This window comes from Trematomus bernacchii, unplaced genomic scaffold (assembly GCF_902827165.1).
Source record: "Trematomus bernacchii unplaced genomic scaffold, fTreBer1.1, whole genome shotgun sequence".
Classification (NCBI taxonomy): domain Eukaryota; kingdom Metazoa; phylum Chordata; class Actinopteri; order Perciformes; family Nototheniidae; genus Trematomus; species Trematomus bernacchii.
In genome coordinates, this window is record NW_022988146.1 from 335,285 (window position 1) to 592,621 (window position 257,337).

The window sequence follows — 257,337 nt, forward strand, 5'->3', positions numbered from 1 at the left end:
AATGATCAAAATACTACGGAGGGAAGATATTTTCGTTTGGATTACTGGTCTGGGGGAAGCTCGCGAGTGTGTGTGTGTGTTTGTGTAATTTTGCATTTGTGTGTATTGTATTTGTTTCCTGGGGAAAACACTCACGAGAAACACCAGCTGTTGTTATGCCTGCTGTGACGTCAAGTTACTCCGTTCTCCGCTTGTAATTATGCCGTTACACGCTTCAAAGTTGTATTTATCATCTGAATTTGCCGAAACAAGTTTAATATTCTGAAAGCCAAGACTTTGTTTAATTGAAATCAAATGAAAACAAACTGTAACGGACCCTGCCGTGTTATCTATGATTACTATATGCCTTACATTCATAATTTCAGCCGGAGGGAGGGGAAGCAGCGCTGTGGAACAGCAGAGTGGCGAGTGAGAGCTTTCATCTTCCCTTTACAAGCTTCAAAAATGTATTTATCGTGTGATTTTGGAAATAAAAGTTTCATATTCTGAAAGCCAAGACTTTGTTTGTTTAAAATCAAACAAAACACTCGAACCCCGAAAAACTATTTTTTTACACAAATCCACATTTATTTTTTAAATGAGCCGTTGCGACTTCCGACTGATTTCGATAGAGCGGGTCACAAATTGCAACAAAAGGTTTCTCAATGGATTATTGTAGTATCAGGTGTACTTAATAACATACTAAAAGTCTACCAAAATCTGACCACTACAAAGGTCTAATTTTCAAGATGGCGTCCAAGATGGCCGAAAATTCCTTGAAGGTCCCACGTCATGATTTTCCGGTTATTACCCGTCCCCTTGAGTGTTATGAAGGTTTTTGTACTTGTCTATGGTTCCGAGAGTGTAAGCTTGTGCAACGGCATTAGAAACCGTGATTTTCAAGCTGAACACAAGCCAGAAAGAAATGGCATCAGCATTGTCGTGGTCAACTCTCGTAAACTGGATATGCTCCTTGACTGGATCTTTCTGTAGCCGTTTCAGGAGTTTCTCTGAGCAATAATTTGTGTTCTCGTACCCATTCAATTTCAGCTCTTCCAAATACAGCAAGGGCAAGGAAGATAGCTGTAGGACCTCATTTTGCTGGACTACATGAGTTCCAATGTGTTCCAGTACTGAAACAAATGCCTTTTCATGGGAGGCTGAAATGAAAGCTTGGTTAGTATCCTTAGCTCCTGTTTTAAGAATACTGCTGCGCTCGTAGTTGGTGAATGCTGTGAAAGATTTAAAGCATGACTGATGGTGTTTAGCCTCATAAGCAAAGAGGTCTTTGCCCTTCATTTGTCTTTGAAGTCGAACTAGACCCATTTTCTCAGTCCGTGATTCGATTTGCTCCCATGCATTTTCTTTGTTCTTATAAGATGGGAAGTATTCAGGTCTCTCAGTTTTACGATGACCATCTTTGATCTCAACTTTGTCGCAAAAAATGCACTGCAGCTGTACAGCTAGCTAGTGTTGATAATTTGTGATCTTCTCGCTCCCAGGAAAGAAACTTAAAATAACGAGACTAATGGAGTCTCTGAAAAGGTTCAAATGGGTAGTTTAATTAAGTAACGTGGTTAAAGAACAAGCATGGTGAATGGAGAGACAAAGCCGGTGTTGTCTTGAGGGAGGCTGCAGCGAAGGGAAGAGACTGAGTTATCTTTCGTCCTGCCTTTTTATCCACGTCTCGTTGTCCCCCGCTGTGCAAATAGTGGGTGGCCCCCTACTCATTTGCCGGTTCGATATCGCGAGAGCACAGATGATTTCGACATTGATATTCTCTGCCTACTTCCTTAAGCATTTTCTCCTCATTATCTCTGTCATGACTTTCTATTTAATACCTTATAAACAGCTGTAATACTTAGTTTAGAAGTCCTAGTGGTTCCGCTCCGGCACAGTTCTTATTTTACGGAAATTCCCTCTGACGTCATAGCTTCTCACGTATCTGTAAACACTACGATCAACTAGACCTTCATTTAATATTCAGCAGTAATAATATCTTAACGTCTATCGATGTAGTGTTAAAGTCCGTACGTTTGTGTGTAACACTCCAAGTCATTTTCACTTTACATTCAGAAAACGCAACATTAGTCACAAGCTAACCGGATAAAGGATTTTTCAAAATAAAAGCTTGGCATTGATTTCCTGAGAACTTCCGGGCTTTTCCACAATAAAACAGCTTTAAACTGACGATATGTTTTAGACTGAATTATGCTGTTTAACATTGATTTTAATTTCTAACAATCCCTCCTTTCACACCATTTAAGGTGTGAACACAATACTAAAAGTAATAAGTTCTTCATCTGACTGCTTTTAAACTGACGGTATGTTTTAGACTAAATCATGCCATAAAACATTGAATTTTAATTTCTAACAATCCCTCCTTTCACACCTTTTAAGGTGTGAACACAATACTGAAATCAATGAGTTCTTCATCTGAACTTTGCATAGTACATAACTCATATCAAAAACATACTATCAAAATGGAATGGTTCAAATAACCGTCATCAAAAATACAAACAATACATTGGTTGGTCTTCTGGTGTAAAAGTTTTCCCTTGTGCATAACTTTTAGTTTTAACATTCAATATCACTTTTTAAAATAGCAGCAACTTGTGGTATTAGAACATTTCTTACTCCCTCCTTTCACAGAAACCGTTCCCATACCACATTCAGTGTTAAGGCACTTGTTTTACAAAGTATAAAAACATACTATTTAAAAATCGCATCACTAATAACAGTATAAAACATAAAAGTTAGAAACCTTTTTTGAATAGTGCAAAGTAATACCACTTTGTAGCTGGTTCTTCATTCTAATGATTTCATCATTTGAAATATATTTCATCATTTGAAATATCACATGATTTGGACATTCTTTGAACAATCTCATCATTTATCATCCATATCATTTAACATCATTTACACACTGTCTTCATTTTCATCAATATCTGTATATGGGTTGAGTCGTCTTGTTCTGCTAGCAATTGAAACTGTTCCCTTATGAGATATTTACCCTCCCCCCTTTCATACTTTTTAAAGTATGAAAGTAATATGTTCTCTAGAAAAGGCCGTGGTGATCAATCGGTACGTTAGGGTGCGGGTACATGGAATGCAACTCCAACATCTAGCACTCCCCTGGGCACCCCTATGCTATCCTTGTACACTGTCGAGCCTAAACTCCCTCCTTTGACTGGTCTCTTAGCCCTACTGGTTTTGGGGCGTTTCGCCATGTTGATTAACTGCCCCACTGTCATTGGTACTGCATATAAAACATCACTGGCTGTACAAGTGCACAGGTCCCAGTCTAATCCTGTAGCAAGACTGCATACAAGGGTTTAGTTCCATGATACCATCAAACATCTACTCTGGGATACGGCATTTCAGACAGTCATTTCTGGGAGAAGATTTTGGTCAGTTACAACAATTGGAGAATTTCATCACTTATGGTTCCTACTTCAGTACCTTTGGGTGGTCCGTTCTAATGCAGTGATAAAGTTCCTTAAATGGTGTGAAAACCGGTGGAATATCAATAACTCATTTCACTAATTTATCTTCAATTCTAGTCTGTTTAAAGAACTATGCTAACCCCTTTAACAGTGTGTGGAACCTTGGGTGTCCGAGCATGTAACAGTTACTCCCTCCTCTATCAAGGATTTTAAAAACAGTAGTTATTTCATCCATGGTTTGTAGTTCAATTTAGGAATTTTCACTTATGGCGGATATGTTTCTACTTTAAATAACATCTCTAAATTTCAGGTCATCCCTGATTAAATGGATGACCATCAGGAGGTGGTGGCGCTTGTCTTTTAAACTCATAATTTGGTGCCGTGCGCTCCCTGTGAAGCTACAAGTAAGATTTAAAACAACTGCTGGGTGGGTTGAGTGACCCCTTCTCTCTAAACGATATGGGTTGTCAAAAATATGCATCATTGCAATGAGTGATCCAAGGCCCCGCATGTATTACTCCCAATTATATTGCTTTTTCCAAAATTAAATTTGCAATCGCTCTTTGCCCAGTGTCCTTTAAAACTCTACATCTTGGACAAACAAATGTTATTTCCACCTTAACAGTTCTCCTATGGTAATAACTATGCTACAATGGCGAAAACAATACTTTAGATTGGGATACTATATTTGGCTTGGTATTAGCTCTCCCTTTAACATTGTCCAACTAACACAGATTTGTCTGTTCTTATAGAGTGGTCACTAAAACTATCCCTTTAGCTGGAGATCAATATTGTAACACATTAGATCTCTACCAAATTCACCCATGAATAAAATCTTTTAGGGAATAATTCGTTTACATGATGGAAAGATTGAAAAATATGTTCTACTCCTAAGTCCCACAACACTCACTGCTTAAAGTGTAAAGTGTGGTGAATATTTCCATCATGTCTACCCCTTTATCTCACAGTACCCTCAGTGTGTTTTAGGATTATTTCCTCATTTTACTTTAACAGTTTCCTCTTTATTACTATTTTAATTTACCAATTTATTAATTCATGGCTAATAAATCTTTTTGTCTTTACGTATTTATCAAGTCAATTCAAGTTTGTTTGTGAATAAGTGTGTTTATGTATAAACTCACTCACTCCCGTTTTCTTTTTCTCCTCCTCTTGTTGTCTCAAGCCACGACCCCCTCACATTCTGTTAGACCATGCCAACTCCTCTGGTTCCGTCTTCTCCTCAGTCCATCAGCTCTTAAATCCTTTCGCTGGTACTCTTTTCAGTGGCCCAACTGCTTTGCATTTCATCTCCTTCTTTACAGTCTCTTCGCTGTTGTATGGAGGGCGTATTCTGCTTTCATGTCCCACACTCTGCTCTTGTGCCAAATCTAGTGGCTCAGCTTGGAACTTCATGTCCTGGGTTAGGGACTGATGAGAGTATGCCTCTTTATGTCAGCATGCTGTTCTGGTTCTGGATGCCGCAGGTGGAGAAGGTTCTGGATGCAGTCTTGTCGTTGTTGGTTCAGCTCTGGTTCTCTGTCTGTTCGATGGAGGAGGAGGAGGAGGAGGAGGAGTCTCCTGTAGTGAGGTCTTTTGTCTGATAGGGGTCGTAGCAGTCTGACAGGCAGAGAGAGAGAGAGAGAGAGTCCAGGTCTCGGGACGCATTACCTATAGAAATTCTAACACACTGAGGTAAAGTAAATCTAACCTTCTCCACTCTATCTTCTAATCATACTATCTGTTTTAAATGTTAAATGCCATCTAAACACAATTAATGTCTACTAATAAATGTACTATATCTCTAAACATTGTTTTTTCTCCCACTGTAACACATCTACTCCAAATAACTCTTTCAGGAAACCATTTTCTTCTATAAATTGAAATACTTACATGTTTCAAGCACCACATGTTTCACACACTATAAAAGGACGTCTCCATATATTCTCCAATATGTTAAATCTCACTATTACTTAGAACAATAGTAACTTTTGTGACTGGATACATCTGTGCACAGTCGCCACAATCTGTTGGGGAATTTTGTTCATAGAGTTTGTACATACAGTTGTCCTCGTGGGTTAGTACCCTGTTTCTACTGTAATAACTTTTCAATAATTTTGCTCAGGTCACCAGTCGGTTGTCCATAGTCTTAACGGGGGTGTTTCTGGTACAGACTAAAACATGGATCCAGTGTATTTGGAGATTCCCCTAAATTGTAAATTCCCATCACTTAAATATTCCGATCACTTAAACCCATCTCATCATTTGATACAAGAACTGCATATAGGGGGGGTGAATGATCTTGATTGTAACCTCCTCATCTTTGGGAACGAGTATTTCTAACTCCTCCTCTTGTTGCTCAACTGATCTTTTGGCTCTGGGGATAAGTGAAAGTCTCTGAAACACAGCTGGTGTTTTGTTAGTGATGTGGGCATTTTCTACGAGTGAACTAATGGATCCATGTCTTTCATGATATTGTACTCCCCATCCAACCAGAAAGGTGCCAAGTGTAATGAGCACAATCAACAATGCTATTCTGACTCTTATCCCTAGGGGACCCCATAATTGCTTTGGCTTTGTTCTTGACATTTTAGCCATGGTTGTGTCAGTTATAAAATGTAAATGAGTACAAAAATAACGTATACAAAAATGGAAACAAAACGTTGGACTCTTTTTCAGGTGAAAAAACAAAATAGGTTTTCACTTTAGTGTACAATCTATAAAAATCTAAAGACAATTCGTCTCTTGAGCTGTTGATCTTAATCGTATTTCTATTTATTGTTTTTGTTCCAGCTCTGCCAAATCAGTCCTAGCTTCCAATAATTTTCTGGAAGTTGCCAGTGAAGGGTGACAATGTGTGAGGTGGTGTCAATTTGCTCCTTTTTCTTTACCTTTAAACCGGAGCGCGTGGGAAGTTCTTTACAACTTGTCACGGTTCCGACCACCGGGGATCAGCCCACTGTGTTTTGGGAACTTTCACCCTCACCCAATCAACTGGCCGAACAGGAGTCTCTTCTGATGTCTCGTCTGGTATCTGTGCAGTCTTTCCTAGCCTGTGTAGACAAAAACTTGGAAAATATTACTCGGAGCTCTGACATATTCATCCACTTCTATTTGTCTAATATCTAAAACTGGACCACTCCCTCCTTGGAGGAGGCCCAAGCTTTGGTATACCTTTTGTTGTTATGCGACCTATTGTTGACAGCATGTTAGTATTTATCAACTACAACGTTACCGAAATCCATTATCTGACTAATCATGACCTTCCCTCCTTTGAGCATAAAATGCTCAATTAATATCGCAATGATTACTCTATTATGAATAGGACATGGAAAACCCATAACGTCGTAGCAAACACATATAAATCCTCTGTGTACCCACAAGGCGTACAAAGATGTTGTGTGATGTATCGTCTTCCAATGGTATAAATGCACATTGACTAAAAATCTGTCATTAGTACAACAATATAGTTTACTTCTTGTTAGTTCAATAATGGCTTTTGTCATGGTACTATGTATCAGTGTTGCTGCGAAAAAACCACACTGGTGTTGCTAATACGTCTTAATAGCTCTAGTATTAGAGATTGGCTGACACTGTTAAACAAACAAATCATGACAGAATAATATGTCTTTAAACTAGTGGGAAATACGAACTACTCTCACAGAGGGTTGCACGCAGAAGAACATGAAGGGCTGATGTCCCTCACTTAAAAATAGATATTGCTTTATGCACTACTTTATAAATCAACAAATTAACTTGAACATAAATAAATGAAGACTGATTCTTGAAACTGTTGTAAAAACCCTACAACTTCTTCATCCAAGCTCAGTGTTATGTTATTTAGTTGGCAGCTCATGCCTTAAATCAGAAACTTCAGACCTATTATAAAAATGTGTTTATGAGAGAATGTAATCTGACTCCATATATACCTCAACTTAATAAATGAAGTTCCCCTTTAAACACAGCCCCGGTCTTCTGACGGGGTCTATCTATGGTGGCTGGTAAATGTTGTGCCAGTTTCTGTCACTCTGTCACTGTTCTCCCGCTAACAGTCACTCTCTAGTTCTGCTGGGTTCTTGTTGACTTCTTCACTGGTTTGAGACAAGCGATCTTATTGAAACACCTCCCTTTGTAGCCAGACTTCACCACAGCAGAATCGAGTTTCTGTTTTTTTTTTTAGCAGCTGCACATCAGGTGTAGCCTGTACTGCCCCTTGAACTGCAGTCGATTTAAACAGGAGGACTTGGTAAGGACCCTCCGTCTTGGGCGAGGACTAGGCTTTCATCTTCATCTTTTGGGCGAAAACCATTGTCTTGACCTCTCTAGCTGTGTGGGCACAATAGTTTTCTGTGTGGGGGAACAACATCACTCGTAATCTCTTTCCTTCTCATAATTACAAAAATAGTCTGCTAAATGTTCTACTATGTTTTAATCTTCTTATACTAATCTGTGGATGATTTATATTTAAATGCAATATGCTACTCACTATTGTTAAATAACATTCAACACATTCATGTTTGGAAATACTATTCTTCTTTGCCATCCCTGAGACCCCCTGCCTCTGTTATAGTCATGGAAACCTCCCCTGGGGTAACTTTGTGGAGGGCCGTTGTTTGATGCAATGTTCTGCGGACACTCTCTGGACCAATGTGTCAGCTGACCACATTTGAAGCATCCTTCACTTTGGGAACCTCTTTCTGTTGATTGAAAACGTCCTCCTCTGCCCCTTCGTTGTATGGGAGGGTATACCTGTGCTTGCGGCTGTACTTGGGTAGGCAGATATGCAGGTGTTTGCTGTTGAAGATACTGTGGTGCTTGTGGCTGTACTTGGGTAGGAAGATACACAGGTGCTTGCTGTTGCTGGAGTTGTGTGGGACATGCATTGGACCAATGTGACGTCTGACCACATGTGTAGCAGCCACCATTCTGGAAACGTCTTCCTCTGAAACTTCCTCCTCCGCTTTGTTGGTTCTGCATTTGATTCTCTGGTTCTTCCTGAGTTTGAACTGTTAGAGGTGTTCGCCCTGCCTTCTCTGAAAGCTTCTCCTCCCTTCTCCTTGTCTTCTTCCTACAAGCCTCAATGTCTTTCTCAGCTACTTGCATCTTCAAAAGTCTTATCTGTAGCGCTTCCCGCTCTGTCTTTTGTGTTTGTCTTTCTCGTCGTCTTTCTTCTGTGATTTCTTCTAATCGTATGTTCTCTTCCATCAGCTGTTTGGATTTGCTGGTTAGCACTCTTACTTCATACTCCAATTCTTTGACACTTTTGTCCGTGGAGACTCCATTGAACTGCAATGCTTCTATAAATCCAACATTTGGGGAGGGAGGAGGGACTTCGGCCAGGCTTAGATACAGCTTTGGAGTTTGGATAACTTGAGCGTCTTTAGTTTTTTCTGCTATGTCTTCCCTCACTGGTAGGTCTGCTACTTGGACCACATTTATGCTGTCTGTCAATAGGCTGGCATATTCCAGATGGAGTATTAGACTTGTAACTCTTATAAACCTTTGTTCAGCTTCCCTCCATACATTTAGCTGTTGTAGGCATTGTTCCTGTTCATAGTCGAGTACTGCTCTTCTATGGGCTTTTGTTGGTCCAGGTTGATCACCTGGTGGAATCAACCCTCTTGTTTGCCATTGATCAAACAATTCCTGTATCTGTTTCCAGTTCTTTTGTCTGTCTGATGCATGTGTTGTGGCATCTGATCTGACATGTACCTTTGCCTTGATGTCTGCAGTTGACCCTGGCTCTGCGGGTGCTCCTAACTTAGTGTATTTTGGCGACATATTGCTTAAGTAGTTGGATATAGTTATTAAATGTATCAAAGGTGAATCACTAATCTTCTGAATAGTACCTTCGCTCCTGATAACAAATATCCTGTCATCCGAACCTAACTTCAATATCTGGGATTTTTTTTTTTTTTTTTTTTTTTTTAAGATTAATAAAGAAATATAAAAATATGCAAAAAAAAGTTTTTTTTTTTTATTTTTTTTTTTATTTATTTATTTATTTATTTTTTAAACCTTGTACAGTGGCTTGGCTTTGAAATATGCAAATAGAAATCTCGTAAAAATCTGGCTTTACTGTGTATAGTGTATTCCAAAGTGCATGAAATTATGCTAATGTCATAAACTATGTTTTTACTTCAATTGTGTGGTGTTTAGGTATTCTACAGTCTAGGTTGAAAGACTTATGTAAGGTTTCTTATCTTAATATCAGGAACCACCTGTGATTCTATCTATGTGTGATGAAGTACGCGTTCATCTATAATACTTGAAAGTAAACCTTAGCATAATTATAATCAATTGGTGTTGTATTTATACGTTTGTCCTTTTACCCCTATTTCTTGTGCACAATTCTGTACAACCAGCAGAGTGCGCTGTTGTAATTTTTCAGCTTTGTTTCCCCCCCTTTTAAATTTTTCTAGAAACGGACTTCTTTTTAACAAGAAGCTTATTTTCTTAAAAACTACTTTTGATATGGGAAAGAAATTCACTTTATGATTAAACAGTCAAACTTAAACCAGCGAATACACTTGCAATCACAATTTTTAGGATTAATGGACAAAGCATAAAACAGCCATCAGCACACACAATTTTTAGGATTAATCGACAAAGCATAAAACAGCCAAACCACATCGCACAGTATAAGCATAAGCAGGTAAAACTCCTTTGCAAGGACTAATATTTCAAAAATCAGATTTGAGCTTTTTAGAAAATACAATAATCTTTTTCTTCAAAAACCAAACTCCAACGGTATAGATAACCTGATTCAGCAAAATGGAATATCTAATTCCAACTTTGACTCAAGAAGAATGATTTTTTTTCTACACACTATGGAGGTCATGAATATTGAATTAGCCTCATGTGAGTGAAACTGAATGGATTTCAAAAAGACAACAACTGGTCCTCTGAATTAGCATTTCACAGAATGGCGACTGCCATGTCATTGTTTGTCAACATGAGGTCAAAACAAGATGGCAACTGATTTCAAATGCTGACCTGCAGAACAAAGAGTTTTTTGCAAGAAGAATGGCCGTCTCTGATGCGTTGAAATCCTGGAGGTGGTGATCTCAACAAGGAGACCTCATTCCAGGCTAAACTTCAGAGCAGTATATCAGCACGACGCTCTCAATATGCTATACAATTTAAACAAGTTAATACAAAATAGTTAGAGACCATCAAAACTATTTAGCCTATGGTCGTCTGAGCAACTCTCACGCTATTATGCGACCAAATGGGAAGCCAGTCAAACACTATTAGGAGAATATCGTCTATCTAACGCACGAATGCCGCATTTCTTTCCGTAATGCACACGCAATGATTAAAGAGTATACTTCAGACTTCCACAGACTCTTATCACCAATTAAACAAGAGACCATCTCACTTATTTGGGACAATGAAACAAGACGATTCCATCTGATCTTGAGACTAAAAACGAGACGATGCCATCAACTCTCTTTAACAAGAAGATTCCATCTTTAACTTGCTAATAACGAGAAAAGATACCATCTATTTCTCTGTCAAGAAGATACCATCTGTCTTGAGAATATACAAAACGACAAGAGTCCATCTATAAGTCGTCAAACACAATATAATAAGTAGTTTGGATATAGTCCTTAAATGTATCAAAGATGAATCACTAATCTACTGAATAGTACCTTCGCTCCTGATAACAAATATCCTATGTCATCCGAACAATATCTGGGATTTATTTATTTATTTTTTATTAATTTTATTTTATTTTTATTTTTTTTTATTTATTTTTTTTTTTTTTTTAAAGATTATATAAATACCGGCTTAAAAGCACATTAATATATCCGGCTTGGAAAACACATACATTATAATCATGCAGTTGGTTTAAAAAAACATGCAGTTGGTTAATGAATCAAAGAAAGGAAAATAGACTCACCCTGCTTGCTGTAAAACAACGCCACGTGGTTTGGTTTAAATTTATATTTAACATTAAATTAACAGCTGTTCTCAGGATGTCCTGCTCGCCGCAAAACACACAAATCTAAATGGTTCTATATAAGCTATTGAAGAATTTGATATAACTGGCTTCTCCTTACCGTTTGTGTATGGGCCCTTTGTGTGTCTTTTGGTTGGCGGAATCTCCGTCGAAACTAGCGATTTCTCTCCCAGTGTTGATATCACATGTCTGGGTCAGCCAAATGTTGATAATTTGTGATCTTCTCGCTCCCAGGAAAGAAACTTAAAATAACGAGACTAATGGAGTCTCTGAAAAGGTTCAAATGGGTAGTTTAATTAAGTAACGTGGTTAAAGAACAAGCATGGTGAATGGAGAAACAAAGCCGGTGTTGTCTTGAGGGAGGCTGCAGCGAAGGGAAGAGACTGAGTTATCTTTCGTCCTGCCTTTTTATCCACGTCTCGTTGTCCCCCGCTGTGCAAATAGTGGGTGGCCCCCCTACTCATTTGCCGGTTCGATATCGCGAGAGCACAGATGATTTCGACATTGATATTCTCTGCCTACTTCCTTAAGCATTTTCTCCTCATTATCTCTGTCATGACTTTCTATTTAATACCTTATAAACAGCTGTAATACTTAGTTTAGAAGTCCTAGTGGTTCCGCTCCGGCACAGTTCTTATTTTACGGAAATTCCCTCTGACGTCATAGCTTCTCACGTATCTGTAAACACTACGATCAACTAGACCTTCATTTAATATTCAGCAGTAATAATATCTTAACGTCTATCGATGTAGTGTTAAAGTCCGTACGTTTGTGTGTAACACTCCAAGTCATTTTCACTTTACATTCAGAAAACGCAACATTAGTCACAAGCTAACCGGATAAAGGATTTTTCAAAATAAAAGCTTGGCATTGATTTCCTGAGAACTTCCGGGCTTTTCCACAATAAAACAGCTTTAAACTGACGATATGTTTTAGACTGAATTATGCTGTTTAACATTGATTTTAATTTCTAACAATCCCTCCTTTCACACCATTTAAGGTGTGAACACAATACTAAAAGTAATAAGTTCTTCATCTGACTGCTTTTAAACTGACGGTATGTTTTAGACTAAATCATGCCATAAAACATTGAATTTTAATTTCTAACACTAGCTACCTAGCGCTACCTAGCTATTAGCTTTATTCAACAAGCTACACCATTAGCTATCCCTCATTCACGTCGCTGTTAGTTAGTTAGCTAGCTAATAGTTTACCATATTTTACTGCAGTTAGCCTCTGCAGGGCAGAATAACACTAACACATGCTCTAGTGCAGGGGTCGGCAACCCCTGGCACGCGTGCCACCATTGGCACGCGGCACCGTAACCAGTGGCACACTAGGAATAAGTGGAATAAGTGTGCAAAATATTTACATTTTATTTTCGGATCCTGAACGAGACCGCCGCCAGAGCGTGTCTCCCCGTTACCTGCAGAAGGAAGCCATGCACGCAACGCAACCCCGCTCTCTTTAACTCCAGGCGACTTTCTGCCGCTTTCCTCCATAATGCAGTGCTGATAGTTTCACCACAGAGGAAAGCAAATTGCAGTACCCATAAGGAGCTGTAAAAATGCCGCAGTTTTTGCGTGGCGATCGATATCGGCCGATACTCACTCTCTGCCGATCGATCGGTGCTCTCTAAAAATGCCGATCGCGAGACGTAAAATACACGACACTTTTCTCTGTGTGCGGCAAAACAAGCTCGCCAAAATGGCTTCACCAGTCTGGCAGTATTTTAAGGTGTCCGAAAATGACAATAAAATAGCGGTGCAACGTGTGTGAAGCAGAAATCCTGCAGCTCCACCCGCTGTGACGGACCGGTGAGCGGAGCAAAACACACAAGAGTTAGACCTAACACACTTAGCTATTTGATCTACCTCTGCAACTAGTTATAAATATATGTATTCTTCACTGTCGGGTCACTCATTACTGGATCAGTGAGCTGCATGAGATACTGACAGGCTGTCAGGAGAGAGAGAGAGAGAGGGGGAGAGAGGAAAAGAGCGCTTCAGCTCATTTCTCCCGTGTTATTATCCAAAGTTAATGTAAACTTGAATAATGTAGGCTACTTCATTTGAATGTAACAATGATGTTGGTTGTTGTTTGTGGAAGCGCCAGTGAATGAGCCCCATTAACTGAGTTTTAAACATTTCTTTAAATGGAAGATCCCCATAGGACCCGCCCACTCGATCGGATCGGCAATCGGAGCATCCCTAATGTAAGTTGCGCTGACAGGTCCACACACTGCTTCCCCGCAGCGAGGCTCCCCCGCCCTCCTGTTGACAGTTCACGAGCGTTGAGCTCTTCATCCCCCCCTCCCCCCGTTGATAATTCACGATCGTCGGCACGCTGATAAAAACTTTGTTTTTGAATGGCACTTCATATCAAAAAGGTTGCCGACCCCTGCTCTAGTGTGTAGCCTACTTTGGGCTGCAAAACGATGTGTTAACAACAATTAAAGTGAACCTATCATGCTATATTTAAATGATATATTGTAGGGCCATACCTATATAAGGTATATTTATACGTTTCTGTTTTCAAATTACCAAACAGATCATGCATTTTAGCCATGCCTCATTTCGCTCTATTTGCTGTTCTCCAGACCTGTTTTTGCAGGGGGCTGATTCTGTGAGCTGCAGCTGACCACGCCCCCCTGCAGAAGAGGGGAGCCGCTCTGATCAGCTGCTGGGCTGTCAGAAGAGGGGGAGAAAAAGAGATCTCCGTCCTCCGTGTTTTATTATAGCCTATATAGAGTCGTTATTCATTTGTTTTAAAGCTCAATAAATAACAAAGAAGACCTTTGACCGGCACTTTTCTAATTTTGTCCGGAAGATTTAAACTTTAACGGACATCTTGACCGGCGAAAGAAAACCTAACTGAAACTCTGCCGCACGGTCCCCTCGTTCCTTGGAAGAGGCGGAGAGGTGGGTGTTTGTCATCTGCTGGTGGACTAACCGGAGAGAATTACAGTGCTTGCCTCGTCGGGGAGGGATTGCATTGAATTAAAGCAGCAGGAGGAGCAAACGTTTGCCTCGGGGAGGGAGAAAAAAAGCCACAGCGGAGAATAAACAGAAGGGTAACCATGGTAACCATGCGCGGGAAGTCTTCTTCGCTGCTTTTGTGGTAGACTACAGTGCCACTTACAGGCCTGGCATATGTACTACAGCGTCTCCAGCGCTTTCGAGCGGCAATGGCCGGCCGTGGCCCAACCCCACATTCCCCTGATAGGTGGAGAGTTGGCCCAATAGCCGTAGCGCCACTTTCCTGACATCAGTAAAGTGTTCAAATCTGGATCAGTTTTTATCAGATCCGTTGCAGCCCCTTTTTTTGAGATTTGGGTATGGAGGAAAATAGAGAGGGTTGTGTTTTCTGACACTTGGTGAGTTCCCTGGAACACCGGGGACACATATTCATGTATAAAAGACGTACAAAAGTGCATTTTGCATGATAGGTCCCCTTTAAGCTAGAAACCTACATAAAACATACAAAACAGATGAGTCTAGTTGAGTTAGCTACTTACCTTGTTTGTTTGAAGGTTGACTGCAGGGTTGCCAACTCTCACGCATCTGGCGTGTGACACACGCTTTCACTCTCAATCTCACGCTCAAGAACAAGATGAACCGGCGATCGTTTTTGGCTGGTTATTTACAATGTTGAGTTGACAGCTGCTCAAGCTGTCGATCCGCCCCCACCACTCTTAACAACGTTAACAGACAGCAGAGCAGTGGGAGCCGGTTGGTCAATCCCCGACCCGTATTGCGCATGCGCAGATCTAAGATCCAGTAGAAATGATAAAAAAGTAAAAGTCTGCTGCTTATTGTTCTACTAGGCCAAAATAGATTCAAAGAGTATATGAGAGTTATCAGGCATATCAGGCATAATAGGAGAGTGTGTTAATTAATATATTTGGCAGTTTGGAGTAAGTCTGTAGATTTGTTTGTTAATTAATATATTTGGCAGTTTGGAGTAAGTCTGTAGATGTGTTTGTGTGTGTGTGTTTCATGTATAGGCCTCTCACGATAATTAATTTTGTTGGATACATTTTCCCGGAAATTATTGCGATAAACGATAATATTGTCGGCACCGTTGTATGACCATTTTAGACCACTGACATAATGATAATATATAATAATAATTCAAGTACATCCTTTCAAACTGCTAGTCACATCCTCATGTAAATGGCAATTTATCGAGTTCATTTTTATTTATCGTACGATAAGTCAATTATTTGCTTATCGCAACAGGCCTATGCACACAATAAAACAGTGGAAACAAACATGTGTTTGACTTTCATTAGTGAATGAAACTGTGTGCCCTTTATAGTCTGTGTCCAATATTGTGTATTTGTATATATTGTATATATCCTATATATATGCTAAGGCCCCGCTACTGACACGATAGCAGTCATTTAGTGCGCATATGTGTAATTAAACCCATGATATCAAAATCTCACTCCAGCCAGGTACCCAAAGTTGGCAACCCTGGTTGACTGTGTGTGTGTGTAGCCAAGTCAGCTACTTGTTTGTTTTTGGCGGGAAAAAAGGCGGGAATTTTCACTACTGCCAGCGCTGTATACTAGCATGCCACAGATACATGTGATCACTTTGGGAATAGTTTTATTGTGATCTTTGACCATCAAAACATGGGTCTAGACACATTATTTTTTCCATTTATCTGCAATATTGGCTGAGATATAGTGAAAACTGTGAAAATTCAGTTTTTGGTAATGGTGGCACTAATTTGCGTCCCGCCGTCTCAGGGAAAAGAAATCGGCGGAGCTGCAGCTGAGAAAAAGTTGAGTGTGTGTGTGTGAGGAAGTCCGCGGATTGGTCAATTTGGACCAATCCACGGACTTAACGTAACGGCTCCGCGGACGTAACGTAATGGCTCCACGGATTGGTCCATTTGGACCAATGGGTCCATTTGGGTATGGGCACGTCACTGTACCCAGGAAGAAAAAGAGAAATCTCCAACGAGGCGTTCTGGGGCAGCATAGACAGGTATTTTCTGTGTTAGAGTTTTACTCGCTACAGGGTGTACTTTGAGGGTTTGTGACTTTGCAGACCGTTTACATGCATAAAAACCTTCATAACACACAAGGGGACGGGTAATAACCGGAAAAGCATGACATGGGACCTTTAAATGCAATTTTCTTGTAATGGTGGCACTAATTAGCATAATAGCATGCCACAGACACATGTGATCACTTTAAGAATAGTTGTATTGTGTTCCTTGACCCTCAAAACATGGATCTGGATACCTTATTTGTTCAGTTATCTGCAATAATGGCTGAGATATAGTGTAGATATAGTATAGGTGTAAAAAGAGTGAAACTCGATTTTTAGGGTAAATAAACACTAATTTGTGGAAAAAATATACGTGGGACAATTTGCCAACTTTTTAACATAGCTAATCGTTTTCTACACAATTTTTCCAATCTAGAAAAGCTGATTCGAAGTATATTTCAGGGGGGTGCATGATACCCCCTTCTACCCACTAGACCAGGGGTCGGCAACCTTTTTGATATGAAGTGCCATTTAAAAAAAAAAAAATTATCAGCGTGCCAACGATCGAGAATTATCAACGGGGGGGGGGGGGGGGGGGGGTGTTGAGGATGTTGAGGAGCTTGACGCTCGTGATCTATCAACAGGAGGGCGGGGGGGGGCTCGCTGCGGGGAAGCAGTGTGTGGACCTGTCAGCGCAACTTACATGATACCGAATTTAACAAACACATTTAAATAATTGGTTTAAACGGCATAATAATAAGGACGATCGTCCGTTCTGTGATTCTCCAGAACACACATGTTATGATATTAGGGTCATGCAGAGTGAGATGAGATCGCTGTCCCTTTAAGAGAGAGAGAGAGGGGTGTGGCGTGTGCGTGTGAGTATGTTTCTGGAAGTGAAACGAGGCAGCAGAAAAAACAGAGGTCTGTGATGTATTTTGTGAAACAGAAGAACAGCTAAATAAATGCAACGGCCTCTCAAGAAGAGCTCGCCTCTCTCCAGTCATTTAAGCTAAAGTGGGTTATTGAACCTGAAGCTCGTTGCTTCTGCCCTCCTCGACTACGGTCTGGGAGCCGACAGGAAAGTTCAACACACAGATGGCCAGTCCGCCCCTTTGTAGCATATTATTTCAATGAGAGATGAGCAGATCGCCACTGGGCTTTCAACTAAAGACACACACAGCCACGCAAAAACTGCGACATTTGTAAAGCTCCTTATGGGTACTGCAATTTGTGAAGTGCTTTCTTCCGTGGTGAAACGATCAGCACTGCACCACGGAGGAAAGCGGCAGAAAGTCACCTGGAGTTAAAGAGAGCGGGGCTGCGTTGCGTGCATGGCTTCCTTCTGCAGGTAACGGGGAGACGCGCTCTGGCGGCGGTCTCGTTCAGGATCCGAAAATACAATTTAAATATTTTGCACACTTATTCGACTTATTCCTAGTGTGCCACTGGCTACGGTGCCGCGTGCCAATGCTGGCACGCGTGCCAGGGGTTGCCGACCCCTGCACTAGACTAACTATTATTATTCAGTCTTCCCACCCTTTCCATCTTTTCCGGATGCAACAAAAAGCTCTGATAAACTCAAACAAAGTGATCATCAAGCTCATAAACATAGAGCCTTTAATTGCCCAACATATTCCCTCAGGAGTTGGTGTAACATGAAGAACAGCTAAAAGGTGATTTAATATTGCACTTTAACATCTGAAAAGAAACTCAACTCTAAATACATTGAGAGCTGGCTTTGATGACAATGTTGTATTTACAGCTTTATTCACTGCACACAATCTAAAGCCACTTGTTGATCATGTTCAAGGACACTTATCCATCCATCTCAACATGTCATTTATTTTAGTGCCTTTCCAGTCCTAAACTATAACAACATGAAAACAGTTTTTCAGTGAAATACATGCAGTCAGATTAATGTATTTTGTCACTGGCATCATCTGCAAATCATCATACCTGAGTTAAGCATGGAAGTCAATGATTTACCTTAGACAATGTGACAAAAAAAGCCTCTTAGTAACTTTTTCTGAGCTTATAACCACATGGTCTTCATCCGTCTTGATGATGATGAAGACTATATTGAGTTTATTTTATCATAAACATTATTGGAGAGCTGATTTCGGAAAATAATGTCTTCTTGTTGAACAGAGTGAGCTTGAGGTTAATTTATCTAAAGGCATGACAAAACTGAGGAGGAAGAAGGAAACTTTCCCTTTGTGAAACTAACTATAATGTCCATGTCACGATCTGTCTGTGTTGTGTTTTTTCATGTCTAGATCTGTCTTTGGTTTCCTGTTTTATTTTGAAAAGTGTTCACCCCCCGTCTTGCCTGTTGCTTCCTGTCTCTGTGTTCCCTCCTACCTGTTCCCTCCTGCCTGATTACCTGATTGTGTTCACCTTGTGCCCCTGTGTTTTCTCCTCCCTCCTCACCTGTGTCTTGTTTGTGTGATTAGTCTTGTGTGCATTTATGTTCTGGTTTTTCTGTCTGTCGTTGTGAGATCTTTGTTGTTTTTTGAATGTGTTCACAAGGGAGAGAGTTCTGCTCTTTATGTATAGTTGTATCCTTGAAATAAAGGTATTTTTTCAGTTAAACCTGCATTTGGGTCCTGCCTGCTTCGCTCAACCTTGACAGAAGGATCTCACCAGTATGGACCCAGCAGATGACACCTGTTTCGTCGGGGGTCCTGCCAACTCCATGTCCTGATTCGTTGGGGGTTACGCTGAGGGTCCTGCCAACTCTGTGTCCTGTCCTGTTGGAGGTCCCGCCGTCACCTGTTCTGCCGGGGGTCCTGCCAACTCTGTGTCCTGTCCTGTTGGGGGTCCCGCCGACACCTATCCTGCCGGGGGTCCTGCCAACTCTGTGTCCTGTCCTGTTGGAGGTACCGCCGTCACCTGTTCCGCCGGGGGTCCTGCTGACCCCATGTCCTGTCCTGTTGGGGGTCCCGCCGACACCTGTTCCACCGGGGGTCCTGCCAACACCGTGTCCTGTTTTGTTGGGGGTTCCGCTGAGGGTCCTGCCAACTCCATGTCCTGTCCCGTTGGGGGTCCCGCCGACTACTGTTCTGCCGGGGGTCCTGCCAGCCCCATGTTCTGTTCCGTTGCGGGTCCCGCCGACACCTGTTCCGTCGGATGTCCAGCCAGCTCCGAATCCTGTTCAGTCAGAGGTCCCGCTGCCACCAGATCCTGACCCGCCGGGGGTCCCGCCTACACCATGTCCAGTTCTGTTGGGGGTCCCGCTGACGCCTCTTCCGCCGACACCGTGTCCTGTTCCGCCATTGGTCCCGTCGACACCAGCCCTTGCTCCGTCCGGGGTCCCACTGACACCAGCCCATGTTCTGTCCAGGGTCCCGTCTGTGCCTGTCCCGTCGTGGGTTCCGTCTGCACCTGTCCAGACGGCTCCGGTTCCTGTCCGGCCGACACCGGTTCCTGTCCCACCGGGGGTCCCGCCATCTCCAGCTCCCAGTGCTCCCGATCCCTGTGCTCCTGCTCCGGTGATCCAGCTGACCCTGGAGGGACCCCATCGCGGCGTACGCCGTCTCCCTTCCCGTCCTCCGGAGCTGTCCCGTCGCCGCCTTCTTGCCCGTCCTTGTGCCCGGCCCCCTGAGTTCCCCAGCCGCGGCCTTCGCCCTCGAGCCCGGCAACCTGAGTTCCCCAGCCGCAGCATTCGCCCTCGAGCCCGGCCCCCTGACTTTCCCAGCCGCTGCCTTTGCCCTCGAGCCCGGCCCCCTGACTTTCCCAGCCGCTGCCTTCGCACTCGAGCCCGGCCCCCTGAGTTTCCTAGTCGAGGCCTTCGCCCCTGTCTTCGGCCCCCTGAGTTCCCCCGCCGCGGACTTCCCTGCCCTTTTGCCTTGCCCCCGGGCCGTCTGCCCGAGACCACCTCCTCGTTCTCTGCCATTCCCCCAGGCCGTCTGCCTGAGTCCCCCTTCTCGGCCTCTGCTTTGCCCCTGGGCCGTCCGCCCGAGTCCCCCTTCTCGGCTTCTGCTTTGCCACCGGGCTGTCCACCCGAGTCCCTCCTCCGGTCCCCCTCCATCCAACCTGCTGGACGTTTTGGACTTTGTGTTTTTAGGGACGTCTGGGATCCGTCCCTTAAGGGGGGGGGTAATGTCACGATTTTCATGTCTAGATCTGTCTTTGGTTTCCTGTTTTTATTTTGAAAAGTTTTCACACCCCGTCTTGTCTGTTGCTTCCTGTCTCTGTGTTCCCTCCTGCCTGATTACCTGATTGTGTTCACCTTGTGCCCCTGGGTGTTTCTCAATCGCGAGTAGGCTTGCTTGGTAGAACATGTTTGACGAGCATCTTGCTTCAGAAGCGAGTCAAGAATACTTCCTGACATTTGGAAAACAAAGAGTGGAACAGGCTAGCAAGTGTGCGTCATATGAGAGGCCCCGCCTTACATCTTCCGCCACAGATTTGGGGAAATTGGTCCGTGCGCAAAGCATTGTGGGGATTTTAAGACCGCGGAGTCTACTCATGTTCAGCCTCGATATTTCTCCAAACGGAGTACGCCGGGCTCGGTAGATATGTAGATAAGTATGCTGGAGATTGGAACAGTACTTTGGCGGCACTCGATGACGTAGTATGCTTGAAATAGTGGCTCTGCAGCAGCTTTACTCGACATTGAGAAACACCCCCTGTGTTTTCTCCTCCTTCCTCACCTGTGTCTTGTTTGGGTGATTAGTCTTGTGTGCATTTAAGTTCTGGTTTTTCTGTCTGTCGTTGTGAGATCCTTGTTGTTTTTTTAATGTGTTCACAGGGGAGAGAGTTCTGCTCTTTATGTATAGTTGTATCCTTGAAATAAAGGTATTTTTTCAGTTAATCCTGCATTTGGGTCCTGCCTGCTTTGCTCAACCCTGACAGTCCAGTCGTATCCTTCCATCACATCTTCACGTGGTTTGCACGTTCAAACTCGTCCAAACTATCAAAAGGGAAGTATTCATCTTGGTGTTATTGATATATTGTTACTGTTGTGCAGAGATCCTTGTGAAAATCCATGAGAATCTCCAAACCGGTTTTTCTGCTGTGCTGTTTGACTTCCGTGGCAATGAAATGCCATTCAAACAAGTCATCCCTAATTACCACCAAGACTATTACATCTCTATTTAGAGTCCATTGATACTGTATGATTACAAATAGGAATTTTTGAGAAATGTTTTGTATTAATAGAGATTTCTAGTTGGGAGTTTACAACAAAGAGAAAATGTTTGGGGGATTTATTGTATACAGTAGCTTGTGGCCTTCTTTCCTTTATTAATTGAATGGTTTCATAGCAGAGCGAGAAGATGTACTCAGATCTTGTACTAAAGTAAAAGTAGAAATACCATAGTGTAGTAATACTCTGTTACAAGTCATTACAAATGTAATTTTCACAGTTCCAGTTTATTAAATGTGAGGACTTTTGAAGCATGGGGAAACCACGCTGAAGAGGAAAGTACTTCTTCATTTGAAAACAGGTTTCGTCAGAGAATGGTATTGATTAAGGGAAGTTCAATGGACTAAATATAAACACATACGCAAGAAGCGCCTGGTAACCCCCCCCCCCTCGGTTTGATAAGAGATACTGACACATGACGGTGAAATCCCATGAAGCTGGGGTCTTCCCCCCAGGCTTCTCCTCCACTATAAATGTTGGCGCAGATGGAGAGTGATCACACAGCAGAGAGAACAGGCTCAACTAAGACTTTCACACACTAATACCTAGAGAACACACACTGTTCAGGATGGCTGCTCCTCGTCTCGCTCTGTGTGTGTGTGTGCTGATGCTGGCTGTCTTCACTCTGACTGAAGGTAAGGGAGGCTTCCACATAACACATTCCACCAGTGAAGGAAAATAATCTTATTTTAAATGTTTATGATTTTGGTTTGATAGCAATATATATAAGTCATTCAGTCTGATCAGTTAAAGTTGTTTTTGTTCATTTCTAACATATTTTCTTTTATTATTTTTACAATAAGGCACATTAAGTGAGGCATTCCTCTTACAAAATAAATAATTAAATTGCACAGCTCTCCCACTTTAAATGACCATAATCTGCACATATTTTATTTGTCAAAGAAATGTGTCATTTACTGTGTACTTTACTTGTATTTACTTTTTGGTATATTTGTTGTATATTTATACCTTTTTTTTAAACATTTCATTTTAATTTTAAATAATTGTCTTGTAGTTCTGTATTTGCTCTTTTGTGTCCAACTGAATTCCTTTAACTGTGTAAATGTATGCAGAGTTATACACCAAAGAATATTATGTGTAAACCTACTACTACGACCTTTTAGGTCATATTTCTTGTCGCTGATTTCTGAGTGGCCTGAAAATATTTATTATCCAATGTCAAAGATTGAGAAACTGAGATTTAAAGGTTCCAGCATCAAAAACACTAAGGACTTGTTGAAGCTAAACCTACATTTATTAAAATGTGTATTTCCATTATAACAGCTCACTTTATTAAATGGAAAGCCAGAGTAACACAAGAGTTTCCCCATTTGACAATGGAACAACTGAGCAATGTCACAACCTGTTAAACAAAAAGCAGTATCAGATTGAGCTTTAGGAAGGAAAAAAAAGCCAACATACAAAAGGAACTGAATCTGACTGTGTGTTTGTGTGTAGGTTTGCGTGGTGCTGGCCCGAGGAAATGCTGCTTTAAGTTCAATGAGAGAGAGGTTCCCAGAGGCCGAGTGATCGGCTACGTCAGGACCAGCCAGCGCTGCCCCAACCCTGCCGTCCTGTAAGTACAATACTACACCACAATACTGCACCAACACAGCACCTCAGGAAACTTTCTCAGTTCAGGATAAAGTCAGTCCAGTTTTAGTCTAGATACTTACTTTACCATTAACCTAAATGAAGCTTGGGTTAATAAATACTTTATGTATGCAGCCAAACGTTGTTATATTTTAATTTCTTAATATTTGTTGGTATTTGTTTTAGACACAGAATTTGTTTTAGTAACTTAGTTTCAATTTATTTAATTTCACTACTGAAAAAAAAACCATTCCTGTTATTTTAGCCCCAGATTACAGCACAGTATTGGCTGCAACACTATCACAGATTGCATTATCATAGATGTATTCCTTTGGAGGGGGGCCACGGGGGGGTCCAAGCACAGTGTTACAGGGGTGCTGGACCCTGTTGGCCCCACTAGAACCGCCCAGTCACCTCAGTACTCTGCCTGAATACACCTCCTCAGCATGGAGTCACTGAGGGTCTCTGTGTGTGTGCAGGTTAAGGACAGTGGCAGGTCCACGTCAGCTGTGTGTCCGTCCTTCAGCCCCCTGGGTGAAGAATCTCATCAGCTACCTGGACACCAAAGCCATCCCAGGAGAGACAACCAACCTGTAACCGTGGCGACATCACATCCACTATCAAAGCCTGTGATCTGATGCTGCATCTCAAACTATACCTGTCAAAGCTGCATCTACTACAGATGTGTTACCATATGTAAGGTCTGCAGTACCTCTTGTTAGGTACTAAATATTGTTATTTTTGTAACATGGACCATTTGCTGGAATGAGACAAATGTACACTCCATTTGGTATATTTCTGATTTTTAATTGAATGTATGTGGAACTATTTGTATATTTTTGCTTGATACAACACCCACATAACCGTCAACACTGTGAACTACTGATGCATTGTTATTGGAACTGACTTACCAAAACGTTCTTCACTGTAAAAATGCAATGTCCCGCACTGCTTATCAGTAAGGTATAAGCTACAGTATGTGTAATGCCACTGTTTCTGCAAGGAACCATTGTGACCTTTTCTTCTTGTTTTTGATATATAGTAAAGTGATGATGTTTTGTTCCTATTTATAGTCATATTTTGAATACCTCTACAGATAAGTATGGAATTTGGTTACAAATTATTTATTTCTGTATTCTACTGATTTGATTACCGTAATTTTCGGACTATAAGCCGAGCCTTTTTCCCCATTTTTCGACCCTGCGGCTTATATAACGGTGCGGCTAATCTATGGATTTTTACAGCTAACGGCCACTAGGGGACCTCCTAAATCTATGGATTTTACAGGTTACAGTCCACCACCTTTAACTCTATGGGCTCTATGGCCGGTCCGCGCCCCCCACCTTTAAGCGGCGGGCTCCAGCAGGAAAAGCTGGAGGCCGGAAAAGAGTGAGACAGGTAGCGCGCAAAAGTAAAAGTGGAACCGAGAGTGGTACGAGAGACAGAACGAGAGCAAGACAGACAGACAGACATTACGAGAGCGAGACAGTTTCTGTTTCAGTACATGTTCTGTAGCTACTATTGCACTAAATGGTAACACTTGAATACGTTATGCAAATATGCAACTTGTTTGTTGAAATGTTAATAAATGGGAGCTTCCTCAAACAGCCATCTCTTTCCCGACAATCCCCTCTGTGCACGAACCCTTAGATATGGTAATTAAACATTAAAACACCTGCGGCTTATAGTCCAGTGCGGTTTATATATGTACACATCATTCAATTTAGCTGCTGCGGCTTATATTCAGGTGAGCCTTATAGTCCGAAAATTACGGTATATTGAATTAAAGCATGATAACATGTAATGGTTTGTCTTGGTTATTTTCTTTCTGCTTACCATGGATTAAGTTTCAACGTACACTTACACATTAAAACTCTCTGAACTGCCTTTTTCTAAACTAGAGTTTGGAACCAAACACGCTTCAGAGAAGTTCCTTTTCAAGGCCAAGGTGTTTTCATTAACTGTTGAGCATTTCTCTCACAGAACTGTGGAGTCAGCTGCAAATATAGTTTGACCCCAAACAAATGTGACCTGCTCCATCGAAATCAGTCGCATTGACCCGAAGACACATTTTGAGTTGTATACACTGTTGGAAAGAGGAGATTCCTAGCTTTCTAATGATATCAGGATTGTTGTTGTACTCCAAATATTAAGCGAAATATGTCACATTATATAATGACTGTCACCGAGTCATCATTTTGAGAAAAAGGCCTTCAAAGTTTCCTCTTCTCTGGAATCCATCGATCTGATTGATTATTAACGGAGCAAATGATCAAAATACTACGGAGGGAAAATATTTTCGTTTGGATTACTGGTCTGGGGGAAGCTCGCGAGTGTGTGTGTGTGTTTGTGTAATTTTGCATTTGTGTGTATTGTATTTGTTTCCTGGGGAAAACACTCACGAGAAACACCGGCTGTTGTTATGCCTGCTGTGACGTCAAGTTACTCCGTTCTCCGCTTGTAATTATGCCGTTACACGCTTCAAAGTTGTATTTATCATCTGAATTTGCCGAAACAAGTTTAATATTCTGAAAGCCAAGACTTTGTTTAATTGAAATCAGATGAAAACAAACTGTAACGGACCCTGCCGTGTTATCTATGATTACTATATGCCTTACATTCATAATTTCAGCCGGAGGGAGGGGAAGCAGCGCTGTGGAACAGCAGAGTGGCGAGTGAGAGCTTTCATCTTCCCTTTACAAGCTTCAAAAATGTATTTATCGTGTGATTTTGGAAATAAAAGTTTCATATTCTGAAAGCCAAGACTTTGTTTGTTTAAAATCAAACAAAACACCCGAACCCCGAAAAACTATTTTTTTTACACAAATCCACGTTTATTTTGAAATGAGCCGTTGCGACTTCCGACTGATTTCGATAGAGCGGGTCACAAATTGCAACAAAAGGTTTCTCAATGGATTATTGTAGTATCAGGTGTACTTAATAACATACTAAAAGTCTACCAAAATCTGACCACTACAAAGGTCTAATTTTCAAGATGGCGTCCAAGATGGCCGAAAATTCCTTAAAGGTCCCATGTCATGCTTTTCCGGTTATTACCCGTCCCCTTGAGTGTTATGAAGGTTTTTCTGCATGTAAACAGTCTGCAGAGTCAAAAACCCTCAAAGTACACCCTGTAGCGAGTAAAACTGTAACACAGAAAAGACCTGTCTATGCTGCCCCAGAACGCCTCGTTGGAGATTTCTCTTTTTCTTCCTGGGTACAGTGACGTGCCCATACCCAAATGGACCCATTGGTCCAAATGGACCAATCCGTGGAGCCATTACGTTACGTCCGCGGAGCAGTTACATTTGGACCTCATCCCAGTCAAGCAATTTTGGGGACTAATCCCATGCTTTGGTGATCTAAGAATCAAATTAGCATATTTAAATGATAGTGATTACAAGTACAATTACATATTAGAGCAATGGGTTATAAGCATATTGATGTTAAAAGTGACGGTGATTTAACAATACAATTGGACATTTCAGTTTTATTGGTCATAGCAGGCATGAACCGATTGTCCTCCAGTTTTCATCCCCAATCCACCGGATTCATGTCACTTTCCTTTTCAATCCACACCATGATCTGGTAATAGACTTTTGGCAATGATATTTAGTCAACAACTGTGTAGGAGGGAGATGTTCTGGGGTAACAATTGAATTGGCAGAAACAAATTGTAGATTGTAGAGCAAAAGGGCAAGTGAATTGGTATTCTTGCCTCCAAACCTAACCGCAATCTCTCTGCTCCAAGGCCCTCTATGCCATTGTGTGCTTGATTTTGGAAAGAAAAAACGCATTCGCACAGCTCTGGATGCTCGATTCACCTTTCGCAAGTTTCTGGAACGCTGACTTTTTGCCAACATAAAAAATGCAGGAAGTTGTATCAAATCCAGTCATCTCGTTTATGTCATACACCTTAGGAACTTTGGACTTGTCCGAATGAAAATGGACATGGCCCAAAACCATATCCTTTAAACAGCCAGGTTAATGTGGCGCTAGTGACTTCTCCGAATGGCCCACATCGTCCGACCGGCCCACTTCAGTAACGGCCCATCGGGATTTGTCCCGAACGTCCCGATGGCCAGTCCGCCCCTGCCTCCACCCCTCGAAAGTTATCGCTGTTGGCTCAGCCATGTTTATGCACTGCATGTGGACGCGCATGTCGCGCAAATGTTACGTAAATATAAACCTGCGGCGGAAATCCCTCTTGTCTGTCAAATAAAGAATTACTAGATTCTCCCTGTTAGTAGGCTAACTGTAGTGTGATTATTGATTTTATAAAAGTAACAAAGTAATGCGTGTCGGGCAATGTTAGTAACTGTAGTGATTACTGAATTATAAACGCATTACATTACTCCGTTACCGACAAAAGTAATATTATTACAGTAACGCGTTACACCCAACTCTGAATGCAACATATATAACAAAATACAAAAATACAAAATAAAAATTACAAAAAAGTGCAAGAAGTCTATATACACATGTAAATAGAATATAGAACAGAATATGAAATTAAATAATGTACATTAAGACAAAATTAAATACGGTTTATTGCGGTGATGACTATTTATATAAATAATAACATTGCAAGATGGCAAACAGGAATGTTTATCGGGACACTTTACAGAGCTGTCTGTCTGATCGTGGATTCCTCAGCAGGACTGAGGTAATGAGTTTTTGCATCTGAGCCCAAAACTATTCCTCTTCCTCAGTTCACTTCATTTTACAGAAGTCAGTATTATAAATAATTTGGAAGACATACTTATCAGCTATGTATGTAACAGTATTGACATATTGCTGAAGAGGATGCCAGCATGCATGTATGCTGTGATGTGATTATTCAACCAAATACTGATTTCTCACCTCTAATTAAGGTAAACCGTTAGTATTGTGGTGGTTAGGAATTATTATGAACTTCTTTTGAGATCTGAAACCATTGCATTTTCTGCAAAAGAATGATCTAAATTACACTATTTCCTAGGGGATTTGGGAGAAATTATGTGTTGAGAATAAAGCAAAACTTTAAATTTTACTGAAATGCATATTTATTAACAGTGACCAGATGAACTGATAATTTCGGAGTGGTCTCTTAATTTTGTCTACAGTTGTATATATCTAAAGGTAGCTAATATAATCTAACATTAGCCTCTTATATTAGTCATGGCAAACCAAAGTAGAGTGTAATGCATTGAGCAAGCGTGTGTTTATTGCTTAAGAAAATACAAATAAATGAATGAGGTACCCTTTATAATTTTCTAAGAAAAGCTACATTGTATAATTGTAAGAAAAAAAGTTAACTGAGCAATCTCACAATTTTGGATTTGGCAATATATCAGCTGCAGTCTGATGCAGTTGCTTTTTGTGCCACTAGAGTGCGCCAATAGACCACTTCATTTAATTTCCATGTCACCAAAGACAGATCACAAGTGCATGTACATCTTTGGGATTGTTCTAGTAACAGTGGGCTGAACAAGAAGAAACGTTCTCATCAAAAGCTTTACTAATAAGAAATATGGTGACTTTAATGTGGCTTCCATTGATAATTTGTTGATGTACTTTTTTTCCATGCAGCCATATATCACACTGATTTAATAGTATGACATGCACCACCTAATCACAAGTAATGCCTATTGTCTTACTACCTAGCAACAGATCTCAAGTATCGTGATAGCCATTGGGCCATTAGGTTATTACGTAAATGTGATTATACATTCAGGCCAACCTGTGAAATAAAAAGATCTCCTCAGAGCCACATTGCTTGTCCTTCCCAACATTACATTTTGAGGTATGTCTGTATATTTCCAATTAAAGCACATCTGTCTGGTTGGATAGGCTACTTCATTGTATGGCATTTGCCACATTGTCTGTTTTTCTTAATTGTTTAGTAACGCTAATGCAAATGTTCACCCCCAGCTCGTGAAGGCCTCACACAGAGGCTGATCACATCCGTGTTTGACCAATAGAGAGACAGATCCAGTCCCTCAACGGTGCGTCAAGCTCAAGCCTCCAGGAAGTGCGCCGGACTCTGATGAAAATATTCGTTGTGTCCAAACGGCGGTACTACCATTTCCGTATCAGTCCGTGACGTCACCCGGCCCAGAAATACTTTTTCCCATTGACTAACATTGGGAAAGAGACGTCTGTAAATCAGCGGATAACTTTTTTTAAACTAAATAAACTACCCAGTATGAACTATTTTATAGCCCTTATTATAATCATTAGGTCCTTAAAGTTGTAAAATGCACTAAAAGCCGAATCTAGATTTATTTTCTGTCTCCAATGCAATGGGCCTGGTCTACAAGATCCACTACACCTCTATGGTACCCATGTACATGTCAAAATTCTTCCCAAAGGTCAAGGAATACCATGATCATAACACCAGAGGGAGCTCCACAAATCATGTAAAACCCAGATTTGGCACAAAAAAAGGGGAATACACGTTTCGCAATTATGCCACATCAAGGTGGAACGCTCTTCCCACAACTGTAAAGGAAAGTAAAACTATACTTACCTTCAAAACCTCTCTTAAAGAGCACCTTCGGGGGAAAGCATTGCAAAACTGGCCCCGGTAATGGTACAAATCTCAACCTGTCGTACAATGGACAGCTTCCCCCCCCCATCTATGTATATACTCGCATTTTAGACTCTGTTACTAACTGTATATCTGTAGACTTGGTATGTCTTAAATGTCCGGTTAGGATGTATTAGAACGAAATCTAAAATGAAAATTGTAAATAAGCCATCTGTATGTAAAAAACCACCTGTATGTAAATGGTAAATAAGCCATCTGTATGTCAAATATGTCTTATATGTCTTAAATGATATGATGAATTGGAAATGGGGGACCCTGATGTAAACAAGACGAAAGTCTTTCTCTGGTCTGCATCCCCTTAACAATTGTATGTTTTGAGCTGTACTGTACTGTACCCAATATACAAGCTGTTAATAAACTTTTCAATCAATCAATCAATCCATTCATTCTACTGAGCCGAGAGTGGGAGCTCCGGGGGCGGGGCTTAAGGGGCGCATGCTCTGTGAGCGCACATGGGTTCTTCTGCTCTGACAGCCAGGCATGATGGGTAATCTGTGACGTTTCGCTCTCTCAAAAATTGAGAAGCAAAAGTTGGGCCATTTTGTCCTCATGCGCCAATGAGCAGCTCTCATAGGAAAGAACGAGACTCCGCCTCAAGCTGGCCAGTAGTAGACCGGAACTTCGGTGTAATCTCTTTCAAAATAAACCTTCCTGCCGCTTGTGTTGTTAATTTTTAGTAATCTTTCTCTAAAAAATATTCTACTGGAGTTCCTTGTCCACTTTTAAAGCTAAACTGATAAATACACTGAGGACATAATTATAGTTTTAGCATTACATCGAGAAATCCAAGGAATTTCGTTGTTAAATGCTAACATAATAAACATTATTATATTTTGGTTACAACATCAACGTATTCAACATTTATACTTTTAAGCATCCCGAACATAATATGGGGTAAGAACATTGTCTAGAAAATGCCCGTGGAAAAGCTGTCTTGAAAAATAAAGCTCTGCTGCGACGCGGCGCTCCGCATGACCCGCCTGCACTTTGATATCTTGTTGTGCCACGGCAGCTAACGTGGGGCTCCGACTGGATCAGTCCGCGTACTTCTCACTGTCCTCCTTCTCTATTTCCCAAACGTTAATTCACCTCACCGTTCTCTCCATTTTCCTGCTAACGTTATTCCTTCGCCAGGCGCTAGACACCGTTGTAACCCGTCAGCAGTCACCGGTGACTGTCTTGCCTTCGTTTATATTTTGAAAGACTCAACCGGATGTACTGTATATGTTTCTGCCTCGTGAATAAATCAGTGGTCGAAGCCTTGGAGCAATTTTCCTCACTGTGCTACATCTGGTTGTAGTATCCGTCAGCGGCCGTAATTTAACCTCATTCATTGGTCAGCCGACGGACTTGTCTCCCTTTTGTTTATACCGAACTACGTGTTTTACGGTGTGAAGCTCCGTACAGCTCTCTGCTCCGCCATTCAACCGGCCGTCAGTCAGTGTCTGCTAGGTAACTGTCCGCTGCGGACCGGGTTGTGAGAGCACCGAACAATGATCGAGCGACCAGAGACTGCGGTTCCCAGCATCGCTGTAAGTCAATTTTTCTTCAAAAACATACATCTGGAAACGTTGACAGTACTGTTAATTACAATAGGCTATAATTGAAAGCTCTATTAGGATACACTCATCAACCGGACCCGTGTGTTTTGGTTCGTGCTTGTATCGACGTCTCTTTCATGGAGAGCACCAACCTCCTTCAACAATCTTGTTATTTAAATGTGTTTGCATATTTACAAAGACCTACTTGAAAGAAACATCAAATATAACCTTTTAACATATTGATATAGTCTACTGATAAATTCGGCATTATGTGGTTGACCAACAACATGTAATTCAGTAGATTTCATCATTTGACAAATGAATCACGCCTCCCACCTCTGTTGTGAGGTCATGTGGCGAAACTGTATCATAATTGTGTTAACCGTGTGTGTTTAATTTGGACCAAAAGGAAGAAGCAATATCACTAATGATGTATTTTAATGGCGGATTTGATTTTAACGGAGGATGATGTGAGGGTTCGTGAACGTTTCACAGAATACTAATAGCATGTATTGGTCTGGTGTAATTTAAGCTCGTTTTTAGTGGGGAAATACATTACAATGTTTTGAAGACGTGGTTTCTCAACGACATTGACAATATTACATGTGAAACTATGGCATAGAGTAATGATAGCCCTAGACAGCTATGTTGGGTTGTTTTTATGCTTTCTTAATCAGAGCATAAAGGAGATTTGCTCTCTGCCAAATTCCCTTAAGATACATCCTAGTTGTGACCATAATCAGTGTTTTTTTAATGATAATTGCTAAAATATTCATTTCTGGAGATAAAAGTCAAATAAAACCCTGTCCCCAAATGACATGTATAATCCTTTACCAGAGAACAACTTTTTATTAAGCTGCTTGTTTTTCCCACCCACCTGCGTTTAGCAGAAGGAACCCTTTTTGTAGAGCACATCTGGCTGTGTTAGAATGAGTGTGAATTACATTTTACCTTAAGCAATAAGTGACCACACACCACACTTTGAGTTTGTAATGTAATAGTCTGTGATACAGTCAGGGATTGGTAGTGCATATCCTTGGTGTCACATCAATGGAGCGGGCATACACAGTGTGCATAGTGATGGAGCAGTGGGCACAATGGGCTAAAGCAGGGGTGGGGAACCTTTTTCCTCTCAAGGGCCATTTCAATTTTTCAACATCCTCCGAGGGCCGTACAAATGATTGACCTCTGCTTAAAAATACTAAAATCACAGCCCATTAATTTGGCCTTTCTTTCATGCTGTGCAAAGAAAAAGCAACCTCTTAATCCAGATATCTTACCATGACTCGCGTATGCATGCACGTGCACGGTTGTGGCATGACCCCCAAAACAGAAAGATATGGACACAAGATGTGTGCAAATGTATTTAGTTTCTTATTCATGTGGACATGATTTAAGTAGGGGAGGGGGACCTAACCTCCCCTAGGGGGGTCCGGGGGGCATGCTCCCCCGGGAAGATTTTTTTTTTAATGTTAAAGTTAAAAGCATCAATCTGGTGCACTTTGAGAGCAACATGAAGAGATCTATGGATACATCTCTCAACACTCATATGAAACAGAACTGTAAGCAGATTTTCTTTATGGATATTTTACAAATCACTCTCCTTTCAAACTGTATTCTTGTTTATTAATAACTTTTTTTTACTGTCATATAGTATTTTATACCTGTTTACTTTATTCTCTTATTCTTTTATAACTATAATGATCATATAAAGATGTGCTTTTACCTCACTGGTTGGAGAAAAAGCTTCTTATATTCGTTAGCATAGCTAGCTAACCAAATGCTAATAACGACAACGTTATTGACTGTATGATCAGTATGACAGATGAACAGATGCCACTGGGCTTTCAACTAAGACGCAGCCACGCAAAAACTGCGGCATGTGTACGGCTCCTTATGGGTACTGCAATTTGTGAAGTCCCGGCCCGGAGCGGCGTTCTGGTGCTCTCCTGCAGAACTGCACCCCTGTCAGACGGGACATATACCACGTGATGACACGTTAGGCTCGTGTTGTGTTCAAGGACCCTGACCTAACCCAGGAAAAACAGGCACTCGCTTGTTTAATTTTTTTGCGGTCTTGATTTCTTAATTTTTTTTCTTTTTTGCGTGTGTTTATAAATTACCTCGAGGGCCTCACCAAATGGTCTCGCGGGCCGTATACGGGCCGGGGGCCGGAGGTTCCCCACCCCTGGGCTAAAGATTACCACAAACAAGTTACACAGTCACTGCTTTAAATTATTTGTTGCTCCTTCTGCAGTCTTACGAGATAAAATGTTTTCTACATGATTCATATTCAATCTGCAGGTTGATAATGGACAGTTGAACAGCTGATGTGTGAAGTGAGTGGGCCTCAGCATCAGCAGCTGGATGGGGGGGACTTGGCAATGCAGATGATGTCAGTGAACCAGGCAGCTACTATCACCACTGTGTGGAGGGGGGGAGGGGTTAACAGTAGACAAGCCTCCCTCACTATCATCCCCCATTCTTTTTCTTTTCATTACCCTTACTCTTCTTCTCATTTCTAATAAGACAAAACCACATGAGTCATACAATGCAGCAATGCAATGCAAATATATTGATACTATCATTACTAGAGTTCTCATTAGCTTGTGATGTTTTAAGCACGTCTTTTTCCCTTTTTTTTTCAAACCTCATGAAACAGATCCCTGTAAATAAAAGGGCTTGTTATTTCAGTATGAAAATACATACTATGTAGATGCATTCACACATAGTGCACTAGACCAGGGGTGGGGAACCTCCGGCCTCCGGGCTGTATACGGCCCGCGAGACCATTTGGTACGGCCGAGTGCCTGTTTTTCCTGGCCAAGGTCAGGGTCCTTGAACACAACACGAGCCTAACGTGTCATCACGTGGTATATGTCTCGTCTGACAGGGGTGCAGTTCTGACGGAAAGCACCAGAACGCGGCTCCGGCACTTCAGAAATTGCAGTACCCATAAGGAGCCGTACACATGCCGCAGTTTTTGTGTGGCTGTGTTTTAGTTGAAAGCCCAGTGGCGATCTGTTCATCTGTCATACTGATCATACAGTCAATAACTTTGTTGTTATTGGCATCTGGTAAGCTAGCTATGCTAACGAATATAAGAAGCTTTTTCTACAACCAGTGAGGTAAAGGCACATCTTTATATGATCATTATAGTTATAAAAAAATAAGAGAATAAAGTAAACGGGTATAAAATACTATATGACAGTAAAACAAGTTGTTATTAATAAACAAGAATACAGTTTGAAAGGGGAGTGATTTGTAAAATATCCATAAAGAAAAAGAAAATCTGCTTACAGTTCTGTTTCATATGGGTGTTGAGAGATGTATCCATAGATCTCTTCATGTTGCTCTCAAAGTGCACCAGATGGATGCTTTTAGACTTCAACATTTAAAAAAAAATCTTCCCGGGTGAGCATGCCCCCCGGACCCCCCTAGAGGAGGTTAGGTCCCCCCCCCCACTTAAATCATCTTCACATGGATAGGAAACTAAATACATTTGCACACATCTTGTGTCCATATCTTTCTGTTTGGTGGTCATGCCACAACCGTGCACGTGCATGCATGCGCGAGTCATGGTAAGATATCTGGATTAAGAGGTTGCTTTTTCTTTGCACAGCATGAAAGAAAGGCCAAATGAATGGGCTGTGATTTTAGTATTTTTAAGCAGAGGTCAATAATTTGTACGGCCCTCGGAGGATGTTGAAGAAATTGAAATGGCCCTTGAGAGGAAAAAGGTTCCCCACCCCTGCACTAGACTCTAATCCAGACATGCATGCAGAGCATTGCAGTCATAATGTCCAGTGAAAATAATACAGATTGCTTCATTTCAAGTGAGCAGCAGCATGCCTTCATTAAAATGATATGAGCCAGACAGGCCTGTATATTCTTTTATACAAATAGTTTTAATACTGTTTTAATGAGAATAGGTTGGCCTTAAGTCCCTTACACACCAAGCCGATTTTGGGCGTCGATAGATGTCGATAGATGTCGGGCCGTCGATGAACGTCGTGTCGCCCTACTCAGACTGGTGTGTCTTGGTGTGTCCTGCACCGTCGTGTCTTTTCGGCCGTGCCGACACCTTCCGCCGCCGATTCGACATGTTGATTCGGGAGGCTGTCGGCTAAAGGCCGTCGGCCAAAGAAATCACTCTGATTGGCTGTTCAGCTTAGCGAATCAGTGCATGAGAAGCGAAACGGAAGTGAGGGACCCAAACAAACTATTAAGAAGGCAAATCTGAGATTTCATTTAACTCCAGCTCTCGACACAGGTTCGGGAAAGCCCCATGAGCTTCTCGTTGTAGAGTGAAAATGGAACGCACACGCTATTTGTTGTTTGTTTATATCACGCAGTCTGTTCTTCTTCTCTCGGTGTATCACGCAGTCTGTCTTCCATTTGTTGCCTCTTTTTGAATGACGAATACACACTACCGCCGCCTGCTGGTAAGGAGAGTTATTGCCACTCACGCATGCGCAGTTCGTACGTGCAACTTGGCCGTTGGCTGAAGTCTTTGCGGTGTGTTCCAGTGCGAAACATGGCCAAGACGCAGACGACGTGAGGCAACGTGAGGCGACGTTCCGTCGGGACGTGTTCTTTGATGTCAGTTTGGTGTGTAAGGACCTTTAAGCTGAGGGACATTCTTTGTTTTGAGAGTTACGGGCCGTCTCCACAGCAGCGTTAAAAAAATCTTGGAGGTGGGCGTATCTGAGGCTTGGGGATTTTTTTGCGATCAACCAATCACATGAATCTCCCGCCCGCGACATACGAAGCCAAAAAGCCCGAAGTAAACTGGATATAAACTCCCCAAAACAGGCGAAAACCTACCACTGTCTCTGCCACCTCCCTCCATGCCTGGCTCCTCCGGTTTATATCCCGGTAGGTCTGGTCATAAAGCACCGGGTGATTCCCTACCGCTAATTTCTCCTCCATGTTGTGGAATATGAGGAAATGACCTGCGGTATGTCTCTCCCAGCATACACGCCGTTTGATTGGCTAGAGCTTGAACTGCCAGATTTGCGTACACGGGATTTGATTGGCTGCCGCTTCCACCTCAGCTTCAAAAGTTGAACATTGTTCAACTTTGAATCTTGAAAATCCTGAGAATCTCCGCTCGCCTGCCCACAATGCATTTCGGCGAAAAGTGAGGGAAAGTGACGTCACCCCATTCAAAGTGAATGGGCAGAAGCGTTTCAAGATTTTTTAACGCTGCTGTGGAGACGGCCCGTTACAGCTTATGCTTGCGTAATGTATATCTATATTTTTGCTGAGGTCATTTTTTGTGAGCCGTCCTATCAACGGTTTTCAAGCGCAATATTAAACTGATTTTTATAGCTAAACACTGACAACCATGCACCTTAAATGTTTTCCAAATAGCTACATGACAACCCAGCATGTTGCACTACCTGTACTACCCACAGTGCAGCTAAAGGAAAATGGATGGAGCACCAGAGGTAGCACCTTAACACATGTGTTACATCACACACATGTATGTGGGTGGATCATTGCAACAGCTGAAAGTGCTCCAGGCTTGTTCAGGGTAGATATATGCCTGGTGTGAGGCTTCATGCATCACAGTATCGATGAGGAAAATGGATCGTCTCCTTTTCTTTACACATATACCGTCCATTACAGCCACTGCTGTCGCTTGTGTCTCACCGACAGTGTTTCTGTATGTCAAACAGGGGAGTGCATTTAAATGTAAAAATAGGCTAGTTAGAGGCAACACCTATAAAATAAAACTTCCTGAAATATGAGTTTTTATTTGCTTTCTCTTCCGCCTCTGGAATGAATGAAATATATCATTTATTCAAAGTATTTCCTCAGTTGTCCAAGGGACAAACAGTCATGCAAGCCAAATAATACTGGGAACTTTGACACCCACCAAATATAATTACTTGTATTTGGATACAAATCCAATTATAAAATAAAAAAAGAATATTCTATGGTCTTGCGAAAGTACAGTTTTAAGCTTTTAAAGGCATACTGTATACACAAACACAAAAGGATTTCCTGTGAAACCATCTCCATCTTATTCTTTTGCAATTGTGAAATACTCAGGTCAAAACCCTTGTTATCAATGATAATTCTACTATTGCAGTCTTGCAAAAATATCTACACCCACACATTACAGCCAGGACAGCCTGTTGAATATCCTGCACCTTCCATTCCTCTGTGTAGGAATTTCACAAGTTGTCGGAACCTGGCTGCAGGGATATGCTCACATTAAACCACAAGAGCATTTGCAAGTCCAATACTAATGTTTGGTGATGAAGTTCCAGAACATTCCAAACGTTTTTGGATAGGGATCTGTGTCAGGGATCTGTGCAGGCCAAAGTTCTTCCTCATCAAACCGGGATAAGCATTTCTTTATTGATCTTCGTCCACCTGGACATTGTTATGTTGAATCAGGAAAAAGTGTTCCCAAAACTGTTGCTAAAGTGCTGGAAGATCACTGTTTCCTGACATATTTTTGTATGTTGTAGCATCAATGTTTCTTTGTTGTAACTGGTGGCTAACACAGTTCTAAGCCAAAGGCTCACGATAGTATGTAATAGTGCTGTCTGTCCACGTACTTTTACTGTCTTCCATTATTAATGTGTGCTTGGCCACAGTTTATGAAACAATGGATAATAAAGAGTGGATTGCTATTCAATCATATAAAGAAAAGTAATTATTGGATGGAAATGGCTTACAGAGCAAATAAGTCTGCCATTTCTTTAAGTATGGTTTTTGGGTCAAAGGCACGTTTCTGTGATAAAAAAATGTTTTTATGGGTCTAGTTTCCCAGGGTGAGGCTGTTTCTCTTACTGGTAGATTCTTGGGTGGACATATTCATAGGGATGGGTATCGTTAAGGTTTTAACGGTACTACTACTTTTATCGATACCGCTTATCGGTCCGGTCTTTTAACGGTACTCTTATCGGTTCTTTTGGAGAGAAAAATGAGGTAAACTAACTATATGTTGTATGTCAGGGACTACGGATGGAAATTAGCTCAAAGCTAAAATCCGGCATATTTACACTTGAAGCATTATTTGTCTAAAGTGTTCATTAATGTGCATTGTCCCTATTCAAATAAACAATTAAATGAAAATTAACAAATTGTGAACAAAACTAACATTGCTTTTTATTTAAATGAAATACATAATATTTCACATCAACAGAAACAACAACGTTTTAACAAATCATATTAAATAATCTGATGACAGAACTGTGAACAGAATGGCTGAAACTTTAACAAACTAAATAACTCAGTTCCCTCTAATCATTAACCCATGTTTGAATCATTGAGTTAGCTCCGTGTGTTGCTGCTAGCATACATAATATACCTGACGTGGAAACGTTACTCGTGGATGGGGCTACAGAGCTACTAGAGAGACAGTCGAACCCGGTGCATTCCTCCGTCTGAATGTGGTGCACTTTTGCAAGATGTTTAGACAAATTGCTCGTGTTACCGCCCTGACATGCTAAACTCTTATTGCACTTTAGGCAACGAGCGAGACGGGTAAAGTTTAACCACACCTCGGAGCGCGTTCTCTCCGCCATCTCCTCCGTGTGTGTGTGTTGCTGCATGTAGCAGCTGCGTGTGTGTAAACTGCCCCGCCCCCTCGCACACAGGCGGGGGAGAGAGATCTCTCGTCTGGATTGGAGAGATCGAAAATACAAAAAATGACGCATTTTGCAGTCTTTTTGCGTATTAGAAACGGAGTTGGCGACACTAAAACTGCAATATAATGTTTGTGTAGCAATAATACACATGACATATTTTTTAGATGTCTCCAGTACCGATAAAAAGACCGATAACGTCGGAGCTTAACGGTACCACGGTCTTTAATAATTCAGCCCTGGGGCCCGTTTAATACCGGGGCTCGGTACCCATCCCTACATATTCACATGCATGCCTCAAACGGTTTTCTTCAGCAGCTACATTAAATATTCTTTTGACATATTCCAGTTACACTTTTTTTTCCCTCTCATCCATTTAACAGTTTAATGTTTGGTATTTTTGGATACTGAGTACAATCTGATATTATCTCTACTTAAATGTGTTTATTAAATATCTGACACACTGAAATAGAAGCTGTACACAACATAAGATCCTTGTAATATTCCCATCACCGTTCCTAACTGGGTGTGGCGCAGTGGATAGAGCCTTGGTATGGGGATCAGGTTCAAACCCCACTGCAGTCAGCATGTCGTTGTGTCCCTGAGACACTTCACCCCAAATTGCTCCTGTGGGGATTGCCCACAGTATTGAGTATGTAAGTCGCTTTGGATAAAAGCGTCTAACAAGTAACATGTAATGTAATGCAACTAAATATCTGACACACTGAAATAGAAGCTGTACACAACATAAGATCCTTGTAATATTCCCATCATCGTTCCTAACTGGATACATGTTGGTAGCAGTCTTGTGGTGATGTATAGTTTGGGGACGATTTGGAAAACACTAATATATGAATCTGATGAGAGAACTGGGGACAGATAGTGAATGTATTCACATCAAGCCCTCAGTGAGTGTGCCAGGCATTGAAGCTCATTTTCATAGTGGCCAAACGGTGGTAATACAACTTCCATGTTAGTCAAGTGACACCATTGGGCCCCAAAATGCATTTTTTGCTATTGACGTACAAAGGGCAGAAGTCACACGTCTTCACAGTCTGAACACTTGAATAGCCCCTATTTAAATCATTAGGTCCTCAAAGTTTTACAATTTTCTAAAAGCTGAGTCCAGAGTTCATTTCTCTGAGCCGAGAGACATCCTCGTGGATTCATCTTCTTATTATAGACACATGCATTTCCTAACATTTGGTCTACCTACCTACGCTGTAAAACGTATTATCTCTTCGATTTACACACAGCATCTATTGCACGTCTGTCCGTCCTGGGAGAGGGATCCCTCCTCTGCTGCTCTCCCTGAGGTTTCTCCCATTTTTTCCCTTTAAACTGTGGGTTTTTCTCCGGAAGTTTTTCCTTGTACAATGTGAGGGTCTAAGGACAGAGGGTGTCGTTTTTTCTCATACTGATATTCTGAACAAACTGCTGTTGTATTAGCTGTAAAATGTCTTTACTGTAGGGTATTTTTATTAATTGTACAGCACTTTGGCTCGACCAAAAATCGTTTATAAATGTGCTATATAAATAAAACTTGATTTGACCCATTCTCTATGGACCAAGTAGAGGCGGAAGATCACTGAAAGATCCATCCCTGTACTGTTGTACTGAAGGTCTACTTTAATAGGAATGGACAAGGCCCAGCCTTGCAGGAGCTTTAAACCCCGTATCTCACAGAGCTCTCAGTGCAGAGCGGCATATTTCCATCAGCTCCATGCATGACAGAGCAGAGAGCCGCTCGCTGGCAGGAAGCTCATCGATTGTGTTTGCCTCACGTAGCGTGCAGGACAGTGCACAGGGATTGTGGGGGGGGTTATCTGACAGCGGACTGGGAGTTGCAGAGGTATAGAGTGATGTGGAAGAGAGAAAGGGATGGAAAGATCCCTCTGTGGTGATAAGGAAGAGCAGCTGGCTGGGCTGTGATCTGGTCTGAGAGCCACTTCCTGTCCCACACCAGGGACCAGTTCCATTTACCCTCAGCCTCTCCATAGACACTATGCATTACATTAATGCATACTATGCAAACTATCTTGTTTTCTATTTATTTTATTGAAGATACCTCTCTTAATATCTGCACAGCTTTCCACTTTTCATAACATTACTGCACATATTTTATTGTATTATTCTGAGCATTTTGTCATAGGATACTGTATGTCATTTTTTGGTATATCTGTCTTTCATGTAAATAATATTCTATATCTTAATGATATATTTTACATTTTTTATGTATGCACCATATACACCGGCAAATTCCTCATTTGTGTTAACCTACTAGGCAATAAACCTCAGTGTTTCCTAGGGATGGGTACCGAGCCCCGGTATTAAACGGGTCCCGGGGCTGAATTATTAAAGACCGTGGTACCGTTAAGCTCCGACGTTATCGGTCTTTTTATCGGTACTGGAGACATGTAAAAAATATGTCATGTGTATTATTGCTACACAAACATTATATTGCAGTTTTAGTGTCGCCAACTCCGTTTCTAATACGCAAAAAGACTGCAAAATGCGTCATTTTTTGGTATTTTCGATCTCTCCAATCCAGGCGAGAGATCTCTCTCCCCCGTCTGTGTGCGAGGGGGCGGGGCAGTTTACACACACGCAGCTGCTACATGCAGCAACACACACACACGGAGGAGTGGTTAAACTTTACCCGTCTCGCTCGTTGCCGAAAGTGCAATAAGAGTTTAGCATGTCAGGGCGGTAACACGAGCAATTTGTCTAAACATCTTGCAAAAGTGCACCACGTTCAGACGGAGAAATCTGTTCGACCGACTTTCTAGTAGCTCTCAGCTCTGTAGCCCCATCCACGAGTAACGTTTCCACGTCAGGTATATTATGTATGCTAGCAGCAACACACGGAGCTAACTCAATGATTCAAACATGGGTTAATGATTAGAGGGAACTGAGTTATTTAGTTTGTTAAAGTTTCAGCCATTCTGTTCACAGTTCTGTCATCAGATTATTTAATACGATTTGTTAAAACGTTGTTGTTTCTTTTGATGTGAAATATTATGTATTTAATTTAAATAAAAAGCAATGTTCGATTTGTTCACAATTTGTTTATTTTCATTTAATTGTTTATTTGAATAGGGACAATGCACATTAATGAACACTTTAGACAAATAATGCTTCAAGTGTAAATATGCCGGATTTTAGCTTTGAGCTAATTTCCATCCGTAGTCCCTGACATACAACATTTAGTTAGTTTACCTCATTTTTCTCTCCAAAAGAACCGATAAAAGTACCGTTAAAAGACCGGACCGATAAGCGGTATCGATAAAAGTAGTAGTACCGTTAAAACCTTAACGATACCCATCCCTAGGATGGAGTCATAGCAGCGGTGCTAAGGCACGCGGGCCCAGCAAAATGTGAGCGCGGAGCGCGTAGAATTTTTTAGTACGTGCGAAGTAGGGATGGGAACGATTAATCGAATATTCGAATATTCGAAATTATTCAGGTATTCGAATACGAGTTATGAATATTTTTATTAATTTTATTTTTATTTTTTTTATTTTTTGGGAGGGATGCCTAAGTTGATTACATATTATCAAATTGAATAATTCAATGTATACGACAGTGCCATAGCTAAATGTGTTAGGTGACGTCTAAAGGTGTGTTTTGCTCCGCTCACCGGTCCCTCACAGCGGGCAGAGCTGCAGGTGCTGATCTCTCTCTCTCGCGTCCGGTACTTCACTCGCGTTTATGTCCAAATCCATCAGATCTAGCTAGTTCTAGCTAATGATATGGCTGCTGCCCCTGCCTACACGCAAATCACGCAGACTCAAACCTCATCTTATGCCCAAATGCAGCGCAAATGCGCTCCGCAGCCGTTGCGAGGTTCCGGCGCTAACAGTTCATGAGCGTGCTCCCCCGCCCCCTGTCAACACTCGCGACACATGAGTGGCCAGCCTAAACAACAATAAGCACTGCTTGGCAACCGTGTGTGGCGGCAAAGTACATAGACATTTTGACAGGAGAGATTTAGTTTTGCCGGTATTCAACATATTTTACCAGTCATAGTCCGGTAATTATTTACACTCTAAGAAGAGTCCTACACAACAGACATGGCGTCAAAAAGGAGTAATGTGTGGAAATATTTCGACCAGGTTAGTGAGTGTGGTGTAGAGTACAAACTATGCCAAATTAAACTTATATATATACACATACTATACCTTGCTATACCCGCAACCTCCGTTCCAGCTGAGAGGGTCTTCTCTACAGCTGGCCTGATTGTGAATCGCCTCGGCACATGAAAGCTGTAGGCCTATAGCTGTCAAACTGTGATCACCAGTTCAATACATTTGACAAATTCGACTTGGTTTCTATACTTATTTGAACATGTATTTATTTATTTCCAAAAGTCATTGAAAAAAATGTTTGCGAAAAAAAATGTTAGAATCTTTTTTTTTACCCAATTTTTTTTATATAGGATATGTACATTTCGGTTAACCGTTTTTTGGGGGGTCGAATATTCGAATATACATTTGCTTTCAAATTCCCATCCCTAGTGCGAAGTGCGCCCCGCCAATATGTTTCTATGTGTCTGCCAGCAAAAGAAAGGCTCTTGAGGCCTAGTACATACTGTGGCAATGTTTCAAGATTTAGCAAAATACACCTTTATTGAACATACAGTAAAATAAATACAAATACTTTTACTTTTTTTATACCTGGCAGCGGCGCCGCTATTTGTATGGGGAAACACTGAACCTGATTTCTGATTTGTTTGTAGGTGTAGCCTCAACTTTCCACACATACCTTTTACTTTTCAATTATAAAATGAAATGACTTTTCTGTTTAACTTCACTTGTATGATAGATTTTAGCAGAGTCCACTAAACTTCCTCTTCCTCACCTCCTCTGTAAAAGCCTGTTATTTCTCTGTGTGTGTGTGTGTATGCCCCCCTCACCTCTCTTCACCTTAAAACACAATTTTTCCCAACTTGTGTTCATCCCAGCTGCAATTTACTTCAAAGCGTCGCTGTCGCTGCAGGGGCATAGAAATACTAATTGAAGGTTCACAAAAAACACGTTTTTCTGTCACTTTGTGCGCACATAATGACTATGTGCAGCTCCAAATCTGCTGTGTATTTGTTTCTCAATACACACATACCATAGTAGCATAGATGCTGTGTGTTATCTTTTGACCAAAGCCTTTTATGCTGTTACAAGCCTTTACTCTATGTTAAAGATAGTCATTTCAGGCAATTTTGTGTATGTGTGTTTGTACCATTTATTCATACTGTGTGATTATTGCGTCAATATTAATTGTGTGTGTTTTTCTTCAGCAGCGGAACCTGGAGGGCTATGTGGGCTTTGCAAATCTCCCCAACCAGGTGTACCGGAAGTCAGTCAAAAGAGGGTTTGAGTTTACGTTAATGGTTGTAGGTAAGTTGGAACATCTGACTCATGTCTGAGATGTGTGTGTTTGCATGTGTTTCTGCCAACCTGTGTATGCGCACCTGCCCATCTATCTCCTCCTGTCTGAGTGTGTTTTCATTTTTATGTGGATGTGGGTCATCAGCGCAGGTTGAAAGGAGGTAAAGAATGCGTGGCATGCAGCGAGTCACTCAAGTTGATGAGTTGACAATTTAAAAAGCAGTTTGTGCAGAGTGGTGGTGCCCTGTGTGCATGTGAACACAATTCATATGAAAGCTGGATTCCTACACTTCCCCAGGGGAGTTGCCTCTGCTGCTCCGGGATATGGAATATCACATCTGTGTGCTGTGGGTGATTTGATTTGGAACGGGGCCGCAGGGTCATGGCTGAAGGAACCTTAAATATGGCAGTACAGTGGGAAGGAAGTGGACTCAGAGTGCAGGAACATACACTACCGCATATAGGTAGTGTTTTAGGGAGCCAAAATCACATTTCTAAATGTTTTTATGAAAAAATAAGGGGTTATTTCATCTAGTTGTCACAAGAACATTTTATTTCTTCACAAGAAAAAGAAGGATGACTTCTTTCATTTAAATGTCTTGATATGCTGCAATAGAAAAAAATTGAAATGGTTTCAAACTGACTAAACTTTGACATAAACCAGTCTGTGACAATCCATCAAGATATGTTGTAAACTCAACTTCAGTCAGATAATTCAAATGTGTTTGCCTATTTTACTCGGAAATTAGGTTTAATAAGAGGTTATATCCAAGATTTAGGTGATGATTTATGGGATTTACTTTACAAACAGTTCAAACGACAGAGGGCAAAAGTTGCACAGTTGACTGAATGGCACCACAAAGGTTAAGAATGTATTGCTGCAGCCTTTCTGAGAAATGAAAGCATGCATTTAGGGTTTATATCTGAAGTCATTGTAACCATGAAGCCTCTGCTGTCTTGTCAGCGCTCAGCCCTCCGTCCAGCTGTTATAGCAGACCTGTCTGAACTCGCTGTGGCCCCCGACTCACCCAGAGACCCTCCTCTTTTGTCCAGTTGTTACATTTAAGGTCAGGGGCTAATAGGAAGTTGTTGTGTTGTAGGCCAACCTAGGAGTTTTTTATTAGATTTTGGAATATCGCAGAAAATAAGACCACCACACGTTTAGGATACTGACATGTTTTGTTCAACACAAAACACAAGCACAGCAAAGGGTTAGCTCCAAACAAACTACATGACGGCTGCATGATTTCACATCACCACCGCTAAGCTAAAGGTGGCTAATGTTCGGAGTGACAAAGTTTAGTAGTACCATTAGGTCGGATGCTCACAACCGCCGTTTTTAAGAATCTCGAAAGCTTCGGACATTCACCAGTGGGGTATTTATGACGGAAAACAAGAATGAAAAGCAACCACTGTCTGTTGGAATATGAAATCACCACAATCAGTAGGTAATAGTACAGCAAAGTAAAGAGATTTAATAAAAAAGCCTGGAAAACAGTTCATTTAGTTATTGTTTTCCTGGCACAAAAGTGTAATAAATAACAACAAAAAAACACAGTAACATGTCATATCGCCATCGGCAAAATTGTTACTTTAAACGTCATTTATTTTCATTTCATTTAATCGTTTATTTGAAGAGGGACAGTGCATATTGATGAACATTTAAAATAAATAATGCTTTAAAATGTAAACGTGCCGGATTTTAGCTTTGAGCTAATTTCCATCCGTAGTCCCTGACATACAACATATAAGAACATGACATTTATATACATAGCAAAAATAAATACATGATATGCAGAAAGAGCATGAGCAGCATATACAAGCATTAAACACATGGCAGTACAATATAGCAGCTACGACATATAAAGTGCAGGAGAAGATAAAAGGGCTACATAAAGTGCAAGAGGAGATACCCCTGTGTTAAAGGGCATTTAGCGGTGATTACACGTCTGTTTGTTGCTCAACCATTCTTTTAGTTGACCTTTTAAAACTGTTCAAAGTGGGACAATCCCGTATCTCAGTTGGGAGGCTATTCCACAATGAGCTGCCCTTAATTGATAGAACATTTTGTCTGAAAGTGGTCCGTCTGCGGTGGACTTCACAGTCTCCTCTGGTTTCAGCGTCCAGTGTGTTTTTTGTGGATGAATTCCCCTAAGGGAGGGGGGGCCAGTCCATGTAAACATTTATAAAAAAAAACACATACTTTTAAAAGACTTAAAATGGTCAAAACTCAAGAAATTGTGTTTATCAAGGATGGTGCAGTGGTGATATGAATAAGGCTTTCTGTCAAACACCTTGATAGCTCTCTTGTACAGCTGTTCTATAGGTTTCAAGTTTGTGGCACAAGCAAACAACCAGTTTGTAAAACAGTATTCAATGTGGGATAGAATCAGACAGTGGAGGTATGACTTTGCAGCATTGACAGTTAAGAAAGGTCTAATTTGTTTAAAATGTTGCAAGTTGAATTTAATGGTATTGGATACTTTCTTAATATGTTTCTTAAAAGTCAAGTTCGAGTCCAGTATGACTCCAAGATACTTGAAGTGGGGGACTAGTTCTATTTCTGCTCCGTTTAAAAGCACATTGGATCCTTCGATTTTGACTGGTCGTTTACTGAACATCATGCATACTGTTTTTTTTTGCATTTAACTGTAAGCAAATGTTGTTCAGCCAGTGTTGAACTTTGTCCAAAGCATTTGAGAGACAGGATGAGATCATTTAAGTGTTTTTCCCATGTACAAAGATGACCGCATCATCGGCATACATTTGCACATTCAACTCAGGGCATACATTAGGCAAGTCATTAATGTACAGAGAAAACAGTAATGGTCCAAGAATGGAACCTTGTGGAACCCCAAACAGGGTTCACAAGGTAGGGGGATTTGTTTTCTGTTTGATAAGTAAGATTTAAACCTATGTATTGAATCTGCCGAAAAATTTAAATAAGTCAGCTTTGTAAGAAGCACTTGGTGGTCAACAGTGTCAAAAGCCTTCCTGAGATCAAGGAAGACAGCACCTACATATGGGCTCGTGTCCAACATACATTTAACCTTTTCCACAAAGACACAGTTAGCTGTCTCAGTGGAGTGGTGAGCACGAAAACCAAACTGCATTGGGTGGAGTGGAGCGAAACCTTTATCTAAATGTTTGGTGATTAGTTTTGACACCCATTTCTCAGTTATCTTATGGCGCTTTTCCACTGCAGGGCCTCGCTCGGCTTGGCTAGGCCTCGTTAGGCCTTGTTAAGCCAGGTTAACTTTATGCTGCGTTTCCATTACAGTTTAGTAGCTGGGGTAGTAACTATAGTAACGCAGTGTAGGCGGAGCCGTGACGTCATCTTCAATGCGAAACACAAAACCAACATCAGCCGTTTTTCGCCTGCCGTCTTGTCTTATCTTGACTTTTCAAAGCATTAATTCATGGTTTTTACTAACCGGTATCAGTATGTTGTTACTTCGGCATCATTTTAAACGTTTATTACAATTAAATCACGGTAAAATATGTTCATTTTGTTGTAGTTGCCAGCGATTCTCTCACTAGTTTAGTTTATTTTCGATGGAAATGACGCCGGAACCCGGACACGGGTGGATATCTCCCGAGAGCAAGAGACACAGCAGAGCCAATAGCCCAATATTCTCCTCTTTTCGTTTTAGACCCTTTTTTTTGTTTGAGAGAGTCTGCCAGGAGTGCCAGATGAGTGAACTGTAGATAATATGCCGACCATGGCCGAAGTGCTTGTTATTCAACGATGTTGCTGGTGCAGATAATGATGTATCCTCAACATGTTGTTGAGGATAAATCAGCCAAGACATCAGTATTGGCTGAAAAATGTGACATCGGATCATACCTTGTTGATGTTGTAGGAAGAAAATGTGAAAATCTCTTCAGCTTCGATTAACCACACTTTATTTGGGAATCTAAGGAAAACAACGTGCTAAAATGCTAACATATAGGACCACTCTCCTAGTTTCTTAACAAGGTTACTAATTTATGTTAGAAACGGGAAGTTATAGATTCACTTCAGCTCTCTATGGCATATTGAACATTGCACAGTGTGAATTGGGCCTGTAATGAGTAATGCACAAACATTTGGATTGTGTAAAGAATGTGTGCACATCCTCTTTCTGCTGATAAACACTTGACAAAAATGATTTTGTAATTTCGTTGATTATGCTTTTTTTTTGACGGGTTTATGGTGGTCTTAAACATTTTTCCAGCTAACATTAAATAATTGTATAAGCTGGTAAATCTAAGTGGATGTATCTTGTGGTGACCCTGATGGGTTCAGTGGAAGGAGAAAGAGATGAACTCTTTGAGTCGTCCAACCTTTATTATTCCAGCCTGGGTTTCAGCTTCCTGTTTAGCAAACTGCCGTTGTGAAAGAGCAGCAGCAGGGACACAGAGCCAGCAGAGTGACGGCCGGGGTGAGAACCAGAGACAGAGCCACAAGCATTTGATGCTGTTTCAGTCTCACATACGGGCCCCTCTGTCTCTCTGCCCAGTTCTCTTGGCTCCGAGCCCTGCATACCCCAGCTGATCCTAATTACACTCATAACAAATGTGAGGAGCATAGCAGTGAGTCCTCTCTACACAGAGGACATTTAACCTGTTAAGCCCGAGAGACCCCGGTACCGGGGTACTGCCGCAACATCTTGCAGGAAACAGTGTCTGAGGGCATGTTCATTTAATAAAACTATGAATGTTTTATATCCATGTAACGGGAAGAAACTCATCTAACTGATCATTTTTTATTTTTTTTCAAAAGAAAACCCACAATGCTAACACTGAGCCTCTGAATTAGCAACGAGCGAAAAATGCTAACACCTTACTGCACCGAAAATCACTCACAAAACCTTATTATTTATCTTTTCACCACATCCAACACATCGATTCACATCGTGAGGTGACACAGAATCTATTGACACCGACATTACCACTGAATTATACGTATTTGCGTATAATTGGTCTTCAATGGCATTAAAACGATAAAAACGCTGCTGAATATAATCCATAGGTTAATCTAATGTGTCTGTGTCCCTTTGAAATGATTTCTGATAATCCATAAGCATTAAAACTGCTTTTCCGTTTCCAGATGTCAAAGCTAGAGATAGGTCCACTCTGATGCAAAATTACATGCGCAAAGCCCCCACCTTTTCTCTTCACAACGTGTGTGTGGGGAACTCCCCCTTCGATTCTATTGGCTCTAACGGTCAGAAAGAGGTGTCAACCATCAAAATCGAGCAAGGGGGGCCAGAGATATGGAAAATCCACCCAAATGACCCCAGAAGTGGTTTCTTTTTGCTAAATCTCTCTAAAAAGGTCAAATGTCACTTGTTTTGCATCAATCTTGATACAGGGTACTTATTATATGTTGTACTTTGGATTCCTAAAGCTTTTAGTCTACTAACCCATCATCCAAGGGTGGTTTTCACTATAAGTAAAAAAGAATTTTTGGACGGACACTATAATTTACAGTTTTTTACTATGTAAAATCTGAATTTTCTTTCAAATAAAAAACATCTATATTGATTCTGACTTTTCTACATCCAACTCACAGGTTTATCATTACTTTGAGAAAAAAGATGATTAATTTAACCCTTTTAGAAGGGAAGATATGGTCATTTGTTCTGGGAATGTCATTTTCGAGCCTGAGACCTGAAAAACAGGCTCAGGGCTTAACCTGTTACGCACCGCCCCCCCGGTACCGGGCGGATAAACGCGTCATTTGCAGGAAACAACGTCTAAGGAATCTTAATATTTAATAAACTATGAATGTTTTATATCCATGTAACGGGAAGAAACTCAGCTAACTAATCTTTTTTTTTTTTAAATCCAAAAAAAAACCCACAATGCTAACACTCAGCCTCTGAATTAGCCACGAGCGAAAAAATGTAACCTATCACTGCACCTAAACTCACTCATAACTCCCTTATTACTTATCCTAGATGCACAGCCAACCCCTCGATTAGCATCTCCTGGAGACACAGAATCTGAGGGTGCCCACCTCAACACTCAGTGATAAACATTTGCGACGCTATAAACGAAAAAGTACATCAAAACATGTGGCGCTAGGTAGCTACAAACGCTAACATGGCTTACCTTGGTCAAAACTGGTCTTCAATGGCATTAAAACGATAAAAAAACGATGCTGCAGTTAATCCATAGGTTAATCCAATGTGTCTGTGTCCTCTTTGAAATGATTTCTGATAATTCATAAGCAATAAAACTGCTTTTTCGTTTCCAAATGTCAGAGCGAGAGATCACTTCACTCTGGTGCAAACCTGCATGCGGGAAGCCCCCACCGTTTGTTTTCACAACGAGTGTGTGTGGGGGCCTCCCCCTTCGATTCTATTGGCTCTAACGGTCAGAAAGAGGTGTCAACCATCAAAATCGACCAAGGGGGGCCAGAGATATGAAAAAAAAAAACATTTTCACCCAAATCACCTCAGAGGTGGAGTGGTTTTGGCTAAACCTCTCTAAAAAGGTCAAATGTCACTTGTTTTGCATCAATCTTGATACAGGGTACTTATTATATGTTGTACTTTGGATTCCTAAAGCTTTTAGTCTACTAACCCATCATCCAAGGGTAGTTTTCACTATAAGTAAAAAAGAATTTTTGGACGGACACTATAATTTACAGTTTAAAAAACATCTATATTGATTCTGACTTTTCTATATCCAACTCACAGGTTTATCATTACTTTGAGAAAAAAGATTATTAATTTAACCCTTTTAGAAGGGAAGATATGGTAATTTGTTCTGTGAATGGCATTTTCGAGCCTGAGACCTGAAAAACAGGCTCAGAGCTTAACAGGTTAACAGGTTAAAGGAGAGATAGGTTTTTTTTCCACAAATAAATGATGAATGAAAGCTGTGGCAAAATATATATTCTTTTTGTTCCATAACATAGGAAAGATATTGATGAAATAAAACTAAAACTTAGCCTCTTTTATCTTTTCTTTGATTGGCTTTCACTTGACTTTAACCTTTCAAAAACATGTTTTATTGCTAATGAATAATAATAATAATGCATTTTATTTATGGGCGCGTTTCAAAGCTCTCAAGGACACCTTACAGAGCATAATTAAAAACAAGCAACAAAGAAGATCAAACAGTAATTCAAGACTTAAAAAACAAAGACTTAAAAACAACAATTAGTTTAGAATAATTAAGATATTGAATACGCCAGTTTAAAAAGGTGGGTTTTCAGGCAGGATTTGAAGGTTGAGAGTGAGTCCATATTGCGGATGTCTTGTGGGAGAGAGTTCCAGAGATGGGGGGCAGAGTGGCTGAAGGTTCTTGACCCCATGGTGGTCAGTCGGGCAGAAGGTACAGTGAGTTGGAAGGCAGAGGAGGATCGGAGAGCACGAGAGGGAGTGTAGATGTGAAGGAGTTCAGAGAGATATGGAGGTGCAAGAGTGTGAAGGGCCTTGAAGGTGAGAAGCAACATTTTAAAGTTGATGCGGTATTTAACGGGGAGCCAATGGAGTTGTTGAAGAACCAGAGTGATATGATCAATGGAAGGAGTTCTGGTAATGATACGGGCGGCTGAGTTTTGGACCAGTTGGAGCTTACGCAGGGATTTGTGAGGAAGACCAGAGAGGATGGAGTTGCAATAATCAATACGGGATGTAACAAGGGTGTGGATGAGAATGGCGGTGCTGTTTGGTGTGAGTGACGGGCGGAGACGGTTAATATTGCAGAGGTGGAAGTAGGCAGATCGAGTAATGTTGTTGATGTGAGCTTCAAAAGATAGGGTGCTGTCGAGGATGACACCCAGACTCTTAACTTGGGGGGAGGGGGGGACTGTGGAATTGTCAATAGTGAGGAAGAATTTGTCAGTTTTGGCCAGAGTGGACTTGGAGCCAACTAAAAGAAACTCGGTTTTATCACTGTTTAGTTTTAGAAAGTTGGATGAGAACCAGGATTTGATTTCCAGTAAGCAGTCGGAAAGGGCAGTGGGGGGGGAGAGTGGAAGTGGGTTTGGTGGAGAAATAGAGCTGGGTGTCATCCGTGTAACAGTGAAATTGGATTGCGTATTTTCTGAAGATATGGCCGAGAGGTAGGAGGTAGATGATAAATAGGAGGGGGCTCAAGACAGAACCCTGAGGAACACCAGTGAAGACTGGATGGGACTGTGATTTGAAGTGTTTGAGTTGGACAAAGTGAGTACGGCCGGAGAGGAAAGATCTAAACCAGGTGAGGGATGTGCCAGTGATACCAATGGAAGATAATCTGTCAAGGAGGATGTGGTGTGAGATGGTGTCAAAGGCTGCAGTCAGGTCAAGGAGGATGAGTATGGATAAGAGCCCAGAGTCAGGAAAAGGAAAAAGGAAAATGACATCCCTCTGTTGGAGGGGCAAAGGAGGCTGGTGGGATTTTTTCCGCCGCCAGCAAAGCCGGTTCCTGTGACGGAAAAAAGTGTACTGCCAGCAAGCCTTGCCGTTGGCTCTGAGCCTGAGTTGTCGCCATTCTATTCTCCTCCAGCTTCCCCCGCCCGTGCAGGTGCCCTGGAGCCGGAGTTGTCGTCATCTAGCCTCCCACCCCATCCAGAGCCTACTCCATCCGACAATGTCACTTCTACACCCGTAAGCCACGAAGAGAAACCGGTCAGCCACAACAAAAAGAAGTTTTTCGGAACCTGGAAAATTAAGTTCCCGTGGTTGTGCTATAACAAACAAAGTGATAAAATATATTGCACACTATGTGTAAGGGAAAAAAAGCACAACGTGTTCACCGCGGGGACGTCCAACTTCAGGGTGAAGACTATAGAGATGCACATAAAGGGGGTGGATCACAAAGCAGTGCTAGAGGCACAGCATTTAGAAAAGAAACAACGTTCAAGTTGCCGTTAATCGAATGGTCTGTGCCAGATCAAAGGCGGTAATTGCGGCCATGAGGAACGTGTATTACCTGGCAAAAGAACTGTTGCCGACACACAAATACAAAAGCTTGAATGAACTGTGCATTCTGCAGGGATGTGAAACCTTGGCAGAACTGCGCGTTTCAGAGAGGGGGGCAGAAGGAAAAAGGAAAATGACAGTGAAAGAGACAGACCGGGATTTCAGAGGTGCATGTATGTTTAAAAGGTTATGGAGTCCATCATTGTAATGGGAGACCAGCTCATCGGTGGTGGATAGGCAGTCTTTGCAGGTGAGGTTATTAATTCCATTAGAAAAAGCAGGCGTGTTGATATTCTTAACGTTACGGAATGAGATGGATCCTGACATATTTGCTTTGGGTAGTATTAACTTGACATTGAAGGTTACAAACTTGTGGTCAGAAATGGGCAAATCGAATGCAGAGCAGTTCAGAGGAGTTACACCAGAGCAGCAGATCAGATCAAGTATATGTCCTTTGGAGTGTGTGGGGAAAGTCAATATATTGCTGTAATCCAAAACTGTCCAGGCATGATGTAAAGTCCTTTGTGAGATTATTGTTGGCATTGTCCATGTGAATATTAAAATCACCCAGCGCTATTATATTAGGGGAGAGAGGAGATAGGGAAGTAAAAAAAGCAGAGAGTTCATTTAGAAAGTCCTTATTGGCCTTGGGTGGACGATAGACAGTGGCAAGAATTGTTGGAATTGGCCCATTGATTTGCAGGGCAATGGACTCAAAGGAAGTATTCACAGGAACTGTTAGTGCAGATACTTTCCACTTCTCGTTGTAAAGTATCGCAAGACCACCGCCCCTGCCAGAGAGACGGGATTTGCTGGTGTAAACAAATCCAGCTGGGCTAGTTTGATTAAGCTGCGAAAAGTCATTGGGCTGTTGCCACGTCTCAGTCAGACATAGGAAATCAAACTTACAATCTTCCAGTAGATCATGAAGTAGAAGTCCCTTGTTGTTGAGCGAGCGGATGTTGAATAGCCCGACGGCGAGATCGTTTCTGTCGGGTTTGACGCCAGCACCAGCACTAGCACACATGGCCAGGTTTGCCAACGAGCTGTGGTCAATAGACCGTCCGGTGGATCTTCTTGCGGGACGAGGATTGGGAGACCAGAAGGATCGTATTGGTTTTGTGTCATCGAAGTTGAAGCTCCGACGGGATCCACGGTGGATGTATTTCCGACGAGCATGGTGAGCGATATCCAGGTGATGCAATGTCGGTGGGGGCTCTGACAGGTGGAATCGCAGTTGGAAAAGTTTGGCTGCTGAGTATTGAAGTATCGGTGTTACTGGATGGACTATGAAGGATATAATCCATGCGAGGATACTCCATACCAGCAGCCTGTTGATCCACATCGTTACCTGGGTGGTGAAGCTACCAGATACAGGCCCCAGGAGTATGATAGCAGCAGCGGCTAGGCGAGGCAAGGGAGCTAGCCAGGTAGGAAGCCGGTAAATCGGTAGTCCAAAACACACACGATTGCAAGTTAAAACAAGCGATCAAGTCACTGATATTGTCGGGAGGATAGGCTACTGTTCAAATGGCCGAGAGAACAGTAAAAATAATGACAGAGAAACGACAGTATTAGAGTAATACTCAGTAGTTCCAGAGAGCAGCGGCAGCAAGTCGTGCCAGCGTTCACTCCTGTTTTGTATTCACAAAACATGTAGAAGAAATCCAGATTTTTTGTCAGCAAAGTTACGAATATCTTAACAAGTGTGCAGGATTAACATTTTCATGGATTCCTTTGATCAAGACGTAGTTGAAGAAACCTCTTGGCCACCAGGAAATATTGGCGCACTTTTTCGCTTTTCAAAACTTTTTTATTATTTTTAAAAGTGAATGTTACTATTTGATGCACTTGAACAGATTACCGCTTGAAATTGGCCCATTATCACAACATTCTAATGAAAAGCTTTCAGGGTTGTTTTTATTCAGTGAGGCAAAAAAACCTTTATGAGTAACTCTGACATAGAAACCTTTCCAACAGAGCAGTCTTACAATAAAGATGATACATTTCTCCATTTTGGACCGAAATAGCAGTGTTAGAGAGAGACTTAAGATCCTGTTCTTTATCACCTGGACCTTAATAAGGCAGACTGTGTTGCCTCATACTGCTGGACTTGGCTTTGACTCAGAGGCCCATTTGGTCTTTTGGAACAGACAGATGTTGGAGCATGAGATGACTGGGCGGATGCCTGCAGGTTAAATAGACTGCATTTATATAGCACTTTCAACATTTGTACGACCCCTTAAAGTGCTTTTATATATAGTCAGTATTCACACACATTCATACAAAGGCAAAGACCGCCATACAAGGTGCCACCTGCTCAGGAAGACTAACATTCACACACACAAGTTGGTCATACTTTTGGGAGCAATTTGGGGGATAGGTATTTTACCCATATTACCGAATAATTAAATGAGAGAATTTGAGTTTTTGTTACGTTCACTTTATACCCTGAATAGTAACCATATGTGTCGAGTAGGTTCATCAGGTTTGGGAAACATACATCTGGTTGCTCAAGAAAAACTATAACATCATCCGCAAAAAGCCCAATTATATGATCTTCCCCCCCTATATTGACACCCTGCAGATCTTCACTCTGCCTTATTGCTTGCGCCAATGGTTCAACAAATAAAGCAAAGAGAGTAGGAGAGAGACAGCAACCCTGTCTAGAGCCTCTCTCCAGCTGAATCCTATTGGACAAACTCCCATTTACTTTGATCCTAGCCGTAGGTTCATGATAAATAGTCTTAATACACCGAATTTTATTTTCATTTAAACCAAACCTCCTTAGTACTTCATATCAAAAAGACCAACTGACACTGTCAAACGCTTTTTCTGCATCCAGACTAACCAGAACCATACTCGTGCCCTTTTTATGTGCATTAGGCGCGTTCACACCAAGTACTTTGCCGTATTTAGTGCCGGCACTCAGTGCTCCGGCACTTATTACCCCAGGGCATTTAGTACAGATCGCGTTCACACCGGAGTACTTTTCCCTGAGGGAAGATTACCCAAATGAGCCGCTGACGTCACTTAGTCTTCTTCTGCTTTGGGTTTACTGGCAGGCCGCAAACAACTTCACGGCGTATACTGCCACCCGGAGTCCCCGGCCGGAAGTCCCCGGAGTTGGGGACTGGCTTCAGTAGAAGCTGCTGGGACTCCCAGCAGATTCTACTGAAGCCTTCCGAGTAAATCGCCAGAACGCCGACACCTACTCATCTCCACCGCTCCCATGTTTTATTTTGTGTTGCCATAAGTTAGTCTCTCTGCGTTTGTGCACTGGGCTAATGCTAATAATGCTAATGCCAGGATAATAAAATGGCGGCTCTACAAAACATTTCAGAGTTGTACGGGGCGTGGTTTGCAATTCGCCCAGCCAATCAGAACTGGGGCACTTTTTTCCCCCAGGAAAGTACCATCTCTCAGCAGGCACTAAAAATGGGGGTAAAAGTTCCCGAGATTAAGTGCTCTTTTTGGTGTGAACGCCACATAAGGGGTACTAACGGAACTAAACGCGAAAAGTACGGTGAAAAGTACTCCGATGTGAACGCGGCTATTGTCTACAATAGAACAAGAGAGTCCTTCTGATATTGTCTTGTGTTTGGCGCTCTCTAATGAATCCAATTTGGTCTTCATGAATAAGATCTGGCATAAAAGTCTCAAATATTTTACAGATGATTGAGGTAAACAGCTTGTAGTCCACATTTAAAAGAGAAATTGGCCTATCATTTTTACAGTGGTCGTTGTCTTTGCCTTCCTTAGGCAACATGGAAATAATTGCTTCCCTCCAAGATGGGGGAGCCCTGCCTTCTTTAAGAGTCCAATTAAAACAAGACAGAAGCAGAGGTGTTAGCTCCTTCGTGAACGTTTTATAGAACTCTGGTGGGAACCCATCGCTGCCCGGTGATTTACTGGTCTTTAGCCTACTGATTGCAGCTTCCAGCTCTTCAACTGTATATTGCAACGTAATGGTGTCATTCTGTATCTCACCTATAGATGGCAGATCAAGCGAGTTAAGAACGTTTCTTATTGTGCTTTCATCAGCTAATGGTGGATTAGAGTAGAGTGTCTTATAGTACTCTTCAAATATTCTTTCTATCTCATCTGGCTCATACAATAGTTGATTAGTTTGGGGGTCCCTTGTTCTATGAATTGTATTAGAGGCTTGCTGTTTGCGCAGGCGTCTGGCCAGGAGTCTAGTTGCTTTTGAGCCTGATTCATAATAAGACTGCTTTAAAAACCTTGCCTTTTTTTTTCTATTTCTCCTCTGAGGATCTCATTTATCTCCCCCCTTGTTTCCTTAATTTGTTGTAATGCCGATTGATCCCCTGTACTCTTATGTTTTGTCTCCATTTCTCTAAATTGTTCTATTTTGTATTTGTATGTGGCTAGCCGGGCCTTTTTTTGTGATGCTGTTAGGGCGATCAGCTTTCCACGGAGAACAGCCTTCAACGCATCCCACAGTATCCCAGGGTCCACATCCCCATTATCATTCTCCTCTATATATATTTTGATCTCTTCCCTTAACTGTTCCACGGTCGCCTTATTATTCAAAACACCCACATTGAGCCTCCATACTGTATTCTTTTGTCTACTATTCAGATTTATTGACAAGCTAATCATATTATGATCCAAAACATCTGCCACCCCGATTTTACTCTCTGTGATCCTGTGACTTTCACCCGTATTTATTAAAAAGTAGTCAATTCTGGAGTAGACGGAGTGAGGTACTGAATAGTGTGTATAATCCCGTTCTAGGGGGTGAAGTTCCCTCCAAATATCAATTAATCCCATTTCCTGCACTGACGCATTAACAAACTTGGTCAGGTGCTTTTTGCTATTTTTGTGGCTTGTAGTGTCTATGGTATGATTCAGGACCACATCAAAATACCCTCAGTCTCTAATGCAATGACGTCAAACAGATTTTTAAAAATACATTTGTTACTCTCTGGGGGGGGCATATACATTGACCAATGCCACCACTGCATTTTCAAGTTTTCCTTTCACTAATACATATCGTCCCTCTTTGTCCCCAACTTCTTTATGGAGTTCAAATTGAACTGCATTTGAAATAAGGATAGCCACTCCCCTCTTCTGGCTAGGTTTGTAAGAACTATAGAGTGTATTTTTAAAACCAAAGTGTTTTAATTTTTCATGCTCCTGTTGAGGCAGATGAGTTTCTTGTAAAAATAGTACTTGGCCTTTTCTTTTTTCAATTTAGCCAGGACCTTGCTCCTTTTAACTGGATTATTCATCCCATTTACATTAAGTGACACCAATTTTATATTATTGTACGGCATTTACATTACCCAATCCTTTGCATTCACAAAACTCCAGACAGCTGAAAACTACACAGACCTGAACATCTGGCCTACATGTAGTGAACGTAGAACGTAAAAAGAAAAACGTAGACTTCCAAGGTAGGGTGATTCCTCGCCACCCTAAGTCCCCGTTGGCAGGAAGAGGGGAAAGCCTCCTCCTGGAGGGCCCCTCACTAGAGGTGAAACACGCAATCTCACGCATCCTAGTAGTCCAACGGCATCCGATAGCACTTATATAATCCAAATGAAGTCGTGACAAATATATACAGTGAATATATATATATATATATATATATATATATATAATATGAATCAGTTAGTCTCGAGAGGGATCCGCTCATACTCTTGTAGCCTCTTCCTTACTCTGCTCGCGGTCTCGGCCCCACCTGCACTACTCTCTCCGACGCGCTGCCATGTCTTGGCCTGGTGGAGATGCTCCATCTCCGGGTACAGCTCCGAAGCGCTGCGGTCTGGTATCTCCACGGAGAAACCTCTCCTCCTCAGCTCCTGCGCTGCATCTTACGCACTGTCGTATGTGCGTGTTCCCGAGTGCCAGTGAATGCGCATCCTGTCGAGAGGTGTCTGGAAACATATATTTTTCTCCTTAAGGACCCTCTTTATTCCCACGTACGCCTTGTCCTTCAGGACGACCTCGGTTGCATAGTCGTGATCTAACGATAGACGTCGCCCTTCCATCAGTATCTTTTTTCCCCAGGCCTTTTTCAGTACCCTTTCTTTGGTTGTAAACTCCAGAAAGTTCACCACTATGGACCTTGGCAGTGCATTCTTTTCCGGTTTGCGAGCCTGCTCTATGAGCGCGTTGTATCTGTAGGTTGGTGTCCGGTAAAGCGAGTTCAGATTTCAAAAGTTGCCACAAAGTCAGACAAGGGTTGCGGTCGAATACTCCAAAAAAACAGCTCCTAAGTTCTAACCCTATCGTCTATTCCTTGACCTCGGAGTGAAACGTCACGGGGTTAAGGGATAGTGGATAGGAGAATTCAAAAGGATTTAGGAGAAGAGACTGCGGTACTTTAGAGAATCCGACTGCACTTTCACTATCCGACGTGTTTATGATGCGCCAGCGGAGGTCATAAATGTGCGCCTGCTGCTGTGGGTAAACTATGGAAACTACAGTTTTCTATACAGCGGACTACAACATGGATGTTTAATAAGAACGAGGGACTACTGTAAACTCATCTAGAGACTCTGCACCGTGCTCTGATGCTTTTGTTTTATGCTTTATGAACGGGGACAACAGAGAAACATATTCTTCATGACCAAAGTTGGAATTGAAATAAAAAAGGAAAGTGAAACTTATGCTCGTCACCCTCTCCCTCCGGTCCACATTAATACAAATGATCCCAATAGCCTACGTATGATTGTATGAAAATATCTTAAAATCAATACAAATGTATTTATTATAAACGTTAGTCCTTAACATCTATCACTGTGTATATCACCATTCAAACATCTTTTAAAAGTTGAACAAACCCCACACAGCTCAGTAAAGACTGTGAAATGTTGACTTGATTTGATCATTTCAGTAAAAACTAACGTTCATATTTCTCTTTTTGATTATAATACTGATGAACGTTCAAAACAAAGCACTTTGGCAACTTACCACATACGTTTTAAAATGCTTAATAAGCATCGTAACTTTCATGATATCATTTCTCGTTCATAATCGGTTGTTTCCGTGAACAGCCGACTGTTGTGTGACGGCAAATGCCGCGGCCGCAAGGCATTGTGGGGCAGCATTTTCTCCTCTCCTTTCGGTTAGGGAGGTCCAGTGGTTCCTAAGCTAAAGGAAGTTTGAAACCTCCTTTCCTTTTAATTTAGAGAATTCAAACGGCACTTATCATGGCTGCCACTGAGGGACTTCCGGGTCATTTCACTCCGTTAGGAAGGTTCCTAAGCTAAATGGACTATTCGACCGCAACCATGGAGTTACCTTCCTTCTCTTCGGGTACTCCATAAAGGCGCATATTATTTCTCCTGGATCGACCTTCCAAATCCACCAGTTTCCCCTGCATGGCTCTCTGTTCTTTCATTGATTTAATCAACGCATCTGACATAGCCATGTTTACTGTCTCCGCCTCATCGATTTGTTCCTCCGCTTCTTTCAGCCTAGTGTCGTGGGCCTGGGTTAGCGCGGAGTTTGCAGAAAGTTTTTGGTACATTTCCTGCTTCATATCTTCGAGTTCAGATTTCATGTCTCCCTTGATTTCTTCTTTAAGTTTGTTAAGTCCACTTTATGCTCAGCCCTGAAATCGCGTATTTCCTGGAGCACTGAGCGCATGGTGTCTGCCGAGTCCTGTTGTGAGCTAACGGAGCTAACGGAGCTTTGAGTGTCTTCCATCTCCGGTGAATTCTGTCTTTCTAGTTTGTCACCTTTCTTTTGACTTCTAGTTCTCTTTCCCCCTCTCATTCCAATAAAATTACATCGATTTGTATATTACTTGGCGAGTTAAGGGGGTTGGTTTCCAATCGCTATCGGGAGCTAAAAGTTAAGCAGCCATCTCACTCGCCTTGCTCACCGGAAGTCTTATGTAGCAATTTTGTATGATTTATGTATTATAGCTTATGTGGAGCGTTGAACTCACCATAATGGCACTTGTGGTGCTCTTGTGGTTTTTTATCTTTAGTCACTCTTTTCTTCATCCCCTCTATCCAACTCACTGTCCTTTCCCACTCCATCCACCCCTCTCTGAGGGGGAAAGCAGCTTCCTGCCCCTTTGTCCAGCTGGCAGATTGAATAGAAACTCCTGGAAGGATTGGCAGGATTCAGCGCCAGTGAAGAGAGCTGAGAGTCCGATCCAAACTGAAGGGAGGAGAGGGGAAGTGCTTCATGCTGCTTCTAATGTGTAACAAGGCCAACTCTCTACAGAGACATTGTTCATTTGAAGTAGAACAAATACATAGAAAAGTATTGAGAGAACTGAGATGAATTGGATGGAATGGAAAGTGAAGTCCTGTAGCTTATACTATAGTGGATCAATGTTTCGCCTTTAAAAGCTTCCAATCAAGAAACTGTTCTGTGAGATAACATCAACATAACAATATACCTCACTACAAGTGTACCATTAGAAGTAGGAAACATTATATTTGCACTTCACAAAGGAATCTTACACATGCTGCGTTTTTGCATGCTAAAAAAAATCCATTGTTTTCAATGTACATGCGCCTATTGTTCAGGGTGTGACAAGGGCACTACGACTGTGCCCAGAGGAAAGAGAAGTTCAACTTTTCAACTTTTTTCAGAGCAGAGACAGAAAACACAATTCCACAGACAGGTGGATGATGATTTAGCATCAATTACTGTAGTATTGATACAATAAAACAAAGTCAGCTTGTCCAGAAGCTCCAACTTTGTTTATGTCCATATGGCACAAAAATGCTCAGGAGCTGTGCCATGCAGAGAAGCCTGTAAACAGAGCAGCGTTAGAATGATTTAGCACAAACATGTCTGTTTTCTGTAACTTAGTTCTGTGTGTTAATTGTGTTTGTTTAGATCTCTTGTCTTTGTTTCAAAGGAGCTTTTGAGTACAACAGGGCCTTTAAACACTAGCCAAGGCCTGTGAGCGTTGAAGCCTGTAATGTGCTGAATGAGCTTGAACTTCTCCTACTCAGTAGTATTCTGTCTATTAACTCGGTATCTGCCTCACTGATCCGTCTGATTGAAAGACTGTTTGCCTGCCTGTCCTGCTGCTCCTGTTGTTGTTGTTCTCTAAGATGTGTGTTTGTGTGTGCACGCTTGTGTGTCTGTCAAGATAAGACAGGCTTAGGATTGACCGCCTTGCCTACTGACCCTGCAGCAGGAAGTGAATGAAGGGAGGATTTGGTCTAGTTAATCTGAGGGTTTAACCAGATGCAATAATACACACACATTCACTCACAAATGCTTCGTCAGTGTGTTGACTAGGGTTTGCAGATTGCCTTATGAAGATGTCCACAGTGAAACATTGCAGTAGGCGGTGATATCGTTGTAAGGGCTGGGTTGTTGTCGTCTTATTGGCTACTCCTATTGGCTTAAGGTGCTGTGAATTAAGTGATTGAACTGTTATGATGTGTTCAAATTCTACATGTAGCTCCATGTTTTTCTTATAAGTGGACAATATATACCCTGCAATGGTATAAATGTGTCGACCAGTTGAGATTTGGCTATACTATTCCTGCTGGATGTCGTTATTGTCGTGAATCCAGCGCAAGGTAACATCATTTTTTAAAACATGGAGGAGGGAGTTACATTTGTAAATTCATGGCAGGATGGGGCTGAGAAAAAGTATGGATACATGACTACCAGACATTTGCACTGTAGTTTATTTTGACATTGTTGGGTCAGTTTTTGAAATGTAAGATGAGCAAATCATGCTGCAAAAGTAAATAAAAATCTATATTCTAATACTTGTTAGCAGTGTTGGGTGTAACGCGTTACAAAAGTAACGGGGTTACAGTAATGTATTACTTTTTGCTGTAACGAAGTAATGTAACGCATTACTAATGACATTTGGGTAATTACTAATGACATTTGGGTAATATACTACCCGTTAAAATCACATTTTAACCCGAAATTAAATGGTGTTTTGTTTTTTAAGAATTCATCAACATCGCAAGACATTCCGACACCAGAGAAACATTGTGGGTCGATTAGTAAGCCTGGTGTTTACGTAATCAGTCATTATGGGGAAAAGAACCCCCGACAGGCTGATCTTGATGAGCATGAAGGGTGTTCTTTTCCCCATAATGACCAAGCCGCTGCACATTATCCCGCTTATTAAACGGCCAGATACTAAGCAAACTAACGATTCGACTGCCAATATTAATTGAAATGATTTTATTGACTTAAAATGATCGTATTTCTTCCACTAAGAAAAGAAAAAAATCGTTCCACGGCGCACCAACGGCTGGAATAGCGACAACAACAACTTTACGGCAGCACTGGCCAACTCTGTTAACAGTTTCTGATCCACTAACAAGTCCTTAAACACTGCAGAGCCCACATTGTGTTCCTGTTAGTAGGGATGCTCCGATCGATTGGTCGCCGATCGATATCGGCCGATACTCACTCTCGGCCGATCGATCGGTGCTCTCTAAAAATGCCGATCGTGAGAGCCGATTGCATGACGTAAAATACATGACACTTTTCTCTGTGCGCGGCAAAACAAGCTCGCCAAAATGGCTTCACCAGTCTGGCAGTATTTTAAGGTGTCCGAAAAAGACGGTATGCAACGTGTGTGTGAAGCAGACATCCTGCAGCTCCGCCCGCTGTGACGGACCGGTGAGCGGAGCGAAACACACGAGTTAGACCTAACACACTTAGCTATTTTATCTACCTCTGGAACAAGCTAAACTAGAGAATGCAATTCCTGAAGAAATTGCTAGTGGGAATGCTTTATGCTGAAAAGCTGACGCTGAATTGCTATGCTAAAATGTAATGTGTAAGAAGAAAGTGAAGAATTTAGATTGAAATTATACATGAACATTGGGGGCTTGAATGTGGGATGAGAGAAGAAAAGAAAGTAAAAAGGCTTGGAAAAGCAGCAGAATATTTGAACTGCAAACTTTTGAACTAACTTGATGGCGAATGATCTGTCGCCATGCCAACGGCATTTGATGACATCCCATAATACACTTAGGTGCGTTGATGGCTGCATCGTCACCACACCTGTGAAGTTTTGGGCCGTTTGGAGCATTTTCACTGAAGTTATGAGAAAACCGTGTTTCATGGCGAGCATGGTGTTGCCATGGCAACGGCATTTGAAGACATCTCAAAACTGTCCCGTAGATGTCTTCACGGCTGGACTGTTAGCACACATGTGAAGTTATCGCACTTTTTGACAATTTTCATAGGAGTTATAGCAATATCGTGTTTTATTGCAAGGGATGCGTTGCCATGGCAACAGCTTTTGAGGAAAACGCACCAATGGCACATAGACATGTTGAGGGCTGTGTGTGCGTGTGTGTGTGGGTGTGGGTGGGTGTGGGTGTGTGTCTCTCTGTGGGTGTGTGTCTCTCTGTGGGTGTGTGTGTCTCTGTGGGTGTGTCTGTCTCTGTGGGTGTGTGTGTGTGTCTATGTGTGTGTGTCTGTGTGTGTGTCTGTGTGCCTACCCCTATCTTGACCTTCACTGTCAGACGGAATAGACCTAACAGCCTGATCGTGTCCCTTCTGCCCATAACATGTTTTGGTGTCCATTTCCTGTAAATATCAGTAGATACTAAAGTAAAAACATTGACTAGGTTTATCATTTTACAGCTGAGCACATTTGCACACTTGCATGATATTGCCTGGAAAAAAGTAGTCCAAGTGGCACAGTGTTGCCCTGAGGCAACGAACAAAAAAACATAGTTTTAGCTAATTAATAAATACATAATAAGTCTTTAAACAATCAAATATACTTCTTTACGTATTCATGCACATGCATGTATTTTTTATTTTAAGTTGTGTACATTTCCAATATGTTAAAAAGTGAAATGTATCTTACCAAGTGGTGGCCCTGAGTCCCCTGCAGCTTTGCTTGCAGAAAGGACTGCTCCACCCCCAGACAAAATGCCACACCCATATAATTCCCTCATTTTATTGGACACCAGCATGTCAGGTGACATTGTGTATATTTAAAAAAATAAAAATATTTATAGGGCCAGTGTGAGGTCAACATTTTAAATCTGATTCTTACTTTTAGAGATATTAAACATTGTTCAGACCTTGGTAAAGAGGCTTTCTTCAGATTTTAACATTAACTAGAGTGCGTGATGTCACAGCTAGAGGGTAGGAAATCTTGAAATTTGCCTTCATATTTTTCTTTAAAACTGCCATAATTCCCAAACCCTACATTCCTGAGACATAATTTTTCATGACAAACGTAGGAAAACATCTCGTAGCTTGAAAAATGACAAATAATTAAGCAAAATAATTAAACAAAATGCCTCTTGAGGGCATGAAGTGACAAAAACGTTCAACATGTCTCCATTAAAACCCATTGTAATTTCAGGCTGATATTTCCTCACAGCAGCAGCCGCACACCTTTAGTTAAACTGCCAAAAAGGCCACATTATTAACCCGAAAGTACACAAAAATTACACTTCAGATACTCAACTTCCTTGACATGCTTCACGTTTTGAAATTTCACAGATATCTGTTATGGTTCTTCCACAAAACGTTCACATGTAAGAGCTTTATCTCTCATTCAGAACAATGCAAACCTTTGATCTCTACAGAGCTCGTTAGCTCAACTATAAACACCTGTGTAATGGAACACGATGATGTCATCACTCCAACTGACAGCAGTCAGTTCTAACTGTTCATTTCATACTCACACACAGTCTCTCTCTCTCTCTCTCTCTCTCTCTCTCTCTCTCTCTCTCTCTCTCTCTCTCTCTCTCTCTCTCTCTCTCTCTCTCTCTCTCTCTCTCTCTCTCTCTCTCTCTCTCTCTCTCTCTCTCTCTCTCTCTCTCTCTCTGGGTGTTTCTCAATCGCGAGTACGCTTGCTTGGTAGCACATGTCTGCCGAGCATCTTGCTTCAGAAGCGAGGCAAGAATACTTCCTGGCATTCGGAAAACAAAGAGTGGAACAGGCTAGCAAGTGTGCAGCTGTGCGTCATATGAGAGACCCCGCCTTACATTTTCCGTCACAGATTTGGGGAAATTGGTCCGTGCGCAAAGCATTGTGGGGATTTTAAGACCGCGGAGTCTACTCATGTGCAGCCTCGATATTTCTCCAAACGGAGTACGCCGGGCTCGGTAGATTTCCAAGTATGCTGGAGATTGGAACAGTACTTCACACACTCTCTCTCTCTCTCTCTCACACACACAGGGCTGGACTGGCCATCTGGCATACCGGGCATTTTCCCGGTGGGCCGACGTGCCTTTTGGGCCGACACGTCATTTTTTTTTTTCTGAAGTCCCGGCCCATAAGACGGGTAGATTGGCCCTCTGTTTAAATGTTTTTAGTAATTGACACTGGGCCGGCCCAATCAAATCTTTAATCACCTCCCCCTTTGGGCCGCTCGGTGTGCATCATTAAATCACGCCCCCAGGAGGTGAGCCGGCCGTTGCCAAACTGCCTTTTTTTTCGAGAAAAAAGTTCGACTTAGAAATGGAGAAGGCGAAGGCGAAGACGAAGGCCAAGCGAAAAGGGGGAGCAGAAAAATTGCGGGCAAGAAAAAAGCAGGCCCTTCGTGCTGATGCTGCCGCTTGTGTCAAAATAACCGACATGTTTAGTACAGGTGCAGGTCCATCTTCAGCACCCGTGGCCGATATTGGTGGTGAGGAAGATGATGAGAGGGAGAGAGATCAGCGCGAGTGGGGAGAGGGAGGAGAACTCGCGGTAAGCAGAAGCTAAGAAAATTAGGAAAACATTATTATTAAGGTTATGATACTCTGTAGTTCTGGAACCCATTAATATCCCCTTGATGAAGCACTAATAAGACAAATATTATAAGAGAAACATTCGTTAGCCTACAAGCTAGTAAGCTGGCTTTTTTAGGTTTTCCCTGGCAAGTTAAAATATAGCTTAATGGGACTCTGATACGTTGTCTCATTGAAAGAATGTCATTATTTTGTTAACCATCATTCATGAACAATTACTGTCAGCTGGCAGCTTGTTTAGTTTATTTACTTATGTGGTTATAAGGGCAACAGTGGTCTTTTGGGACCTGAAAAAAATGTTTATAGTCAGCTTTTTGTGGTAGTTTTGATTGACAATATATAGAATGAATAATATAGAAATAGATTAGATTAAAAAATTGAGGCACACATGTAGTTTTGACCATTAACTGTGTGGTATTGTTATGTCAATGCCTATTTGTATGGACCTCTATCAGGGACCAAAGAGGTCACCTGCATCCTTTTTGACTCTCCCAAAGCCCCCCAACTACACACACACACACACACACACACACACACACACACACACACACACACACACACACACACACACACACACACACACACACACACACACACAAACTCCTACCCCGAGGAATGGACGCTGGACATAGTGCCCCTCTCCACAACAAGCATTCATTTTAGTTATTTCAGTCTAGTATATAAGTTACTTTGTATGTACAGTATATATATACAGTATATATATTTTGCTAGTTGTGTACTTTTGTAATTTATGTGGGATTTCTGTCAAATGTTGCTTCAACTCTCTTTGTAAATTTAAATCTGTCTCTTTGAAACCTATTCTCAGGAAAAAAAATAAAGACAGTGGATAGTATTTTTGGTTAAGCATGTGTTCCTTCAGTTCTGTGTGCTCTGTGAGGTTCTGAGAAACCAGCCGCCTAAGACTTGCACTATAGCCCCTTGCGTGCGTCAATCAATCAATCACATTTTATTTATATAGCCCAATATCACAAATTACAATTTGTCTCAGAGGGCTTCACAGTGTGTACAGGTACGACATCCTCTGTCCTGAGACCCTTGCAGCGCTCAAGGAAAAACTCCCCAAAACAGACCCCACAATTAACAGTGGAAAGTAGGAAGAAACCTCTGTGAGAGCAACAGAAGAGGGATCCCTCTCCCAGGACGGACAGACGTGCAATAGGTGTCGTGTGTACAGATGAAAAAGGCAATACAATTACAGCGATTAAAAAAAGGATGGAAAAATTAAATTAAAGCGTCAATGTATATAAAAAAGATGCCGTCGACTCATCCTGTAGACTCATCTGGTCCTATCTCTATTGTGTTGTCATAGAAAGGGGAGGCAGGGCACTATAGGGTCCCCCCCCCCCTAAATTCACTAGAAGTCATCATCTAAGGGGTTATTTTTAAAACTTTTCTTCTGGGAGGGGCATACCCCCCCAGACCCCCCTATTAGTGCTCGGTCACTGTTCGCTTTGTGAGAGGGTTTGAAGGTCTAATTTCTAATGATTGATAGTTACACATACTTGTGGTATGTATTAGTTTTGTTTGCCCCTGGTACGTAAAAAGGATAATAATAGCGTTTTTTTTTTAAATTATACGGAGTTATTCTTCTTGTCAGGAACCGCTACTATTCGTTTGTTTTATGGATTTGGGCCGGTCTGGGTCTAAATGCCAGGGCCGATTTGCTGTCCCAGTCCAGCCCTGCACACACACAATGTTCCAAACGGCCCAAAACTTCACAGGTTTGGTAACGATTCAGCCATCAACGCATCTAAGCGTATTATGGGGTGTCATCAAATGCCGTTGTCTCATGTTGTTGACACAATGTCCCTTTAACTCCTATGAAAATGTTCAAAAAGTGCTCAAAATTCACATGTGTGCTAACAGTCCAGCCGTGAAGACATCTACGAGACAGTTTTGAGATTTCTTCAAATGCCGTTGCCATGGCAACACAATGCTCGCCATGAAACACGGTTTTCTCATAACTTCAGTGAACATTTTCCAAACGGCCCAAAACTTCACAGGTTTGGTAACAATGCAGCCATCAACGCATCTCAGCGTATTATGGGGTGTCATCAAATGCCGTTGCCATGGCGACAGATCATTCACCATCAAGTTACCGTAATTTTCGCACTATAAAGCGCACCTGAATATAAGCCGCAGCAGCTAAATTGAATGATGTGTACATATATAAGCCGCACTGGACTATAAGCCGCAGGTGTTTTAATGTTTAATTACCATATCTAAGGGTTCGTGCACAGAGGGGATTGTCGGGAAAGAGATGGCTGTTTGAGGAAGCTCCCATTTATTATCATTTCAACAAACAAGTTGCATATTTGCATAACGTATTCAAGTGTTACCATTTAGTGCAATAGTAGCTACAGAACATGTACTGTGCTGTGTAAACTGTACTGTATCACATAGCGTTTCAGACACACAAACTATTCAACTTTCAAACATAGGAGAGGTTACGTCTTCTTTGTGTTATAAGATAGGACTGGCAGGGTCAGTCAAACCTGGTCGTTATCCCGCGGAGCTCCTGTCCCGGTCCCTTGCACTCTCTCGGCCCGGTGTCTACAGGGCTAGCCCGAGGATCCCCCGCTAGCATCCCCCGCTAGCAACAGGCCTTCAAAACAATGTTAGAGGCGCTCCTGAAACAGCGTCAAAACGGGTATATTTCCCGGGCTTTAATATACGCTTTGTTTCACTCGTTTGTTGTTTTGCTCCTCCGTGTTTTCAGAGCAAGTCGTCGGAGCTGTAAAAATCCATAGATTAGCCGCACCGTTATATAAGCCGCAGGGTCGAAAAATGGGAAAAAACTCGCGGCTTATAGTCCGAAAATTACGGTAGTTCAAAAGTTTGCAGTTAAAATATTCTGCTGCTTTTCCGAGCCTTTTTACTTTCTTTTCTCATCTTAATGCAAACTCATTCACTACTACTTACATCTGATATTTAACTCCTTCAGCCTATTTTCAGCTGCAGAAACCATTCAACTATTACATTATTCAGCTATTTCAGGACATCAAAGCTATACATGTTGTTGTTTATACCTTTTTTTAAACCTTTTCTTTTAAATATTAAGCTTTTTCTGCATTTTATTAGCTAAAAGCAGCTACCATTCAGCTAATAACATATTCAGCTTTTTCTGCATTTTCAGCTAAATTCAGCCACAAATGTTCACAGTTTACAGCATTCGCACTCATTTTCTGCAGGAAATGCATTTTCTAGTTTATTTGTTCTTCTTGTGTGTCAGTCATCCAAACCAATCAGAAGTGCTGTGCTCCACATGTACCAGCCATTGTTAACCAATCAGAAGTGGCCCATGATAGAAGGTGATTGATCCAATCACATGTCTTACATCTATTACAGGGTGAATCTTAAACTGAGGCAACCCAACGGAAGTTTCATGTAAGTTTAGTTCTTTCACTCGTAGCTCGGGCTGAGGGGGTGCTAGAGACGGGAGCACGTAAATACGACCTTCCTAGCCGGAGATATGGCCGCATTTTACAATGAACTTCCGTTGGGTCGCTTAAAAAAAATATCGCAAATCGCAATCGCAATATCTGTCAGAAAAATCGCAATTAGATTATTTCCCCAAGTCGTGCAGCCCTACTCCCACTGTTCCAGAATCCCCCTGGAGGAGGTGAAGGAAGACTTGGACCCGGCAGTGTGAGAAAAAGTTTTTAGAGAGTATTTGTCCATGAACAAGTGAGTTTGGCAATTTACTTGTCCGAATACATTTTTCACTTGTCCAGAATGGACAAAAATTGGGGCCACTGGAATCTTCTTCATCGCCATCGTATTTGACATTTTCCCACGGTTTTTACGACACCGCGAACTTAAGTTAGCGGTAAGATTTTACTGCATCACACATAGGGTTGGGTTACTTGGGTATCGTTTGGATTTTAACGATTCCGGTTCTGCTTTTCGATTCCGGTTATTTTCGGTTCTCGATTCCGGTTCTTTGAGAGGGTAAAAATAAGTCCCATGACAAACTGGGAGAAAAACATATTTATGAAAACATTAAGTCAAATCTGTATTCCTATTTACAAATCACTTCATACCGTTTAATTTCTTACGATTATTGAATAAAATTGTAGTCTAATCCTCTTATTTTACACAATTGACAGTGGTATTTGTACGTTTGATTTGATGCTCATACTTTTACCTTTACAATCGTTTGCTTTAATATGCAGTATATTTTTTGTATATTTTTGTGTTTGCTTCCTCCTGCTCCCTTTCAGACACGTACTGTATGATTTATTATCATTATTAATATGAAGATATTATTAAGATAAGATAAGATGTTACTTTATTGATTGAACATTTTAGTTTAGAATGTGCTATCCCACGGTAATTCAGAAGGCTCACAGGTCACATTCCGACCATTATTTAAAACAGTGGGTGCTTTCATAATAATGATGAGAAACTATGAAATAAGAAATGAATCAAATTAAAATGTAATTATCATATCATATATTATATAGTGTATTGTATTATTAAGTAATATCATACATTAACCCCATTATAGCAGATGCCACATTGAATGGATGAACAGAGTATTTCTAAATACAAGTTGTAATCTAATCCTCTTATTTTACACAATTGACAGTGGTATTTGTACGTTTGATTTGATGCTCATACTTTTACCTTTACAATCGTTTGCTTTAATATGCAGTATATTTTTTGTATATTTTTGTGTTTGCTTCCTCCTGCTCCCTTTCGGACACATACTGTATGATTTATTATTATTATTAATATGAAGATATTACACATTCCGATGGCCAATTAGTTTTAAACAAAGAGTATACTCAACATAGGCCTACAGTAGGCAGGGGGGTGGGGGCTCAATGTTTGTAAACTCTGTGACATTTTGACTTTATTTGATCATTTCAGTTAAAAACTAATGTTCATATTTCTCTTTTTGAGAAGAGCAATATGAATATGTTAGTGGCTGACCCAGCCCCATGGTCTGTTACAGTAGTGCGGGAAAGAGAAGTGCACTGTTTTGCCTGGCTGGACCTGTAATTTACAGGAAAGGAGTGCGCGCTACTAAAGAGACGCGCTACCATGGAAACCAAACAATGGTGTAGCTGTATTGAAGTCCGAATGGAAACAGTAGCATTTGGAGCGTTATGTTTGAATGAAACAGCCAGGTCGTGACTCACAAAAAAAAAGTGTTACTTCACTAACTGTAAGCTTGTCACTCAGAGTAACCTACAGTTAACTTAACTGCTGGAGAAGAAAGATCAGGGGGGGGAGAGAGCTGTGGCTGATGGGCCATTAGGTGTGTAAACACACAGCATTCAGACTGTTTAAAAAACGGTAACAACGGACTATTTTTCTTAGCGGATGCATGTCAATTTTATATCAATACATACAACTATTTTTTAAATCAATAAAAACATTTTCTAAATCCATAAAAGCATTTCAATTAATATTGGGAGTCATGTCGTTACTTTGTTGAGAATGTGGCCATGTAATAAGCGGGATAATTTGCAGCGACTTGGTCATTATGGGGAAAAATAACACCCAGGGATCAAGATCCCTCCGCTACGTGTCGGGATCCTGATCTGCCTGACAAGGCTCCATTAAAATATAAATATTTTTAGTGAATTACTGAGTTTAGGCACGTTAATAACGTTGAATACAGAATATTCATATTTGTCAGTGATTTCATGTCAATTCGGCGAACATAAACATAAATGATCGTGGTGAAGATGATGATTAAATTAGGATTAAAAATCGAGAGCCGGCTGCATTTCCTCTTGTTCGTTTTTTTCGACTAAACAACATTATTTTGTTAAATAACAACATGGTGATGTTTTGTAAATGATTACAAGTCTCTTATTTAGCACAGACTATGATCCTATCCGTGACATATGGATCTTAACAAAGATCCGCTATACAGTAGTACCAGACATGTACTGTATCGAAGTTGATTTCACATGAGCTCCAGTGTGGAACCCCACTGCACCCCCTGGTGGATCAATGATCCATTGCAGCTGGCTTCACAATAATTACATTTATTTATCACGGGGGCGGTCTCAAGTCAGACTGGAGGCAGTCTCTTGATCACGGGCCGTTCACGGGCCGACCACGACCCTCGCGTTTCAAACTGTCCTAAATTAGCTGCTACATCTGTAATGCTGCAGTGGTCTCATCATTTTTTTCAGAGCTGTATTTATTTTTGCATTATAGGTTTAAATGATGTCTTGTGATGTGATCTGAACTTATCAGAATGTTCTAGTTTAAACCCACATAGTTGTATACTGGATATCCACATTATGGATAGTTAAAAATCTGTACTGGGGCTTGGTCCCCATGCTGAGGACCCGGTTTCAAATCCTGCCTGGGACCATTTGCCGCTAGTCGTCCCCTCTGTCTCCCCCTTTCAACACTCTCCCTTCAATAAAGGCACTGGTTGCCCAAAAAGATTTTTTTCTCAGAAATACTCAGATCTTGTACTTGAGTAAAAGTAGAAGTACCAGAGTGTAGGAATACTCTGTTTTAAAGTAAAAGTCCTACAATCTAAATTGTACTCAAGTAAAAGTATTAACATCAAAATATACTTAAAGGTCCCATGTCATGGCCATTTCCACTGATCATAATTCCATTGTTGAGGTATACTAAAATAGATTTATACTCTGCATTTTTCCAAACTCACATTGGTTTCGCATACAGCATCTCTGTAAAGTGTGTGTATTCAGCAGTATTCACTCTCTCCACTAAACGGCTCGTTGCAGCTCTTGCCCCCCCCCTCCCTGTGAGCCCAGTGTGCTCCGATTGGTCAGCTCGGCCACTCTGTTCTGATTAGTCAACCACCAGAGAGGCTCCGCCCATGTCTAACAGTGCTTTTTCCGGCTCGCTCTGACTCTGAGCGGAACATCAGTCTTATAATGGCGTCGGTACAGCTGTATATTTTATACGCTAACTAACCGAACTGTACCTACAACTGTTGTTATAGAAGAGTAAGTTATTTTTACCTGTAATAAACTACTACTGTTTGATGAGAAATCAAATCATGGTTTGCTATATATTAATGATATGTTATAGGAGCAAATAACTCAGGGAAGAAAGGATACTAAGTATTTCCATCAAACTTTATTTTTAGAAATGTACAAAATGAACATGTGTAAACATACATATATACACTGTATATCATCCATTCCTCCCCTTATAGGCGTTTTCGGCATCTTGCCTATCGCAGCTTTGTAGACTGGTGCTGGGGCTTTTTAGGACGAGGCATCAGAGTGGTCATCCCGTGTGTGTGTTGTCCGGCAGATACGCCAGGAGTTTCCTGATCTGGCTGGACGAAATCAAATGCAAATCACAAAATATTAGAGAAACTTAGTTGTTTTAGATTCGTTAGTAGTAGATGTGGTAGGAGTGTGTATCTATCTAATCTATCTATCTAATCAACACAGTTAGCTTGCCAGCTAATATGCTAACCTACGTTTGCTAGTTGTTCAGTGTAATATGCCAATCTACTATACAGCTAGTCTAGGCTAGCAAGAACATGTTTACAATTGCAATCTTATACGGGTAGTCTGCTACGTTCGGCCATTCATTGTAGCTGGCATGAAAACAATGTTTTCCCTAGCATGTCTAGCTCTAGGTAGCCTTGTTGTTTAGCTATGTAGCATACACGCTATGAGCGGTAGCTCGGTAGCATACACGCCAGGAACGCCAACTATAATGTACTGACCGTACGGTAAATCACCCGGAGTATACTGTATGAGTATTTCGTGTGTGATTGCAGACATTCTCCAGCTATGAGATACATGTAAGGCCATCTGCTAACATTGGAGTTGATATATGGAAACGCTAGCAACTTAGTTAGCCCAGTTAGCATTGCTCGCACACACTGCTGGAGGAGCAGACAGGCTTGGCGATAAAGCTAGAACAAGCGAAACTCATCCTGAGCACACACAAACACTCACAGCCAAGTAAAAACAATAAGTGTGGCTTGATATAGAGTAAGAAAAAGGTTTATAACGCTGTGAGCATGGGTCTGCGGAGAGCATTTCAACGTAATAGTCCGAAAAACGTTTACCCATTTAAACAGTCGTGGTAGATACCTTGTTTGTTTTAAACATCATAAATACACAAACAACAATGAATACTTACAGGTTGTGTACCCTAACTCCCGCTGGTCCAAACAAAGTAGGAACAGCATCGTTCTTCAGTGCCCTACGATGTACATATCCGGCATGAATCCTGAAAGGTTTTGGGAAGCTTTGTTACGTGAAAGGCTGGCAGAGGGTGCGGCCATAGCTCTGGGCGTGGCTACTGGCCATTCCTACGTCACGATACCCAGGAAGTAAACAATGGACAATGACGTATCTCCAACGAGGCGTTTTGGGGAGGTATTTTCTGTGTTAGAGTTTTACTCGCTACAGGGTGTACTTTGAGGGTTTTGACTCTGCAGACCATTTACATGCATACAAACCTTCATAACACACAAGCGGACGGGTAATAACCGGAAAAGCATGACATGGGACCTTTAAAGTAACAAAAGTAGTGATAGTGCAGATTGGTCCATATCAGAATAATATATATGATATGTTTTATAATGATTGATCATTAAAGTGTTCTCAAAGCTGGTAAAGGTGCAGCTAGTTTGAATGACTTTGTATACTGCAGGGTAGCTTGTGAATTTACTCCAGGTGGAACTAAAGTCTGATTTAACACTTGATTATATTTCACATCATCAGGTGGAACTAAAGTCTGATTCAACACTTGATTATATTTCACATCGTTCATCCAGATCTGTAAAGTAACTAAAGGTATGAAATAAATATAGTGGAGTACACGGTTTAGTAATTGTAGTGCAAGTACAAACATTTGCTTTTGGTTTTGTATTAGTCCCTCAAAATTGTACTTAAGTACAGTACTTTAATACATCTACTCTGTTACTTTAAACCACTGCTCAGCAGTCCAGCTTAAAGTGGACCAATCATGCTATATTTGAATAATATAGTGTAGGACCATACCTATATAAGGCATATTTATACTTTTTTTTTGCAAAATACCAAACAGATCATGCATTTTAGCCATGCCTCATTTTGCTCAATTTGACATTTTTTAGCTCTGTGTTTGTAAGGGCAGAACAGCACCATCTACTGGCCTGGCATATGTACTACAGCGTCTCCAGCGCTTTCGAACGACAATGGCCGTGGCTGTCTCCTCCTGATTGGTGGAGTTGGCCCAATAGCCGTAGCGCCACCGTCCTGACGTCAGGACAGTGTTCAAATCTGGATCAGTCTGTATCAGATCCGTTGCAGCCCCTTTTTTAGAGATTTGGGTATGGAGGAAAATAAAGAGGGTTGTGTTTTCTGACACTTGGTGAGTTCCCATGAACACCGGGGACACATATTCATGTATAAAAGACGTACAAAAGTGCATTTTGCATGATAGGTCCCCTTTAAAGTAACAGAACGATGGTAATGCCTCTTGTTCAGTCGTTCTCCATTGCTGGACAGCAGCATGTTTTAAAATGTACTTCACAAATACTCCTTGTTTCCTCTTGTGCAACAGTGTGTGTGTGTGTGTGTGTGTGTGTGTGTGTGTGTGTGTGTGTGTGTGTGTGTGTGTGTGTGTGTGTGTGTGTGTGTGTGTGTGTGTGTGTGTGTGTGTGTGTGTGTGTGTGTGTGTGTGTGGTGTGTGTGTGTGTGTGTGTGTGTGTGTGTGTGTGTGTGGTGTGTGTGTGTTGTGTTGTGTGTGTGTGTGTGTGTGTGTGTGTGTGTGTGTGTGTTTGTGGTGTGTGTGTGTGTGTGTGTGTGTGTGTGTGGTGGTGTGTGTGTGATGTGTGTGTGTGATTGTGTGTGTGTGTGTGTTGTGTGGTGTGTGTGTGTGTGTGTGGTGTGTGTGTGTGTGTGTGTGTGTGTGTGTGTGTGTGTGTGTGTGTGTGTGTGTGTGTGTGTGTGTGTGTGTGTGCGTGCGTGTGTATTCATGCGTGCGTGTGTGTGTGTGTATTCATGCATGCATGCATGCATGCGTGTGTGTGTGTGTATTCATGCATGCATGCATGCATGCATGATCAGTCAGACCACTGCAGGCAAGTCTTCCCCTCCCTTTCTACTCTTTTCTCTCTGCTGTGCTCCGGTTGGCTCCATCTCTATTTTGAGATGCACATGTCTACTGTGACCCAGCACGTGCCGATTCTGTCAGATTTAGTCTCGAGCTCAGTGGAATCGCAGTAAAATACTCACTCTCTAATTTCAAAACAAACCACAGGAACGTGGGGTTGTGTCTGTTGGGTGCTGACACAGTTCAGGCTGGATTTTCTATAGACACTGCCGGACCTGAAGATCCTTTCTTTGCCACAACACTGACCTCTGCCCTTGGTTTCAGCCAGTCCCATTTAGCCCCAACAAAAGAAAATGATATTTTCCAATCAATCCACCTTCTGTCTGTCACTCTGCTGTTCTGTCTTTATGTTCCCCAGATGTTTCATTTCACACTTTCTGGTTCAGGCCTCACACATGGCTGTTAGATTTGTGTGTTTGTGTATGTGTGTGTTTGTGTTGGGTGCTAGTTAGTAGGCCTGTCAGGATGTGAGGGGGCCAGCTGCTGCCTCGGGCGGAGAGGGAGAGACAGAATGGGAGAAAGAGACGGAGGAATGTCAGGACTTTCATGGGAAACCCACTCTGACCATTTATATTTGTTTGTTTGTCTCTCTCTCACAGTCCGTCTTTCTATATCTCTTTCAACATGTACGTATTGATTCTGTATGTACATTAATGTGCTAGTGCAAAACCGTGAGTACGCTTTGGTAAACCAATCAGATTCCCAATCCACCAGTTGTAGTTAAAGTGGCCCTATTATACTCATGTTCAGGTTCATATTAGTATGTAGTGTCTCTACTGGGAAATGTCTCCATTCTTTAATGTTCAAAAAGCTCTTTATTTTTCTCATACTGCCTGTGTTGCAGCACCTCTTTTCACCCTCTGTCTGATACCAGAGCCTAATCTGCTCTGATTGGTTAGCTGACCGGCTCTGTTGTGATACAGGGAAGGGAAAAACCCCAAAAGCAGAATAGGGGCTCTTTAATTCAACTTTGCTCAGGACTTAGCGGCCCACCTGCTGCTAACAGTAATTAGCTCTCCGGTCGATTTCAACACAGATTTGCCATTCAGAATATAGCAAAAATAGGGGGAAAGGAAGGTGGTGTTTCCTGAATCCCCGCTGTCACATTTGGAATCGACCTGCCAACATAGTATTAGTAATCGTGACATCCCTTATGCCCAGTGTGCCTAATTTTGGAGGTTTGCTTTTTTTTTTCAGTTTGGGAACCTGGTTTAATTATAATGTAACTGCAAAACGGACAGTATTATAAACATTATGCAATCTCCCACTGGCCAAATTAAAAACAGTCCCGCTGTAATGCTTGAACACAGAAGCCCTAATTCTGTTTTTACCATGTAATACTTGAATGGACCAACAAACTAATTGTGCACTACTATTTGTTAATGTAGGGAATAGGAATCCCCCACACTAAGGATGAAATGAAGTACAAGACTGAAGCAAGGATGGAGGAGAGAAATGGAAAAGAAGGGAATGTGATTGGAGGCTGGGTGACACGCAGTCAGAGCTGTGGAGAGATGGAGTGATGTCTCAATGAGAGGAAGAGAGAGGAAGAGGAGCAGCGGGGATGTGCTGCAGGCTCAGTCGTCCATCACTGACGTTTAGGTCATTAGTCTATTTACAGAGAGCTGGCACTGCGCTTCCACTTGTCATGTGGAACCAATATTTAATTAAAGCTGAACCAGGGAGGCTAATTGGGACGAACCTGCCCTAAGGGGGGGGGGGGGGGAGCGAGCGAGCGAGCGAGCATCTGTAACGCTGGGCCCCTGTCAGAGAAACCTACCTGTCAGTTATAGCTAATACAGCCATTTCATTGCAGAACTTTAATTGGTAAAATGTAAACTTTTAGAATAGGGTTCAAAGTTATCCTCACAGATTCTTCACAGCCTTCTTAGGCGCCGTTTACACGAGGAGAAAACTGCTTGTATCTGCATAGTTTCGCGTGCGTATAGCCCTATTATTTACACGAGGCCGATAGAAACTGACCCCACAAACGATAAAGGGTCCCAAGGTGGATAGATTTGCAAACGAAACGCTCTGGGGGGTCAACCGAGTCCGTGTAATCACCTCGATACGAATATTTCCTGAAAAAATAGCGATAGCCCCACCTCTCCCCACCTCTCCTGCTCACTGCTGTAGCAACTATCAAAAATAGCTGTGTTAATTAAACGCACAAGGGGTTCTTGAATGAAATAATATTATAAAAGGCAAACCAGAATTGTTAACGCCCAATATACTCCTTAAACAAAATAAACAGAGTCAGATTTCATGCATTAATCCATTATATTGACAAAGGAGCGATCTCACCCGGTGTTTGTAGAGAATATCTCTCTTTCTGAGCCGTCCTCTCCACGGAGACGTGCTTCTTGGTCGGTCGATGCAATATCCACAGATTCGGTTTCTTTCAGTTAACTTCCCCGTAGCATTTATCCATATGCTGAGGAAATGACTATATCCCGCTGAATACCAGCAATCGCCACACACACTTCCTCCTGTCAGTAGCTACTGCTAGTGCTACTGCTACTGACCATGCTACAGATATTAGTGCAAAATATACAGCTCCTCTACCACAACCATCAGCAACAAGTGGACATGGAGAATTACATGAACTACATGTTGCTAAATACACCGCGGGGCATAAACAGAAGGGTAGCCATGGCAACATTGCTGCGGGGCTGCTCGGGCTGCTCTTCTTCGCTGCTTTTGGTGTATTTTGGCGGAAGTTACAGCGCCACTTACAGTCCCGGCATATGTACTACAGCGTTTCCAGCGGCCTCGTTTGAACAGACACGTTAAATGAAACAAATGCATGTGAACGGAAGACTTTTTTGAATATGCATACTGTGCATAAACGCAAACGTTCCCGTGTGAAGGAGGCCTTAGTTTCTGAATGAGTTTTTGTGAAAGCTGTTTAGTTTAGTTAGGACAGCCAACATAATGTTTGCTGAGAATCCACTGAGATGTTTGCTCACTGGGCAAACGTGTGCCTGCATTATAGTTGCAAAGCTGTCCTTTTCTGCCCCTCCCAACATGACCCCTCAAACTTAAACAGGTTATGCTAAAACATCTCGGTTTTAGGAGTTTTAAATTTAGCAAAAGTTATCATTTTCAAAGCAAAAACACATTTGTGTGTACGTAGCCGTGGACAGTCAATTTTCACTTTTAAGTAAAATAACTCCTGATGCATCTGTGTCCCATCTGTTTGAAATTGGCTTCCCAAGTGATATAATTTGAAGGATAGAAAAATATCTTGAAAAGTTGTTCATACTGTTGGAACATGCCAATTCAATCATTTTTAAAGATTATAAGCAAATAATGACGTCTTTTAGTCTTACTCCAAAATGCTCTCATCTTAAAGGGCCCATGTCATGCTTTTCCGGTTATTACCCGTCCCCTTGTGTGTTATGAAGGTTTTTCTGCATGTAAACGGTCTGCAAAGTCACAAACCCTCAAAGTACACCCTGTAGCGAGTAAAACTCTAACACAGAAAAGACGTGTCTATGCTGCCCCAGAACGCCTCGTTGGAGATTTCTCTTTTTCCATTGTTTTCTTCCTGGGTACAGTGACGTGCCCATACCCAAATGACCCATTGGTCCAAATGGACCAATCCGTGGAGCCGTTACGTTACGTCCGCGGAGCCGTTACGTTAAGTCCGTGGATTTGTCCAAATTGACCAATCGGCAGATTTCCTCACACACACACACTCAATCTTTTCTCAGCTGCAGCTCCACCGATTTCTCTTCCCTGAGACGGCGGGACGCGGCGAGGCTGTGAGTCGGTGTGTGAGCACACACACAAACTCCCAGCCAGGCTGCGGGTGTGTGTGTGTGTTCGGGCTGGTTTCGGGCTGGGTTTCGCTGTCTCGCAGACGGCCACTGGGCTCATAGAGAGGGGGGGGGCAGGAGCTCCAACAAGCCGTGTAGGACAGAGAGTGAATACACACACTATACAGAGATGCTGTATGAGAAACCAATGAGATTTTGGAAAATTGCACAATATAAATCTATTTTAGTATACCTCAACAATGGAATTATGATCAGTAGAAATGGCCATGACATGGGACCTTTAAAGCTGCACGTATCAGTATTTTTATGTTAACAATAGATAAAAGTAAGAGGTGAGGCTTGATTGACAAACCCACTGTAAAGCACAAACGGCAAACACTATCATACAGCAGCCAAACACACAGATATTATTCTTTAAGTTGCTGGAGAACTGTACAAAGCTAAAGGGAGTTATATTGGACTTATATTTGTTAGCTGGACAGAAACACGCTACAAACTAATGCAGATATTTGTTATTTCACTGACTTTTGCTAACATGTTTAGCATAATCATTTTCAAGGTCGCTATGGTAAATGTTTCAAGACGGGCATGATTTGGAAAAAATTACTAATAATAAAAATGTTCTCACAACTAATATTTCCCCCTCCGATTTGGATATTGCACTTGGCAAAATTGCGGTTTAGATACATTTCGATTAATTGTGCAGCCATAGTTCAAGTTTACCATTAAATCCATCACATCTGTTTACGTCTTTTTAATGGCTGGTGCAGCTGCAGCCTGCATGTGAGTGCGCTCTGTTAGGCTAGACTTTCCTCTTCACTTCCTGCTGTTTGTTAAGTTGAGTTTGCATTGACACTATCCTACCAATAGAGCAAAGCTAACAGGAGAAGCAGGCGACCCCCCCCCCCCCCCCCCCTCTCTCAGTTTAGATAACCTCCCCTCTTCTTATGACTGAGGAGAAGGAGCTTCATACAGCTGTGCTATTTCATCATGAAACAGCTTTGTGTGGACGTGTGTATGCGTGCTTGACCTCTGACTCCAAACAGTCCGATATACGTTTGAGTTTGTGGAGAGGCAGTAGAATACACAGAGATACAGTGTGTATTTAACTCTCACTGGGACAGAATATCACCTATAACTGAGCAAACACACGGGCACACTGAGGAGTTAAGAAGGTAAAGAGGTGAATCCACCAGGGTTGGATCCACGCTGCTATGGGCTGATGGAATACACAGATGTTATGAATGGATGTTCTCCCCCAGCAGGTGGCTGATTTAGAAGAAGATAAATGGAGAATCCATAGAATGGAAAGAAAAATGTAGCAGGTGCACTGGCAACATTTAAAAGTTTGTCCCCTGGAAATGATCAGCAAAGATCTCTGTAGAAACCTTCCAAAGAGAAGCTTCTCATGGATGTTAAGGAAACTTCTGGAGCAACGACTCGAAACACAAGGAGAACACGGGAGAGCTCGACAATTCAATTTATTGAAAGTTATGGCCGGAGAATTGACCAAGACATGTGCTGCAGCCACAAGGCTCCTGCCTCACCAATTCTGAAGCTCTCTCACCAAATCTCAAGTATTTATCTAGCTCTAGACAAAACTATTCTCAAGGGAAGAGAGAAATTGGCTCCCCAAGGTTGCATGCCCGAACGCTGACGACAGGAGAGAGTGATAAACTGGGTCAAAGGCAGAGGCCTTGGTAAATGTTTCCCCAACTATGGACACGACTGACTGTAGCCTTACAAATAACCAACCTGACGAACCATTAAAAAACGCAAATTAATTACATTACCAAGTTTGTCCCAAAGATGCTCCTGTAACACCAACATGGATGTGTACCATGAATTACATGGCTATTAGCGAATTAGCCAGCCTGAGCTACATATTTTGCACTGAGTGGAGACATCTGGACATCAGTAGGAACCATCACTACCTCACTGTAACGGCACACCTGCATAGTTTGCTCTAGGTGTGGTGAAACAGAGGAAAGGCATTTTGCTGAACCAGTTTGTTGAAGTTACACAGGAGTGGGAAATAGTGGACAGGGTCTCCACTGTAGGAACAGATAGAGCTGCAGTCTGAGAGCAGGGATAATATGCTGTGTGTAGCTCACCTTACACAGAGGGAGGGCCACAGCTGCTTTGTCGACGCTTTAGCTAAGTGTCTGAAGAACAGCTCGATTCTTGGCAATCATTTTATAATAAAGTCAAAAACCCTCTGTTTTCTCTCACTAGTTCTTTTATCACAACACCACCATGTCTTTGTTTTATCTCCCCCAAAATACTAGTTAATACTAGTATTTAATTGATTACAGATTATTATTGTCAATAACGGAATTATACATTTTTAATCAATTGACAGCCCTAATTTAAACATATTCAAACTTTTAATTTGATACATTTCATCCACAATATAGTAACCTAAACATGTAGCGCTGTCTGCCCATACCTGATAAGAGATATAAAGGCAGGGCTCTCTGACTTTTTATCTCCTTGATCTCTCATACCAGAGACAGTGACGATGCAAAAGTCATCTGTGAGGCCATCGACTTATCTGTGAGGCCATCGACTTATCTTTGGATAAAGAAGTTCACTGCATGCCCTTTTCAAGACAAATGCATGGGGAAAGATTGTGGCTTACAATGCGACTGCATTTTGTATTCTCTTCTCCTTGCCCAAGCCTTTTAATGAAACCTCAATTGTTGTAAGGCATCAGTTCCAGTCTAGCATCTTCAGTCAATGCTCCAGAAGAATTTCCTTCACAACTTTAAAATACTTAAAAACCTAAATAATTTAAACCGGTAGTTCTAAATGAAGCGGGATTCTGATGTCTCTTCCTCGTTAATATTTGTCTTGTAAATGTTTGGTAAACTACTCTGGTCAGTGTTGGTCACATCGGGTCGGGGTAGTGGTGGCATCAGATTTTCAAAGGCTGTGTGATGGTGTATCTGAGGTCTTTCTAGGACAAGCAGCTGTCCTTTCCTCCAACCAAACACTCCTCCAAGGCCTTTCATGAGACACGAGCCAGATGCTCAGACGTTAATCACAGCATTGTGTGTGTGTGAGTGTGAGACTGTGTGTGTTTGGGGAGGCTGCGCTCTTTGTCAAGTAAATGTTTACTGTGTGTTTGTGTGACTACTGCATCCCTCACACCAGAATGGGAGCAGACAATGGAACGTTGGCACAGAAAGCAGAGTAAAAGGAAGATTTATATTCAGTGTAAATTTACTTGTCCGAATACATTTTTCACTTGTCCAATCTGGACATGCCTGTTTTTCTTTTTCTAAAATTATTTGACATACCCCTTTTCAGGCCCATCAGTACATAAATGGTAGGGTCCCCTTTCAAGCCCTTAATCCACTGTTTTCTGACAGAATTGATTTCAATGTTCTAACCCTGAACACACCATTTCACCATCGACATTTTTAAATTGTATTTAAAGAAAAAGCCCTAACTAAACAGCAGGGCTCTATTTCAGTATTAACTAAAGAAAGAAAAACAGCAACAGCTGACATCAAATCTTTGCTGAGCCTAAAGATAATCATAAATAAATAACATAGTGAAAATAAATATATTGCAATGCTCAAAACAGCAGCATCCAACCGTCTCTAATCATAATACAAATAAATGTATTGCAATGTGCAAAACAGCAGCATCCAACGGTCTCTAATCCTTGGATATTACATGTCACTGCCTGCATGCACGGAGCACCTGTAGCGCGGAGATCATCATATCATTCTGTCTTGTATTACTTGACAAAAACAAAAAAACGGTTCGTTCGCGGGCGCGAGCCGGCTCTCGTCGTTCACTTAAAAGAGCCGGCTCTTTGAAGGAAACGTAAAGCGGTCGCAAACAACAATGGCGGACACGGACAATTTGCGAATGAGTTCTGCCTTTTGTAAGCTGAATTTATAAATAAGTTGTCAATAAATATGGGCGAAAAACGTCACTTGAAAGATGTACCAGTCCGATATTGTAAATAACACGTCCCGGACAATCGGACGTGTGCTTTTTCGCACACTGTATGTTAAGGAAGTGTTTAGTGAAAGGGAGGCAGGAAGAGAATGGGGATGTGAGGGAGAGAGGGAGCTGGAGAGGACACTTTTTATTCCCTCCATCTGAGAGCTTTTCGAGCCGGCACACGAGCCCCTGACCTTCTCCCTCACACACACAATGGTCCTGCTTTATGTTCTCTGCTGCAGCTCCAGGCCCTGTGTGTGTGAGAGTGTGTGCATGAGGTTTTGCATGTTTTATTGTGTGCCTGCTTGTAGTTGAGCTTATTCATGCATGCACATAACATGTGGCCAGCAGGCTGCCTTCATCTTCTCATCTAAAAATGTTTCATTGCTCTGCCATAACATTTACAAATAAATAGATTCATGACCTTTTTATGTATTGTAACATTTGTGTGTGTGTCCTCAGGGGAATCTGGTCTGGGGAAGTCGACACTCATCAACTCTCTGTTCCTGACTGACCTGTACTCCAAGGATTACCCGGGGCCCTCGCAGCGCATCAAGAAGACTGTGCAGGTGATTATTTCTCTTTAAGGACCTTCACATCGGGCGTCTCACCTGATTTTCAGGTTAGGCTTCATCACGATACAGATAAGGCTGTAAGAAGGTTAAATGTTCCGATATTTCACCACACCCAGACATCCTCATAATACACTTTTAAACAATGGCTGAAACTTAATTAAGTAATGCAGTTATTGATGCGCTGTGATGACCTCACAGAAAATAAACAATGTCATTTCTGCAGCACAGATTCAATGCCTAGTCCGTTGTTTGCAACACTTGCACATGGACAGTTGTTATTTGTTTCATGTATTGTATAATGTGTAAATGTATATGTTCTCCATGAAGTAGAAGGGACCTATATAAAGTGGTTCAGGAATGAGTCCTAAACCCGAAAAGGAGTTAGCATTTTACAGTTTGGTTAGAGGCCTGAATAAGGTCTGTGGTTAACACAAGCTGAAGAGATGTTAACGTTTTGTTCCAATACGTCATTAAAAACTCTACACGTTAAAGTTCTGAACTTCTATGCTATCTAAAAACAGCGGTTGCTAACAAATGCGAACATTTAGCCGCCTTTAGCTTAGCAGTGGTGACGTGATGTCATGTGACTGTAATGTTTATTTATAACCAAACTTTTTTTTAAACGTTTTACTTCTGCCGATTGCATTTATGCTTAAAAAATCATAAAGTGGTGTTAATATGTGGATATTATCCTTCCAAAGAAAACGTGTAGATGTCTTTGCCGTGTATTTACCACCAATCTTATTTTCTGCAATATACTCAAATCCAATGGGAAATTCCTTTGCTTTTTGACGAGGTAGCCCTTTTAATGCTAACTTCTGGGTCGGCCTACAAAAATGCGTCATCACTGCACCACTCTTCAAAAATAGTATACCCAGCCTTCCCTGCCTAACCACAGCCATGACAATGATCTGTCATGAGATATCTACGAACATTTGGGAAACATGCATTTCTGGATATAACATGTCTGTTACCTGACTCTTCAGACGCCACCTTTGTCTGAACGACACGTTCACTCCGCAGACCTGACCCACAACCTTTGTTATCTCGCCTCAGGCAAAGACGGGCTGACCTCTCCATAACATGTCCCACATTCCTGCTGCTCTCACAAACATATACACAAGTGTTTGGAATCACATCATGTGGAAGATGTAGCCCGCTGGTCAGTGTAGTAATGAGATACTCAAAACTTTAGTGTGGGAGAGAAACTCCCTCCTGAGGGACACCAATTGACACCATGCACAAAAACCTATAGAACACACTAAAAGAGAGGGAAAACCCCAAAAAACAGGGGCCTCTTTAAAGGTAATAATGTACACTATAAAGTGTATACAAATGAATATTAGGCTTCGAAGCATCATTGGTTGGAACAGAGGTTAAAGCACATATAGATGAATAAATATAGGAAGCAAGTCATGGAGTCTTCTGGAGAGGAAGAAGAGGTAGGGGTTGAATAGCATAGGAAAAGCAGGGTGAGAATAAGGATGGAGGATCTAAGAGGGAGACAGCAAGGCCACAGGGCCTGGTTTTATCCTTTTATGGTCATGACAAAATAAGAAGGGGGCAGACTACATCTGGAGCAGCGGGGAGCAGAGAGGAAAGAAACGGTCTGTAAAAAGGGAGAATGGTTGTGAAGGAGAAAGGGAAAGAAGGAAATAGAGGGTTAAAGAGTTGTTGGACATGAGCAATGCAGCCAAGAGGAAGAGGAGGGATGCAGGAGGAAGAGGAGGGATGCAGGAGGAGATGGACAGAGAAGCAGTGAGAGAGTCTGAGGACTTAATGAGAGGTGACCAAGGAGACTCAAAGAAAAACAGAGTCATTGCATTCGCCCTGGGGCCTGATGGGGTTAGTAGCAGGGCAAGAATGTTCCCATGAAACCTAACACACACGCATACGCACACACGCGCACATGCATACGCACACACACGCACACAGCTAAACGGTTGAAAAAACATAATCTTCTCTTTAGATGGTTCATATTTTTTTTAAATCATAACTGCACTTTTGTCAAATGTTTTTGTAGAAGGACTTGTGGTGTTTGCAAAACAAGCATCACCCACACACATCCACAACACACTCCTTGAAGCCAACTCTTTAATTTGCTTTTGGTTAGGCAAAAGTGTTTCTGTTTAGGAAGAGGAGTGATAAAGATCTCTCAGAATCAAGATTGTTGCCGGAAGTCCCCACGGAGAATAACTTTGTGGTAGAAGTATTCTTTATACACCCATGGGTACAACTTCAGATAAAAATGAACACATAATGAAACCCGGTTTGATGATTGACAGGTCACAGAACAATGGGGGCTATCTACCCTTACCCACAATTGAAAGTAATTCACACAGACTCTCTCCTCTTTGCTCTTCTCTCTGTGTGGAGCAGCAAGTTCAGCTTCAGAACAAAGTGAAACACAAACAATGGCATCAAATATTATTAATATGTCGGGTAGTAATACATTTATTTATTTTCTTCTCAGAGTGTACCAGAATGCGTAGTTTATATATTAGTATGTATAAAAATCTCCTGTGGGAGAATCCCCCCAGACCCCCTTCTGGGGTTGGGTTTTCAGCATGTGTGCCTTTTTATGTTATACAGTCCAGCTTTGATTCCATCATCTCATTAAACCTCTTTTAAAAGCATACTTTAGTTCTGGGATATAAGGGATATAAGGGATATATGCACTGTACTTCACTTTCATTAATATTGTATGCTGAAAAGCGTATAGATTACGGCACAATCTTTTGTTGAATAGATTTGAGTGGTTCAAAATTTCGGGTCGCGATTTATTGACAAAGGAAAAACGTGGGTCCCGAGGCCTGACCAGTTGAGAACAACTGCTCTAAATAATAGACCCTGCCTATATTTTTGTATGTTTCTTTTAAGATGTCTTCCTCTACCCAATGACTGTTGAGTGGGGCAGGAATGAGTCCCTAAACCCTGAAATGAGTTAGCATTCCACGGGTCATGCAGCAAGTCAACGCTTTTTGGGTTTGATCCCTAAATGAAAATCTATGGCTAACAAAAGCTGAAGAGATGTTCATGTTCTGTTCTATGAGATTAAATATGTAAGTATACGTCATTACAAGAGACTACTACACGCCATCACGCCAAACATTAGCCGCCTTTAGTTTAGCAGCAGTGTCATCAAGTCATGTAACCGTGCTATAGTTTGTTTATGGGCTAACGTTAGCTTTTTAACTTCTAGCATTTACCCATCTATAAACATAAAAGTTTTGTTACGATTACGTCACTTCCGCCGCCTAAAACCCAGGAGGTATACGATCTAGCACTACACACACACACACAGACACAGAGACACACACACATTTTGTCTAACCTGCTAACACAGTTCTGTGTACTGTTATGCTGTTATGTTCAGTCATCGTTCTTATGTTCAACATGAATACATTTCATGTACGTATTTCTTCTTTCATAGCTATTTTCCTTCATACTTTCTTGCCGTGAAATAGGTCTTAGGGTGCATTCACACCTAATAGTCCGTTTTCAGGTGTGCACCAGACCACAGTTTGTTACATTGTTTCATTTTTCAGAAGGTTCAGTTTGCGTTCACACGGGCAAAACTCAAACGGACTATTAACTTTAAACACAAGTCATGTGCACGGAAATGCTGTTCAACCATTGGTCAGACATTAAGGGGGTAAAAACGCAAATCCCGGCAATTTCTACCGGAGCCTCCGCCATGGAGCATCGGCACTTTCGACAGGTTATTCTCATGCTGCTGTTAATCTGGAGATCAACAGACTCTAGCGGCCCGCGCATATGATTATATAATCAGACAACGTCCGTTAAAAAACATTATAACATATCAATGAGAGACGTTCTGCAGTAAGGAGGGGCGTTTCACCGACGACAGGGGTTCTTAATTTGATGTAGTTGACGGAGCATTTTTACTTTACACGACACTGTTCAACACTTCATTCTGCTTCACTCTTTAACTAAACAACCGCGGATGTCTTGAAAGACTCTTTCGCTAAAGATTTTTGAAGACATCCGTGTTCTTGTGACACGTAAATACTACGCTTCCTATGTTTTGGTGCGGACTGCGTTCACACCAGCAATGAACCGCTCCAGAGTTCGCAAGCAAGCGTTCCGAGACCACCTATTTTAGCGGACCAGAGTCCGGTTGTTTAGTTCACTTAAGAGGTCTCGGACTGTGTTCACACCGACCCAAATGAACCGCACCAAGCGGCTAAACGCACCAGGGTGCATTCAATAGCCTATAAAAGGCTGGTGTGAATGCACCCTAACATTCTATTCAAATTGGTCTTAAAAAGGTCTTAAAAAGTCTTAAATTTGAGTTGGTGAAACCTGCAGGAACCCTGTAATATGTGGAGAGTTTTCTGTGGAGGAATTCTCCTTTGAGTCGAGGGAGCCATTGCTTTGCTAACTTCTGGTGGGGCCTACAAAAATGTGTCATCACTGCACCACTATATAGTAGTACGCTTTTAAGAGGGTCTTCAGATATACTTCTACTGAAAAATGTATAAAGTGAGGTCAATGTACTATGCAGGGATACAGTTTCTTAAAACATCATGTTAAATGTGATTTCCTGTCATGTATTTTTGTATTGCTGTTAGCACCACAAGCTAAATTCCAATTCACCTTCAGTGTAATGAAGTGCCAAATCACCAGCTATTAAGCAAAATGATCGACACGGTTAGACACCAGAAGATTTTTGCTTCATTAAAAAAAACTCTAAATTGAATGGTATGACTGTCCTTGTGCACTGTGTCCTGATGGATTTCAGAACTGGTCAGGTGATGTGGCTGATGCTTCAGTTTCAGCATGGGGCGAGACTGTTTTGGCGAGACTGAAAACATTTAGAACATTTTGCTCCCATCGGTCGGTCAAAAGAATCTCCGACCTCCTGTGAACCTCATGAGCGCTACGTGGGCATCCATGGGTCAGAGTATTTATATTCCAGAACAATCTCTCATGCTTTGTCGCTTACTCGAGTTCCCCCTAATCGGATTTCTTTTTAAATGATGGTGTTGAGACTGATGGCATGTTTGTGGTTTCCTCCAAATCTGTTTTTCTTCGCAGAAATGCTGGAAATAGTAGATTTGGTTTTGAGATGGCTGACATGACATGCACAGACACTTACAGTACAAACACACACTTTAACGCGCTGGGTGCACAATTAAGCTCAGTATGTCAAGCGGCTGCGGTGCGTGTTTTTATATATATATATATATATATATATATATATATAAATGTGCTCAGCTGTAAAGCAGACAGATTCTCTGAAGGCTTGTGAAAGCTGGATTCTGTTGTTTTAGAGAAAGAGGGCTGTAGTTTGATTTAAAGGGCCGGTCCTAAAATAACTAGATGGCCTTGTGAAAGTATGCGGTGAGGCGAGGGAGCAGCAAACAGGCTGCAGGAAATGATGGATCTGTGGAGCTGATGTGGAGACATGTGACTGAAGTGTGAGGTGGAATGGTTGGTCTGCTTTTTGTGTTTCAGGCTAAAGCAACAAGCAGAAATAAATCAGGCTGTTTTGGTATTTTAACAATAATATGTTGGATCTTAAATCACTTTAGCAATGTGTGCTTCTTTAAGTATACTGAGGCACTACAGAAAGAATAATCAGCGGAACAGTTTTACCTTTTTATTTTATGCCTAATATAAAGAATATTGGTTAGCTGAAATCTTCCTTGACTATATAGAGATGGTTGCAGATTTAAGGCCATTTCCCATAACCTAAATATTGACATTATGGTCACAATTTCAAAATGTATTATCAATTTTAGTTTTATGCATTTTCCTAGAGACACATTTCCTTTTTATGAAGTCATACCCACAGGCGACTATGAGGCAATGCGGTATTTTTCAATCACAAGGTTGTGGGTTTGTTCACAGACAACATGTATGTATCTTTGGGCAAAATGCTTCACCTTAAGTTGGCCAACGGTGTGTGAATGTTAGCTTCATTGAACATGTGGCAACTTGCATTGCAACGCTGCCTCTATATGAATGGGTGAATGTCGACTGGTAAATGTAAACACCTGTAAATAGGTGGATAAAGTGCTATATAAATGCAGTCCATTTACCTTTTACAGTCTGAAAATGAAGCAAGACTTATCTTTAGTATCTTCTTATCTTTCAACTGAATTTATATGTTTTGGGTTTAATAATGTGCTTCAAGAGATCAATTGCTGATGTTTCATCAACCATCTATCTACCGTCTACAATAAATACATCTCTGCCATCTCAGTCTTTTATTCATATCCAAAACAAAGTGTGCTTTTACCCAGCATCTTCAAAATAAATGACAGTAACTCCACTCGTATGCCCTGGCATTTCTACCAGTGGTAATCATTTCTCCTTTACCATAGCACCATCACAGCTCCACATATTACATTCCATTAGCAGACACTTTTATCCAAAGCAACTTACGAGTGCAATAAACCATCAAGATACAAACCATAATGAGTGCTGGTGCATTAGTGTCGAATGGGCTAAACACTTTAAGTGTTATGTTTTGTGTATGTTCTGGGTTTAAATGTCAGTGTACATCGTAACAGGTTAGCTTCTGTTTGCGGCGGATGATATGTTTTAGCTGCGGCAGGAGCACAGGCTTCGAGTGTCCTCACACACACACACTGATATTGGTATAACTGAATCTCCCAGCAGGCTGTGTGGGTGCATGATGTATCATCAGTGCTCAGAGTGGGAGAGGGTAGTGTCACATAATTAAACTAGCGGGTGACTGTGTGTGGGCACGTTCGTGTTAGCAAGTTGTACTGCATTATAAATTGAATATACACTGTTGACTCTGCACTTACTCAGATTTAGATGTGAGGAACAGGTTTTGATTCAAACTTGTATTGCACTTAATTGTGTTTATGTCTCTGTGTTTCAGGTGGAACAGTCCAAGGTGCTGATAAAGGAGGGGGGGGGTCCAACTGACACTCACAATTGTGGATACTCCAGGGTTTGGAGATGCAGTGGATAACAGCAACTGGTAGGAGCATCATCAAGGTGTATCCAAATGTTCTTTATGCTCATCTGATTGGTTTCTCTGACTGATATCTCTTATCTCCCAGCTGGCAGCCAGTCATTAACTACATTGACAGTAAGTGTGAGGACTTCCTGAACGCAGAGTCCAGAGTGAACCGCAGATCCATGCCCGACAACAGAGTGCACTGCTGCCTGTACTTCATCGCCCCCTCTGGACACGGGTAGGTCTGCATGAGATCAGGTTGTAATAAGATGAGGTTAATATGACCAAAGGCCCAACAGTATAAGGCAATGATAAGATAAATGCTCTTTTTGGCATTTTTAAAGTTGCATTTCCCTACATGTCGGTGCCAAAAGTAAATGCCATGTTGGAACTAGAAAATTATTTTAAAATATTTAAACCATATTGAACATGTCATTTTACTTTAAGCCCACATAATAAAATATGTGTAAAATATTAAGCTTATCCATTCATTCTATGTTTTTCTTGCAAAAATACCTTTGGGTTTTGGACTAATAACATATTTAAAGACATCAACTTGGATATTAAGAAACTGATGGCCATTTTTTTACAATTGAACTTTTTATAGATCAAACAATAAATCTATGAATCTAAAAAATAATCAGCAGATTAATCGATAATGAAGATAATTGTTAGTTTTAGAATTGATTGACAGTATTTCCTGTTGAAACATGACATAAGAGATCAATCTCATGTTTTTCCAATGTGCTTTCATCGATCTGTCAGTCATTCTAATGTACAGTGTGTTCAGCATACAGCATCCTCTGTCCTGAGACCAGGTAGTGCTAGGGCTGTGCGATTATGGCAAAAATCATAATCACGATTATTTGGGTCAATAATTGATATCACGATTATTAAATACGATTATTCATTGACTTTGAAAAAATCCATTTATTGAACTTTAAAACAAATACAAATAATAACATAAAATTCAACTGAAAAACCAATACAAAAATAAATGATACATTTAAATAAATAATATCAAAATAATAAATACCAATAAACAAGATCAACAAATATTTTGGAGCGCACTTCCACAAGCTACTAAACATATATAAATATGATAAATACAAATAAATGAGACCAAAATGAATTGGCTCAAATATGTTGCAGTGCACTGTCACAACCTAGCAAAGCTAAATAATTGTTTTTTTCGATTATGTTGTTTTCGTAATTGTGGCAGGCCAAAATCGTAATTGCGATTAAAATACGATTAATTGCACAGCCCTAGGTAGTGCACAAGGAAACACTCCTAAAGAAACCCCATAATTATCAGGGAAAACATTTGGGGAGGGATCCCTCTCCAAGGACAGTCAGACATGCAATAGATGTCGCGTGTACAGATTTAAAAAAGATACTATGAACATAGACGATAGAAATGTTAATTTGAACCTATATAAGAAAGATCAAGGAGAGTGTCAAAACTCTTCCATGTGCCACCCAAATATCTTGAGTTAGAAACATGCATTTTTGGGACATAAGTGCAAACAGATAAAGGAAAGAAGGACGGAAAAGAGGGCTGATAGAGGAAAGATGCAAGTTGAACGTCCTAACAGTCTATCACTCGACACCAGGTTGAGAATCAATAATCATGTACTAATTTATTCTTGCAAGAAGGAGCAGAGTTAAATCACATACAAAGGATATGGTTTAACTCACACACATGGGATATGTTGCTCAACGGAGCAGGAAAAAACATCAGGCTTATATAGTCCAAAATACAGGAGATAACAACAAAGTCGTAAATCGAGGTGGCGCTAATATCAGCCGCGGGTGTCGGAAAAGCGTCGGGTCATCTGTGACGTCTTCTGGACTTCCTTCACGCCTCATAGAAATTAGATATGTAGGAGACAACAAGTATGTGTCTGTCTCCTCATAAAGATCAACAACCTGAAATGCCCTGCCTCCTCCTATCATAAAGAGGCAGCTGCAAGGTCGTACACAGTTCAGAGTCACACATGATATCAGTGCATTAAAACAAACCCAAAGAGGAGACAACATTTTCTCCAACAAAGCCTATAGCAGCTTAAGTAGGGGTTGGTTCTAAGCAAGCCAGAGCCAGCCCTGACTATGAGCTTGGAACTATAGAAAGAAGGTATGATTTGGTTGGTCAATAATCTCCCTGAGCCAGCCTGTTATATTTGAAAGGTTTTATTAACAAACATTCATCTGTATTGGTGTAAAAGAAGTTCAGTTAGATAGAAATCATGCAGCTTTTAAGATAAAAACCTGCAGCCCCTCTGAAGTGAAAGGGTTTATTCAGCCTCCATCGTGTGTGTGTGTGTGTGTGTGTGTGTGTGTGTGTGTGTGTGTGTGTGTGTGTGTGTGTGTGTGTGTGTGTGTGTGTGTGTGTGTGTGTGTGTGTGTGTGTGTGTGTGTGTGTGTGTGTGTGTGTGTGTGTGTGTGTGTGTGTGTGTGTGTGTGTGTGTGTGTGTGTGTGTGTGTGTGTGTGTGTGTGTGTGTGTGTGTGTGTGTGTGTGTGTGTGTGTGTGTGTGTGTGTGTGTGTGTGTGTGTGTGTGTGTGTGTGTGTGTGTGTGTGTGTGTGTGTGTGTGTGTGTGTGTGTGTGTGTGTGTGTGTGTGTGTGTGTGTGTGTCCCACAAATGTTATATAACCCATTTCTGATCATGCTCAGTAGAGTTCTGCTCTCCATCACTGAATCGACCAATCAGAGTGGAGCAGCCCACAGCCAAGCCTCTCATCTCAGACAAACACACTCTCTCATCTCACAGTGTGTGTGTTCCCTTGGCATCACTAGAACATTCCCTGCTGGTCAGTACTGCTGCAGCACCCGCCTTGGTTAAAATGTGGAGTGATGTCTCCACATATCCCAGAATCCACCCATCTACTGCGGCTCAGTGATGGAGAGCTTTGATCCACTTAGATTGTGATCTCTGTAGTTTATAATGCTCGCTGAATGCAAGGTGTCTAAAATGTAATTCATTTAATAGCCAGAAAAGATGTGGATTGATGCTTTCTATTAACCTGTTGAACCCCTTCGACCCGCCCCCGGGCGCATAATCTGCATATCCATGTAACGGGAAGAAACTCAGCTAAATGATGATGTGAACCATTTTTAGCAAAAAAAAACGCAAGGCTAACGCTGAGCCTCTGAATTAGTCCTGAGCAAAAAAATGCTAACGCCGTTTGCACAGAAAACACGGTATAACACAACGGCAATATGTCTTACCTTTGTCGTTGTCTGATCAAAAGTTGTCTTCAATGGCATTAAATCAATAAAAACGCTGCTGAAGGTTAATCCATAGGTTAATCCAATGTGTCTGTGTCACTTTGAAATGATTTCTGATAATCCATAAGCAATAAACCTACTTTTCCGTTTTCAGATTTCAGAGCGTGAGATAGGTTTCGATTTGGGGAAACTGCATGCGCATAGCCCCCACTTTTTTTTGGTAACGTTGGTGTGTATGTGGAAATTCCCCTTCGATTCTATTGGCTCTAACGGTTAAAAAGAGATGTCAATCATCAAAATCGACCAATGGGTTCCAGAGAAACGGCAAAAATGCCCATTTCCACCCAAATGACCCCAGAGGTGGAGTTTTTTTTGCTAAACCTCTCTAAAAAGGTCAAATGTCACTTGTTTTGCATCAATCTTGATACAGGGTACTTATTATATGTCGTACTTTAGATTCCTAAAGCTTTTCAGGCCCTGACACACCAGGCAGTCACCAGAGAACTCGCCGACACAGACAGTTCCATCGACGAGTTCTCCTGCGTATTGGCCGTGTGTCGCACTGGAAATCACCGCAAAGACTTCAGCCGAGCACGTACGAACTGCGCATGCGTGAGTGGCAATAACTCTCCTTACCAGCAGGCGGCGGTAGTGTGTATTCGTCATTCAAAATAGGCAACAACCGGAAGACAGAGAAGAAGAACAGACTGATATAAACAAACAAATAGCGTGTGCGTTCCATTTTCACTCTCGTCCATCGAAAACATGTTTTAGAATATAAAAATACATGAATGATGAAATGAGCACATAAAGTGCAGACATACTATAAAATCACAGTTAATAGACCTGCATCTGATGATCGCAGTGTTCTGGCGGGTGTGTAGTTTATTGAGTCAGCAATGTAATAATGGCCACTTCTTGCTAAATTTACGATGAGATGAAAAACCGGACTTGACCAAACAAATCACGGAGCTCTCAGCAGAGGACAGCCGGGGACGCTCCCGCCGATATCAGAGATGTCCCTGCTATGTGTGGGAGGTAAGAGAGGACATTTAAGGGCTATGTTTGATGTCTTTAAGTATCACCTGCTGGGGTTTAGCTGCTGTCTTGTGCCTTAAATCGTTTGTTTACGTCCCTCACTTCCGTTTCGCTTCTCATTTACTAGCTGAACAGCTGATCAGAGTGGTTTCTTGGCCCGATAGCTTGTGTCCGACACCCGGCCGATTCAACATGTTGAATCGGCCGGGTGTCGACCGTGAAAGGCCAAATAAGGCGTGTCACGGCCGAGGGTTCGGGACACACCAAATTGACTTTGGGCGACAAGGAACCCGTTTTCGCCCAACAACGCAAGACGGCCGATATCGGCCTGGTGTGTAGGGGCCTTTAGTCTACCATCCCATCATTCAAGGGTAGTTTTCACTATAAGTAAAAAATAATTTTTGGAGGGACACTATAATTTACAGTTTTTTACTATGTTCAATCTGAATTTTCTTTAAAATAAAAAACATCTATATTGATTCTGACTTTTCTACATCCAACTCACAGGTTTATTATTACTTTGAGGAAAAAAGATTATGAATTTTCCTCTTTTAGAAGTGTAGTTCTGGTCATTTGTTCTGGAAATGTCATTTTTGAGCCTCAGACCTGAAAAACAGGCTTGGGGCTTAACAGGTTAATGAGTTATTAGTGTGAATGCTGTGCCACAGCATTCCACTATAGTTCTTCGAATCTTTATTCTTCCAACTTTTTCCAAATATTTTAGACTTTTTGAAATATTCAGCTTTTTAAACTGTTTTTTAAAAATGGAACTCAATGGGAGGAACCTTAAAATCCTCTTTTAACTACACCGTGCGCCAAATGCTACTCCTTCCACATACTTTCAGCTTTAAAATGATCACAAGACCTTCAGCTATAAAACTTATTCTTCAGATTTTTGATATCTTTTACAGTTTTTGACTTATCAACGTTTAAGTTTTGGTACATTTTCAGGCCGTTTTCGATTTTATATTGGGTGTCTATGGGACGACTCTTCAGGGCTAGAGTGTGTGACATTATCACTTAGAGTGTAGAGGGTCTTAAAAATCTTCGGAAAAAATATTTTAAAACTGCTCTCAGAGTCAAAATATACACTCTATTCAAATAATTTCAAAAGATTTCAGGAGCATAATTAGTCTGGCCTGCTCAATTGCCTTCATCATATCAAACGGACCCACCGTTCTGGCCCAATAGTGATCTGAGTGACAAAACGTCCACCTAGCTCCCAATAGACTCCCATGTTAAATTTGTCCGGAACTTTCTTCAGAACAGAGTAAAGTAAACTTTTTTTATAGGAGCCATAGTTTTTGAACAGGTGGCAAAATTGTCAGATATAATCCTCAATGCATTCTTAATGGCACTCAGTGCTGCAGCTGGTAACCATGGTGTTGCTGGGCAGATTGAAACCTTTGATCTCTGGGCTCACACGGGTGTTATAATTATTTGTTATGATTAGGTGCTCAGCACAGAAACAAACACTGACAAACACACTGGACTTTAACAGACTGTCTCAGCCTATTATTTTCTGTCTGATGGAGACTTCATACTGACTTCAACATGTTCCACATATTTTATACATTATTAGTGACGTATGGTTTTAGTCAAAAATATTCTGCTGCTTTCCCAAGCCTTTTTACTTTCTTTTCTCTTCTTAATACACATTCATTCACTACTACTTACATCTGATATGTAACTCTTTCAGCCTACTTTCAGCTACAGAAACCATTCAACTATTACATTATTCAGCTATTTCAGGACATTGAGGCTATACATGTTGTTGTTTATACCTTTTTTAAACCTTTTCTTTTAAATATTAAGCTTCTTCACTATTGTTCCTACTCTTCCAGTTTAACATTTCACTTTCAAGTTTTCAACAAAGTCATTGCAATGCATTTGAGCTGTAAGGGTGCGTACGGGTGCTGGAAATCCTTGAAAATGCTTGAAATTGTACGAGGTGTTTTCAAGGTTTGAAAAGTGCTTGAATTTTGGGAATGGTGCTTGAATTTGGGATAAAGTGCTTGAAATTGTAAATGCTTTACTTCGCTTTTTAGATTAAAAGAAAATAAAGAAGTCGGAGCGCGCTTAATTGCTTCGCTTTTACATAAAACAGCTCCGCTCCGGCCTTCCCGCGCAATGCGCGTGACCGGCAAGTGTTTTTGTTACGTGTGTGACCTGGGCATTCTGATGAGAGTGATAGATGACAGTATGCCAGGAGGTTGCCGTTTCAACGAGCGTTGGCTAGCAGAAGACAAATACAAGCCATGGCTAAGACGAGGGTCAAGCGAAGCCCAAGAGTAGCCTCCTGCAAAGTGTGCAACAATAACGATGCGAGAGTCTGCGCTGACGAGCCACACACCACACGAAAGGTACGCCATAGTAGAGCATTTTAGATTAGGCTATCGTTGTATGTAAAATACATGACACTTTTCTCTGTGCGCGGCAAAACAAGCTCGCCAAAATGGCTTCACTAGTCTGGCAGTATTTTAAGTGTCCGAAAATGACAATAAAATAGCGGTATGCAACGTGTGTGTGAAGCAGAAATCCTGCAGCTCCACCCGCTGTGACGGACCGGTGAGCGGAGCAGAACACACATTAAGAGTTAGACCTAACACACTTAGCTATTTGATCTACCTCTGGAACAAGCTAAACTAGTTATAAATATATTTATTCTTCACTGTCGGGTCGCTCATTACTGGATCAGTGAGCTGCAGGAGATACTGACGGGCTGTCAGGAGAGAGAGAGAGGGGGAGAGAGAGAGGGGGAGAGAGGAAAAGAGAGCGATATCGGTATCGGCCGATACTGATTCCGGCGATCGGCTCCAAAATTGGCGATCGGAGCATCCCTAATAATTGTATATGATATGTTTTATAATGATTGATCATTAACCTGTTAAGCCCCAAAGCCCCCGTCGGCGGGTCTTTTTTTTTTCACAAAAAAAATAAAAATAAAAATCTTTTTTTTAATTTTTACATTTTTTATACATTTTTAATTTTAATTTTTTTTCTTTGAATGGAATGAATACCTATGGTGATAATTCAATGTAATACATCATTTTTATAGTCTGGTACCTGAAAAAGGTCAAATGGCACTGATGGAACCAGATATACCCAAATGTGCCGAAAGCTTATTCCGCTTGGAACTTTTTTTTGCTAAACCTCTCTAAAAAGGTCAAATTGAACTTGTTTTGCCTCAATCTTGATACAGGGTACTTATTATATGTTATAGTTTGGATTCCTAAAGCCTTTAGTCTACCATCCCATCATTCAAGGGTGGTTTTCACTATAAGTAATGTTTTTTCTTTAGGCGGAGGTAAGAATTTACCTTTTTTTACTATGTTCCATCTGAATTTACTCTGACTGAGAACAATCTATATTGATTCTGACACTTCTACATCCAACTCACAGATGTAACCTTGCTTTGATAAAAGAAATTATTCATATAACCCTTTTAGAAGTGAAGTTGTAGTCATTTGTTTTGGGCATGTCATTTTCGAGCCTGAAACCTGAAAAACAGGCTCGGGGCTTAACAGGTTAAAGTGTTCTCAAAGCTGGTAAAGGTGCAGCTAGTTTGAATGACTTTGTATACTACAGAGTAGCTTGTGAATTTACTCCAGGTGGAACTAAAGTCTGATTTAACACTTGGTTATATTTCACATCATTCATCCACATCTGTAAAGTAACTAAAGGTATTAAATACATGTAGTGGAGTCAAAGTACACCATTTACCTCTGACTTGTGTTTACTGCCAACCTAAAAGTACCTCAAAAATAGTAATCAATAATATATTGAAAAGTTATTTGGCTGATTGTTTTATATTGGCTCAGCCAGGTTATATGGGATGCCCAGTCTACGTACAGATGGGTCACTCATTTTGAAATATTAAACGTTTTCTTTTCTAACATTTTTAATTTTTCATCCTCATGTAGAATGCTATTATGAAACACACATTTGGTTGTTTATAGCATAAAGAACATCTGATTTAATGTGAGGTAGGGAAATAATCATTTGAGTATAAGTATGTGTATATAAATATGTAATTTACAACAGCTGTAAGATGCTTGAAAAGCTTGAAAATGCACCTTGAAAATGCTTGAAAAGTGCTTGAATTTGACTTTGGAAAAGGTGTAAGAACCCTATTTGATTCAAATCATTTCACTTTTCTGCATTTCTCCGCTAAGTTCAGCAACACACTTACTTGGTTTTTGTAGCTAAAAGCAGCTACAGAGACCATTCAGCTAATAACATATTCAGCTTTTTCTGCATTTTCAGCTAAATTCAGCCACAAACGTTCACAGTTTACAGCATTCACACGCATTTTCTGCAGGAAATGCATTTTCTAGTTGAACTGGTTTCTCTGAACATTTAGACATGTTTAATTTCCGTTCTTATCTTTACATGTATTGGACAGCACCCAAGTTTTTATTTCTTGTTCCTGGTCTCATTGGTTTTGGGACTTTTACTTAAAAGTGACTTGGGAACCTAAAGGAGGTTCATGTTAATGTCTGGTTCAATTAAACATGTTCAATAATTTACATTGCTTTCCGCACAGCTTTGCACATGGTCTAATTTAAAAGTGCATAATGGAGTAAGTTAACTAAGCTTCTCTGAATTCCACTGCTCTTTAACTTATAAAATGGCTGTAGCACGCCCCACTCAACATTCAAGCTATCTATTGATACACTGCCAGTACATGTTGAGGAAATAGTTCATTTCTCTGGGTAAATATATCCAATATCAGGTTCAGCTTTCCTGTAACTCTTCAGTAAATTTGCTAAAATAAAGCTTCTAACTGTTGAATCCTCTGAAACAGCTGCAGCATTGCGGTTTGTATGTGGCTATAGAGTTTTAAATGAAAAAGTCCTGCATTAGACTGCATGCTTGTGTTTTCAAGATGTGCGTGTTAAGGTGTTTTATACCCAAAGATACTGCAGTGAAAAGGCAGTAAAAAAATCTAGCACTGAGTCCAGCATGCAGTAAGTGTGTAGAGACGATTTATAGTTTAAATCTAAAAGTAATAACATTTGGAGATCACCACAGTCAGTATCTCCGGCATTCTTTACACCAGACACTGTGACTCCTGCTTTATCTAGGTCCCTGCAGGACTCCTCTGATGATGCACTGCACAATAACCTTCATTATAACTATCAAATGACCATATGCACAAGACTTTCTGGGATGAGTTAGTACCTCAATATCCCCTTCACACACTTATTGCTCACAAACACTCATACAAAACTATGCCCAGATATACTGTAGTATGGATCACTTGAACATGCATAAATGACAATAATTACATTCATTAGCATATCTGGCTACCAATAGTTATCTACAGTCATATATTTACATAATTGTTATCACATTGTGCACTACACACTGCCTGCTTAACTGGGCACTGGTCCCAGCTGTCATTCATTCAGAGAGAAGAGCCTATGGGAGTATGACAAAGCCAAGTCATAAAAAAAACAATGAGTCGTCACCACAGAAGAAGAATGTATGAGATAGAAAGTCCCTCTCATCTGGCTCCATTGTGTCTTTGCTGTGGGCGATGTGCAGTGTCCTGGTGTGGTTGGCCCTCTGCTGGTGAACCACTGAACTGCATTACTTTAGATTCATCCTCATAAATGTAATGAACAAGTAGAATTGATCGCAGGTGTTGCCAGGAATGGACCAGTTGACTTCACTCAGTTTTTGTTCTTATGTTTTCTTTGTGTCTCCCCTTCAGTCTGAAACCGCTGGACATTGAGTTCATGAAGAGACTCCATGACAAAGTCAACGTCATCCCTCTCATTGCAAAAGCCGATACTCTGACCCCAGAGGAGTGCCAGCTCTTTAAGAAACAGGTATTTATTTGTGTGTGTATGTGTCACATTCATGGGATAAGAAGCATAAACATAGTATGCTACTATAGGCATTCAAGCTTTCTTTATGAGATTTTAAATGTGATACCTTCTTATTTCTGTGGGTAAAGTTTGGAGCTAGAGCTAGGCATTTAGCCTAGCTTAGATTGAATACTGGAAGCTAAAGATATGATGAATTTGAGAGTTCATATATTATAAAGAAAAATTACAAGCGACTGCCGCCTCATTAGTGAGATTTGGAGTTGTTGGTAGGCATATGTTTTAAATTTGGTCGAGCAAAGCCATTTCATCCTTCTTCCATCCTTTATGCTAAGCTAAGCTAATCACCTCCCTAACTCCAAACTGTATGCACATGTGGTATCAATGGTATCAATCAAACTCAAATAATGGGTAAAGAAACAAAAGGATTTTACAATTAAAGGAGAAATGTGAATATTTGTTTGATCTTTATATTTTGACAGGCCAATGGTGTGTACTCGTTATCTTTATTCTGATTACATTCTTCCTTTGTCAGATCATGAAAGAGATCCAGGAGCACAAGATCAAAATTTATGAATTCCCAGACACGGAGGATGACGAGGACAACAAGCTCATCCGAAAGATTAAGGTAATGGAGCATGCAGTCTTTTTAGTCATTTGAAACCTGATTTAAGGCCTTCTGATCGATCTAAGTAGGAAGACAGCCAGATATCAGTCTGGCCTGTAGGCTGTATCCAATTTCTCAAAGCCCCATTTCTCCACGCCAGACAGCCTCTTTACAATACTGACCATCATCTTTACAGACAAGCATATTGAAGAATCTTCATTATTTATTGTCATTCATGTAACGCTGCCACAATCAACTCTGGAAATAGCAAACATGGTACTATATAAGGTAAAATATTTCATCCGCATCATATTAATGTGGGCCCTTAGGGACATTTCTATAATTAAAGGCCTGCTCGCAGCAGCATTTGAAACTGTGAGATGACACAGATAGCCCAAAATGGAGGAAATATAGTAACATAAATAGCTCAATTGCACCATCCAGCATTGTAAACCCTGCTGCTCTATTGCAGTATACTGTAAACTGCTCCACATACATTTGTATTATTTTCTGGTTTTCTTGAGGCCAGGTGTGGTCAGTAGCCACAGGAAGTAACCAATCAAACATTGAAAAACAAAGAAGTGTCATTGCAACATCCATAATGCAGGAAGCAGTGTTTTGTTCCCAGTGAAGTAAAGTTATTTCCTCCCCCCCTCCCCAGGAGAAGATGCCGCTGGCAGTGGTCGGCAGCAATGTGGTGATCGAGGTGAACGGCAAGAAGGTCAGAGGTCGCCAGTACCCATGGGGCGTGGCGGAAGGTAGGTTCACTCTGGTCCTGAACCTGGAGAGACACTGCCTCCATGTTGTGGTCAGACTAGATCATGAACCAGGAAATGAGTGTGCATTTTGTTTCTGTTTGCGCCTTAGTCAGACAATGACAAATTAGAGAGGAAGACTGAAACAAATTGGCTTTACAAATGTTCTGTGTTTAAGATAAAAAAGAGAGAACAGTGTTATCTCTATCATGAAGAATTAAGCATGATATACCTGAGAGTGAGAGACACAGTGTTTTACAATGCCCCCTGTATCCACTGAATGTATTCACTACCAGGTAATAGAGTATCCTTTACAGGAAATGACTTGATGTCAAAATGCAACCTGTTAGTAGAAAAGTAGATATTAAGTGTTTTATTACCGCATAGCACATGATCGTAACACACCTGCTGGAGTTTCATTGAATTAGTATTGAAATAAATATTTATTTTAGCGTCAAACAAAAATGAATACTCTGATTTGAACCATCAATTGAATAAGGTAGTACCAAGACAACACTTGAGAGGTACAGCTTTGTACATGACACCTGTACATCAGATTGCTTTTTGAGGCTTTGAGGCTCGGTGGAAGATACCAGCATTTGAGGATCACTTCTCAATGACTGGCATATTGTTGTTTTTTCAGTTTGTGAGATTAACAGTGACAACAAGACATTGCAAAATCAGCCTTAAGCTTGTGGAATAGATTATTTATCGACAATTGTGTTTTATTCGATATGTTTGTGATCTGTTCCCAAGGTAAAGAAAATGCCTTGGTTAGATGGTTTACTCCATTTTTTTCAAATGTGGTAAATACATGAGGGAAACATGTCCCTAAAGCCAGGTTTGAAGTTACCTTAGTCACCCACTTGTCTTCACTCAACATGAAAAAACATGGATCTTTGGTATTGTGGGTCTTCAGCCTCGAAAAGGACTCTGAAAAGAACGTAGGTAGTGCATTATGGGATATGTTGTTTAAAGAACTGACAGTGTCACTACCAGCTCTGATGAACTGCTGTTGCCCTGACTGTTTCTTTAATTTCCTCTGATGTGCTGTGTATATCTGAGTGGAGTTGTTGCTCTGTGGTTGACCGTTGATCAGTCCCTCACTTTTTCATTCTTTCTTTCCCCCTTTTTTTTCTGTCTATTCTTTTCCATGACTGACAGAGGGCATTTTTGGTAAACCAAACCATCTTTCTCTTAATTTCAGCCTCATTCCCCCCCCCTCCTCTTCCTCGTCCTCCTCAGTGTCCTCCAAAGTCCCCCCCCCCCCCCCCCCCCCTTTCCCTCCACTTTTTCTGTTGCTGTGCTGTCTCATCATTAGGCTGATGGTCAAACCAATGCTCTAATCAGACCTGGGCTCAAGTACCAAAAACACATCGTATTTGGAAACATTTGTACACATGGATATATTGAAACGTGAATGTGAATATTATATATATTTTTTAAACATAGACATCAAAACTCTTCATGTGTTCTCAGTAGAATGTTGGCCCCAGTGCTCTCTGCTGAATTAGCCTCTACAGCTAGCTTAGTCCAATTAAGGCTAGCAGCAACTATTAATAGTTTATTTAATATTTCAAAGATAACTCAAGTAGCTGATGTTGAGGGGTTCATTTTTAAATGGGATGGTACTAAGACTATACACAACAGCAGAGATTCTGCCAGTTTGTATTATATTGTCCCAATGGCCTTCATTTTCGTCCATTCACTGAACAGCAGTACATGGCCATCCTTAAATCATTTGGCGTAATTTAAGGGCCTTACACATATATGAGCTAGGCTGCTATAGAGTGGAGCAGTGATGACGTATTTATATAGGGAGACTCGTAGCTGGCATCACAAGGGCTCCCTCGACTAAAAGCAATGGGATTTCCATTGGATTATGGAATATTGTAGAAAAGATTATCTGTGGAAAACACACGTTTATGATACTTACACGTTTTGTTCAGCAAGATAATCTCCACATATTAACACCACTTTATGATTGTTATGGTGTAAATGCAATCGCCAGAAGTAAAATGCTAACATTAGGCTATAAACAAGCTACATCGCAGTTATATGACGTCACCACCGCTAAACTAAAGGCAGTTAATTTTTGATATGATGACGTTTAGCAGATTCATTTGCCAGCAACTGCTGTTTTGACAACACAAAGAAGATTCTGACATTCTCCAGTTGGGTATTTACTGACGTAGTTCATGTCGTAGAACACAACATTAAAATCTATTAAGCTTATGTCCTACTTATTTCAGGCCTCTAACCAAAAACCCATTGAATTTGAGACGAGGGAGCTCGAGTGGTGCAAAAGTACCACTCTATTATCAACTTATTGTAGTTATTCCTAGACAAATTGATATTGGCATATATGTAAGCAGGTCATTTTAAAACAGTTTTGCATAGTTTGTCTACCAGAGAGCACTGACAAGTATTTTAAAATGTTGGAATGGTACAATGTCTCCCTTAGTACTTGTATTGGTCACAAACAAGATATTTAAACGATCTCTACTCGTCCTATTGTTTGTTATAATAGGGGTTGTGTAGCGTGGGGCAGGATTTCTTGTAATCTACCAGAGACACATGAATGATTCTGTTTGTTGTCTTTGTTTTCCAGCTCTGAATCTGATCGTAAACCTGTAACAAAACCTCACTGTATTGTTTCAAAGGATAACTCCAATCCATAACAATATGGAACTTTGTTTGGATAGCTTTGACTGACATTTCTATCAGTTACTCTCATAGTAATTACTGACATTTGGGAACATGATGACATCACACGTCATGAATCTCTGATGCAGCAAAAACTCCTAAGCAGGTTGTGAACAAACCAATATTCTATCCAGACTATCTAACCCGCTTTCTATGGATGGATGCTAAGTAAAAAGCTAAAGCACTTACCTGCATGTGCAGTGTGAGATGATTTTACCATTTGTCTTATTTTTCTAATTTTTTGCTCACCTGAGGGTTTGTTGAAATCTGACGTACGACTGTTTCTTGCTGCATCAGAGTCTCTTTTGTCACTGTGTTCCCAGATCTCAGTAATCAACTTGAGTTAGGAGTTTAAAGTCATATTTCCTGGTAGTCTTGATGGCCACGGTTGTAATAAACTTCAGTGATCCTGCTAGGTGCATTTGATCACACAAAATGTGCCTGGTGTTGTCAGCAGGTTTAAAGCCTTCACACACTGGCTTGTTGGCCCAGGTCTGATGCTGAATAGTCATGGAGAAAACTAGAGGCTGTTTGGTGCTGAAGCTGCAATACTCTCTAACGCTGCTGTGGTTCCCTGCTTTGCTCCTATGGTATAATGGCACTCTGTTGTACCGTTGATCAGTCCTGCTTCACCACATGTTGTCATGGTGCAGACTGAGGACTGTACAGGCGTAGCTGTATCACTGGACCAAGGACTGGGATCCACCCTCATAACGCATTGCTTAAAGATTCATTATAGAGCATTTAATGGTGAGCTAGCGTTTTTCAATAGGGGCATGTAACGGCTCATTTAAATCATCAAGGTAACACGTGTTATTTTATGAATTCTCACTCATTAGCATATGTTTATGTGAGACCTTTAATATAGAAAGATGCTGAACCAGGTGTGTGCTCTTGATTCATTAAACCAATGCAGTTCATCATCATGGCCTAAACACACACTGCTAATAGATCCAGCGCTCGGGCTCAAAACACCTGATGGACCCAAAGAAATGTACATCGAAGACCAACATTGACAAATAAAAGCTAAAACGATTTTTGTGTCCATCAGGTATTTTCTGCCATCCATCAACAAATAAGAGCTGTATACTATATTTGAAAACCTTTTTTTTCCTACGACCATTGACCCCACTTAGCTCCTTCACTTGCACCCCCGGCTGGTCATGCGTAGATCCTCAGATAACACCCCCCCTCCAACCACCACCTTCTACAAGTCCTACTTAGTCAGTCAGTTTGGACACATGCAGGTTATGGTGTTGATCCGGGCCAAATCTGGGCCAGGTCTGAGCCATAATAAACCCAGCTGCTCCAGACCCAGATTTAGCCCCCCCCCCGCAGGGCGCAGACAGTAACTGAAAAACCGTACCCCTCCCCTCCGTCAGAGCTCCCTCCTCTAGAAGAGACAGAAGGTCAATGGCTGGCTTGGGAGGCCAAGGGGCGGGACAACATAAGTTTCATCAATGGTAAGGTATCCTCTTGAATCCCTGATGATGATTGACTGCCAGCAGGCTGGAGGCTAACCAATCAGGAGCAGCGTGTTTGATGAAGAGGAGGCTGGATCCACCACACACATCCTCAGCAGCAGTTCATCTTTTCCAAAAGCACATCTGACCGTGTAACCATGTCTTTGTTGTTAAGATGAAAACTCACAGTCATCTAACTGAACCATGTTGACATGAGAGTAGTTCTGTTTACTGTTGTCTGACCAATAACTGTTGTTTGTCCTAACTGTGGCGTCAAACAGTGAAAGGCTGTGATCCGATAGCAGGCTTTTTTCTTTTTCTCTTCTGAATGACTACTGTATCTGTAATTACAAGAGGCTCTCTTGTACTGATGAACCAACCAGTGGTGTAAAGTAACTAAGTACTGTACTTAAGTACAATTTTGAGATACTTTACTTGAGTATTTCCATGTGTTCCAATATGTTTTTGTTACTGTGTACTTTTACTCTATTTTACGCTATTTATTTAATTCCTTTAGTTACTTTACAGATGTGGATGAATGATGTGAAATATAATCAAGTGTTAAATCAGACTTTAGTTCCACCTGGAGTAAATTCACAAGCTACCCTGCAGTATACAAAGTCATTCAAACTAGCTGCACCTTTACCAGCTTTGAGAACACTTTAATGATCAATCATTATAAAACATATCATATATATTATTCTGAAATGGACCAATCTGCACTACTTGAGTATATTTTGATACCAATACTTTTGTACTTTCCATGAGTAACCTTTTGAATGTAGGACTTCAACTTGTAACAGAGTATTCCTACACTCTGGTCTTTCTATTTATACTTAAGTACAAGAAAATCAAGGCTATTGTATGACAAGTAAAGTCACTGCTTTATGTCACATGACTTAGCTCAGCCTCGCCCCTCAAAAAGTGTTTTGCTTATTTCGGCATCCCTTTGATATGATTATTTCAATACAATCACAGCTGTGTGTGTGTGTGTGTGTGTGTGTGTGTGTGTGTGTGTGTGTGTGTGTGTGTGTGTGTGTGTGTGTGTGTGTGTGTGTGTGTGTGTGTGTGTGTGTGTGTGTGTGTGTGTGTGTGTGTGTGTGTGTGTGTGTGTGTGTGTGTGTGTGTGTGTGTGTGTGTGTGTGTGTGTGTGTGTGTGTGTGTGTGTGTGTGTGTGTGTGTGTGTGTGTGTGTGTGTGTGTGTGTGTGTGTGTGTGTGTGTGTGTGTGTGTGTGTGTGTGTGTGTGTGTGTGTGTGATGACGTTATGAATCCAGACACAACAGTGAATTGTTTTCGGACATGTGAAGATAAACAAATGAAGCTTAACATAAAAATGAATGTTATGGGTCCAGTGTGAACGCACCAGAGGGCAGTCTCCCCCCTGCAGACTGAAGGCTCTCCATGCTCTCTGTATCAGCCTCCTCTCAGGTTTACTCACCTGGTTCTCCTTTTTAAAGTCCTATGTGATCATGGCCTGGCGTCTCTTTGCTCTTATTGCTGTACAATACCTTCATTTACTGTCACTTCTCTTAATACCTCCTCATAACTGATGACTGTGTGAACCTTACATACTGAGTGTTTGTGTACAATGTGGTCTCCATAGAGATTCATATCATGAAGTTTAACGTGGTGATGCTTTGCACATATTTTGCATATTCTTTTTTATATTGTAAGTACAATTAATTTGATCTATTATGTAAATAACACAAACAACCGTTGTTGATTTTACTCACCAAAAACGATATATATAGTTTATGCTTGGACTATGAACACAGCCCGTGACTAGCAGCTGACAGTTATTTACACAGTTAATCTGGTTATTGCAGTTATTTAGCACCTTGAGACTAGAAAATAATGATTCTGATTATGTCTAGAGAAGGGTTCATGTACACTAATGTTTGATGTCTGTGTCTCCCTCCCTCCCTCTCTGCCCCCCCACCCCCCGTGTGCTTCAGTGGAGAACGGGGAGCACTGTGACTTCACCGTGCTGCGCAACATGCTGATCCGGTGAGTCCACGTTCTGTTCAACATTCCTGCTTAACTCCAAGCAGCTAAAGCAACGTTCACTTTGTGTTGATTTTGGCGCTCCCTTAGTCAAATGAATAGAGAGAAAATATCTATGATTCAGCTAAATGTTACTACTTTTGGGACCTAATGATCGAAATGGGGGCTATTCAAATGTTCTCCCTGTGAAGTCGATTTACCTCAAAAAATGTATAGGCTGATTTCTCTTTCCCAGTCTAGAGGAAAAGTGTTTTTATGGAACCAATGGAAATACGTGACACGAAATTGTAGTTCCACTATATGGCCAGGGAGAAAATTCACTTCTGCCTTTGTTTTAGGAGGAAGTGAGGAGGGACGCAGATAGTTTTTTTTCAAACGTAGTTGTTTTCAGAATGTTACGCAATAGGGTAATGCATCTATTTTTGGCTGATTGGATTTAATAACATGATAGTGAAAAAACGTAGTTTTAGCCACCAACTCATCCATTGATGTAAAAAGCACGTCTTGCAATATATTTCATTAACAGAAACCAGTTTTTCTGTCTGTTCATCCTGCTGCTGTATTAGCTAAACCTCCAACAATAACATCAAAACCTGGCTTTAGTTCTAGTGACTGTGAATCACTGTGCTCTTCCGGTCTGCATTTAGAAAAAGAACTGATCTGCAGGGGATTGGACACGAGAACTGGCATTAAGAACAAAATCACTTTATAGCCAATATTCTCACTGATGCTCTCTGTTTCTTATGTAGGTCATAGAGAGGCATACATATTCAATTGAGTTTCATCGCCAGTTAAAAAACTTGAATCTCATGAAGGCAACTTGAGGCTAACTTGTTCTTTTTTTAAACCCAAAGACGACGACACCACTGTTCTGCAATAACACTTGTGTGTAAATTGGAATAACATAAGTCTAATGTCCATGCCCTTTATCTAATAGTGTTTCATTTTTTTTTTTTTTTTCTATCTTTGCTTTTGCTGTAACAATGTAAATGTCCCCTCTGTGGGATGAATAAAGGGATTCTGATTCTGATTAGCATTCAGTAAAAAACTAAATTAATATTTCTTCTGGAGTTCTGTTTCTATTTTCTCTCCAGCCTCCTGCAGACTTCCTGTACCTGATTGGTTTATTTTCTCCCCCTTCTATAGGACGCATATGCAGGACCTCAAGGACGTCACCAACAACTTCCATTATGAAAATTACCGCAGTAAGAAACTGGCTGCTGTCACCTGTAATGGAGTGGACACCACCAAGACCAAGGGACTGCTCACCAAGTACGCCTCAGAACTTCAATAATACCATCCTCATTTCAATGATGGAGAACACATTACTTCACAGCTTGGTGTCACTGCTTTACTTAAAGGGGACCTATCATGCAAAATGCACTTTTGTACGTCTTTTATACATGAATATGTGTCCCCGGTGTTCCAGGGAACTCACCAAGTGTCAGAAAACACAACCCTCTCTATTTTCCTCCATACCCAAATCTCTAAAAAAGGGGCTGCAACGGATCTGATAAAAACTGATCCAGATTTGAACACTGTCCTGACGTCAGGACGGTGGCGCTACGGCTATTGGGCCAACTCCACCAATCAGGAGGAGACAGCCACGGCCATTGCCGTTCGAAAGCGCTGGAGACGCTGTAGTACATATGCCAGGCCTGTAAGTGGCGCTGTAGTCTGCCACAAAAGCAGCGAAGAAGACTTGGTTACCATGGTTACCCTTCTGTTTATTCTCCGCTGTGGCTTTCTTTCTCCCTCCCCGAGGCAAGCGTTTGCTCCTGCTGCTGTAATTCAATGCAATCCCTCCCCGTCGAGGCAAGCACTGTAATTCTCTCCGGTTAGTCCACCAGCAGATGACAAACACCCACCTCTCCGCCTCTTCCAAGGAACGAGGGGACCGTGCGGCAGAGTTTCAGTTTCAGTTTCAGTTTCTTTCGCCGGTCAACATGTCCGTTAAAGTTTAAATCTTCCGGACAAAATTAGAAAAGTGCCGGTCAAAGGTCTTCTTTGTTATTTATTGAGCTTTAAAACAAATGAATAACGACTCTATATAATAAAACACGGAGGACGGAGATCTCTTTTTCTCCCCCTCTTCTGACAGCCCAGCAGCTGATCAGAGCACGTCTCCCCTCTCCTGCAGGGGGGCGTGGTCAGCAGAATCAGACCCGTAGACAGCAAACAGCACATAGAGCGAAATGAGGCATGGCTAAAATGCATGATCTGTTTGGTATTTCGAAAACAGAAACGTATAAATATACCTTATATAGGTATGGCCCTACAATATATCATTTAAATATAGCATGATAGGTTTCCTTTAAGAAAGATCTGACCCCTCTCTTTGCTCTGGTCCACAGGAGCCCCCTGGCCCAGATGGAGGAGGAGCGCAGGGAGCACGTGATGAAGATGAAGAAGATGGAGGCAGAGATGGAGCAGGTGTTTGAGATGAAGGTGAAGGAGAAGAAGCAGAAACTGAAGGACTCTGAGGCTGAGGTGGGTCTGAGGATATATGTGTGTGTGTCAGAGAAGATATTGTAAATATGTTCATTGTCTCCATTCACGACGGTGTTCACCATGAGTCAATTGATGAACATCTCAAAGCCAAAGGACTCTCCTGCAGCCAGGGGGGCTGGGAGGCTAGAAAAGACTACCGCTTACCTTCATTGTTGGTCTCTATACCATTGTGCACATGAATGGGCCCTAAACATTGAAACAGAATACTACCAGAAAATATACCTTTGTAACTTTAAGTCTCAGTTGTGTATCTCTGTAGTTGGCGTTAAACTGTGGGATTCTTTACCAAAAGGTTTAAAGGGCTGTATGAACATCTTCAGGTTTAAGAGAATGTATAAAGAAAGAATAATTAGACCGTATGAAGATGTCAGGTAACCTGTTTCTCTGATGGTAGATTGTTGTGTTGACTTTAGATTGTGTTACTGTAAGTCTTGGTGGTAAGCAGCTGTGATCGACAGTCCATCTATTTTTGAGTAAGGGGTCAAATAAGACCTTCTTCTCACTGCTCCATATATATATATATACGCGTGACATACAGGCTACAGCCACAATATATTATGTCCAGCAACTTGAAATATCAGCCTGAAGTATAAGGCTACAGTTTAAAGGTCAACAAATACATTCATTTATCAGGTAGCTATTCAGATCTTTAGAACAAATCAGTGAGAATGAGCAGAGGGAGGCTCTCAGACAGCTGTAGCAGCATGTGGGGCTCACAGCTCACGCTCCTCACATCACCCTGTCTTCTTATTTGACAGTTGGTGAATATAATTGCTGTTATAAGTAATAACAATGGTGTTTAAATGTATATGTAGAAACATTAGCCTTCCCCATCATGTTGAACCTGCAGCGCCGCACTGTGGCTTTCAGAAGACTGCATGATTGATGTTCCCAAAAAGCCAGTTTATATCCAATGATTTATTGTAAAACAGCTGCTAATCCAGGCAAACTCCAGTTGTCATAACTACTACAGTGTTAGATCTCTTTGAATTGCCCATGAGACAGTCTTTATGCAAACATTACATGTCTCCACAGTATACTCTAATCACTGTGCATTTCATACTGACTGGCTGGCGAGTCATTAGGATGAACCAGACAGCATCAGCACACATTCTCAGTACATTTGCCAGGATGAAACTGTTGGTTATCAAATTAACAGTCGGATGTATTTAAAAAATGCAATAATTAATGAATCTGGACCTTCAAATGGATGCGTCGACTGTAGAATCTTTAGAATAAATGTTAGCTACAAATAAACTGCAGTCTATAGATGTAATGAACATCTGTAGAGAAAAGAAAATGTGGCCGCAAAGAAGATAAAGGGATGAGAGGAGTATCAAATAAGAGTGTGAAAAGGAGGAAGAGACCTGTATTATGTGCTATTGAAGGGGGAATACAACTTGAGAGTAACTGATGTTCGTCCCTCAGCTGGAGCGACGCCACGAGCAGATGAAGAGGAACCTGGAGGCGCAGTACAAAGAGCTGGAGGAGAAGAAGCGGGTGTTCGATGACGAGAAGCTCCACTGGGAGGCTCAGCAGAGGATCCTGGAGCAGCAGAAGCTGGACGCCTCCAAGTCAGTCTCACTGCTACTATTTCACTCATTCATCTTACGTCTGTTGTACTAAGCTATATTTATTATTAGCATTATTAGGCCAGACTCCCCCCAAGCCTTATACATCATAGACTATGACAGATGGAGTCCATACCATCGTTTTATGGATGCACTTTTTACAGAGAAACTGCCATTCTATGTTGAGTTCACTACAGACACCACACACTCTGTTTGAACTTGTTTTCACTCTGAGAAAATCCCTGCACTCTTGTGGTGTTACCATGGTTACCACATCATCTTGGATACATCCAGTCATTAGGAGCACTTCCTGTAGAGATCACCATCAGCAGATGAATTTATTGAAATCTTGTTTTTGAATGAATGCTAAAGTCACACTGATATAGTAAAATCCTGTGTGTGCCCTCACACTACAACACACTGCCCCGAGGTAACAAACAGCAACACTGTGGCCACTGGTTGCACAATAATACAAGATAAAACATGGCCTCACAAATAAAGAGGGGTCATAAGGTCATTGCAAAGTCATTTATGTCATGCACACAGCTGTTTCTATCAAAGGTTTCTAATATATTATATGGCAGATCTAGACCAAATCAATATATTTAATTTCACTACTGAAAAAAACCCATTCCTGTTATCTCAGGCCCAGGTCACAGCACAGTATTGGCTGCAACACTATCAATACATTAGATGTGAAGTTATCAAAGTTTATCACGTTATCATATTCTCCCCTTTTATTATGGTGAGTGTGAAGGCGATGTATTCATTCCTTTCAGTGTTGGGGTCAAAATACTGGCCAAAGAAATGTGCATAGAATTTGACCAAAATAAATAAATGTATGTATATTTTGTAAAGATTTGGTTGAAGATCCCATGAACACGTAAAGCTCAATAATGTTTCTCCCTGCTTTGTACAAGATTGTAACATTCCTTTTCTTGTCCCCCACACAGGACGATGGAGAAAAACAAGAAGAAAGGAAAGATCTTCTGAAGAGAGCGATTCTTCACTTTTACACAAACTCGGTTTTCCTTCATCCCCTCTGAAGTTCACATGTACCATGTGGCCCTCCAAACACACACACACATTAACAGATATACACTCCACAACATCCCTCTGTGTTACATTTAACATGTACCACGTGTGACGGATGGAAGACACACACACACACATACACACACACACACACACACACACACACACACACACACACACACACTCTCATCTCTCAGCAGGGTTACCGTACCTGTTGAAACTTCTTGTTTCCATGGGGAATGCATGTTTTTGTGAAATTCTATTTTCCTATATTTCCTGACAAAGAGGAGGCCCTTCCTCTGAGCTACAGTACGACACGTGGCAGGGACCACCCATAGCCATCTGCTCACATGTAGTAGTGTATGTTCTCTAGATATTCCATAGATCTGCAGGTAGACGTACTGTCTCTCTTCTTTGATTCTTCCCAAAAACAACATAACACAGGTGTACTGTATTCAAACACTCTGTCATAAAGACCTCATGAGAGTGTGTTAAGAGAAGGGAGAGTGTATGTGAGTGAAGGGAACTGCGTCAGGAGCGGGGGGGAGTCAGGTGGGAATAAGGCCCGGTCATAGAAAGTCAAAATAATCAGCAAATCTTTTAAAAGTGGAATACTACAAGTCTATTTGCCAGCACTGTGAACACGGACATATTGAGTACCCCAAAGTTTTATGTCAGAAATGTATAGTAGGGTCCTTAGCCCATAGAAACTGCCGGATGCTAACCTGCATATGTTGTGCAATTTGCACAATTAGCATCAGTTGCATTCATTAGCTTATGCAGACATAGATAAAAGATGGCTTGGCCAATTTTGGTGTGGTTTTGGAGGTTATTGAGGGTGTTGAATCAATTTCTGACGTTTTTAGGATCTTAAGTGGCAGTTTTGAGCCCCTTAAAACTTTCAAATCGACCCAGAATTAATCAAAATCAGTCCACCGGGACGTCAGAAATTAACGTCCTCATTAACCTCCAAAGTTCTCCGAATCAGCCAAGCCATTTATGTATTATTGTCTGCATATGCTAATTATTTCTAATTAATGTAACATTGTGCAAATTGCCCAACATGCAAGTTAGCATCCAGCAGTTTCTATGTGCTGGGGACCTGAACTATACATTTCTATCATAAAGCGTTTGGGGTTCTCAACTTCTCCGGGGTCACTATACATGTAGGACTCTAAGAGCTGGCAGAGAGACTAACCTGGTAATGACTACATGTAAGGCCAGTCAAGAAACCTCTGTTACTGAAGAGCTTAATACTTACGTGTTATTGCTATTTGGTCAGTTTCACTTTTTAGCAAATATGTCTTTGGAATAAATGACCATAACTTACCGAACTTATTGTCCTTTTTCCAACGTTTTTGTATTTAAAAAGAAATGTTTGCTGCAATGCTTCCTGTCTCATAACTGTCTTCAGGACATTCCTCTTTTATGGAGCAGTTTTCACTCCAGCAGGGAGATCAGTCAAAAGCTAATTGTAGCGGTGAAATACCAAAACAAAGTGGGGCACCAGTGAGCAAATCTTATGATGGGGAAAGTATCCAATCTGCAGGCAAGAACGTCGTCTTTGTTCATTTATTTCGTAATTATCCAAATATCCAACATATAGAGAACAATGAATTCACCTGTGGCTTTTCCTGTGTTTTCACTGCCCGAGCAGCATTTTTATTTTGACTTAAATGTTCCGTTTTATTTCCTTATTTCGCTGCTACAAAGTAAAAACAACATTTACCTATACTGGTGTAAAACAGCTGATCAACTGCAGCAGCTTCCTTTATTTTGGACTCAAGCACTGTGTAGTCAGCGTAAATTAAAGGGAAAGATATGCCCCATGGAAGCAAATCCACCAATCAAAAATGTTTCCACCTTAAATGTGGGGCCGGGCCTTCAGGCAGGTTTTCCAGTGGTGTGTGTGTGTGTGTGTGAGCAGTGTTGTAATAATGCTGTGTTTGAGGTCATAGAAACTGCAGGGAGATGCGTATCATGCACCTGCAGAAGGGATTCCATGCAGTGTGTGTTTCCCATTAATAAAAGACATTATGCAAAGCCTCATTGGCGTCTACGACTCTATAGGCCACCGTGATTACAAAGGTGTTTAATATAGTGATTCAAGTGATGGATGTTGTCATAGAGCTGAACCCTGTGTGTAAAGGGACAATTCATCAAAACAAGAATTATTCCTGTTCCTTTCTCCCTGGAAAGTTAACTGTTTGGAGGACTTAGCCAAGTCAGCTGTGTCTCTGAATTTATTATACATAACTGCTTCCTCAACAACAAAACATTCCCCCTCTGATATTCTCTCAAACGATCTACAGTCCACATCGGAGTCAAATCACAGTCAGCCATAGCGATGTGTTCCAACCTTTTACTATACCTTTCCAAGAGTATAATGTTTATTTTCATATGATGATGTTGTTAATAATACTATATGTAAGGTCAAAAAACTAAATCCCTTGTGGTTTTCTTAAGACTCGTATAGTTATCTGTTCTTTTTAGTATAGTTTTCAAAATGCCCGCAGTCTTCATGTTGCATTTAAAGACAAAATGCTAAACCCTTACACCTTATCACATAAAATATTACCTTTATGGATTTGTTTGATGATTGATTTTATTGTGTACATACTGGAGGCTGCTCTGTGGCCTTTTTCTTTTGTTTTTTCAGATGATATGCCAGGAACAGAACTTGTACTCAGATCAGAACCTATTATATACTTGTCTTAAGAATACACAAATACAGTACATTTCTTTACATGCATACACACACATATACTGTATACATCCATGCCAATGAGTACACTTTCTCAGGACTGCTGTGTTATGAAGTCCAGAGGAAGTCAGGCTGGTCCCTACAAGTTAAAATTGTGATTTCTTTTTTAAATGCTTGTGAACCACTTGCCCTTGGAATACACACCACAAGTTAAGATAAGTTTAGGTGATTTTTTTGTTGTTGTAATATTATCCTTTTTTTATATATGTACACTCTTTACTGCTTCTCTTCTTTGTTCTGTCTCTAACTGTACATGGTTAATAAAGTTGACTTGGTTATGCTTTAACTCATGCGAGTGAGTATTCTTTAACTGAATAGGGATATATTAAAACATACCTATATGCACAATACAAACGTGTAAATCAGGGGTGTCCAAAATGTTTCACTGAGGTCCACATACAGAAAGATATACGAAGATCTAGGCCCCTCACTAGAGGTGAGGTATATTGGCACATAAGTTATGTTATAAGTTAGTAAAATCAATCATATGTAGGTCAATTATGCTTGATCATTTAATATGCTTAAAGAAAACAGTTGGTCGTAGTTTAGACACCCCTGATATAAACCATATAAGAAATTGAACAACTCTGCAGTCAGTTTCACATCCTTTTTTGTACGGAGATTAGAGCAGTTGTTTTGCTTCGGTTTGACATGTTTAAAATGGAAATGCTATCTTAAAGTTGCATGTAGTAGCCTCTAGGTGCTTTCACAATAGATAATGTGATGAAGTGTCTTTCCTGTTGTCTTCACAAAGAGACAAAAGGACATGTATGCAACTTCTGAAATATCACTCATCTTTTCACAACAAGAAACAAGCTAGTGGTGTGAATCTGTGCACAGGAACCTGCCAGAACTACTGCAGATCCTTTCATCTGATTCCATTGACCTTCTCTATGTTGTGTATTTACACATTTCTCTTTGCAACCGTATTCCAGATCCAAAATACTCAATAGAACCTAACATACTAAAACGAAAACAAGCACAACTTGTTTTACAGTCCCAGGTACAAATTGCAAGCTTGGCACCCAAAGCAAATGGACTAACTTTTGTAAAAACAAGCAAAACATTCCTCATTCTTTTGGATAAAAGTTAAATCTATCAGCTATAAAACATCACTGCTATTTTCCATAGCACAGGGATTTTGCTGCGACAGTCTTTTCTGGTCTGGTATGGTCCGATATGGTGGCTTATGTTAGCTAAAGTTAGCTAATGTGAAATATTGATGTGCTGAGTCAGTTTTCTGATCTCATGACTCCCACTACTGTAACTGTATGTCTGTTACACTACAGTGCCACTTCTGGTTCAGGTAAAAAAGCCTCTGAGGGCTACAGCTCATTCATCCGGGCCAAGGCTTTCTCTTCCATGTGCTGCTCATTGTTAACGGTCCGATTAGCAAACTGAGAAGCTAGCATGGACTTGAAATACGAAAATTGGGCTGGCTTGTTTTTTTACAAATAGCCAGTTTACAAGCTATTTAAGATAATCAAAGCTAAATAGTCATCAGACGCTAGCCAATGGGTTCCTAGATTCATGGGCGTCGCAGCCATTATATGAGGGTGGGACAAGTCCCCCCCACTTTTTCAAATGATTAGTTTAGACCCCCCCACTTTTACTATGCGGAAAGTCCGTGAATCGGTCTATCCACTCGCCGCACTTTGTAGAGCGCTGTGTCAGTGCTTTACTATCAAATGAAATCCATTCCACTTGCTTATTGAGAGAATGCCCAAATCAATGAAACTCCGTACCATGTTTTCACTGCTACTTTGTACCAAGGCAGATTCTCACATAGCGCGCGCATGTTCAAGGAGTGTTGTCATAGTTGGACAGCTCAGATCTGTTGTATGAAGCGATGCCGGTAGCGGAGGTAAGGCACACATACCAAATGTTCAGGAAATGGTTAATACAGCGAAAATCAAAGCTGACGATCTCTTGGTTTGATATGTTTTCTCCCCCAGACAACATGGGCATAAGAACATTTTTTTCAAAGAAGAGGAAAGTAAGTCATCAGCTGGTAGCAGTTAACAGTGATGGCGGCGTCTCACTTCTGGAGAGGAGTTTCGTCTTTATGTCATGGTAGAGAGATACCTACTGCTTGGGACTTTGAGTCTTCAAAATGTCCAATGTCACAGACTGGGACTTACTTTAGAGTCAGTTGTATTTACATTCAGTATGACTTGTTATGATTCAATGTGAAAGAGTATACTGCTCAATAAATAATTATCACTTCACCAACTCTCTTGACATCTAGGCACTTGAGAGTGAGTCAGAGGCAGAATACAGGGACAGAGAGAGAGGTCCATTGCTGAGGTGAGTGATGAAAGGGAAATGACAGTTGAGAGTAAATTGTGATGTGGACTCTCATCCCAGGATTTTAAGGAAATCAGTGGGGATATTGAACAGGAAACATTTCAGTCAAGGGGCATCATATGACCAATATAGACAGAAGAGCAACATTTATTTGAACTTAACATCTGTATGGAGTCAGATCAGTCTCAATATTAATAAATGCTCACAGAAGGATTCACAAATGTATTTTGCGATTTATATATAAATGACTCTCCACAACAATATCTCTCAATGCACTCAAATATTTATTGTTGTATATAAATGTACAAAAAATGGGCATTTAAACTGCTTTTTATTAATTCAAAGACAGCTCTGAATTAATAATCAAATATGTTTCCTTTCTTTACTACTGGATGAAATTACAAAATGTACCCATCATTTTCCTCATGCTAGTATAGCCACATACAAGTATCAAACCACCTGTTAAAATGCACCAGAATACAGGAAATCTATATATTTTTTCGCCCCCACACCCCCCGTTAAAAATGTCCCCCCCACATTCAGGATGCTTCCTACGCCCATGCCTAGATTGCATTTTGGCCTATTCCTCTTTAGCTTTCAACACGGACTGTTTACCTGCATGCAACAAAAGACTAATCAATTGTTATTTGGAAAAACTACTGGCATTACTAACAGAAACCAAAACGGATTCATATGCAGATGTTTATCATGATGTTTATAGAGATTAAGATAAACTTGCTTTAGGAATAGTTTGACATTTTGGGGAAATACACTTTCATGCTTAAAGTCAGATGATGAAGTCCTGCTGCCCTGCTTTACCTTTAGGCTATTAGTTGCAGGGTTCACTAAAGCTCATGGCTCACTGGGACACTTGAATAAAACAAAGCCACGTTGATGGTAACAACACATTCAAAATGTCTGCTGTGAAAAAAAAAAAATGTCCTCACTAGCTGTTCTACATAGAACAGCGATGACATACAACATTGGAAAAAGATGACTCTTCTGCCAAAAACAACGTCTCTTGATGAGTTGCTAACTAACGTCCTCTCTGAATGACACAGGTTAAAGAAGTGTGACCCTGATATGCAGAACATGGCCCAATCCCAAACCACGCCCTACACCCTACCCCTACACACTCCCCCTCCGTGACGGAGTGAACTTCGTCTGTAGCCACACTCGCAGCTCAACGAGGCTCCCTCCTGTCAGATGGAGGGAGTAAATACAGCGGCAAGCTTTGGGACAAACTCCCCTCTCTCCGGCAGAAACAGGAAATGCCGTAACTGTATGTAACAACGGTTTCAAATCAGCATCTCTTTGACAAAATATTCAAATTAATAACTAAAATAAAACTCCAAACATCTTTAATTGTGTTACTTTTTTGTAAAGCACTTTTAGTTTTAAACCTGATGTTTATAAGCTTCTTAGTTTTTGCAACAGTCTGTAAATATACACAACTTTATAATAAAATGCACACATTTACCTTTTTCTAGACTAAACACTAGTCTAGCAGCAAGTCCTCAAAAAAGGCTTTAGTTTTCGAGATACCCCTACCCGAGGTAGAACAAATGACAACAATGATTTTTCTTATCTTTAGGGTCTCCCATTAATGAAATTGATTGTTGTCAAATTTTATTTTGGGGGAAAACATTTTTTTTGGTTGTTCTTTAGAACTACCCCAATCCCTGAAAAAGAGCCAAATTATGGCGCGTTTCCACTACACGGCCTCGCTCGGCCTCGCTCGGTATGGCTAGGCCTCGTTAGGACTGGCTCACTTTATGGCGCATTTCCATTACAGTTTAGGAACTGGGGCAGTATCTATAGTAAGGCAGTGTAGGCGGAGCCGTGACGTGATCTTCAGAGGACCCCAGAAAAACAACACAGCCGTTAGCTGTTAGCACTCAGAGCTCACAGCTCCTCATATATGTTCAGAAACTAGACAAAAGTTAAACAAGTACAAACCACAGACTGCCTGTGTCATGGTGAATACAGTCGCTGCTTTATTTATGTCTGTATAGGCCGTTGTTGTGAGTGTGGACGGTCGGAGCATATACTGCGTTAGCTTAGCCAATCTCCATTTAGAAAACAAGCATTTTAAAAGGTTTTTTCCCCTGCCGTCTGTCTGCAGACTTGACAAAGCATTAATTCATGGTTTTTACTAACCGGTATCAGTATGTTGTTACTTCGGCATCATTTTGAAACGTGTATTACAATTAAATCACGGTCAAATATGTCCATCTTGTTGTAGTTGTTGCCCCCTTGTCAGCGACACTCTCTCTAGTTTAGCATACTCAGCCCGACTCAGCCTCGTTGTCTCTGGCCCTGGACCCACGATTTTATGAGGCCAGAAAAACTGTGAATTAGGACCCGCCGGCCGGTACTAGGCCAAGTGGAAACGCAACCAAAGACGGGCCGCTGACGTCACAGCCCTCTTAAACCGGGCTGCGCGCTGTAGTGGAAACGCGCCATTAGACCAGGCCGAATATAGGAAAGGTGACAAAAAAGCCCATAACTTGAGAATGACCACTCTTTTCCTCTTCAGATTTGCTGAGGTATGAACCAGGTGGCTGTCCTACATCACCAAATAGTCAGACAATTATTTAACTAAAGAAATACTGAATTATAGTCCTGTAAACTTAGCTTTAGTTTAGACGGAAATTGTACTTTTGGTGATAGGAACATAGGACTCAATCACTTTTCTCTCATTTATCAGAAAAACAGAAATCCCTAAAAAATATACCATTACTGAATTGTCTAGGGTGCTATAGAACACTAACCAGTAGTTGTATGGAAATATCTGGTACAGTTCTATTGCAAATGAGATTTCTTTAGACATAGGCCTACCTCTTCTCTGATACAGTAAAACTCTGAATGGGGGAGAAGTGGCATAATAGCCTATAAGTTAAGAATACTCACTCTGATGGTCATTATATTTGGAGAGGGAAATACCAGGTGGCTGAACTACATCACCAAATAGTCAGAATAAGAGTAACCCAATACAATAAAGTGTATTAGTTCTAAATTGCAAGCCTCTAAAACATAGGTGTAAATAGTACAGGTTTTATTGAAACTGGAACCTTAATTCAAAGTACAGTATACAAGTCATCAAATAATTCTGTGAGAGGTCAAGTATATAGATACTAGAATATAATGTTAAATGTCAGGTTCCTCAGAAACGTTAGGGGACACATTTTGAAATTCTGCACAGCAGGTGCAGAACACCATACAGGGAAGGCCAACAGAGAGGCACTGGCACTTTCCACTCTCTCCACACTTTGCATCTTTGCAATACAAGTGAGTAATGTCTCTCACTTCTCTTGGTGCTGGGGGTTTTGTAAATAGCACTGGTTGAATGGCCCCATCTCTGACAATCCACCCCCTGCCAACAGGACTCCATAACAAGGGTTTGGGTTCGGGCTGTGACACCATGTCGCTGTCTGAAACATTGCTCTTTGTGCATGTTGTTGAAATGCATCCTCTGTTGGCGGCAGATTTTCCGAGGCTGCATCTGTTGTTGATGCAATTATGAACCTCAGTTCATCCAAGTTTGTGCACATCAGTCCAATTTCCTTGTTCTTTTTTCCATATAGCAGAAGCGCAAATTCTCTTGCGACTGGCAAAGACTCTTCCAAGCTGGCAGAGAGTCCAAAATGGGCCAGATCTTTGAGCTTGCTGAGATGGTTCTTGAGTTTGGTGAATGCTGTTGTCTTTCCTATTCTGTACAAACTACTTGTTGTGCCACAGCCAGTGAGTGCATGAAATGCTGGTAGATAGTTAGACCACTGTAAAAACTGTTGCTTTGGTAAAACTTAAAAAATATGTGTCAAGTGATTCCAAGCAATTTTAAGAGTTTAGTCAACTTTTGCATTTTTTGAGTTGGTGAAACGTATTTTCTTTTAGTTTTCCTCTACTCAAGAATGTGTTACTTTGCTCAAACTTAAAAAATATGTGTCAAGTGGTTCCAAGCAATTATAGGAGTTGGGTAAACTCACTAATGTGATTTTTTCTGCATATGAAAAGATAAGATGAGCCTACAATTAAAAGCCCAGATATTAAGTGTAACCAATGCAAATAACAATCTGCTAAGAACCACACGAGAATAAAGTAAATTATAAAACACAATTGAGTTGCCGGAACCTATATACGACAAACTCTTCCTGATTTAAATCCAACCCTTTAAATATTTGATAGCATTGAAACATTGCAGATTAAACAAATAAATTAAAAAAGGGAACGTTATGGACATGTTAATACATTTTATTAAAATGTGATTATTTCAAAACAGTTGTCATAAAAGAGTAACAAGTTTGTTTAAAAGCACAACACATTAACATACATGGAGACACATGGTTATTACTTGATGGTTATAACTGCATCTGGCTCTTGGGCAATGTATAACTTCATGCTGTGCATCACAAGCCTGTTGCACTTCGACCTCTGCTGTTCCCTGTAAATACAAACAAAACACTAAATTGAGTACAAATCAGGACACACCATGTGTTTTCCTCAAAACAAAAATCAAATCCGTCTTGAAAACATAACGAGCCAGTTTACATTAGCTGTTAACAGACGGTAACAGAGGTGCTATTCACATGCATTATAAGGGGTTTAAGCCATCAAAAAAAGGCTGGTTTGCAAGAAAATGAACCAAATAGTCATGATATTGATATAGTTCATAAAATGTCCAACTACTTCTTTTTAACCCCACCTCATGCTCAGAGATGTATATAAAGTGGCACATGGGTCCTAGAATAAAAAGAACAGACGATTATTTCAACTTTTATCTTGATAAGTGAGAGCGCAGGCCAGTCTACATGAATGCAGGGCAAGGCACGTTTCTGTCCAAAGGTTCCATGATGGAGTCGATAATGTTTTAAAATGTCACTTTGAGTGGTGACATGCTGCATAGTTTACATCTCCATCCCATCTGTGATTCAAAAAATAGAAATGGGTACGTTTACCTGATGCTCATTATATTAGTATGTAAACATAACACGTCTTGAATTAACCTCTGAAACAACAACTAGTCTGACACACTCAAGGGCTTACCTAATGTGAACCTGAAGTCCATAGCAGGAGGCAAAATGTCTTCAAGAGGAGGTGTGACTGTTTTCTGGTGAGGCAAATAAAAGAACAAAATAGTTACATGATGACAATGTAACAATCATTTCAGTAGAATTCATTAAAACATATTTAATTCAATTAATGGAATCAAACATTAAAACACAAGTATCATTTAAAACGGTAGGCTATTGTATTTATATACATTTATAAGGATGGCATTTATTAAGGATGGTATTGTTAGATACCAGTACAATTCCATGATTCTCTACACAGCGGATCCTAATTACTTCAATATACACTCCTTTATCTCGTTTGCATACTGTCTAATATCTACTTTATGTTGTAGTAAAACATCTCCTTAATAAAACTGTATTTATTGATATTTCTCGCTAAAGACTGCATTTTACTGTACTACATGGAACACATCTTGCTGACGTTATAAATGCATCCTCGCCCAATACACACTTTTACTGAATTGCGCCTGAATGCACCTTAACTGAAGTCACCTCCGTCACTTTCTACTGAGAGCTAACGCTGTCACCACCCGATCTGTCCCCCTGCCCGATCTGTACTGCGCATGTGCGAGATGGTCCGCCATATTGGACAACTACATACGGCAAATCTACTAGGACACTTGACACAGTGGCTTTTGGCAAAGCAGAAAAAGAACCGAGAGAGATGATTTATTGTTATTACAACGTGACTTCACTATTATTTAACAACTCTTTGTATTGGGTTCTTTTATGTGGGTTTAAATACATTGTCAGAATAAGTGAGACATGGATTTAACTTCTGTTAGACAGCTATATGCCATACATTTTTGCATACATTCACAGTAAATATTTATTCAGTATGATAGCTGTCTAACAGAAGTTAAATCCATGTCTCACTTATTCTGACAATGTATTTAACCACAAATAAAAGAACCCAATAAAAAGAGTTGTTAAATAATAGTGAAGTCACGTTGTAATAACAATAATCTCTCTCGGTTCTTTTTCTGCTTTGCCAAAAGCCACTGTATCAAGTGTCCTAGTAGAGTTGCCGTATGTAGTTGTCCAATATGGCGGACCATCTCGCACATGCGCAGTACAGATCGGGCAGGGGGACAGATCGGGTAGCGACAAACGTTAACTCTCCTGCAGATTCCAACATGGATCTATAGAGTGGCGAAGTCCCTCCCCTTCCGGTGGACCTCCATGGGACCCTATTTCGGAAAAATTATGTATTGAAGTCAATGGAGAGAGAAAGATTATCTTTCGATCCCGTTTGAATTGTGCCACGAATTACACATATGATGTTTGTCAATTTAAAAGATAATTTTGCAAGTCAAAAAAGTCACAGTTTGTCGTAAAACTGTTGAAATATAAGACTGTGTCGTAAAACTGTGAAGTAACACATTTGTTCAATGAACTACATCTCTGGTCAACAACACACGTCACCAAGATGGCCGTCACTACTGTCTTATCAACAAAACGATTGACTACCCTCACTATCACTACAATGAAACACGTCCAGAAGAATGTCATGCAAAGCTGCCTGCCTGCCTTCCTTTGATTCTCTCTGAATTGCCTGGTCTTTTTAATTTCAACCATTTGTGCAGATAGCATGAAGTAGAAAAGATCGCCGATCGCCGATGCTAGCATTAGCGTTAGCATTTCTCCCCCGGTCTTAAATTGTGTATTATAGAATGATCACACCGGTGACAGTACTCTTCAAAGGGTTCACGAAATATGACTACTACTCTTACTGTTTAACATTTTGGGTTACTTAATGTTACTTCATGTTAAGGCTAATGAAAATGACAAGGCTGTAATGCTAACTAACGTGCTAGCTACTAGCTAGGTAGCTAACTTGATCCTTTCATCAGGCGGGAAGCGAAAGAATGAGCAAGACCCATTGCTGGTATGATAACAACCTGGTACTAAGCACACTGGCATCTTGTTAAAGTTATCTTATCTTAGCTATCTCTTAGTAGAGGAAAACAATTGTGACTTACTCACTTACGCGACTCTGGGATTTGTAGTCTTTCTAGTTGCGTATTTTTCATAGTCTTATATTTCAACAGTTTTACGACAAACTGTGACTTTTTTGACATGGAAATTATTTTTTAAGATTGACAAACATCGTGTAATTCATGGCACAATTCAAACGGGATCGAAAGATACGTTTTCTCTCTCCATTGACTTCAATACATTATTTTTCCGAAATAAGGTCCCATGGACCGGAAGTAGATGGGCGTGACTTCGCCACTCTATAGCGTTGCATAAGCATGAAAAATATAGTTTGCACTTAATTTTGTATAATAACAACTCGATGCTGTAACTGCAGACTATGAGTTTAAATTGGGTACACTAAGATTGTAGAAAGATAATTCATTGCTCACAGTAAAACAAACGGCGAAATACATACAGAGGAATTAATATCAAATAGGCGCATTAGTAACTAACTCTTACATAACCGCTGGGTTATAAAGTAGTAGGGAATAGTTTTAACGGAGGTATTTTACCGCACAACATGCACGGCAGGAGAGCCTCTGAGCCCCGCGGCCGCATCACGGTGCCCGAGCCAACGCTTACAGCGGCATAGGGGAACAGTTTGCGGAGTTGATTCTTAATACGTAGACTACTCTTAACTTAACCACTTTTAACAGAATTGCGTCGGTAAGCACTTGATGCAAACTTTGCCCAACAACTTTGCCCAACAACTTTGCCCAACAACTTTGCGCGAAGAAATAGACCATGACAGGGCTGAGTCTAACTTTAACAGCAGTAATGCACTGGCATGCATTAAAATGTCGATGTTCCGTTCAAATCAGTGAATACAAGAAAAGTAAATAACACTTGCTAGTTAAAAAGCAGTAATTAATAACTCAGGTGGCATGCTTACTTGTTTTACGATGGTTTGAAGAGGATCCAACAAACACGTGTCCAACTGCTGAAGAACCGCTGCAAAGAGGAACAGGAAGTCTCACACCGCGGTATTCTCGTTTGAGGGCGTGGCATGACCGTGGCGTTGACAAAAGCATTTTTATTAAGTTTTCCAAAACGTATTTTTAAAGAAAGTTCAGAAAATGTGATATTAATTTACAAATTAATGAGTTCTTAAAACATGTTCTCATTGTTGCTTAAGTGTTACTTATTTAAACGCACATTGAAAAAAAACTAATTTAGGGCAAGTAAATTACATTAAAAAATTGAGTTTTGTTGACTTCACCATCGGAACTGTTTTTACAGTTGCCGCCCAGCTTCAGGACCATCTCCAACTAAACGGCCTCATTGAGAAATTCCAGCCCGGTTTCCGTTCCGCCCACAGCACTGAAACAGCTCTGGTCAGGGTCACAAACTACCTGCTGATGCTGATTGTCTTTCCTATTCTGTACAAACTACTTGTTGTGCCACAGCCAGTGAGTGCATGACATGCTGGTAGACAGTTAGACATGTCTTTTCCAATTTTCTCACATATGGTGTTGATGGGGACATATCTCTCTCTCATTCCATGGCCTGCATGCATGTACACTAGAGATGAACCAAACATGTATTTGCTTGCATAATATATGAGCAGTACTTCCACATCTGTGTCATCAGACCTCACAATGATGCGGGAATATGACTCTGTAAGATGTGTGGCATGGAGCACCATCCTTGTGTCTGTCTCCTTCTGATCACTGTAGTGATGTCAAACTGCTTACTCCTGCTGTGCAGATGCTCTTCACCTCCTCCCCTTCGTCAAATCCTGAGTGTAGTCTCTGTGGGGCAGCAGTGACAATGTAGTTGCTCACAAACATGCACAGTGCAGTCTTGTTTCCACTACTCCTCAAGTACTTCCTGTAGTTTGGGACATTTGTTTTGCCAGTGATAACATGCGTAGGCCTTCCATCACTTGCACCTCTCCTTTGCCTCTCCAGGGGCCTCATTTATAACGCCTTGCGTAGGATTGACGTGGGAAAGTTGCTTACGTAGTACAAAGCAAAAAAATATGTACAGAAATGTTCCGACATTTTCCGATTCACAAAACATTGCGTACCGGCGAGGGAAGTGCGTACCGGCACTTCCTACGCCTGTTTCCCTTTATAAATCACAATCGACTCGTAACACCCATATTTGCCTATAAATAGTCAAAGAAACGCCCATTCATTCATTCATTTTGACTGACTGCATGAAGAAGATCGCAGGAAATTACGACCGAACAGCTAAAAAAGACATCTCACACCGTGTCAGATTTTGGTTATTTTGGGGAGGTCGAGATAAATCATATTGTTTGGTGGATGCAGTTTGAACCAGAGTAGCAGCATGGAGGTTGGATCGTCACCAAAATAAATAAATAAGTGGTCCGAAAAAAGTTAATGACAAAAGAAATACACATAACCTTCCTCAGGCAGTGTGTTTGTCCCGGGGACAGGAGACACCCCCTTGATGAGAAACTGTAAGCAATGATCGGGGAATCCCTCCGGAGTGGAGTCATGACGACTGGATCTGAATTATTTTTGTTGTATTTAGTGGTTTGTGTTCCAGCTGTCGATCAGCAACTATATATCCATAATCCACCAGTTAAAGGAAATACAACTAATGTGTTGTGTTATATCAGCTGTCCAATTTACCACATATGGTGTTCTTAGTTTCCATACCTCCTGAGTAGTATTACATATCCCGCTTCAATCACATTAGTATGCATAAAAAAGTGACAGGTCACACCTTCTAAGTCCCGCCCCCTAATTATGCTAATGAGCCCCCCCTTTGATATGCTAATGAGCCCCTTTGTTCGAGGTGTTATCGCGTACAGGTGTTACATCCTCCCGGTAGCCCCCCCACCCCTCTCAGCCCCCACCCCTCTCAGCCCACCCCCCCTCCCCCTCACATACAGGTGTCACATCCGCCCCTGTCGCCCCCACCCCTCTCAGACCCCACCCCTCTCAGCCCCCACCCCTCTCAGCCCCCACCCCTCTCAGCCCCCACCCCTCTCAACCCCCCTCCTCCTCCCCCCTCCTGTCCGGTCAACATGTCCGTTACAGTTTAAATCTTGCGGACAAAATTAGAAAAGTGCTGGTCAAAGGTCTTCTATGTTATTTATTGAGCTTTGAAACAAATTGATATGATTCGATATTAAACCAACTAATTATAGTAGACAATTAACTATTCAAACGTGTACAGTAATTTACAATAACACGGGAATAATAAACGGAGCGCTCTCCCCCTCTCCTGACATACGCCAGTATCATGCAGCTCGCGGATCCGATAATGAGTGACCCGACAGTAAAACTAAACATATCTATAAATAGTTTAGGTAGTTTGAGAGGTAATTAAAATAGCTACGTGTGATATCTGAAGAGTGTGTTTTGTTCCGCTCACCGCATGCAGAGATGCATGTCGATTAGTCCGCAGCACCGGGTCTCTCCCGTCAGATTAGACTTTACTAGCGTTTATGTTCATAACGATCAGATATAGCTAGTTCTAGCTAATGATATGACTACCTGCTTATTAAAAAGACACCTAAACAATAAGCGTCACTATGCAACGGGGTGAGGCCACAAAGTATAGCACAGCATTATGCATTTTGTTTACATGCCCACCGGAACCCCGAGGCATTACCAACAGATCAACGCGCAATCAACCCATACAGGACATCTCTTGCTACACATTATGTGTAGACATTATAATTGACTATTCTTGTCTTCTGATGTTTAATTACATCACCCCATTAATAAAATAATCCCTATATGAAGTTATATGAGGCGGGGTGGGGGTAATATTAGAAATAGCTGCAGGTATGGAGAAAAGAGAAGAGTCTCCCCTCACAATATATGTATATGTTTTTAGATGCTTTACTTTTTATTTCTTTCATGTTATTTTAACACAACATTACTTTTTCATATTTTTCAACATACTGTGATATTTTGTTTTTTTCTCTCCATTATATTTTTGAATATACAGTGATTTTTATCAAAATACAACATGCAACTATTACATATACAATATTACGACTTTTTGCGATATTTTCAACACAATATACTTTTTTTGTAGGTCTTCAGGATATTTGGCATGTCATGCATAAAACCGGTGTCATCTTTCCTGAAACTGACGTGCTGTCCGTTTTACAAACAAGTTATCTTTCTGCTTCCTCCCCCGTCCCTCGGGTGGAAAATAATTATTTGTTTCTTCAGCAAGGCTTCAAAAATCTTGTTAAATAATTATTTTCCAGCATCCGTTTGTAACTTTTTAGGAATCTGACTATCTTTTAGAATTGCATCAAATGCTATAGCCACTTCTAAGAAACGTTTTTTAAATGTTTTTCTCTCATCCTGCTATATTCCTTCCAGGGGAGGATCCCTGGGGATTGATCAGAGCAAAGAAAGGCTGTAAACACTGACACACTGACACACAAAACACTGAAACACTGAAACACTGAAACACTGAAACACTGAAACACTGACACACAAAACACTGAAACACTGAAACACTGAAACACAAAACACTGAAATACTGAAATACTGAAACACTGAAAGCACTGACACACAAAAACACAGAAACACAAAACACTGAAACACTGAAACACTGAAACACAAAACACTGAAATACTGAAAACACTGAAACACTGAAACACTGAAACACCGACACACAGAAAACTATTAAACACCCCTGCTATATACTATGACCATTCTTTACTTATTTATAATATGGTTCAAATGGAGTAATTTGAGTTGTCTGATGCACTTGATACAATTTTACTTTTTAAAATACTGATGTGTTTATTCAAAACCATTTCAACACACAGTGTCATGACTTTTTCAGGATCTTTTTGTCAAACTATACTATGACTTTCTCTAATTTTTTTTTTTTTTATTAGAGATCCTATACTGACATTGCAGACAAAACTATATAATATATTTCTTAACTACATACTATACTTGGACTTTTTTCAAGATACTTTTAACATACTATACTAGTACTTTTAAATTAAATGTTTGGACATTCTACACTGTGACTCTTTTTTAAAATGATATGTAGGAAATACTATACTATGATTTGAAGACAACAGTTTTTTTTAAATGTAAAAAACACTTTTTTTATTTGCAGAATTTCATATTTACAATTTATTGTTTTCACCCCATAGGAATCAATAATACATTTATACTGATTGCAACATCCCCAGGATCTTCTCCAGCATAGAATCCCCCAGATGAAGGGAAATATTATAATGGAGTTTTTGCACTTCGGCCAAAGTATTCATGTGTATGCTGTTTTTGACACAAAGATGCATTACATCTACAAACAGAGCATACAATGCGAGCACATGATACACTTTTGGTGTTTGTTTCATTTCTTCGGTAATGTTACAGAATGTTTCGGAAAATGAAGATTCCAGTACCACTTTAAATGTTTCGTTTACAATCGTTTCCCAATGACCCGGAATAGTACTGCCAGAATGAACGATATCCAAAATGTCTTCTAGTTTACAAACTTCAGCCGTTCTGTTTACACGGGGATCACTACTCATTCTGTTTTCAATCGTCATCAACAACACACTTATTAAACAGGTATTGACTGCATTCTGATAGATAAATACAGATTGTTTTCCATAGTAGTTACCCATTTTTATTTTACTTTAAAGAAAAGTCAAAGTATCGAAAAAAATCCCTGGCTTCAAATCAACCGCTGGTTATTAGTCTTCTTCCTCTCCATCCAGCTCGGCGTGGATCTTTTCAAGTCTCTCCTTGAGGCGTCTGCAGTTTTGAGATTGTGCAGAAAAGCCTCTGAAGCGCCTTGGATCCTCCATTCAGCTATGTAAATGTTTATATCATTAAGACTCTGGTCAATCGCAGTAATGAAGTCGGCGAGCCAAAGTCTTTTTCATTAACGCGTTGTAATTGTTTCTGAAGAAATATTCTGGAATGTCATTCACACAATCGTGTTGCCTCTGGCTGGGGTGACTGACTCGGCATCCATTGCAGATTTCTTCTCTGTACCGATGCAGCACCCTCTCCAGAATATCAACCAAGTCCGATTTCACTATGTTCAAAAACAGAGACGTCTTGGCCCCAGGAGTAACATCAGCAGCTGTAGTATTGCAAGATTTGGGTGTCCACAATGCTGGGGACGATAGTAGTCCAGGAGTTTGTTCCTGGCTGCATCTCGCGGGGGGAGACTTGGTTTTTCTCAGATCCCTGGCTAGTTTTCAACGGGCGTCTTAGTGGGGTCCTTCGTTTTAGATGATTTGCTGAGTGGGGGGTGGACTTATTGCGTTGAGTGGGGGGAGTCATCTGTAGAATTGAGAGTTTTTAGAAAAGTTCTTTAAGCTTTGTAGCTTTTTCACCTATCATTTCCAACCAAGCAGCAAGAGGTCAAATGTAAGAATAAGTAATAGTTTGTCACGATTTTACGGAAAAGTCAAAAGTATAGTTTGTCTGAAAAAAAAAAATATATATATATATATATATATATATATATATATATGGAAAAGTCATTGTGTACAATAGTATGTTGAAAAACAAAAACAAAAAAGAAAACTCAATTCATTACAAAATAATGAATATTTTACCAAGTTATAAAGTTTTGCATCCATTAAAGTGTAACTATAGGCGCGTTCACACCAAGTACTTTTCCCACAGTAGTTCCTGAGAACTTTAGTTCATGAGAGTTCTTTTAGTTCTGACGAACTAAAGCAGATCGCGTTCACACCAAAATGAGTTCCTGGGGGTGGATTAGGCAAATGAGCCGCTGACGTCACTTCTTCTTCTTCTGCTTAGCTTTTCCTGGCAGGCCGCAAACAACTTCACGGCGAGTACAGTAGGTGGCGGTATGCACCTTAAAGTTGCAATCCGCCAAAAAAACCGAGAGAAGAAGAAAAAAAAACTTCCGCTTCCGCTGTATGCTTCTGTTTACCTTCCGACCTCAGTCAGACACGCTATGGAGTTGACTGAAGTTGTGGTTTTGGTGCTGAGTTATTTAAGCCAATAACTCAGCCACAAATACAGATCGCGGTTAAGAAGCCTTAACAAAAGGACTGGACGGCGACAAGCACACGCTATGGACATGTTTCGTCGTAGGACAGCTGAGGATGATGACCGTTATCACGCCCAAAGAACAGCAATGGTACGTTCAGTAAATCACATTAATACTATCTAATGTAGGATTTATGGAGTTATGTAGGGCTAATTTGTGTCTTTGTATGTGTTCCAGATATGCGGTGCTTGATGAAGCGAAACGACTGCAACATGGACAATATCAAAAATCCAGGTGGCAGCATGTTGCGTATTGCATAACCTGTGTGAGCGTCGTGGTGATGAGTACAGGGAGGAATGGACTGCCTTACCGGCGACCCAGCTTGATGACAACCATTCATATTTTTTTGTTTATTACAAATTAAAGTAAAATATACACAAGTGTCTTGATTAAATGATTGTAGAATAAGGATTTTGGACGTTTGCCCTGCAGCCATGAATTGCATTAAAAGCATCAAGAAACTTTGAATTGATTTCATTTTATACACATTTATATCTGAGTAGGCAATATCAATATAATCAATTACTGTAGTACATGTCATTCATTTATTTGTGATATAAAGTCTGTGCCTAGGTGGTGCATATTCTGGAAAATCAATTGAGAAACAAAAAGAACAATCTCAAATTGTTTAAATGACTTCTGATTTGTCTGACCATAGGAAAGAGTTAGATAAGAAATAATACCACTAACATGTCTGTAGTATTACACAGTAAATAGGCTCAGCAGTTAACACCTTTATTATATATCCTCCTATGTTCCCTTACTATAATTAATTAAAATATTGAACTCACAACACTGTTAATTACAAACTTAACCATTTATCTTTCTATAAATAGTGTTTGTGTTGATGGACGCCATTTTGAAATACAATTGAATGATCTTTTTCAAAGACACATATATGGGGTGGGACACAATAAATAAAGCTTCGCCAGTTTCATGGTGTCATGATGGTATCAGAATAATCACTTACATGTGATGTATAGGATGCTACACAGGTCACCATAAAGATAAAGTGTCAGGAGAAATAAGCAAGATACATTTTCTGTTTAATCGCAATGTAGGTTCTCTTTTATTTATCAGCAGCAGATCAATAAGTGTCAGTAGTATCAAAACAATATAATAACAGTGGCAATATATATATATATATATAATAACAATAGATAGGCTCAGCAGCACACACCTTAGTGCAAAGTGAAGTGTCAGTATTAATAACAGTGGCATATATATATATAATCACAATAATACAAAATGAACTCTCCCAGGTGTAGGCAATTTGGGGTGAAGTGTCTTGCCCAGGGACACAACGACATCCTGACTGCAGTGGGGTTTGAACCTGTGCTCCCCTGATCCGAACACCAACGCACCAGACCACTGCACCACACGCCTCCCAACAAGTCATTGTACAGTTTATCAACGACGACAAGTTTTTCTTAATTTTTGTATTGAAGGCCTGTTGGATTTAATCAGCTCGCTTAGCACTGCCAGAAGCCCAGCCTGAAAGGTATTTTGTTGCTCCACCTCGATTCCTGGGCAATGCAGCAGCCGTTCGTCGTGCATCTCCTTGGCACGCAGGTCCTCATTCTCCTTGCTGACCATGGCACGGCAGTCCATCGCCATGATGGTGTCAAGGAAGCTGTCATCGCGTGCCCACTTTCCTAAGGTGAAATATGCAAGATACAAGATCAGTTTAATCGCAACAACGACACAACATTGTCCAAATACCAGAAGGGGAGCAGCCCATAACAGAGAGCCCCCCACGTCAGAGTCATCACTGTGGGCGATCTCCACCTCTGAGGCCCAATCCCAAACCACTCCCTCGACCCTACCCCTCCGTGACGGAGTGAACTCCGTCTGTAGCCACACTCGCAGCTCAACGAGGCTCCCTCCTGTCAGATGGAGGGAGTAAATACAGCGGCAAGCTTTGGGACAAACTCCCCTCTCTCCGGCAGAAACAGGAAATGCCGTAACTGTATGTAACAACGGTTTCAAATCAGCTTCTCTTAGACAAAAAATGTAAATTAATAACTCAAATAAAACTCCAAACATCTTTCATTGTGTTACTTTTTCTGTAAAGCTCTTTTAGTTTTAAACCTGATGTTTATAAGTTTCTTAGTTTTTGCAACAGTCTGTAAATATACACAACTTTATAATAAAATGCACACATTTACCTTTTTCTAGACTAAACACAGGTATGATCCTAAGTTAAAAAAATATGAGGTTATCATGAGGTTGTTAACATCGCAATTTATCAGTGGATGTTTGCTGGAACTACTTTTTAACAGCGTGTTTCCTGACGGACACACACAGCGTGACTCCGGTCAGGTAGAGACCGGTCTCAAGTCAGCACCGATGCAGACTCGCTGTTTGAGGGCTTGATAGCCCACTCCCCCTCCACACCTCTCCACACTCGTTGGTTTGGAACAGCACTTAATGTGGCGGACCCTCCGCGCGAACGCGCAAACGGAGGGGTAGTGTGTAGGGGCATGTCGTTGTGTCCCCGAGACACTTCACCCCAAAGTGCTCCTGTGGGGATTGCCCACAGTATTGAGTAGGTAAGCTTTGGATAAAAGCGTCTAACAAGTGACATGTAATGATTCAAAAAGCTTTTGGTGGCCATATTGAATAACAAACCAATGTGGTTTACTTGTTATCCACAGTTTAGCTGCTAAATGTTACCTTTACAAAGCTACGCTGAAAACACAGCAAAGTTCATATAACGGTATTAGGTTAGTTGAAACTAATATTTTTATAGTTAAACTCAACACTTTTCTTTGTGCTCCACATATCTAAATGTATAAAGTGTGTTTTCACCTCCGTTCCCTCCTGTTTGCTGCAGTATGGCAGCAGCGGTCAGGATGGGATCCTCTGTGATCAGATAGTGGTCCTGATGGTGTCCGCTGACCGGGCGCAGGCTGCCTACTCTCAGCGGGGGGGAACTGAACGTGGAAACTGTGTTTCTCTGAGGGATCCTCCATGTAGTCTGAGAAGCCTTCTGAGGAAACAAGGTCAAACTATTTAGGATAATACTATGAGAAGGAACAATGTTTAGGCAGTAAATAGAATTTCAATTACATTTCTACTTAAATGTGCAAAAATATTAGAACATCAGTCTTTGTGGCATGCAGGTAATCAACTGTTTAAGCTTTTACCATTAACATGTAGAATGAATGTTGCAAATTACTTGAAATTATAGCAACTACAATCTGTTGTTTACCTCTATGCATTAGCCACAGAGGTAGCATTATGTCCAGCTAGCATGCTAATTGCTAACGATATATTATCGTTTTATCCCGGAGGAGAAAACTAGTTTCTAATCCTGAGAGAAACACCTCGCCTGAAACACACGATTAGTGCCATGAGTTAGTGAAGCAAATTACAGAACATTGCACTTATTCACAAGTCAAAACGTGTTCATAGCGGGCATGGATGAGAATAGCTAGCTAGCTAGATGTTATTAGCCAGCTTGGACCTAACGTTAGCAAGTTCTACCATGGCTAGCTCGATCTACTGAGCAAATAAAAGTACATCTAAGACCAGTATTGTGCAGATTAAAACAGTGCAGTGCATGTATTTTATTTTACCTTCGTAGTCGTCCCGACATGACTTTGCCAGGTCTGCTAACTTTGCTGATCCACTGAAACTGCATGCAGTAGAAGCTTCAGAATGTGGCGCTTCGCGTCCTTCGAGTAAATCGCCAGAAGCGCAGACACATCCTCATCACTCCAATTGATTTATTTAGTGTTGCTATAATAACTGCTTTCACAAAAGGAATCTCTTCGGATGTGCTGTCCAGCGAGGAAATACAATGGCCGCTTACAACAAAAAATTCTGAGTCAAACGGGCGTGGTTTGCATTCCGCACAGCCAATCAGACGTACGAACTACATTCTCCCACGACAGACCCTGCTCTGTAGCAGGGACTGAAAAGCGAGTCTCGCGAACTAAGTTGAGCTACTTTAGTTCCTGGGGCTTTTTGGTGTGAACGCAAATATATCGTAGTTCTGATGAACTATTGTGGGAAAAGTACACCAAAGTACTCCGGTGTGAACGCACCTTATAAGTATCTTTGTAGGAGAAAAAAAAAAATAATAATTTAAGTTACTTCCATAAAACTGGATTGTCTTACCTTTAAGAGTCACAGTCTTAAAGAAAATCTGTTCAGAAAAAGTACTTAACTTTCTACCAGTTGTAAAGTTGTCATACATAAAACTGTATCCAAAAAGTAAGTGAAAGACAACGGGAGAAAAAAAAAAAAAAACTTCCCCTTTTAGAGTCACAGTCTTTAAGAAAATACATTTTATTACAAAATAATTGACATTCTACCAGTTGCCAAATGTTCCTACATTAAAGTGTATCAAAAAAAGTATCTTGGTAGCTGAAAATAACTAAAATATCAGAGAAAACCTACATTATTTAACTGTACAAGTGTTTTTAAAAATAAAAAACGGGGTATTAAAGAAACCCCCATTCCTTACAAAGTACTTCATATTATACCCTTTTGTTAAGTGTTGCATACATCAAAAGTGTATCTAAAAGTATCTTGATAACACAAGAAAAGAGAAAAAAAAGTAAATAAGTGTTAAAAATCACAAAACTTGCCTTTTAGAGAAACAGTCTTTAAGAAAAAATCTAATCAGACAATGTACTTCATTTTCTAGTTTTAAGGTTTTGCATACCTCAAAGTGTGTCTAAAAGTATCTTGGCATGAGAAAAAAGCCAAAATCTGCCTTGTGTCAGTGAATAAGTGTTAAAATCACAAACTTATAGATAAGCTAGAGGCTATTTTAGATTTGTCTATTAGAGTTAAAGGGTTAAATAACATTTTCAACTGCTGTTCATAGTTACTGGATACATAACGAACCTCATCATTATCTCGATTTTCTACTTCCATTTTTATTTAACAGTGAAACGTCTTATTTTAGTACAGTCTAGTCAAAGGAGTTAATACTATTACTATATATGAAAGCAAAAATAAAACACATTTTCATTTGTTATGGTTGCTTAATTGAAAAACACACCATTCGCCACATTTTCAGAAAGACATATTACATTTGACCAAGTTAATGTCGTAGTGCATACAAGGTAATAGACTTAACGATTTGCACTGCTGCTTCTCTCCGCGTTTCATTTACAGTGATCGGTTTATCGTTCAATTCACATTGCCCAAGTAGATGTTTAGGGGTCTCTTGGAAGTAAATGAATGCATTTTTTATATCAGATAAGTGCATTAACATCACTTGCAAATTCTCTATCCTTTCACCCGCAACGATTATAATCTGCTTTGCTTCTTCTTCGGTTTCACCATTATTAGCTCTGAATGTAATCCTTTCTGGGGCTTCTTGTGCTTCTTGTGGTCTGTTGAATACCTGGCATAGGATTTGTTTAGCTGTAAGGACGGGTACCATATAATTGTCTTCAAAAGCTTTGTCTATGTCATCACACGTTTTGGCATATCCTTCGCTGTAATGACAACCGATACTAGAATAGAGATCCTCCAACAGTCTTTTAATACATGTTCTGGCACTGTCGCCAATTTGGGTAATTCCATAGTATCGTGCTTTTTTTCTCATTATATTGAAGCAAAGCTCTGCCATTGCTTTTGGTATTTGTTCAACACATTCGCAGCAGTCGGTTAGCGGTAGATGATCTATAAGATTATTATGATCCGGTAATGGCTCTACAACACTATCAGCATCTTCTATAGTTAGTTGAAATTTCTTCACTTTGTTCCTTTTTCTTTTCACCTTCCTTCTTTTTGTCTTTTTCCGTCCTATTGTCCCTTTTCTTTTCATTCGCAATCTGCGTTTGCTTTTCATTTTTCTTCTCCTTTTCATTTTTCTTTTTCTTTTTCTTCGGTTTTCTTTACTTTTGCTTTTCTTTTCTGCTAATTGTCGTTTGCAATCTTGGCGAGTTGTATGAGATATATTGTTTCTATAAAGGTTATCTATAATACCATCTTTTAAAGAAAGATATTCTTCATATGTCATTTTATCATAGTCCTCTTTTGTCCTAAAGACCTTACATGGATATGATATAGAGGAAAGCTCTTCTTCGGGAACATCCTCTCCCTTACTTTGTAACATCCAGTCATTAACCCATATCCGTTATCCTGGTGATAATAAGGGTAGGCTACAGCAGACTTGGTTTTTCTCAGATCCATGGCTAGTTTTCAACGGTCGTCTTAGCGGGGTCCTTAGTTTTGGATGATTTGCTGAGTGGGGTGGGACTTATTGCGTTGGGTGGGGGGAGTCATCTGTAGAAATGAGAGTTTCTTTCACCCGTATAATGTCCCTCGCTGTTTGACTCTTTTTAAAAAGTTATTTTTCATCTACCATTTTCAACCAAGCAGCATGAGGTCAAATTTAATAAGTAATAGTTTGTCACGATTTTACGGGAAAAAGTCAGAGCGCAATGTCACATCTTAAAGACAGCTTGAACTGGATAGATGGTTAGTCTTTTTTCAAACATACCATATGTTCTGCATGTTAGTATATTTGGCCAATCGGGTTAGGCCCTACTGTCCCCCTCCCTCAATAGGGAAGTCACGCTTTGGGAAGAGGTGTTTAATTTCACAGATCTGACTTGGTTGCTGTTGTGATGGCTGAAGTAAGAGGGACGGGGGAGGAAAATTCAGAGGGTGAAGAAGCAGAAAGATAACTTGTTTGTAAAACGGACAGCACGTCAGTTTCAGGAAAGATGACACCGGTTTTATGCATGACATGCCAAATATCCTGAAGCCCTACAAAAAAAAGAAGTATATTGTGTTGAAAATATCGCAAAAAGTCGTAATATTGTATATGTAATAGTTGCATGTTGTATTTTGATAAAAATCACTGTATATTCAAAAATATAATGGAGAGAAAAAAACAAAATATCACAGTATCTTGAAAAATATGAAAAAGTAATGTTGTGTTAAAATAACATGAAAGAAATCAAAAGTAAAGCATCTAAAAACATATATTTAAAAAAGTAATGTTAGTCATGTCAAGTTATCAAAACTGCATTGTCTCATCGAAACAGTGTTAAAATCACAAACTCTCCATTTAGAGTTTGATTCTTGAAGAAAACTCAATTCATTACAAATGAATGAATATTTTACCAAGTTATAAAGTTGTGCATCCATTAAAGTGTAACTATAAGTATCTTTGTAGGAGAAAAAACGAAAATCATTTAAGTTATTTCCAGAAAACTGGATTGTTTTACTAAAACCCCAAAGTGCCTTTAAGAGTCACAGTCTTAAAGAAAATCTGTTCGTCTTAGGCGCCGTTTACACGAGGAGAAAACGGCTTGTATCTGCATAGTTTCGCGTGCGTATAGCCCTATTATTTAGACGAGGCCGATAGAAACTGACCACACAAACGATAACGGGTCCCAAGGTGGATAGATTTGCAAACGAAACGCTCTGGGGGGTCAACCGAGTCCGTTTAATCGCCTCTATACGAATATTGCCTGGAAAATAACGACAGCCCCGCCTCTTCGCACCTCTTCCCACCTCTCCCCCGCCTCATTGCTGATTTGTTTCTACAACAACAACAACAAGAATGGCGGATCACAGGGTTGCTGTTGTGCTCCAGACGCTACTGACCATGATTAATATGTTAGTGCTACAACTACGGTGCTTCTACGACAACCACAAGCAACTAGTGGACATGAAGAACCACATACACGACATGTGGCTAAATCCACCGCGGAGAACAACCAGAAGGGCGACCAGGAGAAAGTTTTGGGTAAGACCGGGCAGAACTAGCAGTTGGTGGGACAATTTTGTCAATGGCGTTGTCGTGGACGATGAATGGAGGGAGAACTTCCGCATGTCCAAAGCCTCTGTTGTTGCCCTGACTGAAGAACTGCGCCCATATATCGAGAAGAAAACTACAAACATGAGGGCGCCAATTGATCCACTGAAAAGGGTTGCTGCGGTTCTTTATTACCTGAGCGACGAGGGAAGGCTACGGAAGACTGCTAACGCCTTCGGAGTTTCCCGCCCGTCTTTGTCCCTCATTATTAGGGAGACATGCAGAGCGATCACCATCCACCTGGGTCCAAAATACATCAAGCTGCCTTTTACTGAGCCCGAGACCGCGGATCTGGTTGAGGGGTTCCATTGTACACATGGCATGCCACAATGTTTAGGAGCAGTGGACGGAACCCACATCGAAATCAAGCAGCCATCTAACGACTCCACTAGTTACATCAACAGGAAAGGAAAATATTCCTTTAATGTACAGGCTGTCTGTGATTACAGGTACCGATTCATGGATGTCGTGGTAAAGTGGCCTGGGAGTGTGCATGATGCACGGGTCTTTGCTAATTCCAAGCTAAACATGTACTTAAAAACTGGAAAGATCCCTGCTCTGAAAAAACAGATTGTGGACGAAGAGGAGGCCATACCATGTATGTACATAGACTGTACATTTTTTTTAAAGGTGTTTATTAAGATGTGATAAACATTCTTTGTTACATTCCCTGTCCTCACTGTGCAGCTCCTTCAGCGACAGGCTGCTGTACAATATTCATATACCTGGCTAGGTATATGTACCTGGCTGCTAAATCTGAGGACTGTTACAGGATTTTTTGTATTATATCCTAACTGTTTTTAGTACTTTTTAATGCATGTCACATGTGTGAAACTAAGCAAATAACTATGTGATTCTCCAATGTCAAAAGTGTGAAACTAAAAATAAAATTGGCTGCAACCACTTCCAGACTTTCTTTGAACTTAATGTGCAACAAATGTCATCATCCTCATGAATGAAGTTATATGGCCCATTCTACCGAGTCAGGTTGTCCATATATATTTTGTACCGTATTTATTTACACATATAGTAAAAGAACCGTACATTTTGATATGGTATTTTCAGACTGTATTGGCCACTAGCGAAACATAGTACATACACTGTAGTAAAAAACTATTATATTAACCTGTTAAGATTGTGTTACCTTCCCTTCTCTAAATAGTATTTTAACCAATATTTGAGGATTTTCAGTAAAAGTAATATAAGCAAATGTTGAATCAAAGTTGAATTTATACAATTCATAAAAATCATAATGCAAACTTTCTTTGTGAAATGCATAATACTGATCATATTGATTCCAGAGATGAAATAGAAGGGAATGAGGCTATAATGGGTAATTTTTTTGGTATTTTGAGCAAAACACTTCATAGACATGTTTTTTATATATCTGAGACTATAATATATGCCTAACAATAGTTTGGGCTTTACCATTAAGGCCCAATGTGACATATCACAGTTCAGATATTTGACACTAGGGGGGGGTTACTTTTCATAAATGTGGTGTATTTAGTCAAAATTAGGTTTACAAGGTGAAAAGGACTTACAGCCTCCCACACACTGATATAGATATCTCACTGACTGTAATGAGGGAGAAGGAAAGAGAGTGAGGAGAGTGCTTGCGGAGTACATTGACCCTTACATGAAAGACAAGACTGTTCTTTTATTTTAATAAGGTTTTTTATTAATAACATTATTTATAAATGTGTACACAGTAAAAGGGAAAAAAATACCTTTGCTAGCTAAAAAAAAAAGGCTTAAAAAAAAAGTGATTCTCCATTTGTACAAAGTCTGGTGGAGTTAAAAATAAAAATGTTTACAGACTTCCTTTGACCAAAAAGTGCTGTGAAAAAAAAAGAAGCTCACTGCTTTACTGCTCCTCCTCATCCAGTGACCGCCTGAATGAATATGGAGGAGATTGTTGCTGTGGGGTGTGTGGTACAGAGGGGTTTAATCTTGGTGTGGCCGTGTGTGGCCTTCGGGGTGGGTATGAGGGCACCTGGAAGTGTCCATATCCACTGTTGTTAGTATGAACTTGCATGAACTGGCTCATCAGGGAAAGGCCATTCTGTACAGTCACATTAATGTTGTCCATGGTGTTGTTCATACGATCCATGCTGGCTGCGCTGCGGCTGGTTGCTTCCTCCATTAAGTCCAACATCCGGCTTTTTAATCGCAGCTCTTCCTGCACCGCATGTTCAGCTGGAAGCTTCCTCTTCATGCGGTCACTTCTGTGGCCGTCCAGCCGTGCCTATAATAAACCAGAGAAAGTTTGAATTAATACACAATAGGACCATAGCCACCAGATAACAGAACACAAAAGGCATGTTGTGAAATAGCTCTCAATACATTTTACAAATAAAACAGCTCTAAATACTTTCTAATTTTACCAAGCTTAAACCGGTTCAGTTTTTCAGTGGAAGGTACTGCATCATAGTATATAGCAAGCCCTTTAAGATTGAAATCATGAACATACCTGGAGCAGATCCCTGCGATGACTCACAACCGCAGCAGTTGGCAGAGTTCCGTTGGATCTACTCGACTCTGGCAAATCCGTGGAATGCTCCAAACTCGGGGATGAACTTGGTCCGGGCGACGACTCTTCCATGTCGAACAAGTCCCCTTGTACCTGTTTTAGTTTCGCTGTAAGCTGGCCCTGTGAAATTGTGTTCTTCTCGTGAGGGAAATCTTTTTCAGTCGGGGTCCTCGGATATTGCGCCTGAAATAAGTCGGCTATCTCCGTATATTTAGGCTTGCAGGACTCCCAGTCTACATTATCCTGTATTTTTGTCGTCTTATACTCAAGTGTTACACTTAAAAGAAGTTCCACCTCGTTGTCGGACCACGAAAATAGCTCCTTTCTTGCGCGAATAACAGCCATCTTCGTTTGTTTGTTTTGTTTGTGCCTCACACACATCCGGGGGGGATCTTATACTCGCTGCTTTTGGTGTATTTTGTGGCGGAAGTTACAGCGCCACTTACAGTCCCGCCATATGTACTACAGCTTTCGAGCGGTCTCGTGTGGAAGTACAGCGCCACTTACAGTCCCAGCATATGTACTACAGAGTTTCCAGCGGCCTCGTTTGAACAGACACGTTAAATGAAACAAATGCATGTGAACGGAAGACTTTTTTGAATACGAATACTGTGCATAAAACGCAAACGGCCTCGTGTGAGCGGGGCCTTAGTGGGGGTCCTTAGTTTTGGATGATTTGCTAATTGGGGTGGGACTTATTGCGTTGAATGTCTGTATATTCAAAAATATAATGGAAAAAAAACAAAATATCACAGTATGTTGAAAAATATTAAAAAAGTAATGTTAGTCAAGTCAAGTTATCAAAACTGCATTGTTTCATCGAAACAGTGTTAAAATCACAAACTCTCCATTAGAGTTTGATTCTTGAAGAAAACTCAATTCGTTACAAATGAATGAATATTTTACCAAGTTATAAAGTTTTCCATACATAAACGTGTATCTTACAGTTCCTTTGCGAGAGAATTACGCACAAATCTGTCATATCAAAAACATTCTATTGCAGTATTTTATCTGTTTTATGTGCACTGTTGGAGGAGCCTGTGACCTATGTTTTTTCATTGACATATCTACACTGTAGCTGATGGGCATATGCCATAAAGCCTTGAAACTTGAAAACTTAAAATGATCAGAAACTGCATTGTCTCACTGAAAACAGCTCTAAAGAAAACCCAATTCCAATAAAAGTTTTAGGTGACTTAGTGAATGAGAATTAATGGCTGATAGCAAGATCAGGAGGTGACAGGCAGGGGGGAGGGGAGGGAGTGGGAGGGGGTGTGAGGGGAGACTCTTCTCTTTTCTCCATACCTGCAGCTATTTCTAATATTACCCCCACCCCGCCTCATATAACTTCATATAGGGATTATTTTATTAATGGGGTGATGTAATTAAACATCAGAAGACAAGAATAGTCAATTATAATGTCTACACATAATGTGTAGCAAGAGATGTCCTGTATGGGTTGATTGCGCGTTGATCTGTTGGTAATGCCTCGGGGTTCCGGTGGGCATGTAAACAAAATGCATAATGCTGTGCTATACTTTGTGGCCTCACCCCGTTGCATAGTGACGCTTATTGTTTAGGTGTCTTTTTAATAAGCAGGTAGTCATATCATTAGCTAGAACTAGCTATATCTGATCGTTATGAACATAAACGCTAGTAAAGTCTAATCTGACGGGAGAGACCCGGTGCTGCGGACTAATCGACATGCATCTCTGCATGCGGTGAGCGGAACAAAACACACTCTTCAGATATCACACGTAGCTATTTTAATTACCTCTCAAACTACCTAAACTATTTATAGATATGTTTAGTTTTACTGTCGGGTCACTCATTATCGGATCCGCGAGCTGCATGATACTGGCGTATGTCAGGAGAGGGGGAGAGCGCTCCGTTTATTATTCCCGTGTTATTGTAAATTACTGTACACGTTTGAATAGTTAATTGTCTACTATAATTAGTTGGTTTAATATCGAATCATATCAATTTGTTTCAAAGCTCAATAAATAACATAGAAGACCTTTGACCAGCACTTTTCTAATTTTGTCCGCAAGATTTAAACTGTAACCGACATGTTGACCGGACAGGAGGGGGGAGGAGGAGGGGGGTTGAGAGGGGTGGGGGCTGAGAGGGGTGGGGGCTGAGAGGGGTGGGGTCTGAGAGGGGTGGGGGCGACAGGGGCGGATGTGACACCTGTATGTGAGGGGGAGGGGGGGTGGGCTGAGAGGGGTGGGGGCTGAGAGGGGTGGGGGGCTACCGGGCGGATGTAACACCTGTACGCGATAACACCTCGAACAAAGGGGCTCATTAGCATATCAAAGGGGGGCTCATTAGCATAATTAGGGGGCGGGACTTGGAAGGTGTGACCTGTCACTTTTTTATGCATACTAATGTGATTGAAGCGGGATATGTAATACTACTCTCCTGTGTTTTACGAGTGACTTATCAAGTCTTGGCAAATGGCATAAAACACGATTAAACGTGATAGTAGGCTATATAGAAATGCAAAACGGCGTCAGTTTAGACGTAATTCTGTCCTCCTGCTTACCGCATCATTTATGAGAAAACATTTCATAACATTAACACTGTAACACAACATATTCGAGGTGGTTTTAAATAACATATCCGTATTTATTTATTTCTCCAAGTTATGTTTTTGTGTGCACTGAGGAGTCTCAAACAGGCGTTTGTTTAATCATTTTAAGATTGGCTTTAATCAATGTTTGAAAATGAATTCTTCATATTTGATAAATGAGAGGTAACATTTTATTTATGGTATTATTTCCACATATTTCTCTCCATTCTTCCTTCTGCCAACGGTGTCGCAGTTTCTCGTCTCTCCCGTTGTTGTGCTTAGTGCGTACGCATGGGTTAGAGTTTGCGTGGAGGACCACACATTTTCCCGTCAAGTTAGAATTTTATAAATCGCAAACATTGCGTAGAAACTGGCGTACGCCATTTTTTGAGCGTATATCCCTTTATAAATGAGGCCCCAGGTCTTTGATTGACTGTGGGCCGTCATACCTGTCAAATACCATGACCACACATTTAATTTCTTGTTTTCTATATATGTATATATATATATATATATAATATGTATCAAACACTCAGTATGATTTTGTGAACGGGTGTGTCAATGCAGGTGCATTTAAAAAAGTGCAGATCTGTAATGAGGACCCAGCTCTGAAGAATAACACAAGTGTTATAACCTAAAGCAAAACAAATGTCCCAAACTACAGGAAGTACGTGAGGAGTAGTGGAAACAAGACTGCACTGTGCATGTTTGTGAGCAACTACATTGTCACTGCTGCCCCACAGAGACTACACTCAGGATTTGACGAAGGGGAGGAGGTGAAGAGCATCTACACAGCAGGAGTCAGCAGTTTGCCATCACTGTACAGTGATCAGGAGGAGACAGACACAAGGATGGTGCTCCATGCCATCTTGCAGAGTCATATTCCCGCATCATTGTGAGGTCTGATGACACAGGTGTGGAAGTATTGCTCATATATTATGACCCAGAATCCTCAGCTATCGTTTAGGACTACACCATGTGCTTTGTTTGACAAACCCCGTGATTAGTTCTCAAGCTCTGTGATTGGTTGACCTCCAACTGTATTCCTTATGATAAAAAGATCGTAAAAGATCAAATCATACTTTATTCAGCAGTGCTTGCTTTACTCTTTGAAAGTCATCACATGAATGCATTGTAATGAATGGTTTGGCTGCATTAAACATTACACATCTGTCGTAGTTCTTTATTTATCTACAGAGATCGGGCCTCAGAATAGACCGGAAACTATTCTTTTACCGTTCTGTTTTAATTTCACAATAAAGTTAGTAGTAATATTTTGTTTTGATATTATTGTTTTTTATTAACTACTAGACCGCTGGGTCATGTTAAGACCATCTTTTCTGTGTTGCTGTGGGTTTTTTCCATCGCTTTTGTGTTACAAATATCAAAACAATAACAGAATATATCCGTCGTAAACTAAACCAGAAACAGCAGTATATTTTATTTTGTTAACACTGTAAACTTGACAGCTTTTTAACCCGCACCTCCTACTGGTTAAAGCACGTTGTTACACGTTTAGAGTCATTGCAATGCAGGTAGATTGTGTTGCTTTTTAATGACTGTTTAAAATGCCTTTTTCTTAATGTCTTTCATTTTTGTAAAGCACTTTTGAATGTGTTATATTTTATGAAAACATTTAAATATTAAGAGTATATACAAAATAGGAGGAAAGTAGAAGGTCAATGATAGAAATATAGAATAGAAAATATCTAGAAGATACTGTAAATGGTATCTAGAATAAAACAGTTTAGTGCCGGATGTACAAAGATATTAATAGGAGGATGTGCAAAACAGACAAACTAATTAGGCTTTATTTAAACATTAAATAATACTTTAGGTTAAGGTCTTCTTTTAAATACATGTAAGCAAAAAGCTTTGGGGGTATCTATATTAAGCCTGACAAAGTACTTCAAGTTTAATATATTGCATGGTTTGTTCCTTTCCTGCAATGTTAACTATGTTGAAGCACTTATTTTAACCGATATTATACATATTTATTATACTTTTATAAGATGTATGTAGATAGAATAAGAAATGTGCAGAATTTAGGAGGGGGGTAGGACACGTTCGAGTCTTGATCATAGACTGGTCTTGATTTGGATAGTGTGCCGTCGATGGGTTTCATTCCATTTCAAAGTGCTGTTTGACGCGGTGTAAACTTCGCGCACTGCCACTCCAACATCCAATCACAGACACGGGGTTTGTCAAACAAAGCACATGGTGTAGTCCTAAACGATAGCTGAGGATTCTGGGTAGTGTAGTGTCTTCTGCCATCCTAAACTCCGAAAAATATTTGTTTCTCCGAATCGAAGGGGAAAAATACAAAAGCATTGCACACAATTTAAACCAATCAATGTTGTGTAATTAACAAGGATAATCTGGTGTTTTTGAGTTGATGAGTAGTGCACATATCACTGTAAAATCAATCGACAGTAAGGAGAATACTTACTTCCGGGTGTACAATTCTCCGTTATCCAATGGGAATGGACGCTCACATTGCCTTTAAGGGCCGCCGACATGGACCGATGCCGTGCTTCCCTGAGCGTCAAATACCGCCGCCGATGGGAATACATTGCAATCAGTTGAAAGCTCTTTGCGTCCGTTTATGAAGCTGAAGGAGCCTCGGCGCGTCACAACTGCACGCCACGGGACCCTGACCAAGCGTCGCTCCTGGACGTTTAGGGAGTGAGAGTGTGTTGGCTGGGACTCCCAGCAGCTTCTACTGAAGCCTTCCGAGTAAATCGCCAGAACGCCGACACCTCCTCATCTCCACCGCTCCCATGTTTTCTTTTGTGTTGCCATAAGTTAGTCTCTCTGCGTTTGTGCGCTGGGCTAATGCTAATAATGCTAATGCGAGGATAATAAAATGGCGGCTTCACAAAACTTTTTGGGAGTTTTACGGGCCGTGGTTTGTAATCCGCCCAGCCAATCAGACATAGGAACGTTTTTCTCCCACGAAAGTCCCTGCTCTCTAGCAGGGACGGAAAAGGGGGTAAAAAAGGTTCTGATTAACTAATTTTAGTTCCGGCTCTTTTTGGTGTGAACGCGACATTTCGGAACTATATCGGAACTAAAGTGGGAAAAGTACTGCGGTGTGAACGCGGCTCATGACTACAAAAGAGAAGGAGCTGGGACTTCCTGCATCCAGGGCTCTGTTTCAACGTGTGTCCTTTTTGTTACTTAAACTTAGAAGTACTTTCACCACAAACATTGAAGATGGTAGAACACTTAATATGAGTCGTTGACTTATTTGTGTGAAAATAATTCCCATGGGTGATTGTAAATATAATTTGATTTTAAATGTTTAATATGTGTGCATCCCACTTTACTTTACTAAATACTGTTTTTATTTTGTCACTATAATTATTGTCTCTTTACTATGTAATTTCCCCTCAGAGACTCTCATACATTTATTTCGAGGCAAACTGATCTGTATCTGATCATTTATTAAAACCCTAAAATTATAACCTGAGACACGCAGTCTAAGTCATTTTCTACTCTACCCAGAAAAAAAGCGCACAGCCACTAATAATGTTAATACATTTATTAATGTAAAATACAAATATCATGAAGGCCTGAAAAACCAGGCATCCATTTCAAGAACACATCAAGTATGCATCAGCTATACAGATCAGGGCTGAGTGCTGCCCTCAGTGTTGTGGAGCAGGTTGTAGACGTCCACAGCCCACCGGAAGGTTCCACTGTAGCAGATCTTTCTCCCTCTGATGGTCTGGACTCTGCACAACATACAGTAGAGAAACATAGAATTAGCACTTGTCATGAAAATCAATTTCGATGAAGTTTATTTGCGGTTGATGGTGTAAATCTCCACACAAGCAGTGGGGGAAGAAGTATTCAGCAATTTTACTTGAGTAAAAGTAGCTATAACATTTCTTTTTTTTCTTTTTTTTGTATACTCTAGTACAAGAAAAACACTGCATTCAAACACAAAACATACGTGAAATACTAAAAACTACTATGAAAAGTACTCGTTACGCTTATTTGAATTATTTTGTATACGGCTGCAGGATGTTTTAAACTATAATTCATTTATAAATGTTTGTACTTGATAAAAATCGAAATCTATAAAGTCACTAAAGCTACCAATAAATGTAGTGAGATTAAATGCACAATATCAGTGGAGTAGTTAAGCATACAATAAAAACATACTGTGCACATACCTCAAAATTCTACATTACATTAAACCACTGGATATAAATACCAGTCAAGACCATAACTGAAGTAATAATACTACTTTGATCACAACAGTGATGAACAGTGATTTAGTTTTTTATAGTGGATGTTGTGGCTTGGTGATGTTGCCGTCTGGAGGTCATGGATTATCATCTTTCTATTCATCATTTTATATTAGTCAGTTAAAAACAGCAGAAGAAAGAGACACAAAGTTACATGAAGGCGTTGTTCCGACAGGAGCTGTGTGTCTGTTGCGGTGTAATGTCGGATACCAACCTCCATGGTAAACTTCGATTCGAGAACTTGAAGCAGCAGTTTCTATGAGCTGTGCTGAGCTGCAGAGCATGAGCTGTGAGGAGGGAACAGAGAAAGTTAACATAAACACTACTGAACGACATACATGCACATTTACCATTTACCTCACTGTATAAAAAAGTAACTGTGTTGATAATAATAATAACCAGGAATTATATTTGCAAAGTATTTTGTTTCCAAAAGAAAATGTTTCACTCCTGTCGGTTGGGGGGGGGGGGGGGCTCATCTCACAATGTCGCTTGGGGCCCCAAGTTGGCCAGGGACGGCCCTGGGCGAAACACTAAAATGACTGGTGTTATCATACGGAGGCGTGTGGTGCAGTGGTTGTGCGTTGGTGTTCGGATCAGGGGGTCACAAGTTCAAACCCCACTGCATTCAGCATGTCGTTGTGTCCCTGGGCAAGACACTTCACCCCAAATTGCTCCTGTGGGGATTGCCCACAGTATTGAATATGTAAGTTGATTTGGATAAAAGCGTCTAACAAGTGACATGTAATGTAATCTATTAAGGGGAAGGAAGTTTAAATAAAGATTAAAATCACCTCACCTAACCCCAGACTTCTCAGCATCTACATCTCAGTGTTAGTTAGTGGAAAGATCACCACCAGCATTCAAGATCATCAAACACTTGCAGTTTATCAGTTATCAGCAGAAGTACAGAGAACTCACAACAGATCATATTTGATTTATATTTAGATCATACTCAATGTTAAGAGACCTATTGGTAGTGTCTTAATTCACTGTTGAAATTAGATTTTAACTTTTCATGATTTACATTTCCAAGCATGTGGCAACAAGGCTACACACCAACCGCGAAATGTTCTGTTTAAACCAGTTTATGAATTCCATAGGACCAACTGTGTCTCTACATGTCATTATTTTAGCTGCAACCATAGTCAGTGGTGTAAAGTAACTAAGTACATTTAACTAAGTGTACAATATGAGAGACTTGTACTTTATTATTTACTTTGTATTTCTACTCCAATACAATTCAGAGATAAATGGTGTACCACACTCCACTTCATTTATTTAATCCCTTTAGTTACTTTACAGATCTGGATGAATGATGTGAAATCTAATCAAGTGTTAAATCAGACTTTAGTTCCACCTGGAGTAAATTCACAAGCTACCCTGCAGTATACAAAGTCATTCAAACTAGCTGCACCTTTACCAGCTTTGAGAACACTTTCATGATCAATAATTATAAAACATATCATATATTATTCTGAAATGGACCAATCTGCACAATGACTACTATTTTGATGATAAGTACTTTTACTTGAATAACATTTTGAATGCAGGACTTTTACTTTTACACTCTGGTACTTTTACTTTTAGTAAATAGATTTTCATGACAAGTGCTAGTACAAGATACGATTACTTCTCCCACCTCTGTCAGTAGCACCAGACCTCTGCAGCTCACCCAGAATGCAGCAGCCTGACTTGTTTCCATCCTCCCTCAGTTCTCCCACACTGCACTGCTCCTCTGCTCCCTTCACTGCCGAATCCTCTTCAAGACACTGGTTCTGGCTTACTGTGTTGTGAATGGATCCCGTTCTTCCTATTGAGGACATTGTTAAATCATACAGTCCAGCATGTGCACTTCCCTCTGCATCAGCCAATCAGCTTCACTGCAATGTGGACCCAGGTTCCCCTCATCAAAACACGCCTGTTTGTTATCTTGGCTCCAAAATGGTGAAACGGATCCCCATTAACATCAGGACAGCAGAAAGTCTACACATCCTCAACACAGACAGAAAACCCACCTGTTTCTACTGCAACTTGGACAATAAAAACATAAACAAAATTCTCTCTTCAGTACTCAGCTCTGTAATATGCTTTACAGAAACCAAATATTTCCTGACATGATATGTGCAGCCCTAAGGTTAATCCTGATTCATTACTTGTCCTTGGGGTGCTGCAAGACGCTGCTCGTGTTAAATCTTGTTTTAGATTTCATTATCCCACCTTATTGGAGATAGTGCTTAAATGTTGCATAAATGGCGGCATTTAATCTGGGTACTCCATAGAAAAACTTCCTGCCATGTGTGCTAAAGAAGAACAGTTACAGTACACATTGCACAGAGAGCAGGGGGAATGTGGTCAATACTGTCTCAGCAGATCATTGTGTCCCTGTTCACTGGTTTATCCGGTTGGTTCCATGAACAAAAGAGAACAGGATCCGATTCAGACAAACTAAACAAAGTCAGTTTAGAGATACGTTGGTTTTAAGAGGCCCTATTATCATTGTTGGTATTTTTACCTCTCCTGTAGTGTGTTATATAGGTATTTGTGCATGTAAATGGTCTGCAAAGGCTAACATCCCTGTGTTCCCTCTACAGCAGGGGTCTCAAACTCAAGGCCCGGGGGCCAAATCCGGCCCGCGACTTCATTTTATGTGGCCCCGCAAGAGCTTGCAAAGAATATAATAAGTTTATTATACGGTTACAGAAGCAGGTTGGCCATAAACTACATGTCCCACAATGCATCTTGTTTTGTGACATGCGCACTGAAGAGACTTGCAATTATTTGCCCTGGACTTCTGCTTTCAGACGTAGTTAATTACTAAGTTATTATCCTATCCGATAATAATCCAATTCAGAGGCAATAATGTAATATAATACATTATTTTATATATATATTATCTATATAGTTACAACCGGCCCTTTGAGTGCAACCTTTATGCGAATGTGGCCCGCGATGAAATTGAGTTTGACACCCCTGCTCTACAGTGAGTTTACTTGTACTCTATGAGTATTTCCATTTTATTCTACTTCATTCTTCTACTCCACTACAAGTTGGAAGCAGAAATATTTGACTTTTTAATCCTCTACATTTAATTGTAAGCATTAGTTACTACAGTAGATATTTTGCAGGGTTATATTATTCAAACAAAATTAAATTGACTGATAAATTAGGATATACTATCATGGATTAAGATACTTTGCAGTATAAAACGTCCTTAAAGTTAGTTCAAACTTTCCAAGCTGCAAAATTAAATGATGTACACATATATATAATAATTATAACCCTGTGATATAATATAAATAGATGCCCCTTCTGCATGGACAGTACCTCAAGTATATTTTGATGGTAATACTTTTGTACTTTTAAAAGATCTGAGTACTTCTTTAACCACTGTTTTTCGCATTATCTACAATTCTTACTGTAAACACTTTTCATCAGAATTATGTTCTATATAAAGTAATCCTTATATTAGGCTATATATTGAATCCTTAAAACTAGGCATTGAAGTTTGAAGTGGTTTTTTGAGTGTAATTGATCTGTTTACCATTAGTACAGATTTTTGGTAAAGAAAGCTATTATTTTAAAGGCATATAAATACAGACAGAAATTACCAACCACTAATTAGCATTGGTTTCTGTCCCCTTCAGGGTAAACTCCATTCAGTTTCCTGTAAGTCAGCCCCCCCGTCCTGTAAGGCTTTACTTTGAAGTGATGGCGTTAGCATGATGTTCACAAGATCTAATCGCAGCTGTTTTTAGACGTGTGAAACCAGGTTTAGCTCCTGTTTAGATCACTTATTTGCATGCATTGCAACCCCATCAACTTCCTCATGATCATCACGTGTAACTGATTTGCATGAGTGTATGTATGGGCTTGGGCTACTAATGTCACCTAAGATTTTTGAACTGGAATTTGAAATAGTTCAAATGCCAACTCCCATTGAAATGATTGAGAAAAACGATGCAAATCTCACTAGTTAAAATCGCATTTCTGATATCAAGAATACACATTATAACTAGTTACAATTGAATTTCTGACATCGTCCAGAAATGAATAAAAGCTAAATCGACTTGCCATATCTTCCACAGTCTTTACGGTACTGCAGTTGGGTGCACTATGCTCTGCTAACGTCAGAAGAAGACCCGCTGAAATTCAAAATTGGAGGAGGAGACGAAAGCGTAAAACAACAAGGAGGTTGTTTCTAGCTTTCTGTCAATTCAACTGTTCCTTACAGACTTATTTTCAGGTAAGACAACACACGACTTGTTCAGCATATACATTGCCAGCTCTGTTGTTCCGCTTGTTAGTTGTACAGTTAGCTTGCCATTCTAAGCTAGGCTAACGTTACGCTGGTCAGCTTTAGAAAAGTTAGCTTGGAATTAGCTTGCCAGAGTCTATTCAAATGGCTGCGAAGCTAATGTTAGCAAGCTAAGTCAAGTAACAGGTTTTAATTACGCAGATATATGCTAATGCTTTAACGCTAATTAGGTTTAACGAACACATGTTTATTCAAGTGTTAGCAGTGTTAACAAGTTAACGTTATGTTACATCATTTTACCTAATCTTACTGGCTCGGACATATTGCAACATTTCATTAAAAAAAAAGCTAACACCGGATATAATATCCAATATTATATCATATTCCTCTGTCTGTGTAAACACGTCTGTTGTTAAGTAGCTTTATTCATTCTATCATGGCTATTTAGTTCGTCTTAACCCACATCATAACTTTTAGCCGATCAAAGTTTCGTACATTACCTTCACTGTTAAAACATCTTATTTGTATCTGGTTTGTAACTCACTGGGCCATTTTATTAGTTGTGAGCAGGTGATTTGAGAGGTGAGTCACTAAATGAACTGCAATGAGTTCACCTGTTTGTAGCAATGCTGTTGTGCTTAATAATAGCTTGCATCTTAAAACACACATGATGTCACTGTTTGCAGCTCAGAATGGAAGCTGGTGAGGAAAATGTTGGCAACGTCATGAAAAGACAGAGAACACCTCTGTCAGATTCTGAAGATAATGTCCTCTCGGCACCAGGTTTGTTTGTGACTTTATTAACAATAATGTAGAGGTTCATGCATATCTGTGTATCATATTCTCTGCAGGCGTTGCACTTAAGAACATTTGTGACTTTATCCTTCCCTTGCCTCTTTCTATCTGATGTCTCAGAGTGCAATGATGGCCAGAAGCGGCGGCGCCTGGAGGCGGCTGGTCAGGAGAACTGTAGTCCTAAACCCTCCTTTGGACGCAAAGCCGAGCGAGAGACCAAGCCGGACACACCCATGGTGTCTTCAGTCCGGTCCCGGGTCCAGCAGCTCACACAGAGACGAGAGGGTAATCGTACCTTTACATTTGACCAGACAAGAAAATATTGTATCTTTTTATCAATAATGGACTAAATATCATAACAAAACACTTCAGTATAAGATGATATGAAAGTAGGATTTATTGCAGGGCTGTTGTATCGGTCTGCATTGGTATTAGCTAGGAAGACATAATAAACAAGTATATATAAAACATATTTATTGTATATGCACAAAATTAGACTGTACACACAAAGGTTACAATTATGTGGGCAGTGATTGTGGGAAATCTGAAGTTGGTGACGTGTTGCAAAGGTCAACAGTCAAGCTGGATTTCCTGCATGCAAGATAAGAACTATTGTCAAGGTGCTGTGCAATCTGTGTGGTGCTATAAATATAAATATAAATATAAATATAAATATAAATAGTGTGTTTTGTAACAGCAAGTGTGTGTTGTCTTAGGGGGAGCTCCTCTTGCCCAGCGGTGCCTGTCTGATCCCGGGGTGGACAGCCCATCGCTCATCCTCCAGGAAAAGGGTTTCAAAGAGCATCTCCTTCGTGAGTATGCAAATAAACACACATGTCAAAGAAACATCCGACTTGTTGTTACTTGTTAAATACTATTTTCTATTTTACAGAGATTAAAACAAAGAATAATAGATAGAATAAAATCAACCTAAAATGCATACACTTGAATGATCTCAGATCAGACCTGACAGTGGCCAGAGGGCCATCATTGAGGGTGTAAGGTCAGTTCAAATAATTTGCCGCACCTAGCTGCAAAGTCGTTAATAAAAACCACTATGGCAGCAATATGGCTAACATGATTGTGACAAGGGTTGGAAGGTAAGCTTTTGGGACTTTTGCATAATTAACTTTAAAATACATCATGCCCATTTAATTGAATTGTACACATGCACTACATTCAGCAGCCCACTCTATATGGATTGTATGGATCATTTGCCAGTGTCCCATTAAATAGGAATTGAGTACCCTCTCACAACCCACTGGACGCACAGGGCATTCTCCCATCACATGTTTAGCCCACACTGCTGTAGTGAGCTTACTCACTACTGTGGCAGGAAAGTTAGGAGTCAGTCGATTAGGCAAAAATAACATACATCTCGACTAGCTCTATTAATGCAAATTCTATTTTTGTTAGACACCATACTGCTGTATTACATAGAACAATACAGATATGTATATGGTGTTTTTGCTACAATTTCTTAGGTTTTAATTTGACCTGATTCCTATTCGTGTTTGATAGTTAATCCCTATAAATGTGGCCCTCAGGTGAGGGAGAATTCAACCAGCGACTGGAGCGTTTCAAAGTGCCAGTCTTCCAGATTGCCCCCCCCACCACAGCCAGCTCTGCCAACATCTCTCCGCGGACCCCATCCAAATTTGTGTCTGCCATCCAGCAGAAGCTGCAGGGCTCTGCAGCACCCAGCTCCTTGCAGGCTTCACGCATCCGCCAGGTTGGTTCTTGGCCTTTTTTGACTAAAATGTATTATCCGCTCTTAAATGAACTGGATCAACACCATTGTTGATCTTCTTTTCTTTAGTTTATATGGGCAATTGAACTCCAAAACCTTGTGATATAAATCCTTTACCCATATAAACTATTTGCAATATCCATCAGTATTTCTTTTTTGAATGTTCAAACGGTTAAACCTATCTAAATTGAAGCTACTAGCTGCTGCACTATCCTTAATTATATTTACTTGAGCATGAATGAGTACCTGTAGGAAATCTATGTCTTGACTTGTGACATTGTTTCACTGATCAGCAACGGGAACAGGAGTTGAACCAGTTGCCGTTCCAACCAATCAGTGAGAACGCCTGGCTGAAGAGGAGCAGCTCGGATCCCTCATTATCTCAGGTGGGCTTGCGATCATCATATTTTATAATTCAAATAAGAATATGTTGGTCTTAGCTGTCAGTAATGTTGTGTTATTATTATTATTATTGTTATAACAATTTCCCAAATTGGGATCAATAAAGTACCATCTCATCTTATCTTATCTTATCTTATCTTATCTTATTATTATTGTTATTGTGTTTTATTAAAGTAGATGTGTTTTTTATTTGGCACATAAAAGAAATGGAACGGATAAAAACTCACTTTATTCTAGACAGCTTTCAACATCTCTGCGATGCTGATAGGATAGGCTGCTATAGCGTTTGAATATAATATATATATATACTCAGAATGTCACTTCTTATTGTAAATAGTCTTTGAGGGTTTTTTATACACTAGTGCATGTAAACATTAGCAGGGATGGACCCCTCCTGGCCCCTCTTCCTCCGTCTGGGTTCCTAGATCCACAAGAAGAGTTTGTTGGCCTCCTATGCAGCCCTGGGATGTGAGTCTGTGACCAAATAACCCTTCCCTTTCTGGTCACTCTTGTGCTTCAACACTGCCAAATACTTGGAGCCAATAAAATGGGCATCATTGATTTGGTTAGTGATAAGAATAGGAGCAGTGAAGACAAATAACAAGGTACAAAAAAAAATGTCACCTTGTTGGCATAATAACCCATTTACTTGGCTCCAGATATTTGTCTCTTCAGAGGTAGAAGATCACTTCTTAAATAGTGCACATATTAAGGTGTGGTGTGGTTTTGGGGAAATTGATTGTTCACATAAAGGATTATCTTTTCACTTCACATGCCATGAACAGCAGCGAAATGAAACTGGCTTATATTAGATCCATAGTGGGTATATGAGAAGGTAACACACTGCTTTACAAGGATGATGTCACAGTTCCAATTTGTTTCATATACTTTATTGAAAGAAAATCACCTATAATGAATAGGGATACAACTATATGTTACATGAAGACAGCTTGGTGAGCATTACTATACTTGTCTCAATGGCGGTTTGTTGGTTTGATATTGTTTAGTACGTTTTAACACTGTTTTACTTATTTGTCTCGTGCCACTTTTTTAACACGCTTTTTATAGTTGTTTAGCACACAGTCATGATAATACATTTAAGATGCTGTACTGTATTACTTATCTTTTAGTATGTGTATTTACTTTGATTATATTACAAACATCAGATGAGGCTCTACTCTGCATTCCTATATCTTATTTTTGTTTCCTGTTGCTTCCAGCAGATGGATGATGATGCTGTGATGAAAGATGGCAGCTTCACTGAAGCTTCTACATCTGGTGCAGGTAAGACTTTCAACATCAGACTTACTTTTACAAAAACAGGATCTCAGCAGACAGATTGTAGCAATAGAAGTAGAAATGACCTAAACTGATCTGCAAGACCATTATTCTTGCCTTTTTAATGCCATCGCACCCCGAGTATAACAATTGTAAAACAAAAAACACTACTCTTTTAAATCTATTTGTAATTATTCCCAAACAGTGATACAGTACCAACATTTCACCTGCTACTAGAACCGTTTAACTGACCCTTTCTGCAACCCTTGAAATGCTGCTGTTTGGTCACCGACAGTAAGACGTTATGCTTACTTATTATGGCGCATTTCCACTACACGGCCTCGCTCGGTATGGCTAGGCCTCGTTAGGACTGGCTCACTTTATGGCGCATTTCCATTACAGTTTAGGAACTGGGGTAGTATCTATAGTAACGCAGTGTAGGCGGAGCCGTGACGTCATCTTCAATGAGGACCCCAGAAAAACAACACAGCCGTTAGCTGTTGGCACTCAGAGCTCACAGCTCCTTATATCTGTTCAGAAACTAGACAAAAGTTAAACAAGTACAAACCACAGACTGCCTGTGTCATGGCGAATACAGTTGCTGCTTTATTTATGTCTGTATAGGCCGTTGTTGTGAGTGTGGACGGTCGGAGCATATAGTGCGTTAGCTTAGCCAATCTCCATTTAGAAAACACGCATTTTAAAAGGTTTTTCCCCTGCCGTCTGTCTGCAGACTTGTCAAAGCATTAATTCATGGTTTTTACTAACCAGTATCAGTATGTTGTTACTTCGGCATCATTTTGAAACGTGTATTACAATTAAATCACGGTCAAATATGTCCATCTTGTTGTAGTTGTAGCCCCCTTGCCAGCGATTCTCTCTCTAGTTTAGCATACTCAGCCCGACTCAGCCTCGTTGTCTCTGGCCCTAGACCCACGATTTTATGAATTTTGTGAATTAGGACCCGCCGGCCGGTACTAGGCCAAGTGGAAACGCAACCAAAGACGGGCCGCTGACGTCACAGCCCTCTTAAACCGTGCTCCGCGCTGTAGTGGAAACGCGCCAATAGAATCTGGTCTTACTTAGTAATAAGAAGATACATTATTCCTATTAGTTCCACAGTGTGGTATACAGACTTTCTTTTCTTTTTTTTATAAAAAAGAGCATTGGTTTCGCATCAATAGTCATTAATTTCCTTAAGTTTAAGTGCCAGTTTCATTGTCATGATAGAAAAAAATATCTACTTTAACAGTGTTTTCCTCCATTTCAATTAATAGCAGCACCTAAGAGAGTTGCAAGGAAGTCTGTGTTTACTGTGTAATATATGCTTTTCTAACATCATTATTCTACACTATTTAAATCAATTTTCACACCCACTTTATATAAAAGAGTAGATATGAATGAACTAACATGGGTAGCCTATTGATAACATGTAAGACTGCTTTTCAACAGGATTAAAGGCACCCAGAGACTGTGAAGGATCGGTAGAGCTTGAGCACATGGAATGGATGGAGCAAAATGCTGATGATGGAGTCAGGGAGGAGAAGGAGCAAAAGAGTTCCGCTGCACAGACTGAAACTGTGTTGATGTTGTCTTTTAGCGAGGATCAGAGTTTCTCAAAAGCACCTTTGCGTGAGGAACGGATTGAGTTGCCTTCAGGTAAAGAGCAAGGCTTGCTAGAATCAACTCATGCAGAGGAGTCGAACATGAAGGAACCGGTTGAGGTTTCCATAGTGAATACACAGGGCAGGTCTGGGTCATTTGAGGAAATTGATGGTTCATATAGTGAAGAGGGCATTGAGCCTTCAACAGATGAGGAGTTAAGGTCTTGGAGTTATCCTCAAGAAAAGGTGTGCAATGAGGAAGAGTCTATCAGAGCTGCAGAACAGGAGAAATGTGTGTGTATTAAAGAGCAGGAGAGTAATTGTGAATCACCCATAATGGAAAAAGAGAAAATAGACAGTGTTGCAGATCAAAGTGAACCCTCTGACATCCAACGTGGAGAATGTTATTTGGTTGATGTCTCTGCTGAAATGCCTGGCTCCTCTAAAACGAAGGAAGATAAAAAACAGGGTGTTGTAGATGGGCCGTCAGAACAAACCCACAAAGCAGAGAGAGGAGACAATTCAAAGAAAGTCACCTTTATCCTGGAGCCTGAGCTAATCCATGACTCAACAGTGTCTGAGGAAATACCTCCATGGAGTCCAGGGCGGAGGCAGGGTCAGGTGAGAACAGGAAGGAGGTGAACCTCTCTAGAATCGAGCACGTGGGTGAAATTGTTTGTTGGTGAGACCGAAATCACTGCATGTGGTGGGTTCATATTGAGAGCAGAATGTTTACAAATTCACAGGTGGACATGCTTCTCCACATATGTTTGGAGAAGTTTGTATGGAGGTTTCTGTTTCACTTAAAGGTTACATTATTAAGCTTCAATGCGCTGGTAAGTAGAGAGACCATTTTAAGGCCATGAGCACACAGTTTCTATTGCAGGGTTGCACTTGAGGGAAAAGTTGTGACTGGGATTAACCTACAACAAGATAGATCGTGTCTATATGGTGTGGGTTTCCTTCATTTAAATACAATTGTCTCAGACATTAGCAGGCATCTACCTGTGTCAATTGAAGTCTTTTTTGTTGTCAAAAAGTGCCCTCATCCCTTTGTTAATGTATCTTCCACAGATGCTGAACTGAGCTCTCACGATGAGACCAACACTGCCGAAATTATTGACCAGATGTTCGATGAGGTGCTGGAATATGCTGGAAGGATGGAGGAGCAGAGGCGGGATGAAGACACTGAGGACAGCGGCATTGGCATTTGCTCTGGAGACAAAGAAAAGATTGACATGGAGTCAGAAAAGGAGAAAAGTGAGGAAAAGAGGGAGTCCAAAGAAAAGCACTGTGATGAAAGCAACACGGATGAGCTGCTGACTTTTCCTTCCAGTGGCATCCTCTCTCCTCTCAGCAAGTCTTTAGAGGCTGTGGTCACACCTCTGGTAAGATAATTGCATAACTATAGGCGTTTTCACACCAGAGTACTTTTCCCAGGAATAGTTCCGATAGCTCTTGGGATTTTGCTATCACACCAAAAATATCTGGAACTAGAACCTAGTTCATGCGAACCTTTTCACCCCTTTTCAGTCCCTGCTAGAGAGGTGGTACTTTCCTGGGGAGGAAAAGTTTCCAATTTCTGATTGGCTGGGCGAATGGCAAACCACGCCCCGTAAAACTCCGAAAGGTTTGGTGAAGCCGCCATTTTATTTGCTCGCATTATCATTATTAGCATTAGCATTAACCCAGCGCACCAACGAAGAGAGACTAACTTATGGCAACACAAAAGAAAACATGTGAGCGGTGGAGTGATGAGGAGGTGTCGGCGCTTCTGGCGATTTACCCGGGACTTCGGGTGGCGATTTACTGCCACCCGAAGTCCCGGAGTCCCGGGTGGCAGTATACGCCGTAAAGTTGTTTGCGGCCTGCCAGTAAACCCAAAGCAGAAGAAGAAGAAGTGACGTCAGTGGCTTCATTTGCGTAATCCTCTCTCAGGGACTTTTTCCGGTGTGAACGCGATTTACTAGGACAGTTCCGGGACTGAAGAGTTCGGTGGGACTAAGTACGGCAAAGTACTTGGTGTGAAAGCGGCTTATGAGCTTTCCATACATGTGTTCCATTCATAATTCAGACCCTGGAAAACATATTTAATGTTCCATTTTCCACCTACAGCGACTGGAAGCAAGCCAGGATTCCATTCCTCCCTCTCTGCTCCTGACTCCTGAAGAGACCACCACTCCTGTTAGTGAATCTGCTCCTCTATACAGGTAATAACAGCAGGCCCACAGGCCTTCTTAAAGCTATGATGATACATTATTTTATGTGACTACATAGAATATCAATGGTTTCAGTTGACACGATGTTTGAATGTTTTTCTGTTCTGTTTATTACAGTATTGATGCCTACCGCACACAAAGACAGAATAAAGCGCCCAGCATTCAGAGCGTCACTCCTGGTGTTCAGAGGCGAGCTCCAGAGAAGGCCCGACCTCAACCTTCCGTCAACACCAGGGAGAAAATCACGGTGTGTAACACAACCAGACTAACCTATAGAGTGAAGTCGACTGCGTGTAGTCCTCAAGTCATCTTGAAGTCAATGGTTTTTAATGTGTTTTTTGTTAGATAAATAGGATAAGATAATAGGGTCTATAAATAAGGTTGGTTTTGCATTTTCACGTCTCGTTCTACAAAATACGCAAGTGAATACCCCACTGGTGAATGTCTGAATCTTCTATGTTTATTGCCTCGCAATAGCTTTTTACTTCTGGTGGAAAAAATGTCAATTATAATGATTTCTTTCTGAAATCCAATGGAAAAATCTCATTGCTTTTGGTTGATGGAGCACTTGCGATTCTAACTTCTGAGTCGGCCAACAAAAATACATCATCACTTCACCACTATAAACTGTTATTGTTAATCAACCAATTTCAGACTTCATACTTCAGGATGAGATTTAAGTATATACTTTATTAGATAATATTAAATCAGTCAATTTGAAATGTAAACTGCGCTTCAAAATTGAAAGTGAGTAACCCATAGTGTTACATGTTGTCCTGTGTTTGTCCAGACTCTGAATGAAGAAGCAGGGAAGCTGCAGAATGTGATCAGCCAGACGCTGCAGGCTCTGAGCTGCTGCACCGATGAAGAGCACGGCCGAGGCTCGCTGGAGGAGGCTGAGGCGGAGAAGCTGCTGCTGGTCTCCTGTACATACACAACTACTACTACTACTACTACTAATAATAATAACTTGCATTTATATAGCGCCTTTCATAAACCCAAGTACGCTTATACAGAGGGAAGATACAGAAAACGCAAGGACTGCACAGAAAACAGACAAGGAGACAGAAGGCAGATAAGGAGATGTGTGACATTGTTTGTGAGTGCAGGGGGATGAAGAAATTAAAGTTGGAACGGCTAACAAATTAGTTTTCAGGGTTTACTTGATGATGTCCAGAGAAGGGTCTAGATTTCAGTTTTAACGTAGCCATCTTTGTCTACGAGCTACATATGAAATATTGCTTTCTTTCGATAATAACATTTTACTTACAGTTGATTAAATAATACAAACGAGTGTTATTAAAAAAATAAAAATATTATGTTTATATAATAATAACAACCATCCCTATTTTGCAAAGCCTAAATAATTGTATTTAAAGCATAAGAGTTTTTTTCTTCATCTTCTTAATTATCTCCATGTGATCTACTTGTGTGTTCCAGGTGAGAAGCGTTCTGCCCTGCTGGCGGAGGTTGCTAGACTGAGGGAGGAGAGGGGCTCTGAGTCAGGAGAGGAGGGGGACTATGTTCCCCAGCAGCCCTGCAGAGGGACGGTCAGCATCACAAACATCCAGCTGCCTCTCAAGGTGGAGTTTGTCTGCTCCTCACACAACCGCACAGGTAGCAGGAAAACAATTCTACTTTATTTGATTGCATTTTAATTGTCCCATGTAATTGTCCCATGGTGGCTGACGGGGGAAAACGTACACAAATGTGCCAAAACACATGCACGAAACACCTCATTTAAAAAATGCTGCAATACGAAATGCTGAAGTTCGGGAGTTATAAAGTTTGTCAACTGTCAATGAAAATGTTCCTAAAATGTAAGTTATATCTGCCTATTTTAACAATCTGATTGCATAAATCCTTCAGATATTATTGCAGATCTGCTGTAAGCCATTGAGCTAACGTAGCTAAACTAATCACTTTAAATATAGTGACTAATTTGAAGCATTTTGTATCTGCAGCATTTTTATATTTGCATCGTTTCTGAAGTTGCAGCGTGTTTCTCCTAATGAAGGGTTTTACGCCATTGCAGCGCATTTGCACCCGTCAGCCACAGTAGTCCCATATTGTTCATATGTATAAGTTTAATAAAAACATGTTTTCAAAATGCAGGGCTTAGCTAATACAAATGATCTGTTTGACATCCAGTTAGAAAGGACTACGTTTTTTGTGTTTAGGTCGGCCGAGTCACTTCTTTTTCGTGCTGATCCGCTACGGGCCCTGCAACATCGACGCCACGCCGCTGGCCACGGCTGCTGATGCTAAGAACGGAGACACCATCTCCTTCCCTACTTCTGTCATCCTGTAAACTGCTGCGTTGTTATTGCGTTTAACAAAATATTATGCATCAATCCTAGAACACATTTGCTGCTTTTACATACTACATACTTTTTTTTCTGAATTGACAGCATGTTTTTTCACAAGTAAACAAAACCATTTATTCCTATTGTTTAAATCTGTGATAGACACCCTGGTTTTGGGTTAAAATGCTTTTAACAAACTATAAATGAATGGTAACATCCAAACAGCTTGTCCTTTAGTAGAACACTTTGTTCTACACATTTGTTACACGTGTTGAATGTTGAGTTTCTTATTTATGATCTTGCTCACTTGCCTTTTAAATGTGAAAAGTCTCATGCCTGCTCATATTCCCACTCAAATGTGATCATTTGAGTGGGAATATATAGATTATTGCAACGTATACTGTTTTGTCCCCTTGATATTTAAGGAAGGATATCCGCTCATCCTTTGAGATAGATGTGGAGGTCTACAGCCTGGTGAGAACTTTCAACATATTGATGTGAACTCATATTTTGCTATGTTTTCAATAAAATATCTATAATAGACTGAAAAGTAATTTTTTCCATTGTGAAATAACATTTCAAAGTTTAGTATGCCAGTAATGGCAGCATGCTAGGTAGCTCAGCATGTTGTTGGCTTAACGTGATGTTAGCTTGCATGTTGTTGACCAATGGGGTTTTTATTTGTATTATTATTTTGGTGGGCTGGGAGGCATGCATGGCTTAGCATCTTGTTGGAACACTAATTTTCTTAGCATGCTCGTTGTCTTAACAGGTTTTTCTGGTACATTGTGGATATAACAGCACTATTAGGCACATAATCTACAAATGTCATAAGCTCTGTTTTTGTGCCATTCTAGTCCCACACTTCAGGTGGTAACAGCAGCATGGACCGGGCCACCCCCAAGTCACGGGTAAGTCAGGAGACAAATAAATGAGCCATGTGTGCATTTTCCAAAAAAAGACTGATTAGGTTAAGTTGTTTGCTCATATTCAGGTTACGCCAAGAAAGCTTCTGAACACCCTCAAAGTGAGTATGCCATTAAATGTCCCGTCCCAATCATAGAGTATGTGTTGTTATTTAACCTCTCACCTAAACCTTTTATTTTGCATTTACAGAGATCCAGTCACAGTCACAGCCTGACATGTAAGTTGAGTTTTATTTTGGTCAGTACTTCTTATATTATATCTAGGGATGCTCCTATCGATCGGCGGCCGATCGATATCGGCCGATACTCACTCTCTGCCGATCGATCGGTGCTCTCTAAAAATGCCGATCGCATGACGTAAAATTATGACATAAAATACATGACACTTTTCTCTGTGCACGGCAAAGCCATGGATGTATAATAAGATCTGGATACAGCGTGGGAGGCGGGGCCTCATTCATTCCTATGAGAGTTGCTCATTGGCGCATGAAGACAAAATGGCCCAACTTTTGAGAGAGCGAAACGTCACAGATTAGCCGTCATGCCTGAGAAGTACCCGTATGTGCGCTCATAGCGCATGCGCAACTTTAACCACGCCCCCCAAAAGGCTCGTTCACATCAAGCACGTCAATTTGCAAAACAAGCTCGCCAAAATGGCTTCACCAGTCTGGCTGTATTTGAAGGTGTTCGAAAATGACAATAAAATAGCGGTATGCAAAGTGTGTGAAGCAGAAAGCCTGCAGCTCCACCTGCTGTGACGGACCGGTGAGCGGAGCAGAACACACACTAAGAGTTAGACCGAACACACTTAGCTATTTTATCTACCTCTGGAACAAGCTAAACTAGTTATAAATATATGTATTCTTCACTGTCGGGTCACTCATTACTGAATCAGTGAGCTGCATGAGATACTGACGGGCTGTCAGGAGAGAGAGAGAGAGGAAAAGAGAGCGCTTCCGCTCATTTCTCCCGTGTTATTATCTAAAGTTAATGTAAACTTGAATAATGTACTTCATTTGAATGTAATAATTATGTTGGTTGTTGTTTGTGGAAGCGCCAGTGAATGAGCCCCCATTAACTGAGTTTTAAACATCACTTTAAATGGAAGATCCCCATAGACCCCGCCCACTCAATCGGATCGGCGATCGGTATCGGCCGATACTGATTCCGGCGATCGGCCCCAATTTGGCGATCGGAGCATCCCTAATATCTAGGGATGCACTGATACATCGACATCGGCCGATGTTCGCCCTATTTACTGCCATCGGCACATCGGCAAATGATGTGACATTCACAGATGGCAGTCGCCAATGTTTTTGTTATTTTTTTCTCGCGATCCGTTACATCTGCGGCACCCGTAGTTCGCTTATATAAAATAAAAACATTAACTAAAGAAAACAAAAAAACAACATGTCGGCAGTGTGGGGATTTGCAGTTGGCAAAAAGTGTTCCGTTGACACGGAACGGAGCGCTCTCTTTTCCTCTCTGTCTCTCCCTCCCTCTCTCTCTCTCCTGACAGCCTGTCGGTATCGTCTCATGCAGCTCGCTGATCCAGCAATGAGTGACCCGACTGAAGAATAAACATATTTATAACTAGTTCAGTGTGATAGGTCTAACTCTAAAGGTGTGTTTTGCTCCGCTCACCGGTCCCCTCACGCAGCGTCCACACGGCGGCTTGCCGGTGGGCGTGTCTGAAACTCGACCAACAACCAATCACATGAATCTCCCGCCCCGGACACACAAGCACGTGGTTTGATTGGCTAGAGCTTGTACTGGCATATGATTTGATTGGCTAACGCTTCAGTCGAAGCTTCAAAAGTTGAACATTGCTCAACTTTTGAAGCGAGCAAAGCGAAGCGACGGAACCACAATGCAGTTCGGCAGAGCGTGACGTCACCCCATTCAAAGTGAATGGGCAGAAGCGTTGAAGCTTCAACGCACGCCGCCATGTGGACGGGCCGTCACAGCAGGCAGAGCTGCAGGTGATCCGCTGCGTACTTTCTAAACAGCGTACTATGATGTTATAATAAAGAACTTGCTCAGCCTTTGAAACTGAAACCATTTTGCGAGAAATTATTTGTTTTTCCTGGCAGAAAGTGGAATAACAACAGTGGAAAAAAATGACATTAAAGCATCGGCCAAATTGTTATTCTTAACATCGGCATCGGCCAAGAAATGTAGCATCGGTGAATCCATAATTATATCCCTGTTTAAATCAACAATTGCTCTAGAATGTTAAATGTTTAGAAAATATACAAATGCATGCATATTACTGACTGTTGTGAGTTTATCATTCTGCTTTTCTTTATCATTCAGCTGCAGCTCTTCCTGCTCTCAACCCTCGTCGCTCCAGCAACTTTTGTCTGGTGGGCTCCCATAAGATCGACTTGGCCTCTCTGGGACACGGCAAGTTCCCTCTGGATAAGGTAATCTGTCATGAAAAGGAACATACTCAGGGTTTTTGCCATCCTAAATTAGGAATTAAAGGTTAATACGATTCTTCATCTGTCTGTCTGAAAATGAGTTCTGCAACTGAGCAGTTCTGTGAAAGCAGTATTGTTCATCAGATGAATAATGTTAATATTTAAACAGATTATTTGATATGTTCATATATCTTAACAAGCCTTAGCCACATCCATAAAGATTTTTTTCAGGCAAGTAAAAACAACTCGAGAATGAAGTTTGGTGGATTAGTTTAGGTTCAGACACAAATCGTTTTTTGTGGTAATAGTTAATAATGTGATAAGATTCAGAAGGGAAAAACATGGCCTGTGTAAAACATCCACTGTCACTGTGCTGCAGAAACCACTATACACTCCTTTGGTGCTTTTATTTTTCTCACACGGGTGCCACTTGGTGATGTAACATGTCTGCCCCTCCCTTTCTGCCTCCCTCCCCCTCTGTCCTGTTTCCTTCACTCAGATGAAACTTGAAGGCAAAATCAGGAGGCTGCTGGGAGATGAATTTCAGGAAAAGGTTTCACTCTTTTCACAAGACTGCCAGCCCTTCACCTCTCACTGTTTTCTTTAACATGAACTAGTCTCTGACTCATGACTTAACAAATGAACTGCCGCTGTGTTTGTGGTGAATGCTTTTATTAGCTCAAGCTATTTCCAATCTGATCTCATAAATCAAAAACACTATCCATTATGTTGGTATTTTTATTCCAAAAGCAAATGTATGGGAAATGACATATTGCTTCAAGAGATATATGCTTGCTTGCTATATTATATATTGATACCCACACCCTAGATCAGGGGTGGGGAACCTCCGGCCCCCGGGCCGTGTACGGCCCGCTAGACCATTTGATACGGCCCTTGAGGTAATTTATAAACGCACGCAAAAAAAAAAATGTTTAAGAAATCTAGACCGCAAAAATAATTAAACAAGCGAGTGCCTGTTTTTCCTGGCCAAGGTCAGGGTCCTTGAACACAACACTAGCCTAACGTGTCATCACGTGGTATATGTCTCGTCTGACCTGGGTGTTTCTCAATCGCGAGTACGCTTGCTTGGTAGCACATGTCTGCCGAGCATCTTGCTTCAGAAGCGAGTCAAGAATACTTCCTGCCATTCGGAAAAACGAAGTGTGGAACACGCTAGCAAGTGTGCAGGTGTGCTTCATATGATAGGCCCCGCCTTACATCTTCCGCCACAGATTTGGGGAAATTGGTCCGTGCGCAAAGCATTGTGGGGATTTTAAGGCCGCGAAGTCTACTCATGTGCAGCCTCGATATTTCTCCAAACGGAGTACGCTGGGCTCGGTAGATTTCCAAGTAAACTGGAGATTGGAACAGTACTTCGGCGGCACTCGATGACGTAGTATGCTTGAAATAGTGGCTCGGAAGCAGCTTTACTCGCGATTGAGAAACACCCAGGGATGTAGAGCTGACGGAGAGCACCAGAATGCGGCTCCGGCACTTCAGATAAGGAGCCGTATACATGTCGCAGTTTTTGCGTGGCTGTGGGTGTTTCTCAATCGCGAGTAAAGCTGCTTCCGAGCCACTATTTCAAGCATACTACGTCATCGAGTGCCGCCGAAGTACTGTTCCAATCTCCAGTTTACTTGGAAATCTACCGAGCCCGGCGTACTCCGTTTGGAGAAATATCGAGTGTGCACATGAGTAGACTTCGCGGCCTTAAAATCCCCACAATGCTTTGCGCACGGACCAATTTCCCCAAATCTGTGGCGGAAGATGTAAGGCGGGGCCTCTCATATGAAGCACACCTGCACACTTGCTAGCTTGTTCCACTCTTTGTTTTCCGAATGGCAGGAAGTATTCTTGACTCGCTTCTGAAGCAAGATGCTCGGCAGACATGTGCTACCAAGCAAGCGTACTCGAGATTGAGAAACACCCTGTGTCTTTAGTTGAAATCCAAGTGGCGATCTGTCATACTGATCATACAGTCAATAACTTTGTTGTTATTAGCATCTGGTTAGCTAGCTATGCTAACGAATATAAGAAGCTTTTTCTACAACCAGTGAGGTACAGGCACATCTTTATATTACATTACATGTTACTTGTTAGACGCTTTTATCCAAAGCGACTTACATATATATGATCATTATAGTTATATACAACATTAAGAGAATAAAGTAAACGAGTATAAAATACTATATGACAGTAAAAAAAAGTTGTTATTAATAAACAAGAATACAGTTTGAAAGGAGAGTGATTTGTAAAATATCCATAAAGAAAATCTGCTTCCAGTTCTGTTTCATATGAGTGTTGAGAGCTGTATCCATAGATCTCTTCATGTTGCTCTCAAAGTGCACCAGATTGATGCTTTTAACTTCAACATTTAAAAGAAAATCTTCCCGGGGGTGCATGCCCCCGGACCCCCCTAGAGGAGGTTTTGGTGGTGATGCCACAACTGTGCGTGCGTGCGTGCGTGCGTGCGTGCATGCATGCGCGAGCCATAGTAAGATATCTGGATTAAGAGGTTGCTTTTTCTTTGCACAGCATGAAAGAAAGGCCAAATGAATGGGCTGTGATTTTAGTATTTTTAAGCAGAGGTCAATCATTTGTACGGCCCTCGGAGGATGTTGAAAAATTTAAATGGCCCTTGAGAGGAAAAAGGTTCCCCACCCCTGCCCTAGATGCTTCTTCCTAGTGTAATCTATTCATACACATATTCATATACATTTACACGTCACTCAAATGCGGTACCTTCTCATAATGACAATCAGAATATCTAAAAGGCTATGTTGGAAGGAAATTCTTTAAAATATTTTCTGTTTCTTGCTGCTCTGTATGTCTTCAACGTTAAACCAGTTTTACAGTGCCCCCCCCCCCCCCCCCCCCCCCCCCCCTCTTCTTCCCCACACTGCAGGTGCCTTTCCTCTCTCCTCTAGAGGGCAACATCTACCTGCAGCTGAACAGCAAGGGGCACTCTAACGTACAGCACCAAGGCTTCCTGGTCAGTAATGTGGTGATGCTTATTTTCAAAAACTCTTTCTGCATTGCTTACATGTCCATCTCAACATTAAATGTCCTTTAGCTGACGCCTATATCCAAAGCGACAACCATTAAGGATATATTTTTAGAACTGCAAGTACTTAAGCTTTAAATAAGCCATACCATTGTTAGTGCAATTTATGGCTCACCAACCTTAATGTTAACACAGAGAGAGATAAATAAAACGCAAACACAGACATTGGTTGAGATGAATTATTATTCAGTTGCGCAACAACAACAATAATCTTGGAGTACAACATCACCTGCCAATCACGGAAATGTCCCCCAACAGTAGCAGCAATCATACAGCATATATAGCCACTGCAATGAACACACACACACATTTTCCCTAACCATGTTTAACGCACACACATTTGATCATGCAGCCTACCACACAAAACGTCACATGTTTTTCCCTCTGAATGCCACACTTGTATATGTTTAAAAGTCATCATTTCATGACATCCTTAGGAGTAGTAAACTAACAAAGGTTAACTGTTTTTATAACCTGAGGCCTTCTCTGAACTACCTCTAACCTCGGTGTCGGCTCATTTAAAATGAATACATCTATTGATAATTCAGAACGACCATTGTCTCTAACTCTTTGTGACCCAACTCAGTAACACACATCATATAGCTTACCATGTGACCTTAATGAATAAGCCAGAGATACGCTGTAATAAGGATTGCCATAACACCATTTTGAGTGCTAGAGCAGAGGTTCAAATGAGACTGAAGGGATTTCAGTCTGCAAAGGAAGATGTGAGAATATCTGCTGTCCTGATATCAGAGGAGAGCTCGTTCCACCATTTTGGAGCCAGGATAGAAAACATGCATGTTTTTGTTGAGGGGTACCTGGTCCCCACAGTGAGGAAGTAGAAAGGCAACTGAGGTGAATGCGTAAATTAACTGGTTTAAATTATCACTGCTCTATGTAAGACACGAGTGGATCTGCCTATTTTTGAGTGTTTAGTCAACTAAATGTGTTTGTTTAAAATGCATTTTGATGGAATATACAATATTAATTAAAAAACTTAATACAAAAAACATAATTGAACGCGATAACCAGGCTCACTTTCATATCTTAAAGACAGTGGTGGCTTATTAAACGTCCAAACGTCTAAGCATTATACAAACATATGAGCGGTATGTCGGGCGGTAGCCAGGCCCCCCTCATAGTGAAGCAGTAGCAGAGTCTAGTGGACGAGCTCAGTGTACTGTTTGACCAGCCTGGATGTAAGATGAGCCTGAGACTAATGGTGCTTTTCCACTGCAGGACCTAGCACGGCTTATGGTATGGTTAGGCCAGGGGTTTTTGTCTATATTTAGACAAAAATAAGAAGGGAATGAAATACAAATATTTGTAGGACTATTTCTAGTTTGTTGCACGGTTGAAAATGTTTCGTATTTTGAGGTGATACTGTGACACATAACAAAAAAAAAAAACACGGTTTTAATTAGGTCAACTAAAATATGCATCATATCCTGCTACGGTCCCGCACCAGCGCCTTTTCTTGCAGGTGAATAACCTGACCCCCGGCTCGATGAGCGAACTATGGATAAATCAAAGAAAAGTATCGGAGGAACACAGGGTTTAATTCTGCGTGGACAGTTATATGCTTTCACAGCAAACGATGCTGGCTTACCGGGATGTTTGATATGTGGAGAGAAGTTGTCAAAGGTGCTGCAGCCTTTACGTATTGGAGGGAAAACACGGAAGAGGAAGACAGCTGACGATCTTCAGTCATAATTCAATCGGTTAACTATTTTTAGGGTGCAGCTATGTGTATTATTTATTTCAAAGTGGGCCCATTTTAATTATATTAATTTTCTTCAAATGTGCAGAGGACTCTCCAAGTGCTGTGTTGATTTATTTTAAAGTAGGCCTGTGTATTTTTTGTAATTCTCCTTATAAGACTTCTTTGTTTATTATTAGAGGTAAACAGTTTTCTATAATGTATAATAAATGCAAAAAACTGTATTTTATGTCTAATGTAACAATATATACAACTTTATAAGCTATCAAATATGTTTTGTGGCTTCAGATAAAAATGTTTAAAGGTTTTTCGCCTGCCGTCTTGTCTGCAGACCGGTATCAGTATGTTGTTACTTCGGCATCATTTTGAAACGTGTATTACAATTAAATCACGGTAAAATATGTTCATTTTGTTGTAGTTGTAGCTCCCTTGCCAGCGATGCTCTCTGACCATTCAGCCTGGTTGTTGGCCCGGTAAGAACCTCGATTTTGGAGGGCCAGAAAAAAGGTGAAAAAGTAGCATTGAGCCGGAACTACCCCTAGTGGAAAACAACCCGGCCCGCTTAAACCGTGCTCCGTGCTGCAGTGGAAAAGCGCCATTACTGCACCTTGAAAAGCACGTACCAGTGCTGAGCAGCTGGGCAATAAGGGAGAACTAATGGAAGCTCAAGACCAGCTGTGCTGTGCTCTGGATGGGCTGCAAAGGTCAGGTGACATATGCGGGCACACCAGCCAAGAAGGATTGAATAAATCAAGGCATGTGATGGCAATATCCTGGACCAGAACCTGCACTCTCTCCTGGATTAGGAATGGATTTGTAGCTTCCTGTACTTATAAACTACATATTGCAAATAAGTGGGTTATTTGTATGGGTTTGTCCCTGTTTACAGTTCTCAGTCCTATGATAAGTCACTGATGGGAGAGGCCTTTCCTGGAAGGAAGAGCAGTTTAGTCGTGTCAAGGTTTAGCTTCAGGTGGTGTGCAGACAGAGATGTTGACCCAGAACAGAATGTGTCTCTGGCTAACAAGAGATTTACCACTAAATCTTAACATTCACAGAGTAAATTGCGTCAGAGTCAATGTTCCTCATAATAGTTTAAAAAAAATGGTGAGTTTGTTAAAAGACGAAAACATAAGGAGCAGTTTTACCCAATCCGGTGGGAATGAGCTGCTGTCTTTGCTAAATTATACAATAAAGTAGTACGCTAATCCAATAAGACGTAATGGATGTCTTTCTAAAATGCTGGGAAACAGTTCAACTGCATTTCTCTGTGTTCGGTTGTTTTAAATTCCCTCTCTCTCTGAATGTGTTCCCAGACCATGTTTGAGATGATCAGTGGATACGGGGTATGGCATCGCCGATATTTTGTTCTGATGGGATGCACCATGTCCTACTGGAACCACCCCAATGACAGAGAAACTAAGGTATGGATGTATGGACCAACACACAGAAGAATCACCCATTTACTTTAAATAGCTTTAACTGTGCTTCTGTTTTTACTTCCCAGGATGCAGAGGGCAGCATTTCTCTGTCCAGCTCCAGCAGTCAGTGTGTGCGGCCTGTGAAGAGGGACTCGTGTGCGCGACCTTTCACCTTCGAGCTGGTGAGCAGCGTCCCACACCAGCAGGACGCCGGCCAGGAGACCTTTGCCAAGTAAGACTGAATAAACACTAATAAGCTTTAATAATCATGTGGCAGTTAGTTAAGTGTAAATACGCCTGAATGATAAGTGAAATCATTGAGAGCTTTAAACCAGTACTCTGGATTTGCTTTTTATTGGTTGTGTGTTCATGTTGATGTCACAGGGGTGTTTTACTTTTGACATTCAATGAGAAACGCCTTCTGAGACAGTAATGTTTGGGTTGTGGTTTGAAATGTCTTTTGAAATCGTATAATTACTGTAAAAAGATTTAAGATTAACAGCCTCTACATCAGGGGTGTCCAAACTACGTCCTGTAGTTATTTACACAGTATTCATGTTTTAATATGCCTCATTTTCAAATATTTCAGTCAATTCAAGTTGATCAAATGTTCTAACAAATCTTTGCATCTAACTTATTTGCATAACAAGCTTGAAATATACCTTTTCCTATTCTTCTTATAAGAGATGAGCTGAACACTTTTTTAAACAAAATAAATGAAACCCTATGGAGAGATGTGATGTAGGCTGTTTTTTTTCTATTGGAAATTCAATTATCAAGCAAAATTGACCTACATTTGATTGATTCTGCTAACATCTAACCTAACTTATGAGGCAATATACCTCAGTGATTGGCCCAGCCCTTCGTATATTTTTCTGTATTTGGCCCTCAGTGAAAAATGTTTGGACCCCCTGCTCTAACAACACGAGCAATCTGGCCAAAAGGCATCATATTTTGGCATCATCAGAATTGCACAGTTGCCAACTGCCATAACCTCAAAGCTCTGTTGCCCCAATAGTAAGGTGGAAGAAGTACTCAGATGTTGTACTCAAGTAAAATGTACTATAGAGTAGGTATTTCCAAAATAAAAGTACAAAAGCATTAGCATCAAGTAAGTACTCGTTATGCAGATTAGCCCTCTTTAGAATAATATTTAGTATATGTTTTGATTATATAAATGTGGTAGAGTAAAAGTACTCGATTTACCTGTGAATTGTATTGGAGTAGAAGTACAAAGTAGCAAACTATTCAAATACTCAAGTAAAATACAGACCCTCAATATTGTACACTCCCTTTAAAAAAGAACAAGTACCCATAAAAACACAGTTCTCTAAAGGCTGATGTTGTTCTTCAGGCGTTGGTTTTCAGCCGACTCCAAAGAGGAGAGGCTGGACTGGATGGAGCAGCTCAATCAGGCTCTTTTGGACTTTCACACGTGGAACCGAACATCAGGAACCCAAAGTCAGCAGTCCAACACGTGCAGCAGTGGGAACCTGAGGGAGAGCATCCTGTAACTACATCACTGAAACACCAGATCCCTGCTGCCCAGGCTCCATGGAAACACAGGGTAGCGTATGTGTGTCAGGTAGATGAGCTGGGATCAGGGTTTACATTATTGTTGGAGAGCTGCAGGAGGTGAGCTTCTCTTCACAGTTGAAATGAAACTGATGAATCATAAAGAAAGCGAAACCCTTCTGTATCTCATATAGAAAATGTTAGGAGATGACTTTGATTTTCATACTATTTATTTTAATCTGGATCCAATCAAAGCTGTTGGTTTACACTTTTATTTGCTAAGCTATAGTTGGCCTTTCTAATATTATTTGTTGTTCATGATTTTGAGGAAAGAGCTGCTTCTGTTGGCAATACTAATTGGTCACTTTCAGTAGCAAAGATAAAACTTCTTGTAGCGAATGTATTTTTGAGATAATTTACATTGTATTTGCATTGTTAAACTGGAAGGATAAACAAAGATATACAGTGACACTAACAAATATACAATGAGAGGGAAATCTCTAACTCTACTTAACTTAGGATGAGAATGTATTTGAAGGAAACACTAAGAATTATTAGAATTAGGAGGAATGCTTCCAAGTGTTGGAATGGAGCCTTTCATAGTCATTCAGACAGACAATATCTGCTTCTGTTGGGGGAAATAATACGTTTTCTATCATCAGCCCAGTCAACAGACTTTTGTCTGTCTCTGTAAAATGTGATGGAACAAAAAATGGGACTTAATACTTGTCAGTACTGGCATCTTGGGGCCATTTGTCTGCAGTGTTCTCTCATATCCAATATATAATTTGCGTTACTGCACATAAAACACATTTATTTGCATATTAAAACCTGTTTTATATTTGTACAACAGTGGATGAGAGGTGTGGTGAGGTAAGAGGGGACTGTAGTGATGCTACTGCAATGAATGTAATCTGTTCTGTCTGTCCTTTCCATGTGTTTACATCTATCAGTCTGTCCCTTTTGTTATAAATGTTATTCATGTGAACTCATTATATGCACTTAATGGAAGGTCCCAATAAAGTAATGGATTGAAATGGCTACAAAAACAGTGTACCTTTTGTGAACTTGACAAATCAGGCATGTTTTATTTTAATGCAATTGTCGTTACAAAGGCTAATGCATCTCATTAATAATGGCTCTGTGATATTTTATTTCCAGTAGAGAACACACTCTTCTCCCATACAGACATTTAAATCCCATTATAAAGGAATGTGAAGGGCCACAGATGTCTTAACGTACGCAGCCTTTGAGAGTGGCAGGAAGGCAGCTCGGGTCAGGAATGTCATACAGGAAGTGGTCTGGAATTAGACTTCCTGTCCCTCCCATAGCTCCTCTGGGTGGAGCCACTGGTGAGTGCTATGGAGCTCAAGGTGATGACAATAACAGGGTGGGGGGGGGGGCAAGGAACAGCTGTGTACAGTTGTCTGTATGACATTACTATACCCTGGGTGCTGGGCCGTATTACAGTACAGGGAATTTCTTGGTTTGTACCCAGGGCCGGTTCAATTTGATGCCCTAGGCGAGATTTTAGCTGTCCCCCCAATCAATAGAGTATCCAAGGAATACACAATAGAATAAATGAGAAATCTCTTCAAAAGACCAATACACTACAAAAACAGAAACTTATTGACATGTTGGTTATATACATCAAAAAGGCTTCAAATGTATTCAGTATTGTATGAACATGTTTGAATTGGAGGGTGGACATCACATCCTCTAGGGGGGTCAGGGGGTATGCCCCCCCGGGAAGAAATGTTTTGAACATTTTAAAGTTAGATGTGTAACCTTCTTTCAAGGCCAGAGTAGTTACAGTGTAAGTGGATTGACATCTAACATAACATGGCTGAGTACAATTATAACAATCAATTAAAAAAAAAGGAAAGAAATAGAATTTCAATTACATTTCTACTTAAATGTGCAAAAATATTAGAACATCAGTCTTTGTGGCATGCAGGTAATCAACTGTTTAAGCTTTTACCATTAACATGTAGAATGAATGTTGCAAATGACTTGAAATTATAGCAACTAATAGAGGTAGCATTATGTCCAGCTAGCATGCTAATTGCTAACGTTATATTATCGTTTTATCCCGGAGGGGAAAACTAGTTTCTAATCCTGAGAGAAACACCTCGCCTGAAACACACGATTAGTGCCATGAGTTAGTGAAGCAAATTACAGAACATTGCACACTTATCCACAAGTAAAAACGTGTTCATAGCGGGTGCGGCTGAGAATAGCTAGCTAGCTAGCTAGATGTTGTTAGCCAGCTTGGACCTATGATAGCAAGTTCTAGCATGGCTAGCTCGATCTACTGAGCAAATAGAAGTACATCTAAGACCAGTATTGTGCAGATTAAAACAGTGCAGTGCCTGTATTTTATTTTACCTTCGTAGTCGTCCCGACATGACTTTGCCAGGTCTGCTAACTTTGCTGAGCCACGGAAACCGCATTCAGTAGAAGCTTCTGAATGCGGCGCTTCGCGTCCTCCGAGTAAATCGCCAGAAGCGCCGACACATCCTCATCACTCCACCGCTCCGATGATTTATTTAGTGTTGCTATAATAACTGCTTTCACAAAAGTAATCTCTTCGGGTGCGCTGGCTGAAGCGAGCAAATACAATGGCCGCTTACAAAAAAAAATTCAGAGTCAAACGGGCGTGGTTTGCATTCCGTACAGCCAATCAGACGTACGAACTATTTTCTCCCACGACAAGCGGGTCGGACGAACTAATTTGAACTACTTTAGTTCCTGGGGCTTTTTGGTGTGAACGCAAATATATCGTAGTTCTGATGAACTATTGTGGGAAAAGTACTCCAAAGTACTCCGGTGTGAACGCGCCACATGACATTTGTTATTTTGGAATTAAAATGATCAACTAGCTCATTTACTGAGAAGTTAGCATGGGCAATTGAGGGAGAAAAAGTCTGAGCAAACATTTCCTCTGCATTTTCAGTTAAGTGACGTCTAGTGGTTACTTCTTTCTTAACAATTGTATGGATGGGAATAGAGCTCTCAAAGAAAACACAGGAATGATCGGAGAGCGCTACATCAGTCACCACAAGCTTAGAAATGTTCAGACCCTTTGATACAATTAAGTCCAGGGTGTGCCCCTTATTGTGCGTTGGACCCTTGACATGCTGAGTCAGTCCAAAATTGTCGATAACACAAAACAGTTCTTTAGTCCCTCTGTCCTGGGGATTGTCAACATGGATATTAAAATCACCAACGATGATTAAACAGTCAAAGTCAATACACACTAAAGACAGTAACTCGGTAAAATCATCAAAAAAGCTTGCACAGTATTTGGGTGGTCTGTAGATGTTTAGGAAAAGAGCTCGAGAGGAGCATTTCAGCTGAAGTGCCACATATTCAAAAGAAGCAAAGTTTCCAAACATAGTCTGCTTGCATTGAAATAAGTCATTAAACAAAATAGCAACTCCACCCCCTTTTTTTATGCAGTCTTGCCTGACTCATAAAACTAAAGTTGGGAGGGGTTGATTCTATAAGAACAGCTGTGCTGTTGTTTTGGTCTAACCAAGTTTCAGTTAAAAACATAAAATCCAGATTGTGCTGGGTGATAAAATCATTTATTAAAAATGATTTACCTGCTAAAGACCTGACATTTAATAGAGCCAGTTTAAATGTGTTTGATATACTATCACTCTGACCGCCCGTGATAGACCGTGGAGCACGCGGAACTTCTGTTAAATTCGACAAACTCAAACAGATCCTTTTGGACTTTCTTTTTCCAACCTGAGTCACCAACCTTCTGTGTATGTTGATTAAAACAGAAATGGGTCGCTGTACTGTACTAGAGACTAGATCTAGGGGGTACAACTCTAAACACCCATATGAAAAAGATCTGTTTACATTTTAATAATCAAATAAGTATGTGAACATAACCTATAGCCAATAACAAATAAATGTAACGTATTTTATTTTTGTTGTCCATTCATATATTATTTTACCTAGTTAACATTTATTTACGCATATTTTTTTATCTCCAGTTTTAAACGATATTTTTGGTTTACTGTCCTATAGTATACATTGAAATGATTTCAAACCTGTTTATCCCAATAATTATAAAGGAGTGCCTTGGAAATATTTGTTTACATAAATTGTGATCAAAACGTTTGAGACCCACTCTGATAATCTGAACACTGAGAGTCCTTTACCTCACTGAGCTGTAGTTATCAGCCTCTCAGTCTGACAGGAGAGCTCTCCTCCACCCTTGTTGGATAAACATCTTCTTATATCCGTTAGCGCAGCTAGCACCAGATAATAATAACAACAGCGCCGGTACCGGTGCGCCCTCTCTCTCTCCCTCGCTCGCTCACTCGCACTTTGGCTGTGAGCTGCGGGCCCATCGTATAGGGCAAATGAAAAGTGTAACTGGGGTGAAAAGGGTGTTACTTTTACTTAATTATGAATGTTGTTACATCTAGGCCGAAAATTTGAATGAGCACCAACGGTCAAAAATGTTTTTCCCCCTCCCAGAGCTGCCAGCGCAGCGCCCCCCCAGATCAAAAACCGGCCCTGTTTGTACCTTTGCAACTTTAACAATTTATTTTTATGGCAGTAAGTAGAAATAAATTCAGTATGCAAAATGAGTTCCAATGGAATCTGTACATTTTGCAATGGATTGGGCAGAATTTAATTGTCCATTTAAAACACTTTCTTGGTGATTTTACATTGTATAGTGGGGGGCGTGTGGCGCAGTGGACTAGTGCGTTGGTGTTCGGATCAGGGGAGCACAGGTTCAAACCCCACTGCAGTCAGCATGTCGTTGTGTCCCTGGGCAAGCCACTTCACCCCAAATTGCTCCTGTGGGGATTGCCCACAGTATTGAGTAAGTCGCTTTGGATAAAAGCGTCTAACATGTAATGTATACACAATGTACCTCCTATCGTGTTTGGGTCAAATCAAGATTAGATAAGACTTTATTTATCCCGAAGGAAATTCTTGTGCAATAGTATCATAATAATAGTAAATAGATGGACGAATAATGAATGTAAAAAAGAGCGTTATGATAATCGTACAAAAAAACAGTGGCAGATTCGTAAATGCACGTTATTATTGCCCCTGTCAAGTCAAGACCGATTTACTACTTTCCTCTGTCATAAATATTGTGTTTTACATTTGATTGCCTCAAGGCCATATGATATCCTCCACAGTAGGCATTTGAAAATACAAAATTGCTGATCACCACTCGGATTGTATTTTGAGAGGTTTAGTCAACATTATAACACATCAAAGGAAATGAATGGGTAACCATAGATTATGTTCATCCATCAGATAGTACACAACTACAAATGGACAAAATGTCTAGTCTAGAATACATTTCTATTCTTGATATATTTACTGCAATTATCCATGTAAATCATTCAGCAGTCTGACACATTGTTTACTGCTTAAAAGGATGTTGGATGAGATTTGAGTTAATGTAAGACAAGTTAAAACAGACAGACATTTTGACCGGGAACACCAAAGTAAGGGGGAGAAAAGAACACAACAGGAGGGTTAAAATGTTTGTTTCATGGTGGCACTATAAGAAAGTTCAGCAGGTCACCAGGAACCAGAGATGGGAGAAGTTCTCAGATCTTGTACTTGAGTAAAAGTAGAAGTACCAGAGTGTAGGAATACTCTGTTACAAGTAAAAGTCCTGCATTCAAAATGTTACTCATGTAAAAGTAGAACAAGTATTAGCATCAAAATATAGTTAAAGTACCAAAAGTAAAAGTAATCATTGTGCAGATTGGTCCATTTCAGAATAATATATATGATATGTTTTATAATGATTGATCATGAAAGTGTTATCAAAGCTGGTAAAGGTGCAGCTAGTTTGAATGACTTTGTATACTGCAGGGTAGCTTGTGAATTTACTCCAGGTGGAACTAAAGTCTGATTTAACACTTGATTATATTTCACATCATCAGGTGGAACTAAAGTCTGATTTAACACTTGATTATATTTCACATCATTCATCCAGATCTGTAAAGTAACTAAAGGGATTAAATACATGTAGTGGAGTAAAAGTACACCATTTACCTCTGAACTGTGGTGGGGTAGAAGTATACATTACATACATGTAGCATACATTGGAAATACTCAAGTAAATTAGAAGTGTCTCAAAACTGTACTTTATTACAGTACTTGAGTAAATGTACTTAGTTACTGTACTTCCTACTCTGCCAGGATCATCCACAGTACATTTCATATCATTGCGACCAATAGTTGGCGAAACTTAGGACCATGTGTTGAGTGATTGACAGCTGATGGTAACAAATGTATTGGTTTCAACTGTCTGGATGCTAGATGTTATATTTAACTCTGACTTTGCCCTGCTCTGAATGCACAGCCAGACTCAGCAGAGGGAGTGGCGGTCGGCCCATAGGGGCGCCGCCCCCCCCTCTTCCCACATGTTTGATTGTCATTACAAATAAAAAAGAAATAAAAAAATATATTTAAAAAAAAAGAAAATTATTTTTATTTTTATTTTTAATGAACAAGGTTAAAGGTGGGGTAGGTAAGTTTGAGAAACCGGCTCGAGATACATTTTTTGTTATATTCCATGGAATGCTCTTAATATCCCGATAGCAATGAATATTGTGCTTTGACAAAAAATCCATAAAAAAATATCATCTGTGGAAGCAGTAGTACTGTAAAAAGCACGACCAATCATTTTAGCCGGCCCGGCTAAAATAACTGGATGGCCTACCTGCCTGTCAGCCTTCCATCTGTGCACAAACTTATCTCGTGCCCTCATTGGTCATGTGCGCGTTCGTGTGTGTTGGAGGAGGGGCTCTGTAAGGAAGTGGCAGATTTTTTCCGGCTGTGTATTTTCAAATTCTAGGGATCTCGAATTGGTTTCTCCAAAATTACCTACCCCACCTTTAATATTATATAGTTGGTATCAGTAAAATGTATAATCTACAATAAAATCTCGTTTAAAATTGTGTTACGATGTCTAAAGTTACTGATAAGTCACATGTTTCCTGCCTGGCCGCAGCATGTATCATTACCCTCTCTCGTCTGGGCGCTAAGAAAGGAGCCCTCAGCCAGTGCAGCAGCAGCCAACACATTGCTGACTGTTGCTATCTGTAAACTATGCCGCCGAAACATAATTTCAGCCAATCAGCGTCGTCAGATCTGATGGTCATAGGGTGCTAATTTCAGCGACCAATACAGTCTGTGCGTTGTTTGGACTCGTATCCAAGGTGACGCTACAGTAGTTAGTTGATGAGGATGGCTGCGTCTGCAGGTGGAGACTCCGGGTGCTAGTGGATCGCCAGAGCTGTAGATTAACATTTACATGCTTATTGTAGTTGTAAGTGCAATGCCTGTAGCACCATGGAGCATATGTGTGGGCTGGACCTGTATTTTACAGGAAAGGAGTGAGCAGAGGGTCGAGTTGTCGATTCTTGTTCAGTTTTCTGTGACTATCTTCCTCACCCTCTCAGACTTTGAGTTGCGCGCGCTGCTAAAGAGACGCGCTACCATGGAAACCAAACAATTGTGTAGCTGTAGTCCAAAGTCCGAGTGGAAACAGTCGTGAGAAAATCTGATTTTGTCAGAAATCGGGAGAAATATGACCCCGGGAGGAAACCGGGAGAGGGCAATGAAATCGGGAGGGTTGGCAAGTATGACACACACACACACACACACACACACACACACACACAATGTTCGTATTTAGTCTCCTGATTTTAAATGGAAATTAAATCATTTGAGTGTTCCCAAAGCCCCGGTGTTCTGCAGTTTGTGTGGGCCTACTGTACTGTTGCACAGTTTATGCTGTAGGAACTATGTCCAGGACAAGGTATTTGGAAGTTTTGGAAGATTCATAGCTAACCACACTGAAGATTATGGATTATCTCATATTTTTAAGCCTCAATTTGTCCTTCCACGTAAAACTGACACAAAACAACAACAAACTTTTGCCGAGCCAATGGAGAGTTTCATCACCAGCACGGGGTAAAACCCACCAATGAGCGCTGAGCTCGATATACCAGCGAGTCGTTTCCCATCAAGCATTTCGCTTCTGCAGCTCGTGGAGAGAAACTGCTCCGCCTCGCTCTCAAGGCTGCCGGCGTCTTTGTCCCGCGAGATTTCAACGTCTCATGTAGGCGAGCCTCCTGAGCAAGTCGGACAAAATGACTAACCATCATGCAACGCACTAGCAAGACGGCGGTCGAAATTGCGCAGGTCTGCGTCGGTCTCGCTCATCTCAAACAAGCCTAGTGACTGAGCAGCCAGAGGGTCGGTGTTTCTCAATGTCGAGGACGCTTCCTTGGTAGGACAAGTCTTCAGAGTCAGGTCCTTCAGAAGCTAGGCAAGAATCCTTCCTAGCATCCGAGAACCAAGAATGGAACAGGTTAACAGGTGTGCAGGTGTGCGTCATATGAGAGGCCCCGCCTTAAATGGAGCGCGATTTCTTTGGAAAACTCATAACTGATTTGCGAAGATGTACTTGAGTAACTGTTTTTGGTAAAATTATCATCTCTCCAGGACAGAACCACTTAAAGGTCCCATGTCATGCTTTTCTGGTTATTACCCGTCCCCTTGTGTGTTATGAAGGTTTTTATGCATGTAAACCAGGGGTGTCAAAGTCAATTTCATCATGGGCCACATCAGCATTATGGTTGCACTCAAAGGGCCGGTTGTAACTTTCAATCACATTCCCAATCTTTATTTATTTATATAGCACATTTAAAACAACCTCAGTTGACCAAAGTGCTGCACAGGGAATACATAAAATAACACAATAGGAGTAAAATAATAAAACAATAATTAAAAACAAGATAAAAAGCACAATAACTAGAAACGTATAAAAACACATACAAATATCAAAATGTTGTGTTCAACTTGTATTAAAAGCCAGTGCATAAACTTTAAGACTATATATAAATATATCATATATATAAAATAATGTATTATATTACATTATTGCCTCTGTATTGGATTATTATCAGATAGGGTATTAACTTCATAATTAACTACATCTGAAAAGCAGAAGTCTAGGGCAAATAATTGCAAGTCTCTGCAGTGTGCATGTCACAAAATAAGATGCATTGTGGGACATAGTTTATGGGCAACGTGCTTCTGTAAAGCGGCATTCAACCGTATAATAAACATATTATATTCTTTGCAAGCTCTTGCGGGGCCACATGAAATGAAGTCGAGGGCCGGATTTGGCCCCCGGGCCTTGAGTTTGACACCCCTGATGTAAACGGTCTGCAGAGTCACAAACCCTCAAAGTACACCCTGTAGCAAGTAAAACTCTAACACAGAAAAGACCTGTCTATGCTGCCCCAGAACGCCTCGTTGGAGATTTCTCTTTTTCCATTTGTTTCTTCCGGGAACCGCATGACGTCATGCGGTTCCTGAAACCAAAATGGACCAATCCGCAGAGCTCCTCACACACCAGGACCTTTAGCGTACATTTTCAACTTACAGGGAGTCCCCATTGACTTGCATAGAGCTCCCTGGTTGGTAATAGACGAGTTGGGATCGCGGAGAAATGCTCTCCGCAGACCCATTCTCACAGCGTTATAAACCTTTTTCTTACTCAATATCAAGCCACACTTATTGTTTTTACTTCGGCTGTGAGTGTGTGTGTGTGCTGAGGATGAGTTTCGCGCTGTCCCGCTGTATTGCCGACCCGGAAACCACACCAGTAAGCCAGATCATTGAGCAGCGAGCCTCGCAACGTCCCGACCAATCAGAGCACACTGGGCTCACAGGGAGCCGGAGCTCCAACAAGCCGTTTAGGACAGAGAGTGAATACACACACTTTACAGAGATGCTGTATGAGAAACCAATGTGAGTTTGGAAAATTGCACAGTATAAATCTATTTTAGTATACCTCAACAATGGAATTATGATGAGTAGAAATGGCCATGACATGGGACCTTTAACTAACATAAAACGTTTCCTTCTGTTTGCAGCCTTGAAAAAGTCCTGGAGGATAAGCAGCCATAAGAAAATCATAAAATCACCATCACCAATCAATAATAAAATGTGTATTTCATTTCATTTTTCATTTCCATCTTTATTTCGAACCTAGATTAAAAAACAAATAAAAAATAACGTGAAAAACAGAATACAGTATTGTTAGAATACAGTATTTATCAATATTCATATTAATATGTATATATTCAACAAAAATATTCATAATAATAAATCATATGTGTCCGAAAGGGAGCAGGAGGAAGCAAATGCTTATAATTCCCACCCCTTACTTACTGCTGATCAATGATTATCCTTTAAATCATTTCTGCAAGTTATTGCTACTTACATATTTACATTTATACATACATTTACAATAATTTATCATCTTCAATCACCTTTCTTCATTCTCATAGTTTTCCAAAAAAGTGTTTCTGTACATCCTTTCCATTCATATATCATACCCTTTTTACACATATTGGTGCACGTTGTAGCATAAACCACAAATATCAACAAAAGAGGCAAAGTCAAAACAAGGTTAATTTAAATTATTTATTTAGGTGCAAAACGCTCTAAGGTCTCATTCAAACCTAATAGTCCGCTTCTCTGGTGCGCAACAGACGACAGTTTGTTACATTGTTTCGTTTTTCAGAAGGTTCGGTTTGAGCTCACACGGGCAAAACTCAAACGGACTATAAACTTGAAACACAAGTCATGTGCACATTTACTACGCCACTGAACATACTTACATTTAAATGTGTACTGCCTGGATTCAGCCATATTCCGCCAAAGATTTTAGAAATTGGTCCGTGCGCAAAGCATTGTGGGGATTTTAAGACCGCGGAGGATACAGATGTGCAGCCTCGAAATTTCCCGCTACGAAGGACGCCGGACTCGGTAGAATTCCAAGGAGCCTGGACATTGGAACAGTCCTTCGGCGGGACTCGATGACATAGCATCCTTGAAATAGTGGCTCTGGAGCATCCTTCCTTGACATTGAGAAACACCCACTGTTTCTCAATGTCGAGGACGCTTCCTTGGTAGGTCAAGTCCCTCCGAGTCAGGTCCTTCAGAAGCGATGCAAGAATCCTTCCTCGCCTCGGAAAACGAGGAATTGTGGAACAGGCTAACAGGTGTGCGTCATATGCGAGGCCCCACCTTACATGGAGCGCGATTTCCGCCAAAGATTTGGAAATTGGTCCGTGCGCAAAGCATTGTGGGGATTTTAAGACCGCGGAGGATACACATGTGCAGCCTCGAAATTTCCCGCAACGAAGGACTCAGTCCTCGGTATTCCAAGCATCCTGGACAATGGAACAGTCCTTCGGCGGGACTCGATGACGTAGCATCCTTGAAATAGTGGCTCTGGAGCAGCTTTCCTCGACATTGAGAAACACCCAGAGTCCTGCCCGCCTCCAGGCTGTCACTAGAGACACTAGAGAACAGCAGGTCAGCGTCCTTGTTGTCCTCAGCAATGTGGTCCCACCCTGACAGGAAAACATTCTGCACAACATCCTGCTATGTCTCTGTTCCTTACATGGCCCTGAAGGAAATGTGTGGCAAAGAAACGAGATGACAGTTTTGACAAAACTGTTCAACATATGATTTTTCGCACCCTGTAGTCTAATGCTCTCGTATAAAACTGTCCTTTCCACTGGTTGTTTGGAGCGACTAAGATTAATACTTAAAAAAGACTTAATACTTTTCATATTTGAAAAGATATATAGGTTAAATGACACTGTAAAAATACTCAATTTTAAGTAAAAGTACTGCATCAACAATGTTACTGAAGTGGAAGCATTTAAGTACGGTTAGAAAATCTACATAAAGTATTCTGAGTAAAAGTGATCATAAAATATTCAAATGTTTTAAAGCAATTTTCGGTTACCCATTCATGATTTGAATTACTTAAATATAATGCTGAATGGAACTATACCAAATAATCATATTTTTAAGTTTTACGTTAGTATTGTGTGTCCAAATCTGAATTTATAAAGTAACTAGTAAATAAATCTGTAACAATAAATGTCGTGGAGTAAAGGGTACAAATTAGAGTAGAGGTATAAAGTGAAAATACAAATACCTCAAATGTGTACTTAAGTACAGTACTTGAGTAAATGTACTTAGTTACTTTCAACCAATGGATGTGACAACCTTATCACCCACGTTTTCCGTTCCCCTCAGCTCTACGGAGCGTTTAAGCATCTTTCATCTCATTGTTTTGGTTTAATAATGACTATTTCTTGTCTTTCCACATACTGGAGCATTTAGCATTCTAAAGACATGCTGCCGTCTGGCAGGCGGTACCGCAGCATCAGGACAAAGACCACCAGACAGTTTCATCCCACAGGCCATAAGACTATGGCTAATAAAGCCTTGAATGTTGAATTGAAATGAATGAGTTTCTCAGGAGTTCATGGAGATCAAAACAAAAATGAAGGTGGGATGACTACTCGACTTACATTCATGAGGTGCCAGAAAGATGGTTTCAAATGCTAATGTTGTCCCTCGGATGTGCTGGGTGGAAATCTCCACTGACCGCAAGTATCCAAGAAATCATTTATTGCATATTTTAATGCATGTATACCATATCATTTCCTAACACTTTATGTAATTGAGATACTGGTAGTTAGTTATGTGGAGGATCCAAAATATTATAAACATCAAGTTCCTTGACATTCAACCCATTCTGGACAAGCTTTCTCAAGATCTGTTCTTTCACATTTATTTTCTTTATTCACATTCAGTTTGTTATTCACAGAGCTCTGACACACACACACTTTTTGAATTGCATGAGGACATTTGAAGTGCAGCAATGAGAGATATTGTTCCCATGTTCCCTTCAGACAGCTTGTTTGTGCTGGCTCCAGCCTGCGGTCCACTTGGCACGCTCCCCGCTGTGTTCTGAAGAGGTCCGGGAAGCTAGGAGGAGTAAACAGGGCAGCTCTCTAAACACAGTTCCTCTTCAGTGATGAAGGCTGGCGCTGCACTAACAGCTGCACGGGATCAGAGGGTCAGTGACTCTGCTTCTGTTGTCAAGCATCAACAATAGAGCGACAAGTTTACCTTCCTGGTATTAAAGGATTTTTTTCCCTTTTTTTTTTAATAATGTCTTTCTTACATTTTTCAAATACAATACAGAACACAACAGCTGAGACATGACATGACATGACATGACATGACATGACAAGTAAGGTGTGAAAAACTAAAAAATACTGGACAATTTAGGATTTCCCCAACCTTTACCGTTCCAAAAAATTAATAAGATAAGTTATTTTGAACTATATTTGATCAGAATCAGGTAATGTTGTGTTACAAAATAAGCCACAAACGTTTTGGGTTTTCTGATGTTGGTTGGTGATTTTAAAATGTAAATGTAAAAAGAAAACGTTTCATCTGAAATACAACTGAAAATAAGATGCTTTCAAGAGTCTTTGATTTAACAAGAAATGTAAGATGCATCGTCTAAAAACAAGACCCTACACTGCATTGTTACTTCTTAAGTTATTAGGGCTTATATCAACTGTAAAGACATATTCTGACTAGAAATTAGACACATTTTACAGTTTTTGTAGTGTATATAGTATTTCTTTTCAAGTACTTAGAAAAAGCTAGGTTTCAGGAGGAAACCCTCATGATATGAAAGATGACAGTGTGGGTCCAATATAGTCCAAGTAAGGGACCCATACTTGATGGAAAGCATCCACTGAAGAGTGTAGCATACATGTATTTGTTAGGGACACACTCCTTTTAAACACAAAACTAACACACAGTTCTTTCACAATGCCAGAGCAGTAGCGTTGTAGCTTCACACATGACCAGAAACAGTTAATAGATCGCTAGTTGTATGTGTGCGATGTAAGATTATAAACTGAGTAGATTTGGTGTTAAAGAATGTTAACTACAGAAATGTTCAGAACACTGTCTGGCTTGATCATTCTGTCCTGTAGAGTGAACAGTGACTTGAGGAAGCAGTAACAGCCGTGGCCTCCATTAGTTCTTGGCTCCTTGTAATCCCTTATTTTATGACTGCTTGTAGGCTAATGACTTATGCATTATACATTGTTTTCTTCCTGTAACTGTGCTTTATTGGTTTCCCTTTACGAGGTTTTGTGGAACACCATACGTCCACTTACAGTACCTACCCCCCCCCCCCCCCCCCCCCCCCCCCCCCCCCCCCCCCCCCCCCTTTCTGCCACCATCTGCATTGTTTTCCTGGTCCCTTCCCCTGCTATTGACACAATTATAATAACTATTATATTAATACTTTTTAATTTGATACTGTAGACAACACATTTCGCTTCATTATTAGAAAGTGGCATTTTTCTGACAGAAAAATCAAAACACGTCACAACAAATAAATACAATATGGATTTGAGGAATATTGATCGATGTCTTCATGGTTGTTACATGAATCAAAAGTACTGAAGCCTCTGGAACAAATCATTTCGCAACCAGTTACAAATCCATGTAGGTCAATTCTACATCATTTTCTCAATCAGTGAGCTGTAGAGGTGATTGTAGTAGATTTTGTATCCAGGATGTCTATTCCACTTAAGATAAGCTAAGCTAACTGACGACTGGCAGTAACTTCATATTTATTGTGCAGACAAAAAAAACAATGTTGATATCTTATTCTCTGCAATAAAAGTAATTACGATTATTTCTTAAAATGTGGTACTACTCCTTTAAAAAGTATGTATTAAAGCATGCAGTTCATTCTTGACCCCGTAAATTGTTTGTGACAAAACAATTCCAACTGAATTTGCCTCACAAGCTCTATCCAGGTCTTAAAACCGCATCACATCTCAATCAGTGGGTGGAGTTTGCTCAGTTGTCATGGAGATGGATCTGTTGACATGCGAGCTAAGTACTATCATCCAGGATTTATCCATCACAATGTTGTCACCTAACATAGACAGTGTGAGAGCTTTGCAATCTGAGGTAAATATTATTCTCTATGTCATTCTTCAACATGTCCCTGAACACAGCTTACATCCCTATCCCTGCCCCTTTCTCCCCTCAACCTCCCCCCTCCCCACCCTCCAGAATTATTCTCTTCCCTCTCCTCCCCCCTGCTCCCTCCCTTTCCTGCCGGCCTCTCAGCAGAGGATGTGTCTGGGAGAGAGAGTGTGTGTGAGGGAGTAGAGGAAAGCCGTCAGTAGAATGGATATATGCCCTCTCTCCACGCTCTCTCCTCTTCCTCCTCCTTCTTTTCTGTCTCATCTCTGTCCTTCTTCACCCTCCTCTGCCAGCCTTGCCCCCCGGACCCCTTCAGAGCCGGTCTCCGGGGAAACAGAGACTCGTGGGGTGAACGGGCAGCTGAAAACTCAACTCCAATGTCTGCAGGGGATCCGAAGAATGGCCGGGACAAACCAGAAGGTAACTGGATGCACAGACACACACTGTTGACAACATTGACAAGGCCAACACCCACTTCTTATAAAGTGTCTTACTACAGATGAAACAAAGCTGTGCATGGCTACAGTGATTAAATGATTGAACTACTCAACAACTGAATCATTAGGTTTAGAGTGATGCATTTATTCATGGGGCGGCACTTGTGACACCCTTAGTGATGGAGGTTCCTCCCTGAACACAGCGGTTGAGATCACAATAATCAGCTACACACTCTACAAGTTCATCAGTAAGTTTGAACATAACATGTCCTGATGGACTAAATGCAATTTCATACAGTTGTTCAAACAGTATCACTACAAGGTCCATTTAGTCGCTATTCTGGAGCTTTCAGTCTTATCACATGATTTTTATCAGCAAATAAAGCTCAGTTGTCATGAAATTACTTTTATGAAAATGGTGGACTTTAAAGGGACAGTCTAGCATTTTAGCATTGCATTTCAATCAAGTGAAGGTATTTTGCGGGGACTGATAAAAGTTGGCTAATTGGTGTAGCAGAGGACGAGATATCCTAAGGTAACTTTAGTTCCTATATGGGTCAAACCCCCGAAAATATGGATCTGACACTTAGCATATTGCTCAACAGCATCTTTTGCATCTCCATCCTTTGCAGACTGGGCTCTGGTTTCAGACAGAGGGTGAAAACAGGTGCTGCAGCACAAGCAGTATGAGAAAAATATATAGTTTTTTTTAACATTGAAGCATGTGAACATGTCACAGAATACAGAAATGAACCTGAACATTAGCATCATAGGGCCTCTTTCACATATAGAATTGGGTGAGAGCCTCTTTGAAAGACAACATGTATCTGCATAAAAAAAGAATGTATAGCATTGTTGGTGTAGGTCTAGCAGGAGTCCTTTTTGACAGCAGGCCGGCCATCCTACCAGTTTAAATGCTCCACTGTGTACCATCATGAGATGATTGGTTGGTTTCCATACCAACCTGCCATTATAATCAGTGACTCACTGCTGTATTGTCCTCTTGTGTTTTTCACTGTGCTGTTGCAGCAGAGGCTCACCTGACTCATCACTTTCCTGAATGTGGGCTCGATGGTGTGTTGTTTTGCAGAGCTGCTGATGATGAGCACTCAGATTTAATGTTGGAAGGAGATAGCAGTGTCCCGTGACCCCCTGCTAGACAGAGACTGTCCTGTCTGTGTAATCGACACAATCACAGTCAGGAGTAGGGTTGCAAAATTCCGGGAATTTTCAAAGATGGAAACTTTCCACGGGAATTAACGGGAATTTATGGGAATAAACTGGGAATTTTCCAAATTGAAGGTTGGCTCTTCATAGGGAACTTAAATATAGTTGGGGAAAGTATATTTTAGCATAATCTTGACTAAAACAAACAGATGCCATTCAAGTACACTTGAATATCCATGCCATAGCACACTGCTTACTGCATGGCTATTGAGACCACACAAAGGTTCGCAACAGGCTCACAAATGTGAGAGTGGAAAAACTGGTTGGCATTCGGGCAAACCTAAGGCTCTCTGAGCCTGACACAGCCATCCTCAACAAGGCTGGACAGTGACACTGAAGAGGAAGACTCAGGTTGCGTTCGAATACTCCAAAAAAACAGCTCCTAAGTTCTATCCCTATCGTCTATTCCTTGACCTCGGAGTGAAACGTCACGGGGTTAAGGGATAGTGGATAGGAGAATTCAAAAGGATTTAGGAGAAGAGACTGCGGTACTTTAGAGAATCCGACTGCACTTTCACTATCCGACGTGTTTATGATGCGCCAGCAGAGGTCATAAATGTGCGCCTGCTGCTGCTGTGGGGAAACTATGGAAACTACAGTTTTCTATACAGCGGACTACAACATGGATGTTTAATAAGAACGAGGGACTACTGTAAACTCATCTAGAGACTCTGCACCGTGCTCTGATGCTGTTGCTTTATGCTTTATGAACGTGGACAACAGAGAAACATATTCTTCATGACCAAAGTTGGAATTGAAATAAAAAAGGAAAGTGAAACTTATGCTCGTCACCCTCTCCCTCCGGTCCACATTAATACAAATGATCCCAATACGTATGATTGTATGAAAAGATCTTAAAATCAATACAAATGTATTTATTATAAATGTTAGTCCTTAACATCTATCACTGTGTATATCACCATTCAAACATCTTTTAAAAGTTGAACAAACCCCACACAGCTCAGTAAAGACTGCGAAATGTTGACTTTATTTGACAATTTCAGTAAAAACTAACGTTCATATTTCTCTTTTTGATTATAATACTGATGAACGTTCAAAACAAAGCACTTTGGCAACTTACCACATACGTTTTGAAATGCTTAATAAGCACCGTAACTTTCATGATATCATTTCTCGTTCATAATCAGTTGTTTCCGTGAACAGCCGACTGTTGTGTGACGGCAAATGCCGCGGCCGCAAGGCATTGTGGGGCAGCATTTTCTCCTCTCCTTTAGGTTAGGGAGGTCCAGTGGTTCCTAAGCTAAAGGAGGTTATAAAGGAAGTTTGAAACCTCCTTTCCTTTTAATTTAGAGAATTCGAACGGCACTTATCATGGCTGCCACTGAGGGACTTCCGGGTCATTTCACTCCGTTAGGAAGGTTCCTAAGCTAAATGGACTATTCAAATGCAACCTCAGAGTTGGATGTTGATGAGGCCCAGGAAGAGCCCGTTGACTGAAAGGGTTTAGCAAAAATGCAGAGGATTGCTTGAAGGAAGATTTGCATGTTTAATGGGACTTTTTGGAGGGAGAAGGGCTCTTTTCATTTAACATTTTGAATGGGACTTTGTGGGGATTTTTGGATGGGGGGTGCATTTTTGTTCATTTTTTAATGAGTGGGGTTGGGGGGGATGAGTAACATTTAACTCAACATTCCTGTTTTTGTTCTTCAATTAAACAAATAATTGTTCAATAAAATAATTAAAACTTGTTCTGTTCTACTTTAAAAAATAACTTTAAAAAAAAAGAATCTGTTGAAATGTCATGTTTTTTTGTTTAATTTTGCATTGAATATTTCCAAAATTCCCCAGCTTAACTTTCCATGGAAACTTTCCGGAAACTTTCCGCCCCTTTGCAACCCTAGTCAGGAGTGGCTATTCCTACCAAGACCCAAACCTGAACTTTTAGTCATGCCTGCTTAATCAACCACTGATTTAATTATGTTATCTTAACACTTTCATCTAAAATGTTATCACAGTATTTATTTAGCAGTATTCCTAAATTCACAGAATGACTGCTTAATAGATGGGTGCAGCAATGACTCCTGAACCCTGAAATGAGTTTTACCACTTCTGGTTCCCTCGTCTTGATGTCAACGGTGATAAACGTGTTTTTGGTTAGATGCGTGAAATAAGGTCTGTGGTTAGCACAAGCTGAAGAGAATTTAATAAAATAAAATATATCAGTAAATATCCCACTGGTAAATGTCTGAAGCTTCCTTTTTATGTGTCTTAAATATGAACGTGTTAACAGGTGGCTGAATGAGACGACTAAACATCATCCCGCGGAACATTAGCCGACTTTAGCTTAGCGGTGGTGACGTGAAGTCATGTGACCATGATGTAGTTTGTTTATGGCCCAGCGTTAGCTTTTGTAATTCTGGCGATAGCATTTACACTTCAAAATCATAAAGTGGTGTTAATATGTGAAAATTATCCTGCTGAACAAAATGTGTAAGTATCATCAACGTGTATATGCCATAGATATCTTTTATTCTACAATATTCAAAAACCCAATGGAAAAATCCCATTGCTTTTTGTGGAGGGAGCTTTTGCTATGCTAACTTCCAGATCGACCATACATGACGTATGGCACTGAATCTCTTTATTCTGGTGACCTAGCACAGCACATTACTGTCTGCTGAGTCAATACCCAGCACAATATTCAATTAAGATGTGTTTAAATGAGGCATTCTCACATGACTGATGGCTGCACGGCTGCCTGTCTAGCTGACTAAAAGATGAGAAATGAAATAAGGAAAGATGCTCTCCATTAGAGTGCAGATAAATGTTTCACTCAGACTGTTCAGCATATCAAAACTGCTGCTAAGCATGCCCAAAACAGTCTCTTTTTAACAGTGATGGCCTCAGTAGGACAATAACAAACTGTGGAAGCATGGAAGAGCTCGGAGGACATTTCAGGACATTTCGGAGATGTAACAGAATCACTGAGAGATTAAATAATGCAATACATAATCCAGTGGCGAGCCGTGACTTTTATACCTAGGCCCTCTGACCCCCACCCCTTCCCTCGAAAAAAAAAAGAAAGAAAGAAAAGAGTTTAGGCCTACACGTCACAGCGTATACTTCAGCGGAATATCAAAAACAACGGCCCGGGGTGCAAAACGCATCAATGAAACGACCCTCCACCACACAAAACAACATCTGCAAATAACCCAATTTGTGTTCTTTGAAATTGAAAAGGATATTGCATTGTGTTTGTTACTTTCATTGCAGTTGTATGTCTTGAGTGTAATTTGGCATGCTTTTATTTTGAAGGCGAGTTTACGCTGTTGACAGGAAGTTGTTGTTGCTATGGAAACAAGAAAAGCTTCACAGCGGGCGGAACTTAAAAAATAAAACCCACCCATTTAGAGGGAGGATATGATTGGTCAATTGTACTGTCATTTGACATTACTCTCTCAGAGACGGCTAAAGGAGCTTCTTTCATTTAACCCTTCACATTCAAACAGAAACTGAATAGGCAGATTCGAAGGATTTATTTATTTGGAAATGTTATTTTAAATACAATTAAATCAAGTTATTTTGGTAAAACTAATGAAAAATATAACTAACATTTAAAAAAAAAAATATTTTTAAATATTATTTTGTAGAATATCTTAGGCCCTCAGAGAGGGCCTAGAGGGCCCTGACGGCTCGCCACTGACATAATCAGTATTGAGAACTGTCTCACCACACTGGATTATTTGCAGAACATGTCTTGTATGCAAAGCTCCTGTGGTGACAGAAATATTGTTAAACTCAGTTGGCAGATCACCAGGCCAGTGGCAAAAGTCTCAACTTCCTCTTCCTGTGGTTAAGTTTGATATTTTAAAACTATGACATTTTGAAATCCATTTGGTACCAAACTTACCCAATTATGATTGAACATTTTTACCCTCTGAAAACTGTTAAGATGAGTAGGCAAACCTGAAGTGTCAGGTCCCTTATTCAACAGCATCAATAGTCTTGCACCGTACATATAATGCATTTGCTGTGTAAAGTATTCCCTCTGCTCTGCTTCCTGACTTGTTTATTCCATAAAAGCATATTTTGATGTTAGTGCAGGAAACCAAGAGTGGCGTGTACATCATAATGTGAAGGGATCACAAGTTGATTCTCAGGCAGAACCTAAAATCCAATAAAAAGTGAGCCAGCATTTTACAATATTGCATGTTTGCTGAGCTAGGTGTGGTTCTGCTGATCAACTTACAAAAGTGATCTCTGGTTCTCACTGTTTGACTAAACTAAACCAGCTGCTTTCTGGTTCTGCAGATGTATTTTTCCCAAAGTTGTGCCTGTCAACAAACTGGAAAATGCTACCTATGCTAACTATATAACTATGATGATGTGTCAAGCCATCATACTAAATTAAGACGCAAGATGTGTACTAGATTTAGCTTACTAACTGAATATTACGGAAGGAAATGTACTTTGTTAGCCATATTATTAATTGTCTTTCACATTTGTTTACGTCATCTTAGAAAGTACATGGTGAATGCACTCTAATGTAAAAGGCTATAGCTGACCAACATAACAATAATAAGAAAAATCCTCTAATCCCTTTTTTTTTTTATTCAGTTATTGTAATATTACATTTCCTAGTGGTTCTTTACTAAAATTAAAGAATTGTAAATGTAATAAAAATTACAGGAATCTGAACATTTCTGTCCTGGGCAAATCACAGTGGTAGTAAGTAAAAAGGCACTGGCAGACAAAACATATGTCAACTGAAAATGTACATTATAATACAATCCAAAAATTAGGGTTTTAAAAGAGTACTGCCCCATTTTAGCTTTGCATTCCAACACCAAGGATCAGAATGGATGCAGCAGAACCAGATGTTGTCTTTTTCATTCCACATATTTTGATTTTCCTTGTGAAAATCTGGCGCTTGGTTGGAGATTTAGGTGTGTTAGTATCGTCTAAATGAGCATGGAGACACTAGCTGCTACATATAGTTATAACAATAATGTTATTGTTCCCTGGTGTTCTGTCAGATTCGCTGCAGGTGGCTCAGATATGGCCGGAGGTGGAGCGGGCCGAGTGCCTGGCCCGGGGGGCTGCCCTGAAGTGGGCTTCAGGTGTGTTCTGTCGGCCGGAGCATCTGGAGCGGCTGAGCCAGTACAGGAAGAGAGAGAGTCAGAGGACTGCCTCCATACACACCAGACTCAAGGTGACACCACAGACATCACAATATGGACCCCAAATGGTTGCACTTAGAAATGGTTGCTGTTAGTCAGTCAGAGGGGATCAATAGTAACCACTGTGCTGCTGCTTTCCTTCCAGTCCATGGTGCAGTCGTACCTGGAGGGGGTGGGCTGGGGTCTGGAGCAGCTCCGGGGGGCCCGGGGGGAGCTGAAGGAGGTGTCGCAGGCTCTGAAGAGAGCAGGACTGGAGTCTGATGGAAACACAGCAGGGGTAAAGTCTCTGGAGAGGATGAGAGAGGTTTCTGTCAGCCACCGTCAGCTCCTCGCTGCTGTCAGCAACCTGCCACGACTATACTCTGGTGAGAGGGCCGAACACTCATTCATTCATAATGATTTCTGTTTCTGATTATAGCATAGAGCGACCAAACTGTGCGTTAGATGGATCAAATTCAAGTACACTGGCAATGAATGAAAACCAGAAGGTATGGGTCCTCTTGGATAATGTCTCCAATGCTGGTCAGTCACAGGAGGAGCTTCAGTTAAGACTATATTCACCAGATTGACCACAGAGCATCAGACTGTTTAACTCAAAAGACTGGCATTGGACTTCACCATCAGCAGCCAAACCCTTCAAAAATGTGCAATTTAGCATTTATATCTTATTAATACCAATACATCACTGTATGCATATATATTTATTACAATGTGCATTTTTACTTTAACTTCTCATATTAAAAAAGTATATTTATCTTTTTAGTCTAACTTCTTATGTTTATATCAACCTTTCTATTTTATTTTATTTATTTTATTGTATATTTTTATTGCACATTTTTACTTTAACTTATAGTTTATTTTATTTTTGTATTTTATTTAAAAAAACATTTAATTCTAAAATGGAGAACATGTCACAAAACGGTGGCTTACATAGTGTAACCCTGGTTATATAAACACAGGCGGAGCCCTCTACTGGACTCTATGGGTACTACCCTTAACCATGCTATGCGAGCATTCACATACTGAGTTGCATAAACGTAGCCGGCCAATCAGGGCGAGCCTACCTGAATGCGTGCGCAGGCACACAGTATATAAGGCGGCCACGCCTCTTGATCCTGTTATCCTACACCATCTTCAGCGAGCGGCATAGGAAAGACAGGGCCCCTAGGTAGAGGGCTCCGCCTGTGCTTATCTAACCAGGGTTACAATATGTAACCCACCGTTATATTTCACACAGGCTCCGCCCTCTACTGGACTCTATGGGTACAGTGGGTGGAGCCCTGATGGATAAACGCCCTGTCGTTCAACAACATCGAGCCATCACACTGCCTCTGACCGGCTTTTGGTCCCCACACGCTTACCTCGTGTTGAGTGTGCATGAAAAATAGTGAGGAAGGCGAGGAGCGTCCTCCAATCCTGTATGGGGTTTACAGCATACTACGTTTCCCGGGTCCCTAAGGCGCATGGGAAAACATAAGCGCACTATGTCCCGGGGGGGGGTCAGATGCCTACTGACCCACAGCCCCCCTCCTCTCACCAGTCGTGTGTTGCCCCAGCAAGCACCGAGGATGAGAAGGAGTCAGACATGTCCAAGAGATAAGACCTTATGAAGGGGCCTGGCGTAGACCAAGACGCCGCCATGCATATGTCCTCCACACTCACGCCGTTGAACAAGGCTGTTGACACGGCCATACCCCGTGTAGAGTGTGCACGGACCCCAGTGGGGAAGGCCCTCCCCGTCTGTCCGTAGGCATGTGAGATGCACTCGCAGAGCCATCCTGTCAGGCGCTTCTTGGACAGAGCTTTACCGGCCACACCCCCCCCCCCACAAAGCACACAAACAGCTGTTCGGTGCGCCTAATGGAAGCCGTGCGCTCTACATAACATGCCAGCGCACGCACCGGGCAGGGGAGGTGTAATTTAGCCTCCCTTGCCCCAATAAGGGGTGGAAGACTAAAGCCGTTCAACTGTATAACCCTTGACCTGAACGAACTCCCTAGGTTTTTGGGAACAAAGGAGGGGTTCGGTCTGAGTGTCGCCCGCTACGGTCACCCCGGATCAAAAGGCAACTCGGGTGTACCGACAGAGCGGTCAGCTCGGACACTCTTTTGGCTGAAGTCAAGGCAAGCAGCATAGCTGCTTTCAATGACAGAGCCTTCAGGGAGGAGCGCTCCAGAGGCTCAAATGGTTCTGTGACCAGAGCCTCGAGCACCAACGGCAGGTCCCACTGCGGGGAGGAGGTGACCGCGCCATAAGCGGCTGACTGAAGGCTGACCTGCCGCCAAATCCCTCATGGCAGGATGAAATGGCTGCTGTATACACTTTAATTGTGGAATAAGCAAGCCCCCTGTCCACCAGTAACTGTAAGTAGGACAGAATATAGCCCAGCGTACAAGACATAGGCTCTAGACTCCTTTCTTCACACCATCGCTGGAATCCCAACCACTTTGGCCTGTAACAGGCTGTGTTGGATTCTGCTCTTGCTGCTTGGATAGTCTGAATAACCTCGTCAGACAATCCCCCCTGTCTCAGCCTGTCCCTCTCAGGAACCAAGCCTGGAGAGGTTGGCCCAGAGTGGGTAACACCCCCATTGTACCTGCTTCCTGAGACAGTGCTCCCCAGACCTGAGGCACCGCCCAAGGCTCGCCCACCATTATCTGTGTCACCTCTGCATACCATGGCGCCGAACGCCGACCTGGGGCCACTAGGATGACTGACAGATGTTCCCATCTCACCCTCTCCAGGAGGGGGAGAATGAGACGCAGCGGTGGAAAGGAGTAGAGCAGCTTTCTTGGCCATGGCTCGTGTGCAAACGCGTCCACCCCCAAGGGTGGATTGTCCCGCCGAGCCATGGAGAACCACAGGGCACAGTGGCTGTTGCGCCGGTTGGAGAACAGGTCCACCTCCGCTCTCCCGAACTGGGCGTGAACACCGTGATGTAGGAGGTCACTCGCCCCAGTGGAGTTCCCCTCCGCAGAGGTTTTGGGGACCCCCAGTATCGGAGGTTGCCATCCACTGAGGGGGGGATGGTCACCAGAAGTCATTTGTGCCTCTTGGGATCTAAACGAAGACCGGCAAACCACCTCTGCAGGCGACACATATGCAGTAATCCCAGTGGTACCACGGAGTGCGCAGCCGCCATCAGACCCAGAGTCTGCATAATGGTCAAAGCTGACACTGTCGCCCCCTGTCGCAGTCTGCAAACTGCCCGAAGCAGGGATGCCTGTCTGCTCTCTGACAGGGTGGCCCGTAGTCTGCCTGCATCAAGCAGAACCCCCAGATACTGCACCTGCTGGTGAGGTATGGGGCTGCTCTTCTTCCAATTGACCACAATCCACTTGGATCAATTGGGCTGTGTTTGCCCCTTCCCTGGACCTGGCCATGACTATGAGGTCGTAAAAGAAAACCCTCATGCCATGGTCGCGAAGCGGCTGAAGCGCTGTGGTCACACATTTGCTGAACGTGCGTGGGGATAGGGAGTAGCCTAACGGTAGTCTGTTGTACTCGTAGGCTACGGTGAAATGCATCAATCGGAGCTATTACACTAGGCGAGGTGTGTTTTCTGAACAACACGCCGGCCATAATGTCCCTGCACCCGCATAGCGCTTTGACAGCACTTCCTGCGGTTTATCACACTCACATGCGCGCCCACTGGCTGCCTCCTTTACTGGAGTTACAACTGGGGCGGCGAGTGGGGAATTATGTCTCATAATGGGTGCCCAATTAACCTTGTATGAAACGGACATTATGGGGAAATGTGGAATTGTGGAGAGAGATGACTCTTACTCTGGGATAAATGCAATCGCTTTGATCGAATGCATTTTTCACACACACATCACTCTAGAACTAGGGTTACAATACGTAACCTGAATGGAGGAGGGACGCTGCAAAACTGGAGTGAGTAACCCAGTCTCAGTGTCCTGTCCATCCACTCTGTCAATACACAGCTGAGCTTCCATTCCCCATAAAACTGTGTTAGGGGACATGCAAGCAGCTGTGGAGCCGCAGCTAAGAAGCTGTAGTACTCTCTGGTGGCCCACTCCGCTGCCAAACCTTCCATAAAAGGAAGTTTGGCCCATGGGGGTCTGACACAGAAAGGGCCGATTTTCTTCTGAGGTCCTTGAACTCACCGTCATAATGCCTTCTCTTTGAAACGGACATTATGGGGAAATGTGGAATTGTGGAGAGGGATGACTCTTACTCTGGGATAAATGCAATCATTTTCACTGAATGCATTTCTCACACACACATCTCTCTAGAACTAGGGTTACAATACGTAACCCACCGTTCTTCTACGGAGGTCCTTGAACGCACCGCGGCCACTCTCACGGGGCCGCGCGCCTTCGTATTAACGCTGTGTGTTCACATTCAACGGTGAAACGCATTAATCGGAGCTATTATACCAGGCAAGGTGTGTTTTTCTGACAACAGCACGCCGGCAATATCGTCTCTTGAACCCGCACAGTGCTTTAACAGCACTTTCTGCGGTTTATTTCCCTCACGTGCGCGCGCCCGCCTGCTGCTTCCTTTACTGGAGTTACGCAGCGTCCACACGGCGGCGTGCGTTGAAGCTTGCCGGCGGGAGTGTCTGAAGCTCGACCAACAACCAATCACATGAATCTCCCGCCCCGGACACACAAGCACGCGGTTTGATTGGCTAGAGCTTGTACTGGCAAATGATTTGATTGGCTGACGCTTCCGCCGAAGCTTCAAAAGTTGAACATTGCTTAACTTTTGAAGCGAGCACTGCGAGCAAAGCGAAGCAACGCTCCCACAATGCAGTTCAGCAAAGCGTGACGTCACCCCATTCAAAGTGAATGGGCAGAAGTGTTGAAGCTTCAACGCACGCCGCCGTGTGGACGGGACGTTACAGCCGGGCGGCAAGTGTGGGACAGTGTTCTGCCCTCTGAGGATGAGCAAGAAGCAGCATACGCCAAGCTGCGACTACTCCTCACCCACGTGACCAAGGAAATCGATCCAAAGAGCCCTTCCGTAGACCCGGGGGCTCCCAGTCTTCACAGTCTTTTTTTGGAAAGTGCCATGCGGCGTGATCCCCCAGGGACATCACATGGCAAGCAGCGGCGGCCACACCATGGACCAAGCTATTAATTTGGCCGATGCTTTGGCCAAATAATCGCTCTGATCCGGTGAGGTGGGGGCGAGACGCCCAACACACCCTTGTTTATTTGCAGCCGCCCTGTCACACGGCAGCGGGGCAGAGGTTCTCTGCCCAGCCTGCTGCCTGCTGGGAGCAGATGGGCTGCCACGCTCAGCCGCCATGGCCATGGCCATGACGGAAGTGCCCGACAAAGAGAAGTCCTCGTCATCCTCCTCCCCGGCAAACGAAGCCATCCGCCCCGCTGGAATGGCGAACGTGAATGGCGAACGTGAATGGCGAACGTGAATGGCTACGCCTCGGCCATATTCTGGTCCCCCAAACACTTGAAGCAGAGGTGGTGGGGATCGCGCTATTAAGTCAGGGCACGAAGGACCGGCCCGGGTCTCTAGAAGTGGCGACTCCATGAAGGTATGATAACTTCTTTCTTCTTCTTTCAAACGTTTTTACTTTCTCTACATCAGTTGTTGCTCGCTCGCTGAAGAGAAAAAGGATAACAGGATCAGATTATATACTGTGTGCCTGCGGGCGCATTCAGGTAGGCTCGCCCTGATTGGCCGGCTACGTTTATGCAACTCAGTATGTGAATGCTCGCATAGCATGGTTAAGGGTAGTACCCATAGAGTCCAGTAGAGGGTGGAGCCTGTGTGAAATATAACCATATTCCCCCCGGGATAAACTAAGTATTCTGATTCTGAAATATAATGCAGCTCATTGCCCCAACCGTACAATTAACACAGATTTTGTAAAGCTATTCATTGTATTTTGTTTTATTTATAATAACTTTTTTAGCTGGAGAAATTAGTATGCATTGTGTTTAACAGCAGAAAGCAGCAGCACCAGCTGTTGACAGTTTTCTAAATTAAAGTCCTCCCTCCTTCCACCCTCCCTTGCCCTCTGCAGTGCGCAGCATGGTGATGGAGACGGAGCGTCTGGTGGAGTCCCGGCGGCTCCTGGAGGCCCACGCCCGGCTGATGGATCTGGAGCGCTGGCAGGACGACATCTTGTGGCAGCTGTATGGGGCTGCTGGGCCGGCAGGAAGTGCCCTCAGCCCAGAGGAGCAGGAGCTGGTGGGCAGATACTTCTCTGGAGTCGGGCAGCTGGTGGACGCCCTGGGTACGAGAGCATATAAGCAGCATACAGAACGTTTACGCAGTCATTTCAGTTTAATTAATTATATGTATCATAAGCAAACATAAACATGTATGGCATCTATATTTGTTGTAGTTTAGTGCCCCATATTTTTGTATCGAATTAAACATTTATAAATAACTATAATCTCCTTATTCTAACAGGATTTTTTTTAGGTATTGAAGTATTGAAATGTAATACCGTAACATAAAACCTCCTTCTTCATTTGACTGATTGTGTTTGGACTATATTACATTTATTTGTATTAAGTAAGTGTGTCTTATTTTGCTAGATGTATAAGGAAATGTATAAAATAAATTATAATTTCTTTAAGGTAAAGAAAGGTATTTTTGTTCACTTGGGGGCAGCAGAACAAGAGCATGACACATCATGGACATACTGTATATTCCCCCTTAATGAGCAAGTCGTTTCAGAGAGATTGTTCCCAGTTTACTCAACCCCTAGTCATGTAATAACATCACCGTTTATTTAAAGTCATGATTTTGCCCCTCACAAACTCCAGCTACAGTACTTGCCTACTTATAGTTTTTTTGTTGCTAAAAGCCATCCTCATTTGCAGCCGTTTGGGGGCAGAAACACCAAAACAAAGAGTTCAAAGAGGCTAAAAATCTATTCACAGCTGAGATGGACTGCACATTTTGGTTCCGTTTCTCTGTAGGTTTGTAACTACAAATGACACCCCATCTATCACAATACACATGGTTCATGTAAATCATGTATATATGGTGCAGCATTAAAACGTCTCAGGGAGGACAGTATTTGTCCTGAAATGTCCTGTATTAAAGATCATGTGATGTTCTGTTTGCATCAGTCAAATGAAAACTTAAAGTACATTAAATGAATAATCTAACTGACAATGATACACTTAAAAAGTTGATGTGTTTAGCTTAGATATTGGATATTTGCATCATTAATGAAAAGGTAGGTAAAAAATCCAACATGTCTCTCTTCTTAACCGCCCTGTGTGCAGGTAAGGAGCTGTGGGCGGTGGTGAGCAGCGCTCTGGCTCTGGCCCGACAGAACCCAACACCATTCGTATCAGCGGTGAGGATTGTGGAGCGGGAGGAGGCCCTGGACCGAGCTCTACTGGAGGAGAGAGGGGGGGCCAAAGGCCACTCCAGGCCCCTGCCCCCCGGACGACCCCGCTGCTGGAGAGCCAGCTTCTTCCAGGTCAGAATCCAACACAACACCTCACCTTTAATCATTACCTCTTTCACATTTCTGCTGTGTCTTACATTTCCCCCGTCAGGTGCTGGAGGAGGCGGTCTCTGCCAGGTTCCGCAGTGTCTCCTACCTGCACACGCGGGGCCCCGGGCTCGCAGGCCACCTGTCGGCTCTCCAACACGGCATCATGGCTGACCTGGCCACAGTGCGCCACCTGCTAGAGCACTGTGTCCCCCCACACTACCAGCTCACAGCAGCCTACCTGAGGGCCAGCCACCACTGCCTACATGCTCACCTGGCACAGGTCAGTCACACAGAAACAAAACAATAATACATTATCTCTTCATTATCTCGAAAAGTTAAAGGGACTAATATTATCTCTGTAAGTCTGTGAGTTCAGCGTGCATGTACATGTGTCTCTCTTTCCAAAACTAATCTTGCATTTTACATGAATCCACAATATGTTTAGTCAACATTAACCGGCCTGTAGGGGCCACAAGTGATCAAAGTAAAAGCAAAAGACATTTATTTGCCACAGCTTGGCTTAAACATCTCTCACTTACTCTGTTACCAACTTTATGACCCACTAAAATAAGGCAAGATACAAGATGAATAAATCACGGTGTTGAGCTTCTTTGTAACCATCTTGACTGTGAGGGAGCCAGAAGGGAACATTGAGTGAGATTCAACTCTTCTTTGTTTGTGAGGGGAGAGGGACACCCATCTACAGTTTTCTACTGAGTGACTTTTTCTAACATCGTTTTCTGCTATACATGATTATTTAAGGTTCTAAATCTTAACTTTTCATATAATATAGTTAGAGGCATGAGACTTTATACAACGTTTTTTTTAAATTATTCAATAAACTGTTCTTATTAATATTTTTTATATCAGCTAATTTCCCTTTGGCAATCACCAGCTGGAGTTTGTAGATGAATCATCATTTTTACAACTATTTCCAAACTAAGTGATACTTGTGGCCTAGGTTAGCAGCTGGGACCTGGAGAGTGGAGAAATCTTCGCCGTGCTAAACTGGGTGCTACACACCTACAACAGGTGAGAGGCAGGACCTGCACACAGTTTCATATTCTGTATTATATTCTTTGTTTTCTGTCTGTGTGGGGTTCTTTTAGCTCTAAATCTATCCACATTTCCCCTAATTACCATTTAATAGAGCAGAAAAGAACCCAAATAATGTCATTAATCACTTTCATCAGTTGTGAATTGTAAATCCCAGCTTTCATAATATAGTTCAGGGGTACATTAGTCTAAATCAGTGATCCCCAATACACAAGCTGAACCCCAGAAGGTCTTGCAAAATGATAAACCAGAAAGAAAGAAAGACGGAAAACCAATTCTGTGTTACATAAGTTATTTACTTTTTCACTTCTCTTGAATATTTGCTCTGTTCTTTGCACCTGTTCAGACTACTTTAAAAGGGAACATCTATTTGAGCTGCTTCTAGGTTGACCACATATGTAACCGATGAGCAGTGAGAGTGTTTGGCTCTAAAGAGTCATGAAGACCTCCACCACATTGTGCTGCCCAAATAAAAAGTTGATTATCGCGCCATGATAACAATTTTTTATTCCACTTTCATACAGTAAACAAAATGTTTGTTTTGGCTGCAAATGAACCTGTTGAATATCGTTTAAAATGAAATACTCAGAGTCTGAAGGTCTTGATTTGGCAGCCCAGACATGATGGGTCAGCCGGAGCTGGAGGCTGAGATGGAGAAGGTGGAACTGGGACCCCTGATCTCCACCGAGGGACTGGAGCAGCTGCAGAACAAATACGTGCAGAGTGTTCGGGTGAGTCCACCATAAACACTTGTTTAAACCTGTAGCTTAAGTAAGTTCAGCACGCAGGTTTAGAGTTTTCAAGGTCCCCTGTTGTACTCCTTTTCAACAATATATTACAGGTCTCAGATATATACAGAACATGTGTCTGAAGTGTTTGGCTGAAACACCAAACAGATCATTGTAGCATCCCATAAACCCCTCTGTTTCAGCCCTATTCCAAAAGTGCTGATTCTGTGTCTGTAGCTTTGAATGCTAATGAACTGCTGCTGGCAACGCCCCTGTGATTGTTTTTTAAAAAAAAAACACATAATGGTGCTCTAGGAGGAGATTCAGGTGATAAGGTGGGGGGGGGGGGGTTACCTTGGTTGGTGATTGGCTAATGGTCGACACATATTTATGTATAAAAGACATGAACAAGTGGATTTTGCATAGTAGGTGACCTTTAAAGACGTTACACAGTAACACGACCACACATTTTATGCTGGTCATCCATCATCAACATTTAGTAAAAGGACATCAGTTATCTTTTTGAAAGGTACGTGCTGAGTACCCTGAGATAGAAAGTAGGTAGTAGCCACATACAGAAAGTAATGACGGAGAAATCCACGAGATCTGTGTAGTTATACAATGTGTGTGTCCATGCTGTTGTTCTTACAGAAGAGTGTGTCAGAGTGGATGCACAAAGCTCTGCAGGTGGAGCTGCAGGACTGGCAGAGAGACCAGGAGCCGGACACAGACCATGAAGGCTTCTACCTCACCAGCCTGCCCACCATCATCACACAGGTACACAGGCCATACACAAACACTACACTAAAAACACATACCAATTTGGTGCAGTGGCCCTGTAGATGTATCCAGTCATTTGTCATACAATGATGTGTATTTGGTGCAGATTTGTTTGTTTTGTGTTTGGTAGATGCTGGAGGACAACGCCCGGGTGGCTCTGATGATCGGGAAGTCTCTCAGAGATCAGATGATTCAGATGGGCCTGTATGAGATGGAGAACCTCCTCAATAGGTGTGAAATATTTTATATAATGTGCCTAATTTTGATTCAGTATATCAAGCAGGCATGTGTTACCTTCACCCTTTCATTCACCTCCATCCTAACAAATCAGGTTTCGAGAAGCTCTGGTGGAGTTTGGGAAGGAGCATCGCAGGGATCCAAGCAAAGACAAAAACAAGTTCTACCTCCACTACCTGCTGGCCTCCATCAGCAACTGCATCATCCTCAAGTGAGATTATAGATGATGGGTGCTACTCATGTTCTTCTACTCGAGACGTATTTAGCCTGTTGTCCTTCCAGAACAACTTCTATGGCATGAGCTACAAACATCACATGCATTGTGAAGGAGTGGGAGCAGCATGCTACTATTTTTTACTCAACCTATTAAAAAGAGCTTTTCTTTTAATCAGCTAAAATTCGTTTGCAGGTGTTCATACAAGTTATTGGGTAGTTGGTGAACACGTTCAACACGACAGCTCCAATGACCTGCCATTCCACATCAACACATTACGATAAGTGGCAAACATATGTTCTCATATATTTTCTGAGACAAACATAACAAGAAAAACAGCAATGGACAATGCTTATGCATAAAAAAATAATAACAGTAGTAGGGGCGGGGGAGGGATTACACTGTTAATTTATTTTATGCATGTATTGCTACAGTATATAACATGTTGTGTAACCATAGAAACACTTTCTTACAGCATGGTCTTACATCAGCGCATCTATTCCGAAATAAAAATGTAATTTCATCAGTATCTTTCCTTATGGATGCTCACAATATTAGCCTCAGTGGTCAATATTGATATCCAGAGTGAATATTATGGGTCCAATAATGTGTTTTTTATATTACAAAGTGATGATTAGATTGAGGAATGAGATATTGTAACCGTAACTTGTTTTCTCTCCTCTCAAGATATGACAGGGCCTGCCTCCTGCAGCTTCTTCAAAAACCTAAATGAAATGAAAATAAATAACGAATCCAGACCTTAATGATACCCTGTCTGTCCCCTGTGTTCTCCACAGGAAGTCCACAGTGAGCTTGCAGCAGCAGCAGTCGTCCCGGTCTGCAGGACAGTTCTCTCGGACCCCCCCCAACCCCCTGGCCGCTCTGGACCGGGCGGTGCGGCGGGCCTGTCGCCTGGTGATGGATCAGCTGCTGCTGGCTCTGCAGCCCCTCCTCCCCGGCCTGATGACCCGACCCTGGCTGGTCCAGGGAGACCCCACCCCCAAACTCTGCAGCGTCCTGGAGCTTCACTTGGAGCTGTACGGCCATGTGCGGCCCCCCTGCAGAGAGGTCCCAGCTTTACTCACACTTGTGTTTTAGCTATAAAGACAATTATCACTGGTACATCTGCTGTGGACCATTTATGTTTTATAAAACCCAGTGTTTAGAGCTTAAGAATTGTGGGTCTTCACACATTAAACTCTAAATACATTAGAGTATAGAATGCATGTTTTTTTGCTCAAAATTGTTGAGTGCATGAAAGAACACGGTTTTAGCCTTTAGGGTCTCACCTTCAGCAGTCGATCAATATTTTGTGTGGATGTTCAATCTTTTTATAACTCTAAAAACACTTTGGACAGCATAATATTTGTGTGTAGATGTAGAAGACGTGTCCTTTGTCCATACTGAATCTCTCTGTGTGTGTGTGTGTGTGTGTGTGTGTGTGTGTGTGTGTGTGTGTGTGTGTGTGTGTGTGTGTGTGTGTGTGTGTGTGTGTGTGTGTGTGTGTGTGTGTGTGTGTGTGTGTGTGTGTGTGTGTGTGTGTGTGTGTGTGTGTGTGTGTGTGTGTGTGTGTGTGTGTGTGTGTGTGTGTGTGTGTGTGTGTGTGTGTGTGTGTGTGTGTGTGTGTGTGTGTGTGTGTGTGTGTGTGTGTGTGTGTGTGTGTGTGTGTGTGTGTGTGTGTGTGTGTGTGTGTGTGTGTGTGTAGCGCCTGCAGGAGGAGGCTCAGTGGCTGCTGGTGGTGGAGTACGTGCGGGCTCTGATGCAGAAGAAGCTGGTGTGTCGCGGCGCTGAGGAGAGGAGGCAGCTGGCCCAGCAGGTGGTGCAGGACAGCCAGCAGTTCAGAGAGATCCTCCACGGCCTGGTGAGGGGAAACACTCTCTAATGCACTCTATTTGATTTACATGCTGTTAACAGATTTTGTATGAAGGGTTTCTCAAAGGCTGGTTTTATAGCAAAATGATGACGAGAGTAGATTACACACTTTCTTTATGCTGCTGTAGTTTTAGAAGTTTTATCACCAAATGGAAAAGTGCCATATCGAAATCGCAGTAAGCCAAATATTTGTTCAAAGCAAAATATCTGAAACAATCTGAATAAAGTATTGTGGTGCTGCAGAGAAGTCCCAGACTTCAAGTTTAAACCTAAGTATAAGTAAAACATTTATATCAATAATATAATATAATATAATATATCATCCTTTCTCTGCCACTACCTGCTTTGGTGTCTGCACTGTAGTGACACCTGTTTCATCGACAATATAAATCATGTTTGGAGGGAATTGATGCCATTAAAACAAATCAGAATAAACCAAACAGCCCTAAATATATATCCTGGTAAATATAGCTGGTTACACATCTACCCAGGGTTGATCTGTCAATATTTCTGTCTTTTGCCACTGCTCTGAGGGATTTTCCACCCTCGCCATCAGTGGCTCTCTCCATCTCCTCAGTCTTTCTCTTGGCGTGATGGCTTTACTACAATGTTTAAAACATAAAAAACAAATCAGTTGTGTAGAACTGCTTTGAAATACAATTTTATACTACAGAGACTTAACTTAACTTCAGTGCCTCATGGGGGGTTCAGTTAAGGACTTTGCACAGCATGTGGCTCACTGTCTATCTTAATCCTTCATGCTAGTCTTTAGCTAAATGATTTACGCGGTTTTACACCTTGCTAAATAACCAACATGTATGATACATATTTTCAGACCTGGATATATTTGTTTTGAAGATTCAGTAATTAAACCTGACATGTGGAAAATGTACTTTGACAAGCAAAACATGGTTTATTGTGAAACAAACACATTTACCACTTTAACATGTGCTTCTCTCCATCACAGACCAATATAAATGATGGGTGCTTCCTGAATGTATGGTCACATGACAACAAATGTGTACAGTTCCCTAGATACAGGAGGGGGGTCATCTTACCACACTCTCCCCTACCATATCACTCATATGTGTGTCTGTGTGTAGGAAGGAGAAGGGTCAGTACCTGAAGTGAACCCTCTGGCCTTACTGCCCGTCCTGGCTGACTTCATCAGACTGAAAGACCCCAACATGCTGACTCTGGAGGTCTCTGGACTGGCAGCCAAATACCCCGACATCAGGTAACCTGACCGCCCCTGATTTATCAACCTGGTCTCACCAGAATGCGTGACTCCACCACGACTCCTTAACACCGCAGTGCATGGTGGAGTCACGAACTTTGCTACATTTACGTGTCTGCACCACGCAAACAACCCCAATGTAAAGTGAATGAGGCTCCTTTGTCGTGGTGCACACACGCATTTCTACAACGTCCCGCAGTGAGCTTTTATTCTATAAAACGTTTTTAAAATCTACTTTATAGCTTGTAGTAACTCACGGGAGGCTTCTTTTATTTTATTTGTATTCATAATAATTTTTATTTTTCGTCAGAATGTATTATGGTGCATTATTCACCAATGTTTGTTCTCAAAAAACAGTGCATTGTGTGTAATACAACTGTGATTTTTATTAAATGAGTTAGTTTTTAAGGAAGGCCAGAGCTTCAGCTGTGTCAAATAGATTGTTCCCTTTAGTTAACGTTATTTAAAAGATAATTATATTCCGATTTGATCATGTCTCCTTTATTGTATTACGGACCCAAAGAGCAATGTGAGCGTCCATTCCCATTGGATAACGGAGGATTTTACACCCGGAAGTAAGTATTCTCCTTACTGTCGATTGATTTTATTTACAGTGATATCTGCACTATTCATCGACTCAAAAACACCAGATTATCCTTGTTAATTACACAACATTGATTGGTTTAAATTGTGTAGAATGCTTTTGTATTTACCCCTTTCGATTCGGAGAAACAAATATTTGTTCTGAGTGTTTGGATGGCAGAAGACACTACACTACCCAGAATCCTCAGCTATGGGACTACACCATGTGCTTAGAACGTGTCCTACCCCCCCCCCCTCACAGGCTCCTCCAACAGTGCAACACAATAAAACAGATACACAGAAAAAATAGTGCAGTAAATACAAAAAGAAAAATAGTAAAATAGTAAAAAGTGAAATAGTGCAATAAGAGTCGATAGTTACGTATGTAACTACGGTTCTATGAATACTGGATGACCGCCAGAGGCGGTGCTTTAGCACTGGATATCTTCTGTCTCGCGCATGCGTAGGTCGAATATTTATATCAACAAAGTCACGTGTGACCCCGTATGACACCGGAAGGTATAAGTTCCGGTGCTGTCAACGGGCTCAGTCCTATGGAATCTTCTCGCAGAAACACGAAATTCCGAGTGACCAAGAACTCTGGCGGTCATCCAGTATTCATAGAACCGTAGTTACATACGTAACTATCGTTCTATTTCATACTTACTGACCGCCAGAGGCGGTGCTTTAGCACTGGATGACCTATATCAACAGAGTCACGAGGAAGTCTGAATACTCACCTATAAGGATGGCCTAGACGGACTCTGCAGGAGGACCACACCCAGCGGGTGAGGGGCGGCAACATTCACCCTGTAATATCTGGCGAATGTGCTCGGAGATGCCCATGTGGCCGCAGCACATATGTCCTCCAGGGGCACACCTCTCCAGGTCGCCCATGATGTGGAGACACTCCTGGTAGGGTGGCACTTTACTCTAGGTGGCAAGGGACAGTCATTCGCCTTGTATGCCTGGGCAATGACGTCCACGATCCAGTGGGACAAGCGCTGTTTTGAGAGCGCACAGCCCCTTCTAGGACCACCGTAACACAAAAAGAGCTGCTCAGACTGACGCATGTCAGCGGTAGCCTGGACATAAGCTCTAAGGGCCCGCACCGGGCATAGGAGTCTCGACCTCTCTTCCCCCTCTCCTGATGGGGGGTCAAACCGTGCCAGCTGGATAGGCCGATTAAAATGAGAGCGTGCCAGCACCTTAGGGAGGAACGCTGTGTTCGGCCATAAGGTGACACCTGAGCCATCTGAGTTCCACCTCAGACACGAGCTGTTCACAGACAAGGCCTGAAGCTCGCTTACACGTTTTGCTGAGGTGATGGCAAGAAGGAAAGCAGTCTTGACTGAGAGCCACCTCAGTTCTGCCTGTAACAAGGGTTCAAAGGGAGGCGAGCATAGGGCATCCAGCACCAAGGGCAGATCCCATGTAGGGGCCCTTGGGATGTTCGGGGGGCGAAGCCTCAGTGCTCCCCTTAAAAAGAGGGATACCAGCCTATGGCTCCCCACTGTGCTGTTGTCAACCCTTGAGTGTTGAGCTGATATAGCAGCCACATACACTCTGACGGTAGCGGGACACCGGCCGTCGTCCAGGAGGGACTGCAGGAACTCAAGGATAGTAGGCACCGAGCAATGTACTGGGTCCTCATTCCGCCCTTGGCACCAGTTAGAGAACAGTTTCCACCTGTTCTCGTACTGCTTACGAGTAGATGGTGCCCTAGCATTGAGGATAGTCCTCCTGACAGGCTCTACGCAGTCGCTCAGCAGTGGGTCGGGCCCTCCAGTGGCCAGACCCACAGCTGGAGGCGGCCGGGGTCGGGGTGCCATATCCGACCCTCCAGCTGAGACAAGAGGTCCCCCCTGTTGGGGAGACGCCAAGGTGTCCCGCAACAGAGTCTGTGCAGCAGGGAGAACCAAGTCCTGGCTGGCCAGAAGGGGGCCACCAAAAGAAGCCTGTGGCCCTGATGAAGCACTCTGAGGAGTGTTGGTAGGATCAGGGGAAGGGGTGGATAGGCATAGAGAAGGCACCCTGGCCATGAATGAGCCAGGGCGTCCTGACCCAAAGGGCTGGTCTTCTCCATCAAGGACAACCATAGGAGGCAGTGGGTCGAAATCCTCGAGGCAAAGAGATCTACCTCTGCCCTGCCGAAGAGACCCCAGATGTTGGCCACCACCTCTGGATGAAGTCGCCACTCCCCTGGTGGAGGCTTGTGACGGGAGAGGAAGTCTGCGACTTGGTTCCTCTCTCCGGGCAGATACATTGACCGTAGGCTGGCCAGGCAAGGGGCTGCCCAGGTCAGGAGAGTCTGGGACACCTCTAGCAAGCGTGCAGATTTGGTGCCCCCTTGATGGTTTATATAATAAACCGTTGTAGTGTTGTCCGAGCGGACAAGCACATGCCTCCCCCTCAGGTATGGCAGGAAGTGCCTGAGTGCTAGGTGCACAGCTCGTAGCTCTAGCACATTGATATGCTCTGTTTTGCCACACCGCACACCATCCCGAGAGGCTGGCATCCGTCGTAACGGTCTCTCTGCGGAAAGGGACGGAGCCCATGGCCACGCCCCTTGACATATACGACCTCCTCCTCCATGGGGATAGAGTGGAGAGGCACTGTTGTGACACCCTGATTTTTCTGTGCCTGTGCCACTTGGGGTCTAAGTGGAGGCCGTTCAGCCATCTCTGCAGGGGGCGCAGTGACAACAAGCCCAAGGGAACGACAGTTGAGGCAGCTGCCAGCTTGCCCAAGAGGCGGAGAAACAGGATATATGCCAGAGACCTGCCCCCTTTGAAGAGGGGAAAAAGCTGGAGGATGTCGTCCAGGCGCTGAGCAGATGGACAGGCCCGCATAGTGACTGAGTCCAGAACCACCCCAATGAAGGTTAGGCTCTGAGAGGGGTTCAGACAACTCTTCTCCATGTTCACCTTGAGGCCTAGCCGGGCGACATGAGAGAGAAGGAGAGCCGTGTCCTGGGTCGACTGCAACCGGGATGGTGCACAGATTAGCCAGTCGTCTAAGTATGGCAGAATCTTCATACCCTGAGACTGCAGGGGCGAGAGAGCTGCCGCGACACACCTGGTGAACACCCTTGGGGAGAGGGAGAGTCCGAATGGAAGCACCCTGAACTGGAAATGACGGCCTCTGAAGGCAAATCGAAGAAACTGCCTGTGATGAGGCACAATAGGCACATGAAAATAAGCGTCCTTCAAGTCGATGGACGTGAACCATTCCCCCCTGGCAACGGTACGAAGAACGTCCGCTGTGCTCAGCATATGGAAAGGTAAGATCTTCAGGAATTTGTTGAGTTCCCTCAGATCGAGGATTGGGCGAAGTCCCCCGCCTTTCTTCCTTATCAGGAAGTAGGTCGAGTAGAAGCCCCCAGGTTCTAAGATGGGGTCCACAGGCTCGATTGCACCCTTGGCCAGGAGGACTGACAGCTCCTGGTTTAGGTCGACTTCTTTTGTCGGGTCGTTTATGGTGGTCATTTTGACCCGGCTGAAGACTGGGGGGCGGCATCGGAACTGAAGCTTGTACCCTTGGGTTAAAGTGGAAACCACCCAGGGGTCTGAAGCTTGAGCTACCCAGTAGTTGAGCTGCTGCTGAGAGTAATAACCGACAGCCGGCCCCAGACCCTCAGTACCTTGCCCCCCGGCCTCTGGAGGCCCTGGGGGGGCGACGGTTAGGCACCGGATACCGCGGCTGCCTTGGGGGCGAGTTAACAGGACCGTAGCGGGCCGGCCCCCCCGTGGGATACTGAGGCCCAAGGCGGGCACCGGGGTAAGTCGGTGGATGGGATCTGCCTCGGGAGGCAGGTGCGGAGCCTCTAGGCCTACCGGGGGGGGGCATGTCTCTGCGAAGAGCTGAGAACTGTTGCCTGGTCTGACTAGCTTGGACAGTCCGTTCGAGCAGCTGTACGGCCGCTGAACCAAACAGCTCCCCCGGTTCCACTGGGACCGCACGGAGAGTTCTCCTACATGCCTCTGATATGGGTGACTGTGCCAGCCAAACCTGGCGACGAGTCTGGACGAGAGTGGACATCAGGCGCCCAAGCTCTCTGGACATCAGAGCAAACGCCTGTAATGAGGCGTCACTGAGGCTGGTAGAGGAAGCGCCAAGAGCCTCCTGCTGCAGGGAGGCTGAGAGGGCGAGCATGAGGTGAGAGAGGGAATTGCCTATACGGCCCATGCGCGCCGCTGCATCGTAAGCCTTAGTGAGCAGTTCATCAGTGCCTCTGGCGGTCAGTAAGTATGAAATAGAACTATATACAAGTGATTGGAATATGATATATTAGATAAATAATTTCTAAGTAGCAGCCAGATGAATGTTATGGATGTTGTTTCAAAGTTCAGGTGTTTAATAGTCTTCTGGCCTGTGGGATGAAGCTGTCCCTGAGTCTGGTGGTTTTAGTCCGGATGCTGCGGTACCGCCTGCCAGACGGCAGCAGACAGAACAGTTTGTGGCTGGGGTGATGGAGGTCTTTTATAATCCTGAGGGCTTTCTTTAAGGTTAACCTGGTATTTTTACTCCACTACATTTATTTTAGTTACTTTACATATTTGGATTAATGATGTGAAATATAAACAACCCTTAAATCAGACGTTAGTTACACCTGAGTAAAATTCAGTGAAGGTGATTGTCAAGTGCCAACAATCAGGCGAGATATTTGGTAGTGGGTGCTTGAGAAGACTAAATATTTATCTGCAGATCCCTATAAAGTATATTCATTCCTCGTTATTCTCTACTAATAGTTAATTAAAAACTGTATATAATGGCTATTTTGCACATCCCTTTCAAGATTTCAAGATTTTCTAAGGTTTATTAACATATCATATACACAACTACGGTGTAGTTATGCAATGAATGAAAAACTTGGGTCACAGGTTCCTCAACAGTGCATTACAAGACATCTATCGATATCTGTGTACCTCCACCATTAAACATATTCTGCACATTTCTTATACTATCTACATACATCTTATAAGAGTATAATTAATATGTATAATATCAGTTAAAATAAGTGCTTCAACATAGTTAACATTGCAGGAAAGTTGATTGTCAAGTTCCAAAACAAACAAACCAATATTAGACGTTAAGTACTTTGTCAGGCTTAATATCTGTAGATACCCCCAAAGCTTTTTTCTTATTTAAAAGAAGACCTTAACCTAAAGTATTCTTTAATGTTTAAATAAAGCCTTATTAGTTTGTCTGTTTTGCACATCCTCCTATCAGGCACTAAACTGTTTTATTTAGAGATCACTTACAGTATCTTCTTGATATTTTCTATTCTATATTATTTATATCATTGACCTTCCACTTTCCCACTATATTAAGAGTATGTACTCTTAATATTTAAATGTTTTCATCAAATATAACACATTCAAAAGTGCTTTACAAAAATGAAAGACATTAAGAAAAAGGCATTTTAAAACAGTAATTAAAAAGCAACACAATCTACCTGCATTGCAATTACTCTAAACGTGTAATAACGTGCTTTAACCAGTAGGAGGTGCAGGTTAAAAAGCTGTCAAGTTTACAGTGTTAACAAAATAAAATAGACTGCTGTTTCTGGTTTAGTTTACGACGGATATATTCTGTTATTGTTTTGATATTTGTAACACAAAAGCGATGTAAAAAACCCACAGCAACACAGAAAAGATGGTCTTAACATGACCCAGCGGTCTAGTAGTTAATAAAAAACAATAATATCAAAACAAATTATTACTACTAACTTTATTGTGAAATTAAAACAGAACGGTAAAAGAATAGTTTCCGGTCTATTCTGAGGCCCGATCTCTGTAGATAAATAAAGAACTACGACAGATGTGTCATGTTTAATGCAGCCAAACCATTCATTACAATGCATTCATGTGATGACTTTCAAAGAGTAAAGCAAGCACTGCTGAATAAAGTATGATTTTATCTTTTACGAAACGTTTTTTTCATATGGAATGCAGTTGAAGGTCAACCAATCACAGAGCTTGAGGCAAAGCGGAATAATAGCTGAGGATTCTGGGTAGTGTAGTGTTTTCGGCCATCCTAAACTCTGAACAAATATTTGTTTCTCCGAATCGAAGGGGAAAATTACAAAAGCATTGCACACAATTTAAACCAATCAATGTTGTGTAATTAACAAGGATAATCTTTATGTTTTTGAGTTGATGAGTAGTGCAGATATCACTGTAAAATCAATCGACAGTAAGGAGAATACTTACTTCCGGGTGTAAAATCCTCCGTTATCCAATGGGAATGGACGCTCACATTGCTCTTTGGGTCCGTAATACAATAAAGGGGACATGATCAAATCGGAATATAATTATCTTTTAAATAACGTTAACTAAAGGGAACAATCTATTTGACACAGCTGAAGCTCTGGCCTTCCTTAAAAACTAACTAATTTAATAAAAATCACAGTTGTATTACACACAATGCACTGTTTTTTGAGAACAAAAATTGGTAAATAATGCACCATAATACATTCTGACGAAAAATAAAAATAATTATGAATACAAATAAAATAAAAGAAACCTCCCGTGAGTTACTACAAGCTATAAAGTAGATTTTAAAAACGTTTTATAGAATAAAAGCTCACTGCTGGACGTTGTAGAAATGCGTGTGTGCACCACGACAAAGGAGCCTCATTCACTTTACATTGGGGTTGTTTGCGTGGTGCAGACACGTAAATGTAGCAAAGTTCGTGACTCCACCACGCACTGCGGTGTTAAGGAGTCGTGGTGGAGTCACGCATTCTGGTGAGACCAGGTTGCGATTTATAGTTCAATAACCATACTATCAATTATAATCAAATTCAATCATCTTGAGGGGCGGCAGCAGCTCAGTGCGTAAGGACTTGGCTTAGGAACCAGAGGGGTTGCTGGTTCAAATTAAGTGCCTTTGAGCAAGACCCTAATCCCCGGGTGCTGTATATACAACAGCTGCCCCCTGCTCCGGACACTAAAGCTCCTTACACACCAAACTGACATGTGTTAGTGGCAATAACTCTCCTTACCAGCAGGCGGCGGTAGTGTGTATTCGTCATTCAAAAGAGGCAATAACCGGAAGACAGACTGCGTGATACACCGAGAGAAGAAGAACAGACTGCGTGATATAAACAAACAACTAATAGCGTGTGCGTTCCATTTTCACTCTACAACGAGAGGCTCATGTCGAATCGGCGACGGAAGGTGTCGGCACGGCCGAAAAGACACGACGGTGCAGTACACACCAATCTGAGTAGGGCGATACGACGCTCATCGGCGGCCCGACATCTATCGACATCTTACGACGCCGAAAATCGGCTCGGTGTGTAAGGACCTTAAGATGGGGGTCAGTCCATACAAAACCAGCTGGAAGGGCCGTCCCTCCCTACAGGCGATCATGCAGACTGCGTGGGGCCTCACCTTGCGGAGGGGGCCTCATCTTGCGGAGGGTGCCTCAACTGAGCCGAAAATGCGGCGCACCAATGCACTTATGCGGTGCAATTAGTGTGACGCGGCACGGTTTCGCCGCTGCGAGGCTCCACTAGCACCCTCCACTGTCGACGCTCGTGAAACAGAGGGCCTCATCATATAACTTTGCGTGGGGCCTCATGTTGGCCAGGGACGGCCCTGCCAGCTGGTCACTGGTTCAAGTACCACACAGACCAAAAATATAGCGAGTTCGCTTACTGGGAACTAAAGAAGTGACCTTAGCAAGGCTCAATAGTGCCCAAACATGGCAGCCCGTCGCTGGGACACGTCTCCATGAACGCATGTGTTTGTGCATGTGTGTATTTGAACTGTAACTGTATATCAACAACAGAGTAAGACCTGATTTTCCCTAGGGGATTATTAAAGCATGGCATAATTTTAAAGAGTTTTATGTCAATTTCCGATGTTAACCATTTAAAAACATGAATATTTTGTAGCTTATGACCATGTTTTTCTGTCCCCTCAGTGAAGAGCATGTGTGTGTGCTGCTGGATATCCGTGGTGATGTCTCCAGGGACGTCAGAGGGGCCGTACTGGACCTGTTGGAGCAGAGCGCCCCCCCTCTGCCTGCAGGGTATCGGCCCATCTTCACTGACATCCTGGTGCCTCCCTCCATCATGGCCTTCTGTCTGACCACTGCCAAGTGTGCATGACATTAACTCAAACTGCCTTACAGACTCATCAATACGCTGGGAGAGATCATCACTCTCTTTTTTATTCCCCCCTGAAGTGCAGGGAGGGTTCAGGGTCCTACCAGGGGCTACTTTGCAATATGTTGAGTGATGGCAGTGACACATTTTCTTTTACTTCATCTACAATTTACCAAGACTATAGCTGGTTTCTCTGTGGTCCTAGTCTGACTTTTCAGAATCTATGAGCCACTACAGCTGACTAGAGTGGTGCAGTGGTGACATCCCGGAAAGTAGCATCGCAAGGGCTCCCTTGCCAAAAGGCAATTTGTTTTCTTTAATGGATTTAGGGTTATTCCAGAAAATACGATATTTTGCAAACACAGGCTAGGCTATAAACAAACTACTTGACAGTCGCATGGCTGCACATCACCACCGCTAAGCTAAAGGTGGCTAATGCTTGGCGTTATGACTTTTATTAGTCTTATTCAGACAACCAACGTTTGTCACACATATAGAAGCTTCAGACATTCATCAGTGGGGTATTTACCGACATATTTATGTCGTAAAACAAAACATGAGCTTGTGTTAACCACAGATCTTATTTCAGGCTTCTAACAAAAAACATATTTAAAAAAACGTCAACTTTAAGACGAGGGAACCGGATGTGCTAAAATGATAATTAATTTTTGCTCATTCCTGCACCACTCTATTGGTTACAAGGTTAAATAATATCTTCTGCTCTGTTGCGATTTATGCTACTGATTTACAGTTTTACAGCATTTGAACAACAAGCGCAAAAGTTTGGAACTGGTTTATTTAATCCTGTAACATGATGTCAGTAAATGTCTCACAGCTTCATCACATGTCTCAGTGTGTGCTAACTTGGCTAAGGCATGATGAAATCAAACAGATGATGCAACCTTACAGGCTCAGCTCACTGCAAACACATTGCATGGACAGTACGTTTTAGCTGCAGATACATAAGAAATTGGCATGGCCACATATTACTGCTGAAAGTGTCAATCAGAAACATGTTACACTTCCTGAATCCTCCTGACCAATAACAGCCATAGAAGAGAGGAATCAGCAGCCTGTGAGATATTCAGGGTTTACTTGTATATCTTTTCCACTGTAAAGGCAGAGACTTCCTGCTGAAGAAATTGGAGTTTGGCATCTGGTGTATTCAGTAAAAAGCCAAACAGTGGTCACAATATGAACAACTAAAAAGCATCTGAGTGATAGTTTACGTATGTAACAGATGAATGACATATGTACGTTATACGACTGTTAAGAGTATAAAGAATGTTTTATCCAAGCATCATACCATACCTGGATTTAAACTTTTCAGGGAGACTGCAAACTAATCCTCCCTGAGGAACTTGGGCTGCTAATTCCTTACTTTATCATAATCTTTACCAACAGTCTTTCCTGATATTGTCTTGTGTATTGTATTTGTCCAATTTTAACTTGTTCATATTGGGTTTTTTATTTCAATTTTGTAATGTATTTATTGTATTTATGTATTATTTGTAAGCTGTTCTGTTTTGAATAGTGTTTCCTGTTCAAAATATATTTCCCTTGTTCTGGTAACATGTCAAAAGCCTGTTGTAAACTCTATCAGAGAAAATGCTTAAATACATTTTTTTAATTCAAAGTGTTGTCTTGTATTATGATTATTATTATTACTTTGACATAAATCCAGTAGGAATATAAAGAATTGTGCCTCATTTGTTTTTCCTTCCTAAAACCAGTACACAGAAAATAAGCTGCTGTTTGAGGCTGCCTTTACTGACTCAAAGAAAAAAGAATGAACCTGTTGTGTGACTCCTTCATAAAAAAAAAGATTTTACCTCAAACTAGAATACTTACACTTAAAATACTTAAACTTGAACTACAAAACTTAAACCCATAATTTCACCTCCCACATACCAAGGTCAGCATCACCTCCACATTTGGTTCCATCTCAAAGATGGACTCAACCAAACAATGTAATATATAATATGACAGTGTATTTGTGTTCCATGTATGTTATTCTCTCCTATACACAATAACAAAAATTGCAGTGTTAACATTATATATTGTTTTTTATTATAAATGTGTTCGGTGTAATAAATCATAAATCATTTATAAAAAATGCCTGAACTTAAAAATCGCTGTTGTGAGATTCCAGAGAAGCTGCAAAGTACTGCAGGAAGTGTGGGAAGTTTGACACAGCGATACTGGACAGCAGATACTGGACATCAGGTACTGGACAGCAGGTACTGGACAGCAGGTACTGGACAGCAGGTACTGGACATCAGGTCCTGGACATCAGGTACTGGACAGCAGGTACTGGACATCAGGTACTGGACATCAGGTACTGGACAGCAGGTACATCAGGTACTGGACAGCAGGTACTGGACAGCAGGTACATCAGGTACTGGACAGCAGGTACTGGACAGCAGGTACTGGACATCAGGTCCTGGACAGCAGGTACTGGACATCAGGTACTGGACAGCAGGTACTGGACATCAGGTACTGGACAGCAGGTACATCAGGTACTGGACAGCAGGTACTGGACAGCAGGTACATCAGGTACTGGACAGCAGGTACTGGACAGCAGGTACTGGACATCAGGTCCTGGACAGCAGGTACTGGACATCAGGTACTGGACAGCAGGTACAGCAGGTACTGGACAGCAGGTACATCAGGTACTGGACAGCAGGTACATCAGGTACTGGACAGCAGGTACTGGACAGCAGGTACTGGACATCAGGTACTGGACAGCAGGTACATCAGGCACTGGACAGCAGGTACTGGACAGCAGGTACATCAGGTACTGGACAGCAGGTACTGGACAGCAGGTACTGGACATCAGGTACTGGACAGCAGGTACATCAGGCACTGGACAGCAGGTACTGGACAGCAGGTACATCAGGTACTGGACAGCAGGTACTGGACAGCAGGTACTGGACAGCAGGTACTGGACATCAGGTCCTGGACAGCAGGTACTGGACATCAGGTACTGGACAGCAGGTACTGGACATCAGGTACTGGACAGCAGGTACAGCAGGTACTAGACAGCAGGTACATCAGGTACTGGACAGCAGGTACATCAGGTACTGGACAGCAGGTACAGGACAGCAGCTGGCTGCCACGGCAAAGGGACAGCGGCAGCAGCTTGGGTGGTGGTGCAGAGGCAGTTTCCCAGCACCACATTTGAGCTCTCAGATGGAGCTCCATGATATTTACTCCAGTAACCTCACAGGTTCCTGTCCTGGTCGCTGCTCTACAGGCTCTGACTGCCAGCCTCTCTCTGCTTTTCCTGCTCCTAGTCCTGCTCCAACCAGCCGAAAGCTGACCTGCAAAGTACTGCACAACATGTGCAGGAAGTGTGGGAAGTTTGGGACAGCCCATACCTGACACAGCAAGTACAGGGAGTTGTGTGTCCTGCCCCTTCGTCAAGGTTGTGTCAAAGGAGCAGTAGTTGCAGGACATAAAAAGACAAAGGAAATGTGTATTTTATATATATTTTATTATATTTAACTAATTTAAAAAATAAAGGTTTAGTTATTTCAAGTACTGTCCAATAACCCTCTATTCTGACATTTTACCAGCTATAAATAGCATGTCAGTTTAATGCATTGATTAAAACATAAAGACCATTGTTTTTAGGCTACTTGTTTATTTGAGCATTTGTTTGTCGATGAATGGTTCATTGTGCATGGTCCAAACTTTTTTCAGCTGTGTGTATTGAAGGACACTAATGGCGCGTTTCCACTACAGCCCGCAGCCCGGTTTAAGAGGGCTGTGACGTCAGCGGCCCGTTTGTGGTTGCGTTTCCACTTGGCCTAGTACCGGCCGGCGGGTCCTAATTCACAGTTTTTCTGGCCTCATAAAATCGTGGGGCCAGGGCCAGAGACAACGAGGCTGAGTTTGTGACGTCAACGCTCTCGGCTGCTGATTGGTCGGAGAGAATCGTCACAATCTGCGCGCTAGATAATCCATTTTTACAAACAGCATTTTTGTTAACAGAGGAGCTACAACAATGGCAAAGAAAAGCACACCATGGTCGGTCGAGGAAGTGACGACGTCCATTATATTGCAGATGATAAGGTCCAGCGGGTGCTCGACGGGACAACTCGCAATATCAAAGTCTTTCAGGAGGTCTCTACACAGACACTGGCGTTACTGGAGTCTGCATGGTACGTTTTTGCTAACGTTCTGTTATTTGCTTGAAAGCTTTGTGTCCCTATCTGTTCTAAAGCTCACTTCTAACAAATAAGTCTATTTTATCCTTACATTTATGTTCGACAACCCATGATTTTATGGAGCCCCGAAGGCTAGCTAGGCAGATAGCATTAGCGAGAGCTATTGTTTGCTAACACCATATGTGCCATTGTTTACGTTCAGTTTGTCTTTTCTATAGTTGTTGTTGCTATTTATAGTATTGTGCTGCAGTAGTTTGTGGAATTTACAAGTCATGTTTCTGTTCTAGATGATTACATTGGGACTAGCGAGGAGGAACAGTTCCGAACAACGTCCTCTGCATCAACAGCACAAACCGAGGAGGAGACGATCTGGCCCTGCAGGAACGGCAACTGGCCCAGCAGAATCAATGCCATGTCTTATCTTATTGCTTGTTGATAAATAATTGCACCCACCAGCGATCACACAGAAAGATGGCATCATCTAGGCGTCCCTCTGCAGTCAGAAATATCATAAACACCATCGTCCACAAAGCACTGTACAGGGGTTTATGGATTTAAGAGAATATTTATCACAGTGAAACCTTTATCATCTGTTGCAATTAAAGCAAATAAGAGAATAAATACTTGGTTAAATAATACATTTTAACTCTTTAGCAGGACAACTCTGCATACTGTTTGAAATTGAGTTTGCTAGCTTGAGGTCCTCCTCTAAAACATAACATTACATAATGGTATTAAGAATACATGATAAATACATGTAGTAAAAATTACTCAATTGTAATACCCTCGTTGTGCTAGACTCAAACACATTGCTTATATATTTCAAAGAGAAGAGAACAAAATAAAACACCTATACAAAGAGAGCGGTGCACAGCGCTTAATATTTACTTGCACTATATTTCTGTTGATCTGGGTTATTGTGTTGCACTGTTGGAGGAGCCTGTGACCTAAGATGTTCATTGTCATAACTACACTAGCTATGTTCGTATGACAAAATAAAAAACCTTGAACCTTGAGGCTGTGTCTTTCAGACAAACCATCATAATCATATTATTTTATGCTGTGGATACTTTAGCCTCCATCCATGTTAACAATTTTTTACACTTGCATTTATGAATATAGTTCTGTTGTGTTTTACACTTTTGTATTTATGTTTATAGTTTGCTTTGATATTTGCTTCATTTATTAGATTATTATTATTATGGGGGCAGTACTGGTGCTTGAAATTCAAATATTTACTAAATAGTCAATTCTGATAACATTTTTTTGGTTTAAATAATTTGACAAACACATGTATGTGAAAAAGAAAAGATGTATTTATGTTCAATACAATGAATATTTAGGTATTACATTATACATTCTAGGTATTCAGGTGCGCATCAGACCCAAGTAACATGTAATGTAATGTTGACTAACTTATAACGAGCAAAACATTCCGGTTTTTAACATATATTATACAATAATGTCGCTTTCTCACAATGTCCTCAGTATTTATTGCTTTTATCACTGAATAAACATGTATTACATTTTGCAAACATGAAAAAACACATCAGTTTTACACATTTTTAAACACCTTAATTCCTGAATGACAACTTCGCTGTTTTCTGTTCATAATGCCCTCTTTTGAATTCATGTAATGAACGTAGGTTTTCCTCAGGCATCCTGAAGTTCTCCACCCACTGAGTGTGTGAAAGATGGAACAATCACATTCCACCACTCGGTAGCTCGGTCGGTAACTTCTGAAATACACAAACAAAAGCATACATATTTTAATACGTAAAAGTGGTAGCTACAATTAATTAAATACTTGAAATACTTTGGTCGTATAGGGAGCGTGAGCCTAAACACATTGCTAGTTAGCGAACGTTAGCTTACCAAGTAGCATTGTAGTTAGTAGTGATTCGAGTCGTCCTGTAGTCTCTGCGGCGTAGGAGGACTGCCCGAACTCTCGCGTCAGCTTCTTCTATACGTCGCCTCTTTCGAAACAACTCTTGTCTATTTCTTGTGATAATAAACCACACAGCAAAAAACAAGCAAACGATCGCTTTCACATCTTCACATCCTCCATTGTTGTGTCGCATTGAAGATGACGTCACGGCAGTTTTAAGCAGCGTCGCTCCGCCTATACTGCGTTACTATAGATACTACCCCAGTTCCTAAACTGTAATGGAAACGCGCCATAAAGTGAGCTGGTCCTAACGAGGCCAATCGCGGCCCAGCCATACCGAGCGGGGCCGAGCGAGGCCGTATAGTGGAAACGCGGCATAAGCTTACAGCACCTGGTATTCCCAGGCGGTCTCCCATCCAAGTACTGACCCGGCCCGACCCTGCGCAGCTTCAGAGACCGGATGTGTTTTTTAAAAATCTTTTATTATCAAAAATATAATTTGAGATTTTATTTATTTAATCGTTTATTTGGCAGGGACAATGCACAATAATGAACACTTAAAACATTAAAATGTATGAAGCGTAACAGTGCCAGATTTAGCTTTAAGCTCATTTCCATCCGCAGTCCCTCACATTAAACATTTAAGATAATGACATTTTACAAACATAGCAAAAACAAAATACATGATATGCAAAAAGAGCAAGAGCAGCATACACAAGTATTTATGACATGGTAATACAATATAGCAGCTATGACATATAAAGTGCAAGAGAAGATACAAGAGCTGCATAAAGTGCAAGAGGAGATGCCCCTGTGTTAAAGTGCATTTAGCGGTGATTGCAAATCTGTTTGTTTCTCAACCATTCTTTAAGTTGTCCTTTAAAACTATTGAGAGAGGGACAATCCTGTATCTCAGTTGGGAGGCTATTCCACAATGAGCTGCCTTTAAAGGTGGGGTAGGTAAGTTTGAGAAACCGGCTCGAGATACATTTTTTGTTATATTCCATGGAATGCTCTTAACATCCCGATAGCAATGAATATCTTAAGTGCTTTGACAAAAAATCCATAAAAAAATGTCATCTGTGGAAGCCGTAGTACTGTAAAAAGCATGACCAATCATTTTAGCCGGCCCGGCTAAAATAACTGGATGGCCTACCTGCCTCTCAGCCTTCTATCTGTGCACAAACTTATCTCGTGCCCTCATTGGTCATGTGCGCGTTCGTGTGTTTTGGAGGAGGGGCTCTGTAAGGAAGTGGCAGATTTTTTCCGGCTGTGTATTTTCAAATTCTAGCGCACTCGAGCTGGTTTCTCCAAAATTACCTATCCCACCTTTAATGGAAAGGACATTTTGTCCAAAAGTGGTCCGTCTACGGTGGACTTCACAGTCTCCTCTGGTTTCTGACCTTGTGCAGCGTCCAGTGTGTTTTTTGTGGATGAATTCCCCTAAGGGAGGGGGGGCCAGTCCATGTAAACGTTTATAAAAAAAGCGCATACTTTTAAAAGACTTAAAAATGTCAAAGCTCAAGAAATTGTGTTTATCAAGGATGGTGCAGTGGTGATATGAATATGGCTTTCTGTCAAAAACCTTGATAGCTCTCTTGTACAGCTGTTCTATAGGTTTCAGGTTTGTGGCACAAGCAAACGACCAGTATTCAATGTGGGATAGAATCACACAGTGGAGGTATGACTTTGCAGCACTGACAGTTAAGAAAGGTCTAATTTGTTTAACATTTTGCAAGTTGAATTTAAAGGTGGGGTAGGTAATTTTGGAGAAACCAGCTTGAGTGCGCTAGAATTTGAAAATACACAGCCGGAAGAAATGCTACTTCCTTAGAGCCCCTCCTCCAACACACATGAACGCGCACATGACCAATGAGGGCACGAGATAAGTTTGTGCACAGATGGAAGGCTGACAGGCAGGTAGGCCATCCAGTTATTTTAGCCGGGCCGGCTAAAATGATTGGTCGTGCTTTTTACAGTACTACGGCTTCCACAGATGACATTTCTTTATGGATTTTTTGTCAAAGCACTTAAGATATTCATTGCTATCGGGATGTTAAGAGCCAGAGTTGGGTGTAACACGTTACTTTTATAATTCAGTAATCACACTACAGTTACTAACATTGCCCGTTACTTTTATAAAATCAGTCATAATCACACTGACAGACAAGAGGGGTTTCCGCCGCAGGTTTATATGTACGTAATCTGCACGACTTGCGCGCCCACATCTCCACGTGCAGTGCTGCATAAACATGGCTGAGTCAGCGATAACTTTCGAGGGGTGGAGGTATGCCCATTATTTTGAGTTCGTCCGAAGAATAGACAGGAATGTGACGGTGAGGTGCAAACTGTGTCCAGGCCAGAAGCTGTTATCCACTGCTGCAAACACCACGTCAAACCTCAACAAACACCTGCAAAGAACACATGCTAAGGTGAAGCTAATAGCTAAGGACCCCCGAACCCAGAGTGAGGATGTTGTGAGTGCGCCGCCGCCGACTCCGAAGCAGCAAAAATTACCGGTAACCAAAGCAGAGATGGACAGGCTTGTAGCATCCTTCATAGTAGAGAAAATGTTGCCCATTTGCACAGTGGAATCACCATCGCATCGTTCAGAGATATACTGCGCAAAATACAGATAGCAGGAGACAGAGGACAGCCATGGTCAGAGCTATCTGGATCAGTCTTATGCGACAATGGAAACTGAACTAAAGAGAACATTTGAAACTTTAGCAGTCTGCGTGATCTGCCTGTAGGGAGGGGCGGGCCGGCCCTGCGAGTAAAGTAACGAGTAAAGTAACGAATAAAGTAACGAGTTACTTTATGTAGAGAGTAACGAAGTAGTGTAATATATTACTTTTTTTTAAAGTAATATGTAATATGTAATATATTACTTTTTTTTAGTAACGACCCCATCTCTGTTAAGAGCATTCCATGAAATATAACAAAAAGTGTATCTCGAGCCGGTTTCTCAAACTTACCTACCCCACCTTTAATAGTATTGGATACTTTCTTAATATGTTTCTTAAAAGTCAAGTTTGAGTCCAGTATGACTCCAAGATACTTGAACTGGGAGACTAGTTATATTTCTGCTCCGTTTAAAAACACGTTGGATCCTTCGATTTTGACTGGTCGTTTACTGAACATCATGCATACTGTCTTTTTTACATTTAACTGTAAACAAATGTTGTTCAGCCAGTGTTGAACCTTGTCCAAAGCATTAGAGAGACAGGATGAGATCATGTCAGTGTTTTTCCCATTTACAAAGATGACCGCATCATCGGAATACATTTGTACATTCAACTCAGGACATACATTAGGCAAGTCATTAATGTACAGTGAAAACAGTAATGGTCCAAGAATGGAACCTTGTGGAACCCCAACAGGGTTCACAAGGTAGGGGAATTTGGCACCGTTGACCAAAACACACTGTTTTATCTTCGATAAGTAAGACTTTAACCAATGTATTGAATCTGCCGAAAAATTTAAATAAGTCAGCTTTGTAAGGAGCACTTGGTGGTCAACAGTGTCAAAAGCCTTCCTGAGATCAAGGAAGACAGCACCTACATATGGGCTCCAACATACATTTAACCTTTTCCACAAAGACACAGTTAGCTGAGTGGTGAGCACGGAAACCAAACTGCAATGGGTGGAGTGGAGCGAAACCTTTGTCTAAATGTTTGGTGATTAGTTTTGCCACCCATTTCTCAGCTATCTTAGAGACGCAGTGGAGGATGCTGATTGGTCTGTAATTGGACATCATTGCCTTATCCCCAGATTTAAAAATTGGTGTCACCGTGGCCACCTTCCAGGACGATGGAACTTCCCTCGTGCTGATAGATTGATTTACTAGCATACTAATTGGTTTTATTAGACCGTCGATATGTGTCTTTATAAAGTTGGTGTCGAAATCATATGCATCCCTAGCCTTAGAACCTCTTAACCCTAAGATTATATTTTTTACCTCAACCTCTGTGATTTCCTCCAGGTCAAAAACTGGATGTGTATCCACAGTCGGGCTAGGTGAGATGTCAGATGGCGGGAAGAGCTTTGTAATGTCCAGAGCACTATTTATGAAATACTCATTCAGAGAGCTGGCCAACACGGCAGGGTCTTTTATCAGGGAATCATTGATTTTTAATTCTAGAACCTTATTTTCCTGTTTGGTATGTTTACCTAATAGTTTATTTAGGATTTGCCAAAAGTTTTTACTGTTACCTTTCGCACCTTCAATTATGTTGATGAAAAAGTTTGCTTTGGCCTGTCTTATTGTTTGTGTTACCTTGTTACGAGCATGAGTGCATTTCTGTCTATCAGTGGATAGTCCGGATTTTAAGCTCTGCTTTAAGTTGGTCTCTAGATTTCATTAGATTCCTGCACTGTAGATTTAGCCAGGGAAGATGATGTCCCTTCCTGTCCCTAAGACACCCTCTTCTTGAAAAGGAAGACATTGGATCGTTAATTTTAGATATAAACAGATTACTGTTTTCACCAATGTCTTCAGAGGAGAGAGTGTCCCCCCAATCAATCATTTTCACTGCCTCCATAAAACGTTGTTGCAGGTTTTTGGGGATGAAGCGAGATCCCAAGGCAGGGGTTTTAGGTGTGGCCATTAACCTTTTTTTTGTGAGTTTCCTGAAAAAAATAACAAGATTATGGTCAGAAAGACCAGTCAGTAAGTTGTAGGTTTTAACTAGTCTGTCAGCTTTGTTTGTAAATAATAAATCTATCATAGTCTTGGAGGTTTTGGTTATTCTAGTCGGTTGAGACATTAGTTGTATTAAGTTGTGATTATCCATGATCCGTTTTAAGCTCTTTCTATTTTGTTTGTCATTCCAGTTGATATGAAAGTTTCCTAGAATAATTAGCTCTTTGTTGGAGTCACAGGAATTCAGCATGAGTTTGACCTGGTCATAGAAATCCACCTTAGCGGTGGGTTGTCGATACAGGCAAATCATGGTGAGGGACATTTCCTCAGATAGTGTGATTTCCACACCAACACGATCAAACTCAATATTAGCTGGGAGTGCAATCTCCCGACAAGTAAAGGTATTTCTCACATAAAGCAACACACCCCGTCCTTTTTCCTTCAGTCTGTCCTTCCTAAACACATTATATCCTGACATAGATACAAGAGTGGATGGTGAAGACTGTTTTAGCCAAGATTCCGATATTCCCAAACAATCAATATTGGACTCAAGGAGGAGATGTTCTAGCTGTTTGTTGCAGATGCTGCGGAAATGTAAATGTACACTGAATAGTCCCTTCGGCTTGCACCGAGGATCCCACACTATTTTAGCTTGATTCACTGTTTGAAACATTTTTGTGCAACGGTGTTTTTTAAATACAGGATTTCTTGGCTTTACCTCGGTGCCGTTGTTGACAGTGGAGCAGTCAAAGCTAGCTGGTGTTTTATGGATCTCTGCCGCTAGGCTGCTAGCCATTGGCGAGGTCCCGCAGTCACACATACATAATTTTAAACTTAGTGTCCAACATGGACAATTAAATCAAAGCAACAACGAAATCCTAAAAATAATAAACAAACAGAAACCAATGACCAAGAACAATATAAATGAATTTAATAAATCACTGAAATAAAAATATCGTAATCCAACCTTAACTATGCTACACAGTCAAAATCTATTCTTAGCTTCCCCTCATCATCAATAACAATGAGTGTGCTCCGCTCCACAAAATACAATCAATACATCCTGCTCTCCACATCGGCAAATTGGAAACAGAACACTGCTCATGAGCAGTGATGGGGTCATTACTCAAAAAAAGTAATCTATTATATATTACTCATTACTTTAAAAAAAAGTAATATATTACTTTACTTTGTTACTCGTTACATTACTCTTTACATTACTTTTGCGTTACTCAGCCTATAGCCAACACTTAAAACTTAGGCCGACATGTGCACACATACAATTACTATTGCAATAAGGAAGACATAACACAAGTTAATAACGGTGAAAATTCTAGTTTTTGCTGCTTGTTCGGAGTCGGCAAACACTCAACATCATCACTCTGGGTTCAGGGGTCTTAGGTACTAGCTTCGTGTTAGCATGTTACCTTTGCAGGTGCTTGGAGAGGTTTGATGTTGTGTTTGCAGCAGTGCACCTTACCGTCACATTCCTGTCCTTTCTTCTTACAAATTAAAAATAATGGGCATACCTCCACCCAGTGTGCGAAATCCGGGGGGGTCCGGGGGAGCTCTACCCCCCTGATTAACACCTTACCCCCAAATTATAATATGTATTTGTCACTCGCAATGGTCACTAAAATCTTTTGAGGCTTACTATGTCCAGTATTCATAATTCGAAACATTTATTCACAAATATCTTCTATTTTGACTGGCAAAAGCGGAGCCAGTCCTACGCACGCTGCGTGACGCGAACACAAATTATGCAAATTAGCCACGCATGGCAAAGAGGAGAAAGACGTTACGTTGGAGAGGACTAAAATGGCTAAGAGAAAGCTAAACCAAAGTTTTTCACTCGCACACTTTGGGTTCACATCCAAAAAAGTGACACCACGAGATGACCAAGAGACACCCAGAGATGATGCTGGTGATGCAGCTAGCACAGCACTCGCTACCAGAACCGTTAGCGAGTCGGGGGCTCCTCTCCCGCCCAGTCACTCCCCAGAACGAGGTGAAGTCGAGAGCTCAGTAAACGCAGCAGGTGCGGAGGTAGCTGCTACTGCTGCTAGCCTAAGTGACTTGCCGCCGGCTGGTTGGACAACGAAGCAGGTGGGCGAATGGAAAGACCGCAACCCTTGGCTTGACATTAAGGCTGGAAAGTTAGGATGTTTAGTGTGTAGGAAAGCAAAAACGTTGCTACTCTCAGAAAAGGGACCAGGTTTACACCTCACGGAAGAATGGATCAATGGTGATGTTACTAGCCCTGATGCAAAACAGCTACGAAAGAAGATATACAAACACAGGGACAGCCAGTCAGTGGAAATAGTCCAGTGTGTGTTTGTGTGTGTGCACACCACAGGTGTGCACACTATGGTGCTATGGTGCAAAAACATTAAAAAAATATTTTTAAAACTAAATATTTTTTTAGTTATATTTTTCATTAGTTTTACCAAAATAACATGATTTAATTGTATTTAAAATAACATTTCCAAAGAAATAAATCCTTAGAATCTGCCTATTCAGTTTCTGTTTGAATGTGAAGGGTTAAATGAAAGAAGCTCGTCTCTGCGAGTTTCTGGGTGTTTCTCAATCTCGAGTACGCTTGCTTGGTAGCACATGTCTGCCGAGCATCTTGCTTCAGAAGCGAGTCAAGAATACTTCCTGACATTTGGAAAACGAAGAGTGGAACAGGCTAGCAAGTGTGCAGGTGTGCGTCATATGAGAGGCCCCGCCTTACATCTTCCGCCACAGATTTGGGGAAATTGGTCCGTGCGCAAAGCATTGTGGGGATTTTAAGACCGCGGAGTCTACTCATGTGCAGCCTCGATATTTCTCCAAACGGAGTACGCCGGGCTCGGTAGATTTCCAAGTATGCTGGAGATTGGAACAGTACTTCGGCGGCACTCGATGACGTAGTATGCTTGAAATAGTGGCTCTGAAGCAGCTTTACTCGCGATTGAGAAACACCCACTGTGATGATAGGAGCTGATTGGTTGTCCTGCTGTAAATTCACAGAGGGTAACTCAAAGAGAGAGTAATGTCAAATGACAGTATTATTTACCAATCATATCTTCCCTCTAAATGGGTGGGTTTTATTATCGCGGATTTTATGAGAAGTTCCGCCCGCTGTGAAACTTTTCTTGTTTCCATAGCAACAACAACTTCCTATCAACAGCGTAAACTCGCCTTCAAAATAAAAGCATGCCAAATTACACTTAAGACATACAACTGCAACGAAAGTAACAAACACAATGCAATATCCTTTTGAATTTCAAAGAACACAAATTGGGTTATTTACAGGTGTTGTTTTGTGTGGTAGAGGGTCGCTTTCATTGATGCGTTTTGCACCCCGGGCCGTTGTTTTGATATTCCGCTGAAGTATACTCTGTGACGTAATGACTCTTTTTTTAATAGAGTGGCGAAGTCCCTCCCCTTCCGGTGGACCTCCATGGGACCTTATTTCGGAAAAATTATGTATTGAAGTCAATGGAGAGAGAAAGATTATCTTTCGATCCCGTTTGAATTGTGCCACGAATTACACATATGATGTTTGTCAATTTAAAAGATAATTTTGCAAGTCAAAAAAAAAAAAATGTGTCGTAAAACTGTGAAGTAACACATTTGATTGTGTGAAACGCTCAATGAACTACATCTCTGGTCTCACAGAACAACACACGTCACCAAGATGGCCGTCACTACTGTCAACAAAATGATTGACTACCCTCACTATCACCACAATGAAACACGTCCTGAAGAATGTCACGCAAAGCTGCCTGCCTGCCTTCGATTCTCTCTGAACTGCCTGGTCGTTTTAATGTTTAATGTCAACCATTTGTGCAGATAGCATGAAGTAGAAAAGATCGCTAGCGTTAGCGTTAGCATTTCTCCCCCGGGCTTAAATAGTGTATTATAGAATGATCACACTGGTGACAGTACTATTCAAAGAGTTCACGAAATATGACTACTACTCTTACTGTTTAACATGTTGGGTTACTTCATGTTACTTCATGTTAAGGCTAATAAAAATGACACGGCTGTAATGCTAACTAACGTGCTAGCTACTAGCTAGCTTGATCCAGACACTCCTAGTCCTTTCATCAGACGGGAAGCGAAAGAATGAGCAAGACCCATTGCTGGTATGATAACAACCTGGTACTAAGCACACAGGCATCTTGTTAAAGTTATCTTATCTTAGCCAGCGCCATATAGATAGATTATATCTATATGCCGCTGATCTTAGCTATTGTGACATCACTTACGCGACTCTGGGATTTGTAGTCTTTCTAGTTGCGTATTTTTCATAGTCTTATATTTCAACAGTTTTACGACAAACTGTGACTTTTTTGACATGGAAATTATTTTTTAAGATTGACAAACATCATATGTGTAATTCATGGCACAATTCAAACGGGATCGAAAAATAAGTTTTCTCTCTCCATTGACTTCAATACATTATCTTTCCGAAATAAGGTCCCATGGGGCGGAAGTAGATGGGCGTGACTTCGCCACTCTATTCATTTTTTTAGGGAGGGCCTAGGTATAAAAGTCACGGCTCGCCACTGGGGTCAATTCATATTAAATAAATAATACCAAGTAAATGATACACAATAGAAATGACTTTGTGTAGTTTGGAATCACATTAAGCTAAATTCAAACTTTTGAATTATTTATTAATTGCATTTTACTTAGTTTTGCTTCAATAAAATCAGCTGTGGATGACTGAGTAGAAATTAATGGTATATTTTTAGTAGTGTCAAAAATGCAAAAATATTGATACATTTTACTCATTGGGAGGTCGTCAGTTCTACTGCCTTTACACTTCCGCCCAGGCATTTTGCGCCACATGGTCATGTTCATCGTCTGCGTCTGCCACACTTCACTTCGTGACTGCCAGTTTTCCAAAGGTAAGACCTGCTTTATTGTTGTTAATTAACACACATTTTTTAAATTACGTTGCTGTTGCAGTTGAACATCGTTTTGTGTTACTCTTAAGTTACCAAACATGCCAACTTTACTGGATGTGTAGGCTAAACCAACTTTTCAAATGTAGCTAACGTTAGCATTAGGGATTCAGTCAGTCTGTGTTGTCTTGGTCTCGACTAAAAGCATTGCAAGGAGAAAAAAGGTCGGTCCTATGTCACAATTTATTTTGATGTTCTTGATATTTAATCTTTATACAATGCCCTTTTAAGGTACCAGCTAATGTTTGTGTTGACTTTTATACCAAATTCACTGAGGCACTATTTGCGTGTGCATTGCTCAGTAGTGTGTATAGGCTAAACCAACTTTTCAAATGTAGCTAACGTTAGCATTAGGGATTCAGTCACTAAAATGGCATAACACCGGCGCTAACAGTTCACAACAGTTCAGTGTGCTCCCCCCCCCCCCTCCTGCCTTAACAGTTCAGCGTCCTCTCCACCTCTCCCACCCCCCCGTCACTGCCAACGCTCGCGACACGTGAGAGACACGTTTTTTAATGTTTTTCAGCTTTATTATGATCAATACTTATTCAGGTTTATAATGTTAATTTTAAGTTAACATCTTCAGAAATGTGTGCATTCAATTAGATTTTTACTCGAGGTCAATAATAAATAAATAATTTTGTTAAGTACACTTTTAGTGTACTTAACACAATTATTTATAGTTATACTTTCTGAAAAGTCTGTCATACCCAGATTAATTGCTTAGTTTTACGTTTGTATTTCACCAAAAGTTGTGCCGAAATAGCACAGTTGGGAGAGCGTTAGACTGAAAATCTAAAGGTCCCTGCTTCGATCCCTGGTTTCGGCAGAAGGTAGATTTTTCAGGTGAACAAGTTGCTCAATGGTTGAACATGATGACTCCCAGGTTGTGAGCAAATATCTAAATGCCCCTTGTCTGACTTGTGTACCAGGTAGCTTACTATAGAGGACAAGTTGCTAAAGGTTATCCTTGTTGACTCGTAGTTTGCCTATTCGGACAGCTTCAGCTTGTTATAGATGCTGACTTAAGGCAGTAAAGTTTTGTGGCATCTACTGTTGTAGAATGAAGATCCTTAGTATTTAAACGTTAGTTGTACTTTCTGAAAAGTCTGTCATACCCATCAGATGTTGCTTAGTTTTACGTTTGTGTTCCATCAAAAATATGTGCAGAAATACCTCAGTTGGGAGAGCTTTAGACTGAAGATCTAAAGGTCTCTGGTTCGATCCCCGGTTTCGGCAGAAGGTAGATTTCTTTGGTGGGCAACTTGCTCAATGGTTGAACAAGATGACTCCCAGGTTGTGAGCAAATATCTAAATGCCCCTTGTTTGACTTGGGTAGCAGTTCGCTTACTAAAGAGGACAAGTTGCTCAATGGTTATGCTGGTTGACTCGTAGTTTGCGAATTTGGACAGCATTCGGACAAAATGTGTTATAGCTTCTAACTTAAAGGGCCCATGTCATGGCCATTTCCACTGATCATAATTACATTGTTGAGGTATACTAAAATAGATTTATACTGTGCAATTTTCCAAACTCACATTGGTTTCGCATACAGCATCTCTGTCAAGCATGTGTATCAGCAGTATTCACTCTCTCCACTAAACGACTCGTTGGAGCTCTTGCCCCCCCTCCCTGTGAGCCTAGTGTGCTCCGATTGGTCAGCTCGGCCACTCTGTTCTGATTAGTCAACCACCAGAGAGGCTGCGCCCATGTCTAAACGGCTGCTCTCAGCCGAACATCAGTCTTATCATGGCGTCGGTACAGCCGTATATTTTATACGCCAACTAACCGAACTGTAGCTACAACTGTTGTTATAGAAAAGTGTGACGGCCCCAGGGCCTTTGTCTTACGATGGGGTGGAGCTGAAGAGGCTAATCAGCGCGATCACGGACACCTGGCCGGAGCCGAGGTGCTAGCCAGCTGCCCGGAGTCAAACGGCAGCCCCTCTCTCCCTCCAAGCAGCTCAGCAATCCTCTCCCCTGACCACCTATCTCTGCATTTACCACAATAAATGTGCCGTGGTTTTGTAAACTCGTGTATGTCTCCTTGTCTTTCCATTGTGGCCTACGAGCCGGTCATAACAAAGAGTAAGTTATTTTTACCCGTTATAAACTACTACTGTTTGATGAGAAATCAAATCATGGTTTGCTATATATGAATGATATGTTATAGGAGCAAATAATTCAGGGAAGAAAGGATAGGCCTACTAAGTATTTCCATTAAACTTTATTTTTAGAAATGTACAAAATGAACGTAAATATACATATATACACGGTATATCGTCAATTACTCCCCGTTGTCGGCATCTTGCTTATAGCAGCCGGGGCTTTTTGAGACGATGCCTCAGTGTGGTCGTCCAGTCATGTATTGTCCGGCAGGATCTGGCTGGACGAAATAAAATGCAAATCACAAAATATTAGAGAAACTTAGTTGTTTTAGATTCGTTAGTAGTAGTTGTGGTAGGAGTGTGGATCTATCTAATGAACAGCTTGGCTGCTAATATGCTAACCTAGCTTTGTTTACCTTGGTAGCTAACACGATATGAACGTTAGCTTGGAGGAACGGCAACTATAATGGAGTGTAATAAAACTACTATGAACAAAAGTTAGTGGTTCATATTAGGCTAGCAATAACGTGTTTATAATTGCATTATTCTACGGGTAGTCTGCTACGTTCGGTCATACAATGTTTCCCGCTAGCATGTATAGCTAGCCTCGTTAGCTATACATGCTATCAGCGTCGGAGGAAAGCCAACTGTAATGTACCGTCCTTTGGTGGTCTGTGAGCGGGCAAAGAGAGGGGATTTCCCCGTTGTCTCTGCTGGAAGTGTGAAATAAACAGAGTCCCCATTTCAGGGACACCTCTTGGAGGTCTCTAGACCGTCCGTTGGGGGTCTGTGAGCGGGCAAAGAGAGCTAACCTAGCTTTGTTTACCTTGGTAGCTAACACGATATGAACGTTAGCTTGGAGGAACGGCAACTATAATGGAGTGTAATAAAACTACTATGAACAAAAGCTAGTGGTTCATATTAGGCTAGCAATAACGTGTTTATAATTGCAATATTATACGGGTATTCTGCTACGTTCGGTCATACATTGTAACTTGCATGAATACATTGTTTTGCGCTAGCATACAGCTAGCCTCGTTAGCTATACATGCAGTATGTACATGTGCTGTCACAATGTACGGTAAATCACCCGGAGTATACTGTATGAGTATTCCGTGTGTGTGACTGCAGACATTCTCCTGCCATGACAAACATGTAAGGCCATCTGCTGACATTGTAGTTGATATATTTAAACGCTAGCAACGTAGCATAACAAAAATGTTTTTCCGACCAAACTAAGGTCTAGCTCCGTCGGCTACGCCAGCTATAATGTAATTACGTTTCGCGACTGACCGTACGGTAAATCACCAGGAGTATACGGTCTATGACTATTTCGTGTGTGAATGCAGACATTATCCAGCTATGAGGAACATGTATGTAAGGCGATCTGCTAATATTGGAGTTGATATATGGAAATGCGAGCAACTTAGTTAGCACAGTTAGCACTGGCTTAGCAGTCCGAAACATGTTTACACATTTAAACAGTCGTGGTAGATACCTTGTTTGATAAATACACAAATAACAATGCAAACTTACAGGTTGTGTACCCGAATCTTCCCCTGCTCCAAACGGTCCAAACAAGCTGTGCATATCCGGCCTCAAACTGGGCAATGTTTTGGAAGCTTTCGTCTGTGAAATGCCGATTCTTCGAACCTCTGGAGGAACAGTGTTAAAAAGACATTTCAACCACTGACTTCGTCGTGGTTCTTCCGTCGGTAGGACAAACAGCTCAGATTTCTCCTCACATTTCAGGAAACAGGTCCTTGGCAGTGGCATGACTGGATCGATTGTGAACTGAACCAGAGCTTCCAACAGTAAATGTTAGGCTGGCAGAGGGTGCGGCCAGCGCCGCTGGGTGTGGCCATAGCTCTTCGGGATTGGTCCATTTCGTTCCGGGTACCGCATGACATCAGGCCGTACCCGGAACTAAATGGAAGACTCAAATGGGCAGTGACGTATCTCCAACGAGGCGTTTTGGGGAGGTATTTTCTGTGTTAGAGTTTTACTCGCTACAGGGTGTACTTTGAGGGTTTTGACTCTGCACACCGTTTACATGCATAAAAACCTTCATAACACACAAGGGGACGGGTAATAACCGGAAAAGCATGACATGGGAGCTTTAAGGCAGTGAAGTTGTGTTGTCTGAAGATCCTTAGTATTTAAACGTTAGTTGTACTTTCTGAAAAGTCTGTCATACCCAGCATATGTTGCTTAGTTTTAAGTTTGTATTCCATCAATAGCTGTGCCGAAATAGCTCAGTTGGGAGAGCGTTAGACTGAAGATCTAAAGTTTCCTGGTTCAATCCCTGGTTTCAGCAGAACGTATATTTCTTTGTTGGACAACTTGCTCAATGGTTGAACATGATGACTCCCAGGTTGTGAGCAAATATCTAAATGCCCCTTGTTTGACTTGTGTACCAGGTAGCTTACTATACAAGACAAGTTGCTGAAGGTTATCCTTGTTGACTCGTAGTTTGCCAATTCGGACAGCTTCAGCTTGTTATAGATGCTGACTTAAGGCTGTAAAGTTTTGTGGCATCTACTGTTGTAGAATGAAGATCCTTAGTATTTAAACGTTAATTGTACTTTCTGAAAAGTCTGTCATACCCATCTGATGTTGCTTAGTTTTACGTTTGTGTTCCATCAAAAGTTGTGCCAAAATAGCTCAGTTGGGAGACCGTTAGACTGAAGATCTAAAGGTCCCTGGTTCGACCCCTGGTTTCGGCAGAATGTAGATTTCTTTGTTGGACAACTTGCTCTGTGTTAGTAGTGCGTGAGGCCATATGTACAGACATGTACATGGGACATGAAAACAGTGCATCTCATATTGACAAAAATAAACCTCGCTAACCGAGTTTTCCAAATCACTCTAAAAATAAGCCGTTGTGATACACGTGTAGACAACGTCTGCAGAATCATAAATGATCATTACATTGGGGTACAATAAACCATTATTTCGCTAAGATAAAAAACATTAAAGTTTTGGATTTTAGTGTAATTCACAAATGTTCCACCAGATGGTGCCACACACACCCAGGGGGAAAAGATGATATATTAACCCAGGAATAAGTGGGCAAAATATGGGTACATTAGTGTTTAAAGTCGGGGGAACTGTTTTAATTCAGGATCAGGGTGAAAAGATAACACATTTACCCAGGAATAATTGTCTGAATCATGGGTATATTAATGTTTTAATTCAACAGGAGAGGGTAATTCAATTGTTACCCAGGGAACAGGGCTGGAAACATGGCTGCATGAGTGTTAAAATGCTGTCAAACTGTTTTAATTCAGTCATAATTGTCGTTTTTAGACGGTGTACATTGGACTCAATAAACATACAGAGTTATGGACATAAATGTGTCAGTATAGACGGGATAATGTACATATTAATCATATTTAATTAGTACAATGAGCTAAAAACAGCAGAATCACTGCTGTTAGCAGGGTCTCAGAGACCCATAGACCCAGAGACCCAGGGTACAGCACCTCGCTGTCTTACCCAGAAAACAGGGCTCTGATCAGGGCTAAAGTAATGTTATAAACTGGTGAATCTGTTTAAATTCAGGCAGCAGAGTCACTGCTTTTAGCAGGGTCTCAGAGACCCATAGACCCAGAGTACAGCACCTCGCTGTCTTACCCAGAAAACAGGGCTCTGATCAGGGCTAAAGTAATGTTATAAACTGGTGAATCTGTTTAAATTCAGGCAGCAGAGTCACTGCTGTTAGCAGGGTCTCAGAGACCCATAGACCCAGAGACCCAGGGTACAGCACCTCGCTGTCTTACCCAGAAAACAGGGCTCTGGTCAGGGCTAAAGTAATGTTATAAACTGGTGAATCTGTTTAAATGCAGGCTCTATGTGGCGGCTCACAGACCCCCAAAGGACGGACTAGAGACCTCCAGCATGAGTCCCTAACAGTGGCACTCCTCCATAGTCCCCGGGCCCCCGCAGTTAAGCACTCCCCCACGGACTAAACCCAGATATTCACACCCTCCAGAACCTCGTGACCCTGGTAAGACTAACAAGGGGGTGGATTTTGTGGTGGTCTCCCGTCCGCCCTTAAGCATCCAACTGCGGACTCCTGACACTCAGACACTTTTCATATTTTTAGGTTACCAGGGGCACGCTTGTCTGGCAGTTATGCACATGGGGTTTTGTCCAAGGCAGTGTGCTTAAGTCAGGGGTGCATGGCAGGCCGCCTATGAGCGGCCAAAATGTTTTAATTAACTCATTATTGTCGTTTTTAGACAGTGTACATTGGACGACATAAACATACAGAGTTATGGACATAAACGTGTCAGTATAGACAGGACAATGTACATATTAATCATATTTAATTTGTTAAATGTACAAGAAACTAAAAACAGCAGAATCACTGCTTTAAGCAGCATATCACACGTCCAGGCAGACATACACACACCCAGGGGGGAACACATACCACATGTACCCAGGAATAAGTGTCTGAATCATGGGGACATTAGTGTTTAAAGTCGGGGGAAATGTTTTAATTCAACAGGAGAGTGTAATTCATGTGTTACCCGGTGAGCAGCGCTGCAAACATGGCTACATGAGTGTTAAAATAAGGTCAAACTGTTTTAATTCAGTCATAATTGTCGTTTTTAGGCGGTGTACATTGTACTCAATAAACAGACAGAGCTATGGACATAAACGTGTCAGTATAGACAGGACAATGTACATATTAATCATATTTAATTTGTTAAATGTACAAGAAACTAAAAACAGCAGAATCACTGCTTTAAGCAGCATATCACACTTCAAGGCAGACATACACACACCCAGGGTGAAAAGATAACACATTTAGCCAGGAATAAGTGCTCAAAACATGGGCACATTAGTGTTTAAAGTCGGGGGAAATGTTTTAATTCAACAGGACAGTGTATTTCAAGTGTTACCCGGTGAGCAGCGCTGCCAACATGGCTACATGAGTGTTAAAATAAGGTCAAACTGTTTTAATTCAGGACCAGGGTGAAGAGATGACACATTGACCCAGGAATAAGTGCTCAAAACATGGGTAAAAGTGTGTTAAAAAGTCGGGGAACATGTTTAAAATGACAGCAGACCGCGCCGGATTCATTTTAGAAGTGGGGGGGCCAAAAAGGTGCGTGTGTATGGCCCAATCCCAAACCACGCCCTACACCCTACCCCTACACACTCCCCCTCCGTGACGGAGTGAACTCCGTGGAGTGACACATGAGGCTCCCTCCTGTCAGATGGAGGGAGTAGATACAGCGGCAAGCTTTGGGACAAACTCCCCTCTCTCCGGCAGAAACAGGAAATGCCGTAACTGTATCAACGGTATCAAATCAGCATCTCTTTGACAAAAAATGTAAATTAATAACTGAAATAAAACTCCAAACATCTCTAATTGTGCTCTTTTAGTTTTAAACCTGATGTTTATAAGTTTCTTAGTTTTTGCAACAGTCTGTAAATATACACAACTTTATAATAAAATGCACACATTTACCTAAACACATGGTAGATCCTAAGTTAAAAACATATGAGGTTATCATGAGGTTGTTAACATCGCAGTTTATCAGTGGATGTTTGCTGGAAGCACAATAACTGCATGTTTTGCATTGCTTTTAAATTTCAGTTAATATAGTGGTGAGAGACTCCCGATACATTAGATTTATAAGTTCATTAATTGTCTCATGATGCATATTTCCCGGTGAGCATGAAGCTCTTCAGAGTGGGGTTTTTCTCAGCTACGAGTTCTTTTGGAAATTGCGCAGTTGCTCCATCATTCCATCTCTTCTTTTTTCCTGCTCAATACGCTGTTGTTTGACAAGCTGTATGTTGACTGGTGTTTGACTGAAGAAAGCGCACTTTTTTTAATACACTCTCTGTGGAAATGAGACTTTTCGTGGCTGTCCAGGAGGCTTGGGCACTTTTTCCAGTTATTAACTCCGATATTAACAAAGCTATCATCTCCACATTTTGAGAAAGTTACAAGCCGTTTGACAGCAGCAAATCTGCATATTTCACAGAAGGCCCGCTTAGTGGTTTTGCAAAGAATTAACCACTCTCTGTTTTTGTACCATTCTGCGTTGAAGTACCTTTCTCTTTGCCCAAATAATCTAGCGGTCAGTTAGCTGCAGCTTTACCCGTCTCAATGTCCCGACAACAAACCTCCATGCAGTCAGAACCAGCCTGTTTCGGTTCAACGACGGCGGTGGCGGCGGTTTTGACAGTCTCTGCGGCCGCAGAGCTGTTGCTTTTGGGTTTATCTGGCTTCGCTGGTTCTATGATTGATGAAGGTCCAAGCTCCGGAGACGTGGATGTCAGGGATGTGACCTTCCAGTTGTTAATTTAAGTTTAGATTGACTGTATAGTTTTCTTCTGCGCTGGTTCTTCTGACATGTTTGCAAGTGTATATATTTTTTCTATCTAGGTTAACGGCTAACACACACAGAACAACGTGACAAATAAAGTAAACAACGTAACGAATAAACAAATCTAAGCTTTTTTATTGGTTGTAATTTACATGGATACATTTGAATGGTGTGACAATGTCCTATTTGATTGGGTTAAAATGTACATATTCTTCCTGTTATGTCTGCCTGCTTTATTTTACATAATGCAAAGTGACCTGCTCCATCGAAATCAGTCGCATTGACCCGAAGACACATTTTGAGTTGTATACACTGTTGGAAAGAGGAGATTCATAGCTTTCTAATGATATCAGGATTGTTGTTGTAGGCTACTCCAAATATTAAGCAAAATATGTCACATTATATAATGACTGTTACAGAGTCATCATTTTGAGAAAAAGGCCTTTAAAGTTTCCTCTTCTCTGGAATCCATCGATCTGATTGATTATTAGCGGAGCAAATGATCAAAATAGTACGAAGGGAAGATAGGGGAAGCCCGCGAGTGTGTGTGTGTATATACGTGTGTGTTTGTGTATTTTTGCGTTTGTGTGTATTGTGTTTGTTTCCCGGGGAAAACACTCACGAGAAACACCGGCTGCTGTTATGCCTGCAGTGACGTTAAGTTACTCCGTTGCTTGTAATTATGCCGTTACAAGCTTCAAAGTTGTATTTATGATCTGAATTTGCCGAAACAAGTTTAATATTCTGAAAGCCAAGACTTTGTTTATTTGAAATCAGATAAAAACAAACTGTAACGGACCCTGCCGTGTTATCTATGATTACTATACGCCTTACATTCATAATTTCAGCAGAGGGAGGGGAAGCGGCGCTGTGGAACAGCAGAGTGGCGAGTGAGAGCTTTACAAGCTTAAAAAATGCCTGTAGCTAATGAGATTGAATATAACAATCAAACATAACAAAATATACACAGCTATATCAGATCACGTTTTAGATGCGACTTTAGAGTAGAGGGGAATTATTGAAACGGGATTTGTACAGTGTTCCACGGCATCCGCCGCTGCGAAAATGTGGGGCAGGGCTGAAAAGTGGGGGGGACAGATACCACATGTACCCAGGAATAAGTGTCTGAATCATGGGCACATTAGTGTTTAAAGTCGGGGGAAATGTTTGAATTCAACAGGAGAGTGTACCCAAGGTCATGGGTTCAATCCCCATACTGGCCAGTGAATCTAACGTATTAAGTCAATGCAGCTGCAGTGTTTATTTCAAAAAGTGAGAATTTATTCTGATTACTTTCACATGTGAAGTCTCCAGTCAACCTATCACTCCTGGTCCACGACAAGCTCTGAAATGGTCTAACCTGAATAACTATCCAAAAGTTGTCCAATCATTTACTCTCTGTCCCAAACTGAACTTGCAAAAAAAACGATTATACTAAGCATTTTTACAATTGTCACTTTCTGAACTTGCAAACACTAGTTTCAATTAGGAGATGAACAATGGCACTTGTGAATTGTGGAAGGTGCATTTTTTGTGACCATGTGGCCTAATGGACAAGGCGTCTGACTTCGGATCAGAAGATTGAGGGTTCGAGTCCCTTCGTGGTTTAAATATCTAGCCTCAGTCATTGAACTAATCCTTCCTGCCAATTTGACGTCTTTCAAAACACCCTCTGGTCCAATAGAAGACCATTTTCTTTTGTGAAAGAAAAGCAAATATTCCAACAACTAGCTCTTGTGAAATCTGCAGTCTACTTTTCAATCTATCTCTTCTCCACCAACTCCAAACTGGGATTTGATCAGATCTGATTGACTATCAACAATTGCTCCGATATTTGACCGTTTTTAACAGTACCTTTTTTGAACTTTGCTCGTTTCAAAAGTTCTACAAAGGTAGGCCGGTTAGCTCAGATGGTTAGAGCGTGGTGCGAATAACGCCAAGGTCACAGGTTCAATCCGCATACTGGCCAGTGAATTGTGAAAGGTGCATTTTTTGTGACCATGTGGCCTAATGGACAAGGCGTCTGACTTCGGATCAGAAGATTGAGGGTTCGAGTCCCTTCGTGGTTGAAATATCTAGCCTCAGTCATTGAACTAATCCTTCCTGCCAATTTCACATCATTCAAAACACCCTCTGGTCCAATAGAAGACCATTTTCTTTTGTGAAAGAAAAGCAAATATTCCAACAACTAGCTCTTGTGAAATCTGCAGTCTACTTTTCAAGCTATCTCTTCTCCACCAACTCCAAACTGGGATTTGATCAGATCTGATTGACTATCAACAATTGCTCCGATATTTGACCGTTTTTAACAGTACCTTTTTTTAACTTTGCTCGCTTCAAAAGTTCTACAAAGTTAGGCCGGTTAGCTCAGATGGTTAGAGCGTGGTGCTAATAACGCCAAGGTCATGGGTTCAATCCCCATACTGGCCAGTGAATCTAACGTATTAAGTCAATGCAGCTGTAGTGTTTATTTCAAAAAGTGAGAATTTATTCGGATTACTTTCACATGTGAAGTCTCCAGTCAACCTATCACTCCTGGTCCACGACAAGCTCTGAAATGGTCTAACCTCAATAACTATCCAAAAGTTGTCCAATCATTTACTCTCTGTCCCAAACTGAACTTGCAAAAAAAACGATTATACTAAGCATTTTTACAATTGTCACTTTCTGAACTTACAAACACTAGTTTCAATTAGGAGATGAACAATGGCACTTGTGAATTGTGAAAGGTGCATTTTTTGTGACCATGTGGCCTAATGGACAAGGCGTCTGACTTCGGATCAGAAGATTGAGGGTTCGAGTCCCTTCGTGGTTGAAATATCTAGCCTCAGTCATTGAACTAATCCTTCCTGCCAATTTGACATCTTTCAAAACACCCTCTGGTCCAATAGAAGACCATTTTCTTTTGTGAAAGAAAAGCAAATATTCCAACAACTAGCTCTTGTGAAATCTGCAGTCTACTTTTCAAGCTATCTCTTCTCCACCAACTCCAAACTGGGATTTGATCAGATCTGATTGACTATCAACAATTGCTCCGATATTTGACCGTTTTTAACAGTACCTTTTTTTAACTTTGCTCGTTTCAAAAGTTCTACAAAGGTAGGCCGGTTAGCTCAGATGGTTAGAGCATGGTGCTAATAATGCCAAGGTCACAGGTTCAATCCCCATACTGGCCAGTGAATTGTGAAAGGTGCATTTTTTGTGACCATGTGGCCTAATGGACAAGGCGTCTGACTTCGAATCAGAAGATAGAGGGTTCGAGTCCCTTCGTGGTTGAAATATCTAGCCTCACTCATTGAACTAATCCTTCCTGCCAATTTCACGTCATTCAAAACACCCTCTGGTCCAATAGAAGACCATTTTCTTTTGTGAAAGAAAAGCAAATATTCCAACAACTAGCTCTTGTGAAATCTGCAGTCTACTTTTCAAGCTATCTCTTCTCCACCAACTCCAAACTGGGATTTGATCAGATCTGATTGACTATCAACAATTGCTCCGATATTTGACCGTTTTTAACAGTACCTTTTTTTAACTTTGCTCGCTTCAAAAGTTCTACAAAGGTAGGCCGGTTAGCTCAGATGGTTAGAGCGTGGTGCTAATAACGCCAAGGTCATGGGTTCAATCCCCATACTGGCCAGTGAATCTAACGTATTAAGTCAATGCAGCTGTAGTGTTTATTTCAAAAAGTGAGAATTTATTCTGATTACTTTCACATGTGAAGTCTCCAGTCAACCTATCACTCCTGGTCCACGACAAGCTCTGAAATGGTCTAACCTCAATAACTATCCAAATGTTGTCCAATCATTTACTCTCTGTCCCAAACTGAACTTGCAAAAAAAACGATTATACTAAGCATTTTTACAATTGTCACTTTCTGAACTTACAAACACTAGTTTCAATTAGGAGATGAACAATGGCACTTGTGAATTGTGAAAGGTGCATTTTTTGTGACCATGTGGCCTAATGGACAAGGCGTCTGACTTCGGATCAGAAGATTGAGGGTTCGAGTCCCTTCGTGGTTGAAATATCTAGCCTCAGTCATTGAACTAATCCTTCCTGCCAATTTGACATCTTTCAAAACACCCTCTGGTCCAATAGAAGACCATTTTCTTTTGTGAAAGAAAAGCAAATATTCCAACAACTAGCTCTTGTGAAATCTGCAGTCTACTTTTCAAGCTATCTCTTCTCCACCAACTCCAAACTGGGATTTGATCAGATCTGATTGACTCTCAACAATTGCTCCGATATTTGACCGTTTTTAACAGTACCTTTTTTTAACTTTGCTCGTTTCAAAAGTTCTACAAAGGTAGGAAGGTTAGCTCAGATGGTTAGAGCATGGTGCTAATAATGCCAAGGTCACAGGTTCAATCCCCATACTGGCCAGTGAATTGTGAAAGGTGCATTTTTTGTGACCATGTGGCCTAATGGACAAGGCGTCTGACTTTGAATCAGAAGATAGAGGGTTCGAGTCCCTTCGTGGTTGAAATATCTAGCCTCACTCATTGAACTAATCCTTCCTGCCAATTTCACGTCATTCAAAACACCCTCTGGTCCAATAGAAGACCATTTTCTTTTGTGAAAGAAAAGCAAATATTCCAACAACTAGCTCTTGTGAAATCTGCAGTCTACTTTTCAAGCTATCTCTTCTCCACCAACTCCAAACTGGGATTTGATCAGATCTGATTGACTATCAACAATTGCTCCGATATTTGACCATTTTTAACAGTACCTTTTTTGAACTTTGCTCGCTTCAAAAGTTCTACAAAGGTAGGCCGGTTAGCTCAGATGGTTAGAGCGTGGTGCTAATAACGCCAAGGTCACAGGTTCAATCCCCATACTGGCCAGTGAATTGTGAAAGGTGCATTTTTTGTGACCATGTGGCCTAATGGACAAGGCGTCTGACTTCGGATCAGAAGATTGAGGGTTCGAGTCCCTTCGTGGTTGAAATATCTAGCCTCAGTCATTGAACTAATCCTTCCTGCCAATTTCAAGTCATTCAAAACACCCTCTGGTCCAATAGAAGACCATTTTCTTTTGTGAAAGAAAAGCAAATATTCCAACAACTAGCTCTTGTGAAATCTGCAGTCTACTTTTCAAGCTATCTCTTCTCCACCAACTCCAAACTGGGATTTGATCAGATCTGATTGACTATCAACAATTGCTCCGATATTTGACCGTTTTTAACAGTACCTTTTTTTAACTTTGCTCGCTTCAAAAGTTCTACAAAGGTAGGCCGGTTAGCTCAGATGGTTAGAGCGTGGTGCTAATAACGCCAAGGTCATGGGTTCAATCCCCATACTGGCCAGTGAATCTAACGTATTAAGTCAATGCAGCTGTAGTGTTTATTTCAAAAAGTGAGAATTTATTCTGATTACTTTCACATGTGAAGTCTCCAGTCAACCTATCACTCCTGGTCCACGACAAGCTCTGAAATGGTCTAACCTGAATAACTATCCAAAAGTTGTCCAATCATTTACTCTCTGTCCCAAACTGAACTTGCAAAAAAAACGATTATACTAAGCATTTTTACAATTGTCACTTTCTGAACTTGCAAACACTAGTTTCAATTAGGAGATGAACAATGGCACTTGTGAATTGTGAAAGGTGCATTTTTTGTGACCATGTGGCCTAATGGACAAGGCGTCTGACTTCGGATCAGAAGATTGAGGGTTCGAGTCCCTTCGTGGTTGAAATATCTAGCCTCAGTCATTGAACTAATCCTTCCTGCCAATTTGACATCTTTCAAAACACCCTCTGGTCCAATAGAAGACCATTTTCTTTTGTGAAAGAAAAGCAAATATTCCAACAACTAGCTCTTGTGAAATCTGCAGTCTACTTTTCAAGCTATCTCTTCTCCACCAACTCCAAACTGGGATTTGATCAGATCTGATTGACTATCAACAATTGCTCCGATATTTGACCGTTTTTAACAGTACCTTTTTTTGAACTTTGCTCGTTTCAAAAGTTCTACAAAGGTAGGCCGGTTAGCTCAGATGGTTAGAGCATGGTGCTAATAATGCCAAGGTCACAGGTTCAATCCCCATACTGGCCAGTGAATTGTGAAAGGTGCATTTTTTGTGACCATGTGGCCTAATGGACAAGGCGTCTGACTTCGAATCAGAAGATAGAGGGTTCGAGTCCCTTCGTGGTTGAAATATCTAGCCTCACTCATTGAACTAATCCTTCCTGCCAATTTCATGTCATTCAAAACACCCTCTGGTCCAATAGAAGACCATTTTCTTTTGTGAAAGAAAAGCAAATATTCCATCAACTAGCTCTTGTGAAATCTGCAGTCTACTTTTCAAGCTATCTCTTCTCCACCAACTCCAAACTGGGATTTGATCAGATCTGATTGACTATCAACAATTGCTCCGATATTTGACCGTTTTTAACAGTACCTTTTTTTAACTTTGCTCGCTTCAAAAGTTCTACAAAGGTAGGCCTGTTAGCTCAGATGGTTAGAGCGTGGTGCTAATAACGCCAAGGTCATGGGTTCAATCCCCATACTGGCCAGTGAATCTAACTTATTAAGTCAATGCAGCTGCAGTGTTTATTTCAAAAAGTGAGAATTTATTCTGATTACTTTCACATGTGAAGTCTCCAGTCAACCTATCACTCCTGGTCCACGACAAGCTCTGAAATGGTCTAACCTGAATAACTATCCAAAAGTTGTCCAATCATTTACTCTCTGTCCCAAACTGAACTTGCAAAAAAAACGATTATACTAAGCATTTTTACAATTGTCACTTTCTGAACTTGCAAACACTAGTTTCAATTAGGAGATGAACAATGGCACTTGTGAATTGTGAAAGGTGCATTTTTTGTGACCATGTGGCCTAATGGACAAGGCGTCTGACTTCGGATCAGAAGATTGAGGGTTCGAGTCCCTTCGTGGTTTAAATATCTAGCCTCAGTCATTGAACTAATCCTTCCTGCCAATTTCAAGTCTTTCAAAACACCCTCTGGTCCAATAGAAGACCATTTTCTTTTGTGAAAGAAAAGCAAATATTCCAACAACTAGCTCTTGTGAAATCTGCAGTCTACTTTTCAAGCTATCTCTTCTCCACCAACTCCAAACTGGGATTTGATCAGATCTGATTGACTATCAACAATTGCTCCGATATTTGACCGTTTTTAACAGTACCTTTTTTGAACTTTGCTCGTTTCAAAAGTTCTACAAAGGTAGGCCGGTTAGCTCAGATGGTTAGAGCATGGTGCTAATAACGCCAAGGTCACAGGTTCAATCCCCATACTGGCCAGTGAATTGTGAAAGGTGCATTTTTTGTGACCATGTGGCCTAATGGACAAGGCGTCTGACTTCGAATCAGAAGATAGAGGGTTCGAGTCCCTTCGTGGTTGAAATATCTAGCCTCATTCATTGAACTAATCCTTTCTGCCAATTTCATGTCATTCAAAACACCCTCTGGTCCAATAGAAGACCATTTTCTTTTGTGAAAGAAAAGCAAATATTCCAACAACTAGCTCTTGTGAAATCTGCAGTCTACTTTTCAAGCTATCTCTTCTCCACCAACTCCAAACTGGGATTTGATCAGATCTGATTGACTATCAACAATTGCTCCGATATTTGACCGTTTTTAACAGTACCTTTTTTGAACTTTGCTCGCTTCAAAAGTTCTACAAAGGTAGGCCGGTTAGCTCAGATGGTTAGAGCGTGGTGCTAATAACGCCAAGGTCATGGGTTCAATCCCCATACTGGCCAGTGAATCTAACTTATTAAGTCAATGCAGCTGTAGTGTTTATTTCAAAAAGTGAGAATTTATTCTGATTACTTTCACATGTGAAGTCTCCAGTCAACCTATCACTCCTGGTCCACGACAAGCTCTGAAATGGTCTAACCTGAATAACTATCCAAAAGTTGTCCAATCATTTACTCTCTGTCCCAAACTGAACTTGCAAAAAAAAACGATTATACTAAGCATTTTTACAATTGTCACTTTCTGAACTTGCAAACACTAGTTTCAATTAGGAGATGAACAATGGCACTTGTGAATTGTGAAAGGTGCATTTTTTTGTGACCATGTGGCCTAATGGACAAGGCGTCTGACTTCGGATCAGAAGATTGAGGGTTCGAGTCCCTTCGTGGTTGAAATATCTAGCCTCAGTCATTGAACTAATCCTTCCTGCCAATTTGACGTCTTTCAAAACACCCTCTGGTCCAATAGAAGACCATTTTCTTTTGTGAAAGAAAAGCAAATATTCCAACAACTAGCTCTTGTGAAATCTGCAGTCTACTTTTCAAGCTATCTCTTCTCCACCAACTCCAAACTGGGATTTGATCAGATCTGATTGACTATCAACAATTGCTCCGATATTTGACCGTTTTTAACAGTACCTTTTTTGAACTTTGCTCGTTTCAAAAGTTCTACAAAGGTAGGCCGGTTAGCTCAGATGGTTAGAGCATGGTGCTAATAATGCCAAGGTCACAGGTTCAATCCCCATACTGGCCAGTGAATTGTGAAAGGTGCATTTTTTGTGACCATGTGGCCTAATGGACAAGGCGTCTGACTTCGAATCAGAAGATAGAGGGTTCGAGTCCCTTCGTGGTTGAAATATCTAGCCTCACTCATTGAACTAATCCTTCCTGCCAATTTCACGTCATTCAAAACACCCTCTGGTCCAATAGAAGACCATTTTCTTTTGTGAAAGAAAAGCAAATATTCCATCAACTAGCTCTTGTGAAATCTGCAGTCTACTTTTCAAGCTATCTCTTCTCCACCAACTCCAAACTGGGATTTGATCAGATCTGATTGACTATCAACAATTGCTCCGATATTTGACCGTTTTTAACAGTACCTTTTTTTAACTTTGCTCGCTTCAAAAGTTCTACAAAGGTAGGCCGGTTAGCTCAGATGGTTAGAGCGTGGTGCTAATAACGCCAAGGTCATGGGTTCAATCCCCATACTGGCCAGTGAATCTAACTTATTAAGTCAATGCAGCTGCAGTGTTTATTTCAAAAAGTGAGAATTTATTCTGATTACTTTCACATGTGAAGTCTCCAGTCAACCTATCACTCCTGGTCCACGACAAGCTCTGAAATGGTCTAACCTCAATAACTATCCAAAAGTTGTCCAATCATTTACTCTCTGTCCCAAACTGAACTTGCAAAAAAAACGATTATACTAAGCATTTTTACAATTGTCACTTTCTGAACTTGCAAACACTAGTTTCAATTAGGAGATGAACAATGGCACTTGTGAATTGTGAAAGGTGCATTTTTTGTGACCATGTGGCCTAATGGACAAGGCGTCTGACTTCGGATCAGAAGATTGAGGGTTCGAGTCCCTTCGTGGTTGAAATATCTAGCCTCAGTCATTGAACTAATCCTTCCTGCCAATTTGACATCTTTCAAAACACCCTCTGGTCCAATAGAAGACCATTTTCTTTTGTGAAAGAAAAGCAAATATTCCAACAACTAGCTCTTGTGAAATCTGCAGTCTACTTTTCAAGCTATCTCTTCTCCACCAACTCCAAACTGGGATTTGATCAGATCTGATTGACTATCAACAATTGCTCCGATATTTGACCGTTTTTAACAGTACCTTTTTTGAACTTTGCTCGTTTCAAAAGTTCTACAAAGGTAGGCCGGTTAGCTCAGATGGTTAGAGCATGGTGCTAATAACGCCAAGGTCACAGGTTCAATCCCCATACTGGCCAGTGAATTGTGAAAGGTGCATTTTTTGTGACCATGTGGCCTAATGGACAAGGCGTCTGACTTCGAATCAGAAGATAGAGGGTTCGAGTCCCTTCGTGGTTGAAATATCTAGCCTCACTCATTGAACTAATCCTTCCTGCCAATTTCACGTCATTCAAAACACCCTCTGGTCCAATAGAAGACCATTTTCTTTTGTGAAAGAAAAGCAAATATTCCAATCAACTAGCTCTTGTGAAATCTGCAGTCTACTTTTCAAGCTATCTCTTCTCCACCAACTCCAAACTGGGATTTGATCAGATCTGATTGACTATCAACAATTGCTCCGATATTTGACCGTTTTTAACAGTACCTTTTTTGAACTTTGCTCGCTTCAAAAGTTCTACAAAGGTAGGCCGGTTAGCTCAGATGGTTAGAGCGTGGTGCTAATAACGCCAAGGTCATGGGTTCAATCCCCATACTGGCCAGTGAATCTAACTTATTAAGTCAATGCAGCTGCAGTGTTTATTTCAAAAAGTGAGAATTTATTCTGATTACTTTCACATGTGAAGTCTCCAGTCAACCTATCACTCCTGGTCCACGACAAGCTCTGAAATGGTCTAACCTGAATAACTATCCAAAGTTGTCCAATCATTTACTCTCTGTCCCAAACTGAACTTGCAAAAAAAACGATTATACTAAGCATTTTTACAATTGTCACTTTCTGAACTTGCAAACACTAGTTTCAATTAGGAGATGAACAATGGCACTTGTGAATTGTGAAAGGTGCATTTTTTGTGACCATGTGGCCTAATGGACAAGGCGTCTGACTTCGGATCAGAAGATTGAGGGTTCGAGTCCCTTCGTGGTTGAAATATCTAGCCTCAGTCATTGAACTAATCCTTCCTGCCAATTTGACATCTTTCAAAACACCCTCTGGTCCAATAGAAGACCATTTTCTTTTGTGAAAGAAAAGCAAATATTCCAACAACTAGCTCTTGTGAAATCTGCAGTCTACTTTTCAAGCTATCTCTTCTCCACCAACTCCAAACTGGGATTTGATCAGATCTGATTGACTATCAACAATTGCTCCGATATTTGACCGTTTTTAACAGTACCTTTTTTTGAACTTTGCTCGCTTCAAAAGTTCTACAAAGGTAGGCCGGTTAGCTCAGATGGTTAGAGCGTGGTGCTAATAACGCCAAGGTCATGGGTTCAATCCCCATACTGGCCAGTGAATCTAACTTATTAAGTCAATGCAGCTGCAGTGTTTATTTCAAAAAGTGAGAATTTATTCTGATTACTTTCACATGTGAAGTCTCCAGTCAACCTATCACTCCTGGTCCACGACAAGCTCTGAAATGGTCTAACCTGAATAACTATCCAAAAGTTGTCCAATCATTTACTCTCTGTCCCAAACTGAACTTGCAAAAAAAACGATTATACTAAGCATTTTTACAATTGTCACTTTCTGAACTTGCAAACACTAGTTTCAATTAGGAGATGAACAATGGCACTTGTGAATTGTGAAAGGTGCATTTTTTGTGACCATGTGGCCTAATGGACAAGGCGTCTGACTTCGGATCAGAAGATTGAGGGTTCGAGTCCCTTCGTGGTTGAAATATCTAGCCTCAGTCATTGAACTAATCCTTCCTGCCAATTTGACGTCTTTCAAAACACCCTCTGGTCCAATAGAAGACCATTTTCTTTTGTGAAAGAAAAGCAAATATTCCAACAACTAGCTCTTGTGAAATCTGCAGTCTACTTTTCAAGCTATCTCTTCTCCACCAACTCCAAACTGGGATTTGATCAGATCTGATTGACTATCAACAATTGCTCCGATATTTGACCGTTTTTAACAGTACCTTTTTTGAACTTTGCTCGCTTCAAAAGTTCTACAAAGGTAGGCCGGTTAGCTCAGATGGTTAGAGCGTGGTGCTAATAACGCCAAGGTCATGGGTTCAATCCCCATACTGGCCAGTGAATCTAACTTATTAAGTCAATGCAGCTGCAGTGTTTATTTCAAAAAGTGAGAATTTATTCTGATTACTTTCACATGTGAAGTCTCCAGTCAACCTATCACTCCTGGTCCACGACAAGCTCTGAAATGGTCTAACCTGAATAACTATCCAAATGTTGTCCAATCATTTACTCTCTGTCCCAAACTGAACTTGCAAAAAAAACGATTATACTAAGCATTTTTACAATTGTCACTTTCTGAACTTGCAAACACTAGTTTCAATTAGGAGATGAACAATGGCACTTGTGAATTGTGAAAGGTGCATTTTTTGTGACCATGTGGCCTAATGGACAAGGCGTCTGACTTCGGATCAGAAGATTGAGGGTTCGAGTCCCTTCGTGGTTGAAATATCTAGCCTCAGTCATTGAACTAATCCTTCCTGCCAATTTGACGTCTTTCAAAACACCCTCTGGTCCAATAGAAGACCATTTTCTTTTGTGAAAGAAAAGCAAATATTCCAACAACTAGCTCTTGTGAAATCTGCAGTCTACTTTTCAAGCTATCTCTTCTCCACCAACTCCAAACTGGGATTTGATCAGATCTGATTGACTATCAACAGTTGCTCCGATATTGACCGTTTTTAACAGTACCTTTTTTAAACTTTGCT

At 41.3% G+C, this 257,337-nt stretch overlaps 5 protein-coding genes and 37 non-coding genes across 52 annotated transcripts; 41 read left to right on the forward strand and 1 right to left on the reverse strand.

Annotated features, from left to right (window-relative positions):
* Positions 1-21,109: 21,109 nt before the first annotated feature.
* Positions 21,110-25,021, forward strand: LOC117475831 (monocyte chemotactic protein 1B-like). Its single transcript, XM_034122205.1, has 3 exons — positions 21,110-22,178; positions 23,002-23,119; positions 23,616-25,021. Exons 1-3 carry the CDS (start codon positions 22,112-22,114, stop codon positions 23,731-23,733), a joined length of 303 nt encoding a protein of 100 aa, XP_033978096.1. The 5' UTR covers positions 21,110-22,111; the 3' UTR covers positions 23,734-25,021.
* Positions 25,022-30,958: 5,937 nt separating this feature from the next.
* On the forward strand, positions 30,959-118,021 carry LOC117475828 (septin-7-like). Its single transcript, XM_034122191.1, is given in 14 exon segments — positions 30,959-31,260; positions 44,170-44,269; positions 85,145-85,251; positions 92,138-92,167; positions 92,169-92,239; positions 92,322-92,456; positions 102,204-102,321; positions 102,854-102,946; positions 103,587-103,683; positions 109,806-109,857; positions 111,001-111,126; positions 112,209-112,344; positions 113,794-113,939; positions 114,890-118,021. Coding segments are annotated over 14 exon segments (1,290 nt in total). The 5' UTR covers positions 30,959-31,221; the 3' UTR covers positions 114,930-118,021.
* Positions 118,022-143,589: 25,568 nt separating this feature from the next.
* On the reverse strand, positions 143,590-144,848 carry LOC117475823. The gene is made up of 2 exons (XM_034122179.1): positions 144,368-144,848; positions 143,590-144,142 (listed from the first exon to the last, which is right to left on the reverse strand). The coding sequence occupies exons 1-2, from the start codon at positions 144,806-144,808 to the stop codon at positions 143,762-143,764; spliced, it is 822 nt and encodes a 273-aa protein (XP_033978070.1). The 5' UTR covers positions 144,809-144,848; the 3' UTR covers positions 143,590-143,761.
* Positions 144,849-155,343: 10,495 nt separating this feature from the next.
* On the forward strand, positions 155,344-177,985 carry si:dkey-30c15.10 (uncharacterized protein LOC559353 homolog). 11 transcript variants are annotated; one of them, XM_034122192.1, is made up of 25 exons: positions 155,344-155,501; positions 156,200-156,296; positions 156,429-156,593; positions 157,025-157,120; positions 157,856-158,040; positions 158,352-158,444; positions 158,839-158,928; positions 159,681-159,744; positions 161,191-161,397; positions 162,417-162,730; positions 163,458-163,552; positions 163,679-163,808; positions 164,352-164,487; positions 165,002-165,178; positions 165,742-165,868; positions 166,293-166,341; positions 166,725-166,778; positions 166,862-166,894; positions 166,984-167,011; positions 169,110-169,219; positions 169,716-169,769; positions 172,125-172,211; positions 175,323-175,430; positions 175,514-175,659; positions 176,782-177,985. In XM_034122192.1, the coding sequence occupies exons 2-25, from the start codon at positions 156,206-156,208 to the stop codon at positions 176,939-176,941; spliced, it is 2,799 nt and encodes a 932-aa protein (XP_033978083.1). In that variant the 5' UTR covers positions 155,344-155,501; positions 156,200-156,205; the 3' UTR covers positions 176,942-177,985. The 11 variants fall into 11 exon arrangements, with proteins under 11 accessions (XP_033978083.1, XP_033978085.1, XP_033978084.1 ...); XM_034122194.1 differs by having other exon boundaries at positions 159,684-159,744; XM_034122193.1 differs by having other exon boundaries at positions 158,842-158,928.
* A 14,021-nt stretch (positions 177,986-192,006) lies between these two features.
* Positions 192,007-222,637, forward strand: exoc3l1 (exocyst complex component 3-like 1). Its single transcript, XM_034122206.1, has 15 exons — positions 192,007-192,275; positions 198,517-198,692; positions 198,806-199,025; positions 204,680-204,892; positions 205,899-206,098; positions 206,178-206,396; positions 207,078-207,148; positions 207,786-207,903; positions 208,552-208,677; positions 208,811-208,911; positions 209,012-209,128; positions 209,929-210,199; positions 210,837-210,992; positions 212,107-212,240; positions 220,758-222,637. Exons 1-15 carry the CDS (start codon positions 192,068-192,070, stop codon positions 220,942-220,944), a joined length of 2,517 nt encoding a protein of 838 aa, XP_033978097.1. The 5' UTR covers positions 192,007-192,067; the 3' UTR covers positions 220,945-222,637.
* A 14,723-nt stretch (positions 222,638-237,360) lies between these two features.
* Positions 237,361-237,433, forward strand: trnaf-gaa. Its single transcript has one exon. It is a non-coding gene; the product is annotated as a tRNA-Phe (tRNA).
* A 337-nt stretch (positions 237,434-237,770) lies between these two features.
* trnaf-gaa lies at positions 237,771-237,843 on the forward strand. The gene has a single exon. It is a non-coding gene; the product is annotated as a tRNA-Phe (tRNA).
* Positions 237,844-240,955: 3,112 nt separating this feature from the next.
* trnaf-gaa lies at positions 240,956-241,028 on the forward strand. Its single transcript has one exon. It is a non-coding gene; the product is annotated as a tRNA-Phe (tRNA).
* Positions 241,029-241,364: 336 nt separating this feature from the next.
* Positions 241,365-241,437, forward strand: trnaf-gaa. The gene has a single exon. It is a non-coding gene; the product is annotated as a tRNA-Phe (tRNA).
* Positions 241,438-246,596: 5,159 nt separating this feature from the next.
* Positions 246,597-246,669, forward strand: trnar-ucg. The gene has a single exon. It is a non-coding gene; the product is annotated as a tRNA-Arg (tRNA).
* A 388-nt stretch (positions 246,670-247,057) lies between these two features.
* On the forward strand, positions 247,058-247,130 carry trnar-ucg. The gene has a single exon. It is a non-coding gene; the product is annotated as a tRNA-Arg (tRNA).
* Positions 247,131-247,417: 287 nt separating this feature from the next.
* Positions 247,418-247,491, forward strand: trnai-aau. The gene has a single exon. It is a non-coding gene; the product is annotated as a tRNA-Ile (tRNA).
* A 312-nt stretch (positions 247,492-247,803) lies between these two features.
* Positions 247,804-247,876, forward strand: trnar-ucg. The gene has a single exon. It is a non-coding gene; the product is annotated as a tRNA-Arg (tRNA).
* A 287-nt stretch (positions 247,877-248,163) lies between these two features.
* On the forward strand, positions 248,164-248,237 carry trnai-aau. The gene has a single exon. It is a non-coding gene; the product is annotated as a tRNA-Ile (tRNA).
* A 27-nt stretch (positions 248,238-248,264) lies between these two features.
* trnar-ucg lies at positions 248,265-248,337 on the forward strand. Its single transcript has one exon. It is a non-coding gene; the product is annotated as a tRNA-Arg (tRNA).
* A 287-nt stretch (positions 248,338-248,624) lies between these two features.
* trnai-aau lies at positions 248,625-248,698 on the forward strand. The gene has a single exon. It is a non-coding gene; the product is annotated as a tRNA-Ile (tRNA).
* Positions 248,699-249,010: 312 nt separating this feature from the next.
* On the forward strand, positions 249,011-249,083 carry trnar-ucg. The gene has a single exon. It is a non-coding gene; the product is annotated as a tRNA-Arg (tRNA).
* Positions 249,084-249,471: 388 nt separating this feature from the next.
* Positions 249,472-249,544, forward strand: trnaq-uug. The gene has a single exon. It is a non-coding gene; the product is annotated as a tRNA-Gln (tRNA).
* Positions 249,545-249,831: 287 nt separating this feature from the next.
* Positions 249,832-249,905, forward strand: trnai-aau. The gene has a single exon. It is a non-coding gene; the product is annotated as a tRNA-Ile (tRNA).
* Positions 249,906-249,932: 27 nt separating this feature from the next.
* Positions 249,933-250,005, forward strand: trnar-ucg. Its single transcript has one exon. It is a non-coding gene; the product is annotated as a tRNA-Arg (tRNA).
* Positions 250,006-250,292: 287 nt separating this feature from the next.
* trnai-aau lies at positions 250,293-250,366 on the forward strand. The gene has a single exon. It is a non-coding gene; the product is annotated as a tRNA-Ile (tRNA).
* Positions 250,367-250,678: 312 nt separating this feature from the next.
* On the forward strand, positions 250,679-250,751 carry trnar-ucg. Its single transcript has one exon. It is a non-coding gene; the product is annotated as a tRNA-Arg (tRNA).
* Positions 250,752-251,039: 288 nt separating this feature from the next.
* trnai-aau lies at positions 251,040-251,113 on the forward strand. Its single transcript has one exon. It is a non-coding gene; the product is annotated as a tRNA-Ile (tRNA).
* Positions 251,114-251,140: 27 nt separating this feature from the next.
* Positions 251,141-251,213, forward strand: trnar-ucg. The gene has a single exon. It is a non-coding gene; the product is annotated as a tRNA-Arg (tRNA).
* A 287-nt stretch (positions 251,214-251,500) lies between these two features.
* Positions 251,501-251,574, forward strand: trnai-aau. The gene has a single exon. It is a non-coding gene; the product is annotated as a tRNA-Ile (tRNA).
* Positions 251,575-251,886: 312 nt separating this feature from the next.
* On the forward strand, positions 251,887-251,959 carry trnar-ucg. Its single transcript has one exon. It is a non-coding gene; the product is annotated as a tRNA-Arg (tRNA).
* Positions 251,960-252,246: 287 nt separating this feature from the next.
* trnai-aau lies at positions 252,247-252,320 on the forward strand. The gene has a single exon. It is a non-coding gene; the product is annotated as a tRNA-Ile (tRNA).
* Positions 252,321-252,347: 27 nt separating this feature from the next.
* Positions 252,348-252,420, forward strand: trnar-ucg. The gene has a single exon. It is a non-coding gene; the product is annotated as a tRNA-Arg (tRNA).
* Positions 252,421-252,707: 287 nt separating this feature from the next.
* trnai-aau lies at positions 252,708-252,781 on the forward strand. The gene has a single exon. It is a non-coding gene; the product is annotated as a tRNA-Ile (tRNA).
* A 314-nt stretch (positions 252,782-253,095) lies between these two features.
* trnar-ucg lies at positions 253,096-253,168 on the forward strand. The gene has a single exon. It is a non-coding gene; the product is annotated as a tRNA-Arg (tRNA).
* Positions 253,169-253,455: 287 nt separating this feature from the next.
* On the forward strand, positions 253,456-253,529 carry trnai-aau. Its single transcript has one exon. It is a non-coding gene; the product is annotated as a tRNA-Ile (tRNA).
* Positions 253,530-253,556: 27 nt separating this feature from the next.
* On the forward strand, positions 253,557-253,629 carry trnar-ucg. Its single transcript has one exon. It is a non-coding gene; the product is annotated as a tRNA-Arg (tRNA).
* A 287-nt stretch (positions 253,630-253,916) lies between these two features.
* trnai-aau lies at positions 253,917-253,990 on the forward strand. The gene has a single exon. It is a non-coding gene; the product is annotated as a tRNA-Ile (tRNA).
* A 312-nt stretch (positions 253,991-254,302) lies between these two features.
* Positions 254,303-254,375, forward strand: trnar-ucg. Its single transcript has one exon. It is a non-coding gene; the product is annotated as a tRNA-Arg (tRNA).
* Positions 254,376-254,662: 287 nt separating this feature from the next.
* trnai-aau lies at positions 254,663-254,736 on the forward strand. The gene has a single exon. It is a non-coding gene; the product is annotated as a tRNA-Ile (tRNA).
* A 27-nt stretch (positions 254,737-254,763) lies between these two features.
* Positions 254,764-254,836, forward strand: trnar-ucg. The gene has a single exon. It is a non-coding gene; the product is annotated as a tRNA-Arg (tRNA).
* Positions 254,837-255,124: 288 nt separating this feature from the next.
* trnai-aau lies at positions 255,125-255,198 on the forward strand. The gene has a single exon. It is a non-coding gene; the product is annotated as a tRNA-Ile (tRNA).
* A 311-nt stretch (positions 255,199-255,509) lies between these two features.
* trnar-ucg lies at positions 255,510-255,582 on the forward strand. Its single transcript has one exon. It is a non-coding gene; the product is annotated as a tRNA-Arg (tRNA).
* Positions 255,583-255,870: 288 nt separating this feature from the next.
* On the forward strand, positions 255,871-255,944 carry trnai-aau. The gene has a single exon. It is a non-coding gene; the product is annotated as a tRNA-Ile (tRNA).
* Positions 255,945-256,256: 312 nt separating this feature from the next.
* Positions 256,257-256,329, forward strand: trnar-ucg. Its single transcript has one exon. It is a non-coding gene; the product is annotated as a tRNA-Arg (tRNA).
* Positions 256,330-256,616: 287 nt separating this feature from the next.
* Positions 256,617-256,690, forward strand: trnai-aau. Its single transcript has one exon. It is a non-coding gene; the product is annotated as a tRNA-Ile (tRNA).
* A 312-nt stretch (positions 256,691-257,002) lies between these two features.
* trnar-ucg lies at positions 257,003-257,075 on the forward strand. The gene has a single exon. It is a non-coding gene; the product is annotated as a tRNA-Arg (tRNA).
* The last annotated feature ends 262 nt before the right edge of the window (positions 257,076-257,337 follow it).

What these genes read in the sequence shown, in the direction of transcription:
- LOC117475831 (XM_034122205.1), top strand. Translation starts at nt 22,112, where the DNA reads ATGGCTGCTCCTCGTCTCGCTCTGTGTGTGTGTGTGCTGATGCTGGCT. An exon ending in TGTCTTCACTCTGACTGAAG is followed by an intron (nt 22,179 to 23,001) that starts GTAAGGGAGGCT and finishes GTTTGTGTGTAG; the next exon opens with GTTTGCGTGGTGCTGGCCCG. An exon ending in TGCCCCAACCCTGCCGTCCT is followed by an intron (nt 23,120 to 23,615) that starts GTAAGTACAATA and finishes GTGTGTGTGCAG; the next exon opens with GTTAAGGACAGTGGCAGGTC.
- exoc3l1 (XM_034122206.1), top strand. Translation starts at nt 192,068, where the DNA reads ATGCCCTCTCTCCACGCTCTCTCCTCTTCCTCCTCCTTCTTTTCTGTC. An exon ending in TGGCCGGGACAAACCAGAAG is followed by an intron (nt 192,276 to 198,516) that starts GTAACTGGATGC and finishes GTGTTCTGTCAG; the next exon opens with ATTCGCTGCAGGTGGCTCAG. An exon ending in TGCCCACCATCATCACACAG is followed by an intron (nt 208,678 to 208,810) that starts GTACACAGGCCA and finishes TGTGTTTGGTAG; the next exon opens with ATGCTGGAGGACAACGCCCG.
- LOC117475823 (XM_034122179.1), bottom strand. Translation starts at nt 144,808, where the DNA reads ATGTGTGTGAGGCACAAACAAAACAAACAAACGAAGATGGCTGTTATT. An exon ending in ATCGCAGGGATCTGCTCCAG is followed by an intron (nt 144,143 to 144,367) that starts GTATGTTCATGA and finishes GGTTTATTATAG; the next exon opens with GCACGGCTGGACGGCCACAG.
- si:dkey-30c15.10 (XM_034122192.1), top strand. Translation starts at nt 156,206, where the DNA reads ATGGAAGCTGGTGAGGAAAATGTTGGCAACGTCATGAAAAGACAGAGA. An exon ending in AGGCTGTGGTCACACCTCTG is followed by an intron (nt 162,731 to 163,457) that starts GTAAGATAATTG and finishes TTCCACCTACAG; the next exon opens with CGACTGGAAGCAAGCCAGGA. An exon ending in ACACCAGGGAGAAAATCACG is followed by an intron (nt 163,809 to 164,351) that starts GTGTGTAACACA and finishes GTGTTTGTCCAG; the next exon opens with ACTCTGAATGAAGAAGCAGG.